The sequence below is a fragment of the Phacochoerus africanus genome, chromosome X (genome assembly GCF_016906955.1).
Source record: "Phacochoerus africanus isolate WHEZ1 chromosome X, ROS_Pafr_v1, whole genome shotgun sequence".
Classification (NCBI taxonomy): domain Eukaryota; kingdom Metazoa; phylum Chordata; class Mammalia; order Artiodactyla; family Suidae; genus Phacochoerus; species Phacochoerus africanus.
Window position 1 is genome coordinate 100,687,463 of NC_062560.1, and position 288,358 is coordinate 100,975,820.

Below are 288,358 nucleotides of genomic sequence, written 5' to 3' on the forward strand. Positions count from 1 at the left end.
ATCCGGTGTTGCTTTGAGCTGTGGTGTAGGTCGCAGACGTGGCTCGAATCTGGCGTTGCTGTGGCTGTGGTGTAGGCTGGCAGCTACAGCTCCGATTAGACCCCTAGCCTGGGAACCTCCATATGCCACAGGTGAGACCCTAAAAAGAATAAATAAATAAATAAATAAAAATTAAATAAAAGATGTGTGTCTATGGCAGGCAGCCCCGAAGAGGTCTGTCTGGAAAGTGATAAATCCCTAGTGTTTCTAAAATAACAGCAGTTGGGGCAGAAGAGGGAGGAAAAATGAGAGAATATAAAGGAAAAGGTGGGGAGTTCCCTAGTGGCTCAGGAGGTTAAGGATCCAGTGTTGTTATGGCTCTGTTTACTGGTATGGCTTGGGTTCCATCCCTGGCTCAGGAACTTCTGCATGCCCTGGTCAGGAAAAAAAAAAGGATTCTCTTCTGACACAACCCCCCCTCCAACACAACCGCAAGACTTGAAGGTCTTGCTCACAGTGACTTCTGGCCCCTATTGTTGGACTATGTGCCCTTCCTTTCCTGGGTCTCCAGCCCTTGGCACCATCTTTACCCAAGCACCTTTTCTCGGGTCTGTCTTCGTCTTGACACTGGAGGCTTTTGGGAAGCAATGGGCAAGGCTGCTGTTGGGACATATGGTGGGAAGAATGAATGCATGAATGATGAAGCAATGGAGAACTATGTCTCATCAGAGCTTCCCAATAACCCCAGAAAGCAAGCAGGGCAGGTAGTGAGACTTAAAGAGTTTAAACCCCCTGCCTGAGGTTACAGGAGGTAAGGGATTTCCACAGTGCTAGGACCAGAGAAAAGAAAAAGACCTGAGGAGCTCTCTTGTGGCTTAGTGGGTTAAAGATCTGGTGTAGTCACTGCAATGGCTCGGATCACTGCCATGGCAGGAGTTTGATCCCTGGCCCGGGAACTTCTGGCAAGAGGTACCAATCATCTGTCGGCAAGGCATGAACAAACTTCCATCTTATGAACAATCACTGTGAGTGTGTTTATCTGGCATCCACATTGTTCAGTCATCAGAGTTCCTGCATGTCCAGCTATTGCATGTGCTCACATTTAAGGAGAAATCTGTGCCTCTCATAACATTTTGGATCGGGAATCATCTCTGTCATTCTCTTGAGGGCAGGGATGTTGGAAGGTCTGATATGAGAGTGCACTGTGCTGCCACAGCCCTTAAAAGGCCTTCCTTCAGGGTCTCGTGTGGGCTTGGGGCTTTTTTTTTTTTTGTCTTCTCTTGTCTTTTATCTTTTTAGGGCTGCAACCGTGGCATATGGAGGCTCCCAGGCCAGGGGTCTAATTGGAGCTGTTGCTGCCAGCCTACCCCACAGCTACAGCAAGGCAGGATCCTTAACCTACTGATCAAGTCCAGGGATAGAACCCACAACCTCATTGTTCCTAGTCGGATTCATTTCCACTGCACCACAACAGGAACTCCAGGGCTTGGGGCTTTGAAGGAGCAACCAGATGGCTTGCTCTGTGGAACGAGAAGTCAGAGTGGTGGTGTGGGGTGGTCTGAGGAAAATACCAGAGGCAAGCTCAGAACATGATTGATTGAAAAAACTAAGGAGAACTCCCCTCTCTGAGAATTTCTGCAAGGGCAGGAATACAAAGACAGAACATTCTGGAAGAAGCCCAATAGGGTAGGGGTCAGAATGTCACTGGTTATAGAACTCAAGGAAGCCCCTTCCCCTTGGTGCCTCTCCGAAGGCAGAAGAATGAGGACAGAACTTTCTGGAAAAGAGCCATTTCACAGAAGGCAGAGCCTAGCAGGCTTGTGGGGAGGGGGAGGGGGACATGAACCTGTAAAGGGAAAGGACTGGGACTAAAAAAAGGGCAAGCCTGGAGGCGGGGATGCAGCAAAGGAAATAACAGAAAGAGAGCCCAGGGGAAATCATAGGCTCTCCGCCACCATCCAAATGAATTCCCGTGATTTTTGATCCTGGCAGAAGGATTGACGGGGTCTGATCAATAGACATAAATGCTGATCTGAAGGAAGAGGGGAAATTCATTCCCCAATTAAATCCAGTGATGTTCCTTTCTCTGATCGTTATCGTATTGCCTAATCTACATGAGTAAATGCTTCTCTGAAGCAGAAAGCGAAAACTGCTACCATCAAAATTAATTCCCGTCCACAGTTTGACGGTATCTCAAAAAGGTAAACACAGTTACCAAAGGACCCAGCCATTCCACCCCCAGGAGTATACCCGAGAGAAACGAAAACAAACATCCACACAAAAAATGTTCCTAACAGCAGTCTTCACAGTAGCCAAGAGGCAGAAATCACCCAAAGGTTCATCAGTAAATGAATGCAGAAACAAAATCTGGTTTATGTCCGCGAAATGCAATGTTCTTCCATAGTGAAAAGGAGCGACATACCACTACGTGGAACAACATGGATAAACCATGAAAACATGAGCTAAGTGAGAAAAGACAGCAAAGGCCACATATTGATTTAATTTATAGGGAAGGTCTAAAATAGGCAAATCGATAGAAACAGAAAACAGATTAGCGGTTAACAGGGGCTGGGAAGCAGGGCAGTGGGGAGTGATCGTTCCTGGGAAGCGGGTTTCTTTGGAGGTCAGCGAGTCCCAGTGACAACGATGAAGGTCAAGTAAGCCCTGAGCTCAGATTTTAAAATTTACGGTTGCAGGATATGCAATCATCAGTGAGGAAATCTAAACCCCTGTCATGGATGCGAGTGTGGGCTTTCTCTAATGGCATGGCACTATTGTTCATTAAAAATAGGATTTCCTTGGAGTTCCTGTTGTGGCTCAGTGGTTAAGGAATCCAACTAGGAACCATGAGATTTCGGGTTCAATCCCTGGCCTTGCTCAATGGGTTAAGGATCCGGTGTTGCCGTGAGCTGTGGTGTAGGTTGCAGATGCAGCTCGGATCTGGCGTTGCTGTGGCTCTCGTGTAGGCTGGCAGCCCCTTCTCCAATTAGACCCCTGGCCTGGGAACCTCCCTCCATATGCTGTGGGTGCAGATCTAAAAAGACAAAAAAAAAAAAAAAAAAAAAGGTTTCCCATGGAGTTCCCATTGTGGCTCAGGGGAAATGAATCTGACTAGCATCCATGGGGACGCAGGTTCGATCCCTGGCCTTGCTCAGTGGGTTAAGGATCCAGCATTGCCATGAGCTGAGGTGTAGGTCGTAGACACGGCTTCGATCCCACATTGCTGTGGCTGTGGTATAGGCTGGCGGTTACAGCTCCGATTCGACCCCTAGCCTGGGAACCTCCATATAAAAAAGACAAAAAAAAAAAAATAGGATTCCCTCCATCGTCTCAGCATAAAAGAAGAGGGAACATGGGCTACCACCGTGAGGTCTTCCCTTCATTTCTACCTTCATGTGACTGACTTTTTATGTAATCCTCTGATACAATGATTCTTTTTTTTCTCTTAAAGCAGAGTCCTTGTGATTAGGAAACCCCGAGGGCCAAAGCTCCACCTTCTACCCTGGACCCAGCAGGAGACTGGCGGGTCAGATGGGACTGGGGAGTTCTTTCCCTCTACACAGTAGAACTGGTGGGCCACACACATTGCACCTGGGGAGCCGGGTGAACACAGGCTGACTCCAGGGGCTAAGGTACAGTGTACAGGTTGTGCTGTCATTGAAGGAAACCAAACAGCGAGACGGAGTTCATTCACATCCAGCCCCAGGACTAAGAATTTGTGCAAGAGACACAGGCCTTGGAGTTCCCGCTGTGGTATAGTGGGTTAAGAAGCCTACTGCAGTGGCTCCAGTTGCTGCAGAGGTGCAGATTCGATACCCGGCCTCCCGCAGTGGGTTGGAGGACCTGGCATTGCCACAGCTGTGGCTCAGATTCAATCCCTGACCCAGGAACTTCCATAGGCTGAGGGTGTGGCCATAAAATTAAATAAGATTTTTATTTTTTTTTTACTATTTTTTTATTGTTATTTATTTTTTATTTTTATTTTTTGTCTTTTTGCCTCTTCTAGGGCCGCTCCCGAGGCATATGGAGGTTCCTGGGCTAGGGGTCAAATTGGAGCTACACCTGCCGACCTACACCACAGCTCACGGCAACGCCGGATCCTTAACCCACTGAGCAAGGCCAGGGATTGAACCTGTAACCTTATGGTTCCTAGTCGGATTCATTAACCACTGAGCCACGACGGGAACTCCGAGATTTTTTTTTTTTTTTTAAATAAACAAAAATCCCTTTGAGGGGTGGTAACATAGGAAGGTGTATGTTCCTCTGTGTGATCCACACAGACCAACACAACACAGACCTCACATCTGAGTGGGCTCAAGGAAGCATCTTTGATCTTCATTCTTAGATATCCTGAGGATGCACAGTCTACATCAAGGAGGGTGAGCAGGCCAGATGCAGAGGGTGACAGAAAAAAAGTCTCTGAACTTTCAGGACCCGCAGGGAATGACCTAGGCTGATCTGATGACCTATGCTCATGTCCAAACTGAAGAAACAAACAAATAAAAATAATGAGAACAACAACAACAATAATAATAAATAAGGAGGGTGGGAGGAAACTTGTAGAGGTGACAGACATGTTTATGGCACAGATGGTGGTGATGGTTTCACGGGTGAATACTTACCTCTGAACGAATCAGGTTGGAGGCATTAATCAGGTTGGATGTACAGCTTTTGCACGTCAATTATAACTCAAAAAAGTAGGCTTTTTGGTTTTGGGGTTTTTTTTTTTGTGTGTGTCTTTATAGGGCCGCGCCTGCAGTATATGGAAGTTCCCAGGGTAGGGTTTGAAGCAGAGCTGCAGCTGCCGGCCTACACCACAGCCACAGCAACATGGGATCCAAGCTGCATCTGGGACCTAAACCACACCTTGCGGCAAGGCCAGCTCTTTAACCCGCTGATCGAGGCCACGGATGGAACCCACATCCTCGTGCATTCTAGTCAGGTTCTTAACCTGCTGAGCCACAGGGGAACTCTGGTAATTTTAAATGTTGATCACGTGTGGCAATGACAAGATTTTGGAAATGCTGGTTTACATAAGTATATTATTAAAAATAATTTCACATTTTGAGTGTGATTGCTGGAAAATTTAAAACTATACATGTGGCTCGGCTGGCATTCATGGCTCACATTACATTACTATGGGGCAGCACAGCATTCAGAGGCCAACAGATGACACATCACCTTGACCACACTCTGGGTGCAGCCCAGGCCGCATGCGTATCTTCCCTCCACTGCTCCCCGCCCAGAGGCCGTGGCCCTGGCTCCTTGGCACCCCTCCCATGGCTCACTAGGACCTGCAGGGACATTCACCCAGATGGCTCTGAATCTAGAATTCAATTTGGAGACAATGGCTCTCTGAATAATTTTGTGTCTTCAATCTGTGAACATGGCATATCTTTCCAATTATTTCAGTCTCATCTAATTTAATTTCTCTCAGCAATGTTTTATAGTTTTCATCAGAGTGGTCTTGACTGTCTTTTGTAAAACTTATTACTAGTTATTTTATGTTTCTTGGCATTGCTATAAATGAGATTTTTAAAAATCTAATTTTCCAATTGTTTTCCGCTGGTATATAAGAATACATTGGATTTCTCTATATTAACCAAGGATCCTATGACACTGCTGAATTCATTTATTAGTTCTAGTAGTCACAACTGTAGAGTCCCTGAAATCTCCATAAACAATCAGATTATCTACAAACAGGGACCGTTTTACTTATAAAGAAAAAACAAGATACATATTTTTGACAAAGAAAGAAAAACATTTGAAACTGTATTTCTCAAAATTCAATAAAAGCATTAGAAAACCACAGGTATCTTTTATATTCTCATTACATTATTTGCGATGGCTATGTACTCTCTTGGAGGGGTGATGCCCCATGAAATCCACCATTCCATTCTGTGGTGTCAAGATACGGAAAAGGACAAAAAAAAAAAAAAAAAGAAAAGAAAAAGGAGTTCCCGTCGTGGCGCAGTGGTTAACGAATCCAACTAGGAACAATGAGGTTGCGGGTTCGATCCCTGCCCTTGCTCAGTGGGTTAACTATCCGGCGTTGCCATGAGCTGTGGTGTAGGTTGGACCCCTAGCCTGGGAACCTCCATATGCCGCGGGAGCAGCCCAAGAAAGAGCAAAAAGACAAAAAAAAAAAAAAGATACTGAAAAGATCTTCCTGATTTAAGTGGTCAAAGAAGCCTGGTGTCTCTGAAATACCACAGATTGGGTGGCTTATCAACAACCAGAATTTGGGGGAGAGGTAAATTAGGAGCTTGAGATTAACAGACACACACTGAGAAATACCAAAAAGAGGGAATTCTCTCTGTGGTGCAGTGGGTTAAGGATCTGACCACGGCGGCCTGGGTTCCATCCCCAGCCTGGTGCACTGACTTAAAAGGATCTGGTGGTTCTGCACCTGCTGTGTAGCTTGCAGCTGTAGCTTGGATTCCATCCCTGGCCCAGGAACTTCCATATGCCACAGGTGTGACCATAAAAATAATAAATACATAAATAAAATAGATAACCAACAAGGTCCTACTGTATAGCACAGGGAAGTCTATTCAGTGTCTTGTAATATCCTATAATGAAAAAGAATCTAAAAAAGAGTATGTATGTGTATAACAATCATTTTGCTATATACCAGAAACAAACACAACATTGTAAATCAACAATACTTAAATAAAATAAAATAAATCAAATCAAAACCAAATCAAATCAAAGCCACAGAAATGTATTACTCACAGTTCCGGCGCTGGGAGGTCTAGGTCCAAGGTGCCGGCAGATTCTGCTGAAACCACTTCCCGGTTCCTAAATGGCTGTCTTTTCTCTGTGTCCTCACGTGGCAGAAGGGACAAGCACTAATCCCATTCACGAGGGTTCTGCCTTTATGACCAAATCACCTCCCAAAGGCCCCACCTCCAAACACCATCACCCTGGAGCATATGAATGGGGCGGAGGGGGGTCACAAACATTGAGACGGTAGCAGCTGGCTTCCAGGGAAGCAAAGAGCCAGTATTGTTCCTAGAACACCTCAGTTTGGAAGGAAAGGTTTCATGTGTAACTTTGACATATTTAATGAGGTAGAAAAACCGGCAAGTATCTGGAAGGGCAGAGGCATTTGGCTGCCTCCTCAGCTGCAAGAGTTGATGGTCCCTCATTCTTGTGCGCAGGCGCATCCGTCACGGGCTTGCGCACTTCGGCCCAAGAAGCAGCGGCTGGTGGAGTGGACTGGACGTGAATTGCTACCCAAGATCCTTCTCTCCAGTTTCAGGCATCCCCACTAAGCATTTCTGGGAGTTCCTGGCCTCCTGCGCTCAAGCCAGTCCAGCTCCATGCTGCCTATCTCCCTCTGAGTATGTCTTCCACTTCCTCTCTGCCATGGCCCCCATCTGCTTTTGATCTGAGGGTCAGACAGATCCCCTTCTTAGGTGTTGGCACCTTGGCAAGCTTTAGGCAACTCACTCAACTCTTTATTCCTTTTTTTTTTTTTTTTTTGTCCTTTTACAGTTGCACCTGCGGCATATGGTGGTTCCCAGGCTAGGGGTAGAAACAGAGCTGCAGCTGCCAGCCTACACCACAGCCATAGCAACACAGGATCCAAGCCACATCTGTGACCTACACTGCAGCTTGCAAAAAGGCTGAATCCTTAACCCACTGAGCAAGGCCAGGGATTGAACCTGAATCCTCATGGACCCTGTGTCAGGCTCTCAACATGCTGAGCCACAACGGGAACTCCAACTCTTTATTCCTTTGATCAGACACTACACACATTTCATCTTAGACTCACGGAAAGCAACAGTAGACACAGATGGGATTTCACTGTTTTCTTGCCTCTGTACAGACTCAGGGGACCACATCTATTCTACCTTGGACACACTTGAAAACAATAATAACAGCAGACAATATTTCACTGTCTCTTTGCCTCCCTTTAAAAGAGGAGGGGAGGAGTTCCCGTCGTGGCGCAGTGGTTAACAAATCCGACTAGGAACCATGAGGTTGCGGGGTCGGTCCCTGCCCTTGGTCAGTGGGTTAACGATCCGGCGTTGCCGTGAGCTGTGGTGTAGGTTGCAGACGCGGCTCGGATCCCACGTTGCTGTGGCTCTGGCGTAGGCCGGTGGCTACAGCTCTGATTCGACCCCTAGCCTGGGAACCTCCATATGCTGAGGGAGCGGCCCAAGAAATAGCAACAACAACAACAACAACAAAAGACCAAAAAAAAAAAACAACAAAAAAAGTGGAGGGGAGGCGATCCCTGGTGACTCAGTGAGTTAAGGATTCGGCATTGTCACAGCTGTGGCTCAGGTGGTGGCTGTGGTGCAGGCTCGATATCTGGCCTGGGAACTTCCACATGCCACAGGCACAGCCCCCCCCCCCCAAAAAAAGTGGAGGGGGCCCCAGTTTTCATTTAGTTCTCCTTCCCAACAGAGCCTCTGGCCTCTGTGCTATGTCAGTAACCAAGAGGCCATCTGCCTGTGACTATGGTGTTGCCACCGCTCTTCTCTGCCCCCAAGTGACCTCCTCTCCTCCAGCTCTTGTTACTGTGCCGGATCCTTCCAGGGCACCGCCACTCTCACCCAGGCCTCCCTGGTTCCCACCGTGATCACCATCACCCAGCGGGCAAGTGTTTGGTGAAAAATTCCTCGAGAGATAGTTTCCCACCTTGTGTTGTTTCTACCCCTCCGGGAACTCAGGCTCGGGCTCTTTTGTGAATGACTGTGGGTCTGTGGCCAAACCATGTGCCAGCCTGGGGCTGATTTGCCTGTTCCTTTCTGCTCCCAAGAGCCTGGAAGAAGCCTGGGTTCGCTCTCCCTCACTTAACAAAGGAGCCACTTTCCAGAGACATCGGGTGAGGGATGGGTTCCTTGTCCCACTTCCTCCTGTGCTCTTCTGCCTGACCCTCAGTCCGTCCACCCAAACCTTCAGCTTCCCTGGCGCTGCAGCTGTTGGTTTCCTTAGAGTGTGAGCGAACTGGGTGGGTGGCTTGCTGGGCTCTTGGGCCTCTGTGAGCCTGTCTGTGGGCGACCTAGAGGAAAGGAACAGATGGAAAACTCCGAGCAGGGTGAGTGCTCTGCTCAGGGTGCGGCTTCACTAAAGACATCCATTGCCCCCTCTTTTTTTTTTTTTTCTTGGCCGAGCCAGGCAACGAACCTGTGTCACAGCTGTGACAATGCCAGATCCTTAACCTGCTGCGCCACCAGGGGATTCCTTCCCCCTCCTTTCTTCTTTTTCTTTTTTTTCTTTTTTTTTTTGGTCTTTTTAGAGCCACGCCCACGGCATATGGAGGTTCCCAGACTAGGGGTCGAATCAGAGCTGTTCCTGCCGGCCTACACCACAGCTCACGGCAACGCCGGATCCTTAACCCACTGAGTGAGGCCAGGGATCGAACCCGCAGCCTCATGGTTCCTAGTCGGATTCGTTTCCACTGCGCCATGACAGGAACTCCCAAAACTCTTTCTTCTTCTTCTTCTTTTTTTTTTGTCTTTTTGCCATTTCTTGGGCTGCTCCCACAGCATATGGAGGTTCCCAGGCTAGGGATCTAATCAGAGCTGTAGCTGCTGGCCCATACCACAGCCGTAGCAACGCCAGATCCAAGCTGCGTCTGCAACCTATACCACAGCTCACGGCAATGCCGGATCCTTAACCCACTGAGTGAGGCCAGGGATCGAACCTGCAACCTCATGGTTCCTAGTCAGATTCGTTTCCGCTGCGCCACGATGGGAACTCCCAAAACTCTTTCTTCTTAATCTGCGACCACGCACACAATGTTGCCCTTGGCAGCCAAGCTGGTAGCGCCTTCCCCGTGGATGAGTGTGCCTTCCTTCACCTTCCAAAGACTCCCACCCTTTCCGTGCGTCCCCTCGCAGACCTCGCTCTCTCAGATATGCTTGTGGAAAAGAACCAGATCTGTCTACTTACATGAAGAGGTAAGTGACTGAAGGGAGTTCAAACAGGAAATCTGTGAAAGAGGAGAAAAGAGAAAGAGCAGCCACCAGATGTGACACACGTGCAGCCCCATGGGTTCCAGCCACGCGCCCGGGACAAAACATCCCCTCCAGGTCCTCTCTGGATAGAGCGTCAGTTCGTGAGATGTCTTGGCAGAGGATAGTAATGGGCAGCTTTTGAGGCCCTGGGCCTGGCTGGCCCAATGGTCTCCTTCAGGCTCCAGGCTGAGGACTCAAAACTGTTGTGTCATCATGATAGAGTTTTTTAAAAATCTTTCATTTTTGAAAGAAAGAGGGAAAGAAAGAAAGAAAAAGGAAGGAGGGAAGGAAGGAAGGAAATATTCTCAAAGGACCCAAGAATATAAAATGGGAGTTCCTGTCGTGGTGCAGTGGAAACGAATCCGACTGGGAACCATGAGGTTGCCGGTTCAATCCCCGGCCTCGCTCAGTGAGTTAAGGACCCAGCGTTGCCGTGAGCTGTGGTGTAGGTCGCAGATGCGGCTCAGCTCTGTTGTTGCTATGGCTGTGGCTGTGGTGTAGGTGGGTGGCTATCACTCCAATTTAACACCTAGCCTGGGAACCTCCATATGCTGCGGGTGTGACCTTAGACTAGACAAACACACACACACACACAAAAGAATATAAAATGGACAAAATACAGCCTCTTTGATAAATGGTTCTGGGAAAACTGGACAGCTACACATAAAAGAATGAAATTGGAACACTCTTTCACACTGGGCACAAAAATAAAGACCTAAAGGTAAGGTTGGAAACTTTAAAACTCTTAGAGGAAAATATAGGCAGAACACTCTTTGACATAAATTGCAGCAACATCTTTTGGATCCACCTCACAGAGTAATGAAAATGAAACCAAAAATAAACAAATGGGACCTAATGAAACTTAAAAGCTTTTGCACAGCAAAGGAAAACATAAAAAAAAAAAAAGATAACCCACAGACTGGGAGAAAACCTTTGCAAATGAAGTGACTGACAAGGGATTAATCTCCAAAATATGCAAATATCTCATATGACTTTATATCAAAAAAATAAACAACCCAATCAAAAAATGATCAGAAGATCTAAATAGACATTTCTCCAAAGACATACAGATGGCTAATAGGTACATGAAAAGATGTTCAACATCACTAATTATTAGAAATATACAAATCAAAACTATAATGAGGTATCACCTTACACCAGTCAGAATGGCTGTCATCAAAACTTCTACAAACAATAAATGATGGACAGGGTGTGGAGAAAAGGGAACCTTCCTACATTACTCACGGGAATGTATATTAGTGTAGCCACTAAGGAGAACAGTATGGAGGTTCCTCAGAAAATTAAATATGGAACTACTGTATGATCTAGCAATTCCACTCCTGGGTATATATCCAGAGAAACTTTCATTCATACATGCACTCCCATCTTCATAGCAGCACTAGCTGCAATAGCCAAGACATGGAAATAATCTCAATTTCTATTTACAGAGGATTGGATAAATAAGATGCTGTACATATATATAATGGAATATTACTCAGCCATAAAAAAAGAATGAAATAATGCCATTTGCAGCAACATGGATGGACCTAGAGATTATCACACCAAGTGAAGTAAATCAGGCAAAGACAACTATTATATGACATCACTAATATGTGGAATCGAATAACAATGATACAAAAGAACTTATTCACAAAACAGAAAGAGACTCAAAGATTTCACAATGAAACTTACACAGTTACCAAAGGGGAAATGTTGGGGGGAGGATGTATTGGGAGGTTCGTTGGCATATACATACTACTGTATACAAGGTCAGGTGGTAACCCGGACCTCCTATATAGCTTGGGGAAATCTATTCAATACTCCACGATGGCCTATATGGGGAAAGAATCTAAAAAAGTATGGATATATAAGTATATGTATGGCTGATTCACTTTGCTGCACATCTGAAAGTAACAGCCTTGTAAGTCACCTATACTCCAACAAATTTGTTGAAAGAAAGAAAGAAAGAAAGAAAGAAAAGAAAGAAAGAAAGAAAAGAAAGGAAAGAAAGGAAAGAAAGAAAGAAAGAAAGAAAGAAAGAAAGAAAGAAAGAAAGAAAGAAAGAAAGAAAGAGAGAGAGAAAGAAAGAAAGAAAGGAGAGAGAAAGAAAGAAACTGTCAAGTCCTATGAAACGTCCCTATGTGACCTGACCTGGCCATAGGCAGTGTGTCTCATTTCCTAGACTTCCCGGGGCCTAGGAGGCTGACTGGTCAGTGTGCTGAGCTCACTGAGGGGAGCTGTGCCTTCTCAGAACCATCAGTACCATCAGCCCAATTTCCCCAGGTCATTTAAATATTTATCTGCATACCCGCCACTGAGTAGAAATGAATGAGCGAGTTTAAATATGGAGAACCTCGGAGTTCCCATTGTGGCGCAGAGGTAACAAACCTGACCAGTATCCATGAGGACACGGGTTCGGTCTCCGGCCTCACTCAGTGGGTTAAAGGATCCAGCGTTGCTGTGAGCTGTGGTGTAGGTCGCAGATGAGGCTCAGATCTGATCTGGCGTTGCTGTGCCTGTGGCATAGGCCAGCAGTTGCAGCTCCAAATTCGACCTCTGGCCTGGGAATTTCCATATGCCACACGTGCAGCCCTAAAAGGCAAAATAAATAAATAAATAAATAAGGAGAACCTCAGGGAGCAGGGGCACAGAACCCTAGGAATCTCACAGAAGTAATTCCTCTGGCCCATCGTGGATCCTGGGGTTTCCTCTGCAATAGCCATCAGAAACCCTGGGCCACCGGGGCTGGGCCCTGCTTGGATAACATGTAACAGATATCTTGCTCACCCTCCTTGTGGGTACCTAGGGGTTTGGAGCTTTTCTCTTACAAAGAAAGAAGCAAACTACACCTCAGAGGCAGTGACTCGGTTTCTCCCTGTATTTTGCTCTTGATCCCCCACTTGACCGAAGAGGTTCCCAGTTCCCCACTGGATGGGCAGAGCCCATAGTCCTGTGAGGGTCTGACACTTCGGCACCGGGCTTCAGGAGCTCCCCCAGGATTGAGCCATCGAGTAAAAGTCCTGAGCTTTTCTGGCCCCTGCTACCCTGATCCCATGGTCTGAAATGGTGGCAGATGGGACTCCCTCACTGACACCTGCAAAAGCAATCTATTCTCTTCCCCTCTCTGACTTCACCATCTCAAGCCCCATGAGATCTTTCTGAGTGACAGACCCCATGTGAGATTCTGCCAGCTCCTTGGCAACGGGTTGCCTCTTAAATCAGAGACAAGACTCTCACTGTGGCAGAATCCGCTAGGGCTTTACCACATTTGCGGGCCCTGGCTTCTGAGTCCAACCTTAGATGTGATTGCCCAGCCTCCTTGAAAGCCGTGTGGAACATTCTGTATACCGCATCCAGATCGGGCCCCCGCACCCTCTCACTTGCCCCCCAGCTATTCCCTCCTCCCTTTGTGCTCACAGGGTTGGAGGTGATCATGGCTATTAGGAAGTCGAAGATGGAAGAGCTGGCCCCTGAGTGACTGCGTGGAGGAGAGCCAGCCTCAGACCCAGAACACGGCTTGACTGGTACATGGGTAAGAAGTAAGTATGTTGATGGAGTTCTCATCGTGGCTCAGTGGTTAACAAATCTGACTAGTATCCACGAGGACGCAGGTTTGATCCATGGCCTTGCTCAGTGGGTTAAGGATCTGGTGTTGCCGTGAGCTATGGTGTAGGTTGCTGACTCGAATCCGGCATTGCTGTGGTGTAGGCCGGCAGCTACAGCTCAGATTTGACCGCTAGCCTGGGAAGCTCCATATGCCCTGGTGCTGCCCTAAAAAACTAAAAAAAAGAAGAAATAAACATGATGAGTCTGAGCCATTATTACTTGGGGGTCTGCTTGTTCCAGAAGTTTAGCCTATCTTAAGAACTATTTTTATTTTTATGTTGTTGTATTTTATTTATTTATTTATTTTAGCCTCACCACAGCATGTGGAATTTCCTGGGCCAGGGATTGAATCCCAGCCATAACTGCAACCTACACCACAGCTGTGGCAACAATGGATTCTTAACCCACCGCACCAGGCCAGGAATAGAACCCATGCTTCAGCAGGGACCCAAGGTGCCACAGAGGCAACACTGGATCCTTAGCCTGCTGGGCCACAAGGGTAACTCCAAGAACTACTTTTTATTTTGTTTTACTTTTTGTCTTTTTGTTTTTTTAGGGCCACAACCAGTGGCATATGGAGGTTCCCAGGCTAGGGGTCTGATTGGAGTTACAGCTGCTGGCCACAGCCACAGCCACAGCCACAGCAAGACCAGATCCGAGCCGCATTTGCAACCTACACCACAGCTCAGGGCAATGCCGGATCCTCAACACACTGAGCAAGGCCAGGTATCGAACCCGAAACCTCATGGTTCCTAGTCGGATTTGTTAACCACTGCACCACCACGGGAACTCCTATTATTAGTAGTATTATTACTATTGGCTGCCCTAAAAAGCTAAAAAAAAAAAAAAAGGAAGTAAACATGTTGGGTCTGAGCCATTATCACCTGGAGGTCTGCTTGTTCCAGAAATTTAGCCTATCTTAAGAACTATTTTTATTTTTATGTTATTGTATTTTATTGATTTATTTATTTTAGCCTCAACCACAGCATGTGGAATTTCCTGGGCCAGGGATTGAATCCTATTATTATTATTATTATTATTATTATTACTATTATTTTTAATTTTGTATCTTTTTAGGGCCGCACCCATGGCATGTGGCAGGGGTCAAATCAGAGCTGCCAGCCTACACCAAAGCTGCAGCACCAAGAGCTATTTTTTAAAGCTCACTTTTGTTCAGTTTGTACCCACTGATGCCCCAGGAATGCTTCTCAGGCTTCTGGCCCTGCTCTTGAAGCTCTGAAAAAGTATTACCTTCCTGAACCCCCGATGAAAAGTTCTATTGTTGGACATATTTTCACCAATGGCGATTATCAACCCTTTCCGGCTGAGGCCTACAATGGCCTAGAGGCCTAGAATGTTCACAGACTGGGCTGGTGCCTGCCTTTCGTCCTGTCTCACTGGCATGTCTTCCTAAAATTGTGCTCTTGGGCCACGCAACACTCTTCTATTCTGGTTTGAACAAAGGAGTAAGAGATATGTTCCCCGTTAGGGAATAAGGCGGGGACATTTACATAGTGGGTATTTAAATGGATAGTGAGTAAGGAATTTAAATTGTGTTAGGTATAATAATCGTGTTGATGCTCAGGAGGTCCCGTGGTGGCTCAGTGGTTAACGAATCCGACTAAGAACCACGAGGTTGCCAGTTCGATCCCTGGCCTCGCTCAGTGGGTTAAGGATCCGGCGTTGCCGTGAGCTGTGGTGTAGGTCGCAGACATGGCTTGGATCCCACGTTGCTGTGGCTGTGGCGTAGGCCTGCAGCTACAGCTCCAATTCAACCCCTAGCCTGGGAACCTCCATATGCTGCGGGAGCGGCCCAAGAAAAGGCAAAAAGACAAAAAACCCCACCAACCAACCAAACAAAATAATCGTGTTGATGTTCAAAAGAAAAAAAAAAAACCCTTTAGCCTTAAATATACTGGAGCATCTAGGGAAGAAACATCATAATGTCCACAATTTACTTTCAAATACTTTAACAAGAAATTAGATGAAAGAAATCTGACAAAATGTTTATAACTGTTACATATAAGTAATGGGTACACAGGTGTTCACTATACTATTTTCTCTACATGTCAGTATGTTTGAAAATTTTAATAATAAAAATGACGAGCTCCTGTCGTCAATCAGTGGAAACGAATCCGACTAGGAACCGTGAGGTTGTGGGTTCGATCCCTGGCCTCGCTCAGTGGGTTAAGGATCCGGCATTGCCATGAGCTGTGGTGTGGGTTACAGATGCGGCTCAGATCCCATGTTGCTGTGGCTGTGGTGTAGGCCGGCAGCTGTAGCTCCGATTCAACCCCTAGCCTGGGAGCCTCCATATGCCCCGGGTACAGCTCTGGAAAAGACAAAATAATAATAATAATAATAATAATAAAAAGTAAAATGAAATGTCTTCATTTCTTGTAAATAGCCCTCCAGCTGAAGACTTCCTGGCACAACTGAGGACACAGCAACCTAAAGTCTCCCTTTCCTGCATCCCCTGCTGCCTCTTCTCACCTTGCCCCTCCTGAGCTCAGTCAGGCCTAGGAGGAGTGTAGGGCACTCGGGCTGTCCTGGAAACTCAGCCGGAGGAAGGCGGCAGATGGCACTCCCTAACAGCCTGTGTGCCTGACTCTTCCTGCCAACCCCTGGACTTCAGATACCTGACTTCTGCAACACCGCACCCCTGGCTTCGACCTTCCCTGCCCTCTGCACTGGATCGGTTTGACTGATCACCCACCACCACACCAGCCGACACGGCCATGACCTTGAAGACCTCTCCCTCCTGAATCGGTTGTCCCAAACATTTTATTCTGGACCCTGCATGGGCGGAGACTTCCAGTCTATATATGCACATCTGGAAGCCCCCCAAATGCACCCACACCTTCCCTGCAACCTTCTCAGTTCCTCTAGCAGGGGAGCATCTGCTCACCTCTCTGACATGAGGGTGTCAAAGACTGAGTGCGGAAAAATGTGGGAGACTCTCTAGGATGGGGACAGAAAGGAGGCACCAGATACAAGGTCATGGGCATCCCAGCCTTTATCAGCTCTTGCCACCACCAGGGCACCTACGCTTGCCCCGAGTGCTCTGAACACCGGTCACTCGAATTTGTCCCAAGGGACACAGCTGGTGGCCTTTGTCACACTCTGCCTCTGTTTCTTCCTCCCTGCCTTAGAGCAGGCGGGACCTGTTCCTGGCTGGGACATCGTCACTGCATTTGGGTGCCTTGTTACCACCTTCACAGCCTGGGCCCCCAAATGTGCTACAGCAATGTCATTGCACATTTGCTGGGTTCAACCAAGAGCTTAGGGGCTTCCTTGTTAGAATCCAATACAAGCACTTTGGGATCTTAGCTCAGATCCTGCCAGGTTTTGTCATTTTGCATTTGTGTCTCTTCCTGGACCAAGATGCTGTACAGCGAAGGTGACGGGCGATGACAAGCAGCAGCGTGAGCCCTTTCTTTCTGACTACCTCCCATGCTGTCCTTCCAAACCAGACAAGCCTGAAGGCATGTGTGGGCCTCAGTGAGGTGGAAGATAGCAGATGGCAAGGTACTTCCTGAGCCCTGAACAGGGATCAGTTCTCCTGACAAACTCTGAAACTCTGTCAGCTTTTTAGAAATATTCGATCCTTTTTTTTTTTTTTTTTTTTGGCCACATCCTGGGCATGTGGAAGTTCCCAGGCCAGGGATAGAACCTGTACCACAGCAATGACAATGTCAGATCCATAACCCACTAGGCCACCTGAGAATCCCTATTTGTCCTTTTTTTTTTTTTTTTTGTCTTTTTAGTGCCACACCCAAAGCATATGGAAGTTCCCAGGTTTGGGGTCGAATCGAGGCTGCAGCTGCCGGCCTACACCACAGCCACAGCAACGCAGGATCTGAGCCATATCTGCGACCTACACCACAGCTCACGGCAACACTGGGTCCTTAACCCACTGAACGAGGCCAGGGATTGAACCTGCATCACCATGGATGCTAGTCAGGTTCGTTTCAGCTGAGCCACAACCAGAACTCCCCTATTTGACCTCTTGATTGGCAAACACACACATTTTTCTTTGGACCTAAGTGGGGTTCCTCCATGTAGCTTGAACTTGTTATTTTTGTAGACATCAACTGGGGGACATCTCGTCTCAAAAGAATTCCCCCCATTCACTGGGAAGGTTACCCCTTTACAGGGATGGAGCCCTGCCTCTCCCGTCAGGGCCCTGAGGCCCTTGAGTATGAATCCAAAGCTAAGCATCTGACCTGTACCCGTCTTCCCAGGGCGTTTTCAACTGATGACGGGGAGTGGGAAACATTTTCTCCCTTGTGGGGAAAGGCAGACGTTCCCAGAGCCCCCATTCACAGTCACTGCCCTGTCAAAGAGGCCACTCTGCAGGCGGCGACAATCAATCCAACTCTCAGAGAAAAGCAGAAGCAGACTGCTGACAGCCTTTGCGTCCTCCCTCTGGTGTTCCCATGTCCCAGCAGTGGCTCTGGTCTCTTCCTATGGTTGTGTAAGATGCCCCAGTAACGGGTCTAATATTTTCTTTTTCTTTTAACCTGGTGGGTTGGAGTTTGGTGACTATGGTTTGCGGTCAGGTCCTTTTTGTTCCCCCTATTTATGAAGGTCTACTAGAGCCACTGTTTCTTTTCAGAAACGCCTTAATGAAGAGATTTGTATAAGGAAGCAAAATCGTGGCTCGGTTCCATGCCCGTGCGTCACAGTTGGCTTGGAGTATGTGCGGTGACCGCACCAATTCCTCCAAGGCTGGGAGAGACCTATGGGTGGTTGTGGGTGCCTGGGTTTAATTACTGAGGAAAGAGGCAGATTTTCAGATGAGACCCGCAAACTGAGAAATCAGACCTGAGGGGAAGTACCTTTGGGGACCTTGCTCTTTGGTGTCAGGACTTCAACTAACCCAGGAGTCTTGAGTGTATTCCTTGGCTGTGGAAGGAGTGATTGGAAGAGGGTCTTCATTAATGGAATATTCTGAGACCAGTGAGCAGTGCTTTCAACCTTTTTTTTTTTTTTTTTTTTTTGTCTTTTCGGGCCTAACCCTCAGCATATGGAGGTTCCTGGGCTAGGGGTTCAATCAGAGCTGTAGCTGCTGGTCTACACCACAGCCACAGCAATGCCAGATCCAAGCCACATCAATGACCTACACTACAGCTCACGGCAACGTTGGATCCTTAACCCACTGAGCTGAGCCAGGGATTGAACCTGTATCCTCATAGATACTACTCAGATTTGTTTCTGCTGAGCCAAGATGGGAAATCTGCTTTTAACCTTTTTTTTTTTGTCTTTTTGCCATTTCTTGGGCCGCTCCCGCGGCATATGGAGGTTCCCAGGCTAGGGGTCTAATCGGAGCCGTAGCCACCAGCCTACACCAGAGGCACAGCAACACAGGATCTGAGCCACGTCTGCAACCTACACCACAGCTCACGGCAACTCCGGATCCTTAACCCACTGAACGAGGCCAGGGATCGAACCCTGAACCTCATGGTTCCTAGTCGAATTTGTTAACCACTGCGCCATGACCGGAACTCCCTAACCTTTTTTTTTAAAATCAGGTCTCACATTAGAACATTTTGCAACTCTACTGTATTATGTACATACTGTAATACTGTAACCATACACTCACACACACAGGCACACACACACAGGTGTGAGCACATAAGTATTCTTTTGTGAATTTTCTCTTTTGATTAAATACATATATTGTATACATAATCAAAATAAAATAAAATTTCTCAAAACAATACTTAAAATTATGTATAACTCACATACTCTCTCTCTCCATATGTATTTTTTTCTTTTTTCTCTTTTTTTGCTTTTTAGGGCTGCACTTGCAGCACATGAAAGTTCCTAGGCTAGGGGTCGAATTGGAGCTGAAGCTGCCAGCCTACGCAGCAGCCACAGCAATGCTGAATCCAAGCAGCATTTGCAACCTACGCTGCAGCCTGCAGCAACATTGGATCCTTAATCCATTGAGCAAGGCCAGGGGCGAACCTGTATCCTCATTGATAGAAGTTGGGTTCATAACTCGCTGAGCCACAACAGGAACTACATCACTCTATGTTTTTTATTCCATTTCTGTAAAAAATGTTTCTAAAATTGACCTTAGAACTACACATTAGTTCTCAAACTTTTGGAGTCTCAGGACTCCTTTACATTCTTAAAATGTGAGGACACCAAAGAGGTTTTATTTATGTGAGTTTTACCTATTGATGTTTACTGCATTAGAAATGAACAATGGCTAATAGGCATGTGAAAAGATGTTCCACATCCCTAATTAGGAGAAATCCAAATCAAAACTACAATCAGGGAGTTCTCTGATGGCCTAGCGGGTTGAGGCTCCTGCGTTCTCACAGCTGTGACTCTGGTTGCTGCCGTGCAGTGTAGGTTCCATCCCTGACCCAGGAATTCCCACATACTGCCTGTGTGGCAAGAAAGAAAAAAAAAATACAAAAAAACCCCACAAGAGAGAACCTGAAATAAACATTGCAACTCTCATTAAAAAACAAAACAAACAAAAGAAAAAACCTACAATGAAGTACCACCTCACATTGGTCAAAATGGCCATCATTGATAACTCTGCAAATAACAAACAGATAGAGGGTGGAGAAAAGGGACCCCTCCTACATTGTTGGTGGGAATGTAAATTGGTACAACCACTATGAAAACAGTATGGAGGTACCTTAGAAAACTAAATATAGAACTACCCTATGAGCCAGCAATCTTACTTCTGGGCATATATCTGGACAAAACTATAACTCGAAAAGATACATGCACCGCTATGTTCATTGCAGCACTCTTTACAAGAGCCAAGACATGGAAACAACCTAAATATCCATCGACAGATGAATGGATAAAGAAGTTGTGGTAAATGGAATATCACTCAACTACAAAAAAACCCGAAATAATGCCATTTGCAGCAACATGGATGGACCTTGAGATTATCATACTAAGCGAAGTTAGAAAGCAAAAGACAAGTATCATATATCATATGTGGAATCTAGAACATAATATTAATGGGAGGTCTTGTTGTGGCTCAGCGGAAATTAATGAACTAGTACCCAAGAAGATGTAGGTTTGATCTCTGGTCCTGCTCATGGGTTGGGGATCCGGCATTGCCGTGAGCTATGGTGTAGGTCACAGATGTAGCTTGAATCTGGCATTGCTGTGGCGTAGGCTGGCAGCTGTAGCTCCTATTTGATCCCTAGCCTGGGAACCTCCATATGCCGTGGGTACAGCCCAAACAACAACAACAACAAAATCAAATAAATAAAATATGACATAAATAAACTTATCTATGAAGCAGAGACTCATAGACATAGAGAACAGACTGTGGCTCCCAAGTGGGAAAGGGGTGGAAGGGGGATGGATTGGGAGTTTGGGGTTAGCAGATGCAAACTATCGTATATGGAATGGATAAACAATACGCTCCTACTGTAGAGCACAGGAAACCGTATTCAATATCCTGTGATAAACCATAATGGCAAAGAATATGAAAAAGAATATATATATGTATGACTGAATCAATTTGTTATACAGTAGAAATTAACACAACATTGTAAATCAACTATACTTCAATAAAGTAAATGCTTAAAAAAGGAACAAACAATGAGCGTTTTTAAAATACAAGAATGCACAAACTCACATCCTATTACCTGGCTGAGCAATGGCATCACCGTGTATCCCTCAACCTTGAGAAGATGCCACCATGCACTTGAGAACGAAAGAATGAGAGTGAAACAGGCACACAAGATCTTAGTGATAGGACGAAAATACTTTTGATCTCATGAATTCCCTGTAAGAGTCTCAGGGACACCAGGTTACCTGCACCATTCTTAGAGACTTTCTATACTAATAAGTGGTGACGCAGACTTTGAAGATCCTAAATCTAGAAAAAGCCCAGGTTGATTATGGACAAACTGAATCCAATTAGCTAAATATCCTCTCCACGTCCTCCCTTCTTGCGCTTCCAGAGTGAGGAGGTTATTATAGTTAATTCCCAGACAACGATTTCATATCAGGTAGTTAGTCTAAGCCAACCCACGCATGGTGTACCCCTAGCAGCAGGTCCACAGGCATCATATGTCCTAAGTTGGCTCCATCAAAGTAAAGAGAACTTAAATTCCATGGCTGAAGGAAAGGTTTTCTCTCTCTGGATGCGAATGAGGGATGCTACTGGCAAAATAGAGTGTGTACAAATGCTATTGCAAACAGAGTGTGGATAGGAGGAAAAAAAACAAACCAACCTGGGTGTTTGATGACACTGAGCTAATTACATGGTGCCTGGGGCCTCCTTTCCTTCCGTGGGCTTTGCGGCTCTATGAGAAAACATATTTCCTTATTGTTAGAGTTGAGATTCCTGTTGCTTATGATAAAAAGTATATTGATACACTGTTTTTTTTTTTTTTGGAGACATATGGGGTTCCCAGGCCAGGGATCAGATATGAGCCTCAGTAGTGACCTAAGCTGCAGCTGCAGCAACACTAGATCCTTTTTTTTTTGTCTTTTTGCTATTTCTTGGGCCGCTCCTGCGGCATATGGAGGTTCCCAGGCTAGGGGTCCAATCGGAGCCGTAGTCTCCGGCCTACGCCAGAGCCACAGCAACGCAGAATCCGAGCCGCGTCTGCAACCTACACCACAGCTCACGGCAACGCCGGATCGTTAACCCACTGAGCAAGGGCAGCGATCGAACCCGCAACCTCATGGTTCCTAGTCGGATTCGTTAACCACTGCGCCACGACGGGAACTCCTTTTTTTTTTTTTTTTTAGCAACACTAGATCCTTAATCCACTGTGCCAGGCCGGGGATCGAACCTGCATCCCATCGCTCCCAAAACATGGTTGATCCCATTGCACCACAGGGGAAATTCTGATATACTGAGATTTTTAGAGCAGCCTTGTCTAATATCCCATCCTCGACCCTGCTGGTTGCAGAAGCAAGGGTTTCAAGGCAGTCCCCTCCTTATATGTATTCTTTTACTTATAGCTTTGTGACAAGAAAAGTTTTATTTGATTAATGCAGGCACCTTTTCTTTGTTGCCTCCCACCTACTCACTTATAAACATGTCTTTGTGACTTGCTCAGATGTTGCGTGTGGGTTTTTTTTTTTTGTACTTTAGGGCCGAACCCACGGCATATGGAGGTTCCCAGGCTAGGGGTTGAATCGGAGCTGTAGCCCCCGGGCTACACCACAGCCACAGCAACGCCGGATCTAAGCTGCGTCTGCGACCTACACCACAGCTTGAGGCAATGTTGGATCCTTAACCCACTGAGCAAGGCCAGGGATTGAACCTGTGTCCTCATGGTTGCTAGGCAGATTCGTTTCCACTGAGCCACGATGGGAACTCTGAGATGCTGTTTCTTTATGCACCCATCCTAGCCTCCAGCACACTACATTGTCAGTATCTCTCTACCCAACTAGACTGAGCGACTTGAAGGCAGGGATTAAGTTTTATTCATCTTTGTAGACTCTAGGACTTTCCATTGACTGACACAAAATAGATTCAGTGTTTGTTGAAAGATTAAGTGAATGATAATGAAACATGTTCTTGTAACGCAGGAGTCAGCAAACTACAGCTTATTGACAAAGTCTGGTCTGTGGCCTGTTTTTCTATGGCCCATGAGCTAAGGATGTTCTTTACATTTTCAAAGGGCGGAAACGTCATAAGAAGAGCAATATTTTGTAATACATGAGAATTATATGATGCTCAGATTTCAGTGTCCATAACTGAAGTTCTATTGGAATATATCCACGCTCATTTGTTTACATATTCTTGACATTTTTTGCACAATACCAGAGATGAGGAGTTGCCATAGAGACCGATGGCCCAAAGAGATGAAAATATTTACAGATTTTTCTTTTACAAAAAAAAGTTTGCCAACCACTGTTGTAATGTTTTCTAGTTTGTTTTTGTCAGAGGTGTGGCTTTTATTCTCATTCTTTAAAGTTCAGTCATCATTTGTCTTAGTCACATTAGCAAGTAACATGCAAGGTGAGTAAGCATTTGACAATTATTTGGTAATACCTGATTAGTGGAGACAGGAAGGAACGCTAAATTTAGGGAGTTCCCATTGTGGTTCGGTGGTAATGAATCTGACTAGCATCCATGAGGACACGGGTTTGACCCCTGGCCTTGCTCAGTGGGTTGAGTATCTGGTGTTGCCGTGAGCTGTGGTGTAGGTCGAAGATGTGGCTCGGATCTGGTGTTGCTGTGGCTGTGGCGTAGGCTAGCAGTTACAGCGCTGATTCGACCCCTAGCCTGGGAACGTCCATACATTGCGGGTGCAGCCCTAGAAAAAAATTTAAGTACAGGACGAGTTATCCACTCTGAGATCTGAATTACACAAATTACTTAGATTCTCTGATGAAATAAATATTTTAAATGTCTAGTATCACTGTTAATTCTGCAAACATCTGATTTGACAACCTTAATATTTTAATATTTTTGTTTTCATTGATATTATTATTTTTAGGGCCCCATGTGCGGCCTATGGAAGTTCCCAGACTAGGGGTCAAATCGGAGCTGCAGCTGCCGGCCTACGCCACAGCCACAGCAACGCGGGATCCGAGCTGCATCTGTGACCTACACCACAGCTCACGGCAACACGGGATCCTTAACCTACTGAGAGAGGACAGGGATCAAACCTACATCCTCATGGATGCTAGTTGGGTTAGTTTCTGCTGAGCCGCAATGGGAACACCCTCATTATTTTATTTTAATGTTTTTTTGGGGGGCTGCACCCATGGCATGTGGAAGTTCCCAGGTTGGGGACTGAATCAGTGCCACAGCAGTGACCCAAGCTGCTGCAGTGACAATGCCAGATCCCTAACCCATTCCACCACAAGAGAGTGCTAATATCTTTAAACTGACAAAAGCCGACAATACATTGCTGAGTAGTTAAACTTCACTTTAAACAATACAGGGGTTAGTAGTCTCATTCCAAGTACTGCATTGACTTATTTTGTATCAGAAATTAATGCATTGATGTACCAGATGTATTTTATATCAGGAAATGATATAGTGCTATCACGTATACAAAATTATTTCTACTGATTTTAAATGGTAATGTGTAAAAACACTATACTCACATTTAAAAATAGTTACTGAAAACAGGGGGAGATGAATGACTTTTCTTCTTTCTTGTATATACTGATTTTTGTATATTCTACCTTTTTATAATTACCAAGAGTTTTTTTTTTTTTAAATGGCCACACTCACAGAATATGGAAGTTCTAAGCCCAGGGACGGAATGAGAGCTGCAGTTTTGGCATGCCAGATACTTAGCCCCTTGTGCTGGGCCAGGGATCAAACCTGCACCTCCATGGGGACCTGAACTGCTGCAGTTGGATTCTGAACCCACTGCGCCACAGTGGGAACTCTCCAAGAGCTTTAAAATACTACACCATTTGACCAATTTAAAATAAAATTCCTTTAATTCTTGTGAACTTATTTCACATTTGCTTTCCTTCTCATATACCCTAAGAGCTCCCTGATGTGGAAAGGAATAAACCTGAGCCTTGAAAATGAAAGACACAAGAGCCTGAGTTCCCACTGTGGCGCAGTGGAAACCAATCCGACCAGTATCCATGAGGATGCTGGTTCAATCCCTGGCCTCGCTCAGTGGGTTGGGGATACTGAGTTGCCGTGAGCTATGGTGTAGGTTGCAGATGTGGCTTGGATGCCACGTTGCTGTGGCTGTGGTGTAGGCCGGCAGCTGTAGCTCCTATCTGACCCCTAGCCTGGGAACCTCCATATGCTGTGGTGCGGCCCTGAAAAGCAAAAAAAAACACAAACAAACAAACAAACAAACAAAAAAAAACCACGCAAGAACCAAGAATAAAACTAGAGGCAGAGCCAACATTCCACACAAGAAAGCCTGCTTACTGTTCTTGGGGGGAAAGACACAAAGTCCCTTGAAATGGAAAAGAAAAACATCACATGGATGAACTAATTAAATAAAACACTACTTAACTGCCCTGCGGGGGCACTCTCCCAGGGCCTAATGAAAGGGAATTATTTTAGCAATTTCCAAAGAAACAATACATACTTATATATTGTTAAGTCCCTAAAGCAATATTAGGCAATGGTTTTAGGTCATCATTTCACTTTTCGGGGAAAAACCTGATTATGGATGAATTTTTAAAAATTCTAGAAACAGGCAAGGTAGCTTTTTTCTTTCATCTTTCTGACTGTACCCAACCTTGACCAGGAAGGGAAATTAAGAAACTTTTGAGGTTTTTTTTTTTTGTCTTTTTGCTATTTCTTTGGGCCGATCCCGCGGCATATGGAGGTTCCCAGGCTAGGGGTTGAATCGGAGCTGTAGCCGCCGTCCTACACCAGAGCCACAGCAACGCGGGATCCGAGCCGCGTCTGCAACCTACACCACAGCTCACGGCAACACCGGATCGTTAACCCACTGAGCAAGGGCAGGGATCGAACCCGCAACCTCATGGTTCCTAGTCGGGTTCGTTAACCACTGCGCCACGACGGGAACTCCCTTTTGAGGTTTAATGTATGCAGTAACTCCTTTTTCAGGTAGATTAAGAACCTAAGAAAAGCAAATACTTGTAAAACCAATGAATGACTGGCAGATATTTTTATAAAGAGAGTTAATTCACTGTGAAGGAAAATATGTAATAATTTACAAAAAAAAAAAAAGAAAGAAAGAAAGGGAGTTCCAGTGGTGGCGTAGTGGTTAACGAATCCGACTAGGAATCATGAGGTTGCGGGTTCGGTCCCTGCCCTTGCTCAGTGGGTTAACGATCCGGGGGCGTTGCGTTGCCGTGAGCTGTGGTGTAGGTTGCAGACGCGGCTCGGATCCCGTGTTGCTGTGGCTCTGGCGTAGGCCGGTGGCTACAGCTCTGATTCGACCCCTAGCCTGGGAACCTCCATGTGCCGCAGGAGCGGCCCAAAGAAATAGCAAAAAGACCAAAAAAAAAAAAAAATTTACCAGCTGTAGAAATTGTTTAATAACAACATTTGCGTGACATTGTTATTCTAAATAATCTATGAGGAGTTCCCCTTGCGACTCAGTGGAAACGAATCTGACTAGTATCCATGAAGACACAGGTTCGATCCCTGGCCTCACTCAGTGGGTTAAGGATCCGGCATTGCCGTGAGCTGTGGTGTAGGTCGCAGACACAGCTTGGATCCGGCGTTGCTGTGGCTGGGCTGTAGGCCAGAGGCTACAGCTCTGATTTGACCCCTAGTCTGGGAACCTCCAATAAGCCTTGGGTGCAGCCCTAAAAATACAATAATAAATAAATAAGTAAATAAATAACCTGTGGCATGGATGCAGAAGAGGTAGGCTGTTAAACAGAACTGTGTGCTCTGTTATTCTCTGGGGCAAACTGTGCACAGGTCAACACTATTTCCTCTTGTTTCTGGGCAGGCGGCTATGGGATGCTCCCCAGTCCTCTTTGGGTTTGTATGTGAACGCAGGGCTGACCTCTGGCCAGTAGAACTTGGGCAGCAGTGATGCACGCCTCCTTTCAGCCCCAGCCACCTTCACAGCTGTGATGCTGCCTTTTTCTTCTGCTGTCTGAATGGAGCGGATTCTGAGGACCCAAAGAGGCACAAGAGGCCACAACTTGAAAGAACCCTTGCTGCTTAGAAGAGACCCGCCTGACCAGGAGCAGCCACAATGGACTGTGGCAGGACCATTAGTCTGCCCTGTACATGCTCCCATTTTTAGGCAGATACTAACTCTGCAAATGGCTCAATCTGCTCTGCCTATAAGCAGAGAACTGAAACCACTTGAGCAGTTGCTCTGACTTAAGAAAAATCTTGCCAAAGAGAGTCTATTAAATTCATACTAGGCTTCTCCCAACATTCAAAAGTACCACTGGAGGAGTTCCCGTCGTGAGGCAGCAGAAACGAACCTGACTAGGAACCATGAGGTTTCGGGTTCCATCCCTGGCCTCGCTCAGGGGGTTAAGGATCCGGTGTTGCTGCGAGCTGTGGTGTAGGTTGCAGACGCGGCTTGGATCTGGCGTTGCTGTGGCTGAGGTGTAGGCCAGCAGCTATAGCTCCAATTCGACCCCTGGCCTGGGAACCAGCATTTGCTGTGGAGGAGGCCCTAAAAAAAACAAAAGACCAAAAAAAAAAAAAAAGTACTGGAGTTCCCGTTGTGGCTCAGGGGTAATGAACCTGACAAGTATCCATGAAGATGTGGGTTCGATCCCTGGCCTTGCTCAGTGGGTCAAGGATACGGCGTTGCTGTGAGCTGCGGTGTAGGCCGCAGATTTGGCTCAGATCTGGCGTTGCTGTGACTGTGGCATAGGCTGGCAGCTGCAGCTCCAATTTGACCTTTAGCCTGGGAACTTCATGTGCTGCAGTTACAGCCCTAAAAAAACCCCCCAAAACCAAAAAAACAAAAGTACCACTTATGGGGAAACTGTTTCCTTCACTATGATTAACTCAAGAAGAGGCTGTGACATCTGCACTGCCAATTATCCACTCGTTGAGAAATTTGGCGATACTCCAATTGTTTTGGAATAGCTCGAGATTTGGGGTTCAGGTTTAATGTGGTCATTGGCAGATAAATTAGGAAAGGTCATACATATGACCCTAACATAATTACCAAAAAATCTCCCACAAAGACATTTTTCCTTTATAATTCTCAGTCAAGAACAAATCTCTTAGGTCGTTTTACACAAACCCTTTTCATTAGGTAAGATGGATCTTCTGGAAGACCAGGAAAACTGACCTCAGAAATGTCACTGCTCCTGTGGTTTAGACATATTACTCTGGGGATGGAGAGGGACCAGTTAACATCTTCCAACAACTAACGCCTCAAAGACAACCAACACCTCGTTTTCAGCAATGAAGTTAGACCTGGCCAAATTCGTTTCCTCCTTGAATGAAAAGTCATTCATTCATTCAAGTTGTTCGGTGCTCTTGAGTCCTGATCTTGCCACATTAAAAAAAAAAAAAAAAAAAGATATTTAATGAAAGTAAGTCAAATCAGACAATAATAGGACACCTCACACCAGAACGACATTAAATGTTTTTTATTGAACAAAAAAAGATAAAACATGGAAGTTGAATTCACTGAGCAAAAGCAGCTCACCAGGCGTAGCTGCTATACTTTGTGCTAAATAATCTTAGGGACTGAGTATACAGAATACATATAATATGTAAGAAGTTATTTCAACAGCAAAGGAGAATGTGTAGATTACAGTTTGGGGAGGAAAAATTTGGTCAAATGACAAATTTAGTTGTTCAAAATTCCTAGCCCTTATCCACCCGAATTCAGTATGAGTCTCCATATCTGCATTTGGTATGTGCATACTGAATTCCCCTTTTAACAGAAACTACTTTTTGAAAGAAATTTAAGAGGTTTTTTTTTTTTTCCGCATTTGACGCGCTCCTCAATTTTTAAAATTTTGTATTTGATACGTGTGTCTGTATATATTTACACACACTTAAAAAACCCCCAAGCCTTGTTTATAAGTAGAGGGGTTATGCTGTTTTTGTTTTTTTTAAATTCGTATTGGTGAATTCATATTGGTGATTATTTCTCCTGTGTGTCGAAGAAACTTTATATATTCTCGATGCACCCCCACAGACAGGTGGGCTGACAGATATGTCAAAAATACTTTATGAAAAGAGGGAGGTAGCTCATGCGAGTTGGCAACCTTTTGTCTATTGTTTCCTGTTGGAACAGGCTGCCTCCCTTTCACATCTCACAGTCAAAGATGAAAGGAAAACTTTTTACTTTGAAGCCTAGTTAGCACAGTTGGACATTTACGATAATCCACCTTCAACTTGGTTTACTGCGCTGTCTAATGTAAGATGACAAATACCTTACACTCAGTACACAGCATCAAAAAAGTACTGAAGAAACATAGACAATACCTTGGTTTTTTGTGTGTGTGTGTTTTTTTCTTGTATGTTAAACATCAGCTTCTATGGGATACGTTTTCCAGAATGGTTTTGTTACCACTTTAGAAACACTCTAAGCCAAACAAACAGCACAAATAACATCAATGTCGTCTTTTTTTTTTTTTTTTTTTTTTTTCCGATATTGGTATCAATTACTGGAGGCTAATCCTAACATACACTACGTGGGGAGAGGGCAAAAAAAGAGAATTCATGACACATTGCAAAGATAGAACTACAGCATCTTAGGTGTAGGGATGAGCTTAAGGTGCAGAAAGAGGGGACTCTCTAGAAGGTGATGGCGTGGTTTCTTCAGGTGGGAACACGGTGAGTGTGCAAGCTCGGATGCCACCCAGGGACTCTGGGAGATCGAAAACCTTATGCCATTCATCTTTATCTGGATCATATTTCTGCACTATCTCTACCATACAGCGATTATTCCACGAATACCCACCGACCACGTAGATTTTATTTTCAAAGACAGCAACCCCAACATCACTCTGCCCTCTTAACATGGCAGCAATCGGGGTCCACTGGTCAAGGATAGGTGAGTAGTATTCACAGCTTAGGACGTCGTCATAATCACTTGTTCCTCTGAAGTGATTGCCGCCGATGACATAGAGCCTTTCTCCCACTGTACACATGCAATGCAGACCTCTGACGGTGGTCATCGGCGCCTTCTGGATCCATTTGTCAGTATCAGGATCAAAGCACATGAGCTCTTTTTGGAAAGTGTCGTGAGTGATTCCTCCTAAGGAGTGAAAATTACAGGCACGAGGTGATCAAAGATTATCATCAAAATTCGAAAGTAAATAGAAGGATCTCTGGCATAGATAATGAACTTCTATCCATGTTATTATGACATTTTATAGCTCATCAATGGTGTTCATAAATGTTTGCCAGCTATACTTTCTTGGGATTAAAAAGAAAGAAAATAGGCGTTCCCGTCGTGGCTCAGCAGTTATGGAACCCGACTAGCATCCATGAGGTTGCGGGTTTGACCCCTGGCCTTGCTCCAGGGGTTAAGGATCCGGCGTTGCCGTGAGCTGTGGTGTAGGTCGCAGACTCGGCTCAGATCCCGAGTGGCTGTGGCTGTGGTGTAGGCCGGCGGCTACAGCTTCGATTCGACCCCTAGCCTGGGAACCTCCATGTGCTGTGGGTGTGGCCCTAAAAGACAAAAAGACCAAAAAAAAAAAAAAAAAGAAAGAAAGAAAGAAAATAACGTTTTCACCTTCTTAAAGAACTAAAATTGTAGCTTTTATTATTGCAATGGCTTTCTCAGAGACCCATGGAATTTAAGAGGCTTTGCACAATAAAAAAATATTTGGGGTACTTTTAGACCTGGGTTTACAGTAAATCCCAACCACAAAGCCTTATTCACTCCTGCTGCTCTTTACCGGGTACCCTCTGGGTGCTGGGCACAGGGCTAGGGCACTTTAAATCCTAGGTGCCTGTTTCCTCACTTGGCAAATAAGAATGTCTGCTCTGGTTATCTCATTTAGGACTGTGACTATGAATTGACTTATAAAGCACGATGCTTTGGAAAACTTGAAATTGTGCAAGAGCCCAAGCTTATGAGCATATTCAGAACTGTTTCTTTGCATAGAAGTTGGGTGGGTGTGGTGAGGGTGGGTAAGGTCCTCCCCTATCAGTATGGACCCTGAAAAAGCTAAATAGGAGTTCCTGCCGTGGCTCAGTGGAAATGAATCTGACTAGCATCCATGAGGATGCAGGTTCAATCCCTGGCCTCGATCAGTGGGTGAAGGATCTGGCATTGCCGTGACCTGTGGTGTAGGTCTAAGTCAGGGCCTACAGCTCCGATTAGACCCTTAGCCTGGGAACTTCCATATGCTATGGGTGCAGCCCTAAAAAGTCAAAAATAAATAAATAAATAAATAAATAAGTAAAAAGCTAAACAATTAGAATGCTGAATACATATGGAGTTTTTTACATACAGCAATTTGTTGTTGACCTCTTGAGGTCATATTATCATCTATCCTTAGATCACATCTAAATCGGTCTCTACAATGACAGTATCCGATTATATGTTCTGCAGATCAGGGAGAAAAAGAAACTAATTTTCAGCCATCTCACCCAAACCCCTACTGTGTGGTGGCCAGATGGCAATCACTGGGTTTTTATTCTGCTTTTTTATATTTTTTCTGTACGTCACTGATATTCCAGCAAGCAAAACAGTGCGCTTTGGTATGAAAATCAGCTGTGGACCCTACTCCACTCTTGACTGAGAAGGTCATTTGTGCAACATATGCTAGTTATGCCAAAGCATCACTAGAACAATTCAAATATCATTTTTTCCCTCAGAGGACTTGGGGCTCTCATCATGGCATGGCAGCTACACACATAAAATAGGTAGATGGTATAAATCATTGATTAGTGGAGAGTATGATTTCCTAGATGGCTCTTTCAGTATAAGACGTCCCATAGCTGCTCATAAATTTAACACCAGAAACCTGCCAATAAGACACTACAGGCCTTTCCCTGATCCTTTTTGATTATAGGTTTCATAAGGCAGCGTTCAGAGGCTCAGACACAAACATCACCTTAAGGCCTTTGTTCTCTAATAATGTAACTGCTGGCCTGGCACTGGTCAGCCTTCAAAAGGGGGGGAAACTGTCAGAAGTAGACTGTGTCAGGACCAAATGGAAAGAACCTGACTAAAAGAATCAAATTTCAACACCGCCAGTGAACAGTACATTAAAATAAGACTCCTTTCCAAATTCTCAAGAAGGATGATTTGAATACAGTTTGAGAATGAAAGTTGCTACTGGGACACTGAGCCAACTGTAGCTGCTTCAGAATTTTTTATTAGAAAAATATATGTGCATGTGGCCAAAATACAAGTCATTAGCACAGAATTATTTAAGCAATGACATCAGAGCAGAACCCTAATATCATGCTGGAGAAAAGAGAAACATCCTTTCGGTTGCACTAAAGGAAAGAATGAACATTATTATGCATCACATGTATATTGGAAGCAAGTTTTATGCACATTAGAGCTTATATGTTACGTAATGATATATTTCCTGACAGACTTTAACTAAATTCTAAATAAAAATAAATTAAGTGCTCTTATAGAGAATATGAATGGTGGTTCTTAGAGCTTATCAGAGTAGAGAGTATGGGGACTGAAAGGCAAATTAGAGAAGCTGAAAGCTTTCCAATTAATTCTAAGTGACGTATTTACTTTACAGGAGTTCCCATTGTGGCTCAGCAGAAACGAATCTGACTAGGATCCATGAGGACATAGGTTTGATCCCTGGCCTTGCTCAGTGGGTTAAGGATCTGGCATTGCCATGAGCTGTGGTGTAGGTCGCAAACACAGCTCGGATCCTGCGTTGCTGTGGCTGTGGAGTAGGCCAGCAGGTATAGCTCCAATTCAACCCCTAACCTGGGAACCTCCGCATGCCGCAGGTATGGCCCTAAAAAGAAAAAAATAAATAAATGAATAACATATTTACAGTAGGACTGGTTTGCTGCTAGTCTTATAAACTTATGAAATACCAAAGGCATTCATAAGCAAATGTACACACAAAATATATTCTAAAATCAAGACAAATTATATTTTGATTATCCATTTCCTGGATTATTAACACTATATAGAAAGACGGCAACATAGTTAAAAGTCTATGTAGTATGTTAAGTGCATTAGCAGTTATTTACCTGAAATATACATTACGCCTCCATACACAGTTCCAGCATGGCCGTAGTGGGGCTCACTCATTTTGGCAACATAGGTCCATTCATTTGTTCTTGGATTGTAACATTCTACAGTAGCTGTTATTTAAAAAATAAAAGGAAAGAATGAATTTTAAAAATGATTTATAATTTCAATTTTCACAATTAATTATTTTTCCTTTTAGGTGGCACAATAGTAATATCCAAATAACAGAAACACTTCCATTATAGGTATGAGATATTTCTTGGGGGGGTCACATATTAATTATTGAGATTACATTAATAAATATGAACCATTAATACACTGATTATGTACATGAGACTAGATAATGTAATAATCTAACACTTTTCTGTCACTGCAGAAATCACTAGGATTTCTTTTCTTCTAGTATCTTGTTACATCTTTATAATTTGACTTTTTTTTGTCTTTTCGCCATTTCTTGGGCCTCTCCCGCGGCATATGGAGGTTCCCAGGCTAGGGGTCTAATTGGAGCTGTAGCCACCGGCCTACGCCAGAACCACAGCCACACCAGATCCGAGCCGCGTCTGCGACCTACACCACAGCTCACGGCAACGCCGGATCGTTAACCCACTGAGCAAGGGCAGGGATCGAACCTGCAACCTCATGGCTCCTAGTCAGATTGGTTAACCACTGCGCCACGACGGGAACTCCATCTTTATAATTTGATATTTCCCTCATTTCTTTGCTCTGGATATGTGGGAAGAAAGGATGAAAAAACCCACAAGGAAGAGGAACACTTTGATTCTATATGATACACCACATAAGAAATACTTCAACTCTGTGTGATACATCATATAGGAAACAAAGGTTGGTAGATATGAAGCAAAATTTAAAGTTGAGAATGAAAGTATGCATACTACCTGGTGTATGTTTTGATGTCTATTGCTTTATTTCATATTCAGACTACAAAATGAACATTGACAATAATTTTTCTGTATTTATACATGAAAGCCAATAGTGTATATATGCCCAGTACTGTTGCAGCCAGTACTGCTCTTATCTGCAGATGCCTGGCAGCATTATCTGAAGTTAAGGTTTTTACTAGGGGTACTTCCTCTCAGTAATAAAATATATCATCTTTAATATAAAATATTCGAGAAGCAACCTCAATTTATTTGAATAGCAATCTGTTATAACCTCAAGAATAGGACAATGATCGTTCAGACAGATAGAAAATGTGATCTTTTTTAAAAGGCAGAAAAGATGTAGGGACATTAGAAGGACTCTGGTCAAAAGCACAACATCTAGATTGACCTGAAAAGTGCATGCTCTTTATTGCAGACACTGCTACTTGCTAACCCAGTTTCTTGTCTCCACTAACATTGCCTTTTTCTTTTTCTTTTATTTATTTATTTATTTATTTATTTATTTATTTATTTATTTATTTATTTATTGTCTTTTTGCCATTTCTTGGGCCACTCCTGCGGCATATGGAGGTTCCCAGGCTAGGGGTCTAATCGGACCTGTAGCCAACGGCCTACGCCAGAGCCACAGCAACGCGGGATCCGAGCCACGTCTGCGACCTACACCACAGCTCATGGCAACGCCAGATCCTTAATCCAATGAGGGAGGCCAGGGATGGAACCCACAACCTCATGGTTCCTAGTTGGATTCATTTCCACTGAGCCACTTGAAGCTTTAAGCTGGAATTGACCATGTGACATCAATGTAGGCAATGAAATGGAGGCACGAATCTACAGAGTGGGGCTCTTTGACCAAAAGACACTAGAATAAAATTTAGCTACTTGCAACCAAATGCAATCCGAATTGATGACTCATCCTTGGAACATGATTTCTTATTTAAAAAATAGTAATAATGTGAGAACAGGCAATACTAAAGAGATTAATTTCTTAACTCTTTTTAATAATTTTATTTCATCAAATTCACTACATGAAGTACTTATTTCTCCTCTAACGACACCTATATTATACCATTTCTCATAGCCCTTTACTGATTTCCTTTTCTACTTACTTTAGTGTTGAATTTTTGATCTTATGTCAAAGGCTTTTACTATTTTCTTTTTTCTTTCTTGTTAGTGTTTTTGTTTGTTTTTTTGTTTTGCCCCATCCACGGCATGTGGATGTTCCCAGATCAAGGACTGAACCTGCGCCACAGCAGCAGTCCGAGCTACCGCAGTGACAACACTGGATCCTTAACCTGCCAAGTGACGAGGGAACTCCCTCTCTTGTTAGTTGTGTTCACTGCCTCAGGCTTGGACCCTCACCAACTCTGTTTCTTCTAAACCTTTCCACCAGGGAGCAAGATCCTGCAAAATCTTTCCCCCAAATAAGGGCTATTTTCACAATTAATGACAAGGTAAAACTATTTGTTCCAATACTGTTTTCAACTACTTCCAGTCCCCGGATCTCTTCTTTAGTGTTCATTTCCATTTGCCTTTAGCATGACTTTCACCTAATTGACAAATAAAATCCTACTGAATGTATATCATTACCTCCCTCTTTATACTGAGAGGATCTACTATACTGACCGGGCATCAGCAAAGTAATTATCTGATGGAAGAATGTAGTCTAGTCACACCTCTTATCACTAAAAAAGAGTTTTAAAGACTTCTGGAGATTATCTTGGCCAACTATTTGATAGCAGAGATAGGTTTTACTATAGTTCTATGCTTTTCTTCATGACGAATTTTGCCTTGAACTTTGAAATTTCTAGGCTGTTACAGTCTTGCCCTACATCGAAATCTGTTCAGATGCAGTTTCCATTAGTTTCCTCTTCTTCTTTGTATAGTGGAGCTAGAAGTTAAATCGCTATTCACCCTTGATGAGTGTTAAAATTTTCCTATGTAGCAAGACAATGCTGTTCTTTTTTTTTTTTTTTTTTGTCTTTTTTCTTTTCTAGAGCCACACCTGTGGCACATGGAGGTTCCCAGGCTAGGGGTTGAATTGGAGCTACAGCTGCCGGCCTACACCACAGCCACAGCAACGCAGGATCCGAGCCGTGTCTGCGACCTACACCCCAGCTCACGGCAATGCTGGATCCTTAACCCACTGAGGGAGGCCAGGGATCAAACCTGCAACCTCATGGTTCCTAGCCGGATTCGTTAACCACTGAGCCATGATGGGAACTCTGATAATGCTGTTCTTCTATCAGTGAGCTAATTGCATTTTGGGGGGAACGGTAATGAGGTAACTGGGAAAAATCTAGAATAGGGGAGGTCAATCTTAAAAAAGGACACAATGAACTCCTTTGCAGAACAGATACTGACTCACAGCCTTTGAAAAACTTATGGTTTCCAAAGAAGACAGGTTGGGGGGTGGGGGAATGCACTGAGGGTTTGGGATGGAAATGCTGTAAAATTTGGTTGTGATGATGGTTGTACACCTACAAAGGTAATAAATCATTAAGTAATTAAAAAAATTGAATAGGGGAGGTCAGGGAAACGAAAGCCCATCAGCCAAATCCAGTATGCTGTCTGCTTTTGAACGACCCACAAGATAAAAATATGAATGGCTTTTACATTATTAAAGAGTTGGGGGAAAAAATCAAAGGAAGAATATTTCATGACCTATGAAGGCTATATGGAATTTGAATTACGAAGTGCTCCTACACGAAGCTTTACTGGAACATAACTTCACTCATGTATTTATAAACAAACTGTCTGTAGTGGCTTTTGCAATACATGACCAGAGCTGATTAGTTGTGACAGCGATCCTACAGCCTCCAAATCCAAAAAGATGTATTTCCTGGCACTGTATAGAAGGTTTCGGACCCTTATTCTATGGAATCATCTTCAGTAGTTTGGTGGGCTGGTATTTAGAAACTCTCTGTCTAATTTAAGCATTATACTCAGGCTGGTTGTTTAGCGTATCTCATCAGGGATTATTTTTCTCAGGTGATTCCACTGGAGTTCAGAACTGCTTCCAAGGGATGATGTGGAACCTACTTGTTCTCTGAGATTCTGAAAGAGATTGGTCCTGCAGAAAACCATTTGGACAGTGACGGCTCCCACAGAGGAGGTTTGGTTTCTAGAATCCTCGAGTGCCAGGTGGTAACATGTCGCTTAATGAAGAAACTGCAAATCCATTAAGCGATATGGAGGCATTTGATAAATTTTAGTAATTTTACTGTACATTTATGTGGAAAAATCTAACACGTTTCTCTAAGTTATTACATTATTTGAAAGCCTGAGTTATTACTATTTAACTGAATTGAAAGATATCTGAGCTGTCATGTTTCTCCTTAATACAGAAAAATTCAATGGAAGATCGATTTCTTATGTAACATAATTTTGAAAGATGCCGCAAATAACCGACTCCTTTTTCACTTAAGTGACAGCTACTCTGAGCTTTCCCGAGTCTTCCATTGTACCCGGTGTCAAAGGAAAGTAGCATTTCTAAGGAATTACATTTCAGCAATAAGCCAGCTTCACAAGCACATACCAGTAATATCGTGGGTTTTTTTTTCTTTTTTCTTTTCTTTTTAGGGCCATACCCACAGCATATGGAGGTTCCCAGACTAGGGGTCAGATGGGAGCTGTAACCACTGGCCTATACCACAGCCAGAGCAACGCCAGATCCGAGGTATGTCTGCGACTTACACCACAGCTCACGGCAGTGCTGGATCCTTAACCCACTGAGTGAGGCCAGGGATCAAACCTGCATCCTCATGGATGCTACTCAGATTCGTTTCCACTGAGCCATGATAGGAACTCCTAGTAATATCGTTTTGATGTACTATGGGCTTGTATTCATACACTCGTGGAGAGATTTTAAAAGGCTAAATGCACTAAAGTGATCTTAAATGTCTTGCAAATGCTGCCACTGTTTTCTTTTCATCATTATATACAGGCAATGGTTACTGTGTGTATGAAGAATAAATGATGCACTGGTACTAATGAACCTGTTAAACTGTTAAATGATTTTCCCATCAATCCCTTTTTCCTGACACCCACTTCTACCCTCTTTCTCTATTTACATAGGCATATGAATATGTCAGCATAATCAGTTAAGATGGGAATGTTGAGTTATTACAACAGATGTTAGTGTCGGGTGGAGGGAGGGGGTTTTCAATAAAAATTGCTCATGGAGCAAGAGAAATGTTAAAAAAACCAAAAACCCAGCCTCTGGTTGGAACATTCAGAAATATAAGCAAGTGGAGTTCCTGTCTTGGTGCAGTGGAAACAAATCCGACTAGGAACCATGAGGTTGTGGGTTCGATCTCTGGCCTTGCTCAGTGGTTTAAGGATCTGGCGTTGCCGTGAGCCGTGGTGTAGGTTGCAGATGCAGCTTGGATCTGGCATTGCTGTGGCTGTGGTGTAGGCCGGCAGCTGCAGATCTGATTAGACCCCTAGCCTGGGACCCTCCATATGCCCTGGGTATGGCCCTAAAAAGACAAAAGACAAAAAAAAAAAAAAAAAAAAAGAAAGAAAGAAAGAAAGAAAGAAAGAAAGAAATATAAGCAAGGGCTTCTTTAGAACCAAAATCAACTATTCCGCAAAAATAATGGGTCGAAGAAAACTATAAAGGGCAATTGACACATACACTTTTCTTATTTATGTGAGGAGAAACATGATAAACAGAATTCAGGAGAATGCACTGATACTGTTCTTTTGGGAGGTAATCAGGGCAGGTACATCAGGTTTGGTTACCTCAACGATATGGAATGTGACAAGAGGGGACCATCTACTTCATACTCCCAATTGGTGGGTCAAAAAACAAAACAAAACAAGATGAATCTTCTTGCTACCTGGTTTTATGTAATGACTCTTTTTGGCTTGAAGGTTCTCCTGGAACCAAGAATTTCAATTTGAGTTTGCATTTATTGAGTTAATCACATGATTTTCTAAAAAAACTTCTAATATATATTACCTTAAAATATGTAGTACAGAATGGTTTGCTGGGTATGCTGACTTTAAGGGGGCACAATCCTTTTCTACAAAAGTTGAGTTGCTTACAGGTTATTGGAGATAATTTCAAAAGGAAAGAAATATCAAATAGTTGGCCTCTAAATGGAATTAGAGTTGTTTTTTTGGTACTGAGGGTTCATGTCTTCTATTATAATCATCCACGCATTTGTGAAAATGCAGTTTATGAGTGAAGATAAAAAATGGACCTATATTTACCATCTAGAGAGGAAGTACTTTTTTTAGACTACTTAAATCATTATCCTTAGGTTTAAGCTCTGGGTGACTGTGCCTTTAAAATCTACATATAAAATAAGTTATTATGAATTTAGGAACAGCTCACGAAAAGCATGAATCTCTTGCATCCTGTCACTTTCAAATGGAAACACACAAGACTGTTTTTACCGAGGGATGAAGGCGGTGACTTCTGAAGGGCATGAACAAGGAAGCCAGCCGCCTGCCTAACGGGATCATCTGCTTCTTGATCCCAATTGAGTATAACGTGGGGAGAACTCGGAGTAAGGATTAAGTCAGAAGGAAGCCTCAAGCGCCTTAGTCTTATGTAATGATTCTCCTCAGCCTGAAGATCATAAATTCTCAGAAGAATTAGGCCTCTATTTAATATTAGAAACAATACATTGAAAACTTGAGAGCTGCATATTAACAGGGTTGATACCATCAGCAAGCAAGCACTGACTGAAAAATGGAGCTATTTCCTTCGAGAAGTTTCAAAATGACTATTTACTGCCAGGATTGATGACCTATAATTTGTAAACTTGTAAAGATGATCTTACATAAGTGATTTTTCTAAGAAAGGGTCAAGTCACCACTTGCATCTCTGGTTATTTCCAGACACCATACATTTTGGGGTGGGGGGAGGGGCGAGAAGTGGCGCTTGCAGCATGAGGGAGTTCCCAGGCCAGGAATCACACCTGCACCACAGCAGTGACAGCACTGGGTCCTTAACCCACTGAGCCACCAGGAAAGTCCCCAGATACCATAAATTTAAAATAGCATAATAACACAAAAATAATGTATGTGGGTTGACCGAGGAAATGACAGTTCTACATTAATTGTCTCAATGCATCAAAATGCTTTTAATAGTCTGATTTATTAAAATATATTGGAAAACCTGTGTGGTTCATTATCCCAACGCCTAAGCCAGCCATCTGGAAACTCTGGCCTTAGAAAAAAATATCACTGTGACAACAAAGGGGAAAAAAAAAAAAATGGGAGTTCCTATCGTGGCACAGTGGTTAATGAATCCGACTAGGAACCATGAGGTTGCGGGTTCGAACCCTGGCCTTGCTCAGTTAGTTAAGGATCTGACGTTGCCATGAGCTGTGGTGTATGTCACAGACACGGCTCGGATCCTGCGTTGCTGTGGCTCTGGTGTAGGCCAGCAGCTACAGCTCCGATTCGACCCCTAGCCTGGGAACCTCCATATGCCACAGGTGCAGCCCAAGAAATGACAAAAAGACAAAAAAGAAAAAAAAAAAAGAAAAAAAAAGGATAGGAAACATCGGTAACATTAAGACCATGTCACTAACAAGAAAGGGCTTGATAAGCTGGGAAGTGTAAAAGCTAAGGGCAGTTCTTTGGTTTCCAATAAATAGCTTATTCTCCCCATCCATTAAACTACCTTTTATTTTTTAGAATACTAGAGGAAAAGATTCTGATAATTACTCTGAATTTATCCAGAGCCAATGCCAATATTTTAAACTTTCTCAGCGTTATGGAGCCTGGAACAATGGTCAACTACAAGGTCTCTATTTCAGAGAATAAAGGATGAAAAAAGGCCAAACAGCGACGGTAATGACAGCTGTGTAAGGCATGATATAAAGTGTGGTTTTCCTGACTTCTTTTTGGACAGTTACCTTATTCCAATTTTAACTAAGAGAACAAAATTAGTGTGAATTTATGTAGCCAAAGTATTACTCTATGTTAACTGTACTTGTGACTGATCTTAGATTAGAAAGACCAAGAAGGGACCACCAAATAAGAAAGCTACTAGATCCATTTTCAGTGAAGAAGACTAGTATTTCACCAAGAGAGAATGATTTTTTTTTGGCCACGCCCAAGGCACATGAAAATTCCTAGGCCAGAGACAGCAGTGACCCCAAGCTGCTGCAGTGACAACACTGGATCCTTAACCCACTGCACCACAGAAGAATTCCTTTTGTTTTGTTTTGTTTTGAAGAATGATTTTTAAGACTAATAGTTACAGATCATAATACACTCACAGTAAATAAACTCTGGATAATTTTGAATTTTGAACCTCTAGTAGCTAAAGAAAATCATCTTACTCGGTGGCCTCTAGTAGTAGGTAACGGATTATATAAAAGAAGCAACCATAAACGTCAGTGCTCTGTAAGGAAGGATTTCAACCTATTCAGTAAAATATTATATAGGATTTTAAAATGGAAAATGAGGAAACTTGCCAAAGTCCTGTCCAAGATTCTATTGGAATTTCAATTAGCAGAATATACTTTTAATTGAAGCTTCAAAATGAAAACCACATACACTGCACAAATAAATTACTAGGGAACATTTGATATAAGATATAATTTGTACTGTGGCCAACAATACATGGCCAGACAAGGCATACAGATTGACACTGTCTAAGAAAAATAGTCTAAAACGAAACCCTAGCTACGTTTTTGGGTCCTTGGTGTTACAGGACTGCTTACTTTATGATGTGACAAGGATCTGGGGGTAAAGCCACATGTTTCTATGCTGAACAGAAGTACACACACTTACGCAGTTCACCAGCTGCATTTCGCCCACCGACTGCGTACAGATATCCTTTGAGGGCACTTAGGTGGAAGAAGGTGCGCTTTTCATTTAAAGATGCAACCTGCATCCACTTATTGTATCGAGGATCAAATCTGAAGACTGTATCAACGGCCGTTTTTCCTTTTGTGTCATAATTACTCTGTCCACCAACGACATAGAGGAAATTTCCAATAACGGCGATGCCATGCTGGTACCTTGGGGCATCCATGGGGGCTAAGGACTTCCACTCATGGGCCTTTTCATCATACATGCGCAACTCCTTGCTGACAACCAGCTGCTGCCTCAGCACCCCTCCTAGTGTAACCAAGTGAGTGGTGTCAGACCGAATGGCAGTCCTGTCTGACTGCATAACTGGCTGCATGTATGGCATCATTTGGTAATTGCTGGCTTCCAAAAGGAGATTCACACAAGTATTGTCAGTTCTCATGAAATCCACGGTTTGCACGTAATTAATGAGCTCCTGCGGTGTCATCAGTGGAAATCGTATGTTCTTCATTAATTTTGCAGCAAAGTCCATCCGAGGCTCTTCCAGGCGGAGCCAGCGACAGGTAGCCTTAAAGAGCTCAAGTTCTGTGCAGTGCTTAAGGCTATTACTGGAAAGCACGAAGGCAAGCCGTTCGAAAGGGAGTTTCAAGAACTCTCCGGTGCTCAGTAATGCAGGAAAATTCTTCAAGACGAAACTGTTCACGTATTTATCCACTTCTGTCAGATTGTAGGTGTTGGCAATCCGCCCAACTTCGACACAATTGTCCAAAGTGACCTATGAAGGCAATTAAAAAAAATTAAAACGACTACTTTCATGGCACTCCCATCTGGATAACAGAAATACCTTCTATTTCAGAAGAAGAGTAGATAAGGCTTTTTACTCTCCATATAGATGCAAATCAAGATTCTTTTCTCAATAGATCAATGATCTAAAGAGAATTCGCAAACTACCCCGACCTAATCCAATAGAAAGGTGACTGAAAGAAAATGATCATTCAAAGTCAGTAGGTTGAAAGTTACTCTAAGAAACTATGTTATTATGCCACGGGCTCGACCCTTAAAAAAAAAAGGCAAAAAATCATAATCATCATCACAGGATAAAATAATCATATGCCTCAACTTTTCATGCAGTAGCAATCACATTATAAACATGAAAGATGCATGAATTATGTAATAAATTGTTTTGGAGTAATGAAAAGCATAAGTCATTTTATATATTAGCCTAAATATTCATCAATAAAAACAGAATAGGTAAAATGTGATGATTCAAAGTAATATGAAATAATGAAAGTAATGGGATAAACGTATGTGCTTCTCATCATGGATTGATTTCAAATAAAATGTGTACTGCCAGCGTGGCACACTAAAAACAAAAACAAAAACAAAAAAACAAAAAACAAAAAAACCCCTATGTTATAACCTGACTATGGCCAAAATAATTACTTTTCTCTCCTCAAAAAAAATGTGCCCTCACCAGCCCCTGCCCCTGGCAAATACTAATAAAAATCTGGCCAGATGGAAGTTCTGGAAAAATAGAAAGTTGTTCTATTATGATTCATCTCAACCCACTTCTCAGTCATGATTCTTAACTCAGCTAGCAGATCCACAAACAGCAAAGCTCTACTCCCCGATCCCTAAATTTCTCTTTCATGTCAACAGGCATCATTCATCACCATGATTCATTTTGATTCCTCCAAAAGTTATTGCTTAGAGTGAAGACAATTTCATAGGGTGAAGTTATTCTTCACATTATTTATGTAGAAATACAAGCAAGGGACTCTTGAGCGTTGGACTGAGGGTTTCTACATCGAATTATTCCTGTAGTTTAGTTGCCAGTATGTATGACGATGGCTTGCACCACAGTCTTCAGTAGCCATTCTGTTTACTCTCAGCATACTCTAGCTCTGCCTGGCGTCCAAGTCAGCCCCCCAAACTTCCCTGGCACAGAGTAAAATGTACCAAAAACAGAAGCCATGAAAAGGAGAGAAGCTATGGAGAGGCCTGTCTTCAGCAGGAAGTCTTTTCAATGCTCTAATAACTGCTTGGTTAAAAGTGAAAACGGGAAAATCACATCGGCAAATGTTATGTAAAGCATAAAACACAAAAATGAGCCTACCGCACAAATGTCGCAAACACAGAGACAGGTCACAGGCAAAGGACTCAAATGTTTTTTTCTTAATTTTGTCGGGGGTGTGTTCACAAATGTCACGTAAACCTTATTGATGCATCTGTATTGTTAACAGATTGGCAGATGATTAAGAGGAAACTGGCTAATCCTTCTTTTAAGTTTTTATTTAAAAGCTGAGATGAGACTAAAATCAGGACTTCTCTGTATGTAACAGCCCAGTTATGATGTAATACCACTGAAAGCTCGAAGGTCAGTATATGCACACACAGAAACACACACACAGACTGAGGGATTTTCATAGACTTATCACTCAAGAAAAATTTGAACTCTTTCAAGCACCTGATTTGTGTTACAAAAAATCATCAAAAAAAAAAAAAAGGTTTTTTTGGTCTTTTTAGGGCTGTACCCACAGCATATGGAGGTTCCCAGGCTAGGAGTTGAATCAGAGCTGTAGCTGCCAGCCTGCACTGCAGCTTACCACAATGCTGGATCCTTAATGCACTGAGCAAGGCCAGGGATTGAATCTGCGTCCTCTTGGACACTAATCAGATTCATTTCTGCTTAGCCATGATAGGAACTTCAGAAATCATCAAAAATTTTAAATGGTTATTATACTTATTGGCTATGTATTACTTATAACAGAAAGGCTCTAGGAAAAAAAAATTAACAAATTATGGGCCTTTTGAAATACACAGTTTAATACTGTTCAGTACTTTGGTTAATGAGAAACATATTTTAATCCAGTTTTAGGCATGGCAGGTTGGTGTGTCACGTAATTTTTTTTTTGGCCATGCCAAGGGCATGCAGAAAGTTCCCAGCCAAGGATCAAACCTGCACCACAGCAGAGATCCAGGCTATAGTAGTGACAAGGCCAGATCTTAACCCAATGAGCCACCAGGGAACTCCCTCATACAATGTTACATTGTGGAAATGAAGTTATAGTTAATATCTCAGTGCCCAAGTCACCCCAGGTTTAAGGGAATCCTGTTTAGGGTAATAGATCCACTTTCAGAGGTAAATAAGACATAGTCTTTCCCCAGAGCAAGGGTAATTTTCACTTTGAAGATGCTGGCTAATATGGATAAGCAAAACTTGATGAAAACACAAATATATTTCCTAAGTATTCAGATTCTTATCATTACTGATATGATGACAAATAAAAATAACAAAGAATGTATACTTTAAATGGTCAACATGATAGCATCAGTTGTTAGTCACCAAATTTAAATCTAAATTTGTAGCATATAATATAGGCTAAGATTAAAGATTAGAAACCAAACTGTCTAGTTAGAAATGGGATTGGAATTTCCGTCGTGGCACAGTGGATCCATAAGGATGCAGGTTGAATACCTGGCCTCACTCAGTGGGTTAAGGATCTGGCCTTGCAATGAGCTGTAGGGCTTGGATCTGGCATTGCTGTGGCTGTGGTGTAGGTGGCAGCTACAGCTCCGATTCAACCCCTAGGCTGGAAACCTCCATATGCAGTGAATGCAGCCCTAAAAAGACCAAAAGAAAAAAAAAAGGAAAAAAGAAATGAGATCAAGGTATTTTGTTCCTTCTTCTTTTCCTTCTTCAACTGACAGAACACTGTAAACCAACTATAATGGAAAAAATAAATTAAACAAAATAAAGGAGTTCCCATCATGGCTCAGTGGTTAACGAATCTGACTGGGAACTATGAGGTTGTGGGTTTGATCCCTGGCCTTGCTCAGTGGGTTAAGGATCCGGCGTTGCCGTGAGCTGTGGTGTAGGTCACAGACACGGCTTGGATCCGGCACTGCTGTGGCTGTGGTTTAGGCTGGCAGCTATATCTCTGATTTGACCCCTAGCCTGGGAACTTCCATATGCTGTGAGTGTGACCCTAAAAAGAAAAAAGACAAGAAAGGAAGAAAGAAAGAAAGACAGACAGACAGACAGACTCAGATAAGAAAAATATGTAATAGGGAGTTCCCGTCGTGGCGCAGTGGTTAACGAATCCGACTAGGAACCATGAGGTTGCGGGTTCGGTCCCTGCCCTTGCTCAGTGGGTTAATGATCCGGCGTTGCCGTGAGCTGTGGTGTAGGTCGCAGACGCGGCTCGGATCCCGCGTTGCTGTGGCTCTGGCGTAGGCCGGTGGCTACAGCTCTGATTCGACCCCTAGCCTGGGAACCTCCATATGCCGCGGGAGCGGCCCAAGAAATAGCAACAACAACAACAAAAAAAGACAAAAAAAATACGTAATAGGAAATTAATTTTTGTGAAGTATATGTAATAAAAGCTAAAACTATAGACTCTAGGAATTGTATAAGCACAGTTTAGAATTATAGTTAACATTATAAGCAGATCAAAATAATGGAATAATGGTAAACAATTTTTGGAAAAATACAATATTATTTAATTACAGTTCATTTCAATCCATGCTTAGTTTTTTTTTTTTCCTCTTTTTGGCCACATCCACAGCATGCAGAAGTTGCCAGGGATTGAACCTGTGCCACAGCAGTGACAACACCAAATCCTTAACTGCTAGGCCACCAGGGAACTCTGCAATCGTGATTTTTAAAAGTGCTTCAGGTAGCATATTCCCAGACATTTAGCCTAGACAGTATTAAATAATGGATATCTGCAGTAATATAACACATAATGCAATTCATGTACATAATACATTTCATTTTTAAAATATAAATATTAATTTAAAGCTTATTTAAAGAAACTCATGTAGAAAAAACTCTAATTTCATCCTAATATATGCCCTGGCCAAAATTCCAAGGAAGAATTATTACAGAAGTTAATCCAAATAATTACATCAGAATTTTAAAGGATAGAGATGCAAAAAAGGACAAAATTTCTCAACCACTTATGAGAACCAATATTATTTTAAAAATAATCAGGGAGTTCTCGCCGTAGTGCAGCGGAGACTAATCTGACTAGGAACCATGAGGTTGTGGGTTCAATCCCTGGCCTTGCTCAGTGGGTTAAGGATCCGGCATTGCCATGAGCTGTGGTGTAGGTTGCAGTCGGAGCTCGGATCTGGCGTTGCTGTGGCTGTGGTGTAGGCCGGCGGCTACAGCTCCGATTCGACCCCTAGCCTGGGAACCTCCATATGCCGTGGGTGTGGCCTTCAAAAGACAAAAGACAAAAAAATAAACAAACAAAAAATAAATAAAAATAATCAAGCGCACATTTAAGTTTCCTTGATACAGAAGTTCCTGTCGTGGTGCAGTGGAAATGAATCCAACTAGGAACCATGAGGTTGCCAGTTCGATCCCTGGCCTTGCTCAGTGGGTTAATAAGGATCTGGCGTTGCTGTGACCTGTGGTGTAGGTTGCAGACGCGGCTCCGATTCGACCCCTAGCCTGGGAACCTTCATATGCTGCAGGTGTGGCCCTAAAAAGCAAAAAGACAAAAAGAAAAAGTTCCCTTGATATAAATTATTATAAATTATTCTACTGTAATCAAACAACCTTCATGGTCATCTTAAAGTCAGTTCTAAGCGTCGTAATTTTCAATTCGCATTAACATACCGGCACTCATTGCTGCAATGTTAAATTGTTCAAATCACACCTGATGTACCTAAACATTGTGATTAACATGATTTGATATTTTAATGACAAGTTTCATCAAAAATCTGTGATGTAATGTTGTTGAAGCTCAGCGTCTTATACAAAAAAATTCCTATTTAGAAAAAAAAGCAAATATCTGCTTTTGTACTCTTAAGGGAAACACAAAACTAAGAAATCAGCTGGCAAATTTTGGGAGACTCCTCAGACATTCAATATATGAAATTCTCCTTGATGTTATCTAGCTTTTTAAAATGACAGCCTAAGGAGTTCCCATCGTGGCTCAGTGGGAAAGAATCTGACTAGCATCCATGAGGATGCAGGTTCGATCCCTGGCCTCCCTCCGTGGATTAAGGATCCAGCGTTGCCATAAGCTGGGGGTGTAGTTTGCAGACGTGGCTCGGATCTGGCGTTGCTGTGGCTGTGGTGTAGGCTGGCAGCTGCAGCTCCAGTTCAACCCCTAGCCTGGGAACCTCCATATGCCGCGGATGTGGCCCTAAAAAGACAAAATAAATAAATGAATAATAAAATAAAATGACAGCCTGACATCAACTACAGCCAATGTAGAGAGAGACAGCACATCCACAGAAAAAGACTGGGAAGAAATCAAACCAGCTACGTTGGCGTGGGATGGGGGGGTAGAGGATATAAAAAGCCATCTTCTCCTGGGTCTTGTTGCACAGGTGGGAACATGACAGGACGAGGGGAAGGGGCTGTTTGGTAAGAACAACAAAGGGAGGATAAAGAACCAGCCAGAAACCTTTCTCTCCCAGTCTTGTCTCTCTTAAGATGATAAATAACACTGGAAGTGAATGCTGATGGGGTGTCCAGCTTGGAGAATTCAATGTTCTTATTCCTTTGCACTTTGAATGCACTTCCCCTACTGGATGTAGTATTAGTTATTATAATGGCCTTTGGGGGGATGAATTGCTTTAGGCCCAGGCTGAGCCACTTGTTCCCCTACAGAGTCCCAGATAGCAGGTGGTTAAGAGTGGGTTGGTTAAAGTTATCTGCAGGGTTGATATTTGGAATATTTGAGTACCACGTAAGCAGAATAGAGGCTTGACCATAAACCACCGGTATCTGGGTACTGCTTGCTGAATATCAGCCTTGGCAATAAGGAAGTCAGGATTGACTTGGTGGGGAAGCAGTTTTGATTCATTGTAAAGTGGTGTATACAACTTTAATTTGCATCGAACCTCCCTCAAAGCAAAAAAATGATCTGGAAAGACATGTTTATTAATTTTAATGGATAAATCCATTTAGATTAAATAAGGAATATGAAATGTATGTATGAAATAGGAAATCCTTATGTCAAAAAGAACAGTTTGCTGCTGCTATCATCATATAACGGCAAAAGAGGCTGTCTTCTCCAATAACTTGATTCCTTTCATTGTTCCTTTGAGAGAGCCAGTTTTCTGTCACAAATGTGCCTCTCTTGTTTTCCTCTGTTTCCCACTCTTATTTTTGTTTTGTTTTGGCTGCCCTGGGGCATAGAGAGTTCCCCAGCCAGGGATGAGATCCAAGCCACCGCAGTTTCAACCTTTGCAACAGCTGCAGCAACGCCAGATCCTTAACACACTGTGCCGGGGGCAAGGATCGAAACTGCATCCTGGTGCTGCAGAGACCCCCCTCCATCCCTTTGTGCCACAGTGGGAACTCCTGTCTTTCACCCTTTGTTACCCCAGGCACCTCAATAAACTTCTCTACATTTCATTCTGATCTCCCCAACCCGATCAGTGACAATAAATGTACGGGGGAACCAATGATATACCTGTATCAAGAAAAAAAATAAACACAACTTTAAAAAAATGGGTTCAAAGAACGAGTACGTGGAGTCTAAAGCACAAGGACATCTTCATTCTCTGATTAAATATGCTCTTATGTAAAAAGAAAATGGTTTCCTGCTCACTTTCATTCTGTTTTGTTTATTCTATAGAACTGCACATTCAAACTGCAATATTTTCAGTCCAATTACAAATGTCCTATTTCAGCAACCTGACATTAAATTGGGCTTTGTGGGCTCACCTCTAATCCTCCATAACAGTAACACTGTGAGGAAAATGCTAGATGTCACAAATTCCAAGCAGCAAACAAATGATAATCAAATAATGTGACCATAACTTGTTTGTAAATCAGAGAATGGCTGCAAGGTATTTAGCATGCTGCAGGTAGGCAATATCATAGGGACAAAAACTAATGTAATTTTTAAAGGTTTGTAACTAGACAAAGGTAATTTTCCATTATCTCCATGATACATGACAGTTAATGTTTTTAGTTTTTTTGTTTTTTTTTTTACATTTTTTTTTGGTCTTTTGTTGTTGTTGTTGCTATTTCTTGGGCCGCTCCCGTGGCATATGGAGGTTCCAAGGCTAGGGGTTGAATCGGAGTTGTAGCCACCGGCCTACGCCAGAGCCACAGCAACGCGGGATCCGAGCCGCGTCTGCGACCTACACCACAGCTCACGGCAACGCCGGATCGTCAACCCACTGAGCGAGGGCAGGGACCGAACCCGCAACCTCATGGTTCCTAGTCGGATTCGTTAACCACTGTGCCACGACGGGAACTCCAATGTTTTTAGTTTTACAGACGATTTTACCTACTCTGCTTTATATCCCTCATTGTCATGCTTTCGTTCTCTTTTCATAGTCCTCTTTTCTGTAACTACCAAGAAAATAACACAGTGAGAACAAAAGTGCCAGATTCTATAAACTATAATACTAACTATGACATAAGAGAAAAGTATTAGTACAAAGGAAAGCAAAGGTTGGAGGGAAGTGGTTCTTGTTCTATTGAGCCTGATGCTCCGTTACAGAAAACTGATGTCTCTCTCCCACCAAAGGCAAGTGTGGCTTTACTATCATATTCAAATTTATCCTTCAGAATTAATGTATAAATGCTTTGCAGATTATTTGCTGGGTCATATTTTATGTACTGCTGCTCCTCTTCATCCACACAAATGGTTAAGAGTGGGATAGAAGAGAACTGTGTTCAAAACTCATTTTTCTTTTTAGAAGCTCAAACCCAAGTAGTGTTTTGATTATGTGAATGGTAATCACACGATACCATTAAAACATAAATCGATTTCCTCAAAACGTTTGGGTTAAGCCCACAGTCATGAAACTGTTATATTTTAAAATTATCCGTAATAACTTAGCTTGTGGGAGAAATAAAAATAAATCCACCTTCGAAAAATATTTGTTATCTTGAAACTTTCAGTTTACAAACAGGAAAGATACCCAGGACTACTGCTTTTTCTGATTCACTTGATTGCTGAGAAGCAAAGGGAAAACAGAGTTTAAGCCTGAACATTTAACTGAGATATGGAATGTGTGAAAGAAGGATAAAGGAAAAGTTGGATTTTATATAATCCTTAAACTAATAGTCCACCAATCTTTTTCAAAAATTATCATGGATTCTGAGAGGGAAGATTTCCAATGTAAAACCACATACATAGCCTAAGCAAATAGGATAAAAGATAAGTAAGTAGAATGATACTAAGAGGGGAGTTCCCTGGAGTTCCTGTTGTGGCGCAGCGGAAATGAATCTGACCAGGAACCATGCGGTTGCAGGTTCGATCCCTGGCCTTGCTCAGTGGGTTAAGGATCCGGCATTGCTGTGACCTGTGGTGTAGGTTGCAGAGATGGCTCAGATCCGGTGTTTCTGTGGCTGTGGTGTAGGCCAGCAGCAACGGCTTCGATTAGACTCCTAGCCTGGGAACCTCCACATCCTGTGGGTGCGGCCCTAAAATGACAAAAGACTTTAAAAAAAAAAAAAAAAAAAAGGAGGGAGTTCCTGTTGTGGCTCAGTGATAATGAATCCAACTAGTATCCATAGGATGTGGGTTCGATCCCTGGCTTCACTCAATGGGTTGAGGGTCCAGCATTGCCTTGAGCTGTGGTGTAGGTCGCAGACTCGGATCAGATTCAGTGTTGCTGTGGCTGTGGTGTAGGCCAGCAGCTACAGGTCCGATTCGACCCCTAGCCTGGGAATTGCCATATGCTGTGGATGCGGCCCTAAAAAGCGAAAAAGAAAAAAGAAAACAGGTGTTCCTCAAAGCTCACGGGCAAGAAAGTTCTAAAACTGAAAGAGTTGGAGCAAATGATACCATGAGTAAGCTTTGTCAGGGACTTGCCTCTTGTCCTTTAGAAATGGGCTTTAGGATATATGTAGTGGACACTAGGAATGAAGAATATAATCTTTAAGATAGTATTAAGTGTTTATATAAATAATTTTCAGGGAGTTCCCGTCGTGGTGCAGTGGTTAACGAATCCGACTAGAAACCATGAGGTTGCGGGTTCGGTCCCTGCCCTTGCTCAGTGGGTTAACGATCCGGCGCTGCCGTGAGCTGTGGTGTAGGTTGCAGACGCGGCTCGGATCCCGCGTTGCTATGGCTCTGGCGTAGGCCGGTGGCTACAGCTCTGATTCAACCCCTAGCCTGGGAACCTCCATATGCCGCGGGAGCGGCCCAAGAAATAGCAACACCACCACCACCACCACCACCAACAACAACAACAAAAATTTTCAAAGGGGCAAAACATACAGCTATAATAAATATTTCAAGGAGGTTCAGGAACTAACATTCTAATTACAGGAAATATCAATATTGCAAAAACAATGATATCACCTTGAAATAAACTTGTTTTGAGTTATCTAGAAAATTATTTTCTAATACTATTATTTTCACAAGTATATATTTATATAACTCCATAAATCAGGCTTTACCCAGCTTGGTTCTTTTCTTTCAGACTAAAGAACTGATCACAACCAATACATCAAGTTATAAGCACCAAACGTGGGTATCAGACAGTAGATCAACAGTGTCTATGGTTAATGACTATTTCCAAGGAAATGATGCCACAGTACCTTGTTTGGCTCAGGACAACCAAGTATTGCTAAGATCAGTGTAAAGCAATGTTAAGAGTTTATAAATGGAAGCATGAAGTGTTACTAATTTAAAGGTCCCAACTAAGACAAGGCACTGTCCGCAGGAACTGGGTGACTGTGAGTAGTTAGATGGTAGTTATATATGTCTTCTCTTGTCTATTAAAAAAGGCTACAAATGACTCAGTAGGTGATGTGTCTCTATGGAATCAAGACATATCTTTACAGATTACACATAGGTGTTAGTGCGTCTCAAGATCCAGTTCCCATATTTAGGAGTTCCCTTGCGTCACAGCAGGTTAAGTGTCTGGTGTTGTCACTGCAGTGGCTTGGGTCTCTGCTGCGGTACAGGTTCCGACCCTGGCCTGGGAACAGTTGCACGCTGTGTTGCGGCAAAAAAAAAAAAAAAAAAATCAAGTTTCCTTATTTATTTATTGCCTTTTTAGGGCCACACCTGCAGCATATGGAGGTTCCCAGGCTAGGGGTTGAATCAGAGCTACAGCTGCTGGCCTCCGCCACAGCCACACGGGGTCTGAGCCATGTCTGCAACCTATACTACAGTTCACAGTCATGTTGGATCCTTAACCCACTGAGTGGGGCCAGGGATCGAAGCCATGTCCTCGTGGATACTAGTTGGGTTCATTACCCGCTGAGCCACAACAGGAACTCCTGGTTCCCATATTTAAAGGAAGAAAAAAAAAATATGACTCTTTCTTTAAAGACTTCTAGAAGTCTTTTCCACTGAATTCCATTTAAGAAGTCTATTTGTATAAAATCATTAAAACTGATTAAAATCAATAAAACTGATTAAACTACATAACATTATCAAACAGGTTAGAAATATATCATTATCAAACACTATTACTGTCCGAAGTCATATGATTACAAAGAAGGCTTTTGTTTTGTTTTGTTTTATTTGTCTTTTTAGGGCTGCGCCTGTGGCATATGGAAGTTCCCAGGCTAGGGATCCAATTGGAGCTGTAGCCACTGGCCTACAGCCACAGCCACAGCAATGTGGGATCCGAGCTGCATCTGCGACCTATACCACAGATCACAGCTCACTGCAATGCTGGATCCTTAACCCACTGAGCGAGACCAGGGATCGAACCCGCCATGACGGGAACTCCCAGGAAGGCTTTTATTAAATGACTCCAAAAAAATGCACCTGTACTGTTTTCCCTTTAACATGTTTCCAGATCATGCACTACATTGATGCCTTTCTCCAATGGCAAGAGTTTCACGTCTGTCCAATGATTCATGAATCTAAACAGGCTATATCAGAGTCCACCGTAGGAAAAAAAAATTAAAGATTTGAAAATGTCTTACCCCAGATATGAGAAATACTTTGCAGAAGTCCAAAACTGGCAGAATCTGTAGAAAACTGGCAGCTTCCAGTGTGTCTTGAAGGTTGTCCATATTAAGAGAAAGCTTTGCAGTGTAAATGAAATCAATAATTTTCCTTAAACCGACTTTGCTCACGCCATGAAGCTTAATGCACATTAAATCCTGTTCTTTCATTCCACCTTAAATAAAAAGACACTCAATTCAATGAAGGTGGATAATTTAATTAAGGTCACACTCACTTCTGCTGCTAATTAGATGCAATAAAATCAGGAAAAATTTTACTCTGTGTAAGCATTCGCATCAGAGGCAGGCTTCTGCATATTTTACAGTTAAAAGAGTACTTAAAAAGAACTAGCTCTACTAATGGATGTGGCGTATGATGCAAGTGCTTCCGAAATAAATATTCTGTCGCTTCAGATCTTTTGATGGATTAAAGACTGTATCAGTGGCACTGTATTAATCTCTGATGGCCCACTCAGATACGTCTCTGGAAACGCAAAGCTATGAAACAAAGGTGAATAGAAGTATAAAAAAGGTTCATCCACTTTTTAAGCTAAGAAAGCACCACCCACAACCACATGTACTGAGTGTCTATTCCTTCTGAAACCCTTTCCTGTAAAGACACAGCCCCAAAGAACTGAACGTTCCTTTACCAATAAGAAGATATAAGCATATATTTTTCATGTTGTTTTAACATGGAGGCAGAGTTTATAAAGGCAAGCTACCTGTGAACATGGCCTTGAAGTAATCACTAGCAGAGGCCATCATGACTCTGTGCACAGGGAAGGCGTCATCTGTGTCCCCTGGCATCAGGGTCACATCACAGAGCAATCCTTCAAGTCGGAGCTGGTCAAACCCCTACAACAAGAACATGAGATAAGCCACTAATCAAGGTAAAGTAAGCATACAAACCTCTGAGTGTCAAGATTCTGTTGACATAGTAATGTGTGGGGAACATATTGAGAACATGAAGCCAATAGAATAATTACTCAGAAGAAGAAAAAAACTGAACAGCTTACTTGACATGTGACAATGTACATTTAATTCACTGTAGAAAAAAGATAAAATTAAGATTAATTTAGATTAAGAACAAAGAAGGAAAGAGTATAAACATGCACTTATTTAGACAACCATTGGCTTTTACCTTATTTTGAAAAAAAAAAATATCATGTATACATTCATTTTCCCATGAGCAGAATTAGGGTGTTAGACTAACAGTCCTTTCCACAATAATATGTTCAGAGTCCTTTTATAGACACCTTATGTTTTCATTTGCTTGTTTGCTTTTTTGAGGAAGAAAGGTACAGAGCATATGTGCTGCTGCAAGACAGGAACTCCTTTCTACGAACTAGATTATTCCATCTCTTATAGAATTAGGAACTATCTTAGCTATCTTTACACTTGGTACAAGTATACCTGCTGCTGCTTAACCAATTATCATGCACATTTCAAGTCTGGAATTTAATTATCTCTGGGGAAAGAACAAAAAGAGACCAGGCAGCTCCAACATGAGACATAACTGTCCCCAAATGCTTCAAGTTTAGTGGAGAATTAACAGGCTGGCACCCACAATTCAGAGGAGGGACAGGGCTCTGGTGATAAGAATGCCTGTTGATTAGCTCTTCCATTCACTCCCTTGAAGATCCCAAACAATGGCAAACAGGCAGTTGCTCCTCTGGTCTACTCTTGGAAGAATGAAACACTGAAAGATTATAATAGGCTGGTGAAATGCACAAAAAGGAGGTAGTACACGACTTAACAATGAAGCTCGAAAATGAAAATTTTTGCAAGATTGGGTCTGTAGTTTCAAAAACAGAAATGTAGTGTTATAAAAAATCATGAAGATATTTATACAAATTACTTTCTAATGTAATAATGTAATACAACAAGAACTAAGAGCAAGGATTATTCTATCCCCTTCATGCCTTAATGACCCCCCAATCAAACTTTTATTTAAAGTTGTGTTTCACGGATTTAAGAAGCAAAAGGCACGACGTACTGAAGAATGTAGTTTTAGAAATATTGATCCTGCACATATGTATAATATAAATCTTAGTCTAAACATCTTCTCGTCATAATTTTTAAATTACTTTTTAAGGAAAATACTTGACTCTACAGAACTAGAACTTCAAAGAGATAATGTGATCCAGCCACTTTCTCTCTGGAGAGGCATATAAATATTTTTAGAATAAAAATATTTATACATTATACATATACGTTAGAACAGGATTATGTATCGTACTTTTCTCTCTCCAACAGTGATTGACATATGTTTTTGTTCAACAAATACCAAATCTTTCACAAATGCCCTTTTTCCTTTGTAAACACAAACAGTATATACTCCACTCTTCAATATTTTCCATTTTCCATTGTTAAATCATCTCCTATCCCTGTTATTTAGAAAAGTAGACGTAAAAAGATGTCCATTTTAGGGGAATATTTTCATGCAGAAGGCAAACGTGGCTCTTTGAAAATTCACATATGGAGTCTAAAGCGCAACAAGTTTAAGGGGATTTGGAGTTCCCTGGTGGCACAGGGGGTTGAGGATCTGACATTGTCACTGCTGTGGCTCAGGTTTGATCCCTGGCCCTGGAACTTTCGCATGCCATGGGTGAGGCCAAATAAATAAAGAAGTGAAAGTTTAAGGAGATTCCTTCCAAATGCAGAAGAGCAAATGAACAATGGGAAGTGCTGACTGCAACCACTGCGGGTGGAGATGGGATGTTCCAGCAATTGAGGAGGGAACTATCAGCTAGAAGAGTTGAGGGGCTGGGATGTTTAAATTCCCCAGTGCTTGGCACACGGTTGGCACTTAACAAATGTTCAATTCATGTTTGAAAAAACAAATCAGACTTTACCCAGAAGCCTCTACTTGGTATTAAAAAAAACCACACAAAACGTAGAACTTGAATTTTGTAACAATCTCACTAGAAACCAGGAACTTTACTTGTGAAACTACTCTCAGTGATAAAACAAAGTATGCCTCTAGTGCTTATTTGTGGTAAAGTGCAAAGGCTAAGATGAGAGAAGAGGAATGGAAGCAGGATTTGAGGAGAAAAGATTGGCTCCCAAGGGCTTGGCTTTTTTCTCCTTCAGATAAATTGCAGGTTTAAAAATTTTAAATATGGAGTTCCCCTTGTGCACAGCAGTTTAAGGACCTGGCATTGTCTCTGTCATGGCTTGGGTCAATGCTAAGGCATGGGTTCAATCCCTGGCCTGCCTCAGTGGGTTAAGGATCTGGAGTTGCTACAGTTGTGGTGTAGGTCGCAGCTGTGGCTTGGATTTGACCTCTGGCCAAGGAACTTCCATATATTGTAGGTGTGGCTATTAAAAAAAAAAATATATATATATGTTTGTTGTAAAAATACAGAAGGATATAAAATTGAAAACTAGGAGTTCCCGTCATGGCACAGTGGAAATGAATCCAACTAGGAACCATGAGGTTGTGGGTTCCATCCCTGGCCTCGCTCAGTGGGTTAAAGATCTGGCATTGCCATGAGCTGTGGTGTAGGTCGCAGAGGTGGCTCAGAGCCCATGTTGCTGTGGCTGTGGCTGTGGCATAGGCTGGCAGCTGCAGCTTCGATTAGACCCCTAGCCCAGGAAACTCCATATGCTGCAGGTGGGGCCCTAAAAAGCAAAAGAAATAAAAATTAAAAAATTAAAAAATAGGAAACTAGGAGGAGTTCCTGTTGTGGTGCAGTGGTTAACGAATCTGACTAGGAACTATGAGGTTGAGGGTTCGATCCCTGGCCTTGCTCAGTGGGTTAACGATCCGGCGTTGCTGTGAGCTGTGGTGTAGGTTGCAGACCCAAATCGGATCCCGCGTTGCTGTGGCTCTGGCGTAGGCCTGTGGCTACAGCTCCGATTCAACCCCTAGCCTTGGAACCTCCATATGCCGCGGGAGCGGCCCAAGAAATAGCAAAAAGACAAAAAAAAAAAAAAGAAAAAATAGAAAGCTAAAAGTCTACACCCTCTACTACTGTAACAATTTAGCATATATATTTCTAGGCCTCTTTCTACACATACACATAATTCACCTTTTGCATATACATATATACATACACACATGAGGTTTTTTTTTAGGGCTGCACTTGTGGCATATGGAAGTTCCCAGGCTTGGGGCCGAATCATATGTATACTATTTTTCATTATTTATTTATTTATTTATTTGGCCATGCACATGCATACAGAAGTTCCCAGGCCAGGGATTGAACCCGAGCCACAGCAGTGACGATGCCAGATCCTTAACCCACTGAGCCGCCAGGGAATTCCAAGAATATATACTTTTAGAGGATTAATAGCTGCTGGCAAGTTAAAGCATATCGTTTACCTTGGGAAAGGGATCATACCTTGGGTACTAGAGAAAAAGACAGATGTCAAGATACCTATCAGATGAGACTGGGTTCGGGCTGCTGCCTTACTTTTATTCATCAAATAACTTTTGAATCTTATTCTCTAAGGTATACGTAGATAATAATCTTTGAAAGGCAATCATGGCTTAGTCAAAAGCAATGATTATATCTGGTCAGTTACTTTCTTCCACTAAAAATCCCCCAAACCTTCTTGGCTCATTTGCTGGCTCTCTTGCCTTTAAAATAGTCCTCCAAATATTTTATACTGGGAATTGAGTAATGTCAGTAGGCTTCATTCCTACTACTGATTATTCCTTCTTTTCCCCTTTGAAAGAAGGCATGGCTAATGCTTCCTGCATCATTATCTCTGTCATTTTTCATTGGGTCCATATTCCATTAAAACTGCTTGTTGAGGTTTGTACTCAAATCTTCAAAATGTGGATAGTTCAGCTAAGACACCAGGAGCTTTGACCCTCTTCACAAATTTGATCGTTTTGCTTCCCTCCACACTATTTAAAAAATCCTCTAACCTTTCTCAGTATAATAAGGCATCCGCAAAGAAAGGAAGCTGAGGATCCTAGACCATTTTTATCACATTCTGAGCATATTCCGTTCTAAAACTAATTTTTTTTTTTTTTTTTTTTAGGGCCGAATGTATGGCATATGGAGGTTCCCAGGCTAGGGATCACATTGGAGATGTAGATGCGAGCCTACACCACAGCCACAGTCACAGCAATGCAGGATCTGAGCTGCCTCTGCGACCTACACCACAGCTCACGGTAACGCTGGATCCTTAACCCACTGAGCAAGGCCAGGGATCAAACCTGCGTCCTATGGATGCTAGTCAGATTCGTTTCCACTGAGCCACGACAGGAACTGCCAAATTTTTCTTTTTTTAAAAAAATTTTTTATTATACATAATTTACAGTGTTCTGTCAATTTCTGCTGTATGGCAAAGTGACCCAGTTATACATTTATCTACCTTCAGCAAACTGTCTGCTTTTGAGAGGTTTTACATTTATTTTCACTGCATGTAGTTTCCCTTTCTATACATTTCATAACCTTTATTTTCAAATGGATAAAGAAACAATCCTACTATCCAATTCCATATTTGCTAATTTTATTCCTGATTATTGCTATCTTTATTCAAATAAGATCTGTCAATTCAGACTGTTTTCACCTAGATCTAAATATTGTTTGCATGTTGTTAACTGTATATCCTAGCTCTGTCTAAAGAGAAAAAAAACTGAAGTTTATTCTACAACATACTTTGTTGGATAGAAATACACAGTAATTTCTTGGAGTTCCTGTTGTGGTGCAGCGGAAACAAATCTGACTAGGAATCATGAGGTTGTGGATTCAATCCCTGGCCTTGTTCAGCAGGTTAAGGATCCGGCATTGCTGTGAGCTGTGGTGTAGGCCAGCAGCTATAGCTGTGATTTGATTCCTAGCCTGGGAACCTCCATATGCTGTGAGTGCAGCCCTAAAAAGCAAAAAAAAAAAAAAAAAAAAAAAAAAAGGAGGGTTATTTTCCACAGTTTTCACCTGCCCTCTATAAATCTACCCTTTGCTTTCATTCTTATAAATCTTTCCTCCTATTTAACTCTAGGAAGATTCTTAAAGATATCCTGCACAGTTAAAAGGTTCCCTTTTATTATAAAAATCATTTTCCTCCACTAAATTTGTACTGATTTCTCTTGCTAGAATTCTATAAACATTTTGTGTCTATTTTCACACACTAGTCTCTAAAACAGATACAGTTCAGTTTTATCCAAAATTGTTCAAAGTTTCTAATTAGTTTTTCGAAAAACAGTCTTTAAACTCTTTCTATTGCTTTATAACTCAACTTATTTTCTAGCCCAATCCTTATCTTAATTCTTAATTTTTCTATTTTTTTTCTGGACTTGGAGTTCTATTTATGAGGGGATTGTTGCCTGTTCTCAATTTCTTTTTTTTTGTCTTTTTTTTTTTTTTTTGCTATTTCTTGTGCCGCTCCTGCGGCATATGGAGATTCCCAGGCTAGGGGTTGAATCGGAGTTGTAGCCACCGGCCTACGCCAGAGCCACAGCAACGCGGGATCCGAGCCACGTCTGCAACCTACACCACAGCTCACGGCAACGCCGGATCGTTAACCCACTGAGCAAGGGCAGGGACCGAACCCGCAACCTCATGGTTCCTAGTTGGATTCGTTAACCACTGCGCCACGACGGGAACTCCAATTTCTTTTTTTTTTAACTCATATTTTATTTATTTATTTACTTATTTTTGTCTTTTTAGGGCCGCACCTGCAGCATATGGAGGTTCCCAGGCTAGGGGTCAAATCAGAGATATAGCTGCCAGCCTAAACCACAGCCACAGCAATGCAGGATCTGAGCTGCATCTGCAACTTACACCACAGCTTGTGGCAACACCGGATCTTTAACCCACTGAGCGAGGCCAGGGATTGAACCCGAAACCTCATGGTTCCTAGTTGGATTTATTTCCGCTGAGCCATGACGGGAACTCCGATAAATTTTTAAATGGTCAAATTAAAACAGAGGAGGGGGAGTTCCCTTGTGGCACAGTGGGTTAAGGATCCAGCATTGTCACTGCAGCAGCTTGGGCTGCTTCTGTGGAGTGGGTTCAATCCCTGGTCCAGGAACTTCTTCATGCCATAGGCATGTCCAAGAAATAAAAAAACAAACAAACAAATGAAGGTATATGTGCTGACATTACACAACTGTAATATAGAAACCAGGTTAGCTACAAATAATGTATACAAAACCGGTTGGATGTTAATAGCTTCCATATTAGATATAATGCCACTGTGGGAAAAAAAGCTAGATTGATACCGTTAGGCATTAAAAAGCAATCTGATAAGCTAATCTTTCCTCTAAATTCTGTATTGGAAATAACTTACTAGCATATTCTATCTAGTTTTGCTCAGTGTAATTTTTTTTTTTTTTTTAGCCACACCTGTGGCATGTGGAAGTTCCTGGGTCAGGGATCGAACCCATGCCACAGCTGTGACCTGCACTACAGCTGCGGTAACAATGGATCCTTAACCCACTGTGCCACAAGGGAACTTCCTTGATCAGGATAATTTCAAAAAGGAAGTGGAGTAAAAAGGAAATGTGTCCTCAAAAGAGCAACAAAAATCATTAATGTTACATATGTTTTATGAACAAAGTTTACAGAACTAAAAGAAGGTTCACTCCAATCTTTAAATAAATGTAATGTATTTGATGAAAACAATACCATAGCCATGTTTTGATGAGATACTGTTCACTTCAGAGGACAGAAAAAGAAAAGATTAATTAGACTCTGTTCTCATTATATAAGGCTGCTTGGAGTTTAAAAACTGCTAATGGCTTTCTATCATTGCATTATGTCATAAAACTTTAAAGACTTCTCTAATCTGGATCAAACTCTACTGCTCAACCTTATTTTTCCTTATTTCCCTAAGTACTCTGGCCCATCTTATCAAGTTGTTCTCCAGACTATCTCACTGGTAAAAATCCAGGCTTACTTTTTTTCCAGCCCTTATATTTATGCCATCATTTTTCACACAGAATATCCTCCCTCCTTCAAAGCCTAGTTCAAATTTGACCTCCTATGTAAAGCAATCTCTAACCATATCTCTGAAAGACTTAGGCATCTGGAGTCTGGGTGGCACAATTTAGCATTTAATTACAGCTGACCCTTGAACAACATAGGTTTAAACTGTATGGGTTCACTTACATGCGAATTTCTTTCAATAGTGAATACTACAGCACTACATGCTCTGTGGTTGGTTGAATCTGCAGATGCGGAACTTCAGATACATAGTGTCGACTGCCAGGAAGTTTGGTGCCCCACCTACCCCATAGTTCAAGGGTCAATATATATCCCATAGATTTCTGTTTCAGCAAAGATGAAGTAACAGGGAGTGAGCTTACCTTATTTCTTGCAACAACTCAAAAATCAGACAAGATATATGAAAAATAATATTTTAAGGCTGGATGAAGGAGAGGATCTGTGAAAGAGAAGCAGGTTAGATGAGCCCCATCATTGCTTATTGCCTGCAGTTTCCAGAAGGACAGGGCATGGGAACCCAGGTGAAGCCCAGCATTGTTCCAGGGTTGAGTGTCCTAGGGAGGTCAAGACAGTTGGGTTTGTAGGGCCAAGTACAAGGGGAGAGCTCTGCAGTATAAAGGGGCTCTGGGGATCTAAAAACAGCCCCCTTCAAAGTACACCGGTGAGTACTGATAAGTGCATTTGTCTGGGAAAGGAACCATCCACAAGGATCACAAGGAACACTCTCCATGGCTCAGCAAGGGCTGGAAACAGATCCCAGTCAAACCACAAGACCAGTAGCCCTATAATGCTAAGGCTGTGGGTAAAGTAGTCAAAAGGATTTGCCTCAGTACTGGGAAGAAGTTTGCTCTAGAATAAGTATTGCTCTGGTTCCACCTCGCAGAGCTTAAAAGTAAACAGAAAACAGGTTAATGACAGCAGAAGAATTGCGGAAGAAATCACAATGAAAAGTACCACCAAATTGATGGTAGCCTTCTAGGCTACTCTCTACATTTCCCCCAAAGGACCCTGCCTAGACCTAAGGCATCATGTAACCTGGAGGCAGTCATCTGGGAGCAGACAGAGAAGGCTCAACTGGCTGGAAGAGTAAGAAAAAGGATCCTTAAAGCCCACAAGGAATGGAGACAATCCATTTTATTTCTTTTTCCCCCTCTGTTCTCTTGAGCCTCAATCCACTGGCAATTCCAAGGCACTGGTGGTAGCAACAGTGACGATGGTGACGCAAATTCCTAAAATTCTGAGAGGAATCTTCTTTTTTGATCAGAGGAGCTGCAGTAGTTCCTCTGTAGTGAATACCTCTCTTTATTCAGAGCAGAATGTGGTTTCACTTGTGGTTAAGTATATGGCAAAGCAGGCTGAAGCCCTGGCTTTCAGGCCAGAAGACCATAAGGAGAGACCTAGAGAAATGAAAAGTACTGGGGAGACGGTGGAGATGGAGGAGCAGAAAAAAGAGACCCCCCCCCAAAGTTCCATACCATGGAATACTGCTTAACAATAAAAAAGAACAGATAATTGATACACACAATGAAGTAAATGGATCTCAAAGATACTAGACAACGTGAAAGAAGCCAGTCTCAAGAGCTTACAGACTGCATGATGTCATTAATATAACATTCTCAAAAGACAAAAAAAAAAAAAAAGCGACAGAAGACAGATCAGTAGTATCCAGGGCTTAGAGGCAGGGATCCATGTGACTACCAAGGGTAACAAGAGAGTATACTGGGGTAAGAGAACAGTCCTGAATCTTAATTGTGGTGGTGGCTATATTAAACAATGTATTTGTTAAAACTCATAAATGTATAGCTCACTTTAAAAAAATCAGTTTCACTGTATGCTAATTAAAATTAAAAAAGTAAAAAGATGGCAAAAGATATGCCAAGCCAACCTTAATTTAAAGAAACCTGGCATAACTATAATGTCAGGCAAAATAGATTCCAGAGCAAAGACTATATCTTATCAGTCTGATGAAAGAGCTCAGCTTCCTCAAGAAACTAGAAAGAGAAGAGCAAAGTAATTCCCAATTAAGAATGGAAATAGTAAAGATCAGAGTTGAGATTAATGACATATAAAATATAAAATACAGAAAAAATTTAAAAAAACCCACACAAAGCTGGTTCTTTGAGAAGATCCATATATCTGATAAAACTCTAGCCAGAATGATAAGGGGGAAAAAAAAGAGAAAATGCAAATTATCAATACCAGGATTAAGACAAGTGATATCAGTAGAGACTATAAATATTAAAAGGAAAACAAGGAAATATGAACAACTGTATGCCCATAAATTTGAAAACTCAGTTGAAATGGACAAATTCCTTGAAAGACACAAGGTGCTAATAATAGATAGATAACATGAAGAAATAGATAACATGAATAGCCACATATAAAACTGAATTTTCACTAGTGAATTCTACCTTAAATTTAAGGAAGAAATAATACCAATTCTACAAAAACACATTCAGAAAATTAAGAAGCAGGAACATGTCCCAAATTATTCTACAAGGCCGCCATTATCCTACCCAAACCAGACAAAGATAATCAAAGAAAGATAACCAAAGAAAAGTAAGACCAAAATCCTTTGTGACTATAGTTGCAAAAAATCCTAAAGTTTTAGCAAATCAATTTTTTTTTTCTTTTTTGTCTTTTTAGGGCCACACTCACGGCATATGGAAGTTCCCCGGCTAGGGGTGGAATCGGAAATGTAGCTGCCAGCCTACACCACAGTCACAGCAACGCGGGATCCAAGCTGCTTGTCTGTGACCTAAACCACAGCTCACAGCAATGCCGGATCTTTATTCCACTGAGCAAGGCCAGGGATCGAACCTACACCCTCATGGATTCTAGTTGGATTCGTTACCACTGAACCGTGATGGGGAACTCCTCAAATTTAATAAAACGTATATATAAAAAAGATAATACTTCATGATCAAGTGGGGCCTATTCCTACAATGCATGGTGCTTTAGCATTCAAAAATAAATTAATTAATAAAAATCATGTTATTAACAGACTAAAAAATAAAAACGATAAGATCATCTCAATAGGTGCAAAAAAAAAAAAAAAAAAAGCACGAGGAACAAAAAGGAACTTCCTTAAACCTATATCTAACCTAACATCATACTTAAGGTGAAAGAATGAATGCATTCTCTCAGAATTAGAAGCAAAAAGGTACATACACTCTAACCACTTCTAGTCAATATTTTTCTGGAGTTTCTACCCAGTGCAATAAGGCAAGAAAAAGAAACAAGAGGCATCAGACTGGAAGGGAAGAAATAAAACTATATTCATAGGCAAAATGGTTGTCTATGTAGAAAATCCTACAGAATCTACACAAAACCTTCTAGAACTAGTAAGTCAGTTTATCAAGGTTGCAAGATACAAGATGAATAATCAGTAACAAACTGTATTGTTATAAACTAGCAACAAACAGAAATTGAAATTATGTATTTGACTCTCAGTTGGTATGTGCTGGTCTTCCCTATCACTTGAAAACATGCTGAGTATCAAGCGACAACCAAAAAACTCATGTGAATGAGCAGGGTAATAATACACTAAAGTGGCCTAAAAGGAAAGGTGGTAGACTCTCTTCCAATTTATATCTGAAGGACACCCACTGAATCAGAAGAATTAGAATAGCTTATATTATACCCTAACCTGAGTACCTGAAGAACTATCCCCAGGAACTATATACTCATTTCTCTATATTCTATATTTTAGGTAACATTCAGAAACCTGAAATAAAGTATCATTTTAGTAAGAAGTTCAATAATCTGGATTATTTTAAACTCTGCTTTTATAAAATATAACTTATTCTAAAACCACTCTGCATATCTTATAGTAATAATATATTTTATTTTATTTTGCTTTTTAGGGCCACACCTGAGGCATATAGAAGTTCCCAGGTTAGGGGTCCAATCGGAGCTACAGCCGCCAGCCTATGTCACAGCTGCAGCAATGCCAGATCCGAGCCATGTCTACGACCTACACCACAGCTCATGGCAACGCTGGATCCTTAACCCACTGAGTGAGGCCAGGGATAGAACCTGCGTCCTCATGGATGCTAGTCAGATTCGTTTCTGCTGAGCCACGAAGGGAACGCCAGTAAAATATTTTAAAAGTTGCTTATACTATAAAATATTTTTTGACTGAGCTCATGGCATGTGGAAATTCTGGGGCCAGGGATTGAACCTGAGCCACAGCAGTAACTAGAGTCACAGTAGTGACAATACTTGCTCTTTAACCCAAACATTTACCTTAGGATAAGCATTTCATGAAGTTAGCCCACTGGAAAACCATACAAGTTAATTCGTATAGACTCTTGAGATAACTTCTTTACCATCCTATTACATAGATAATAACTTGAGATGACACAATTAAATTTTTCATTGACTTTATAACTAAAATTGGGCAAAGAAAATAAATAGATAAAATGGGAGAAAATATGGAAGAGCAATCTGATAGGCACCAATCTTAACATGAGATAATGTCAATTAGGAGCCTAGACAACTGGAGCATGGAGGTATTTTCAACCTTTATAGGCTTGAATAAACATAATCAACAATCAAGAAATGATTTGTTTCTACCTAGATAACTACTCTGCAATTAATGTACACTGTCATAGCTGAAACATGGCACTCTAGTTATGGCCTCCTTGTCCTAACAGGGATGTTTGCAATTGGCAACATTTTTTATCTCTAGTCTCCCCACTCACCCCCATTTTGACAGGAGAGAGGAAGAAGGGAAGGCAGGCATGAAGATACTCTGTGTAATTCTGCTATTTCTATTAAGAATAAAATATTTACTGTACCATTTGTGCCAAATGATCTTTTAGCCTTTAATACATTTTTATACTGATGTTCAGTAAAAACAATAGAGACATTATATTTAGAAAGAGAATAGCATTTAGAACAAGATTAGAAGAAACAGAAATACGCATTTACATTTAGAAAGCCTGTGTTCAAGTCCTAGTTTTTGTCCCTTAGTGCCTAAGTGAATTTGGGCCCGTGGTCTAACCTTCCTGAGCTTCAGTTTCCCAATTTATAAAATGGGGATAGTCATTCTTGCCTTTTCTACCTCACAAATTGTTTCAAGTATTAATGAGGCCAGTATATATGAAAGTGACTTATAAGGGCTATCCAAATTCATTTATTCCATAAATAATATCAATAAGAGCAGTAAAAAGCACTGAGTATGTACTCTGGGCCAGGTACTGGGCTAGGCTCTTTATATGTATTATCTCTTTCAATGATAATAATATTAATAATAAATAGTAATAATAATTACAACAATGGGCAGTTATTAAGCATGTACCATGTGCCCCAGCACTCTGATCTAGATGGTGTAGATCTCACTGACAGGTGATACTGATGGGCTAAGAGGGAGGAAAAGAAGGAGCTACTAACTCTGCTTAGGTTACACAAACCCCAGCTTTAAAAGGCACTAAAATTAGCTGTCAGGGGAAGAAGTCCATGGGGAGAAACTGTTTTAAGAAGGCTTACTCTGCAGGACTACCCACTGCCAACACTAGAGTTCCAATTTTACCATTTACCACTTAAGATGGATTATTATGAAGGAAAGAGGTTTGCCAGACCAAAAAAGTTAGGAAAGGGCATTCTAGGGAGAGGAGGAAAGAATGTAAAGACACTTTAAGTGTGAAAGAATAACACGTTTAGGGAATAATAAAAAGTCTCAAGTCTTCCAGGAATTGGCTTTGACTATCTGTCCTTTTTTTTTTTTTTTCTTTTTAGGGCCAAACCCACACATATGGAGGTTCCCAGGCTAGGGGCCCAATCAGAGCTACAGCTGCCAGTCTACACCAGAGCCACAGCAATGCGGGATCGGAGCCCCGTCTGCGACCTACACCACAGCTCATGGCAACGCTGGATCCTTAACCCACTGAGCGAGGCCAGGGATCAAACCTGCAACGTCATGGTTCCTAGTCAGATTTCCACTGCGCCACGATGGGAACTCAAAAATTTTAATTTTAATTTATTTACTTTTTGCTTTTATCTGTCCTATTAACTCTACTAAGGTAAAGCAGTAGCAAAGATTACATGGTTGAATGGATAAAAGATTGACAATTGGCAGAGAGTTATGGCAGACCAACAAGGGACCACAAAACTGAAGGTACTGAGAGAAAATACTTGCAAATCATGTATCTGATGGGGGGTTATATCTAGGATAGATAAAGAACTCTTACCACTACATAATAAAAAGATAAATAACTCAGCTAAAAGAAATGGAGAACTGACCTGAAGGGACAGTCGTTCAAAGATGATATACAAATGGCCGTAAGCAAAAATGAAAAGATGCTCAATATCATTAGTAATCAGGAAATACAAATCAAATCCACGAGATATCATGTTACACCTTCTAGTATGGCTATAATAAAAAAGACAGATATGTTGGCAAGAATATGGAAAAACTGGGACCCTCGTACACTGCCAAACGTAAAACGGTGCAGCCACTTTGGAAAACACTCTGGCAGTTGTTCAAAAGATTAAATGTAGAATAATATATCACTCAGCAATTCTACCCCCCGATACATACAAAACATAAATGAAAGCATGTGCAAACGGACACTCATACATGAGTGTTCATACCGTAATTATTCACAATAGTGGAAAAAACCAAATGTTCATGAATAGACTAATGATTGTTGAGGATTAGCAAAGGGGTTTGGGTAGATAGGGAGTGATTACTGATAGACACAAGGTGATACTCTAGATGATAATATTCTACAGTCGATTGTGGTGTAACTTGCAAAAACTTGTGAATATGCTAAAAACCAATGAACTGTACATTTCAAATGGGTGAATTTTATGATAGGTGAATTATCTCTCCCTAAAGCTGGCATTTTTTTAAAAATGAAGGTGCTAGGAAGGGCATGTCTCAATGAAACACCATAGGATGGGGAAGTAAAGGATGTTAACAACCTAGAATAAAAGGGTAAAGCCACGTGATGCAAGTTTTCCAGGAAAAGTAACCACAGCTGTAGTAATAGTAGCAAAGGAGTGAGGGGATTGAACTAACCTTTGATTTCACCAATTACCACTTAAGCAAAGCCAAGTTAATCTTCCTCCCTTGAGCAAAAGTATTTTGCACTGCTGACGCCATCATGCATTCTCCTGGGATTTGTTCAAGATTCTAGGTATCAGAATTATTTCCAGGCACTTTCTTTGACAGCCTGTTTCCTGAAGCCTATTTAGATGAGACAAGTAATCTGCTAGAGCAGATCAAGTCAACCAGATGGACACCTTATTTAGCGCACCCATCACTTGTGATCAACAGCATTTCCTCTGACGCCTTCCCCGTTGGCTCAAATGGAAGGAAAATAAATGGAAATGTATTATGCACCTGACTTTCCCATAAATTGTCACATTTAATCCTCATGCTACAGAGAAGGAAACTGGCCGGGAAAGGATGAAGACTCCCACAGTCACATAACTAGCTGGTAAGTGGTAGGATTCCACTTTTAGCCTCAACTCAGGTCCTTCCCAATTCCGAAGTGCACTGGGGTATCCTTCAGAGACCTCTCTCAGTTTCTCTCCATGGGATCTGTTCCCCTGAAAGCTACCTTCAGTGCCTTTTGAAGCTGGAGTTTGTGTGATGGCTAATTTTAAAAACAATGATAACATTTACACATTAATCACGTCTCTAGCTTGTTAACCTGACAACCACACACCTAAGATTAGATACCTCCCAAAAAAACCGGTCCCTGTTAGTGCTTGGACTTAAAAATCCCAGTTAGTGATAACATAATTTTTAATAAGACTTTTAAAGAGAGCATACAATGTTTCCAATAGCGATATGGAGTGGCAGCTCCATGCCACCACAGAAAATATTATAACAAAGTCAGTTGAAGAAAGAACAAACTCTCAGCTTACTTTCACATCTCCCTCCCTACCACCAGCCAAGACCAACAAAGGCTGAGCTAAAGTGTAACAGAGCTAAGGGTTCTAAGACTTAGCTGCAACCGGTCATTCTATTATATTTTTTAAATTACATAGGTTATATACAAAAGTATTTCCATAGTAAGAAATAAATAAACAGTACAGGGTTATACAGAGTAAAAAGTGTAAGACATCATTCACCAGCCTCCCTAATGTTTCCAGACCTTTTGCTATGTGTTTATATTAATGTATATGTATGTATATATGGTACATTTTTCCTACAAATAGGCAGGATTCTATAATACATACTACCCTGTTACTTTTTTTTTTTGGTTTTTGTCTTTTTGGAGCTGCACCTGCAGCATATGGAGGTTCCCAGGCTAGGGGTCTAATCAGAGCTACAGCTGCCAACCTACACCACAGCCACAGCAATGCCAGAGCTTCAATCCACTGAGCGAGGCCAGGGGTCGAACCTGCAACCTCACGGTACCTAGTTGGATTCGTTTTCACTGTGCCACGATAGCAACTCCTACCCTGCTACTTTTTAAAAATAGCTTTAATTGAGATAAAACTAACGTACCATACAATTCATCCATTGAAAGTGTATAATTCACTTGCTTTTAGTATATTCACAGATCATATGTACGATCATCTCCACAATCAATTTTAGGATATTTTCATCACCTCAAAACTAACCCCCGCCCCCTTTAGCTATCATCCTTATATCTTTTAAAAAATTATTATTATTATTTTTTGTCTTTTTAGGGCCGCACCCATGGCATACGGAGGTTCCCAGGCTAGGGGTCTAATCGGAGCTATAGCCACCGGCCTACACCACAGCCACAGCAACGCCAGATCCGAGCTGCACCTGCGCCCTATACCACAGCTCATGGCAACGCCGGATCCTTAAGCCACTGAGGGAGGCCACGGATTGAACCTGCAACCTCATGGCTCCTAGTTGGATTAGTCTCTGCTGCGCCACGGTGGGAACTCCTATCATCCTTATATCCTCTCATTTTCTCCAATTCTGAGCAATCACTAGTCTACGTTCTGCATCTATAGATTTCCCCACTCTGGACATTTCATATTAATGGAATCATGTAAGTGTGGTCTCTGTTACTAGCTTCTTTCACTTAGCATAATATTTTCCAGGTCAATTCATGCTGTAGCTCGTATCAGTACTTCATTCCTTTATATAGCTGAATAATATTCCATTGTGTGTAGCTATGCCACATTTGCCCTGCCTTTTTATTCTCGTCTAATATTCAGTATACACAGATCTAGCTCACTCTTAGTGACTGCAGAGTCAACAGAGTTTTGATGCAACGTAATTGAAGCAACCATTTCCCTATTGATGGATATTTAAGTGACTTCCAGTGCGTCCCCATTATAACAATAACTTGTAGTCTCCATGCGATACACAGGAGAGAGGGAGAGGCCAACACTCTTGACAGGAAGAAGGACCCTGCCTCTAGAACAGTGGTTCTGAAAGTATGCTCTTCAGACCTGCACCATCATCTGGGAACCTGTTAGAAATGCCTATTTCTGTTTAATAAGCCCTCCTCCTTGTGATTCTGATGTGCAATAGAATTTGAGGACTATTGTTTTAAATCTCTTAACCCTGCAGTGGCTTTCATTATTTGGTTTAAAGTAAATTTTAAAAATTAGCAGGTCCACAAAATTGGCTTTAACACATGACTGTGGTCATGGACAGGGCAGAAGTATAGTGGAAGGGTAAGTGAGTCTATTTTTTTTAGAGAACATACTTTAATGTAACAAAAACCTCTTCCTTTCGTGCTTTTCCTGTTTGACTCCTCATTCTCTTTTCCCATCATCTTGTAAAACCAACAATTAAACCATTTATGTAGAACTAAGATACCAGGAGACGGGAAGCTTTTCCTTCGTGACCCTCCCAGGATCTGAGCTGCGTCTGCAACCTACACTACAGCTCATGGCAATGCCAGATCCTTAATCCACTGAGCGAGGCCAGGGATTGAACCTGCAACCTCATGGTTCCTAGTTGGATTCGTTTCCACTGCGCCACGACGGGAACTCCCTGACCCTCACATTTCTGTTGATAACATGATGAACCATAAACCTCAGCTCCCATTAGGAATTGAAACTTTGGAAAAATGAGATTTCAATGAATCACAGAACTAGAAGAAAACTTAGAAATCTCCTCCTCAAGAGTCATATTTCAGAGATAAGAAAAAGGAATCTCAGAGAACTTACATGATAGCAAGTATAAGCTGCTTCTCTCACTATGCTATATACTATCCTATACACCATATACTACTTTACTATCATGATTTTTGAGCAAGGATATGCATGAAATTCATCTGGGGAGATTTGGGGGGGGGGCATGCCTGTGGCATCCAGAAGTTCCTGGGCCAGGGATTGAACCCACACCAGAGGAGCAGCAACCCAAGTGGCTGCAGTGCCATTGCCGGGTCCTTAACCTGCTGAGCCACAGAGGAACTCCTGGGGAGATTTATTTTTAAAAATACACTTAGGGAGTTCCTGCTATGGCACAGTGGGTTAAGAATCCGACTGCAGTGGCTCACGTCACTGAGAAGGTATGAGTTCGATCTCTGGCCTGGTATGGAGGCTTAAAAGGATCCAGGGTTGCTGTTGCTGCAGCTGCAGCTGCAGCTTGGATTCAATTCCTGGCCCTGAAACTTCCACAAGTGCAGACAAAGAAAAAAAATATTTTTAATTAAAAAAATGCTTTTAGAAAGAGTTATTTTCCTTATCTTACTAAGCTGAGAAGACTGATCTAATGTAACTATATCTAAAAGAAATTTATGGACATCCAGTATTATACTGTTCTCTAATTCAGCAGCACCCACAGAGGTCAGGGAGTGTGCACAAAGCTCAGAAATACTTGGACATATAAAAAATTTTTTTAAAAATAAATAAATGGTAAAAGAAGAAAGAAAAAAAAAGAAATAAAGAAATACTTGGGCTGCTTATCCTGATGGTAAGTAGCTCCACCTTGCAGTTTTGGTGGGTTCTTTTGGCTTTCTATCATTTTTCAGCCCTCGCCTTTGAGGTCAGTCATTACTTGTGTCTCTCGGTGAGTTTGCATCCAGCGATGCCTACCCCCTACCCCTGCACCTACTACTGCCAATGGGAGTTGAAACACCAAATCGGTATGATCTTGAGAACTATGATAAAGGTGATGGGTAAATAGATCGCGAGTGAGGAACTAGAAAATTTAGTGTGGGGACTTTGTGATATTTATCTTGGCTGAGACATACTGAATAGGCAAGGTGGCCAGATTCGACATTCTGTGTATAGGAAAGTGGCTGGACAGCAAGGCCTCCCTTCTACAAATGAAACAAAGAATGAACTTGGGATTTTTGTGGCAACATCAAGAAGGTATACAGTCTCCCAAGACTTCCCCTCCATTTGCTTTTACTTTAATTAATTAATTTTAATTTTTAATTTTTAAGAGCCGCCTTTGGTTCAGGGCCAAATTGAGCAGGAAGGACAGAGCTCCCCTACACCCCCTGTCCACCCAAGGCACAACTTCTCCCACTAGCAAGATCGCACACAACAAAAACCCTGGGTGGTTGGTAAAGCCTATGCTAATAATGCAAAAGGGGCAGTGGGAATTACCTGTAACACCACAGAACTGTGCGTATTGCTGGTAAAGATGCGTGTGGTTCCCGCCTTGGAAGACTGCAAATGGGAAGAGAGGCCCATTTCGCTGCTTCCAAGGGACAATTTCATGTGTTGGTCTTCCTCTTCCACTAGAGATCTGAAAAGGTGTTTAAATCAGAAAGAGAGGCAAGTTAAAACTTGTCATGTGATTCACAATTAGGAGATTATTTAGAGAAACAGTCACTCATCTGACGATGGAATATACTGAATGCTGTTCCACTGCATTTTAGGCTCATACCGTTGTACATCATGGAAGAAATAGCTACATGTATTTGTAAAAAGCTTTCCAAGGTCAGAATAGATTAAATGAGAACTGAGATGTCAACCTAAAAGCTGGCTCTAAATTATAATCATACAGGGTTCGTTTTTTTAGTGCCAGAGTAACTGCTTCGGTATTGTGTTAAGTAGCAATACCACCAAACCGCTTTATTCGCAGTTAAAATTAACCCGGAATACCTACTTTTAGAAAGATAAAAATACTATTTATTTATTATTTTTGATGATTTTTATTTTTTCCATTATAGTTGGTTTATAGTGTTCTGTCAATTTTCCACCGTACAGTAAAGTGACACAGTCACACACACATATACATACATTTTTTTCTCACATTATCCTCCCCCATGCTCCATCACAAGTGACTAAATATACTTCCCTGTGCTATACAGCAGCATCTCATTGCTTATAGACTCCAAATGCCATAGTTTGCAACTATTAACCCCAGACTCCCAGTCCATCCCATTCTCCCCCCTCCCCCCAAAATATTATTTATCATTTCCTGAACAGTCAATATATATCAGGTACTTGGCCAAGAAATTTACACACATGATCTCATACAATCCTTAAAACACCCCATTAATAAAAGTCAAAGATTCACTGTGACATAGGAATACATTACTTCCTCTTGTGTTATTACAATTGTAGTCAACCCCAACAAAAAATTTTAGACATGAAGTAATTTTTTTGCCAGCAGTATCTCTCACTAAACAATCATTTAGCTTGGGAGCACTGGGTCACAGGTTTAATCCCTGGCCTGGCACAGTGGGTTGAGGATCTGGTGTTGTTGCAGCTGTGGCTTAGGTTGCAACTACGGCTTGGATCTGGCTCAGGAACTCCATGTGCAGTGGGGGTGGCCAAAAAATGGGAAAAAAAGATTTAAAAATCAATAATTATTTAGCTAGATAGTTACACTGTAGTGGTCTTTCCATCTTTCCAAACAAACGAATAATAAAAATAATAAATGCAAGCTGTGCCCATGTGTATATATCACATTAGCAATTTTGCAGGGACCATAAAAAGCATTAGAGCACCTGTAGTTAAGAGGTCAGTTAATTTCACAGAGAACATGGCAAAATAATAGTTAATAGGCCTTGGTTAGGTGACACTAAAAATTGACCATCATGGTACAATCTTCCATTATTCCTTAGACTAGGCAGACTTGTGTTTCCCTAGGCATACATTGCAAAAACTGGTTCTGAACCACGGGCCTAAGAGCAGGTAGCCCGTGGTTTTGAACAGCTCTGTGCATTCGTGATGCAGGCTGCTAAAATGGACATTAGGGAGGAAAGAAGGAAGAATAGGTATCCAAGTGCTAGCCCTCTACCTTCTTACGATTTGCTTGTAATTTTCTGAATGTTGAATTCTTTGTGTCTCTAACTCAGGTCTATCCAATATCACAAAGATTTCACTTTTTCCCCTATGATGCGTATAATCGAAGTTGATCAGTTTTAACAGGAAATAAAGTTTTAAGATTACACCATACTTTAAAAAACGACCCTGTGGGAGTTCCCGTCGTGGCGCAGTGGTTAACGAATCCGACTAGGAGCCATGAGGTTGCGGGTTTGGTCCCTGCCCTTGCTCAGTGGGTTAACGATCCGGCGTTGCCGTGAGCTGTAGTGTAGGTTGCAGACGCGGCTCGGATCCCGAGTTGCTGTGGCTCTGGCGTAGGCCGGTGGCTACAGCTCTGATTCGACCCCTAGCCTGGGAACCTCCATATGCCGCGGGAGCGGCCCAAGAAATAGCAACAACAACAACAACAACAAAAGACAAAAAGACAAAAACAAACAAACAAACAAAAAAAACGACCCTGTGTTTTGAATTCTGACACCAACCAAATGATTTTCAATCCTGCAATAATTAGCAAAAATCTTGTCCTTAAGGGTAACATCAATTCTTCTTAATGATATTAGAGCCACAGTATAACCAAAAAATGAATTAAGAATATAGAACTATGTTTTATTCAGCTTTCATGGATATTTAATAACGAAGAGAATAATTTAAATAAGATTTTAACAAGCATAAGAGAAAATGGATATAGCTTTCCACTAGTTTCAGAAGTAGCTTTTAAAAAGAATTAAATTATACACATGATATATAGCATATACACACTCACACATACGTTTAAACAGCTTTTGCTGACAGACATTTAAAATTACAGAGTCAATTGGAAAAGTGGGATATAGATTGATGGTGATTGGTATCCCTAACCAGAAAATTTCCATCTATCCAGAATTATTTTAATGGGACATTCAAGTAGAATGTTTCATTAGTTTCTGTATTCCCTACACAGAACCTGGCACGTGAAAAGTTTAATATATGTCATCTGAATAAATACAAAATCTCATTTCTGTGGATCATTCCAAAGACATTTCTTTAATAGGCAGTGCTTTAAATGACCATCAATTATCATTTTATGGAACCACAGATGTAAAAGGGACAGGAGTAAAGCTGATAACCATGCTGCCCCTCTGACATAGCCTGGAAATTGCTTTTTTTTTTGAATAAACTAAAGATAACTTGTTTACGTGTCATCTGTCTCTTGCTCTTAAAATTAAAGAGCAGAATATGAAAATGCAGCCTCTCTTGGCAACATAATATGTCTGGCTTTCTAACTAATTACTTCAAAAGCTAAAGAAGCCTTCACTAAAATCATCTTCTTTCTGACTTTTCATCAACATCTTTTGACTTTTTAACATGCAGAATTCTCCCTATTATTTCTGCATCAGTAACAGCACATGCCATGTTGACCTTCTCAGCAGATTCAATATGTTTTTCTATCTCCTTTTCATTAAGTTTATTATTGACTGTATATGAAGAGCATTTTTCTTCACCATTGCAAGGAGGTGAAACCTCTCTGCAAACCCAAGCCACAATTATTACATCAAACTGTTCTTAAAGGGATGATTCGCTGAGTAATTCCAAGAGGAAATAACATTTGTTTAATCTTATTTTTTCCAAGCCATGTAATTATAAAAGCAATGTAAGGGCGAGTGGTTCTATGTGGGGGGAGGGGAACCAAGGGGATTTTTGCCTTCCCGCCTTGCCCCAAGTTTGGCAATGTCTGGAGACCCTTTTCATGGTCGCACAGTGGAGGGGGTTTGCTACTGTCACCTGGTGGGATGCTGTTCAACATCCTACAAGGCACGAGAAAGGTCTCAGAGTTCCTATTGCGGCTCACCGGTAACAAACCTAACTAGCATCCATGAGAATGCAGATTCGAGCTCTGGACTTGATCAGCGGATCGGGGATCCGGCGTGGCCATGAGCTGTGGTGCAGGTCGCAGACGTGGCTCAGATCTGGCGTTGCTGTGGCTGCAGCTGTAGCTCCGATTAGACCCCTAGCCTGGGAACTCCCATATGCCGCAGGTACGGCCCTAAAAGAAAAAAAAAAAAAATGGTCTCTACATCAAAGGTGCACTCAGGCAAAAGTTTCAAGAATGCTAAGGGGATATAGAGGGATTAACCTCCTCAGGACAATTTTTCTAAAGAAATTACAGGTTCTAAATGACTTGACTCCATGAGATAATGCTGGCAGTCAGAAATGTAGTAAGATTATGAATTACCACTAACTCCTCCAAGACTACCTAATACTAGAATACCTCTGCTCTTCTCCAGTCCATCAGTTTGAAAAATCAACTGCTTACAGGAGATAAGTAGCCAAAAGCTTTGAAGTTTATAAGACAATTATGCAGAAAAGCTTATGTTTTACGTAAACTCATATAAAAATAATAATTTCCTAATTCTGCTTAAAACAACTATTATTTGAGGAGAAAAAACCCAATTGTTATTTGGATTCATTTTTATGTGTCAATTTATTTATTTGTTTACTTACTTACTTCTGGCTGCACCTGTGGTATATGGAAGTTCCCAGGCCAGGGATAGAATCTGAGCCACAGCTGCGACCTACGCTACAGCTGTGGCAAAGGCAGATCCTTAACCCACTGTGTGGGGCTGGGAATCAAATCTGCGCTGCCACAGAGACAACATCAGATATTAATCTGTTGTGCCACAGTGGGAACTCCTACATGCCAATTGAGAATCAAGCAAATCTTGTCCAAACAGTCCCAGTTCATCAAAATTATTCATAGCAGAGACTGCGTAAAATTATTCATTGAAGAGGCCATATTCATCAATTTTCTTTTGAAAAATTGAATATTTTTTCTTACAGCATCTGAATATTGCTACCCCCCCCACCCCATTACCACTGGACACTTCTTTTTTTTTTTTTTTTTGTCTTTTTAGGGCCATACCCACAGCACATGGAGGTTCCCAGGCTAGGGGTTGAATCGGAGCTCTAGCTGGTCTCCACCACAGCCATAGATCCAAGCCGTGTCTGAGACCTACATCACAGCTCACAGCAATGCCAGATCCTTAACCCACTGAGCGAGGCCAGGGCTCAAACCTGTGTCCTCATGGGTACATGTCGGGTTCGTTAACCACTGAGCCAAGACAGGAACTCCACATCTTCTTTTCTGAAGAGTAACCAACCACAAAGCACAAAAGCAATCTTTCACGAAGTGTTCCTGAATCAGTTAACTGTACTTGCTCAAAGAGAACAATTACTTTTTCAAAGAACATTAGGTAGAAATAGAGGCACCGTCTGACCATCTGACTGAAAGCACTGCAAGGGTGGTCAAGCCAAACACACACAGACTATGGCATTTCTTTGCACTGCTATTTGAAGACAAAAGAAATGGACAGTTGAAATAATGGTCACATGTTAACAGGGTGATACTAACACTGTATTGTTGCCTCAAAGCTTTCCGTATTTAAAAAATTACCCCAAGGGAAACAGGTATAAATACAAACAAGTACAAATAGTGGACAGAGAGAAAAATGTTCAGAAGAAAAAAAATACATGCACCCCCTATGTTCATTGCAGCACTATTCACAACAGCCAAGACATAAGAACAACCTAAATGTTTGTCAACAGATGAACGGATCAAGAAGATGTGGTATAGGAGTTCCTGTTGTGGCACAGCAGGAATGAATCCGACTAGTAACCATGAGGTTGTGGGTTCGATCCCTGGCCTCGCTCAGTGGGTTAAGGATCTGGCATTGCTGTGAACTGTGGTGTAGGTTGCAGACATGGCCCAGATCCCATGTTGCTGTGGCTGTGGTGTAGGCCAGTGGATGCAGCTCCAATTGGACTCCCAGGCTGGGAACCTCCATAATACCGTGGGTGCAGCCTTAAAAAGCAAAAAAAAAAAAAAAAAAAAAAGAGGAAGAAGAAAAAGATGTGGCACATATACACAATGGAATACTACTCAGCCATAAAAAGAACAAAATAATGCCATTTGCAGCAACATAGATGGAACCAGAGACTTTCATACTAAGTGAAGTAAGTCAGAAAGAGAAAGGCAAATACCATATGATATTGCTTATATGTGGAATCTAAAAAATGGCACAAATGAACCTATCCACAGAACAGAAACAAACTCATGGACATAGAGAACAGACTTGTGGTTGCCAAGTGGGAGGGGGAGGGAGTGGGATGGACTGGGAGTTTGGGGTTGGCAGATGCAAATTATTACATTTAGGACAGATAAGTAAGGAGGTCCTGTTGTATACACAGGCAACAATGTCCAATCACTTTTGATGGAATGTGATGAAAGATAGCATGAGAAAAAGAATTTATATGAATGTATGACTGGGTCACTTTGCTGTATAGCAGAGATTGACAGAGCAATGTAAATCAACTATAACAAAAAAATTAAAAAAGAAAAAATGTTCAGCCTCATTAGTATTCCAGATTATGCAAATTAAAGCAAACCTGTAAACTTATCAAACAGTAGATTAGAAGATATACTCTCAAAATTGCTACTACACACTAGTATATACGGAATGAATAACGAGGATCTACCATATAGCACAGGGAAATCTACTCAATACTATGTAATGACCTATATGGGAAAAGAATTTGAAAAGGAATGGATATATGTATATGTATAAATGATTCACATTGCTGTACCCCTGAAACTAACACAACATTGTAAATCAACTCCACTCTAATAAAATTTAATTAAAAAATTGCTAGTGCAAATGTGTGTTAAGCCTCAGCCATCTGCGTGGTACTATTCACTCAATGGATTGTTTAATGAAAAATTTAAAATCATCAAATGTACAAATTCCTTTCCTTTTTATATTGAACACCATGACAATAAAGGATTGTGCTTTTTTTTTTTTTTTTTTTAAGGGCCACACCCGCAGCATATGGAGGTTCCCAGGCTAGGGGTCAAATCAGAGCCGGCCTACACCACAGCCACAGCAACATCAGATCTGAGCCGTGTCTGTAACCTACACCACAGCTCCCAGCAACACCGGATCCTTAACCCACTGAGCGAGGCCAGGGATCAAACCTGCAACCTTATGGTTCCTAGTCGGGTTCGTTAAGCACTGAGCCACAATGGGAACGATTGTGTATTAGTGGTAGGTGGGCTGTAGCAAGAGTGGTCTGGTCTGTCAATCCGGTTCAAATATGCTTTCTACAATGCGTAGTTCTGTAGAGGTAATAGTTTGGTAGATGTTCTATAAGAACCATACACTTGGAATTCACTAGAGCAGTTGGGTTTGTTGGATGCCATATGGGAAGGAAAGAGTATCTCTCAGTCACATTGTTTGTCTCCAAAGCCTCAAAACAGTCTTAGAACACCCATAAATCTCCATACTAAAAACATTTCCCCCAAACTCAGTGAAGTGAGTACTTCCACATTTAAAAAAATGAGGTATTGACTTGATCAATTATCAAATGTACATCCTGATCTCTTGGTTTCTATCACTGCAAGCACTGGTTCATGTTATAAAGAAAGCCAGGTGAGGTCAAATTTCATTGTCAAAGGGGCATTTTAGTGCTTTTTGAAATTATTACCATGAAAACATTCAACTTTTCTTTTTTTTCTTTTTTGTTTTTTTATTACTCAAATGAATTTATCACATCTGTAGTTGCATAATGATCATCACAATCCAATTTCACAGGATTTCCATCCCACAACGCAGGCACATCCCCCCACCCCCCAAACTGTCTCCTCTGGAGACCATAAGTTTTTCAATGTCTGTGAGTCAGCATCACTCGACTTTTCTTTGTGGAGATGTTTGTTCCACATATGCGTCAACCCATGCACTGGCATGTTAACTCCTTGCAAATGAAGAACAGCGCATTAACAGTGCTATAAATAAAACATGCTAATAGGATATATGTACTTGCAGAAAAAATGCACTGCCCAACACTCTCAGAATAGGTTCCCTTTACTTTCCCATATTGGTTTTAATTTCTGAGGGGGGAAAAAAAATCAATGAATCAGAGAAAAAAAACAGAAACGTAAAAGTCACCACTTTTTAACTTTTCTGTCTTTCGTTCCCGATCAGTTTCATACCATTTCTTCTTGCTTGTGACTATTACATTACAAAGTGGTTAAACCTAACAATGAATGTAATTCTAATAACCTAATTCCACTGTAACAAAAGAACAGGGGTTTATGAGTTAGTGTCACAAGTATTATTGAAGTACTACAATTTCCCAGAGTAATAATAATATGAGAACTGAAAGTCGGCACCCGTGGGTTGGTGAGCAAGAACAGCAACAATAATAAGAGAAAACAAAACTAAAAACAAAAATAGAAGCCATGAATGGTATAGCAACACAAAGCAGCAGGTTGGTTAATCAAGGCACTGTCTCAGGCTTTCCAGCACCCGTGCCTCAGAAAAATAAAATATGTATTTCTCACACTCACAATTTAAAAAGAAAATCAAGAGAAAGGCTTTCCTCAAAGAACAGCCCCCCCCCCCCCACCATTTGTTTTTCTGCTCTGAAACAGAGAAGTGTCTGCTAGCAGCAGCATTTGTTAAATGAAACATTTCTTGCCATAAAGTTGCATTGGCAGGTGGGGGGAAAATGTAGCCACCTGTTCTCATGTTCATTTGAATTTGAGTGCTAAATCCGTCAAGGTATTTCCTTCCCCCATGAGAAAGAAATTAAAAACTTGGTATTAGCCATTTCCCATTGATTTTTCTACAGTTTCCAAGTATGCATTCTACATTGAATTCTAAAGATATTAAAAACCTTTCTACCTCAAAAATTTAGACTCGACTCTCCTTCACCCCCCATCAAAAACTGAATCATCACACACACACACACACACACACACACACACACACACACACACACTCTCTCTCTCTCTCTCTCTCTTTCTCTCTCTCAACTTCCATTAAGAAAACAAAAAAAAAAAAAAAAAGGAGGGAAAGTGTTTTTAAAAATAAGAAATTGGCGTTCCCGTCATGGCTCAGTGGTTAATGAACCCGACTAGTATCCACGAGGATGTGGGTTCAATCCCTGACCTCACTCAGTGGGTTAAGTATCCAGCACTGCAGTGAGCTGTGATGCAGGTTGAAGACGCAGCTTGGATCCCGCATTGCCGTGGCTGTGGGGTAGGCCGGCAGCTACAGCTCCAATTAGACCCCTAGCCTGGGATCCTCCATAGGCCACAGGTGCAGCCCTAAAAAGACAAAAGACAAAACAATAAATAAATAAAATAAAAATAAAAATAAGAAACTGTCCAATTCATGAAGGAAGGTAATATATATATATATATAATAAGCTTGGTATTTTCTTTAAAATAAAAACACCTTAAAACCTAAAATATTTAAAGACATGTCCCAACTAAAATGTCATTTATGGTATCATTGCACAAGGAAATTATAAATATCCTAGCAACTTCTCTTAGAAGGCATGAATTAATCACTGTTTAAGAAACAATGCAGAATGTACCTCCTTAACAAGGTGCTTGCCTGAAAGGAGTCAAGAAAGATAAAGGTGTGGGTAGTTATTTGTATTTTTTAATGACATAAATACAAGCACATCATTGTCAACTTGCAATAAATTTGCTAATGGAAATCTTTAGCATAGATGATCTAAAATAATTTTTCCGAGGCTTTTTCTGCTGCAGCAATATCGGAACCCATAAAAGAGGAAAAAAAGTTCAAGGTGATCAGGTCAGACTGTAAAGTGATTTTCCAAAGTAAAGAAGCTTCTTTATATGCAAACGTCTGTCACATTTAAAATAAAATCACATTAACAAATAGCTGATGTCAGTTTTAACATAAATGGGATCGTCTATCCAACACCTGCTGTGTACGAGGCAGTGTGCCAGACATGTTCTCTGCGCCACTTAATCCTCATAAAAATCCCATTTTAAAGACAGGAAACTGAAGCTCAGAGAGTTTAAGGCTTCACCATGAGTCTGGTAACTATGATTTGAACCTGAGTCTGATTCCAGAGTCCACATTGTTCCCAATCTGCCAAGCCTAAAAACCAAAAAATAAACTAACGAGGACCTACACAGGGAGGTCTACTCAATGTTGTTTTGTAATAGCCTATATGGGAAGAAAGAACAGATATATGTATAACTGATTCATCTTGCTGTAAACCTGAACCTACTACAAAATTGTGAATCATCTATACCCCTGATTAAAAAAAAAAACAAAAAAGACAAAAAAAAAATTCAGGGAGAACTTGACATTACCCATATCAACATTTAAAAGAACGGATTCTGAATTCCAAAGCCACCCATCACAATCACAGAAAAATCACTCTGACACAGATGAGGGAATTGGGCGAAATAAATGGAATGACAAATGATACTCCACTCTAACAGGATGAAAGTTAATTACCCAAACCATAAAACATCTGCATTGAATATCTCAATCCTGTCCCTGAAACACTTTAAGATTAATGAGTGCTCCCTCTATCTACCATATTTCAAAACTTTAGTCTTCCTTCATCTTTTAAAATTCAAATACCAGTTAAACTACATCAAGTCTCATGCATCCAGACTAGAAAATTCTTCTGTTCAGAAGCTTGGTTTATAAGCTATTACATTTCTCTTAATATTTTGATGAAAGATACAGATAGATAAATAGAAAGACAGGTCAGTAGATAGTTAGGTACCTAAATTAGAAATAAATGAGTAAGGAAAAGAATGAGTTCTACCTGCAACTAACGTAACATTGTAAATCAATTATGCTTCGATTTTTAAAAAATTGATTCTAAATGCTGGTTCCCTACCTACTAGCTAAGACTAAGTTGAAGCTCTCTTGCCTTAAGAAGTCATGCAAGGTGAGAAAGGACACAGCAGTAGTGGTGGGAGGGAGATGGCAACATGGACATGTGGACTGGGGATAAGAGCATGCACCCCCATCACCAGCAACAGCCCCTTCCCAGGGCACAGAGGAAATAGTTGTAATCCCCTGGAGGAGCATGAGCCCTCTGAAAGGATGCCATGTAGTCCCGTCCTTCCCCGCTGCCCCCGGCACCAGGAGACAGCACCAGCCCTGCCATTGAGAAGTCTATACCTGAGGCAGGGAAGATGCCTTCTCCTTCTTTAATCCCCAAAAGAAGAGACTGGAATGGGAGCTCCAACACCCAGGCCAACTTTCTATAAAGGAGCTTTTTGCTCCCAGAGGATTTTTATTAACCAAGGTGTCATTTTACTCCTATTATCTCTAACTTACCAACTCTGAAATTTGACTATTGTGCTACGGTGCGTTTCAATGGAAAAGCATATTATTAAAGAATCGGGCTTTCACCTGCCTAAAATTTCAGTTTATTCAATATTCAAACATCCAAGTTATCCAATTTTAGAGTTTATTATAAAGGCAGATTCCACAAACTCAAAACCAATTAGAAATCACTAAGACAAATCTCTTTGGGAACAGGAGAATCATTAATCGAATGGTAAAAATCCAATCCTTTTTTGTCTTTTCTGAATTTCCTAGTTATATTCAACTTCACAAAGTCAATAATTCATGACCAGGTCTTAAGGGAATGTTTATTCCTCTTTTAAAAGGAAACATGATAAAAAACAAAAAGTAAGACTTTCAAACTTAAAAGTAATAACCAATTGCACTCCATGTTTTAAGAATTAAAACTGGCAGCCCTATGAGTCCCACTGATTCTATCTTCAAAGCCTGTAATAAATGTAACAAATCTAAACCTTGATTTTGCAGTGACCTAGAGGCATTTCTAATTATTTCAATGAATATACCAAATCAATCACTTTAATATGTTTAATATGATTTAATCAAACCAATGCTTTAATATGACAGCCAATATTTTTAAGGCAGGAGAAGGTAATATAAAAAGAAATATCAGAAGAGAGACTCTTAACCTAAAGAGTCTGGGAATGGCACTAAGGATAGTTTCCTCAAGCTTATCTTAGACACGGAGCTTAGAGAAGCAAAAAGTCTAATTTTAGTACATTTTTTGATATTAAAATTATTTTACATTTTACATATATTTGTCTCACCCTTCAGGTATTTTCAAATAGAACTTTGCTATAAGACTTAAAGTTATCCCTATTGTACTATGCTTAGAATAAAGAAACATAATCATTCATGACTTTAAGTTCTCGGGTTGCTAAGAGACGAAAAAAATCTTTACTGTCACTTAAAGCCCATTCACCTATGTACACATTCAAGCATCATGTTCTACGAGCAGAAATGTAGACATGGCTACTGATTTTTCTCCTAAAATGCCATTAAGGAGCCTCTATTTCACTACAGTCCCAGAAAACTATTTTAACTAAGACCACTATCACATGTAGTTCAATATCACAAGGCAATTTCATGATCTGGCTACAGACAGCTCTGCTAATGTAACAAAAATTGCTCTACAAAAATACTTTTATAAGATTTTGTACACAGTGCAGCAACATTAAAGAAAAAGTCCTTTGGACAAAGCAGTTATGTCCCATGACTACTGTTGAGCCCAAATACTAAATATGCTTCATAAAAATGGTGATGATTTCCTGGGATACAGATTGGTTATCATTTTTTTTTTTTTTGAGGGCATAGATGCAAATTGTAATTCATCAGGGAGTTTGCCACTTTGGGGGAAAGGTGTTTCTTTTTAGGAACTTTATGGCCTCTGGCTTCAAGAGAGTTTGTGTTTTTGGGTGGAACTCAAGGAGGGTAGAGGTGGACGATATCATTTAAACAATATGACAGGGCATCAGGCATTACATTTCCCAGTCATCTTAGTGGGAATCTTTTTTTTTTTTGCTCTTTTTAGGGCCACACCCGCAGCATATGGAGGTTCCCAGGCTAGGGGTCTAATCAGAGCCACAGCTGCTGGCCTACACCACAGCCACAGCAACACAGGATCCAAGCCATGTCTGTGACCTACACCACCGCTCACAGCAACACCGGATCCATAACCCACTGAGCAAGGCCAGGGATCAAACCTGGGTCCTCATGGATGCTAGTCAGATTCGTTAACCACGGAGCCATGATGGGAATTCTGGAAATCTTAAATAGAAGCTGACTGGAGCATTTTTAGACTGTGTGTGCATGTGTTTTGTAGAAGCGGTCTATGAATTGTGGAGCAGGAAGGAAGCCCTGCCTCAATCTGAGACAAACAGGACAGAGGGACATTAAGCAAGCGGGAAGCACTCTTTTCCTTCCTTTCACATGGTCCTCTATTTATGTATTTTTTTTTAATTTTCTTTTTACCGCCATACTTGCCACATATGAAAGTTTCCAGGCTGAGGGTCAAGTCAGAGCCGCAGCTGTGGCCTACGCCACAGCCACAGCCACAGCCACAAAGGGTCCAAGCCGCATCTTGCAGCCACGCCAGATCCTTAACCCACTGAGCAAGGCCAAGAATCGAACCTGCATCTTCTCGGACACTATGTTGAGTTCTTAACCCACTGAGCCACCATGGGAACTCCCACACAGTTCTTTAAACCAGTGTTTCATACCCCAATTTATCATTCCTGACTCTCAGAAGTAGATGAGGACAGCAGGGTCAAGGTGCCAAAAGTGTGCCCAGCTAGTTGGAAGATGCTAGTGTAAAAGCCACTCCCCTCAACTCACCCTATCTACAACAGCTAATGCTTGAAGCAATAAGGCATTTAAAAATCTCCAAAATCCAATCTTTTTGTAGATCGTGCTTTAAGGAGAAAATGGGCTGATTTCAAGGTGCTCTCAATGGAAATGAATTTGATTACATAGTTCTTAATGATCATTCCTGGAAGTTTGGTCAGTCACAAGGAAGTTCAGGAATCTCAACTATATCTAGATGGCCAGGCACTCAAGAGAGACATAGAGAGGATATTCTGGATTCTAAAAGAAAATTGTTAGCATCGAAATATTTCAGTCATTTCTTGACTCCTGACTCTTCTCCATTTCCTAGGTCCAGGCAACTGACAAAGTATGACTGAATATCTCTAATATGAGTCTATCTTTCATCGCATCTCCACTCCCACTGCCTCTGCCATACTTCTGGTATCTATTTCTTCTTACTTGGATTTGGTGATTAACATAAATTGCATATTTGTTACCGTATGGCTTCTTCACATACTGTGCTTGTATTTATAGCTCTGAAAGTCACTTCCTTGCTCAAAAGTATTCAATGACTCCTCACCACTTGCTGAACAAAAAACAAATGCTACACTCTTGGATTCAAGCCTGGGATTAGCTCTCCTTAACTATTTGCACATTCCAGCACATAATTCAAGATAAATATATGTGTAATGATTTGAGGATAAATATAAATCCAAATTTATTTACAGATTCTCAATGGTTTTGATTCAGAATATGTCATTTTCATATATAGGAACAGCTATGCCTTTTTTTTTTTTCTTAACCAAGTAATGTATAAAAGCATTTACTTAAAATATTTTTGGTAGGAAGAAAAATATAATTTAAATTTATTATCTGCTAGGCCTTTGCAACTAGCTTTATCCCTTTTACGTATAAAATACTTCAGAACATTGTAAATCCACATAAGTAAATATGGATTTTTTTTTGAGTACTAATTTTAAATTTATTTCTCCTAAACTCTAGTCAGATTTCCTTTTCTCCTAGTCAGCCATTCCTTTTTCCAAACTATACACAGAAAACGCATTATCATTTAAGTGCCACCATACTAGCTTTAAACTATAAATTCATCTAAAATAGTTTTCTCCATCATGGTAAAAGACATGTGAAAATAAGTCAGATAACTCTTAACTTAGAGAGTAGTTGCTGTCTTGGAGGAGATTATAATCTTACTTTCTTTATCAAATTACAATTTGATGAACCATGACTAAAGTATTCTGGTCACTGGTAAATTGCTTCAACTAAAATTACTTTCAGTCTGTGCCAGCATCACGGTATTTATCAGCAAGCAAGGAACAGAATCAGGATTTTGGATTAGTTCTTTTCGTAGGAAAGAGAGCTGTAACTTACTCTCTAACAAGATGATGATGTATTAGATGAAGATTGAAACACTCTTTAACTGAAATAATTTGTACAAGGCTACAGACCTAAAAACTGCTCTCTCTAAATTCATTCATTGACTCAACATTTGAGCCTGTGCTATCTGCCAGGCACTGTACTAGGAGACAGGTAAACAAAGAGCAGGCAGGATCCTTGCTTGCAAAGAGATCATAGCAAAAAAATGTAATTGCTTTCCAAAGGACTAAAAGATCTAACAATAATAAATTCTCAACATTATCTACTAACAAATACCGTGTTGTAAAATTCATATAAACCATAGTAATAAAACTACTGCAAACTTTGCTCCCTGGTACAGAAGTGTATCAGCTCTTATTTAGCAGAGAAGCACAAAATGAACAAATAAATAACATCAACTTTCCTTACTGTTACTTTATTTTAAAGGATTATTCATCTTAGATCAGGCTATCTGCAGAGCTGGATCAGCAATCAAACAATATCCATTATTCAAAAATATAACCTTCAATTATAATTATGTGAAGGAAAGCCAAAACACATGACGATGTGATGCTGTGTCACATCCTTTGGAAGAAAGACTCTCTAATTGCATCTATCCATATACTTGAGCAACAAGCCTACAAGCTAATGAGCCAGGTCACCAGTCTGCTTAAGATGAAAATTTTGGTTCCGGTTCCACGAACTCTTGTTTAGCTGTGAATCATTCTGAAATGATTACATACGCAGTCCTTTGTAGCAAAGTGTTCATAATGACTGAAAATTGCTTCAATTTGGTGATGCTAAGGGATTATCTATTGGATAATCTATTTACAACCTAGAACATCCAGACACTTTTCAAAATTCTATTTCAAATATTTTGCAGGTCCATCCAAACTAAAGCTAGATCAAACTGTGAGTTAATTAGGAACATGGTTCAGTGTAGGGCAAGAGAAAAATCTCTTTCTATAAAGAGAAATCCAGTTGAGGTTTTTATAGTAAATTGGCTTTTAACATTAATTTGTAATACAGTTGATGAAAGAGGATAAAATAATAAAAAGGAAATCTAAATTAAGAACTGGCTTAACTCAGAGTTCCCTGGTGTCCTTGTCCCTGGTGATAAGCATCCAGTGTTGTCACTGCTGTGGCACAGGTTTGATTCCTTGCCCAGGAACTTCCTCATGCCCTGAGCATGGTTTAAAAAAAAAAAAAAACAACCAAAAAAACCAAACTGGGTTAAAAAATCAAATACAAATGTACATAGATGGAGGAAAAGTGACAGAAATGTCACATTCTCTTTCAAGATATAGTGGCATGACAAAGAGTACTCACTAAGGTTCCTCCTAGCTCTTGGATTTAAAGAACCCTGAATAAGATCCTTATGCTCTTTTTAAGATGTCAGGTTCTAATCTCACTGATCAGTGAAAAGCACTGTATTTTTGAAACCAAAAAACAAACTGAAAATAGAAGATGTTACAGGGCAAGCTGTAAATGAGCAAAGGTCATTTAGAATTTGGAGAGATGCCTTCGGTGAGACTTTCAAGTGGGAGGGAAGCAGGGGAGAGAGGAAGGACAGGGTGATGGCATAGGCACCAGTTTGGCCCAGTTGCCCACAAACACTCACTTGAGCTCGCCACTCTATCATTCTCACAGGGTTTCATTCTCCAAGTGTTAAGTGTTCTAAAATACAGTATTCAAGCCTTTTAAATAAAAAACTCAGTCAAGCCTCTGCACTTTCCAATCTAATCACATGAGTCCTGAAAGGTGGAAAAGAAAGGCTGAAGAGTGGGTCAGAGAGAGAGAGAGATGTGCAGAAGACTGTTGCCAGGAGCTCCCACTGTGGTGCAGCGGAACAAATCCGACTAGGAACCATGAGGTTGTGGGTTTGATCCCTTGCTCAGTGGGTTAAGGATCTGGCGTTGCTGTGGCTGTGGTGTAGGCTGGTGGCTACAGTTCCGATTAGACCCCTAGCCTGGGAACCTCCATATGCCACAGGTGCGACCCCAAAAAAGACAAAAGAAAAACAAAACAAAACGAAAAAACCATTGCCATTGCTGGCGCTGAAGATGGAGGAAGGGAGCCAGAAGCCAACACATGCTGGCGGCCTCCAGAAGCTGAGATCAACCCTTGGCTTACAGCCAGCAGGAAGATGGGGACTTTGGTGGTCCTATAACTGGCAAAGAACTGAACTCTGTCACTGATCCAAAGGAGAAGGAAATGCACACTCCCCAGAGCCTCAGAAGTAAACACAGCCCTGCCAACACCTTGATGGTAGCCAGGGAGACCCATCCCAGACTTCCGTCCTAAAAAACTACAAGATTATCCACTTGTGATATTTTAAACCATCAGTTTGCAGCAATTTGTTATGGCAGCAATAGAAAACTCACACATGGAGGGTTTTTTGAGTGCTTGCACACAATTCAGCAATGGGACAGTGATGTCCATAAGGAAGTACTAAACATACAGACTGGGTAGTACCCTAGGACTGTGCTAAACAGGGTACACTGCTACAGCACTGTCAGTGACAGTTAATCACCAAGAGGGAAAAGGTGGGTGGCCAGTGAAGGTAGAAGAGTTCTTCAAAATAAAATAGGAAACACTGAGGTTAATCCCGATATCATATCAACAAGTAGAGATCAGTGCCCCAGTATTTTTCTGCAACTTCACTACTTGACAGTACCACAAAATAAAGCAAACTTCTCCCTATACCACTGCCAGTGCAAAAAAGTTCATCTGGAGTTCCCGTCGTGACGCAGTGGTGAACGAATACGACTAGGAACCATGAGGTTGCGGGTTCGATCCCTGGTCTTGCTCAGTGGGTTAAGGATCTGGCGTTGCCATGAGCTGTGGTGTAGGTGGCAGATGCGGCTCGGATCCCGCGTTGCTGTGGCTGTGGTGTAGGCCGGTGGCTACAGCTCTGATTCGACCCCTAGCTCGGGAACCTCCACATGCCGCCGGTGCAGCCCTAGAAAAGGCAAAAAGACAAAAAAAAAAATCTTGTTTTTTTTTATTTCTTTGTTCTTCTAATCCTAGCAAGCAAGTCTATACAAACAAAAAGGCATTGGAGAAGTTAAGATCTTTGAAATCAAGCAGACCTGCATTTGAATTCTCATTTCACCTCTTACTTGATGTGTAACATCGAGCAAGGTAATGAACTTCTCTGAACCACTGTGCCCTTACTGTGAAACAGGGAGAAGACTTGGAGAGTGTTTGCGAGGCAGTTTACAAAGTGCTTGGCACTTTGACAGCAACACTCTCTAAACTGTATTATATATAACTGTGCTAAACCAGGACACTTTTTAAAATTGCAAATAAATACGGTTCATACGAAATTTACCATATCTGTTGTATAAGCCAGATTTGGGAGTAGGAAAGTTGTTTTTATGTAGACTTTTCTAATGGAAGGATGTTACTTCCTTTCTCCACTGAGCCATATCATAAGAAGTATTATTGTCCAATGGGTTGGGCATGCTCCTGTCTTAACCATACCATAAATGTGGCGCAACTGGGTAAAAACATGTACCTCATCATAGTCATGCCAGTGAAAATATTTTACCATAATTGGCAACATTATTTTTCACTAAGATTACATCATATAGTCCGGGATCAAATTATTGATGCTTGTAAGGTAAAATATACACACTTGTGTGCTATAAAGCATCTAAGCCCGGTCCAACTTCTTGTTTAAAAAGGTGACTATCAAGTTTAAACACAAACTATCATTTTCCATCTTATGAAATCTGTACTTTCATTTTAAAAAAAATTGGCGTATAACTAACATACATGATATTAGTTTCAGGTGTACGACATAATGATTCGATACTTGTATATACTGGGAAATGATCATCACAATAAGAATATGCATCTTATATGAAATCTGGTATCTAAATCCAATGCATGGCTCCTCAGCCCCGACACACTTCTCCTCTGTGGTGTTTTTACTGCCATTAAGTCCATTATCAATACTGAGCATATAGTAAACAAGAATGTTATTTAAACTGTTTGTCTTGGTTCAGAATTTTCACAGAAGAAAATAAAGGAAGCAATTTAATTGTTTATGAATAGAGATAGGATGGAAGACAAAAAGAGTCATTTTGAATAACTGCAAGAACTATTTCCATAACACCCAGCAGAGTTATGCCTGGCATATAATAGGTAGTGAGTTAACTTCTGAATATTATAAACTCAATGCACAAGGTGATTGAAAATAACTGAGCTCTCTCAAAAATGGACTGCTCAGTAACTTCTTTATGTACTGATTCTCACGTTTATGCCACCTCTTTCTCAGCCTTGAGGAAATAAAGCAATATACCGTGGCTACCATTTCAATTTACAATATCAGCACGCACTGTGCTTATAATTCTTCACTCTGTACCACAAGTAATGAAGTCATTAATATGAATACTTGCCTATCTCTTCCTTCTTTCTTCTCCCTCCCCCTAACTTGGCCCTACTTAGGTCTCATCTAAATATTCTAAATTTCAAGCAGAATGTCTGGAATCCTTAGAATTCTCAGTAACCCCAGACTTCCCATGATGGTTGAAGATTTGCATTTCCGCCTCTCTTCCCTCTGGGGAAATGTTTTGAGGGGTACTTGGAAGTAACACTCATTTCGGCATTAAAAAAACCAATGCATCTAGATAAATTATTGACAAGTAAAATTCTTGTAAATTTCTGAAAGCTCAGAAATACTAGCTTTCCGTCTTGCAAATTTCTGTGTGCAATATTCTTCAGTTACATGAAATGGTTTCAACAGCTCTTTTAAAAAACACACATAAGAGGCTTTCAAACAAAATTTTAACTTCATTTGCAGAGGTCAGACATTCTCAGATGAGAAGATCTGAAGTAGCCAAGAGGAAGAGCACACAATCTAGTCGTTAACTTTCGAAAAGAAGGTTGCACACTGCAATTCACCATGCTATGATTTTTAAAAAAGGTATAATCTTAGGCTCTTTACGATAAGCAAAATGCCTGTATGAAAGGAAAGAGGTGTCTTCTACTAGTCGGATCATGTGAGGATTATCGCATGCAGATGTAATTTTTTTTTTTTTTTGGCTGCTCCCATGGCACTTTGGATGTTCCCGGGCCAGGGACTGAACCTTCGCCACAGCAGTGACCCAAGCCACTACAGTGACACAGATGCAATATTTTATAAAAAGACTAACAACAACAACAACAACAACAAAAACTATCTGGGTGAGTGATGTCCAACAGAGTGAACCGTCTGGAAAACTTGTCACATGAGTAACGGTTCAAGAAAGAAGATTTCCAGGCTTGTCCATAATTGAGAAAATAATATTTTTCTACACAGCTCCAGCAGGCCACACTGGGAACAGGAGATAAAAGACAGGAGGAATTAATTTTGCTCAATGCAAGCAAGAGCTGTCCAGGAATGAAAGGTGCTGCCTTGGTGAGGTAGTGAGCTCTTTGTCACTGACAGCGATCAAGGAGGATGTGTATCAGCATCTTTCAGAGGTGTTACAGGAAGGATTCCTGCTTTAAAGGGGGTATGGATTCTCTAAATGACCTCTGCGGTCACTTCGATCTCCACGGTTTTCCATCAATAGGTGTTAAGCTAGCCCTTCTGTAAGCTCAGACAACCGAAAGTCCCAAGAAACATGCTACAAAAGTTACAGATGAACACTGTATTGCTCTAAGGTGTTATTTGTGTTATTTTTCCACACAGTTTTGTTAGATTGAGCATAAGTAGTAAAAACAAATTAAGCAGACACAAACAGAAGTTTATGTATACAGTAACTTTGAAAATATCTAACTGATTATATTCTTTTCTAATTTGAGAATATCAATTTGAGGGGTATCTTGCTAGATAAAAAAGATTCCTAAGGTTTTGTTTTATTTTCCAGGTTGTGCTTTATTCACTAAATTAGAAAAAAGAGACAATCTTAGGGGATAGAAAACACAATCAAATTTAGAAAATGCCTATTTTAACTGTGTCTATCCTTTGACTCACCCACAAACAAGAAACATTTATATCGGATGAATCAATCTAGATAAATTATTGACAAGTGTATAAAGTAAAGCACAATCTTTTCTAGGAAATCTAGATAATGAATTTTAATGACAAGATGATAAAAAACAATGACTATAAACGCTGGTGTGATGGGCTTTTACTCTAAAATGTATTTTACATATTAAACAAAATAACTGTAAACAGAATGCTAACTGAATACAAGTGCATTGGCTAAGAAAGGACAGGTCTAATTCACAAGCACTCATTCCACACCCACTGTATATCTTACTAGAATCCACTGTTACATGGTGCTGTTAATTCTTATTGCCTTCCTCCTTACCACCACACCATTAGTATCAAAACTCAATGCTTCTGAAGAAAAGACAAAAAGATGGCTAATGCTAATCCTATTGTATTTCAGTGTGTCCTTGGAATCTCACGATACATTAACCCTGTAACACCAGCCTGAAGGAAGCATCTGTTGCTTGAAAACAATGAATACCATAACACCAGAAAACCACTTAGAAATGACTGCCCTCTCAGCTTTGTGAATTTAGGCAAAACGACAGGTTAATTTCTATGGTTCACACCTGTCAGGAGCAGCATCTTTACTAATTCAGTTTACAATGCCCAGGAGATCCTCCTTCAGGCTCAGGCTGAACTTCAACCTACTGGTGAACAAAGTGTAACACACACACATCACTCAGAGTTCAATTGAGACAGCCCCTTCAGAATCCCACATGGATGGCACACCGCCCTTGCAAGTGTCCAAAAGTGAACTTGAAGAAAGACTATATCACCCAATAAAGACCAAGTAATGTTTGGCAACAAAGCTATGTGGAGGCCAAAGAATTATTTTCCCAATTATTTTCTGAACTGTTTTGTCTTTAAGATACTCCACTCTTCCCGAATCATATGAAAACACAACTTGAAGAGTGCTTTATGATATATATCGGAAACTATTTCCCTAAAAATTATCTTTATCATGAATAAGCCTTGAAAATATGGAAAGGCTTTAACTCTCATTCAGGTTCTAAAGAATCAGAAAGAAAGCTTAACTTGGACTTTAAAACCACAAGGAAAAGAAGAGCTTTTCTGTTCAATGTCTGCAGTAAGTAAAACATTCTCTATTGTAGCTTTCACTAGTGGACAGCAGCACTGCGCTATCCACAGCATCAATGGCAGAGTTCTAGAAAGAGATCACAAGGAGCCTTTATATTTTTTCCATATTTGCTTCATTCCTACAACATATTTTTACTACAACCCAAAATACTTTATATTGAAATTTCAGTCTTTGAAAAAGTACCCAAGTCTTCAATGAAAGTCACATAATGTGAATTCGACAAATCACAGTAAATAACGAGAAAACACTACAAGCCAATACTGATGCTACACAAGCAAAAAAACGATGCTTATATTAACAGTAAAGCATTCCATATCCAAGATAGTGTTTTTAATGTTTATACATAATTTTATCGATAAATTCTAAAATGTCACAATCTATCCAAGAGTCAGAATTTAACTATTCCATTTCAATGCAAAGACTTGAGACCCAAAAGACAGAAAGAGCCATTTAATCTATGTTTCTGGGCCAACGGATTGCGAGAGCAAACATAATGTTACTTGACTCAGTATTCTAACTTAGTCTTTGTAAGTTTTGAGTGAAAACCATGCTAAACTTAAATATCATGTGTGTGTAGAAGTGTTATGGAATATAAGGCAGTACTGATGAGAACAACATGTTAAACATCATATTTTTATGTTTCTGGCCAAGCTAGGCAATGAATTCTAAAAGAGTTTAAAAAAAAAAAAAGTCTTTAAAACATGATTGAAACTCCCCAGGCTAGACTTGTTTTCCCATGTTTAACATATTTTCTCCGTGTATATTTATATAATATTTTAGATGCCTTATTCATTTATTTATAAAGAAAAATTAGTGAAGGCCGACTTAATAATATAGATCGTATAGATCGTCACAATGTCAAAATAGTCCAGACTAACACTGGCCTATTGAAATTTATTTTTCCATTCTATGTATGTGTACTACCAGTAATCAACGCCTAGGTGCAAGATCTATGTTATCTGGCTTCTCTCAGCTAAACCAATTCTCTCATATCATCAGGTCCAAGAGGTGAGGATTTAAACGGCAGAAAGTGATTCATTAAAGATGTTGTGATTGAGCTGTGCTTGAGCTTGTGGCTAGTATGGATTAATAAAATGTAAGTATTTTTTTAAACCATCTCTAAAACCTGACAAATCAGCTACAATAGGAGCTGTAAAATAGATCTTTTGGAGAGTAAAATGCAGTAGGAATACTAGAATCATAGTAACCAATATTAATTGTAACCTCCTGACTTTAGTTTAGGGTGTGTATGCTTTGTTTTGTTTTGTTTTGATGATAAAGTTGTTTTTGGTAAATCTTTGGTCATTTCATACCAGCTAAGCTACACAAAGTCAACAGGCACATCTCATGTTCTCAAATTATTTGGAGGAGCTCCATTAACTTGTCACCTTCATGAAATTTGTGCTTTGGACAAATATAGCTTTTGAGAAACAAATAGAGCTGATTTTTTTCTTTTTTCTTTTACAAATACAACTTAATATTTTATCTTTACAGTAAAAGTAGTTTAACACCCAGAAAAAAATAACCTAGAAGCATCTCTAAGAAGGAATATAAAAAATAATCTGAAAAAGAAATGATGATTAGATTTAACTCTGAAATGTCCTCATGTTTTCCTTGCTTTCCAGGGAATTGCTTCTTTTGGACCGAGAGCACAGCACACTTCCTCTATGGCCAAAAGCCTTTCAAAGAACCAGATAGATACCACTGTGCATCTGAACCTCACGTAAAACAAAAACTAAGTAATAAAATGGCAACTCACCAGATTTCTAAACACACAATGAGCCTAAAGCAGGAAAAATTTTCCACATCTGACCTACTGAAAAATATTTTAAAGGGAACACTGACAGGACAGACTTTGACGCAAAACCTTTTCTTATTTATTCTTATTATAATTAAGGAAAAAAAGGTCCAGCTTTGCCTCACTCCTTCCTCTACCAAAAAATAAAAATAACAAAAATCACAGACAGTAGCTTTGGAAGAATATTTTATGATTATCTCTTAGATCTTGTTGTTAAAGCACCACTTTGCGAATTTAAAAAATGAGATTTTCAAAAATTCTAGAAAGACTTCCCAATATATTCCAGTACATATTTACTTAAAATAAATTTCTAAAATAGACGTTGGTATAATACACTTCTCAACTCCATGTATATAAATAACTATTCATAGAACTATAATTTGCACAAATTCAAGCTTATACTTCAGAACCCGAATTATGAAACTGGGAACGATATATCAAACTTATTAATATTCATAAACAACTCAAGTATAAAAGTCTTGATTAAAAGACATTTTCTGATCAATGTGTTAACTCTGAATGTTTCAAATTCATCAAAAAATTATAGAAAGCATTTCCATATTCAACACAACACCAACATCTATCATCAGCAGTTTTTTGTGCCGTCACACAAAAGAAGTCATCTTAAGTATTTCAGATACACAAAAATTCAAAATCCAACCAATGTAAAAGTTGATCATTCTGCAATTCCACAGATAAACCTTTAGACTTTCATATCAGTAACTACATCACCATTATTAAGCACTTTAAATGAAAATAAACATAAACTCCTAGAAATACAAAACAATGCTAAAATGTGAGCATGCCACTCCATTCAAATGTAAGCAAGCTTGAGGTTTTTAATCTTCTGGGGTTTTGGATGTTGCTTTTTGGGATTTTTAGCCCCTTTTTTTTAGCCACAAGGCTGATTCATGAATGAAATCCCACTTTAATATCCTATTTTCTCTCACTTACATGTATGCTGGAGAAAGTGGAGTTGACCTGGATGTTTTAAGCACAGGAACTGGGAATTTCCAGATAGCAGGAGAGCTCGTTTTCCATTTCAATGGCATGTTGTCACCACGGTACTACAATAACAGTAAACAGCGTTTCCATAACAGACTACCAACTAGGACTTCCATTCCACACTGTACTGACACAGCAGTGGCTGCCGCGGGAGAACAAGCCCCCGATTCTGCCAGCGCCCTTAAACCGATGCTTCCAATCTGTAAAATAGGGCTGCAAGGTACCTCCTTTAAGTCCTCCTGTCCCCTAAAGCAATATGATGATTCTATCGTTCTAACTCAACAATAGTGCCACCTCGTTAGGAAAGCGTTGACTGCAGTACATTTTTTTTTTTTTTAAAGACTGCACTGTGCATACCACACAATGCAGCTTTATTTAATAAAAGCGGCTAGGGTTTGGGGGTTTTTTTTGTTTTGGTTTGGTTTTTTAATTATTTTAAGCTTGCATTACCATTGTTTTACCTTAACAGGGATACTGCAGCACTGCACTATATTCTGTACCTATTAACCTGATTTCGGACCAATCGTAGCAGGAAAAAAAAAATAGATGGGTTTCACATGAAAATGAAACAACATACCTACTCAGAATACACTTGTCATCCTCTGAACATTCTTCTTTTGAGCTGCAACAATACAAATGGGATATAAACCTCAGCATAGCCTTGGGCCACAGCTAATAGAGATCAGTGACTAAATTCGGCAGCCTGCTTTCCTCCTGTGCAAGCTCTGGCCACACAATACAAGAATGCCATTATGGGAAGAGCCCGTTTAAAAAATGCCAGTCTCTCTGTTTTCCAGTTAGAAGAAGGCAAAATGTAAGAACAAATATAAACTGCTGCAGAACTCTGCACGCTCTTCTAGTAGCTTCTGATTCAAGTTGCTCTCTTTTCCCTATTCTTATTTCCAAGCCGGGATGAGCAAAATCTCATGCATTTACAACCTGCTGTGTGGTAACACGACTATCACTCTGTCTTCTGCAGCAGAGAAGTACAGAATAGCGTGCTCTTAATAGCAGTCCTCCGAGGGACGCTATCAACAGTCTAATTCAGGGCTGCCCTCCCCTTCTCCTCTCCCCCTTTCCCCTCCCGTTCGCCCCCCTCCCCCCCTCCCCCGCCCCCAAACAGCTCACAAATTGCCTAGAGGAGAGACCAATGCTGCTGGCCAAGCAGGTGTCCAGCAGGGACCATTCCAAAGCTCAGCGGCGGGTCCGGTAACCTCTAGGGGTTAGTGACTGACAAGGAGGCTCAAAAATTAAAGCTGCTGTCAAAGGTAGCTTGACGTTTTTCAGGAAAGCGATGGCAAATATAGGCTTCATCTATCTTGTTTTAAAATACTGTCAGAAAAGAGCCTCATAAATGCCCAGAAAGCGACTGAGTGTTGCAAGTTTCTGTTTAAAGCACCAAACTCACCAATTTTTTACACAATTCAAAGAAGTAGAAAATAGGATAAGCCGGTATTATGCTGAATTCTTTATTTTCAGGCTGAAGAACTGGACTTTGGATGTAGGCAAGCTGCCATCACTAAATATTTATCCTTAAAACATCCTTCCACTTCTACCTAAAAACTGAATTATCGGTCTTCATTAATGCAAGCTTAATAAAGGCAGACCGCCATTGACATGAAAGTCACCACCTTTTCACAAACTCACTGCAGTGACAAAGAAAGAATTTGTATGTACTTTTCAGTTTATATTCAAACAATACACTTGTCCTTCCCATTTAAGTAGTTGGCTTTCATATACTCTTTCCAAATTATTCCTAGTTTTTGAAAGATTGAGCTTTAGTCCCTTAAGAGTCTTTCTCATTTGCATTCAAAAAGCACAGATAAGTATTTCTCTAAGACACTACTTCCAAAAATTCCAAAATATATAATTTAATATACCAGAAATAGAGCATGAAATCACTAAGGTAATCACAAGTACCTTCCTTTAAGATATACATCAATATTCAAAAATGTATTTTCCTATGAAATCTAAACATATATGTATATGCAGTATGTATGTTCACACATATCTACAGAAAGAAAGCTTATTTTGAAACATTGACCAGTAATGCATAAACTTTATTAAATATTAATTAGGTCTCAGCCATCACTACCTCACAAATAATTTTTATTCAGTCTACCAGACACAAACACTGCACAAAAACTCAGTCAAGCAACGTAAAGGGTTAATGATATTTCCAACTCTTTTTAGTACCACCCCCCACCCCCAGCAAATCTGTCTCACAGAACTCTTGAAAGCATCAGAGAAAGGAGTATTTATTAATATCTTAGCAGCTAAAATATATTTTTTAAGTTTTAAAAAAGCACCACTAATACAAATAAACTATAGTCAATATTTTACATTAGAAGGATTTGGGTAATAATTCTTCATACTTAAGGAGTAAAAAGGTCACAGGTGCAACTGGCATAATTAGCAGCGGTAACTTGTTGGAAATCCCAAGAATGGACACACACACGCACTCATCAAGCAAGTCTGGAATGTCACAAACCAAAAACCTGAAGCATTCTCAAACATTAAAAAATATAAAACAGCTACAAATTAGCTGTATGCAACAAGGAAACGATTTCACATTTTAGAGAGGAAATTCAATCACTTTCCACCTTATGAAAATATCACAAAGTAGTAACTGCAAATGTGACTTCTCTGTCTTAGAACAAAACCCCCCACCTATGTACAATCAAGGCAGTTAAGTGTTTTGAGTCTTGATTTATAAAGACTATTCCATATTTATGAGGGGGACACAGGGTGAATGGAGCGTTTTCCAAACGTCCAAGAGGGTAAGCCTCCCCCCAAAACAAGTGGAGATCACTTTATTGCAAAGGCTCTCAAGTTATTATTCTACTATGAACTATCAACTGATTCAAAAAACCAACATGGTCTTGGTCTAGATTCATTAGGTTCCCAAGAAATCAACCAATACCAACAATCATCTATGTCAGTTTTCAGTCTAGATTTCTCCTAGACTTAAGGTTTACAATCTGTTTTTGTAGTACTCCAACAGTTGTAACATTTGTTCAAAATGAAAAGAAAGTAAGACTGTTTTCTTCCACCCCACCCTCAGCACTCTTAAAGACCCTCAAACCCTAAAAGCACTATATCTGATGATGAGCATTTATTTATATTCAGTTCTTTTGCTTTAATAAATTGCTAGAAGTCATGTGTAATTATCTCTCTTGAGCAAACAATTAATATGCCCCAGGCTTTAAAAATAATTCCTTTAAGAAGAAATATAGTCCCTGAAATATACTTTACACGATTAAATTGCTTAAGAACACCATTCCTCATACGCCATTTATAAATCAACTTTAGCCAGGTAAAATCACCCCAATTACAAATTAGCAGAGTCCAAACTAATCAGATTTTACCACTCTGACTGCGACTCCAGTAGCAACTATGGAGTGTAATTACCATTACATTCCGGAACTAAAAATGTTTCACCTACAGAGTGAAAGGAAGAAAATGATTAAACGTGTATTTTAAATATAATTTTATGCAGGCTCAGTAGTCCCACTATTTTAATATTTAGGCTGGGAAATGTCAAAAGCCTTCATTCACATCGTAGGAAACACTGATTTCATTTACAGAACACTTGGTTTCTATTATGGACAACTGCATAAAACGAGATAGAAAGGCAGCATGCATAGAAACTCTTCAAAGCATTGTATGAACATTAATCACTTCAAAATACCTGTGAAATGCATATTTCAGAGATGTAATAAACAAAGGACAATGCTGGGACTTGGCCAAGGCCACAAAAAGAGTCATTCTTGGCCAAATCTTACAACACAGACTTCCCTGGTTCCCAATGTAGAAAGAGAAGATTTGTGGAACTTTTACAAAACCATCTTGCTCAGTACCCTCATTGTATAGATAAAAAAACTGAAGCCCAGAGAAGTTAACTTGTCACACTACTAGCTAGTCGCAGAACTGGAACTAGAAACCAAATTCCATCTCCTAATGTAGGACACCCGCTCTAGAATCCCTGCCGTCCCTCCTTCTCAATGAGACTGTTCCAAAAGATGTCGGTTTCCGTTTGAAGCGAATCACATGCTACAAACGTCTCAATGTATTCAAAAGAAACAAGATTTATTCCTCCGATTATATGTACACTCAAAGATGGAAGTGGGAAAGAAATACTAAAAATACAAAAGTGTGCAGGAAGACCATTTCCAAAATCTTCTTTTTCTTCTTCTTCTTCTTTTTTTTTTTTTGGTCTTTTTGTCTTTTTAGGGCTGCACCCATGGCATATGGAGGTTCCCAGGCTAGGGGTCCCATTGGAGCTGTAGCTGTCGGCCTACACCACAGCCACAGCAATGCAGGATCTGAGCCGCATCTGCGACCTATACCGCAGCTCATGGCAACGCCGGATCCTTAACCCACTGAGCAAGGCTAGGAATCCAACCTGCATCCTCATGGATGCCAGTCGGGTTCATTAATCGCTGAGCCACAACGGGAACTTCGAATTCCAAAATCTTAATTCCAGAAGGTGTTTAAGAATATTCAGGGATAAAAAGGTAAATGAAAATTAAGCCAGTCATAGTATGAAGGAAAAGCGAAATACACAGTGAAACACAGGCTAATTTTTTCTCAGTGTAAATCTTTCTAACTAACTTTATAAAAAATTTAACTTGCTTACTGACTGCCACAGTCTGTCTCCAGCACCCCCACCCTGTGAAATGGACTGACTGATCTGTCACAGAGCTGACCTCTTTCTCCATGTTTTCCCAATATTCCCTAAGAACCAACTTACCTTTTTCTTGCAAGTTTTGCTTAATCCTATGGTAGGTACAACTAAAGAATAATAGCATTTACCACAGTCTGTGTGAGCAGACACTGTATAATCTTCTCCTCGATCTTGACAATGTCCCACCGGACTCATCTGGGACACCCATGTTATTCCTGTTGCTCAGACAAGGCTGCAGATCATGCCAAATTATGTGCTCTGTTTATGTTCTACCACTCAGTAAAAGTACTTGGATGGCAACCAAGTAGGACTGTGAAACCCTTTAAAGCACACAAAATGTTAACTTCTGGACAGTAGAGCAAAATTCTTAATACATTCAGAGTTCCTTATTACAGGAAACAGAACTGTTCACATGAATGGCTATATCTACTTGCGTGTATGTGTGTCTCCTCTTTATTTGTTTCAGAAAATTGAAATCAAATATTTTAATATTTAATATTCACATTTTATATATTTAATATTTAATATTTTAATAAATTTCTTACCAGATAACTCAGATGTGTAGCCTTGCTAAGATCAAAATGGAAAATTCCAGTTGTTTCTTAAAGGCAGCTACTTTGGAAAGTCATTATTTCATCCTTTATAAGCACCTTCTCACAAGCCAATTTCCTTAACAAAACTGTGTGGTCCTTCCTGCCCCACAAAGAATTTACATAGATTACTGTAACTCTGACTATGCCTCGGCTAATATAGTACCTAACTCCTTCACAATACAAACCAGTAGAAAAACACAATCGTGTGGCACATACTCACACACGTGTATGTACGTGTACAGAGAACTCCTCAGGGCATGATAGCATGAGTGACGTGAAGGGGAGTACTCGTCCCATCTTTAATATTTCCAAAGGAAAATAAGGGTAATCAATGTTTGTCGGGGTTTTTGTTGCGGGGGGAGTGTCAGGTATAGAATAGCAGTAAGAGGAGCTGGTGAGCTGATCAGACAGGAAACAACAGGTAAGGGGAACCAAGGAAAAAAGTAAGGGTGAGGAGAGTGATGACTGGCTGGAAGGAGAATGAAAACCCAGAATGATAAGTGGTACCTGAGTTTATGAACACTTTTTACAACCAGGGGTCAGATGAACGAGGTTATGGGGCTAAGAAGGGAGTTGAGGTAGGAGGAGCTGAGCTGACAACAAGAAAGATCCAGTTGTTGGAGACCCAATGAACCACAGATTCTGGCTAGCCTTAATCTTACTATGGCTGAAAAAAGGATTAGCACTGAATGGAAAATTCAGAAGTTCTTGCCCTTCCTTCTTCCTTTTGCTGTCTGCAGTATCTACATCTTCTATGGCCTTTTCGGGGGTTGGGGAAGGGCTACCCTGGAGTTCTTGATTCATACCATTCCCAAATCCATATGCCCAAGTAAGTCTTCATATATCTTTGACATGCATAAACTAAATTAATTCTTAAGTAATCCCATCCATTAAAAAAGGCCTTAGATCCCAAATCAGTGTCTGGGTGTGTTGGGAGGGGTAGTGGTGGAAATCAATGTTTTTTTTTTTTTTTTGTCTTTTTGCCATTTCTTGGGCCGCTCCTGCGGCATATGGAGGTTCCCAGGCTAGGGGTCGAATCGGAGCTGTAGCCACCGACCTACGCCAGAGCCACAGCAACGCAGGATCCGAGCCGCGTCTGCAACCTACACCACAGCTCACGGCAACGCCGGAACCTTCACCCACTGAGCAAGGACAGGGATCGAACCCGCAACCTCATGGTTCCTAGTCCGATTCGTTAACCACTGCGCCACGACAGGAACTCCATCAATGATTTTTACATGCTATTTATGCGCCTGATTTTTGCATTACCATTTTTAAACTCTTCTCCAAAAAAAGCCATGTAGAGAGACAGTTTATCAAATAGAGATAATGTAGCCAGTGCTCAAATAAGAGGTGGGGCTGTTACCACACCCTGTGCTCCAGCCTTGCTACTATGTCTGCCTGAGATGCTCTCCCCAAATTCCTGCTCCCCTTACTTTGGAAAATCAGAATCCCTGAATCTTTGTATCATCCTAATGGATCACTATCCCTGGCACAAAGGAAAGCACTCAGTAAGTATTGGTTGAGTAAATTCAAAGAAGTTTTGCTTGCTTGTTTGTTTGTTTTGTGGGGGCAGGGTTGGCTGTTCCCACAGCATGTGGAAGTTCCCAGGCCAGGGATCAAACCCGCACCACAGCAGTGACCTGGGCCACTGCAGTGACGTCAAGTCCTTAACCCACTCTACCACAAGGGAACTCCAAAAGAAAAGTTTTTATAAGCAGAGAAATGATTAAATAGAATTGTGTACTGAAGCCAGGGTACATCCTGAAAGGTTTTTAAATTGTTGTTATTGATTACGTTATTACTGAAAGCAGAGTTCAAGTCAAAGGAATGTTCATCTGTTAATCTGACAATTTTAGGCTATAAAGTCCTTAAAATGAAAAAATTAAATATACACATTATCTTGTTAAAAGAAATGCTTGTGTTGAAGAAAATCACCCAGAACACATGCTTTCTTAAATAAAATAAAGGCATCGCTTATAGTTATGATGGGTTGCTCCAATGAAAAAGCTCTGCTCTCACCTCAAACAGCAATAATGTATCTGTTTAGTCATCTCTCAACAATGTCCTAAGTATCTCCTTAAATTCCATTTGGTAAATAAAATAGCCAAAATATTGTTAGTTTCTGATGTGTTTGTACATCAAACCTGCAAACTTAGAAAAATAAAAAGCCATTTAAAATGTACAGTATCACTGACAGAGAAGTTAAGAATAGAGCTCTACTGACTAAAAAAATTATAGGCATATAAAGCTTTTCAAACAGTTTCACCATGCTGTTTTAATTTTGGTGACATCAAATATAGAAGCAAAACTACATAGAGTTCCCACTGTGGTGCACTGAGTTAAGAATCTGACTGCAGTAGCTTGGATCACTGCAGAGGCATGGGTTCGATCTCCGGCCCGGTGGAATGCATTAAAGGGTTATCGCAGCTGTGGCTTGGATTCAATCCCCGGCACAGGAAACTTCCATATGGCATGGGTGCAGCCATAAATATATACATGTAGTGTATAGAGAGAAGCAAAATTACAAAATTTGCATGAAGACTAAGAATAACCAATATTATAATCTTAATTATTGTAAATCCTGAACTATGTTGATAAGAGCAAATAATTTCTAACAATGTTTATAACGGTTGAAAACTTTTTTTTAATAATAAGCATTTCATATACTCAATCTCCAAAGGTATGCCAGTTAAAAGTCAACATTTGCTATATTATACTCTTTCAGAAATACATATATTTTAATAAAAATCTGAGTTGCTGAAAGATCTTTTTTTTTTTTGCTTTTTTAGGGCCGCACCCGTGGCATATGCAAGTTCCCAGGCTAGGGGTCTAATCAGAGTTACCAGCTGCCAGCCTACACCACAGTCACAGCAATGCCAGATCTGAGCCGTGTCTGCGACCTACACTACAGCTCACAGCAATGCCAGATCCTTAACCCACTGAGTGAGGCCGTGGATCGAACCTGCAACCTCATGGCTCCTAGTTGGATTCATTTCCGCTGCATCATGACGGGGACTCCTGAAAGATCTTTAGAATAATACAGTTTCAGACATTTCTCTCAATATCCCAATTAAAATTAATGAAATGGTATCTTGAAAAAATCATATTTATATTTTTTTATTCAAAGCGTTATTGTAACATTCACATGTGCACCATAAATGTGATCTAGATGATTACCTAGTTGTTCCATCTCTTTTTCTCCCTGAGTATTTGTAAGGCTTGGTTACAAATACTTAGACTAATCACCATAATATTTTGCTAACCAGAAGCAAACACGTCTGTGAAAAGCTAATCCTAATGACTCATAAAGATTATACAACAGTACTTAAATTTTCCATGAAAAAGGGCTCTTTACTTTCAATTTCTTTCATTTTGATTTTATAATCTCCCAGGCCTAATCATTAAAACTTTCAATTTCCTACATATGTGTCTCTATAAACTATTATTGTCTAAAAATAAAAAGGTTTAGCTATATAATAAATGAGAATATCATAAATTCCCAAAAAGACTCAACTTGAAGGTTGAACCTTGCAACCCACTGCCACAACATGGAACTCAAGAGTTTTCTTAAAGGTATAATTTAGAGTTCATGCTATCTGCCTACTATGGTGGCAACAAAGAGACTTAGCAACCAGTTCAATAACTCTATTTTCATGACTATTTTGACAGCCTTCTCATTTTCTAATTTAGAATTCCTCTCTTGGGTCATCTGAAGTTCTAAAGGTTTTTTCCGTAAAAAAAAAAAAAATAACAGGTGGGGGGTGTATAAAAACATTTATATTGAAAGATGCCAAATATATGGTAGCAAGTCTAAATTATAGAAGCTAGTGTACAATTTAAAACTGCTATGTCCAAAAATCATATTTAGCAAGTCAATGAAAATCCTGTGATGTAAGACATCATTAACTCACGTGATATAAAGTATTCGTGTGTTAGAACCTAATGATGGCATCATTTTAGAACTGCATCTAGCTTCATTACTCTGATACAATGCTTGTCCAATGGGAGAAAATCCGTTCTTTTCCTTTATCTCATGTTCCGTTACTAACTAGAGTAAATGTGATTCTGATATGTGGGAATGAAAAACAGAACTCATCTTCTAGGTAGACCCTAGGTTTTAGGTATATGCAATTTAAATTTCGGTTTCCTGACTGCCTTTCTAAGTCGGTCTACTTCAACTAGTAGTTCAAAGCCACTTTGTGTCTTCAAAATCAAATATATGTTTTAAATACTCAAGTTATTTCTCAAGGAATCCTAAAGCTACATAACACTTGAGTAAAATACAGCTTCCCTTTAGCTAGCATATATTTATTCATTCATTCCTTATTCAGCTTGATCTAAGTTGGAGACACTGTTGAGCATTTTTATGAGTCTTCGACTACAGGGTCTGGCCATTTTGTTTAAATTCACATGATTCTGTTCAGCCAGTAAACAAAAATATTTACATTTAGGGATTTCCAGAATCACCAGCTTTTGAGATTCAGATTTGTAAAGAACAGAACTACATAATGCGTTTTCCTAAAAGGGTGAAGAGGCAGCAACATCGAGCTTAAACCGATACTCTAAACAGAGAACAAGCATCAGCAAATTGATTAGGGCCATGTTTTTGCATTTGTCAACTATAATGCATTTGTTTATACCAAGGCCTCTTTAGCATATTAGCCATTCCTGATGGGGTAAGATAGACTCCTTGAACTTCGCAAATACCAAAATCAATCAACTCACTATGCCAAACCCAAAACCTGTAAAGAAGAGGTGCGTGCTGAATCTGCTCCATCATCAGTGGGTACTAAGCAGTTAGGACTGTGCTAGAATGTTACAAGTATATAAAAGAAAACACATTCCCTGTCCACAAATCCCTAAGCTCTAATCAGGCCGACTGCATATTCACATTTGAAACCTGAGTAAGCATCAATATATTGCTATCCTTAAGCCTTAACTATCCAGAATCCGAGACAGCCTGGTGTTCTGGCCAGTTTTTAAAAATTAAATGTAAAAAAAAATGGAATAGATTAACTCTTTAAAAACATCAAAAGTCACTTGTTTTTCACCTTTTGGTGGCAATCTTTCTGCCCTTTACCTTCTTCAAGCCTAAAATGGAACAAGCCTATTGAAAATACCTCATAGGCACCAAACAAAATGCACAACAGCTACTATGATATGCTTCCAAGGGAGATAGAGCAAGATTCGCAAGCAACAGCTGTCATTCCTCACCTCTGCCTAACTCCCGCCCCCATTGGCTTTGACATGGAACTTGGAAGCTACCAAGAGCAAAAGGGGCTCTTTTCTTTACCTTCCAATACATCTACCAAGAGTCCTATACCTTGCAGACAGGGGCTCCCAAACTTTAGGATGCAAAAGAATCATCTGGGCTGAAGACTGAAAATGCACGAATCTGGAAGTGAGAACCAGTACTCTGCATTTGAAACAAGTAGCCCAGCTGATGTTCATGCCTCGTCTACTAAACTTGGAGAAACTCTGCCTTAAAGTCCAGGTTGCTGACCCCAGTCGGAGCGAGATTCTGTTTTCTCTCTTGGTCCCCCTGGCCTTCCTCAGCCTTGGCTGCTCACCACTAGTTGTCAGTCTGCACTGTCCATGGCCATTATCTTGCCCTCTCACACTCCAGATCTTTCCAGGTCCGGGAGAGTCTGAAAGCCAGGTCTCTGGCTGGCTGACAGATACAGAGGCAGACGGACAGACACATGCCAGGTGGGAAATGGTGAGGTACAGCAATTAGGAAACAAAGGTAGTATAAATTATACTGATTGGGCAATACAGAGTAGAAGTTAAAAACGTGTTTCAAACTTTTTGGATGAGGATGGCGCTGGGCACCTGTGGTGGTCTGATTGTAGCTCCGCCCCTAACTAGCTTTGTCACTTCTAGAGTTATCTTCCTCATCTGTAAAATAGGGAAGATGCCAACATTCCTTGTCAGACTCATGGCAATGTTAGGCAAACCAACTGAACTTGCGTTTGTGAAAGCACACTGGAGACTATAAAGCACAATACAATGAGGTGTGGTATTTTTTAAAAGAAATAATTTATTTCTTTGCCTTAATAAACACAGTACCCTAGACATTACTGAAAGTTTCCTTGATGACTGAATGTCTTCTAGTTACCTCAGGGTCTTTTTTATGAAAGTAAACTCTCATTGACAAAAAGGCAGAAGAAAACGCAAGACCCTTGAACATACCCTGAAGTTGATTTTTTGAATATATCCTTGAAATCGGCTTGTTTTAAAGATAATTGCCTCCGTCTCCTGAAGGTGGAGTGCAAAAAAAAAAAAAAAAAATCTGGTTAATTGTGACTTTATTGTATGTAGTTCAAATTTTTCAAAGCATACTCTAAAATTTTTTAGCTGTAAATGAATAAACCATATTTATAAATAATGGACAGTTGGGATCACAAAGAACAATTTAAAATATGTAAATTAACTTAAAAAAAAAAACCTTAACTAACAAGCCATAAGATTCTATTTGTTTTTAGAAGCTCTCTTAATGTTTCAGAAAGTCTGGAATAAAGATTGACATTAAATACAACATTTCTTGGCAGCTGATCTAAAAGACTAAACTAGACAAATTTGGACATAAGAAAACACTTTTCCAGTAAATATATACTCAGCCTCGGAATGCTTTGTCATTTTCTAGCTTTTTAAGCCTAAAGTTCAATTCTTTGCTGATATACTGTTTTGCCATTAAAAACCCGAAAGCAAATGACACACATTATAAGCTTTCAGAGAACAGATGGCTAATGTTCTCCTAGGTTCGTTTACTACAATTTTTCTTATTTTCATACTGCTTGTAATTAATAAAAACATATAAATAGATGTATTGCCTCCTAACCAGAAGATTTTATTTTTGTGAAGAAGTTCTGTTATATGTCTAACTCCTTCGGGCTAATGCAAAAGGCAAGGATGAATAGATACACTTCTGGTACTGCCTCAGGAACGCAGTTTTAAAAACAGAGACTACTACAGAAGCACTGCAGTATACGCTGTCAACGGTCAACTCTCTTAAAAAATTAAAGTATGCTGGCAGGTGTTTGAGAAGCTCTAACACAAAATTCAATTTATTTACATTTATTTCATTTATGTTGTTATTAGCTTATAGAAAGTAAACATTACTAAGCAGTGCCTGTATCTAACTTTTTCTTCAAAATGAACAGTTTTGGTATTTTTTTTCTGGATCATCTCAGTAAAATATATTTACTGGAAAAGTGTTTCCTTATGTCCAAGCACTATTGTATTATTACAATCACAACTAAATCAAAGTCATAGTCCAATAGTAGCTGTAAAAAGACCTTGGCAGAAGCCTTATCCAGAATGTTATCCTACATGTACCAGCTTCTTATGCAAAAGGTAGGTAGCAAGTATTTTATTTCTCTTTAAAATGATAAATTCAAAACAGCATCTCCTTAATGGTAATACTATTTCAAAGTCTACTTTTACCATATACAGAAAAATTAGTTTTGAATCATAAAAAGCCACAATGGGTTAAATTCATAGTTGTCATGATTTAGCAATCAGCCTCACCAAGCAAATAACAATTATATTATTTTTTTTGCTTAAAAATCCATTAAAGTATCATTAAATACAGCTTATTTTATATTCCTATTAATATTATTCCTTTCCTTTGTGTATTTAAGAAGAATCTGGTGTGCCACCTTCTGGTAACTGAGTGGAATTATGTAGCTCTACACAAGTCACTATTCTTTATTTTAACTTTTAAAAAAATATATGTATTCCTTAACCTGTATTACATTTAAGCTATATAAATCAATCTATACCACAATCTGCAATAAAGTAAAATTTCCCTAGTGATTTTTTTTTCAAAAATCAAGCTTTATACATGCTTCCTATGATTTTTCCATGGTTACCAATATGTCTCCTGAATTCTACAATACATATAAAATTGATTTTTGTACACCGCTTCACAGCCACATATGAAAACAACAGGCTTGCTATTTTAATGAATAAGTAACAGTAGTAAATAAAGAAAAAGAAGGTCTCTTACCAATAAGCCCATTTTTCTCTTAAGGTTTGAACTCTCATCATTTGTCATGTTCTTGTGGATCCCTCTCTCATCAAATTCTCTGGAGTTTTAAAGTTGAGAGCTGTGATGCACAGCTAAGCTCTGCTACACAGTAGCGCACCCCAGTGCATCTGCCTGGTATAACACTTTGCAATTGTAGCTCCCAAAAGCAGAAACAAGCTTGATATATTCAAAACCTATGCACTGCACACCTTCCCTTGATAGGAAATTGTAGTCAGCGTGATTGAACTATTTCTATTTCCTATCTTAACTCCTGATCAGATATAAAGATCAAAAGCGCACAAACCTCAGGCTTAGTAACAGTAAACCGAACGGGAACAATGTATTCATCTTCAGAGCTGAGGTGGGGTGAGACAAATAGGAACACCAGGAGATCTGACTGAGGGAAACAAAACACGTTTATCTTATTTTTTCAAGGGTCACTGTCCTGAGATTTGTCATATTACCTTAAATCCTTATTATCTTTAACTCTTTCCTCTCCCAGCCCCTAGTAGCCAGTCATTTATTTATCCTTTCCTCTTTATCAATTTTCAAGGGATATGCCCCCTGTTGTTTCTTTGTGTGTTCAGCAAATGAACTACTTTGACAAATGCATAGAACTGGTCTCTCTGCAGCTCTCATCTTTAATCTAGCAATCACGTTGCTTCTAGAGGACTCCCTTAAAATAAACTATATGTGATGCAAATTAAATGTTCGGCAAATATGTTATTCAACAAATATGTGTCAAGAACTGGCTACATGTCAGGCAGGTACCCTGTGAGGTGATATGGATGCTATGGATGTAAAGGTGAAGAAGACACAGTCCTGTGCTCTCAGGAAGCTTCTAGTTGAGTGAGGGAAGCAAACAGGTACTCCGACAACAAAAAATACAGTGTAGAAGCATTTGCAGCGCAAGCCCAGGATTGCACAGCAGCAGAGGAACAAGGAAATTAGTGCCGTGACCCAGGCTGAAGAGTGAGGCATTTACCAGGTGGTGCCTAGAAAAAAACAGTCTATGCAGACACACAGAGGTGGGAGGGCTACCTCATGCTGGGAGAATCAGGAAAATCTTCAATAGAAATGGAAGGACTGTTAAGGGTACTCGGGGTTGAGGGGAGTGGATTTTAAGATACACAGAAACCGGAGTTCCCGTTGTGGCACAGTGGAAACAAATCCGACTAGGAACGATGAGGTTGTGGGTTTGATCCTTGGCCTCGCTCAGTGGGTTAAGGATCCGGCACGGCCATGAGCTGTGGTGTAGGTTGCAGACGTGGCTCTGGTGTAGGCCGGCAGCAACAGCTCCGATTGGACCCCCTAGCCTGAGAACCTCCATATGCCGCGGGGGCGGCCCTAAAAAGACCAAAAAAAAAAAAAAAGATATACAGAAACCACATCCCAGAAGACCTTACATGCCTGCAAAGACGTTTGGATTTTATCCTATGAACTAGGAGAAGCCATCTTTTGAATGAGTGAATCACTCAAGAAATTAATCAAACCACTACACCCAGCACTCAGAACTCAAGACAAGCCTGCCAATCTGTTCTTCCCATTCACTGTCTCGTATCTCCTAACACCAACTGCCCATCTAGATACCTCACAAGCTTGCTTTATTCTTTCTCTCCTTTGCTCCACAGGTCCTCCTGCATGAAATCCCTTCCCTTCTTCACTTATTTTTCTTTTTAAGGACACACCTATGGTATATGAAAGTTCCTGGGCTAGGGGTCGAATCGGAGCTGCAGCTGCAGGCCTACACCATAGCCAAAGCCACAGCCACACTGGATCTGAGCCACATCAGATCTGAGCCACACATGTGACCTAATGCAGCAGCTTGTGGCAATGCCAATCCTTAACCCACTGAGCAAGGCCAGGGATCAAACCCACATCCTCACGGATACTAGTCAGATTCTTAACCCACTGAGCCACAATGGGAACACCCCCCTCATTTTTATTTCTTTCTTTAGTTTTCTTTTTAGGGCCTCACCTGTGGCATATGGAAGTACCCAGGCTAGGGGTCTAATCAGAGTTACCAGCTGCCAGCCTACACCACAGCCACAGCAATGCCAGATCCAAGCTGCGTCTTCAACCTACACAACAGCTCACGGCAACACTGGATCCTTAACCCACTGAGTGGGGCCAGGGATCGGACATGCATCCTCATGGATACTAGTCGGGTTCTTAACCCACTGAGCCACAACGGGAACTAACTATCCCTCCCTCACTCCACTTCTTAAACTCAGCTCATCCTTCTAGACCTGAATCAAATTGCATTTTTTTCTGTGATGTGTTCGCTGGTAATCTGAGACTATGGTTTATCAATGTTCTTCCATCACACAGGCCATGCATTCTTCCTAATGTCTGGCACACAATGCTCAAGAAACATTTTGACCTTTTACCTATAAAGGGACGCAAAATGGCAAGGCGATGACACTAAGGCCAAAGCCAGAGTATGAGGGTAAGTGGCCTAAGAAAGCAAACCGCCCTGGACTTCACAGTATACACCAACCTTGGTAACTTTCTTTACCAATCTCTCAAGCCTTAAAAAGAAAATATGGATTTAAGAGAAGTAGACCTGTATTAGACAGCAGCTCTGTATAACCATGCAGCACTGTTGGCTGTATATATCACAGCTCTGGTTCAAAACGTGCATGGAACTGATCAGAAATGGATATCAACAGAACAGCTGAAGGATGGAGCTGTGATCTTTGGAAAAAAGAGCTGGGGGCGGGGGAGACTGCGAGACTGATTGTGTTTTACTACTTGAACTAAAACAGGAAAATCCACCTGAAGGTCCATACCATAAACACATAGAATTCATGGAGACCACAGAAACAGATGGGAGAGTGAAGACAGGGGATTGGATCCAGAAGGTTTTGAACCTCATGGAGTGGTAAGGGAAAAAATCCAAGTGTAAGAAGCGGGTGTGTTTAAAAAGGGATAAGAGTGTGAGCTGGGAGATTCATCTAGGACAAGAAGCTTTACCAGAGCAACGTGTCCTGGGGTGTAAATATTTAGAGTCCTCTCCCTGTGGAACCACACCCCATTATGTTCGGTGTCAAACACCCAGACAAGTGTTCACCGAAGTTGGCATTTAGCATTCAGCTTTGTCTCGTCCTTTTTATGTATACATAATCTCTCAGATTTATGCAAGGATGCAAAAACCATGGTGCTTTCTTTTATGTAGACAATAAAAAATCTTTTCATCTTCTTCAACCACTTTATGTGAAAGTGGGTTAAGCAGCTTCTGCCAATAACTTCAAAAAGCAGTTAATACTTGAAAATATTGTCTCAATGACTTTAAAATGCCCCAGATAAAAGCTGTCTACACCTTCTTTCTGGTTTATTGAGTGCAAAAACTGACCACTTTCCTTTCCACTAACTTGTAAGGAAAAAATTCAAACACAGGGGAAAAAAAATGAAGAATGTGATTTTGGATACGTGCCACGCTTTTCTCAAGAAATCTTCAAAAAAGGGCAGTACTTAGGGGACATAAAAAATGATTTAATCCATTGGCTCTTTGGAAGAATGTTTTAAAACTATGTATCAGTGGTACCATAGATTTTAAAACAAAGTGAAAATAAGCCAGACCATTTCATCATTTAGTTTTGTGGAAAATAAAACAATTGTTAGAGTGTTTCCCTCAGCCCTGGCAGGAAAAAAGCAATAATCATTTCATATTATATTTTGAACTAGAATGGGCATTTTATCCAAATTCACATGAACTAGTTCATCTAGAAGTTGCAAAAGGATGAAAGAGGGTAATAACTACCTCCGAATAGTTCAAAGTGGGTCTCATATTATTTTTGATGACAGGGTTTGCATTAATCAAGTATAAACACTTCACTGACAGCCCATTTAAAATACCATCATCATGTTATCTCATGTAGAGCAGTGCTCCTCTTCTTTCTTCTGGCGTGTGTAAGGTGGCTCAGAGTGGATGAGTTGTGTGGTTTATAGAGTTTTCTGTCCTGTGGAAATATTCTTGGATGATAGATTTTGATAAACACTGATCTAAAGAAGGGTTGGTCAGGGTATTTATATTGGGAGCAATTGCTCACATTTCTATAGCCCAAAAGTGAATTCTTCAGGTGAATTATCAGATTCCAGGAGTATTAACACTCAATCTAATGGGAAAGGTGGGGGTCATAGGGAAGAAAATGAATGGAAGTGTCTTTTCCTGTTATTAATAACTCTGCCTGTACTGTCACTGGATTAGGAAAAACGGCAAAGGAAATAGAAGGCCACAGTTTTATGACCTCCCATTCCTAGTTGAATGAGTCATAACCAACTTACATATTCCTAAAATGTAACAAAACCTAGGTCATGCCACTATATGGTATCACAAAGGATTGAGGCTAAATCATGAGTAATTCAAGCTACCTAATAGATGTCCATTATTCAAGGATGACTATGAAATATAACAACTCATATCTTACCAACCTAAGTCTTAAATCCATTACTACTTAACATTATAGTGAGAATTGGAAAGAAGCTAAATTACACACGGTAGACCTTTGGGAAGAAAGTTTATCATGTCAAGTTTAGAAACATAGACATAAGCTAAATGACATTCCACAGTCAGAAGGGCAGACACATGGAGTTCATAAGGAAGTAAGAATACTTCAATTTGTCAATGCCTTTTTAACTGAATTTTCCTATCCTGATACTCCACAAAGTATCTCACTTGTTTTAAACATTAAGTGAAAGCCTCCCCCAGAAGAATTCCAAGTAAAAAAAAAGTTTATTATACCTCTTAATTTGTAAGAGTCTCATTTTCATTTTCACCTTGAGCCTGAGGTAGGCAATGTAGATGTTAACCTCCCCATGTTATGAGTGAAGCTACAGTTATTAAATGACTTGCCTCAAGTGACACAGCAGCTAAGAGAACTGGAAAACAAGCAGTTAGGTCCCCTGATACCTAATTTAGAGTTCATTAGTCACCTCTGTATTGTATTATTTGTTTTAGGGGGGAATAAAGGGTCTTCTCACAGTGATCATGGGGAAGTAAATGGCCAGAGAAAGGAAAGAATAGGCTATAGGCCATGAAGATAAGGGATGCTGATGATTAAAGCTGCAGAACGATCAACATGCACCTATGCCAGAAATCCCTGCCCAATGCCAATTTCCAGAGCTCCGTTCTTTGCCTCAATTAGTAATTTCTTGGGATAGACCTCAAGTGCACTATACATACTCTCTCATGCCTCAGTGGTTATGCATGTGATATTCTCTCCACTTGGAATTCCCTGCCCTCCCTGTCTACCAAATCCAAGTTCTACTCATGCTTAAGTGTCCCAGCATAGCTCCTTCCATGAAACCTTTTCTGGCATCCTTGTAGACTCTGGTACTAGTTTTTCTAAACTCCTAAGGCACTTGGAATATTGTAGCTCCTCTACCTTGGACTGTCATTGTTTCTTTAAACTATACACTAGGAGCTCAGCAGAAGCGAATCTTACTAGCATCCATGAGGATGCAGGTTCCATTCCTGACCTCACTCAGTGGATTAAGGATCTGGTGTTGCTGTGAGCTGTGGTGGTATAGGTCATAGATACGGCTTGGATCTGGCGTTGCTGTGGCTGTGATGTAGGCTGGCTACTACTGCTCCGATTTGACCCCTAGCCTGGGAACCTCCATATGACACATGTGCGGCCCTAAAAAGCCAAATAAATAAAATAAAATGACACAAACTATACACTAGACCAAAAACTCCTGAGACTTGCGGCTGAGTCTTTCTTCTGTTTTTGTTATACCTAACTCAATGCTTGTCACACAGTAACCCAATTAGGGGAGGCAGTTTTGGTGAAATCAAGTCAGCAGAGGTTAAGTTCATCTCTCCTCCAAGACTAAGCACAGTTTGCAGATGATAATTAAGCAAGAAATCATTCAAGGGCCTTATTCTTCTAAAGCAGTTGGAGCCTCCCGCAAATGTGTCGCTTTTGTATGAGGGTCATTTTGAGCTACAGGCAATTAAGACTCTGAAGGTTCAAGAGAAACTTTTGTCCCTCCTTTAACTATCTGGAAAGATTTAAAGTGGGGTGTTTTCTTTTTTCCCAGAATAAGTTATTATCAGAGATAAATTTTATCTGGGTAGCCCATTTGTATGTCAGGGCCAACAGCTAATTGCCCATCATGTGCTCTTATTGCCCTGTGAATGACCCTTGACCTTGGAAGCCCCAGGCCCCCATCCCATTCTCTAGCTCATTTTACCTTTCTGTCTTTGAACTTCTCGTGTATGTAGGGTTCTCGTACATACAAAATTACATTTGATTTTCTCTTGTTAGTCACTCACATGTCAATTTATTTATGCCTTTTTTGTCTTTTTTTTTAAGGGCCGCACCCACAGCATATGAAGGAAGGTTCCCAGACTAGGGATCAAATTGGAGCTGTAGCCGCCGGCCTATGCCACAGCCACAGCAACCCAGGATCCTTAACCCACTGAGTGAGGCCAGGGATTGAATCCACATCCTCATGGCTACTAGTGGGGTTCGTTACCACTGCCAGGACACTTCCCTACATGTGGTCAGTTTAATTCTTAGACTATCAAGAAGAACCTAGAAGGGCAGAGGAAAGTGTCTTTTCCCTCCCCTCCCCTTCCTAAACTAAGATGTGAATGGTAAGAAATAAACAAAAAAACAAAAGATATAAATAAACAATAACAATTGCAAACAATATACCTAAATGATGCCTTTAGATGTTGGTGTGATAGACACTGCGTGTGGCTCCCAGGGTGCTTAGAATAGTAGGTATATGACAACTCTATGAAGGATGTGCAGACAAAAAATATTGCCTGCCATTTCACTACACCAAGAATGTCTCCTTCCATTCCAGTAAACAACAAATACTACCCTCCATCAAGCCATCAGCCACTGTGGGGACCAGATAACACAGCCTGAGGGGAATTCAGGATGGAGAAAAACAGGATACTGGTCCGAGATAGTGACCATGCCTATCTAAGGAATAATTTCTTTTCTTTCTTTTTTTTGTCTTTTGTCTTTTTTAGGGCTGCACCTATGGCATATGGAGGTTCCCAGGCTAGGGAGGGTCTAATCGGAGGTACAGCTGCTGGCCTACACCACAGCCACAGCAACGCGGGATCTGAGCCCCATCTGCGACCTTACACCACAGCTCAGGGCAACGCCAGATCCTTAACCCACTGAGCGAGGCCAGGGACCCAACCTGCAACCTCATGGTTCCTAGTCGGATTCGTTTCTGCTGTGCCACGACGGGAACTCCTTTTTTTTTTTCCCTAAGGAATGATTTTTTTTTTTTTGTCTTTTTGTTATTTCTTTGGGCTGCTCCCGCAGCATATGGAGGTTCCCAGGCTAGGGGTCCAATCGGAGCTGTAGCCACCGGCCTACGCCAGAGCCACAGCAACGCAGGATCCGAGCCGCGTCTGCAACCTACACCACAGCTCACGGCAACACCGGATCGTTAACCCACTGAGCAAGGGCAGGCATCAAACCCGCAACCTCATGGTTCCTAGTCGGATTCGTTAACCACTGCGCCACGACGGGAACTCCTAAGGAATGATTTTGATGAGGCCAGACTCTTGCATCTTCCTACACAGAGAAAAGCACTAAAATAATTAACTTTGGATGTCGCTTTTTGTTATATTAGTAGTAATCTTTTTATGTTCAACTACATTTTTTTTTTCCCTTCAGGAAAAACTATATGTATCCTGGCTCCTCCTCTACCTCTTGAGAGCAGTTCCTCAGAGCCTCTGAGAGGCTGTCTCCCAGGCTTCAGTCCTTAGTAAGGTCCCTAAATAAAACATAACTCACAACTTTTAGGTTGTGTGTTTTCCTTCAGTTGACAGATGGGTAGAGGGGTGAATGGCTCAGTAAGAGACTGCTGAACTGAGCTCAGCAAAGGAAACCGCTACTGTGAGGAAGGGAAATGCCCATCATCATTTGTCTAAGTCAAGATAGTATTGGTCAAGCTAGCAACCGAGGAAATGCATGTCATTGATTTGTCACCACCTAGACCAGTGAACACTGAAAAATGAAACAGTGTCTCCTAAAGCCAGTCATTTCTACAGACTGCTAATTGAACAGGATAAAGGCATTTTCTTTGGACTTGTACTGATACATCCTATTAAATTATGGTAACCAGGGAGGATGAAAGAGTAAATCACAAAATCCAATTCTGACAATAACTGCTCCACTAGATTGAACAATGACCAAAAAAACAAAACTGAATTCAACCAAGCATGCCACTGCACATCATCAATACCTAGTAACACAGAAGGTACGCTGAGCAGTCAAGAGTAAAATACACAGATGGAGGGCTCCATGCTACCCAGCCCCCAGAACTTTCCAAACGGAAAAATATACATATTTGATTAAAGACCTATGTTCCCATAGGAGAATTATAATTTATTTAGGCTTAAGGAAATGCTTCAAATCCCTTTCTCGCCCCATTTCCTGGCCTCCCCCTTTGTGCCACTGGCAGAGTAGAAATGGCAAGGATATTAACATAATGAACAAAGCAGTTCCCCATAGGGAAGAGCCTATTCACAACAAGGTTTAACACATGCAGAGTTAAGGATGGAGAGGGGGCGGTGGCTTCTGCAGCTGTGAGGGCTCACTGATGCAGATCATTAACCGCTATCTCTGCTGCGTTCTGGGGTATGGCTAGAGTGGCTGGAGGTTTTTATTTAAATGAAAATAATGTGATCTTATAAAAGGGAGCTGTGTTTTGCTAACACTGGACTTGAATTTTGCCACTGGGACACAGAAATGTAGTGTATAAGTCCCTGTAGGCTGGTTGGAAATACAAGGGTCATAAAAGCCTCTAGGATCCCGAATCCTAAAGGAAAGATTGGCTTGGAAGCCACGGAGATCAGTGGGACAGCCAAGGGGACAGACACTAACAGTTAGGAACAAGTCCCAGAACCACGAAAAATCAGTAGCAAAAAATAGGATTCCGTATTAACCAATGGCGCCACCACCAAGAGTGAACTTGACTCGCCATCTTTCCTCATCCAAAATTTAGAATTAATTATGCCTTCCTTGTTGCTTTCATTATCTTGACCTTCCATTACTCCTTATTTCTGTGGATGTAAGACTCCATTTTCAAGGTCCCCTCAAGCCCAGCCCCACCTTACTCACTCTATCCCATTTCCCATCGTAAGTCATCCCAGATTTGCACACAACTGGGAAACACCAAACCCCCTGTACCCAGAACTGCCATTACACTTTTTTTTATTGCAATGTATAGTTTCTATGGATTCAAGAGAATCCACAGAGAAATGTTACACTGAAACACTTTGGGGGAGGGAGGTAGAATGGAAGGGGAAATGAGCAGAGGTTTTCCTTGTTCCCAGATATCTTCTCCTACAGTACCAGCTCTCCCTCCAATAAACTGTCTCTCCTATCCTTGTGCCCACCTTCTCTCTCTCTCTCTTCCCTCCCTTCCCCTCCCCCTCCCCCCACCCTCTCTCTCTCTTTTATTATTTGCTCCGTACTACTGCCAGAAATTCCTGCCATTACAGGTTCATTTTGCTAAAAAGAAGTCTAGAAATTGTACCAAGGACAACTGCCAGGGCAAAGTGGTTATCAGTTTTTCACACCTTGGTGTGAATGAGTTCAGTCCTGTTCAAATTCCATAGAGCTCTGCCCTCAGGGAATGGGGAAGGCTGGTGGGTGAGAGGGAGCCTCTTGGCATCCTGGTAGCCTTGGGTGAGGTGCTATTGAAGGAAGTTAGTAGAGGGCCTTGCCAGAGAGAGAATCTTGACTAGAGATAGAGAAACTGAGATTAGATTCAGGTGCAGAAAGGGTCACGGGAGAACAACCAAGCTTAACTAACTTCCAGTACCACTGTGTCTTCAAGCCCAGAAGCCACCGTGCCTTTCCTGACCCCCTGTTCCCAGGCCCTGGAGCCCAAGCTAGTACTGCCCAAGGGATAGATCAGCTACTTCAGTAGGTTGATACAATATTTGGGCCAGAAACCTCACCCTCATGTATATGATGTATCAAATGAAGCTTTTTTTTTCCCCTTCTTTACGGCCACTCCTGCTTCCCCCCCCCCCCCCCCCCGCTTTACGGCCGCTCCTGTCCTATATGGAAGTTCCCAGGCCAGGGATGGAATCCAAGCCTCAGCTGCGACCTACACCCCGTGGCACCATCAGGTCTTTAACCCACTGCACCCGGCTGGGGATCAAATCCACGCCGCCACACCTCCACAGCGACCCGAGACGCTGCGATAAGATTTTTTTTTTTTTTTTTTTACAGCCATACCTGCAGCGTTTTTTTTACATTCCCCCAGCAAGGTTGTGAGGGTTTTATCTTCTCCACATCCTCACCAAAAATTGTTATTTTCTGTCTTTTTTTTTCTTTTTTCTTTTTACAGTTGCACCTGAGGCATATGGAGGTTCCCAAGCTAGGGGTCGAATCGGAGCTGCAGCTGCTGGCCTGTACCACAGCCACAGCAACCCGGGATCCGAGCCTCCTCTGTGACCTACATCTTAGCTCTTGGCAATGCCGGATCCTTAACCCACTAAACGAGGCCAGGGATCGAACCCACATCATCACAGAGACAAACGTCAGGTACTTAACTTGCTGAGCCACAACGGGAACTCCCTGCACTTGGATTCTTAACCCACAGCACAACTGCAGAAACTCCTGTAATTAAATCTTTAGAAGTCATGCCATTGAGTAGGTTGGGAACTACTTGTACTTTTCAACCTCCCTCCTCCCTCTATACACAGACCGAGGGCAGGTGGGCTCTTTATTTTGGAGATGCTGTTTTTTTTTTTTTAACCATCCATTCAATTCATAAAACATTCCCTTTGCCTAGATTGTGGTCGCCCCTCTGTTCTTAAGTTGCAAATCAAACTACCTTTTTGAAGCCTAAGTGGATTCTCCAACACTCACCCAAGGCCTTCTTTTCTAAATTCTGGCTGCACTCACCTCTAAAAAAAGACTGTAAGTTAACTTTCTACAGGCAGAGGCCATTAATTCATCCCCCAAACGATGAATAAGCATCTATTTTTTATTGTGTTTAGGCCAGAAGTTCAAACATGAGTAAGTGCAGTTTCCCAGAACCCTAAAAGTAGTCACAGCCCAGGGAATATCAAGTACAGTCACAATACATGGGAGGTCGTGGCACAGTGGAAACGAATCCGACTAGGATCCATGAGGATGCATGTTTGATCCCTGGCCTCGCTCAGTGGGTTAAGGATCCAGCATTGCCATGAGCTGTGGTGTGGGTTACAGACACGGCTCAGCTCTGGCGTTGCTGTGGCTGTGGTGTAGGCTGGCAGCTGCAGCTCCGATTCAACCCCTAGCCTGGGAACCTCCATGTGCCTTGGGTGCGGCCCTAAAAAGGCAAAAAACAAACAAAAACAATACAATGGGAGGTGCACTACGGGAGAGGGGGGAGGGGACATGAAAGCATATGGAGAGCCCTAGCTGGCTGGGAATCCAGCAAGTTTCCCAGAGGGGATGCCAGAGCTAAGTTTTTTTTTTTTTTTTTTTTTTTTTTGCTTTTCAGGGCCTAGTCAGACTCGTTTCCGCTGCACCACAACCAAAACTCCAAGAGAGGGCTTAAATAGTGGACTTTAGAGCTAGACTGTCTGGAGTCAAATTCCAGTTCCAATGTTTCTTCATTGTGTAACTCCTGTCACTTGAGTTTTCTATTCCTTACTTTTCTCTTCTGTAAAGTGAGAATATTAATAGTGTGTATATTATGTTATTGTTATTTTCTGTCTTTTTTGTTTCTTTTTTCTTTTTACGGTTGCACCTGAGGCATATGGAGGTCGTGGCTCAGTGGTTAACAAACCCAACTAGGAACCATGAGGTTGTGGGTTCGATCCCTGGCCTTGCTCAGTGGGTTAAGGATCTGGCGTTGCCTTGAGCTGTGGTGTAGGTCGCAGACGCAGCTTGGATCTGGTGTGGCTGTGCCTGGCAGCTGTAGCTCCAACTGGACCCCTAGCTTGGAAACCTCCATATGTTGCTGGTGTGGCCCTAAAAAGCAAAAAAAAAAAAAAAAACAAACAAAAAACAAACAAAAAAAACCCTCTCTCTCTGCATGCTATCTTTACATGTGAGCTTGTTGGGGGAGCCCAGGACTGAGAAAAAATTTTGGAGTCAAAAAGGGCCACAGCATATGGGACTTGAAAACACTGTCTGTTGCATGTATTATTTTATTTATTTTTGCATCTTGTTCCTAATGTCAGAAGCAAATTTCATTTTCTCCCTATATAGTCGAGCATTTTCTTCAATGGTACTGGTAATCCAACAGGTACTTAGTCTTGACCTCAGCTTTTGTACTCAGCACATTCAGCCTCCTCTTAAAATTATTTAGAGATGTGGCTAATCTCCCCTATTAGGCTGAAAGTATCCAAGGCAAAACTCACTATCTTATTTACCTGTGATGAACAGCATCCAGAACCTAATAGGTACCGATAAAAATTAATTGGCTTGAACATGATAATGATTTTTTTTTGGCTGCACTTGCAGTATACAGACATTCCAGGGCCAGGGATTGAAGCCTAGCCACCGCAGTGACAACCCTGGATCCTTAACCCACTGTGTCACCAAGGGAACTCCAATAATGATACTCAGAGTTTCCTATTCTTCAGTCATCTGTAAATGGTCTTCATTTGTCATCTCACTACTACCTTTATTATTTGTTTTTTTTCTTTAAATCAACTCTTTAAAAATTTACATTTATCTTAAGAGGAAAACTTTTTTTTTTGTCTTTTGTTGTTGTTGTTGTTGCTATTTCTTGGGCCGCTCCCGCGGCATATGGAGGTTCCCAGGCTAGGGGTTGAATCAGAGCTGTAGCCACCGGCCTACGCCAGAGCCACAGCAACGCGGGATCCGAGCCTCGTCTGCAACCTACACCACAGCTCACGGCAACGCCGGATCGTTAACCCACTGAGCGAGGGCAGGGACCGACCCCGCAACCTCATGGTTCCTAGTCAGATTCGTTAACCACTGAGCCACGACGGGAACTCCAAGAGGAAAACTTCATACTTGTTACTGCAAATGGAAAATTGGTATAACTTGCCACAATGAGAAGGCATCTATTAAAAACTCCTAAAACAACAAAAAATGCTTGCTTGTACACAAATTAACACCATCCTATTCCCCACATAGTTCCACATATTCCACACTATGGGGCAAGGTGAGGTGTGTTTTTTTTTTTTTTTCTATCAACGTGAAATTCACATACTATAAAATTAACAATTTCAAATTGAACAACTCAGTGGCAATTAGTGTATTCCGAATGTTGGGCAACCACGACTTCTATCTTGTCCCAAAATAGTCAAATACATGTACATGCATGTTCACAGCAGCACTATTCACAAGAGCCAAAAGATGGAAACGGCTCACATATCCATTGAAGAAAAACCCATCTCCATTAAGCAGCTGCTTCTTTTCCCCCCTGCCCACAGCCACTGGCAACCACCACTATGCATTCTGTCTCAATGGATTCATCTACTTTGATAAATCACATAAATGGAATCGTACACTATGTGATCCTTTGTACCAAGCTTCTTTCATTGAGTGTAATAGGTTCATCTACCATGTACAGAGCATCTGTACTTCATTTCTGTTTATGGCTAAATATTACATTGTGCATATATACTACAATTTGTTTATTCATTCATTCATCCATCAATGGATATGTGAGCCGTTTCCATCTTTTGGCTCTTGTGAATAGTGCTGCTGTGAACATGCATGTACATGTATTTGACCATGTGCTTTCCTTTCTCTTGGGTATATACCTAGGAGTGGAATTTCTGGGTCATATGGTAATCCTATGGGTTTTATTTTGTTTTTGTTTTTTTAGCCACACCCATGATATGCAGATGTTCCCAGGCCCAGGATCAAACCCATACCACAGCAGTGACCTGAGCCACAGCAGTGACAATGCCAGGTCCTTAACCTGCTGAGCCATCAGGGAACTCCAATAATTCTGTTTAACTTTTTGAGGAACCTCTAGGGTAGGTTTGTACAACACACTCTTTTTGTGTTTTAAAATAACATGTGGGATTAAAATATTTCACACCAGAATGTGTGTCTCCAAACATATGACATGTAAGGAAATTCATTCTTATTGTGCTTATGAAAATACAAATTTCAAATAATTTTCATCACATTTGTATGCTAGTTGTTTTCTTTGCAGTTGGTCCTGTTACATCAGTAGCAGATGGTTCAGGCAATTACCAATTTAGGTCTTCATATCTGAATATACATGACCGATTTCATTAAAATCAGGCCTTCGGATGAGCGTTTCCCTCACAGTCTAGCACCTTTACATTTTAGAAATTCCATTCTATGAACCTTTCCACAGAAAAGAAAATCATGGACTTGGAGAAGAGACTTGTGGTTGCCAAGGGGGAGGGGGAGGGAGTGGGATGAATTGGGAGCTTGGGGTTAATAGATGCAGACTATCGCCTTTGGAATGGATTAGCAATGAGATCCTGCTGTGTAGCACTGGGAGCTATGTCTAGTCACTTATGATGGAGCATGATAATGGGAGAAAAAAGAATGTGTACATGTTATATAACTGGGTCACCATGCTGTACAGTAGAAAGAAAAATTGTATTGGGGAAATAACAATAAAAAAATTAAAAATAAAATAAAAATTCCATTCTATCCCCTGATCTGTGATAGTTCAACAACAAAATAGGAAAAACCAAACCACCAACAAGACAGAGAGCACAGGCTTGCTTCCAACTCACAATTACATATCCTATGAATACTTTATAGATTTAAAAAAGATCATTTTGTGAATGTAAAGTTTTGCTCTCTCCTGCAGCCACACATTGTTGGGCATGCCTGAGCTCTGCACTGGTAATTCAGTTGGTCTGGATGAGAAGTGGCTACCTGCTTCAACCTTGACTTTGGCAATAATATCCATAAAATCACAAATGTGATACACCAGGCTGTTTTCCCCCCTAATAAACATTAAAACAAACAAAACCATTCAAACTGAAAGTGTAAGTCTGTGTACTTCCTGGAGTCTTTATACCGCCAGGAGCATGCATGCCATACTTTAGAAAACACTGATCTAACAGGAGCTGGTTTTGTTTTTTGTTTTTTTGTTTTCAGGGTCGCACCTGCTGCACATGGAAGTTCCCAGGCCAGGGGTCGAATCAGAGCCACAGCTGCCAGCCTACACCACAGCCACAGCAATGCAGGATCCGAGCTGCGTCTACAACCTACACCACGCTCATGGCAACGCTGGATCCCCGACCTACTGATCAAGGCCAGACATCCAACCCACATCCTCATGGATACTAGTTGGATTCGCTTCTGCTGCGCCACAACAGGAACTCCCAGGAGCTGGTTTTTAAAACTGTTCATGCTATACTCACGTATCTTGTTTGCCAAAGAAACAGGAAGCTACCATCTTGTCTGCAAAGTGACAAAGAACCAGTGTACAACTGAAGAAAGGGTTTCTAATACATCAGAAGGCTAAGGCCTTGACTTCCTAAGAGAAAAAGGACATATCTTTGGTGGGCATCTCCTAGAATCCAAGCTGTGAGGACAAGGCCTTCCGGAAGGACTCACAGCCACCTGAACTATGCAACATCATCCACTGGGAGATGCACTCACCCTGTGACTTGACAGAATGCTCTGTATTCAAAGAGCACCCACATCTAGTTGAAAGAGCATGCTGTACTCTTCCTGTGGTCAACCACGCCATCCCCTAGAATATACTACAGCCTTGGACGCACGATCTACTGGCAGACAAGAGAGTCATTGTTAAACAAATCATTTCTCTTTTTCAGCATAGAGATTATCATAGAGAATCTTTCTATGCATTCTTGTTCTAAGGTGAAGGAATTTAACCAATTTTTCAAATGCAGGTATCCATGGATATATACAAAAATAGAATATACCTGAAAAGCTGCATAAGAAATAGCACTTTCTATCTGGAAGACGTTCACTGCCACTGACTACTCACATATAATTGGAGGGGGGTTTCAAATGAAAACCAACCAAATGAACAAAAATCTGTCTTCAAGCCAAATATTTTGAAAATAAGCCTGAGACATAATGAAATATTTTAAGAAGATGTGAATAAACGTAAAGAGAGTTCCCGTTGTAGCACAGCAGAAATGAATCCAACTAGGAACCATGAGGTGGCAGGTTCGACCCCTGGCCTCACTCAGTGGGTTAAGGATCCAGTGTTGCCGTGAGCTGTGGTGTAGGTTACAGATGTGGCTCGGATCCCGTGTTGCTGTGGCTGTGGTATAGGCCGGTGGCTATAGCTCTGATTAGACCCCTAGCTTGGGAACCTCCATATGCCATGAGTGTGGCCCTAAAAAATAAAAAAAAAAAGAATAAATATAAAGATTAAATATGATGATATATGTTAAGTGCCTAGAAAAGGCCCATTTGTGTCACAGCAATTTAACAAATGGCAGTTTGTTTGTTATTTATTAAATTTATGGCTGTGGTATATGGCAGTTCCCAGGCACAACCCAGGATCCTTAGCCCACTGCACCAGGCCGGGGATCAAACCCACACCTCCACAGCGATGCAGGCCACTGCAGTCAGATTCTGAACCCACTGTGCCATGGTAGGAACACCCAAATGTTAGTTTAGATCCTTTAAGATCAGGTGCTCTCCTTGCTCCTTGGAACTAAACCACAAATCCTCAGGCCACAATTAAATTAGAATTGTCAGATTGTCAGGGCTCCCATAATCCTATTTGTCTCCCTATTTCAGCATCCAGCACATTGCACCTCATCTACTAATCATACATACTTATATATCTATTTTATTGGGTTATAAGCACCCCTGAAGGCTCCTACAATTTCTAAAAGAAAATGCACCTTAAAAATTAAAAACGTGGAAGACAAAACTATTTAATAAATGCAAGTAATAGCACTTTACTTGCGTATGATGCTGTACTAATTACAAAGCACTTTCATGCCCTTGATTTCATTAATTTATGATCTCTTATTTATTATCTCTGCCTCACCAAGAAGGAAATTGAGACCCAGGGAGGTCAAGTGATAGCTCATTAAAGGCAAAGCTGAGATTAAAAACGGAGTTTACGGAGTTTCCATTGTGGTGCAGTGGAAATGAATCCAACTAGGAACCATGAGGTTGCGGGTTCGATCCCTGGCCTTGCTCCGTGAGTTAAGGATCCAGTGTTGCCATGAGCTGTGGTGTGGGTTACAGACACGGCTCGGATCCCACGTTGCTGTGGCTGTGGCGTAGGCCGGCGGCTACAGCTCTGATAGGACCCCTAGCCTGGGAACCTCCATATGCTGCACGTGTGGCCCTAAAAAAGGAAAAAATAAAGAAATGGAGTTTAAGAAGGTGAATAGGGAGAGAAAGAGATGAGGGTAACTAACAGCAAAGGTGGGGGACGTGGAAAGAGAGGCAAATACACAGGTAGACAGCAGTTTGATGGGAAGAACAATTCAATTTTATGGTATTTTAAGACATTTCCCTAAAGGATATGTGAAATGTGTGGTCTTAGTTCTTTCCAACTACGGACACAAGAGTATCATCTTGAGAGTGATACATGGTGGCTCATGGGGACCTTAGATTGGGTACACCTGTCTAGGCCCTAATCAGGACAGAAACCAAATAGTAATTTGAACCGGGAGTTTCACAAAAAGAATTATTAACTATGACAGAGAATTAGACTAACAGGGAACTGGAGCAATGAGTAATTGGCTAGAGCTAAGTAAAGAGAAGTCTAAAAAATACAGAAATGTCAGATGTCAGGAACAAGTACTAACCCTAGAGCTAAGATAAAGCACCCAAGTAAGAGATCCCTGCCTCAAGCTAAGACTCCAAGAAGTGCCCTCCACCCAGGACCAAGATCTAGTCCTTACTTGGAGAGGACACAGCTCCTTGAAGGGCAGAGAAGTTGCTGTGGTGCTCATCTTTGGAATTTCTAGAAAACGGAACCAACTTTAGAATTTTCCAGAAATTTCAAAGTTAAGCCTACCACTTGGAATATACCCAAAATGCACCCTATGGGAAGTGTCTTACCAGAAGCACTCTTGGTACAAAACCGTCTTAAGCAGGCACCAGGAAAAGCTATGGACAACTGTGTGAAGAAGCTGAGTACTACAGAAGATGCCTAAGTTGCCTGAAGAGTCTACTGAGCAAGCCGACGGGAACCAGAAAGCAAAATCCTTTCCTCCTGGTATGCCTTTCCAGAACCTTCTACTAAGAAAACTTCACTGCCAAAGGGTTAAGGAAACAAATATTTAAAGGCTTCAGGTCCATGTCCACAGAGCAGGCTAAAAGGATGAATTTGAACCAGAGGGTCAATAAATCAATAACTAGCACACTGGTTAACTGAGAAAGACTGTTTGTAAGTAAGTAAAAGCCAAATTATATCACAGCTAGGTACAATAATTGTTTTACCAAGTGCACATTCTGGACAAATTTGCTAGAATAAGAATTATGCACTGGAGTTCCTGTCATGGCGTAGCAGAAACGAATCTGACTAGGAACCATGAGGTTGCGGGTTGTATCCCTGGCCTCGCTCAGTGGGTTAAGGATCTGGCATTGCCGTGAGCTGTGGTGTAGGTTGCAGATGTGGCTCAGATCCTGCATTGCTGTGGCTGTGGCGAGGCCAGTGGCAACAGCTCTGATTAGACCCCTAGCCTGGGAACCTCCACATGCCGCCAGTGCGGCCCTAGAAAAGGCAAAAAGCCAAAAAAAAAAAAAAAGACTTAAGCATTTGTGTTGCTTTGATTCTATTACTTCATACTGTATAAAAGACATGTGCATGTATATCAACTCATATCCACTTATGAGGTTATAATTAGGTAAATGTGTCTTCACAATATTTTGAAGGCAAAGAGTACTAGATTTCTTACCTACACAATATATCTTACCAGGATCCTGGAGAAGAAAACCTTAAAAGACTATGAATAAGGAGCTCCCATCATAGCTCAGTGTAAATGAATCTGACTAGTATCCATGAGGACGCAGGTTTGATCCCTGGCCTCACGTAGTGAATTAAGGATCTGGCATTGCTGTGGCTGTGGTGTAGGCTGGCAGCTACAGCTCCGATTCAACCCCTAATCTGGGAACCCCCATATACTGCGCATGCGGCCCTAAAAAGACCAAAAAAAAAAAAAAAAGACTGTATAATAAACGAGGTCAAATCACCTCTCCATCCGGCCATCCAGAAGCCGGACTGAACAATGATACACAATGAATGTGTGGTATGAAAGGCAATGTATGGTAGCTATGGAATTATTCCTAATAACGATTTTACATGTAAAAGTGATCTTTACTGTTAAAGTGCTTTCCTAGCTGCTAACTCATTTTTAACTTTTATAAAATGGAAATTGTCAGTTCACTTGATGGACAGGAACATAAATCACAAATACCAAAAATTAATCAGTTAAGGAATTCCCACTGTGGTGCAGTGGGTTAAGGATCTGCCATTGTCTCTGTGGTGGTGCACATTCAATTGCCAGCCTGGCGCAGTGGCTTAAGGGTCCAGCATTGCCACAGCTGTGGCACAGGTCGCAGCTGTGGCTTGGATTCAATCCCTGGCCCAGGAACTTCCATATGCCATGGGTGCGGTCAAAAAAGAAAAAAAAAAATCAGTTAACCTGTTAACCTAATCAGTTCATCTAGCTATTTGCCATTGCCCTTCTCAGCAGGGAACCACCTACTGGGTCTAAAGTTCACTTATCTATTTGGCCAAATTCATCCAAGAGGTTCTCTGGGGCTAAAACCAATTCCTATCAGAGAATCCCAAGCTATCACTGGGAACTGTGGGTGAATTTCTGCTGTAATGTTCTCTCTTCTCCCAATCGCCTAAATACGCTACAAAATACACTTGATTTCAGTTTACCTTGATTAAATGTATATTTGAGGAATCTTTCAACATGCAAAGATCACATTATCATTGGTTAGAGATGAGTATAAAAGTAAAGTTATATTTACCTCAGTAGTGTTTAGGGGAGTGTTTCCCCATGCTTTTTGGGTTTTGTGGACCAGTGAAATATCAAAAACATCTTGGGGTCCTACAAAGCATAACCAACTTTATTTTGCAAAGTAAGAATACTTTAAAAGGCAAGTACTAATCCATGACCCCTTATCCACAATTCCAAAATCCAAACAATTGGAAATCAAACGCCCCCCCCCACACACACTCTTTTTGCTTTTTACGGCTGCACTCATGGCATATGGAGATTCACAGGCTAGGAGACAAATCAGAGCTGTAGCCACTGGCCTCCACCACAGTCACAGCAACACCAGATCCGAGCTGCATCTGCAACCTATACCACAACCCACAGCAACGCCGGATCCTTAACCCACCGAGCAAGGCCAGGGATAGAACCTGCGTCCTCACGGATACTAGTCCAATTCATTTCTGCTGAGCCACGACGGGAACTCCTCAAATGCCCCCTTTGTTTTTCTTGCCTGCAACTCAACTCACTTGGCAGCAAAACCTGAAATGGTCTGAACTCATCTGGCAGTAAAGCCTGACCTGAATGAACGTGAGGCGCTTCACAGGCTTTTTCTATCTCACTTAGTATAAATCTTGTTATATTTTACTGTGGAAATATTACTCAAACTGGTTATGGGGGGGTCAATTCAGCCCTCACTGGGGCTGTTCTGTAATACAGGATACAGGTACTCCATCACCTGTCTGAAAAACAAAAGAACCTAAATTCTGAAACACATTTTGCCTATAGGCTTTCAGATAATGAGGATACACAACTCATCACTATCATTTCACCAAAGAAAGGGGGCCAAAGGACATTTTCATAACCAAGAAGTAAGAGAGTTCCCATCATGGTGCAGTGGAAACAAATCCGACTAGGAACCATGAGGTTGTGGGTTCGATCCCTGGCCTTGCTCAGTGGGTTAAGGATCCAGCGTTGCCGTGAGCTGTGGTGTAGGTCGAAGACGCGGCTCAGATCTGGCGTTGCTGTGGCTGTGGCGTAGGCCAGCAGCTGTAGCTCTGATTCGACCCCTAGCCTGGGGATCTCCATATGCCGCAGGTGCGGCCCTAAAAAAAGACAAAAGACCAAAAAAAAAAAAGAGAAGTAAAAGACTAATCTCAGAATAAAGGATGGTTCTTTATAATCAATAAATTTAACTTTCTGGGAGAAAAAAAAAATCACTAAATTGCTGTTTGTCTTATTTCATTTAAGACCTGTGTGACAATATCCACAATAAACGAGCTTCCATGAGCTAACTAGCATCTGGGACCCACTGCTGGTGGAAGACATTCTACTCAGGTGGCTCCATACTCAAAAGATGATCTTAGGAGTCTTTTTGTAGTCTGGGGCAAGACTGTCATCCTATGATAAGCAATAAGTCAAGCCACTCTATGACTGCTGTAGGCGAAAGACAAATGATATTTATGCAGCGAAAGAGCCAGTGGTCATGTGGAATCCATCCAACAATAGAATTTTAAAATATTTTTTCCCCTTAAACTGCCTCTAGTGAATAGATCAGAAGATGCTCACATCTCTGGTCCAAATCTAACTGAAAAGGTTCCCTGATTTTTAAGGAACTAATGTAATTGGAGTTGTGGTGCAGTGGCATGAATCTGACTAGCATCCATGAGGACGCAGGTTCGATCCCTGGCCTCACTCGGTGGGTTAAGGATCTGGTGTTGTTGTGAGCTGTGGCGTAGGTCACAGACGCTGCTTGGATCACACGTTGCTGTGGCTGTGGTGAAGGCCAGCAGCTGCAGCTCCAACTCAACCCCTAGCCTGGGAACTTCCATATGCCGCATGTGCAGCCCTAAAAAAGCAAAACACATGAATAAATAAGTACATAGAACTAATGTAACTGAATGAACACGTATACACAAAAATACATCTAGAAAAACCTAAATATATATTCTGATTGTCAGAACACTGGGCAAGCTGAGAGGAAAACCCGCTAGTAAATCATCTTGTTGCATCTGAATCTTACAGCTTTCATACATTGCTTCTTTCCAAGCACCACCTATTCCCTGAACAGTTTGATGTATTAAAAAACTAGAGTGCTCAGACATGTCAAATTCAATCCCAGTAGATGCTACTGAATCAAGTGTCCTACAGTTTAAGAGAGATCATTTAATCTTTCCTACAAGGGCCACCATCTGCATCTATAGACAAGATATAAATTATTCAGTTCGACAACATTTAATGAGCCTCTACTTTGCATAAGTCACTGGGTTAGATGCAGGAAATGGAAATCAGATAGGAACATGTCATTTCATCATGGCCTTCACAGTCTAGTTGGGAGAGACTATTTAAAAAGTATTTATTACTCAGTGTGCTAAGTGATATGATAGATGTGCCATCAAACACAGTGGGCTGGAATATCATGTAATTCAGTTGGAGGCAGAGTTCACAGATCCAGCGAAAACAAAGGCGCAGCCAGTCTGAATAAACTTTGAGAGGCCTTAATCACAAAGACAATTACATTTCGTCGTGCGTATTGTATTGCCCCTTGACATTCATCCTCATGTGTATTTCAAAATATAAATAACTCTATACTGAAAATTATGGGCAAGGAAATAAAAGATGAAGATGAGAACAAATCTGATACTCATGAAATGTCAAATACCATCCCCCCCCAATCATTTGATGCCTATGCCTGGTTGGTGCTCTGAGCATGTGCTTAATTATCCACTGGGTGTCCAACACTTATCACAGCAATCAAAGAATGTGACTTATTTGGTAAAGGAAAAATAATGCGGTACAGCAACAGCACAGGTTATAAAAATGAGAAGTGGCAGAAAATGGGGCTAGAAAGGTAGTTTGGGAGCCCACAATGAAGGGCTTTCTATGCCTTGCTAAGGAATCAAGACTATTTGAACTCATCTTTTTGATCCTAAATAACCAGGAAGAGGTTACAGCGTAATAGGTTTTAAATTATCTCCATTTGAAATAGGAACCCTTCTATACTGCTGGTGGAAATGTAAATTGGTAGAGCCACCATGAAGAACAGTATAGAGGTTCCTGAAAACACTGAAAATAGAACTACCATATGATCCAGTGATCCCACTCCTGGGCATATATCAAAAAGATACATGCACCCCAATGTTCACAGCAGCACTGTTTACCATGGCCAAGATGCGCGCATGTGTGCGCGCACACACACACACGCTGGAATATTACTCAGTCACAAAAAAGAATGAAATAATGCCATTTGCAGCAACATGGATGGACCTAGAGATTATCATACTAAGTGAAATTAGCCAGAGAAAGACAAATATCACATGATACCACATATATGTGGGATCTTAAAAAATGATACAAATGAACTTATTTACAAAACAGAAATAGACTCACATAGAGAACAAATTCATGGTTACCAAAGGGAAAAGCGGGGGAAGGATAAACTTGGACTTTGAAATTAACAGATTTACACTACTATATCTAAAACAGATAAACAACAAAGTCCTCACTGTATATAGCATAAGAAACTATAGTCAATATTTTTGAAATAATCTATAATGTAAAAGTATTTTAAAAGAATATATATATTAAAAATCAAATCACTTTGGGGTTTTTTTGTGTGTTTTGTTGTTGTTGTTGTTTAGCGTTTTTAGGGCTGCACCCATGGCATATGGAAGTTCCCAGGCTACGAGTCAAATCAGAGCTGCCCTGCCAGCCTACACCGCAGCCACAGCAATGCCAGATCCGAACTACATCCGCAAACTACACCACAGCTCACAGCAATGCCGGATCCTTAACCCACTGAGTGAGGCCAGGGATCAAACCCACATCCTAGTTGAGTTCATATCCTCTTGAGCCACAACAGGAACTCCAAAAAACCGTGAATCACTTTGCTATACCACTGGAACTAACACAACACTGTAAATCAACTATATTTCAATAAAAACTAAAAAAATCTCCATTCAAAATTGGTTATTATGAGAAAGAAGTAGTGATTCCATAAGTTACCTGGAAAATCATCGTTCCCATTGCCTCATTTTCTGAATCTTATTTCTATAATATCATTAAGTAATAATCATATCAGAAATAATTAACTAGTAAGCTAATTAATATTAATCTGAGGAAAAGAACTCAAGTTGACAAAAATACCACAAAATACAGTGAAGAAAATTTAGATGCTGATTGCATGACAACACTATTTATTTAGAAGAATAACAACAATACAAAGTATGTGAGATAACTAAACATCCAATAGAAAGGTAGTAACCATTAAACATTTTGTTTGTGGGGAAAAAAAGTGACAATAACCTAAAAGTCAAAAGAAAGAAAAAATCCATTCCCTTACCCTTCTTGAACAATTTAGTCAAAAATCCATAAGTGGGGCCAAGCAAACTAGGCATCCTTTGGTGAAGAGGGGAGGAAGGGTATGGTGGAGGCCCTTTGAGGCTTCCAAGGATAAGGAAGGTGTCACTGCAGGAAAGTGACATCAAGGGTGGCAGCAGCCTGGCATGGGGAGCTGAACCCCAAGCAAAATGAAGACAGTATTCATGCAGGGGGACAGAAGCCACAGCCAGGTGGGAGGCCAGCATCTGGGGAGGGAGAGGGCAGGGGGCATCAATAGGGTATGGGCTGCATACATTGGCCAAATAATGAAAAAAAAATTTTCTTCTTTTTTTTTCCTTTTTGTTAGGGCCACCCCTGTGGCATATGGAAGTTCCCAGGCTAAGGGTCAAATCAGAGCTGCAGCTGCCAGCCTATGCCACAGCCACAACAATACCAGATCCAAGTCTCGACTACGGTCTGTGCCGCAACTTGCACTGACACAGGACCCTTAACCCACTGAGCAAGGCCAGGGATGGAACCCGCATCCTCATGGATTCTAGTCGGATTCTTAACCCACTGAGCCACAACAGGAACTGCCAAAAACAACATGTTTCTTAATGTTAGAGATTGAGGAGTAAAAACACGGAACAGAAGAAAATTAGAATGAGCTGTATGGAGCTGGATTAGATTTTGCGGAATGGGCGGCGGGGCGGGGGGGAGACTCATGGTTTTCAACATATAAGGATGCTGATTGTGGTTGCCAAGGGGGAGGGAGAGGGAGTGGGATGGATTGGGAGCTTGAGGTTAATAGATGCAGGCTATTGCCTTTGGAATGGATTATCAATGAGATCCTGCTGTGTAGCACTGGGAACTATGTCTAGTCACTTATGATGGAGCCTGATAATGGGAGAAAGAGAATGTATACATGTCTGTGTAACTGGGTCACCATGCCGTACAGTAGGAAAAAATAATAATCAATTGGGGAAATAAATTTTAAAAAAAGGAAAAAAATAAAGATGTTGAAATACAGACGTAGATGTATATGTGTGTGTGTTATACACACATACATATATTTCTTAGCTCTGTTCACTCCAAGAGCCCAGGAACAGCAACACCCCAATAGCAATGAACACACATAGCACACAGATTTTGGTTCTAGAAACAACTCTCCATTAAAAGGAATCAGGATGACTGATGCCAGGGATAAGGCAGCAAGAGTACCATATGATCCAGGAGGAAAGGAAGCACGTGTGAAGTAAAATATAAACTCAAAATTTAAGGAAGAATGATAGAGCCATGTCAAAACAGGAACCAACTTGAAAGGGCTCCCATTGGCCAAATCTGGGACTATTTGGCATCAAAATAAAGAATGTATTATAACAACTCTTTGAACAAAATAGGAACCTATGACTCCATACCAATACAAGTAAATAAATATTAAAAAGTTTGATAAATGCTAATTATTAAAGAAATGCAAATCAGAGCCACAATAAATTATGACCTCACATGGGTCAGAATGACCATAATAAAAAAGTCTACACATACTAAATGCTGGAGAGGATGTGGAGAAAAGGAAACCCTCCTATGCTGTTGCTGGGGATGTAAATTGGTGCAGCCACTATGGAAAACAGTATGGAGGGTCCTTTAAAAATAAAAAAGAGCTACCGTATTATCTAGGAACCCCACTCCTGAACATTTAACTGGAAAAGAGAAAAAGTCTAATTTGAAAAGATAAATGTACCCCAATGTTCATAGCAGCACTATTCACAATAACCAAGACATGGAAGCAATCTAAAGGTCCATCAACAGATGAATGGAAAGAAGATGGGGTGTATACACACAACGGAATATTACTCAGCCATAAAAAGAATGAAATAATGCCATTTGCAGCACAATGGATTGACTTAGAGATTATTGTACTAAGTGAAGTAAGCCAAAACAGAGAAAGACAAATATCATATCACTTTAGATTCCACATATTGTGGAATCTAAAAACAATGATACCAATGAACTTATTTACAAAACAGAAATAGACCCACAGACATAGAAATTAAACTTCTGGTTAACAAAGAGGAAAAGGAGGGGAGGGATAAATTAGGTGTATGGGATTAAGAGATACAAACTACTGTACATAAAATATAGATAAACAGCAAAGATTTACTGTAAAGCATAGGGAACTATATTCAGTATCTTATAACCTATAATGGAAAATAATCTGAAAAAATACAAATAAAACCAAATCACTTTGCTGTACAACTGAAACAAACACAATATTGTAAATCAACTATACTTCAAGTAAAAAACAAGTCTGATGAGGAAGAAAATATTTATATAGAGTGTGAAAGTACTCCCACTACCTGCCCAGAAATACCATTAACTAGAAAGGGGAGAAAAAGTAACTTTACAGTGGAGACACCTGACAGACAGCTGCTTAATCAAGTTAACATCACCAATATGGGACAAATTCAAATCATGTGTCACCTGACAGGATGCAATGAGAATACAGTGCCGTTTCTGTGCAGTTCCTGCTAAAGAAGGAAAGCCTGAATTGAATCATGACAAACCATTAGGACTAACCCAAACTGAAGGGCATTCTACAAAATAATTGGCCCTTGGTCCTCAAAAGTGTCAAGGTGATGAAAGTCAAGGAAAGAATGAAGAAGTGTTCCAGATGAAGAAAACTGAAGTGACATTACAATTAAATGCGGTGTACAATTTTTTTTTTTTTTTTTTTTTAGGGATGCACCCGCGACATATGGGAGTTCCCAGGCTAGGGGTGGAACTGGAGCTACAGCTGCTGGCCTAGTCACAGCCACAGCAACGAGGGATCCAAGCTGCGTCTGCAACCTACACCACAGCTCACGGCAACGCCGGATCCTTAACCCACTGCGTGAAGCCATGGATCACACCTGTGTTCTCATGGATACTAGTCAGATTTGATTACGCTGAGCCAGGACACAAACTCCCCAATGTGTAATTCTGAACTGGAACTTTTTTGCTATCAAGAACACTTTGGGGATAATTGGAAATATCTGAATGGGCCTTGATTACAACGTGGTAATGTATTAATGTGAATTTCTTGATTTTGATGGTTGAATCAAGGTCATGTTGGAGAATGTCCTCATTTGTAGGAGTTATACACTAGAGAATTTGGGGCTCATGGGCATTGTGTCAGCAAGTTACTCTAAAATGGTTCAAGAAAAAGAAAGATTCTGTGCACTGATATTATAGTTTTTCTATAAATTTGGTATTGTTTCTAAATAAAGAGTATTACAGATTAGGAAATGCTAATATAAAATTTGGTACATGCATACAATAAAATCATACTTATAATAAGGCTGGTGATAACAACCATCAGAGGAACTATTTTTAGCGCTTATTAAGTTCCAAACAGCATTTTATAAGCATATCACATTGAAAGATGCTGAAGAGATATGGGGACACAGAAAGACACTCTTATTATGTGAAAAATGCAAATACAAAATAGTATCTATAATTTGAGTCTATTTTTATAAAATTAACTACGTATACACACATTTTATATATATATACCAAAATATTAACTGAGTAAATAACTGAATGACACAAATTTTCTTTTCTCATCAAAGTACTAAGTTGTAAAAATAACGAGATATAGTAATTTTGCAATACAATTTATTTTTTATCTTTATTTTTTAAATTTTTACTGGGATATAGTTGACTTGCAACATTGTATTAGTTTCAGGTGTACAGGAAAGTGAATTGGTTATATACATACATATATGTATATATTCTTTTTTCCCATATAGGTTATTACAAACTATTGAGTAGATTTTCCTGAGCTGTACAGTAGGTTTTAATCATCTACTTTATACAGTCGTGTGTCTATCTTATTCCCATCCTCCCAATTCCTCCCTCCCCTCATGGTTTCCCCTATGGTAACCATAAGATTGCTTTTGAAATCTGTGAGTTTCTGTTTTATAAGTAAGTTCTTTGTATCTTTTTAAAATTTTAATTTAATTTTCTTATTATTTTTTTGTCTTTTTAGGGCCACACCTGAGGCATATGGAGATTCCCAGGCTAGGGGTCAAATCGGAGCTGTAGCTGCTGGCCTACACCACAGCCACAGCCACACCAGATCCAAGCTGCATCTGTGACTTACACCACAGCTCATGGCAACGCCGGATCATTAACCCACTAAGCAAGGGCAGGGATTGAAGCCGCAACCTCATGGTTCTGAGTCGGATTCATTAACCACTGCGCCACGACGGGAACTCCCAGGAACCCATTTTTTAAATTAGATTCCACATATAAGTGATATGATATTTGTCTTTTCTGTCTGACTTACTTCACTCAGTATGATAATCTCTAGGTTCATTCATGTTGCTGCAAATGGCATTATTTCATTCTTTTTTATGCCTGAGTAATACTGTACCACATCTTCTTTCTCCATTCCTCTGTCAATGGACATTTAGGTTGCTTCCATGTCTTGGCTATTGTAAATAATGCAGCAATGAACATTGAGGTGTATTTCAAATTATGTTTTTTTCCTAATATATGCCAAGGAGTGAGATGCTGGATCAGATGGCAGCTCTACACTTAGTTTTCTGAAGAACCTCCATACCGTTCTCCATAGTGGTTGTACCAACTTACATTCCCACCAACAGTACAGGAGAGTTCCCTTTTCTCCACACTCTCTCCAGCATTCACTGTTTGTAGACTTTTTTTTTTTTTGTCTTTTTGTCTTTTCTAGGGCCGCACCCCAGGCTAGGGGTCTAATCGGAGCTGTAGCCTCTGGCCTACACCACAGCTCGAGGCCATGCCAGATCCTTAACCCGCTGAGCAAGGCCAGGGATGGAACCGGAAACCTCATGGTTCCTAGTCGGATTCGTTAACCACTGAGCCACGACAAGAACTCCAACTGTTTGTAGACTTTTTGATGATGGTCATTCTGATTGGTGTGAGGTAATACCTCATTGCAGTTTTTATGTTTTGTTTTTTTTTTCTTTTTGGCTGCCCTGTGGCATATTGAGTTCCTGGAATGAGGATCAGATCTGAGCTGCAGTTTCAACTTACGCTGCAGCTGAGGCAGTGCTGAATCTTTAACCCACTGTGCCGGGCCAGGGATTAAACCTGTGTCCCAGTGTTCCAGAGACACTGCCAATCCCGCTGTGCCACAGTGAGAACTCCCTCATTGTAGTTTTAATTTGCATGTTTCTAATAATTAGTGATGTTGAACATCTTTTAATGTGTTTTTTGGCCATCTGTGCAATACAGTTTATTTTAAAATATACAATTTAGAACAATATATAATAGTAATTTGGGGAAATGTTAACATTGCATTATCATTAGAGAAAAACATGATATAAAATATGTGTAAGGTATAAGTCTAATTTTGCTTTAGTTAAAAAAAAAAGGAAGGTAAAACTGATGGAGCAAAATACACCTAAATGTTAAAAGAAAAGTTAGAACACTGTAAAGCAACTATAATGGAAAAATTAAAAACCATTTAAAAAATGAAAGAGAAGTTAAATTTGAATAATGGCATTAGAAATTATTTTTTATTTACACTTTTCTGCCTTTTCTAAATTTTCTACCATAAACAGATTAATTTTATAAGAAAAATGTTATTTTTTCCTAAGGTGATTATTAAGATTATTAACAATATGAAAGTGTTAATGGCATCACTTTATATAAAACAAAATTGTTCAAACATGATGACCACATAAAATACATGCCTGAAAAAGGGCTGAAAGGATGTTTGTAAACATAGTAACCGGTTTACCTTAAAGTGGAATAATGTATGATTTATTTTCTTCACTGGACTTTCCAAGATGTCTGTAATTTTCATATACATATATGTATACAGATATATTTCATCTATAATAGATATAAATTCTCTCAATAAGGGAAAGTACATGAGGGGCACTAGAATAAAAATTTGTGATAAATGTTTTAGAAAATAATTTTTTAAATGGAAAAAGAGCCATTACGTTAACACCCTCAGAGGGCCAACACACAGCATGGTAGAGTAGACATGAAATGGATGCGGTGAGCAGGCCTAATTTCCCAGAGCATTGCCTAATCCTCAGGGCCTGTGAATATGTTACTTGACAAGGCGAAACAAACTTTGCAAGTAAGGTGAAGTTAAGGGCCATCAGATGAGGGGAATTATCCTGGATTGTTTCAGTGGGCTCAATATAATCATAAGCATTCTTAAAACTGGAAGAAGGAAGCAGAAGAGTTCCAAGTGATGAGATGTGAGATGAACACAGGCCACCAGGGCTGGCTTTGAAGATGGAGGAAGAGAGCAAAGGAGTGCAGGCAGCGGCTGGAAGCTGAGAAAGGCAAGGAAACAGATTCTCCCTCGGAGACTCCATCCAAAAGGGACACAGCCCTGCCTATACCTTGACTTTAGCCCCATGACCTCCAGAATTTTAAGATAATAGATCTGTGTTGTTGTAAGCACTGAGAGCTGTGATTATTTGTTACAGCGACAAGGGGAAACTAATACATGAGGCTACAGACAGCCAGAAAGAAATAGATGGTTTTAGCAATCTGTTTTAGGGGAAACAAAATGACTGAGCCCCAAAGAATAAGTCAAAATTGAATTAACAATATTCATAACAGCAAGAGCTGTGTCCAGATGCAGATGTGTAATTAAGTATATGTGTATGGCCAAGAATAGTGCTTGCAATGACATTTAGGACACTGACTGGGGTTAAGTTTCCATCTGTTTTTATCTATCTCCCTACCTGCCACTGATTATTAGAGTAAGACATTCTTTCACTGTAATTAAAGTATTAATTCCCTTATTAATACTTATCCATCCCCCAGAAACCACTTGAACTATTTAGCCAAAAGTATTTTACACATATAATGATAAAGACTACATATATCATTTTAACTGTACATATAAAATTTACACACTATACAATACCGAAAATCTGACAATATATTTAAATATAGCAACTTTTTTTTTTTTTGCTTTAAATGTGCAAAATGTAGGTTTCTGAGGTTAAAAACAACACTTTATGTCAGAAAACCCGGGTACTTGTGCATTGGCTCTTTTCCTTGTGAGGTGAACTTGGGAAAATCTCTCTCACCTTTGCGGGTGGGATTTCCATGTCTTCTTATATTTAAAAGGGTTGGAACAATATCTCTACAATCTTGTTCTATCTCCAAAGAAATGCAGCCTCTCTTTATTTATTTATTTATTTATTTATTTATTTATTTATTTTGTGTGGAGCCACAACTACTCTTAGAAAAACAAATGGCCCTAACTCTGTTTTCAACTCCTTTCAAAAATCAACTTGGGAGTTCCCGTGGTGGCGCAGTGGTTAACGAATCCGACTAGGAACCATGAGGTTTCGGGTTCGGTCCCTGCCCTTGCTCAGTGGGTTATAACGATCCGGTGTTGCCGTGAGCTGTGGTGTAGGTTGCAGACGCGGCTTGGATCCCGCGTTGCTGTGGCTCTGGCGTAGGCCTGTGGCTACAGCTCTGATTCGACCCCTGGCCTGGGAACCTCGTGGGAGCAGCCCAAGAAATAGCAAAAAGACAAAAAATAAATAAATAAATAAATCTGGCTCTGTGTTTAAAAAAAAAAAAAATCAACTTGAATTGCTTTAGGGTCTACCTTCCAGGGAGAACAAGGCAATTCAAGCAAATCATCTTATTAATTTTCAAGACAGGAGAAAGAAAGTACTCTGTTCTGGAAAAAAAAAAAAAAGGAGAAAGAAAAGGAAAGAAACTGGTAGCATATTAAATAAATTGCTGTGTTAGGTTGGCAGAGCCAGAAATCAGGGACCTGCAAACTCATTCTGCCTTTTCAACAGAAGGGTCCATGAGGTATAAGAACTACCCTGAAAGGGAATGGGTAGGAGCATAGGATCAAAAGCTAATATTTATGCACTTTCCCCTTCATGTCACATGGTCAAAGGAAAAACGTAACAAGAAGGGTCCCAACTGGAGGGTCCGGAGATCAAACGGCACTGCCTCAGGGAACCTAGAGAGCAAAGTGTGTCCTAGGTGGCCTCCCACTGACTCCAGCAGCCACAGCCAAAGTTGAGAAGGCAAACGTGGGAGCTAAGCCAAGCCTGAGGGACCTGCCAACTCCAGACAGTGGCTGATCTCAGACAAATTCCAAGTTACATAATACTATTTTTAATAACGTGCCAAGAAAAATAAATGACACTGTCTATATCTAGGCACAGCTCTGTCAAAAGCAACAAGTTTAATTCAAATTCACACTGCCGCCTGTTATTCCGTTTCCCGGAAAACAGATTGCTGAAATCACCAGAGGATTTCTTTCTAGCTATCTGGGGCTCCAATCCATGTCAGCTATGCCCTGCTGTGCTGATAAAGGAAAATGTCTCCACCTTCAGGAGACTTTATTTCATAATAAATCAGAGAAGGAGATTCAGGGAAGGGAGGAGGACCGTTTCCTTCCCCTCAATGGCAGATTCCGGCCTTGGGCTCTCCGCGGTGATCCATGATAAGGCTGCCTGAGGGTCACAAAGCTTTAAACTGTCAGCGCTAACACCCAAAGGGAGGCACAGAAACTATAATCCAAAGGATGAGTACTGCTTCCTTCCAGGAAAGAGAAAAGATACTCTTCTTTTTCTGTTCATTTTCATCTAAAAGGCAGCAAGTTTGGAAAAATAGTGTTAGGAGATAGGATGCCAAAATATCACAAAACACTGATAAGCAAAAGACGAAGGAAAACTTTGTAACCTGACTGTATGTTTTTAAAAAGCATCCACGTGAATTAAGGCCCTGAGTTATTTCACGGGTCCATGTTCCTAGTTCCATGCAACCCATGATCCAACTGTGGTTCAGAAGCCTTTGGAAATTTTACGTAATATTTAACAAGCAACTGCAATTGTTGGGAAAATGAAAAGGGGAAAAACTGAAAGATTGGAAAAGGAGAGACGTGAAAACATATTAAAGAAAAACTTACTTTTACCAACTTCCAGGTTCCCAATTAATTTATAGCACTTAAGCTCCTTATTAGTTAATATGCATGCACACCCAAAATACAGCAGAAATGCCTTGGCCTTAGGGTCAACATCCTGGGGAGTAGGTAAGAAGTTCTGAGGGAGTTCACAACCCAGGGAAGGAGACAGACAAACACATGGTTAAATGCACAGACTCGAGAGTTCACGTTGTGGCTCAGCGGTTAATGAATCTGACTAGTGTCCATGGGGATGCAAGTTCGATCCCTGGCCTTGCTCGGTAGGTTAAGGATCCTGCATTACCATGAGCTGTGATGTGGGTCGAAGACGCGGCTCAGATCCCACATTGCTGTGGCTGTGGTGTAGACCAGCAGCTACAGCTCTGATTCGACCCCTAGCCTGGGAACCTCCATATGCTGCAGGTGCAGCCCTAAAAAGCAAAAAAATAAAAAAAGAAATGCACAGACTCTGAGCTGAATTTCCTGGGTGTCAGCCCTGCATCTATGCTTATTAGCTGAATGACCCTGGACAACTTACTTCAACTTTTCTGGTGCATCAACATCATTTGTAGAATGAGAATAATGATAGTACCTTCTTCATGACGGTATTATGAGAATAAGATAAATCTGGAATATAGAATATATATATGTTCAAACCTGGCACAACATAAATGCTATGTAAGTGTTAGCTTTTACAATGACTATTCCAATACAATGAGTGCTACTATTGGGGACTTCAACTGCCACTATCACCACCATTGAAATTAGAGTCGATGCTTGGAACCCATAAGAAAAGAATACCTAATTCTTTTTGGAAGAGGAATGGAGTATATGTCAGTGAATGTACTGTTGGGTCTTGAAGGTTAAACAGGAGTTAGTTAGGCCAACAACCAGGGAGAAGATGTACCAGAAAGTGGGATGGAAACATCATACATCACCTCCCAACGTTAGGGGAGGTTACAACGTGTGCTCTAGGCAGGAGATGAGGCTGGGGAGGTGGAGAGGAGCCACATGAAAGGCCCTGCTGCACTGCAAGCCAGTGAGGAAATCTAAACAAGGACATGATACAAACATACGTATTTACATTCCAGCAAATGATAGGAACATACGTATTTACATTACATATAGCTGCTTCAGGAGGGATGGGCTGGAAGGGGAGGGGGAGGTAGAAGGTAAAAGAGGTTTAAGACTAGAGGATGAAAAACTGGTTTAGAAGGATATTATAAAGATCTAGGTGACAAATTATATGGGCCTGAAATAAGCAGGTGGTAATAAGATGAAAGCAGCAGGGGGGTGGATTGGAGAAATAATTAGGAAGGAGACATGGGGAGTGGTGACTGACTCGATATGGGGAATGAGAAAGAAAGAAGAATCAGGACAATGGCCAACTTTCTGGGTGAATGGTGGTGTCATCAAGTGAGGCCAAGACCACAGATGAGGAGGCAGGTGCAGGGGGCAGAGATGAGGTGGGATTGGACCCGTCGTGTTTGCAAGGCAAGTGAATCCTCACGTTGAATAAACACTTGTATTTATGAGTTTCAAAATATTCACAGTGTTTTCACGGCAGTGGAATTATACTTTTCCAAATTTTTTCCAAATACTCCGAGTGAGCATAAATTATGTAATTGGGTAAGGACAACTTTAAGATGAAGACATGAGTGTCCAACTAGCAAAGAGCTAATTGCCTCTCATCCTGCTGCCTCCAACTTCCCACTTAATATCTTCAAGACACAAAAAGGTGAGGAAAAAGAGCACAGGTATAAAAAGCTGAGCCCAGGCAAAGGTGCTGCTCCTTCCCACTGTCCACACTCCTGATACCTCTCTTGTGTTTGTATCAAGTCAGAAATTAGGGCCATTGGGAGGAATATACAGGGAAGCCTGTGTGTCAGGCTCTGGAAATATGGTGTATTCATTTCTTATTGCTGCTGTGACAAATTACTACAATCTTAGTAGTGTTAAACAACACAAACTGATTCTCTTATAGTTTGGGAGGCCAGAATTCTAGAATCAAGGCATTGGCAAGGCTCGAGAGGTGAATTTGTTTCTTTTTTCTTTTCTTTTTTTTTTTTTGTCTTTTTGCTATTTCTTGAGCCGCTCCCGCGGCATATGGAGGTTCCCAGGCTAGGGGTCCAATCGGAGCCGTAGTCTCCGGCCTATGCCAGAGCCACAGCAACGCAGAATCCGAGCCGCGTCTGCAACCTACACCACAGCTCACGGCAACGCCGGATCGTTAACCCACTGAGCAAGGGCAGGGATCGAACCCGTAACCTCATGGTTCCTAGTCGGATTCGTTAACCACTGCGCCACGATGGGAACTCCTGAATTTGTTTCTTTGCCTCATCCAGCTTCTAGACCCCACCTGCATTCCATGGCTCATTGACAGCTTCCTACATCTTCAAACAGCGGAGCTCCAAACTCTCTTTCCATCATCACATCTCCTTTTCCTTTTTTTTTCCTTTGGTCTTTTTAGGGCCACACCTGTGGCATACGGAAGTTCCTAGGCTAGGAGCTGAAATGGAGCTGCAGCTGCTGGCCTATACCACAGCTACAGCAACGCCAGATCCAAGCTGCATCTGTCACCTACACCACAGCTCAAGGCAACGCTGGATCCTTAACCCAGTGAGCAAGGCCAGGGATCGAACCTGCATCCTCATGGATACTAGTCAGATTCATTTCTGCTGAGCCAAGACGGGAACTCCACAGCTCCTTTTTCTGACTCTGAATCCTCTTGCAGCCTTTTTATGAGGACCCTTGTGATTACACTGGGCTCTCCTGGATAGTCCAGGATAATCTCCCCATCTCAAGGTCCTTTACTTGATCACATCTGCAAAGTCCGTTTCTAACATATACAGTATCAATCACAGGTTCTGTGGATTAATATGGAGACATCTTTAGAGGGCCATTATTAAGTCTCTAACAGGTTGCTTAACTATAAAGGTATTATTTTTTCCTTTCCAAACTCCTTCTTTTGGAAAGAAAATCATTAAGTCCATACTCAAGGGGAGAGATAGATGGAGTTCTATCTGTTGGAGGAGAGAAATGTATACATAAAAACATACACTCATACATAGATATAATTTGAAATTTTTCTGTAAGGAAGAATTGTCTCCTCCATTATTTATTTCAGTCATTTATTTCTGTAAGTATTGGCTCATGGGTAAAACTCTAAGGAAGGAGTTGGTTTAGCACCTAAGAGCACTTAGAGGGGTAATGTTTAATTCATTCATTTGGCAAATACTTACTGAGCAAAGTGAAGTCAGTGAGACAGACACCAACATCAAATGCTATCACTTACATGTGGAATTTTAAAAAAGGACACAGTGAATTTCTTTGCAGAATAGAGACTGACTCACAGATTTTGAAAAACTTATGGTTTCCAAAGGCTGGGGGTGGTGATGGGCTGGGGTTTGGGATGGAAATGCTGTAAAATTGGGTTGTGATGATTGTTGTACAACTATAAATATAATTGAGTAATAAAAAATACTATGAAAATAAAATAAAATAAAACATACAGAAATACCAAATCACTTCGTTGTACAACAGGAACTAACATAGTATTGTAGGTCAACTATACTTCAAGAAAAAATTCATAGTAAAAGAAATCAGATTTGTGGTTATTAGGGGTGGGGAGTAGGGAGAGGGAATTGGATCAAGGCAGCAAAAAGGTACAAATTCCCAGTTATAAGATAATAAGTACTAGGGAGTTCCTGTTGTGGCACAGCGGAAACAAATCTGACTAGGAACAATGAGGTTGCGGGTTCGATCCCTGGCCTTGCTTAGTGGGTTAAGGATCTGGTGTTGCCATGAGCTGTGGTGTAGGTCAAAGACTCGGCTCGGATCTGGCATTGCTGTGGCTCTGGTGTAGGCCAGTGGCAACAGCTCCAATTAGACCCCTAGCCTGGGAACCTCCATATGCCTTGGGTGCAGCCCTTAAAAAAAAGACAAAAAAAAAAAGTAAATACTAAAAACACAGAGTATAACATGATAAATATAATTAACACTGATATATGTGGAAGTTATTAAGTAAATTCTGAGAGTTCTTTCTCATCACGAGAACAAAAAATCATTTGTCCTTAATTTTGTATCTATATGAGATAATGTTCACTAAACTTATTATAACAATCATTTCATGATATAAATAAGTTAAATCATGATGCTGGTATATCTTAAACTTATACAGTGCTGTACATCAATTATATCTCAGTAAAACTGAAAGAAAAAAACTCAAAAAAAAACCCCCAAATATTTACTGAATGAACTAATATGTACAACATACGGTGGTAGGTGCTAAAATAATCAACAATATAGATAAGATCCCTGCCCTCCTAGAGCTTCTATTTTAGCAAAAGGGGACAGATAATGAACAAAGAAGGAAAATATCTAATAGTGATAGTGATGATTCATGCAGAGAATTAAACTAAGGGGTGTGCTACTAAACAAGTGGCCACTTTAGAGTGGGTGATCAGAAGTTCCCGTTATGGCTCAGTGGCTAACAAATCCAACTAGGAACCATGGGCTTGTGGGTTCGACCCCTGGCCTCGCTCAGTGGGTTAAGGATACAGCGTTGCTGTGAGCTGTGGTGTAAGTTGCAGATGAGGCTCGGATCCTGAGATGCTGTGGCTGTAGCCTAGGCCAGTGGCTACAGACCCCTAGCCTGGGAACCTCCATATGCTGCTGGTGTGGCCCTGGAAAAGACAAAAAAAAAAAAAAAAAAAAAAAAATTAAAAGAGTGGGTGGTCAAGGAAAACCTTTTAGTGGATATTTAAGTGGAGATCTGACAGAAAAACCAGCCACACAAAGACCATGGGGAAGAATGTTTCAGACAAAAGGAACAGCCGGTGCAAAGGCCATTTGAGGACTCTTTCTTCCTTTGAGAATAAACAAAGAGAAAAACAATTAGCCTGGGGGCAATGAAAATGTATTGAAAAACATGGAAAAGGAGATTTGTCATCTTACTCAGAGAAAGAGCAGAACTCTGTAAATGCTTTCATACAGGAGTCACCTTTGGCACATTCAGGAGAACAAGAAAACAGACTTCAATAAAGCAGGAAGAGGAAACCAAATAAGATAACATGATCAGATGAGGAAAGCAATAAATTATATTGCTCAACTGCAAGGAAATGAAACCAGAGTAACAACCAGAATGTATATCAGAGGGAGTAAAAAAAAGATCTGACACATTTATACAACAAATTCATTAAACAGAAGTTAAAAGATAAATATTAAAGTGAGGAGAGAAAAATGAAAGATGTGGAAGATAATAAAATGAGAACACCTAAAAGTAGATTCAACCTAAATATTTAATATTTATTTATTTTTATTTTATTTTATTTTTTTGTCTTTTTGCCATTTCTTGGGCCGCTTCCACGGCATATGGAGGTTCCCAGGCTAGGGGTCTAATCGGAGCTGTAGCCTCCGGCCTACACCACAGCCACAGCAATGTGGGATCTAAGCTGCGTCTGTGACCTACACCACAGCTTATGGCAACACCGGATCCTTAACCCATTGAGCAAGGCCAGGGATTGAACCCGCAACCTCATGGTTCTTAGATTCGTTAACCACTGAGCCACGATGGGAATTCCCCTAAATATTTAATATTTAAAAATCATTTGCACCAAGAAAGAGTTTTTATACTTTGCAGCTATTATATTTACTACAAATTTTTATTGACACGTGAAAATGTTCATGATACAACTAAGAAAAACAGTGGGATGCAGACATGACACACAGTGTAATAAAACAGTAAGTACTTCCGTTTACTGTAGAATTTACCATGTGCCAGGAATGTGACTATCTTACAAACATTTTATTTTATTCTCAGAATAATCCCATACAGTGACACTCTTTTATTTCATAGATGAGGAAACAGATTCAGAGAGGTGAAGAACTTTTCAAAAGTTCACACGGCTAGTAAGTAGCAAAGCTGGATTTGAAACTGTATTTGGAAGACTTCAAAGCCTCTGCTCTTAAGCACAATACTTATAACCAGAACATGTTCAATAATTACAAGCTCAGCTACATTTTAAAATTCACCAAAAGGAGAGTTCCCATCATGGCTCAGTGATTAAGAACCCAACTAGTATTCATGAGGACATGGGTTCGATCCCTGGCCTCGTTCAGTGGGTTAAGGATCTGGCATCGCCATGAGCTGTGGTGTAGGTCGCAGACATGGCTCGGATCTCACATTGCTGTGGCTGGGGCATAGGCTGGTGGCTGCAGCTCCGATTGGATCCCTAGCCTGGGAACCTTCATATGCTGTGGGTGTGGCCCTAAAAAGACAGAAAAATAAATAAATAAAATAAAATTCACCAAAAGACTAAAGTGAAAATGCATTAAAGGGGTTAGTAAAGTTACTTTTGATTATTTTCCCCTGTATATATGTATATAATTTGCTACTTTTAAGTGTTCTATAATAAATGTGTATTCCTTGTAGAGTCAAAACAAGTGAACAAACTCATGGAAAGAGGAATACAGACCTTTTTAGTTTCTGATGCCTGAAAAAGATTTAAAAGTTAAATTGAAATAAACACTTTAAGATCTTCACTTAGAGTTTGGGATTGAGGTAATGGCTACAGAGGAAATGTCCCAGAAAGACTAGGGAGAATACATACAGAATTATCAACAGGAACATTCAAGACATTGAAAGAGGAAGAGGAATCAGGGTAGTAATTCCTTTTTCCAGAAACAGAAACACTTTCTATGGCCTGGACATTCCTCTGGAAAGATCAAATATGCAACATTACTATCAAGTTCATGTCCTTTGTATAAAGATATGCATTTTTTTTTCAGTGAAAGGAACATGCTGACAAACATGCACCTACTGCAATATAATGTAACAATAATAATGGGTATTAAGACCTACAGAATTTCTTAGCCAAAATAAAATCCATTGTATAAATTGCAACTGGCCTCAGAAATATGTGCATTACCCTCATATTGTAATCCTTACACGCATCTTCTAGCCTAAAATTTAACTTTTTTTAATCATTGATTCCCTTAATTTAGCAAAGTTAAAACTAGATCCTCATAAATTTTTAATCTTTAAAAGTATAGAAAATCATATCTTCATGGAAGTTTATAAAGACAAATTGTGAAAACAGTAATAAAAGGACTTATCTTTGATGATAGATCATCCTCAAGGTTAATCAAAGATGTGTTTATTTATCACCTACTATGTGCTTAGGTTTAAAGAAATAATTCCAGACTTTTAAAACCAAAAGGAAGACTGAGACCTTCCAGTCCTTCAATTTTACTGATGAGGACAGTGCTTGACAAAGAGAAAAGGCTAAATATTTTAAAATATCACTTGACCAGAATGAAATCACTGGATTCCCTTGACATCACATACTATTAAGAAGTAATTATAATATAGAACTACCATATGATCCAGCAATCCAATTCCTGGGCATATATCCAGACAAAAATACACAAAAAGATACATGCACCCATATGTTCAGAGCAATGCTATTCACAATAGTCAAGACACAGAAACAACCTAAATGTCAACTGACAGATGAATGGGTTAAGAAGATGTGGTACATATATACAATGGAATACTACTCAGCCATAAAAAGGAACAAAATAATACCATTTGAAGCAACATGGATGCAATTAGAGATTCTCATATGAAGTGAATTAAGTTTGAAAGAGAAAGACAAGTACCATGTGATATAACTTACACATGAACTCTAAAATACAGCACAAATGAACCTATGTACAAAACAGAAACAAACTCACAGACATAGAGAACAGACTTGTGGTTGCAAGGGGGAAGGGGAGGGAGTGGGATGGACTGGGAGTTTGGGGTTAGTAGATGCAAACTACTACATTTACAATGGACAAGCAATGAGGTCTACTGTATAGCATGGGGAACTATGTCCAATCTCTTGTGATAGAACATGAGGGAAAATAGTAGGAGAAAAAGTATATGAATGACTGGGTCACTTTGCTGTATAGCAGAAATTGACACAACATTGTAAATCAACTATACTTTATTAAAAACAAATTTAGGAGTTCCTGTCGTGGTCAGTGGTTAACAAACCTAACTAGGATCCATGAGGATGTAGGTTCAATCCCTGGTCTCACTCAGTGGGTTAAGGATCCAGCATTGCTGTGAGCTATGGTGTAGGTCGCACACATGGCTTGGATCCTGGGTTGCTGTGGCTGTGGCATAGGCCAGTAGCTGCAGCTCCAATTTGACCCCTAGTCTGGGAACCTCCATATGCCATAGGTGTGGCCCTTAAAAGACAAAAAAAAAAAAAAACACCAAAACTTCTAAAAAGAATAAAAAGACATGATTATATATTAAACCAGTAAAAGTCTATACTTATTCCTAGAATCTGTAATAATTTTGTTAGTCTATTTTACAGTTTTAATGATTGTCGTTTAATATTCAATTACTTAACTATTAGTAAGAGTTGACTGTGGGAAACAAAACCATCCCAAACAATTTTACCAAATGAAATCATCAGGAACAATTGTCGATAAACGTTAACTTCTACAAATATTAATGAATGCTTATTATGTACACAACCATGCATTATATACAATATGATATAAATATACATTGGATACAAGTAGTCACTCTGTGAAAGAGCTCCCTTATATGATGCTGTAAACAAAGACATGCTCAAATTATTTCAATGCAAAACCGAATGTGATAAAATTCATTGCAGGAGGAAAAAAAAAAAACAGGGTTCAGAAGCAAAGAGACCTTCCTGATCATCTGCCTGCACTGATCAAGGAAGGCTGATAGATAGGACATGGAATTTGACCTGGGTCTTGAGGGACAGGTAGTATTTTAATAGTCTGAGACAGGAAAGGGAAGTCTAGACCACGTTATTAGACAGGTAGTTTTATTTATTTATTTTTATTTTATTATTTTTTGGAACTCCCTATAGCCATTTTATAATGATTTTTATTTTTTCCGTTATAGCTGGTTTACAGTGTTGTCAGTTTCCTACTGTGCAGCAAAGTGACCCAGTTACACATACATGTATAGATTCTTTTTTCTCACATTATCATGATCCATCATAAGTGACTAGTTATAGTTCCCAGTGCTATACAGCAGGATCTCATTGCTTATCCATTCCGAAGGCAGTAGTTTCCATCTACTAACCCCAAACTCCCAACACATCCCATTCCCTCCCCCTCGGCAAGCACAAGTCTGTTCTCCACATCTATGATTTTCTTTTCTGTGGAAAGGTTCATCTGTGTCCTATATGAGATTCCAGATATAAGTGAAATCATATGGTAGCATGAGAGTCTCTAGTTCCATCCATGTTGCTGCACATGGCATTATTTTGTTCTTTTTTATGGCTGAGTAGTATTCCATTGTGTATATATACCACATCTTCTTAATCCAATGATCTGTTGATGGACATTTAGGTTGTTTCCATCAGACAAGTAATTTTAAAAATCACTTTAATTAGAGTGAGAAGAATCTAGTTGTATGCCAAGTATTGTTAAATTTATCCCTAAATATTTCATAACTCTATTCCCTCCCTTCTTCTTCATTCCCACTGCCATCACATTTGGGCAGACTCTCCTCAATTCTTTTTTTGACTACTACAATAGTCACCTAACTGGCAGAGAACCATGCCATACCCCTAACACCTTGCAAAGTAAGTGGTGCATAATATTTGTTAAAGGGATGAAAATCTGACTATATAGTGTTTGGCACTCTCTTCCCTGTATTACAAATACCAGACAATATTACGTACTGTGTTTTATTTATCAAAGGGTACTTTTAGAAAACTAGAACACTATCAGAGCTTTATACCTCATTGCAGAAATCCTTATCACAGCTAGAAACCCTATCAGAACACACCACCACTGCAACACCAGTTGGGTGACTCTTACCAAAATCTGCCCTCCCTGATGTTACCCTAAAGTGCACATAAAGATGATATTCATATTTAGATGCTGTTTGCAGCAAAGCAAGCCACATATGGCTGACCTCTCTCGGTACCTCACGAATCACTGGAATAAAATTTCAAATAGGGTAAAATGTACGATGAATAGTAGATCGTAAGACAAAAAATATCTAAGACGAATAAGAGCTATTATAGTGCTCTTCTGCACTGCCACCTTCCACTCTTAATTCTTTATCTTTCTACCTATTTATTAACTTTTCATAGCAAATTTCATATGTGTGTGTGTGTATACATATATATATTTGGTTTTTATCTGACCCCACCCCAACCTTCATCAAAATATAAGTTCAATGAGAACAAAGATTCATTACTTTTCATCATATTTTAGCATATGAAAGTATTTAACACTTAGCAATTACACAACAAATGTTTGTTGCATTTTAGACAGAACAAATTGGAGTTCCCATCGTGGCTCAGCGAAAACAAATCTGACTAGATCCATGAGGACACAGGTTTGATCTCTGGCCTCAGTGGGTTAAGGATCCAGTGTTGCCATGAGCTGTGATTAGGTCACAGACGCAGCTTGCATCCTGTGTTGCTGTGGCTGTGGCGTAGGCCTGTAGCTACAGCTCCGATTCGACCTCTAGCCTGGAAACCTCCACATGCCATGGGTCTCTTTTTTTTTCTTTCTTTTTAGGCCACCCTGTGGCATATGGAGTTCCTGGGTCAGGGGTCAGATCCAAGCCACAGTTGCAGCCTACATGCTGGGATCCTTAACCCAATGAGCCAGGTTGGTAACAAACCTGTGTCCCTCTGCTCCAGGGACACTGCCCATCCTGTTGCACCCCAGTGGGAACTTCCCAAATTTTAGTCTTTTAATGGAGGACCATGGTATGTCTATTTCTCCACCTCCATTTAAAAAATACCTTCTTTCCTATCTCTATTACATTGAAAAAATTTTCTTCATATGGGTCCCAGAAATTTTTGTTGGGGTTATTACTAAATATTTATGTTTTGTGGCTTTCGTAAATGAATTATTTCCCATTGTATATTTTAAATGGCTATTTCTGATATAGATAAAAGTTATTGGTTTTTCATTCTTATCTTATATCCAACTATATTTAAAACTCATATTAAAATTCCATCAACTAAGAAGGTTTTTGTTTTTGTTTTTGTTTTGTCTTTTTGCTATTTCTTGGGCTGCTCCCGCGGCATATGGAGGTTCCCAGGCTAGGGGTCGAAGTGGAGCTGCAGCTGCCGGCCTACACCACAGCCACAGTAACACGGGATCCAAACCGTGTATGCAGCCTACACCACAGCTCACAGCAACTCCGGATCGTTAACCCACTGAGCAAGGGCAGGGATCGAACCCACAACCTCATGGTTCCTAGTCGAATTCGTTAACCACTGCGCCACGACGGGAACTCCAGAAGGTGTTTTAAGTCTTATGGTATATGAGCCTGTATCTTATTTTTTTTATTTTTTTGTGGGTTTTTTTTTTTTTTTTTTTTTTTGCTTTTTAGGGCTGCACCTGTGGCATATGAGGTTGCCAGGCTAGGGGGTCAAATCGGAGCTGCAGCTGCCAGCCTACACCACAGCCAAAGCAATTAGGGATCTGAGCCACTTCTGAGACCTACACGACAGCTCATGGCAACGCTGGATCCTTAACCCACTGAGCGAGGCCAGGGATTCAACTTGCAACCTCATGGTTCCTAGTCAGATTCCTTAACCATTGTGCCACGACGGGAACTCTGGTACACTTTCAAAATAGTTAAAATCCCACATTTATATTTCAACACAAGCAATGATATACCACATAGTATTTACTAGGCTCTTGCGCTCTCTCTCTCTCTCTTCCCCCTTCTCCTTCTCGCTCTCCACCTCTCCACACACACACACACCCCCCATAGATACTTATTTAATCCTCAAAACAATCTTGAGATATAGGTATTATCATTATCCGCAATTCAGAGATGGGGAAGTAAAGGCACAAAGCAATTAAGAAACTTAACCAAGACTACACTAGTAACTGTCAGAACCATGATATAGACAATCCCAGCATATTATCTCAAATATTTCACCCAAATTGTATAATTAAACTATTGGAAATAGGGGATACTCGTTCACACCTACAAAGTAAAAGCGTGTTTCTTTAAATCACAAATTTAAAATCCTAAATTATCAGAGGAAGCTCTGAATTTCTCATAACTTCCTGAAAAAGTTTTAAATGGAACTTTAAATAACATAAATGTATACACAATCACAGAGCAACACTATTTTAAAAAATACTTTGTTGAAACATCTATTTGTAAGCAATGAATGCCAGTATTTATTCATTGATATGCTTTAAAACTAAAAATTCAAATCAAGAACGCCACTGACTGAATTCCAGGTGTTCACAATTTATACCGATTTTGATTTCTAATTATATTTTCTATTTTTTCATTTGCTCAGAACACACAGCCATTAACATGCGCTTTGTTTCATTTCTTTGTCACTCATTCTTTTATTCACTCATATAGCAAATGGTTTTATTTTATGCCAGGTATTCAACAAATATTTATTTTTTATTATTTATTTTATTTCCCTTTTAGGGCCACACCCATGGCATATGGAGGTTCCCAGGCTAGAGATCTCATCAGAGCTGTAGCTGCCAGCCTACACCAGAGCCACAGCAACTCAGGATCCCAGCCGCATCTGTGACCTACACCACAGCAATGCCGGATCCTTAACCCACTGAGCGAGGCCAGGGATCGAACCTGCATCGTCATGGTTCCTAATCAGGTTCGTTAACCACTCAGCCATGAAGGGAACTCCTTCAACAAATATTTATTGAGTACAAATTATGTTAGATAAATAAATAAGCAGGAGAGACATTATAGAACATAAAGCAAATTGCTTCCATAAATGTACCGGTTACGGAGTATTGCAGCAACTGATTCCCCTCTATGCAGATGATCCATCACCTCTAAAAGTTGGATAATGACCTGTTCAGGAGGAAAAGAAGTCAATATTTATTATGAAAATCAATATGAGAAATGTCAAATTATGCTACCTTTGTAATATTTTACATATTTTGCAATAGAAAGGCAAAATGTATGCCCACGTACACTAATATCCATATTATAACTTATGAAAAGAAACTGAGCTTGCAATAGTCAACATTCAACAAAATTCAATACTGTATCATTAAATAGCATTGACCGACTTTGTGTGACATCATTAGCCAAACAGTGTTTACAGAAAAACAGCCATGTATACAGGAAGTTGGATTAAATGAGAGTCAGAAGACCTGAAGAGTCTGTGTAAAGTTGGGTTCAACAAGAGAAGTTAGAAGCCAAGAGTTTGCCAAGAAGATTCAGAGACAGCAATAAATCCCGTGTTATGAGGGGAACTTGAGGCCTGAGAAGCCCATATGCAGGGCCCACAATTTTATTTATTTATTGTTGTTGTGGTTTAGTTTTTTAAAAATGATTTTTATTTTTTCCATTATAGCTGGTTTACAGTGTTTTGTCAATTTTCTACTGTACAGCAAAGTGACCCAGTCACATATCTATACATATACACATTCTTTTTCTCACATCATCCTCCATCATGCTCCACTACAAGCGACTAGATACAGTTCCCAGTGCTATACAGCAGGATCTCATTGCGAGGGCACACGATTTTAGAAGTGGTTGGTCAAAATTAAGGATAGAAAGATATATTTTAAAACCTAACTTAGAGATATAAAATAGGTAATAGGGATAGGAATGGTTGTTTTTTATTGGAAAAGAGCCCGTGAGGGGGTAGTAAATGATAACGCATTTGTTTTTAGTAATGTGGATGCTTTGCATTGGAGATATAGAGTATACTTAATGTAGTCTATTAATTTCAAATACATTGGGAAGCAAAAATGTATAATTTATGGAAATATTTCTTGTTAATAAAATCAATATATTGCATTGGAAAGATAAAAAAATGTATAGTATCCAATTTAGTCTGTTCATATAATTATATTTGTTATAAAACTATGTGAAAACCTAAAATAATTAAGCTACAGAAAAAAAGGTTTTCTTCATTATTCCCTGCCTTCACCTGCCCCTTAATTTGGGGCAAAAGCAAAAGAAGTAGAAGGTAAAAAAGTACAGCTGACCCTTGAACTACACAGGTTTGAACTGTGCAGGTCCACTTATATGTAGATTTTTTTTTTCCAATAAACGGTATCTGCATTTTCATTTTACTGAGCTTTAAATTAACTAAGTGTGGGAAACATTTTGTGTTCTATTAGATAGCACATTACATGGGATAAAAAGAACTAGGGTCTGAGTGCTGATTCTGTCCAAACTGTTTCAACTTCCTGCCCTTGGGTGAATCATTTACTAATTCCTTTGTTTTTGAGGCAGACAAAGCACTATATGGATTTTCAAGTGCTTGGGGGTCCGGGCCCCTAACTCCTGTGTTGCTCAAGGGGCAACTGTACTCTATTTTCTTGGGTCTTCATAACTCTAAAAAAGAATCAAATCAAATGACAACATAGCATTCATATTTATTTTCACAATCCTACTTCTCTGCTTATAATCCTGTTATTACAAGTAAAGAAATTGGGCAGCCTAAAGAAATTAAAAAATTTTAATCATCTCAAAGTCATCTGACCTTTGACTTACCTTTTCTAAAAATGTTTAACCAGGGAGAGAATTTTGAGATGTTGAGAAATTGTAATTTTGTTTTGGCTACGCAATGTTTTAGAAGACATGCCAAGAGAAAGAACAACTGTATCTAGATTACTATTAGGAATCTAGGAATGTGAAAATAATTAATTCATGAAACTTTTCGCCCACTACATCTAGGGTAGAACATATAGGTCCCAAAATTAGGTAGGCAAACTTTCCCTTAATCCCACTGTTTCCAGCAATCCCACAGCGGCACCTGGATCTCTGAGGGGCTCGCTCATCAAATTCTCCAGATAAAAACCTCTGGTCTCCAGAGGAGCACAAAAGAGGTGATGGTACATGAGACGTCAGCCATTTATTTTAAGAGCTTTCAAGGAACAGCCCATGTTTTCAATCTCATGACTCATTCCTGCCTTCCCATTAGGTGCCTCCAAGTCTTGAAATATTAGGAGCTCCATGGGAAGAATGAGTTGGTTTCTCCCAAAAAAGTTCATGTAGTGGAAGATATTGAAGCTGTAATTTCCTTTCCTCTAAGTAAAAAATCAGTTTCAACCTTACATCTGTCAGTGTTCCCCCTCCTGCTTTCTTTGTCATTTTGAATTTTTCCACTTAATTTCTCTCATTTTAATGGAATTAGCAAGAGACAGGAAATAAATGCATGTGATTAATGCATTTGAAATAAACGCACTGATGTAAATGAAACCGACTGTTTTTAACCAGGAAGTTCATATGATCAAATAAATGTATTAGAAAATTAACACTGCCTGCAATGTTGGGGGTGGTTCAGAGACAGAGAATGGTAGTATGAAGACCATTGAGAAACTACTTCCAAAGTGTAGGCATGAAATGAGAGCAAAGACAAGGACTACTGGGATAGCCAGGGAGAACTAGGACTTATGACAGATCACAGACAGATCTTAAAGGAATAAGGAGACATACCAAAGATAAAAGTCTATTTAGTTAACAAGGGGAAATGGTGATGATATCAAGTAAAGCAGAGTAGAGAAAGAAGGAAAAATATTGAAAAGAACAATGGTTTGTATAGACAAATGGAAGTAACCCAGGGCACACCCTATGGTATCTAGCAGAAAATCAGAAATACAGGTCTAGGAGTTCCCGTCGTGGCGCAGTGGTTAACGAATCCGACTAGGAACCATGAGGTTGTGGGTTCGGTCCCTGCCCTTGCTCAGTGGGTTAAGGACCCGGCGTTGCCATGAGCTGTGGTGTAGGTTGCAGACGCGGCTCGGATCCCGCGTTGCTGTGGCTCTGGCGTAGGCCGGTGGCTACAGCTCCGATTCAACCCCTAGCCTGGGAACCTCCATATGCCGAGGGAGCGGCCCAAGAAATAGCAACAGCAACAACAACAACAACTACAACAACAACAACAAAAAAAGAAATACAGGTCTAGATTTAGGTTGGAAGTAGAAATGAAAATATAGGCATATTTAGCCAGTTTAGTAATAGCTCAAGTGGTGAGACTGGGAAATATTAATCTCTGCCAGGAAAAGATTAATCCTAAGAACACTTTTGTGCAAGAAACAGAGGAAGACAAAGTAACCACTGTGGTGCAGTGTGTTAAGAATCTGACTGCAGGAGATCCCGTCTCGTGGCCCGGTAGTTAATGAATCCAACTAGGAACCATGAGGTTGCTGGTTCGATCCCTGGCATTGCTCAGCGAGTTAAGGATCCAGCATTGCCATGAGCTGTGGTGTAGGTCGCAGACACGGCTTGGATCTGGCATTGCTGTGGCTGTGGTGTAGACCAGCAGCTACAGCTCTGATTAGACCCCTAGACTGGGAACCTCCAAATGCTGTGGGAGTGGCCCTAGAAAAGGCAAAAAGATAAAAAGACAAAAAAAAAAAAAGAATCTGACTGCAGCTGCTTGGGTTGTTGCAGAGGCTTGGGTTTGATCCCCAGCCTGGCACAGTGGGTTGAAGGATCTGGCATCATCGCAACTGCTGTTAAGTCATAGACGTAGCTTGGACTCAATCCCTGGCCTGTGAACGTCCATATGCTGCAGGTGCAGCCATTAAAAAATAATAAGAGACAATAGGTAGGAGGGAAACTAAGAGAATTGTGAAAAGAAGAAGGGTAGTTCAGAAGAAGAGTGGTCGGGTATTCAACTGTTTCAAGTTCTGCCCAGACCAAGTAAGATACAGCTAAATGATTTGACAGCTATAAAGTCAACGGTGACCTTTTTTTCAAGAGTAGTTTGGAGTTCCCTGGTGGCTCAGTGGGTTAAGGATCCAGCATTGTCACTGCTGTGGTGTGGGTTGGATCCCTGGCCGGAGACTTTCATATGCCACAGTAGTGACCAAAAAAAAAAAAAAAAAATTGTTCAGTATGAGTGGGGAGAACTATACTGCAGTGGTTTGAAAAATAAAAATGAATACCTTTAAGAACTTGTGAGGAATTCAAATACATTAAGGAATTATTCTACAGTGAAGTTGGCCTTCAAGTGAGTATGAGAAATAGAGATGATTAAACGATTGGGGTACAATCAGGTAGTCACTTAGAAAAATAAATAGGTTGTACACTACTGCGCTTCATACACTAAATCAATTCCAAATAGATTGAAGATTTAAAGGTAACAAAGGAAGCTTTGAAGCAGTACCAAAGGGAACCCACGTTTAGATTATTTATAATGATTCAGTGGAAAAGGTAAGTAGCACCCAGAAACCAGGAATTAGGAAAAAACTGTAAAATCTGACTGCAGCAAAAAATTAGAACTCTATACTTCAAAAATACCACAAAGTCAAACGGCATTTGATAAACTAGGAAAAAAAATTCACAATACACAGGACAGACAACAAAGAGTTAATGATTTTAACTTTCACACAGAAACACACCCACTTAAGCAGTAAAACCAGTATAATACTATAGTAAAAGTGAGCAAATAATATAAATGCAAAGTGCATACAAAACACAAATCATTAATAAACAAATAATTGACATTTAAAATGAGGCACTGCTTCCACCTATGAAATTCACAAACACACAAATGAAGCCTGTTTCTATTTTTTATTAGTAAGAGGGAAGATGGGTTTTAAAGAGAAAGCAGGGAGAGATGGTCACTTTCCTTTTTTTTTTTTTTGAGTCATAAACCCATGAATGTTATTTTTTTTATTACTCAATGCATTTTATTACATTTATAGTTGTACAACGATCATCACAAGATAATCACTTTTTATTGTATACTTTTCTGTTTGATTTATTTCAAAATAAAAAAAATATTGAGAATGCTTCAAAAGGCGTAAGAAGGAGTCGCCAGGAGTTAGGACGAAAGCCAGGGAGGTAGAGTAATCCAGAAGGTAAACTAAAGTGTCACAAGAAGAAAGGAGCAACCAAGTGTGCCAGATGCTGCTGGAGGGTTAAGCAAGAATGGAAAATAACGACTCAGTGTAGGAACCTGGAGGTCACTGGACACTTTGATAAGAGCTGTTTACACAGAATGGTGGAGAAAAGGCTCATTACTGTGGGTTCAAGAGAGAATGAAGAGAGGAAACGAGCACACACAACTCTTAGGAAGACATATAAAGAAGGCGGTAGATGGAGGGGGATACAGGATAGAGGTAGCTAATGTTTTGTTTTCAGAACGGGAGATACTAGAGCAGGTAAATCTGAAAAGCATTACATTAAAAATGTAAACTGAAGGAGTTCCCTGGTGGCTCGGTGGGTTAAAGATCCAGGGTTGTCACTGCTGTGGTGCAGCTTCAAGCCCTGGCCTGGGAACTTTCACATGTCAAGGATGCAGCCAAAAAAAAAAAAAAAAAAAGTAAACGGAAGAAATAGAAAACTATAGAATAAATTTCAAAAGCACATAGGACAACACCAGAATAACACATAATACACATACATATACAGAAAAAGCATAAACATATTCATGAGAGTGATAAACAAATTTGGAATGGCAATTACTTCCAGAGAGGAAGGGAGAAGGATGCGATTGGGGAGGGAAACACTAGGAACTGGACCTGCATCTAACATTTTGCTAAGGATCTGAAACAAAAATGGCAAAAAAAGTTAAGGCACTACATAGCTAAATGGCGATTATATGAGTGTTTGTTACATTGGTCTCTGTACTTTTCCCTCTGAAACGTTTTAATTAGAAAGAAATAAAAAAGTACAGTATCTCTACCCTAAAGTAGAAGTATGTAGATAAGCAGACAAGACATGACATAGAAAGGCCAGCATTTAAAAAAAAAAAAAAAAAAGACAGGAAAAATATATAACCAGACACACATTGTAATTAAAAACACACACTTGTCCACGGCCATAAATACTCTGATGAATAAAAGGGAAACTAATCATTACTCAGAGCACACACCTGACAAAGACCTAGCTGTGGTTTTAAAATATTCAACTTAGAGCATGAGAAATAAAACTGACAAGACTGTTCCCAATGTTGAGATTTCTTGCATAAGTTCAACCAATTTTACTCTTAAGCATTTATTTTAAGTAATTCTCAAATCTAATATTTCTCAATCACCTGTCACAGGATTAGATAATATTTCAAAGAGAGATTTCAGTTTATGACTTGGCATTTAATTAAAATCCATGATCTCTCTTTCCTACCCTAAGAACTAACAGCTTTAAAAAATAAAGATTTGAGATATGCCTAGCCAATTTCACACCATGTAAGGAAAGCCCTGCTTATGAACCAAACCATTGTTACATAAAAGAAATTTTAAGAGTTTCTATAATCGTTCATCTTCAACCAAAATTTTGAAGTTAGTACTGTGATAAGAAAAGCTGATAGTGAAAAGTGCTAATCTCTACAAAATTTTTTAAAAACCTGCAAAATATACATAATTGCATTTCTCAAAATCAAGTTATATATAGCAGCATCACTAAAAAATCAAGTAATTTTGAACTTGCAAAATTTGGAAATTTAAGAGCCACAACTGTATTCTTTGAGAAATAGTTTGTTATCCACATTTTAATTTTTTTTTTTTTTGTCTTTTTGCCATTTCTTGGGCCGCTTCCGAGGCATATGGAGGTTCCCAGGCTAGGGGTCGAATCGGAGCCACAGCCACCGGCCTACACCACAGCCACAGGAATGCGGGATCCGAGCCGTGTCTGCAACGTACACCACAGCTCACAGCAACGCCAGATCCTTAACCCACTGAGCAAGGCCAGGGATCGAACCCACAACCTCATGGTTCCTAGTCAGATTCGTTAACCACTGCGCCATGACGGGAACTCCCACATTTTAATTTTTTATTAAAAAAATTTTTTTTGTCTTTTTAGGACTGCACTCACAGCATATGGAAGTTCCTAGGCTAGGGGGCGAAATGGAGCTGTAGATGCCGGCCTACGCTACAGCCACAGCAATACCAGATCCAAGCTGCATCTGCAACCTACACCACAGCTCAGGGCTACCCCGGATCCTTAACTCACTGAGTGAGGCCAGGAATGGAACCTGTGTCCTCATGGATGCTAGTCGAATTCGTTTCCTACTGTGCCACATCAGGAACTCCCCATCTTGCTCTTTATTAATATAGGCATATACCACACACTTACACCATGCAGTTCCACTGCCTTTTGCAATAATACCACTCCTTCCTTCTTCGATGTGATCCACTGAAGTCCCATTTCATGGTGACACTCTTCATAGGCTTTAGGAATGCCTTTGGGATATACTGATGGCTAATGGCCTCATTCGTTTTTTTACCAATGTTGAAGTCATTACACTTGTATTAATGCAATTCTATTTTGATTTTCTAATAATTGCTGCCCTCTTTGGCAAAGGCTAGACTTCATCTAACGTTTATGGTCAATAGCTAAGCTTAGTTGGCTTCATTTCTTGCAATTTCATAGTGTTTATGACCCTCATCTATAGGAGAGACATTAGAGCATGTCTCACTTTGAATCATACCGCCCTCCATCACTCCCAAAAATCCTTAACCTAAATTATATACTTAATCTTTCTCGATCAATCAAGCTCTCTCTGAGGCTGTTTGTTTCCCACCCCCAACCCCCATTCACCTGGATAAGGAATAGTTAATTTCTCACCATTCCCTGCCCCAGTCTTACTCTGGAAAGTTAGCAATTTGTCTCAGCCTCTTCAGTCAAAGTCCATTCTACATAATCCATTCTACATAACAGAATGTGAACTCTGTTACACACACACACCTTGCAAGGAAAAAAAAAAAAAAAGAGGTGAGACATGAAAATTTGGATAAGAAAAAAAAAAATTGTTATTTACATCAGTGGTCTTCAAACCTGCGTAGGTACCAGAGTTCTCTGGAGGGCGAGATGAACACAGATTGCTGGGCCCCATCCCCAGTTTCTCAGTCAGTTGATGAGGGATGGGTCCAGAGATTCTGCTTTTCTATCAAGTTCAAAAAGGATGCCGCTGCTGATAGATCATGGATGTCACTTTATGAACTAAGGTTTACAGATAACATGAACGATTTTATAAAAAGTCCAGAAGAATTAACTGGAAAATTAACACAGCAAGATGCCCACTACAGGAAAATCAGTTCCATGAAGACATAGACGTCTTATATTCCAACCCAGTTTGTCAAATAACTAGGAATTAACTTAAAAAGAAATATGAAAGGCTTATAAAAAATAAAACTGTACTGATGTTCATAAAATAATAAAGGACCCAAATAACTGGATACATGGACACACAAACACACTATTTGAAAAGAGAGAAATTTTCCTCAAAATTCATATAGAAATGCAATGCAACTCCAATCAAATTAGCAAAGGGTCAGAATTTTTTATGGAGGGGGATGGATATTTTGCATGTTGAATCTATAGTTCACTGGGAGAAGTGAACACATAAAAGTTGTCCAAATATTTAAAAAAAATAAGGGGGAAGTAACTTTCCCATTTGATGTACTATTAAGGTATAGTAACTATAACAGTGTGGTACTAATTTGGGGATAGACCGAAGGGTTAACAGAACAGAATCCAAATACCAATCAAAATAAATATGATGATTAACTACGGTTAATGTGACAGTTGCAATCATTAGCAAGAAAGATCAACTTCTCAATAAATAGGTTTGAGGAAAGTGGATACATTAGTGGGAAAAATTGAAGTCCCATCTATAACACACACATACATCCCAAATGATTAAACAATGAAATATGCAAAAATAAAATTATAAAATACAAAGTTGTTTTCACATTTCACATTGACATTTTCAAATTACAATAAATGCATTTCATTTTCTTCTTTGTTTTTAATAGAAGTATAGTTAACTTACAATATTAATTTCAGGTGTGCAACATAGTAATTTAATTTTTTTTTTTTTTGGTCTTTTTGCCTTTTCGAGGGCCGCTTCCCACGGCATATGGAGGTTTCCAGGCTAGGGGTCGAATCGGAGCTGTAGCCACTGGCCTACACCACAGCCACAGCAACGCCAGATCCTTAACCCACTGAGCAAGGCCAAGGATCGAACCCGCAACCTCATGGTTCCTAGTCGGATCTGTTAACCTCTGCGCCACGACGGGAACTCCAGTAATTTAATATTTTTGTAAAATACACTCTCAAGTTAACTATATTCCTGGTGTTGTACATTACATCCTTGTAACTTACTTATTTTATTTTATTTTTTGTCTTTTTGCATTTTCTAGGACCGCACCTGTGGCATATGGAGGTTCCCAGGCTAGGGGTCGAATCGGAGCTGTAGCTATCCGCCTACACCACAGCCACAGCAACGCCGGCTCCTTGATCCACTGAGCAAGGCCAGGGATCAAACCCGCAACCTCATGGTTCCTAGTCGGATTTGTTTCCGCTGCGCCAGGACGGGAACTCCAACTTACTTATTTTATACTTAGTAATTTGTGCCTCTTAATCCCCTTCACCTATTGTGCCCCTCCTTCTACTCCCTGGCCTTGGTTAACCACTAGTTTGTTCTCTGCATCTCTTGAGTCTGTTCCTCTTTTGTTACATTTGCTCATTTGTATTCTTTTTTTATTCCACATATCAGTGAAAACATACCATATTTGACTTTTTCTGTCTTATTTCACTAGTCACAATACCTTCCAGGTCCAAGTTGTTACAAATTGCAAAATTTCTTTCATTTTTTTAATGACTAATGTTCTATTGTGTATACATACACCACATCTTCTTTATTCATTCATCTATTGATGGACAGGTACATTGCTTCCATATCTTGGCTATTGTGAATAATGCTACTATGAACACTGGAGTGCATGTATCTCTTCCAATTAGTGTTTTCATTTTCTTCAGATAAATACCCAGGAGCGAATTGCTGGATCTTGTGATAGCTCTAATTTTAATTTTCTGAAGATCCTCCATAGTATTTTCTATAGCAGCTACACTAATTTACATTCCCACGAACAGTAGAGGAGGGTTCCCTTTTCTCTACATCTTGCCAACATTTCTTATTTCTTCTTGTTTTGACGATAGCCATTCTGACAGGTGTAAGGTGCTATTGCATTGTGGTTTTGATTTGCATTTCCCTGATGATTAGTGATGTTGAGCATCTTTTCATGTGCCTGTTGGCAACCTATGTCTCCTTTGGAAAAACGCCTCTTAAGGTTCTCTGCCCATTTTTTAATTGTTTTTTTTTTATATTGAGTTGTAGGAGTTCTTTATACATTTTGGATATTAAACCATAAAACTACAAGAAAGCAAAGGCAATAGACTCTTTAACTTGGTCTTAGTGATATTTTTTTGGATCTGTCTCCACAGAAAGGGGAAATAATAGCAAAAATAAACAAATGAGACTTAGTCAAACTTAAAAGCTTTTGCACAGCAAAGGAAACTATCAACAAAATAAAAGGGCAACCTATTGAATGGGAGAGAATATATTTTTAATAAGGTATAAATAAAATCTTTCTAAAGGCTAACATGAAACACAGAAGCCATAAAGAAAATAAAAGTGATCTAAGGAGTTCCCATCATGGCTCAGAGGAATGAATCCAACTAATATCCATGAGAATGTGGGTTCAATCCCTGGCCTCACTCAGTGGGTTAAGGATCCAGCGTTGCCATGAGCTGTGGTGTAGGTCACATACTCAGCTCAGATACTGCATTGCTGTGGCCCTGGTGTAGGCCAGCAGCTACAGCTCCGATTAGACCCCTAGCCTGGGAACTTCCAAATGCCTCGGGTGTGGCCCTCAAAAGAAAGAAAAAAAGATAGTAAGGCACCTCTCAGGTCCTACTTGCCGAGAGGAATCCTGTATCTCCACTAAAAATTACAAGCAAGGAAAAGAATATAATGCACAACATGATGACTACAGTCAACATTACTGTATTGCATTTGAAGCTTAAGAGAGTAAATTTTAAAAGTTCTGATCACAAAATAAACAAAGTTGTAACCGTTATGGTGATTAACTAATCATGCTGAGATGCTCATTTTACAATATATACAAATATCAACTCATTATGTTTGCATAACTGAAATTAACACAATGTTATATGTCATTTATACCCCATTTTAAAAACAGAGAAAGACAATGAAGGAGGAGAAGAAAAAGCCTTACAAAAAGCTTTTTTAATGAAATCTATTCAAAAAAATCAGAGAAGGTAAAACCTTGTGTATTTTACTGAGGAAGGCAATTAAATAGGCTCATCTCTTAAAGCTTCCAGTCTGGGGTAAGTTTAAGCAAGCAGGTGAAGGTTGTTTTTTATCCCATCCTCATGCTAGTAGACCAAAATTCAATTTGTCCTTCCATGTTCCAAAGGGTAAAATTCTTAAGTGGTTTCATATTACAGTAATCACCTTACCAGAAAGCTGTTTACACAAGCAAAATGAGATTCATAAACCGTCTTAAAACAAAAATGCTTGGATCTCCAATATAATAATCAAGTTTCAAGTGACTCTTGCAAAATCTAGATGCAATGCGGCATTACATTGTATATATTTTCAGTATTATAAAAGTAAAGAATGATTCATTTTATTGTCTCTGCACCAGAGGCCTTTAAGCTGAAGGATTCTGGTTTCCAAATCAATCTATAGCTAAAATCTGAAGTCCATGCTGTAAACACTAAGAAAAATCTAAACAATAGCAAAAAGAAGTGAAATATTTCTTTCCCAGTGATAAATTCAGTATGGCTTTTTTTTTTTTTAAAAAAAGAAAGTACTAATCATTCCCCAAAATAATTTAAGTCAATATGAATAGAAGATGGTTATTTGACTATATTTTGAACAAAACTTTTTTGTGAAAATTTTGAAAAATTCACATAATTTTTTAAAGTCTATTCATTCATATATTATATATTTATATAAATTATATACATAAAACATTTGTTATTCTGATCAAGAAGAATGTACTGAATTCTACCCACATAATCAACTAATTTATATTTAGAACTCTCCTGGGAGTTCCTATAGTTCCTATTGTGGCTCAGTGGGTTAAGAACCCAACTAGTATCCATGAGGATTCAGGTTCACTCCCTGGCCTTGCTCCGTGGGTTAAGAATCCGGCATTACTGCAAGCTTCGGTGTAGGTCACAGATGCAGCTCAGATCTGATGTTGTCGTGGCTGTGGTGTAGGCTGGCAGCTGTGGCTCCGATTGGACCCCTAGCCTGGGAACCTCCATGTGCTGCAGGTGCAGCCCTAAAAAGGCAAAAAGACAAAACCAAACCAAAAAAACCTCTCCTTAATTAAGATCCACTGTAATTTATTTATTTATTTATTTATTGCCTTTTAGGGCTGCACCCGCAGCATATGGAGGTTCTCAGGCTAGGGGTCCAGTAAGAGTTATAGCTGCCAGCCTACACCAGAGTATCACCAGATCCTAAACCCACTGAGCAAGGCCAGGGATCAAACCTGCAACCTCATGGTTCCTAGTCGGATTCATTTCCACTGCACCACAATGGGAACTCCGATCCACTGTAATTTATATACCACAGTCAACCTTGGGGAAAAAAATGAGTATTTAATTGTAGTCTGTCTTCTTAAATGTTTTTATATTCTTCAACATTAAATTAAAAAGACAAAGAATTTCCTTTTAAAAAGATATAATACTGTTTAACATCCCATTCAGTCTAATCAACATGAGTCAATTAAATGAAAAATAACAATAAAATTGTGTACTGATCACAATTAGTACAGTCCATTTACTAGAGTTTTATCTCTTTTAATTAAGTGACTTTCAAATATGGTGAAAACCGTTAAATGACAATTCACTAAGCAGAACTCCAGAGAAAGCCAACATTTCAGACAAAAACTTTTCCAAAATAAGTGTCCACTTTACTAACTAGGATACAACTTTTACTGTGCAAGGAATTGAAGAGCACACATAGAACATGCAGGTCTGGATAAAGATAATTTTTCTGCATCCCTAACAGATAAGTTTAGCAAACTTAACAAAATAAAAGAAGGCAGGAAGGGAAGTGAAAGTAGACCTATACTTTATACAAGCTTTCATATCCATAGTATATGTCATATTATGGGATATCTTCAGGTCTGAAGTTCACTGATGAATCAAAAAAGTGAAAATAAGAATCACTTGTGGAGTTCCCATCATGGCTCAGCAGAAAAACGAATCTGACTAGCATCCATGAGGATGCAGGTTTGATCCCTGGCCTTGCTCGATGGGTTAAAAGGATCTGGCGTTGCTGTGAGCTGCGGTGTAGGTCGAAGACATAGCTCGGATCTGGCATTTCTGTGGCTGTGGTGTAGGCTGGTGGCTACAGCTCCAATTTGACCCCAGCCTGGGAACCTCCATATGCAGTGGGTGAAGCCCTTAAAAAAGACAAAAAATAGAAAAAGAAAAAAAAAAAGAATCATTTGTGATTTGCCTTATCATTTCCTCTAGAGACAAGGCTTTTTCTTTATTTACAAGCCTGCTAATTGGATCTTGTTCAGTAAGTTAACCTCATCCAAAACAATGAATACATAAACTGTGATTTATAGATTTGTTTTTCTTTAAAACAGGAAGAGAAAATAAAGCCACTTGCACAGCAGTATGAATTCAGAATCCTTAGGAGTTTTTACAATTTCCTCCAAATTTTTTAAAACTATAGGTCTAGGACTGAAGTGAACTGAGTGACATCTCAGGTTGAAAACTTTAAGGGGTTCCCAAAACTCAGTCATCAAGATCAATGTTAGTTTAATACAGTACTTAATGATGAAAGACTGGATAATTGCCCTGCACAATCAGAAACAAGGGTATCTTCTCTCACCATTTCTATTCAACAATATGCTCAAAGTAGTAGCCAGGGCAATTAGCCAAGGAAAAGAAATAAAAGGATAAAAGGCATCCAGATTAGAAAGGAGGCAATGAAACTTTATTAGCAGATGACATGAGCTTATATATAGAAAATCCTAAGAAACTGGGTAAAAGACAATTAGAATTGGAGCTTCCGTCATGGCTCAGTGGTTAATGAATCCGACTAGGAACCATGAGGTTGTGGGTTTGATCCCCGGTCTTGCTCAGTGGGTTAAGGATCCAGCGTTGCTGTGAGCTGTGGTGTAGGTTGCAGACACAGCTCAGATCCTGAGTTGCTGTGGCTCTGGCGTATGCTGGTGACTACAGCTCCGATTAGACCCCTAGCCTGAGCACCTCCGTATGCTGCGGGAGCAGCCCAAGAAATGGCAAAAAGACAAAAAAAAGACAATTAGAATTAATAGGAGTTAATTAATTCTATTTGGCTCAGTGGTTAACAAATCTGAGTAGGAACCATGAGGTTGCAGGTTGGAACCCTGGCCTTGCTCAGTGGGTTGGGGATCTGGTGTTGCTATGAGCTGTGGTGTAGGTTGCAGATGTGGCTTGGATCTGGTGTTGCTGTGGCTGTGGTGTAGGCTGGAGGCTACAGCTCTGATTGGACCCCTAGCCTGGGAACCTCCATATGCCTCGGGAGCTACCCTCAAAAAGGAAAAAAGACAAAAAGACAAAAAAAAAAAGAGAGACTCTTAGAATTAATAAATGAATTCAGCGAGGTTACGGGATACAATTTCAACATACAAAAATCAATTTTACTTTTATACACTTGTGATAAACAATATAAAATGGAACTAAGAAAACAATTTCATTAATAATAACATATAAAAGAAAGCTTTAGAATAAATTTAACAAAAGCATATCTGAAAACTATAAAATATTGTGGAAAAAACTCAAAAATATCTAAATAAATGGGAAAACATCCCATGTTCATGGGTTGGTATAATAATATTAGGATGGCAATTCTCCCAAACTGATCTGAAGATTTACCATTACCCCTATTGGAATCCCAACTAACTTGTTTGTAGAAACTATCTAGCTGATTCTATAATTCATATGAAATTGCAAGAGACCTAACACACCAAAAACCATCTTGAAAAAAATGAACCAAGTGGGAAGACTCAAACTTCCCTATTTCAAAACTTACTCTAAAGCAATGGCAATCAAAACAGTGTGGTACTGGAACAAGAACAGACATATAGATCAAGAGAATAGAATTAACAGTCCAGAAATAAAGCCATGTATCTATAGTCAAGTGATTTTTGACAAGGGTACCAAGATCATTCAATAGGGGAAGGACAGTCTCTTCAACAAATGGTACTAGCACAACTGGGCAGCCACATGCAAAAGAATAAAGTTGGACCCTTACTTTATACCATATAGAAAAATTAACTAAATGAATAAAAAACCTAGATGTTAGGGCTGAACGATAAAATTCTTAGAAGAAAACAGGAAGGTAAATCATTATGTCCTCAGTTTTGGCAAAGGATTCTTAAATATGACACCAAAAGCACAAGTAATTAACAAGAATAGAGATAATTTGAACTTTACCCAAATTAAAAACTTTTGTGTTCCAAAGTACATTATCAAGGAGCTCCCACTGTAGGGCAGCAGCCTGGGTCACTGCAGAGGTGCAGGTTCGATCTCTGGCTTTTTGCAGTGGGTTAAAGGATCTGGCATTGCCACAGCTGCAGCGTAGGTTGCAGATGCAACCTGGATTCAATCCCTGGCCCAGGAATTTCCATATGCTGTGGGTGCAGCCATTAAAAAAAAAGTACATTATCAAGAAAAGTGAGGGAGTTCCCATCGTGGCTCAGTGGTTAACGAATCTGACTAGGAACCATGAGGTTGCGATCCCTGGCCTTGCTCAGTGGGTTGAGGATCCGGTGTTGCTGTGAGCTGTGGTGCAGGTTGCAGATGCGGCTCAGATCCTGCGTTGCTATGGCTCTGGCATAGGCTGGCAGCTACAGCTCTGATTCAACCCCTAGCCTGGGAACCTCCATATGCCACGGAAGCGGCCCAAGAAATCCCCCCCCCCAAAAAAAAGAAAGAAAAAAGAAAAGTGAAAGGACAACCTAGAGAATGGGAGAAAATATTTGCAAGTTTTATGTCTGAGAAGGGATTAATATACACAACTCCAACTCGACAACAATAAAAAAAAAAACCTCAAGAAATGAACAATGATGCATAGACATTCCTGCAAAAACATACAAATGACAAAAAACACAAGAAAAGATGCTCAACATGACTAATCATTAGCAAAAAGTAAATCATATCTACACTGAGGTACTACTTCTCACCCATTAGGATGGCTATGATGAAAATCAAAACAAAACCAGGTAATAAAGAATGTTGGCAACAGGAGTTCCTGCCATGGCTCAGCGGAAACACGAATTCGACTAGGAACCATGAGGTTTCGGTTCCATCTCTGGCCTCGCTCAGTGGGTTAAGATCTGGTGTTGCTGTGAGCTGTGGTGTAAGTCACAGATGCAGCTTGGATCTGGTGTGGCTGTGGCTGTGGCGTAGGCCAGCAGCTACAGCTCTGATTTGACCCCTAGCCTGGGAACCTCCACTTACGCGGGTGTGGCCCTAGAAAGAAAAAAAAAAAAGAATGTTGGCAAGGGTATGTAGAAATCAGAACCCGTGTGCACTGTGGGTGGGGATTTCTAGAAAATGATGCAGTTTCTGTGGATTAGTTTGGCAGTTCCTAAATAACCTTTTAACATTGAATTACCATATACCTAAAAGATTTGAAAAGTTTATCAATCAAAAACTTTTCATGAATGTTGATAGCAGCCCTATTCAAAATAGCCAAATATAGGAAACAATGCCAATGACCATCAATTGATGAATGAATAAACAAAATGTGTTATATCCATATAATGGAATACCATTCAGCCATAAAAAGGAATGACGTGCTGATTCATGCTACGACATGGATGACCACTGAAAACATTACATTAACTTAAAGAAGCCAGTCAAAGATGGTAACATACTGTATGATTCCATTCATATGAGATATCCAAAATAAGGCAGACTTTAGAGATGGGAAGTAGATTAATAGTTGCTTAGGGCTGAAAGAGATGGGGGAGTGGGCAGGGTATTATCTAAAGGGCAGGTTTTTTTTTTTTTCTGGTGATACAAATATGCTAAAATTGTGGCAATATCTGTGAATTTACTAAAAATTATGGAATTGGGGAGTTCCCGCCGTGGCGCAGTGGTTAACGAGTCCGACTAGGAACCATGAGGTTGCGGGTTCGGTCCCTGCCCTTGCTCAGTGGGTTAACGATCCGGCGTTGCCGTGAGCTGTGGTGTAGGTTGCAGACGCGGCTCGGATCCCGCGTTGCTGTGGCTCTGGCGTAGGCCGGTGGCTACAGCTCTGATTCAACCCCTAGCCTGGGAACCTCCATCTGCCGCGGGAGCGGCCCAAGAAATAGCAACAACAACAACAACAACAACAAAAAAGACAAAAGACAAAAAAAAATTATGGAATTGCATATTTTAAATGGATGAACTCAATAGTATATGAATTAAATCTCAATAAATCTGTTTTGGGTTGGTTTTTTTTTGTCTCTTTTTGTCTTTTTAGGGCTGTGCCCATGGCATATGGAGGTTCCCAGCCTAGGGGTCTGATTGGAGCTGCAGCCACCGGCCTACACCACAGCCACAGCAATGCCGGATCCTTAACCCAATGAGTAAGGCCAGGGATTGAACCTGTGTCCTCACGGGTACTAGTGAGGTTCATTAACCACTAAGCCATGACAGGAACTCCCTCAATAAATCTTTTCTTTTAAATCTAAATTAACACAGAAAACCCGTAATGAAAAATATATCAATATTTTAAATAAAGACAGCATCAGTATTACTGATTTTTTAAAAAATTTCCTCAGGCTCCAATATGGCTCAGCAGGATATTGCAGCTGTCTCACTCATACCCAGTGGCAGCTTTTTAAATCTTAAGCATTTAAATGGACTCCTGAAATTTCAGGAGTCCTCCCAACACATTCAACTTTCTTTTCTTAGAAACAACTGTCTTTTGCACTTATGCCTAAAAGATGATTGTACTATTTAAATAATATAATCACAGTAACTAGCGCAAATGGCCTAAAGAGGTTTGTTTCATATCAAACCACTGATTCACAATGACATGGGCAGTACAAACAAAACTGGAAGAGACCCATAGTCAAGAGAATTCAGTACATAATGGCATCAATTAATATCACTTTAGGAGAGGATTAAGATGGCGAGAATAGAAGGACTGGAGCTCAATTTCTCTCCTAAAAACAACAAAATTTACAACTAAAGGCTGAGCAATCTCCACCCAAATGGACCAGAAACCTTAAAAAAGATACCCTACTCCAGAAGAAAAAGAGGAGGCCACATCAAGAGGTAGGAGGGGCGATTTCGTGATATAAACAACCCCATACATCCCGGGTGGGAAGCTCCACAGACTGAAAACTAACTGGTTCACAGAGACTCACCTACAGGAGTGAGAGATCTGAGCCCCACATCAAACCCTCACGTGTGGGGATCTGGCACTGGGAGAAAGAACCCTGGAGCATCTGGTATTGAAGGCCAGTGGGGCCTGTGCACAGGAGCTCCACAGGACTGGGGGAAACAGAGACCCCATTCTTAAAAGGCGCACACAGACTTTCACGTGCACTGAGTCCCAGGGCAAAGCAAAGGCTCCATAGGAATCTGGGTCAAACCTGACTGCAGGAGTTCCCATCGTGGCGCAGTGGTTAATGAATCCGACTAGGAACCATGAGGTTGCGGGTTCGGTCCCTGCCCTTGCTCAGTGGGTTAATGATCCGGCGTTGCCGTGAGCTGTGGTGTAGGTTGCAGACGCGGCTCGGATCCCGCGTTGCTGTGGCTCTGGCGTAGGCCGGTGGCTACAGCTCTGATTCAACCCCTAGCCTGGGAACCTCCATAAGCCGCAGGAGTGGCCCAAAGAAATAGCAAAAAAAAAAAAAAAAAAAAACCTGATTGCAGTTCTTGGAGGACATCCTGAGAAAACAGGGGTGAAAGTGGCTTGTTGTGAGGGAAGAACATTGAAGGTAAAGCTCTCGGGAATATTCAGCAGCAGTGCCTTTCTCTGGAGGTGGCCTTTTTGGGAAAATCTAGCCCCACCCATCAGTCAGCTGCTGAGAAGCCCCAGGGCAAACAACAATCCAGGTGGGGTCACAGCCCGCCCCTCAGTAAACAGGCTGCCTAAAGTCCCCTCAGGCACACAGCTGCCTCTAATCCCATCCAGAGGCTAAGCCCCACTCACCAGAGGGATAGGAATCAACTCCACTCACCAGTGGGCAGGCATGAGCCTCTCCCATCAGGAAGCCTACAGCAAGCCCCCATACCAACTTCAGCCACAAGGGGGGCAGACATCAGAAGTAAGAGAGGCTACAACTCTATTATCTATAAAAAGGTCACCACACCAAAAACCTATAAAAATGAAAAGACAGAGAACTATAACTCAGATGAGGGAGAAAGGAAAAACCCCAGAAAAACAGCTAAGCCATGAGGAGATTCTCAGCCTCCAGGAAAAAGACTTTAGACTGTTAATGCTGATGATGATTCAAGACATTGGAAATAAACTGGAGGCAAAGATGGATAACTTACAGGAAACACTGACCAAAGAGTTACAAGACATAAAACTTAAACAAGAAGAGATGCAAAATACAGTAACTGAAATAAAAAATTCACTAGAAGCAGCTAACAGCAGAATACAGGAGGCAGAAGAATGAATAAGCAAGGTGGAGGACAGATGAGTGGAAATTATGGATGCAGAATAGAAAAGAGAAAAAAGATTGAAAACAAATGAAGAGAGTCTCAGAGAACTCTGGGACAATGTTAAATGCACCAACATCCATATTATAGGGGTGCCAGAAGGACAAGAGAGAGAGAAGGAGACAGAAAAAATATTCCAAGAGATAATAGCCAAAAACTTCCCTAACATGGGGAAGGAATCACTCACTCAAATCCAGGAAACACAACGAGTACCATATAAAATAAACCCAAGGAGGAATACACCGAGACACATATTAATCAAACTGACCAAAATTAAAGACAAAGAGAAAATCTTGAAAGCAGCTAGGGAAAAGAAGCAAATAACATACAAGGGACAAGGGAACCCCGAAAAGGTTATCAGAAGATTTTTCAGCAGAAACTCTGCAGGCCAGAAGGGAGTGGCATCATATACTCAACGTGATGAAAGGAAAAAACCTCCAACCAAGATTACTCTACCCAGCAAGGCTCTCATTCAGATTTGAAGGAGAAATCAAAACCTTCACAGATAAGCAAAAGCTGAGAGAATTCAGCAACACTAAACCAGTCTTACAACAAATACTAAAGGAATTTCTCTAGGCAGAAAAGACAAGACAGCAACAGGAAACAAAAATACCACAAATGACAAGGCTCACCAGTAAAGGTATATATACAGTAAAGATACGAAATCATCCATGCACAATTATACCACCAAAATCCGAAATCATGAGAAGAGGTGGGTACAAATGCAGGACACTGAAGATGAACTTGCAATTAAGAGAACAACAACTTAAAACAATCTCATATACATATAGACTCATATCAAAACTTCAGAATAACTGCAAACCAAAAACCCACAATTGATACACAAACAAGGAATCTCTGGAAAATAAATATATCTCATAGTAAATAAGTGCATAATTCACCATGAAGGGGGTCATTTTACATCATTCTTGGAATGCTGAAGTCTTCTTAGATCTGATTCTGATTTCCTCTCCATCAAAGATTTATGATAATTATAATTAAATAATGCAACTGTACAATTAAGTAATACAGTTCTACAATTGTATTATTAATAACCATTTCTCTCCATGGTACAACGTAAAGTCTATAATGTCTTGTTTATCACATCACCTAGAGTGTTGTAATGCCTTTATTGAAGAATCAATAAGATGTAACAAATTGTGAGGACATATTTATATAGTTACACTGTTTTTTAACCAACTTATGCATTTTATATTTTACTTATTTTCAGAGGGTGTATTATTTTTGTTATTCTTACAAGTTATTCTTTTTATTATGCTATATAAAATATTTAATGGTATATAAGGCTTTCTTTATAAATTTTAGTTGCATAATATATACAATTTTAATATAATGCTAATTTTTAAAGAAAAATATTGAAATGTAATAGATAATACTAAATAGTAAAGATGAAAGCCATATAAAATGGGATAAAGTATAGAATAAATTTCCTATTTGTCTCAGCATATTTTCCATTCCACTTCTCCAGAGGGAGTCACTTAATCTGTTTCTTAAGATCCATGATATAATAATCTGTGTGAATGTAATTGTGTTTAAATGTATGTATTTTATTCTGTAAAAAATAAAAATAAAATTTTTTTAATATTTTAAAAATATATATAACTTTAAAGACCCCTGACTTTTTGTTGGTGTTGCTGTTGTTGTTCTTGTTTTGTATTTTTGCCATTTCTAGGGCTGCTTCTGCAGCATATGGAAGTTCCCAGGCTAGGGGTCTCATCAGAGCTGTAGCTGCCGGCCTACGCCAGAGCCACAGCAATGCAGGATCTGCGTCTGCAACCTACACCACAGCTCAGGGCAACACCGGATCCTTAACCCACTAAGCAAGGCCAGGGATCGAACCTGAAACCTCATGGTTCCTAGTTGGATTCGTTAACCACTGAGCCACGACGGGAACTCCAAAAGACCCCTGACTTGTTAAATGGAGTTTCTAATATACTTGGTTTGGAGGAAGGTTGCGGGTAAAATATAGGACATCCAGTGGAACTCAAATTTTCAACAAACAGTGGATTCATTTTTATTATTAGGATGTCGACAGTTTCGCATGGAACATCCCTATATTTAAAAAAAGTAGTTGTTACCAAAAAAAAAGTAGTTGTTTACCTGAAAATCAAATTACCTGGGCATCCTGTATTTTTGTTAAATCTGGTAGCCCTAGTTTGAAGAAACCATAATTGAAAATGGCCAGTGTAGGCGGCTGTGGATTTGAGTCTGTCCTATGAACTACAAGTTCATGAATTCTTTAATAAGAGTGAAAAAAAGATGTATCATTGGAAAAAAACAAGAATTCACTTTATTAAATATTTTATTACCATTTCTAACCACTACTCCATCTACCTCAATAGACTAGAAAACAAAACCTTTATAATTGTTTACATATTTACTTATGAAAACACACATAAAAACTTTTTCTGGAATTTCTTCATGGCTCAGGAGTTAAAAAAATCTGACTAGCACATCCATGAGGATGCAGGTTTGATCCCTGGCCTTGCTCAGTGGGTTAAAGGATCCTGAGTTGCTGTGGCTGTGGTGTAGGCCAGCAGCTACAGCTCTAATTGGACCCCTAGCCCGGGAACCTCCATATGCCTCGGGTGCGGCCCTAAAAGAAAAAAAAACTTTTTCTAATATTTCCAACTGAAATATTTCTCCCTTCTTCCGTGAATTTCATATTACTAACAATAAAAGACAGGTGTAAAGCTTTGGTTTGGGTTAGTATTTAAAAGAGAGAGAAAAGAATTCAATTGCACATGTTCAGACCACCAAGGTTGATGTTTAGAACTTCCATTTCCCATCAAAGCTCAGGACTCATACTTGGAAGGCTCCTCTTCTTGAAACTACAGGACGATGACCAGCAGTCCAGCTAAGAGACCCATAGTCACCTCCAGCCTAGAGGCCCACCCTCCCATCACTAATCCGGGCAAGAGTTCAGAGGCACCTATATTTAATCCTTTATTTGCTTTATCAAGGACAAAAATCAGTTTGCTTAAAAAAGCTTTAACTAAAGTGCTTAGAAATTATGAGAGGAAAAAAAAGATTGGAAAAGGAAAAAGGGTATTTTTAAAATTTTTCTTCTCAAAATGTGTTTGAGAAGGGAAAAATACAGCAAGGGGTCATATAAACATGTTTTTAATAAGGTCATGTCAGTCTTAGATTTTTGCTATGTTGAGCCTATATGATCTTCATGACACCTCACAAATGAGGGAAGTGGATAAAAACTTTAAGCAAATCATCTGCTATCACAATACCTTATATCACCATAAAAAGGCCAATCACATAGGCGTTAACTACCTGGTATTTCACATTTCCATTACCAGATTGTGCTAGACGTCTTTTAAGTTTCATTAAAGTAGAAATTGCCTTAAAGATTCAACTGAAGATCTTTTTTTTTTTTTTTGAGGTATGGTTGATTTACAACGTTGTGTTAATTTCTGCTATACAGCAAAGTGATTCAGTTATACATACGTATACATATTCTCTTTCATATTCTTTTCCATTATGGTGTACTACAGGATATTGAATATATCCTGTGCTATACAGTAGGACCTTGTTGTTTATCAATTTTATATATAGTTGTTTGTATCCGCTAATTCCAAACACTTAATTTATCCCTCCCTCACCCCCTTTCCCCTTTTGTAACTATAAGTTTGTTTTCTATGTCTGAGAGTCTGTTTCTGTTCTGCAAATAAATTAATTTGTGTCACATCTTAGATTCCACATATATGATTACATATGATATTTTCCTTTTTTCTGTCTGATTTAGCATGCTTAGTATGATAATCTTCAGGTCCATCCATGTTGCTGCAAATAGCATTATTTTGCTCTTGTTTGTGGCTGAGTAATACTCCCTTGTATATATCCACAAGGATATTCATTGAAGCACTACTTGCAAAAGCAGAAACAGTCCAAATATCCATCAATAGAGGACCGGTGGAATAAACAACTGTATTTATACACAATGGAGTAGTAAAGCAGCTATAAAACAGAATGAGAAATATGTACTACTGCAAGGTTATCTCTAGAATATATTCCACAGAATGAGAAATATGTACTACTGCAAGGTTATCTCTAGAATATATTCCACAGAATGAGAAATATGTACTACTGCAAGGTTATCTCTAGAATATATTACTAAGCAAACAAAACAAAACAAAAAACTCCAGTGTGTATAGTATGCTATCATTTATCTAAGAAAGGAGGAGGGATGGTTACCTATAGGAGAACAGAAAGGTAATAATTGGACTTCTTTAACTATGTCTACTTTTGGAGAATTGATATTTGAACTATGTAAATATTATACCTAATTCAAAACCAAAATTATATTTAAAAATCAATATTAAAAATCAAAAGTAAAATTATGGAGTTCTCTTGTGACACAGCAGGTTAAGGCTCCATCTAGTGTTGTCACTGCAGTGGCTCTGGTTACCGCTATAGCATGGGTTAGATCCCTGGTCTGGGAACCTCTACATGCCATGAAAAAAAAAAAAACCCAAAGTAAAATTAAATGGCCCCACTGTATATACTGTTGGTTGTATGATTGCAGAAACAGAAATTATAATTTAAGTGACTTTATTTATTTATTTATTTATTGTCTTTTTCAGGGCTGCACCTGCAGCACATAGAAGTTCCCAGGCGAGGAGTCCAATCGGAAACTGGAAAATGAATACAAGGAAAGTATCAGTCATTCATCCTGCATTTTCCATGTGATTTCTACATCTGGATAAATGTACCATGAAAGAGGTAAGTGCAAAAAATTGGGAAACAGTCTCGAAATGAAGGTAGAGGAACTGAGGAGCACCAACCACAGAGAAGAAAACCAATAAGGCAGTGGAGAGAATGATGGCAGGGAGAACAGTTTGCAGACTGTCATGATGGTCAAAAAGAATGTCAGGGAGGTCTGGAAGCAAAAGAGGAGCAATGAGGATAGAGAACAATGAGCAGATTTAATCAACTGGATAGATGAGAGGAGTGAAAATTATCAGTAAAGTATTTATACCTTGGGTGACCAATGGATGGTAGTGCCATTAACCAAATTGACTGATGATTCTAAGGAAAAGCAATACTCTCATCAAATTCCAACACACTTCAAAATTATCTTTAGAAAAAAATGCACTGGTCAATTAAGAGGTAAGTGCTAATATCGTCCTTCTGCCTTAGAATCTTTCCTTTCCCATATGATCCACTCTTTTTATTTATTTATTTTTTGTCTTTTTGCCTTTTTCTAGGGCTGCTCCCTCGGCATATGGAGGTTCCCAGGCTAGGTGTGGAATTGGAGCTGTAGCCGCTGGCCTATGCCAGAGCCACAGCAACGCGGGATCCGAGCTGCGTCTGCGACCTACACTACAGCTCACGGCAACGCCAGATCCTTAACCCACTGAGCAAGGCCAGGGATCGAACCCGCAACTTCATGGTTCCTAGTCGGATTCGTTAACCACTGCACCACGACGGGAACTCCGATCCATTCTTACTTCTAATGTATACAAATACTTGTTGAAATATTGACTTAACAAGGTTCATTTCTGGCTCTCTTTCATTGGAAGACACTTCCAGTAAGTGATCTATACTTACTGCTTTCAAGATGAGTCCAAAGTCCTCACTTTGGGTCAGTTACCTTTGGAAGCCTCAACAATCTTATCCTAAAAACAGATATAACATTTACTCTACTTCTTTCTATTCTGTCCATTCATTCACCTAATAAACAGCAAGGACGGCAGTGAAAGCAGCAGCAGTGACAGTCTACTTCAGTGCTGCCATGGATATTCTAAAGCATAAGAATAAAATAAGACAATGGCAAAAAATGGTACATATATTTAAAATTATTATAGAAGATATTATTTCTTCAACTTATAATTACTTATCAAGAGTTGCCAGACACACATCATGGTGCAGGATTAATCATACATTACTGGGTATCTGATAAAAACCAACTACTTGCTAAGCACTCTCCTAGGCAGCTACCATGATCATTCCCAGTAATTCTCATTACCCGTGAAGGTAATTATCCGAAATAGAAGAAATAATTATCTGAAATTCACCAACGAGCACCTTGAGGCCCGGAGATCTTAAATAATTTGTCTAATGTCAAAACAGCCAGGAATCTAACTCAGGAACCTCTTCTGCAAGGTGCCTAAATGAATGCTGGTCACAAAACTACTGCTAAAAATATCTGGGGACTTTTTTCTCTCACATATAAAAAGGATAAATTAGACCAGCGTTTCTTTTAGGAAAGCAGCAAGTTTTACGTTCCAATAATATCCAATTACAAAATTTCACAAAAACAACCTACAGAAAGATTATCTGAAAATAGAGCCGAACAATCCTTTTTAACACATAAAATGAAAACTTACCATATCTTACAATACAATGCCTAGAATGAACCAATTTTGTGGGAACTTCATCTATTCACAGTGCAGCAAAGAAATAAGTAAAGATGAGGCCTCAGAGACAAAACAGGTATCATTTTAAAGTTCAGGCACAAATGCACATTCAAATTAGTAACTAACATGCCCCTCAGTCCTTCAAATACAATTCCTAAGAAGCTTGGCAAACTGGTTTTAAGCCCACAACAAAGACAAAAAAAAAAAAAAAAGAGTTCCCGTTGTGGCTCAGTGGTTAACGAATCCCACTAGGAACCATGAGGTTGCAGGTTCGATCCCTGGCTTTACTCAGAGGGCTAAGGATCTGGCATTGCCATGAGATGTGATGTAGGTCGCAGACGAGGCTTGGATCTGGTGTTGCTGTGGCTGTGGTGTAGGCCGGTGGCTGCAGCTCCAATTCAACCCCTAGCCTGGGAACCTCCATATGCCATGGGAGAGGCCCTAAAGACAAAAAGACAAAAAAAAAAAAAAAGCCTGCAACAAGGCATGAGGGGGCGAGGAGGGAGCTACAGGAAGCACCCTGACAACTGAAACGTGTGACATCTGACAGCAATAGAAAGTGGAAAAACATAAAAACCAGTTCAAGGAAGGTAAGGAGAGCACTACATTCAGGATCATATATTATAGAAGTAAATAGTTCTGCAAGTCTCAACAGATCCTAAGGGCATGTCTAAAAGATTCTACAGTAATAGCTGTAAAGGTGGCCGTGAGTCAGCAAGAACAGAATTTAACTTTAGTATTTAAAATGAAAAATACATGAGTGTTAAGGGGGCAAACTGTTATTTAAAAAGAAAAATGCTAGAATAATTCATTTCCCAAGGAATCAAGAAACCTGAGGTTTATCATGAGCAGCATCTTCCTCTTTTATCACTTTCTTTTCTTTTTTTTTAATGACTTGCAACATTTATTTCAGGTTCTCTCTTGCTTTGCTTGTTTTTTGTATTTTTTTTTCTTTTTCGCCACACAGGCAGTATGTGGGAATTCCTGGGCTAGGGATGGAACCTACACCATACAGTAGCAGCCAGAGCCAAAGCGGTGAGAACGCAGGAGCCTCAACCCGGTAGGCCATCGGAGAACTCCCTATCACTTTATTTTCAACAAAGCTATATCAACCATTTTAACCCTGCTATTAAGATAAATCTTCAATCACTGGGGCGGGGAGAAAAAAAAAAGATAAATCTTATAGGAGTTCCCTGGTGGCCTACTGGTTAAGGATTCAGTGTTGTTATTGCTGCGGCTCAGGTTGTTGCTGTAGCTCAGGTTAGATCCCTGGCCCAGGTATTTCCACGTGCTGTGGATATGGCCAAAAAAGTGATAAAGCTTATAATGTATAAAGAAGTAGGGGGTAATGATAACATGCATCTTAAGAGACTTGGGAGCTTACAGCAAGAAAAATTCACTCCTCATCACTCTACGAATACCTTCTTCAATGAAGAAAAGGCACATGAGATACAGCTTATTATCTGTACCTCCATTATTGGTAGAAGTAATATAGGAAAAAGTAAGTACATTAGGATATAACTTCCCTGGAATTCCCGTCATGGCGCAGCAGAAATGAATCTGACTAAGAACCACGAGGTTGCGGGTTCCATCCCTGGGTTTGAACTCAGGGATCAGTGGGTTAAGGATCCGGCATTGCTGTGAGCTGTGGTGTAGGTTGCAGATGTAGCTCGGATCCCATGTTGCTGTGGCTGTGAAACAGGCTGGCAGCTAGAGCTCTGATTCGACCCCTAGCCTGGGAATCTCCATATGCTGTGGGTAGGGCCCTAAAAAGCAAAAAAATAAAAAATTAAATTAAATTAAATTAAAAAACAGAAAAAGATACAACTTCCCTTCCAAACCTCAGGACCCATACACACGGTACCTTGCCTCCATGTCAGGCTCTTGGTCCTCCTGATGAAACGCTTTTCAACACTCCCACACAATAATCCAGATACAACCCTTCCCTTCTCATAGTTAAGAGCATGGACTCATCAAATAGCCAGTCTGGGTTCAAATTCTAGCTCTACCACTGAATTGTGGGACCCTGAGCACTTAATTCTCATCTGTACAAATGGACAGTAAAAGTATCTGACACTTAACATCACTGAAAAAAGATTAGTGATATGTAACCTGCAGCACACTTACAAAGAACCAGGCACTGTGCTGGGCATTAAGGATACTAAGATAAATGAGGAACAGTCACCAGCTTCAAAAACCTCAATCTCATGGGGAAAACAGATGATCAAATGGAGCATAAATGTGCTATGTATAAAGGTATGTATGCTATGGGACTAGAACATCGAGAAAGAAGACTTAACCCAATAGATTCCCAGAGGACAGGTTCCTATGTCTTAAAAGAAGTTTAGACAAGCAAACAAAAGCTACAATAATATCTCCTGAGGCTCCATTAGGTCTAATGACTGCTCATCATATATAAGTGAATGTGAAGTACTGTATGTATCTCAACGGCAAAGCACTGTACGCCCATATTGACTAAAGGTATGGAAACCACCCGACTATCCCCCAACCTCTCCCCATCCACCAATCTGGCAGCCTGAAGTCCCACACTCAAGGCTCATCTCCCAAGCATGCCTTATATCTGTTTAGAAAATGCAGAACACACCTAAAAGTAGAGGCAGATGAAAAAAGAACTCATATTTATAGAAGTCCTCTGTGTACCATGCACTTTATATTACCTATTTCACCTAATCCTCACAATAACCAAGTAAGGAACATATCATCAGGATCCTCATTTTACAGATTAAAAAGAAGAAGAAGCTTCACAAGGTTAATTGATGTGCCCAAGGTCACAACTACTAAGTAGATGAGCTGGGATTCTAATGTTGAAAACCCGGAGCTCCCGTCATGGTGCAGTGGTTAACGAATCCAACTAGGAACCGTGAGGTTGCAGGTTCGATCCCTGGCCTTGCTCAGTGGGTTAAGGATTGGGCGTTGCGGTGAGCTGTGGTGTATGTCACAGATGCGGCCCAGATCTGGTGTTGCTGTGGGGCTAGCGTAGGCTGGAGGCTACAGCTCCGATTTGACTCCTAGCCTTGGAACCTCCATATGCCGAAGGAGCGGCCCTAGAAAAGGCAAAAAGTTGAAAAAAATAATAATGTTAAAAACCTAAATTACGCTGCTACCCTAGTATACCAAGCTGAGGGTAACACACATTAAGGGGTCATTGCGTTAGTTTGCTGGAGCTGCTATAACCAAGTACCAGAGACAGGGTGGCTTAATTAACAGACATGGAGGCTAGAAGTCTGACACCGAGGTGCTGGCAGGGTTGGTTTCTTCTGAGGCCTCTCTCCTTGAGATGGCAGTTGGCTGTCTTCTTGCTCTGTCTTCACATGGTCCTCCCTCTTTGTCTGAATCTCCTCTTCTTATGAGGACATTAGTATACTGGATTTAGAGCCCACCCTAAATTACCCTGTCTCCAAATGCAGTCCAATTCTGAGATACTGGGAGATTAGGACTTCTACATCTGGATTTAGCAGGAGATGCAATTCAGCCCGTAACAGTCACACAGTGCAAAAAGTCCTCTTCCTAAAGCATATGGGAAGGACCTTAAATGCTTTTAAGCCATAAATGAAATTTGTGAAGGTTCTTTTGAGAAACACAAGTATGTACTTACAGCAAGACAGAACCAAAGAGTCAGTGACTGCTGCTCCCTAGGAGGATTTTGAAAATGTGTTGGGGTGCTTTTACAGCTCTTAATTATTGGGGGGAACCACTCTGGCAGAGGCCAGAGGTGTGGAATGTGGCACAGTGCCACACAACAAAGAATCACCCCGTATCCCAGAAGAGAGAAATGTTCTGCCAGACTAAAACCAACACACACCAAAAAAGCCTAAAATAAAATAAAATAAAATAACCCAACACAAATAGGCATCAGGAATGCTCTTGTGTATCCTAATATGAGGCAGATTTTATAAAAAGTTAAAAGAAAAATGCCAATAATTTAGGGCAAAAACTTTATGGAGATAGAAGTTTGAATCAAATAAATGATGTATTCACTCCATGTGCTATATATTAGAGCCTTTTCAACCTCCTACTTCTTGAAAACAAATTTAATGCAACAGTGGCATTACAGCAAAAGCAATGAAACCTCTGCAAAAATGTCACAGAGGATATGAGTCTCCTTTTATTAAATTTCAAACAAAACATTATTAAATTAGTAGACACATAAAGCATGTCGATCTCAATACAAGTTACTTTTATTATTTCGGATTGTTGTCACCCTGTATACTTTCGAAAATTTCCACAATACTGAGAAAGCTCTGCTGTGAAAGATGATATTGAAAAGTCCTTGCTTGGGGGTTGTCTGCTGTTTTTCAGTCTGCTCTGTACAGAGACACCTGTTGTACAACATCTGCATAGCTTCTTTTATTGCTTCTCTTTTTAAACCATCCTCTATTCCTCATCTCCCAAAGAAGGATATGGTCTTTGAAATCTTCTCAAGTACCAGGAACCTAAAATATGCCTCGACGGGCGAGAGTATCTTTCAAAATACAAGACAGGCTTTCTGTGCTATCTCGTCAGGACCCTGTCCCATATCACAACATAAAGAATTATTATGTCACTAGACTTATACACATGGCCCAGGTCATTTGTGAGAATATTCTGCTTCCTCATTTTCTTCATGTTGACAGCCTATAATTTGTCCTGGCATGTTTTCTCTACTTCAAGTATGTCCTTGTTCCCTTTATCATACGCAAACGTGGCTGGTCGGTGATTACTTATTTTTATTTCACAGTCCACGTGCATCACTGATTTTTCATTTTCCTGAACATCTTGTGTGGAATTATCTCCTTACTTCTCACAAACACAAACTTACTCTGTAGAAGTAGGTACAAGCATCAATTACTTCACTCATTCCCCTAGTACAATGTGTCCTCACAATCACAGCCCCGAAAACATACTGTGTCATGAGTTACACTCACTTATATTATTATTTTTTTATTTTTTATTTTAATTTTTTTGCTATTTCTTTATTTTTATTTTTTGCTATTATTTGCACATGGAGGCTCCCAGGCTAGGGGTCGAATCGGAGCCGTAGCCACCGGCCTACACCAGAGCCACAGCAACGCAGGCTCTGAGCCGCGTCTGCAACCTACACCACAGCTCACGGCAACGCCGGATCGTTAACCCACTGAGCAAGGGCAGGGACTGAACCCGCAACCTCATGGTTCCCAGTCGGATTCGTTAACCACTGCGCCATGACGGGAACTCCCTCACTTATGTTATTAGTTCAGTGCTATATTTTTGTATTATATGTATAGGTAGGTTATATTATCTATGAAATTTACTTCCTTTTTTTGCTTTTACTTTTGCTTTTTTTTTTGTCTCTTTAGGGCCGCACTCACAGCATATGGAGCTTCCCAGGCTAGGGGTCTAATTGGAGCTACAGCTGCTGGCCTACACCACAGCCACAGCAACATGGGATCCAAGCTGCGTCTGTGACCTACACCACAGCTCATGGCAATGCCAATCCTTAACCCACTGAGAGAAGCCAGGGATTGAACCTGCACCTCATGGTTCCTAGTCAGATTCGTTTCCACTGCGCCACAACAGCAACTCCTTCTGCTTTTTAAGGCTGCACCAGTGGCATATGGAAGTTCCCAGGCTAGGGGTTGAATTGCAGCTACAGCTGCCAGCTGACACCACAGCCACATTGATGTCAGATCTGAGCCACATCTGCGACCTACACCACAGTTCACGGCAATGCCCGATCCTTAACCCACTGAGTGAGGCCAGAGGTCGAACCTGCATCCTCATGGATCCTAATCAGATTCATTTCCGCTGAGCCACAACGGGAACTCCTGAACTTTATTTCTTACATCACAGAAAATTTATTTAAAAGGGGGAGTTTGGGGAAGATAGGGTTGAGAGTGACTTACAGAGACCTGAAGCAAGAGAACCAGAAACAGGCCCTGAATCTACTCAAGACAAAAAGGAAAATGTAGAGTTCACATCATGGCTCATGGGAAATGAATCTGACTAGTATCCATGAGGACCTAAGTTCAATCCCTGGCCTAGCTCAGTGGGTTAAGGATCTGGCATTGCCGTGAGCTGTGGTATAGGTCACAGACGCGGCTTGGATCTGGTATTGCTGTGGCTGTGGTGTAGGCTGGCAGCTACAGCTCCAATTAGACCCCTAGCCTGGGAATCTTCATATGCTGCAGGTGTGGCCCTAAAAAGCAAAAAAAAAAAAAAGGAAAATGTTCTTCATTAATGATACTATCATGGCTCAGCAAACAGAACATCGAAATAGCCCAGAAATTGGAAGCAATAAAGTTGAAGAGTGAAGAAGTGGTTTATAAGAAACACAATTAAGTGTGAATATGCAAACGTGACTCCTGGTAATGCTCTTTGACCAATCCCAGTAGCAGCCATTGCATGGAGGTTGACTAGGGAGGCTAAGAAAGAAGGTGTGAAGAGAAACTAGAATTTCAGTCCTGAAAGAGGAGTTCCCGTCGTGGCGCAGTGGTTAACGAATCCGACTAGGAACCATGAGGTTGCGGGGTCGGTCCCTGCCCTTGCTCAGTGGGTTAACGATCTGGCGTTGCCGTGAGCTGCGGTGTAGGTTGCAGACGCGGCTCGGATCCTGCGTTGCTGTGGCTCTGGCTTAGGCCTGTGGCTACAGCTCCGATTCGACCCCTAGCCTGGGAACCTCCATATGCCGCGGGAGCGGCCCAAGAAATAGCAAAAAGACAAAAAAAAAAAAAAAAAAGAATTTCAATCCTGAAAGAGTAGCAGGAAGCTGAGTTTCTCTAAATAGATCAATTCTTCAAATAAAGTCTATGACCCATATAACATGCTCACCAGTAGAGTAAAAGCTTAGTTGTACCACAACTGTCCTGTTGTGTGGTGTTATGGGCTGAACTTCAGAGGAAAAAGAAAATAGGGTCAAGAAGTCAGAAAGAATAAAAGGTCAAGAGGCCACAATAGCGAGGATTTAGCTTTAGGAGAAGAAAATTCTGTCACTAATAAGCTCCCATCCCTGCTTCTAAGCACAACAATGAGAAAAAACATTAGTAGCACTAAAAAGAACCTTGGAGGACAATTGGTTCAACCAATTAACTCTCAGTGGGCTTCATTTTCCCTAAACCTGAGCCAACATCTGAGTCAGTAACTCAGGGTTACTTTTAATTGGGTACTTTAGAAGGAAAACGCTGAAAATCAGTTTGGTCAAGTCTCTGATAAAGCATGTCATGCTTTATTAGTTTGTCCCTTAACTAGAAAAGATAGCATCTAAAGGAACAATGAAGAACTAATTAACAATGATCTGAATTCCCTCTTTTCCTGTCCTGAAAGAGAGCAGCAATATAAATTCTGGAACATCAAGCTCAGCTGCATCTCCCATCCCTCTATTTTAAAAAGGTCAATGTGAATTCTTAATAAATAATCAGGCTAGATTTAATTTCTATCAAATTAATTCCCCCCCCTTTTTTTTCTTTTTTTTTGCTTTTTAGGGCCGCATTCACGGCATATGGAGGTTCCCAGGTTAGAGGTCAACGGAAGCTGTAGCTACCAGCCTACATCACAGCCACAGCAACGCGCGGGATCCCAGCCGCGTCTGTGACCTACACCACAGCTCACGGCAACGCCGGATCCTTAACCCACTGAGCAAGGCCAGGGATCGAACCCTCAACCTCATGGATCCTGGTCAGATTGGTTTCCACTGTGCCACGAAGGGAACTCCTAATTTCTATCAAATTAATCTTAAGTGATAAGCAAGAGAGGGAGAGACCACATTTGATCAGATTACCTACAGGGGAGCACAGTCTTGTCTTTTTTTTGTTTGTTTAAAGAGCCACACCCTCAGCATATGGAAGTTCCCAGGCTAGGGGTCGAATTAGAGCTGTAGCTGCTAGCCTACGCCACAGCAACTCAGGATCCAACCCGTGTCTGCGACCTACACCACAGCTCATGGCAATGCCGGATCCTTAACCCACTGAGCCAGGGATCAAACCTGCGTCCTCATGGATGCTAGTCAGATTCGTTTCCACTGATCCACAACGGGAACTCCACCTTGTATTAGAACTTTGATGAGTATTCGTCACCATCCAAACACAAAACCTACTGACTTTAGGAATTACACCCTAACCACAGTTTAAAATTTTTTTTCAAAGTCTGAAATTACAATAAATCAAATGATTATTTCTTTTAATTTTATTGCCAAAGCCATTTAGGTTGATAAATTAGACAGCACACTATCATTAACCCATCGGTAAAAATCATGAATTTTTGAAAGAGAGCTTTTCCTCTATCCAGTCAACATCGTCAGTAACAAACAATTTAGTTTTATCTAACTAAAACATCAAACATTTATGTTATGCATGTTTGCCTTCAACAAAAATTTTGAAAGTATATATTTCTTCTGGTTTTTCACATTAAAAAGGGAAAGCGTAAAACACTGCGTTACACTGCTTAGCCAGTCTTTGCTTTCCTCTTCCTGTTTATTCAGACTAACAAAGAAAGGTCAGCTTTCCCTTTTTCACCCCCAATTCCCCATTTAGCATGCATTGCTCTTTAGAATATAAGGTTAAAAAGCTTTTTTTTTTTTCAAACCGACGAAGCTACTGCTATTTTAAAATATTGATTTAGTTGAATGACCTCTGAAAAATCCAGGTGCTTAAGTGACTAACATTAGCTAAACCATAGAAAGGACTCTCTTTTTCACTCCAGATATTGGAGAAATGGCTGCCATACGCTTGTTACTGAAACTAAGTCTTAAGTATATAGACAAGAAAATGAGCTGGGTAGCTTCTATAACAGTCCTATTTACAGCTTCCTCTAGAAAGGTTGTGTAAATAAATTTTTCATACTCCCAAAGGGTAGGGCAGGGAGAGAAGAGACTTGCAAGTCATGCAGACCTGAGCTTAAACCTCCAGCTCAGCTAAGCCTTTGTCTGCTATTTCCCCTGGGTTGTAATTTCTTCACTGGCTATGGGACAGTTACAAGGACTGAATGGAATAACGTTAAGCGCCTGAGCAGAGTGGTAATAAATGCTACTTTCCTATCTTCTTTTCCCTGTTTGATGATAACTGTGAATTTCAATATATCTAAATGAAAACTCTTCAAATAAAGTGCTTTCATTCAAACCCTGAGAAAAAAATGTACTGCAACTAAAATCTGTATTACATGTTTAATACTTTAAATACCCGTTTTCTTTAAACTCCAACTCCCTCAATTGTTGGATCCACAGATATTCTGTATGTAAATGACTGCTACCTTTTGAAATACAGAGCACTCTGTGGTCAATACATTTGACTAAATTTCTATGTGTTATGTAAGTGTAATTATATTAAAAAATGAAAAGAATAAAAAGTCACTGGATGACAGTGCAACTTTTTCTGGTTTTATAATCCCTAACTTTAGTTTTATTTTTTAATACCCTACAAACTTTTTATGAACTTCTATATTCTGAAAACTAAATTAATTTAAATACATTTAAAATGATAAATGGGAGTTCCCGATGTGGCTCAGGGATAACGAACATGACCAGTATCCATGAGGATGTGAGTTTGATCCCTGGCCTCACTCAGCAGGTTAAGGATCCAGCGTTGCCGTGAGCTGTGGTGTAGGTCACAGACGGAGTTTGGATCCTGCGTTGCTGTGGCTGTGATTTAGGCCAGCAGACAGCTCCAATTTGACCCCTAGCCTGGGAACTTCCATTGGCCATGGGTGTGACCCTAAAAGAAAACCTAAAATTAAAAAAAAAAAAAAAATGAATGTATGCCAACCAGCACTTACTGAAGTTGCAGGAGAGCCAACACCCTTCTCAGTCTGTGAGAACTGCATTATCTTTGATACACAGCAATACACATGGGTTGTAGTCCCTGGTCCCACACCCTTTGGGCCAAGCTGATTGGAGCAGGGGTGGAATGCATCCTAAACTAAATTAATTATACTGTCTCTCCTGGGACCCGGAGCAGAGCAATCTTAGACCGACTAAAATTAAACTCAAGGTCTTGAGGCAGCCATGTGCAAAGAGAATCCAAGAAAAGCAGCCTTCAGAGAGAGAGGAGTGAACGACTCACAAACAAAGAAGTGAAAATGAAGGCAATGTAGCCCAAAACACAAATGCTACCAGAACATGGAATAGCTGCCAAGGATACTGAGCCCTTACCCCTTTCCGACACACTCATCCCTGGCCAGTGCTGTGTTTTTGTTACTTACGAGCAAAAGAAATGTAGGGGTGGGGGAAACGGGGAGATGTTGGTCAACAGGCCCAAACTACCACTTATAAAATAAATAAGGTCTGGGAATCTAATGTACAGCACTGTGATTATAGTTAATGGAAGTTGCTAAGACAGTAGACCTTAAATGTTTTCGCCACAAAAGAGAAATGATAATTATGCAACACACGATGGAGGTATTAAGTAACTCTATGGTGGTAGTCCTTTTGTAATGTGTAAATGTATCAAATAAACACCCTTAAACTTACATGTTATGTATGTGTCAGTTATACCTCAAAAAAACTGGAAAAATGCTCCACTTACTGTTATCTTCTGACAACATGGCCGGTAGTATTATGTAAGAAATGTTTATTTCTTTATTTCTTTATCTTGTCAATTTAGGGCCACACCCGTGGCACATGCAAGTTCCCAGGCTAGGGGTCCAATCGGAGCTGCAGCTGCCAGCCTACACCACAGCCACAGCAATGCCAGATCTGAGCCCCACGTCTGCGACCTATACCACAACTCACGGCAATGCCAGATCCTTAACCCACTGAGCGAGGCCAGGGATGAAACCTACATCCTCATGGATGCAAGTCAAATTCTTTTCCACTGAGCCACAATGAGAACTCCAAAAATGCTTAAGTTATACCAAAAATTAAATTCTGATTAGAGAAGAAAGGAGTAAGGGTTTTTTTGTTCTGTTTTTGTTTTTGTTTTTTTTTTTTGTCTTTTTCTAGGGTCATACCTGCGGCATATGCAGGTTCCTGGGCTAGGGGTCTAATCGGAGCTGTAGCCGCCAGCCTTCGCCACAGCCACAGCAACGCCAGATCTGAGCCGCGTCTTCGACCTACACCACAGCTCAGGGCAATGCCGGATCCTTAACCCACTGAGCAAGGCCAGAGATCAAACCCATAACCTCATGGTTCCCAGTCGGATTCGTTAACCACTGCACCAAGACAACGGGAACTGCAGGATTATTACTTAACAGAAAGAAAAGGGCAGTAAGTTATGTTTAGAAGTGGAGGTGGTGATGGTTTTAAGTTCCAACTAAAGCAGTTAATTTAAGTCAGTGTTTTTCAACTGACCTAGACTCGTTAGTGGGACATGAAATCTGTTTAATGGGTCAGGACAAGCATTTGTTTTTAAAGAAACAGAACTGCTGGGAATAAAAGTAGTACGGGTGCATACGTATTTAGGATAAATATTTTTTCAAGGTACACTCACTTTTAAGTAAGTCACGAAGTCCTCTATATTTCTTCTGTCTGGGCAAGGTCAAAAGAGCTTAAAAGTCATTGACAAAGCCATGCTTCCAAAATACCAAGCGGAGACAATAGCTCCTACAATTGTACTCTGATAGCATATTTATTCTCTGGGTTAAAACAAATGGAATTATTCCTAGGAAATAAAACTTTAACTCAAAATGGATTACAGAACTAAATAAAAATGCAAATCTAACAAACTTCTGGAAGAAAAGAGAGAAGAAAATCTTCAGGATCTCAGGTTAGGCAAAGATTTTTCTACCTATGTCATGAAAAACACAATCGATGAAAGAAGATTGATAATCATTCTCTCAGAGTTCTCTTGTGGTGCAGCAGGTTAAGGATCCAGTGTTGTCAGTGCGGTGGCTTGGGTCGCTGCTATGGCACATGTTGGATTCCTGACCAGGGAACTTCCATATGCTGCAGGCATGGCCAAAAAAAAAAAAAAATTATAATCTGTTATTCTTAGAAGGATATTATCAAGAGAATGAAAACAAGTCACAAACTAGGGGAAAAAAATTTACAAAACACATATCTGATAAAGGATTTGCTTATAGAATCAATAAAGAACAATTATAATTCAACAATACAGCCCAGATTTTAGTTTAATGAGCAAAAGAGATGAACTGATACTTAACCAAAAGATATAAGAATAACCAAGAAGTACATGAAAAGATGCTCAGGAGTTCCCATCACGGCTCAGTGGTTAATGAACCCAACTAGGATCTATGAGGTTGCAGATTTGAACCTCTCTGGACTCGCTCAGTGGGTTAAGGATCCAGTGTTGCCATGAGCTGTGGTATAGGCCAGCAGCTAGCTACAGCTCCAATTCAACCCCTAGCTTGGGAACTTCCATATGCTGCAAGTGCGGCCCTAAAAAGCAAAAAAAAAACCTAAAAAAATAAAAAAAACAGGGAGTTCCAATCGTGGCTCAGTGGTTAACGTATCCGATTAGGAACCATGAGGTTGCGGATTTGATCCCTGGCCTCACTCAGTGGGTTAAAGATCCCGTGTTGCTGTGGCTGTGGTGTAGGCCTGCAGCTACAGCTCCGATTCCACCCCTAGCCTGGGAACCTCCATATGCCGCGGGAGCGGCCCAAGAAAAGGCAAAAAGACAAAACAAAAAAACAAAAAAAAAAGCAAAGAAAATAAAATAGTTCTTTACCCATTCTCCCATTGGTATATACTTAGAAAGTGTTCAATACTTCCTCATTACAAGTAATGCTATATAAACATTCATATGTGGAAAAAGAATGCTGCCTGCATTCCAGTAAACTGCAAATGCTGCCTGCTGTAAAGCCATCAGCAACTGCAGCTGCCCCCAGAAGGTGTGCTCTGATGGGAATCCAGGAAGGCAAAAATAGAAAACATTCTGTGATCTGGACACTGGCCCTAGATAGTTAAGATGAGTATCTAAGGATAATTTCAAAAAGCCCAGACTCTTGCATCTTCTCATAGCAAAGCACTAAAATAATTAACTTGAGGTGTCTGTTTTTTGTGATGAGCAGTATTTTTCTTTTCTTTTCTTTTTTTTTTTTTTTGTTTTTTAGCCTTTTCTAGGGCCTCTCCCGTGGCACATGGAGGTTCCCAGCCTAGGAGGTGAATCGGATCTGTAGCCACCGGCCTACGCCACAGCCACACGGGATCCGAACTGCATCTGCAACCTACACTACAGCTCACGGCAATGCTGGATCCTTAACCCACTGAGCAAGGGCAGGGATCAAACCCACAACCTCATGGTTCCTAGTTGGATTCATTAACCACTGCGCCACAATGGGAAATCCAAGCAGTATTTTTCTTTCACCAAGATTGACTACATGTATTCCCCAGCCGCCCAAATTCACATATATCCTGCCTCCTCCTCTACCTCTTCAGAGCAGTTCCTCAGAGCCATCTGAGAGGTGGTCCCAGACCACAATCCTCAGTCAGGTCCCCAAATAAAACTTAAGTTGTGCATTTTTCTTCAATTGACACATACATCTGTGCAGACATGTGAAAGACTTTCTCTTAGATCCACTCTTCAAAGCAGAATCACCGAGATGAAGGGTATTTGTATTGTTTTTATAGATACTAGAAATTGTTCCAAAGGCCATACTAATTTGACACCCCCAGCAAGAGTATGTGAGCTGGAGTTCCCATTATGGCTCAGTGGGTTAAGGACCTGACACAGTCTCCATGAGGATGCAGGTTCCATCCCTGGCCTCGCTCAGTGGGTTAAGGATCAGGCATTGCCATGAGCTGTGGTTTAGGTTGCAGATGTGACTCGATCTGGTGTTGCTGTGGCTATGGTGTAGGCCAGCAGCTGCAGCTCTGATTCCATCCCTCATCCAGGAACTTCCATATGCCACAGGTGTGGCCATTAAAAAAAAAAAGTGAACTTAATCATCTGTCCACCCCCTGGACTTATCTGATGTATACCTTTTTTTAAATTTCCACGGCATGAAGGAGTTCCGAGGCCAGGGATCAGACCCAGGCAACAGCAGTGACCTGAGCCACAGCAGTGATAATCGTGGATCCTTAACTGCTAGGCTACTAGGGAGCTCCTCAGATATACATTTTTTAAAAAGGCCTCATTGAATTTCCTGATGTTTCACTAGTGAGGCTAAGTCTTACACTTACTGGCTATTCACATGTATCTTAATGTGAATGTGCCATTTCAATCATTTGTCCTGTTTGTGCTTTTCTTTTTAATTTCATGAATTGTTTTTCGATTGTAGATACTCATCGTTAGTCACTTTTGTTTTCTCCTACTTTGTTGCTGGTACTTTTTAAAAATAATTATTGGGGGGTATGATTTAAACATTAAAAATTCATTCATTAAAAATATGTGATAACAGGAGTTCCCATCGTGGCACAGAGGAAACGAACCCGACTAGGAACCATGAGGTTGCAGGTTCGATCCCTGGCCTTGCTCAGTGGGTTAGGGATCCGGGCATTGCCGTGAGCTGTGGTGTAGGTCGAAGACGCGGCTCGGATCCCGTGTTGCTGTGGCTCTGGGGTAGGCCAGCGGCTACAGCTCCAATTACACCCCAGCCTGGGAACTTCCATATGCCTCGGGTGTGGCCCTCAAAAAGACAAAAGAAAAAAATAAAAAGTGGTAACATTACTACATACTAGAATGACTAAAATTTTTAAAAAAATTAATACCAAGGTGCTAGCAGGCACTAATTTACATATGGTAAGATTCATTCACTTAAAAAAATAAGCACAATGAGATACCAACGCATACCTACTAGAATGGTTTAAAAAAAAAAAACAAGGTAACAAGGTGCTAGCAAAGATCTGAGTAACTGGAGTTCCTGTCCTGGCTCAGCAGTTAACGAATCTGTCTAGCATTCATGAGGACGCAGATTCAATTCCTGACCTTGCTCAATGGGTTAAGGATCCGGCGTTGCCATGAGCTGTGGTGTAGGTCGCAGACTCAGCTTGGATCCCGAGTTGCTGTGGCTGTAGCTGGCAACTGTGGCTCTGATTTGACCCCTAGCCTGGGAACTTCCATATGCTGAGGGTGCGGCCCTAAAAATAAAAAAAAAAAAAATATGCTGAGCAACTGAAATTTTCATAAATTGCTGATAGGAATGGAAAAGAGTACCCATCTTGGAAAACAGCTCTGCATTTTCTTACAAAGTTAAACATACATTTACCATATGATCCATCAATCCTACCCCCAAAATATTTATTCTAAGAAATGAAAACTTATGTTCACACAAAAATGCATAAACAAATGTTTATGGCAGCTTTATTTATTATCACCCCAAGCTGAAAACAGCTCAAGTGTTCAACGAGCAAATGGTGGTACATTCACACCAAAAAATATTACTCAGCAACAAAAAGGAACAAACTAGTGATACATGCAACAATTTGGATGACTCTCAAAGGTATTATGCTATCTAAGTAAAAAGAGCCAGGCTCATAAGACTAAATACCATATGATTCCTTTTATACGACATTCTGGAAAAGACAAACAAAAACTTACAAAAGCTGTTCTTTTTGTCTTTTGTCTTTTTTAGGGCTGCATCCGTGGCATATGGAGGTTCCCAGGCTAGGGGTCCAATCAGAGCTGCAGCTGCCAGCCTACACCACAGCCACAGCAACGCAGGATCCGAGCCACGTCTGTGATCTATATCACAGCTCACGGCAAGGCCGGATCCTTAATCCACTGACCAGGGCCAGGGATCGAACTGGCATCCTCATGGATACTAGTTGGGTTCATTTCTGCTGAGCCACAATGTCAACTAGCAGAGCTGTTATATCAGCATTCCACTGCACAAAGAGTGAGGTCCTAGCTCAAACATGTATATGTGGTATTAATAGCAGTCACTGTTTCTAGAAAGAAAACAACAACAGCAACCTTATAATAATGCCTGCATCTATCTGTTCAGTACTTTCGAGTTTATAAAGCACTTTCACAAATGCCATCTCACTTGAGTTATTACATAATACCTCACAAACAAGGAAAAAAATACCCTGACAGGGCTCCAGCAACCACGTTCACAGGAAGCTGCAAACCCCAATGACCACTGTGAGATAAGCCCTGAGCACAGTGATGAAGTAGAGATTGGCAAACTCCCAGCTACGTTTTCTTTCCATCCCCTGAGTGACACTTAACCCAAAGGTAAACTTAGTTAAGTCTCAGACAGGACAACAGACCAGAGGCGATGATAAGGCTGTGGTGTTTGCCAAACAGAAGCAACTCTGGCGGAAGAGAACCGACTAGGTGTACACAAGCGTTTGTACACGTTTGCACTCATTCCAACCCAGAGCGGCAGAGAGGAAACAGCAGGCTATCTCTGTCCTAAGGTCCATTTGATTCTGAAGGTATCTCCATAGAGAGTGCTCCTCGCAAAATAAGAGGAACATTTTTCTCTTATTCCCAAAGCACCCTCTACTTCCTTAGCCCTGGGCCTTTGTTCCTCGTTTCCCCTCTTTCTAGGATATGCTTTTACAACCTCACTTCCTCCTCCACAAGGCAGAAACTGAAACCCCACCCATCCTTTAGGACCTGCCCCAAAGCCCCACAACTGCCCAAGCAGAAGTCATCACTCGCTAAGGATTTCCACCTCATGCTGCTTAGCTTTCTCCTCCTACAGACTTGATCACAGTCTGCCTTGTCTCATAGGTGTTTGATGATTTCCAGTCTTACTCCTCAGGAGCAAAGGCCTAGCCTTGTTCATCTGGGAGCCACCACAAGAGCTTGCAGTGTACCTTGCTGTCCAGTTGGCCCTTGGTATCCTCCTACTTGAACCATACGGATACACAGGGGAGACTTAATCACTGACTGAGGCCATTTTATAGAAGGGGCTTGAGCACCCAAGGATGTTGGTATCTGCAGGGGTTCCTGAAACCAATCCTCTGCAAATACTCTGGGACGACTCTATACACAGTAAGGTCTCAGCACTTCCACTGAAAAGCATCTGAATACAAATGTGTCACATGATTGCAGAAAGCACCAAAGAAAAAAGAAACATGGAGGAAGACATGAAAAGCAAAATACTCGAAATAATAAGGCACAGGTATTTTTCACCCTGTCTCCAGATACAAGAAGCAACAGGACACATATCTAGAGATATAGATATATACAGGTAGATATATCTTTATAAGACATAGTATACATATAATATATAGGATAATACAGAGAGATGTGTATAGGCATATATCATTATAATATGTTATATATTATAAAATATATTTGTACTTTATACAAATATATAATATATAATTTATATATACTTTATTATTTTTTAATATACACACCGATTTTAAGCAATTAGCTCACAACTGTGAAGGCTGGCAGGCTAGAGACCCAGGGAAGAGATGATATTGAAGCCTGGAATGGAAGGTGGTCTCCTGTGGGGCAGAATTCTCCTTTCTTTTCTTTTTTTTTTTTTTGGTCTTTTGTCTTTTTTGTTGTTGTTGTTGCTATTTCTTGGGCTGCTCCCGCGGCATATGGAGGTTCCCAGGCTAGGGGTCCAATCGGAGCTGTAGCCACTGGCCTACGCCAGAGCCACAGCAACGCGGGATCCGAGCCGCGTCTGCAACCTACACCACAGCTCACGGCAACGCCGGATCGTTAACCCACTGAGCAAGAGCAGGGACTGAACCCGAAACCTCATGGTTCCTAGTCGGATTCGTTAACCACTGCGCCACGATGGGAACTCCCAGAATTCTCCTTTCTTAGGGGTAGATCCATCTTTTTCTGTTAAGATCTTCAAATGATTGGGTAAGACCCACCCACTTTACAGAGCATAATCTGCTTTAGAGAAAGTCTACTGATTTACATGTTAACCTCATCTAAAAAATACCTCCAGGGAGTTCCCATCATGGCTCATCGGAAACAACATGACTAGTATCCATGAGGACACAGGTTTAATCCCTGGCCTTGCTCAGTGGGTTAAGGATCCAACATTGCCGTGAGCTGTGGTACAGTTTGCAGATGCAGCTTGGATCTGGTGTTGCTGTGGCTGTGGTGTAGGCCAGCGGCTACAGCTCCGATTCACCCCCCTAGCCTGGGAACTTCCATGTGTGCAGATAAGGCCCTAATAAGACAAAAAAAACAAACAACCAAAAAACCAAAAAACCCTCCAAAAAAAACATCCAGAATAATGTTTGACGAAATAGCCAGACTGAGACATAAAATTAACCATAACATGCCCTTTTCTCTACATACTTCTCTGCCAGTCCTTCTCCCCAGTCCTAGTACAATGGTGTGAGCCACATGCTTTGAAGAGAAAATTTTATCTAAGGCAAGCTATAAAAACTCAGGCTAAGTTCTAACTAAATGATAATATTCCAGAAGCCCAAGTGGTGGAGACCATATAAGCAAAACAAATTATCCAGTGATGAGTATGTTCAAAAGCTGTTTTAAGATTGCAAATACACCCAAATGATACATAATAATTTACATTGTAATATGTTAATTTTGCTACATTGCAACATATTAAGAAAAATCAGTAGAGGAGTTTGTTTCAAAATAACCTTAGTCCTAGAACACACCACAACATTCTCTTCCTATGCTGCTCTTTCTAAATAAGGTACAAGTGACCTCAACTGAAACTGAGATTTCAACATATCAAGAAACAGAAGAGACAAAAACTGTTTCAAAACTAAGTATTAATAATCTCAAATGCTAAAATACTCTAATGCTCAAATAAAACATAAAGTTGGAAACTGTCTTTCTAACAAAAACCATTTCAACTAAGAATTTTTATGACTTTTCCTATAAATATCATATGACACAGAGGCAGAATCTTGCTGACTATAACTCTAGCCACCAATACTGAACTTTTAGTAAAGCACAGCCAGTCTTCGGTTAGCCAGCCTGCCTGCCTTTCTTTCTTTCTTTTTTTTTTGGGGGGGGGGGGTCCTGCACCTGCAGCATATGGAGGTTCCCAGGCTAGGGGTCCAATCAGAGGTATAGCTACCAGCCCTACACCACAGCCCTAGTGGATCTGAGCTGTGTCTGCCACCTACACCACAGCTCATGGTAACACCGGATCCTTAACCTACTGAGCAAGTCCAGGGATCGAACATGCATCCTCATGGATGATAGTCAGATTCGTTTCTGCTGCGACAAGACAGGAACTTCTCAACTGGCTTTTAAATCCATCCCTCCTCCTCTATCTTTACTCTATTAGACCTTAGATTGGACATGTATATACAGCTTAGATTATTGTATCAGCTTTCTAACTAATCAAATTAATCTCTGGACCTTCCTTCTTTCAATTCCTTCCACAAATGGCACTCTGAGTAACAGGGTTAAAAGGCCATTCTGAAGGCACTCTTCAGTATAAAATCTAAACTCATTGGGGTTATATATAAACCTTTCAGTGAGGACTTGATCACTTGCTAATTCTCATCACCTTTCACCCCCAGCACACAAACTGAGTTCCTTGCTCTAGTTCATGTTTTATTTCCCTTATAGGGCTTCCTCAGCCTGGAATCCTTCCCCCACTTTGCCTAGTAAACTCCTACATACTGTCTAATAAAGACTAAAGTCACTCTTTATCACCTCTGAAAAGCTTTAAGGACACAAGAACACTGAGTGTTCTGAGCTTGGAAGAAGAGTAAGGATATGAGACACTGAAACAATAAACCTCATATACCATCTAAACACTTCTCCAATCCAAGGGGGAGGGGAGCAGTAGTTCTCAAAGTATTATCTCCTCCCATACTGTTTGTACATGTAATGCATTCCATCACTAACTCTCAGTACATGGAGTGGCTCTCTAGAAGGGAAGAGGAAGCTTAGAGAGAGATAATTAAAAGTGTACATGGTGAGGCAGGGGAGCAGAAAGGAAAGAAATCAAACCAGCCACACAAGCCAAATATATTTCACCAAACTTTTATGCTGAACATTGGTGAGGTGGGGAAATAAAAATGAATTTACTAGAACCCAGTCTTCATACATATAATTATGCACACAGAGCTTTTTTACATGAAGTTTACAAATCGATGATAAATTCTTACAAAATCACCAGTGGAAAATGTTTGCCATGGTCATAAAATCAATAGCCTGCTGGAAGGACGTATAGTACTTATCATAACACTAAGTCCCTCAGCCCTAATGAGTTCATATACCAAGCACTAGCATAATCCAAACTAGTGGAACATCCATGGAAAATATCTTCGCAGTTTTCATGATAAGTGAAGAAAAAGCAATTTATTAGGAGCAATACAGTGAAACCACTAGAGAAGGATAAAGCCACCAAATTTATTTAACTAGGTGAAATATGTATGAATGCCTGCTGCCAGGTCAGACTCATAAATACGCATTTGAAGAGGTTCTGGATCCTTTGAGAACCAGTTTTTTCCTCGACCTACAAGAGTGGCTACATTGAAAAGAGCTGACGGATTTATGATTGAGGTTTTATTTCACAAACAAACCCTTAGGTAGAACCAACACTTCAGCTGAGGTCATGTTGTCCTTGTGCATCAAAGACAGTCCAAAGAAGAAACAGCTTGTAGCCGTTTATATGGGTAGAACATTCCAGTAATTCAGCAGGTTGCTAGGTCCGGGACTTTAATGAGAACCTCAAGTGGGAAAAAAAACCCAGGAAATAAAAGACAAGAGGGACAGAAAGAGGGCTTTGTTTCTAATCTCCACTCTGCTAAAAGGTGTAACTCTGGGAAAGCTAATTTACCTATAAGGAACTGTATCCCTATCTATAAAGCGTACTGGGGGTAAGGAAGAGACAAAAAAATCTTTTAAGGTCCCTTCCAGCTTTGAAACTACATGATTGATCCACAGTAACCTCCCTGACAGATAAACAAAGGGGGTGGCATAGAAACAGGCAAATACGAAAACTATCACCAAGGATGAGAACTAGGTAGTGATGGCTGCAGAAGGGAGTAAAAATTATATAGGAAAGGTACATCTACAGTCTAAGCAGCCACCTTAATACTGTTAGTTAGGAAGACTGGATTATTGTTTTCCAAATATTCCTCACCCCAACTTTCAGAATTACTTCCTTCATTCTTTTCAGACATTCTTAGGGTTAGAGGCTACATGTGGGGAATGGCCAATAACGGGGCTGCTACTCACAACAGATGAGGGTGAATGTCCAGTCAACCTACTGTCATTTCTCCAGCCAGGTGTGCAAAGGGAGGATGTTACTGGGGCAGAAAAGAGAAAGGAGAAGCAGAGTACATGGAAGCTCCTTCTCCTTCTGACCATATGATAAAAGCTTCAGTTCGCCAGGAAGGTAAATCCGTTTTGAACTTTTATGCACCTAATACATCACCTAAAACTATATAAAGCAAAACTAACCGAGTAACAGTAGGAAACAGAAAAATTCACCTATTAGTATGGAATATTTTAAACCGCCTCTCTTAGTAACTGACAGAACAAGGAGATAAAAATAACCTAGCAAGATTATACATAATTTGAATACAATTATCGAGCTTAATCTGCTGAGTATACACAGAACATTATTTCAGCAAATGGAGAAAACCCACCTTTTCACAAGCACAGACACAATATTTGTAAAAATGGACCACATACTTGGCCATAAAATATGTCTCAACAAATATCAAAAGGACTGAAATCAGAGTATATTCTCTAGTCAAAATGCAATTATGCTAAAAATCAATAATAAGTAATAAATTAAACACTGCATTTGAATATTAAGACAGACTCCTAAACGACGCAAAGGGTCAAAGTAGAAACCACAATGGAAAGAAGAAAATGTTTAAAAGTGAACAATAAGGAGTTTCCATTGTGGCTCAGTGGAAACGAATCCGACTAGCATTCATGAGGACATGGGTTCGATCCCTGGCCTCATTCAGTGGGTTAAGGATCTGGCATTGCCATGAGCTGAGGTGTAGGTCAAAGACATGGCTCAGATCTGGCATTGCTGTGGCCGTGGTGTAGGCCGGCAGCTGCAGCTCCAATTCGACCCCTAGCCTGGGAACCTCCATATGCCACGGTGCAGCCCTAAAAAGCCCCCCCTCCAAAAACGTGAACAATAAAAAACACTATATGGCAAAACATATGAGATACAGCTAAAACAAAGCTTAAAGGGAAATGCATAGCCTTAAATTCGTACATTATTAAAAAAGGCTAAAAATAGATGCACTGGGCATCTAGTTTGATAAGCCAGGAAAAAAAACCAACATAATAAAATCAGAGAAAGTGGCAAGTATAGAAATAATAAATAACAAAAATAAATGGAAAACAAAAACAACAGAAGACCAAGAAAAGCAAAAGTTCATTTGTTGAGCTCTGGGTTTTTTTAAGCCAAATAATGACAAACTTCCGGCAAAGAGAGTGAGATAACACAAACATACTGGGAATAAAATGAATAATACAAATGCTGCAGAGATTAAAAAGATAACAGGAAAGGTTATAAAAAAAAAAACCCAGATACTCAGAAGTATAAATTGATGAAATCCCTTTAGGAGGCAATGAAGAAATATATAAATCAAAACGAAAAATTAAGAGTTCCTGTCATGGCTCGGTGGTTAACGAACCCAACTAGGAACCATGAGGTTGCGGGTTCGATATCTGGCCTCGCTCAACAGGTTAAGGATCCGGCGTTGCCATGAGCTGTGGTGTAGGTTGCAGACGCAGCTCGGATCCTGTGTTGCTGTGGCTGTGGTGTAGGCCGGTGGCTACAGCTCTGATTCGACCCCTAGCCTGGGAACCTCCATATACTGCAGAAGAGGTCCCAGAAAAGGCAAAAAGACAAAAAAAAAAAAAAAAAAAAAAAGAAAAAGAAAAAAAGAAAGAAAAATTAAACATAGCTTTTGATATAGCACTTCCACCTCTTAGAATGTTGTCCCACAAATGTGCACAGAAATGTATGTGCTGGGCAGTTTGCAAGAGCAATTAGAGCCTAGGCCTAATCCTAATGTTGCTAGGTAGGAGACTAAACTATAAAACATCCTCACAATGGTTTCCTACGAAGTTATTAAAAATAATATGGTAAGGAGTTCCCATCGTGGCTCAGTGGTTAATGAATCCGACTAGGAACCATGAGGTTGTGGGTTCGATCCCTGGCCTTGCTCAGTGGGTTAAGGATCTGGCGTGGCCGTGAGCTGTGGTGTAGGTTGCAGACGCGGCTCAGATCCCGCGTTGCTGTGGCTCTGGTGTAGCCGGCGGCTATAGCTCCGATTGGACCCCTAGCCTGGGAACCTCCATATGCCGCAGGAGCGGTCCCAGAAAAGGCAAAAACACACACACACACACACACACACACACACACACACAAAAGAAAGAAAGAAAAAAAGAAAAAGAAAAAAGAAAAAAATACGGTAAAATGCCACATAAAAACATGTACATGAATGCTCATGGCATTATTCATAAGAGCTAAAAAATGGGAAATTACCCAGGGAGTTTCCATTGTGGCTCAGCAGTAACAAACCTGACTAGGATCCATGAGGACATGGCTTCGATCCCTGGCCTTGCTCAGTGGGCTAGGGGTCAGGGATTGCCATCAGCTGTGGTGGAGGTTGCAGATGTGGCTTAGATTCCGCGTTGTTGTGGCTGTGGCGTAGGCCAGCAGCTACAGCTCTGATTTGACCCCTAGCTTGGCAACTTCCATAGGCTGTGGGTGCAGCCCTTTAAAAAAAAAGGGGGGGAAATTACCCAAATATCTATCAATGGATGAATGTATGAACAAAAGGTTATATATTCAAACAATGGACTATTATTCAGTCATAGAAGGAATTAAGTACATGCTATATATAACATAAAAGAACGTTGAAAACCTTGTGCTAAGTTAAAGAAGTCAGACACAATAGGCCACATATTGTATGATTCCATATATAGGAAATGTCCAAAATAAGCAAATCCATAGAGACAGAAAGCAGATTAGTGACTGTCAGGAACAGAGGGAGAGGAGAGATAGAAAGTGTGTGCTAATGGGTACAGGATTTCTTTTGATGAAAATGTTCTGGAATTAGTGGAAATGGTTGCACAACTTTGTTAACATACTGCAGAAATCACTGTACTGTATACTTGAAAAGGGTGAATTTTATGGTATGTGAATTATGCTTCAATTTTTAAAAGTTTTATGAGATAGGTATTTATGCCTTGATGTGGAAAGGTCTATAAATATATAGGTGTTTTTTTTTTAGGGCTGCACTTGCGGCATATGGAGGTTCCCAGGCTTGGGATTGAATCGGAGCTACAGCTGCCAGCCTACGCCACAGCAATGCCAGATCCGAGCCGCATCTGTGACCTACACCACAGCTTATGGCAACGACGGATTCGTAACCCACTGAGCAAGGCCAGGGATCGAACCTGCGACCTCATGGATACTAGTCAGATTTGTTTCCACTGAGCCATGATGGTTACCGCTATAGTTTAAAAAAAAAAAAAAAAGCATGCATAGAGCGGTTTGTATCCTGGGCTTCCGCTTATATTTAAAAGAGGTTATAAACGTTTTTATTTGCATAGAGAACATTTATAAACATACAGACCAAAAGAAAAACTAACAGTGGCTGTACTAGGGAGAGAAGACTTATTTCCCAAGGCTATCTTTTGTTTTTTTAAGTGTTTTGCTGTGTACATGCATTACTCTGATAATAAGGACTAGAAAGCGCTCAAAATATCTATATTGAGAAGGAACCTGAAAATACTGTATTAACCACTACTAGAAAGTGAATGAAAACACATTCACGTCCTGTTATAGTGATAAATCTCCAGCACACAGACTAAATCTGGCCATTAATTTAAATTCTTCCAGTCCATGAGGTAGGTACTAAGATGTGTTAGACCTGTATGAATCTATGAAGAGACACAAATTAGGTGAAATCCTCATGGAATATAATATAATCCCAACACAATGATAATGTTACTCTACAATGATAGAATTTATTTTTTTTTTTAAACCGGAAGGCATGATAGTTTAGTACTCCAAAAACCAGGAAATAAAGGATTTCTCCTGTGGAAAATGAGAAAAATAAAATGCTTAAACTATGCCTGTGTCTCCAAAGTTTAGGCAGCCATTGAAATCATGGAAATCATACAATCTTAAAGTTGAAAGGGAACTTAATAGGTCATCTGAGTCCACCACCTACACACTACGTAATTCCCCTCTAAACTATCATCCCTGCCAAGAGGTCAACCAGCCTTGCCTTGATCACTCCCAGTGATGGGAACTCCCTGTACCCTAGATGGTCCATTCCATCTTTGAACAGCTTTATTAGAAAGTCTCCCTAGAGATAATGATGTCAAGCTCTTTGAAGCTTCTACCTCCTGACTCTAGTATTAAAATTAAACATATATAACTTACACGTGCGTATATTTATTCATTATCTCATTATATTAAAACTTATTTAGGAGTTCCCGTCGTGGCGCAGTGGTTAACGAATCTGACTAGGAACCATGAGGTTGCGGGTTCGATCCCTGCCCTTGCTCAGTGGGTTAACGATCCGGTGTTGCCGTGAGCTGTGGTGTAGGTCGCAGACGCGGCTCGGATCCCGTGTTGCTGTGGCTCTGGCGTAGGCCGGTGGCTACAGCTCCGATTCAACCCCTAGCCTGGGAACCTCCATATGCCGCGGGAGCGGCCCAAGAAATGGCAAAAAGACAAAAAAACAAAAAACAAACTTACTTATATGCGTTAAATAAATTATGAAAAATTCTATATCAGGCATTATTATTCACATTGTTACCCTAGGAGCGTAATTTTTCAAAATAAAAATAAGTAAATCTGGGGGTATTTTTTTAAAAAAGAGTTTGGAAATAACAAAATGACTTCTTTTCCTATGTTTTCATGGTAGAATTAAAGGGGTTTTTTATTTTTTATTTTTGTCTTTTTAGGGCCACACCCACGGCATATGGAGATTCCCAGGCTAGGGGTCCAATCTGAGCTGTAGCTGCCAGCCTACGCCACAGACACAGCAACTCGGGATCCGAGCCGTGTCTGCGACCTACACCACAGCTCATGGCAACACCGGATCCTTAACCCACTGAGCGAGGCCAGGGATTGAGCCTGTGTCCTCATGGATGTTAGTCAGATTCATTTCCACTGAGCCACACGGGAATTCCTAAAGTATTTTTTAAATGATTGAAAAATTGTATTTGACAGACCTTTATCTGACTCTCTTTTATGTATTAACTTTCTACGAGGCATGATGGTCACTTTCTATGAGGTATTATAGTTACTGTGGCCCTTGCCATCTCCCCCACTAGACTCTTGGAGGGCAGGCTCCAGGTCTCATGGAAAACACAATGGCCCCAAGATCAGGGAATCCAAGTTCAGTTTGTTCTAAGTAGTTTGTTGCCTTTCCTGGGTCTCTCAACCTCTCTAGGCTTCAGTTTCTTCTCTAAACTGAAAGGGTTGATATATATGGTCACATTCAGCTCTAAATATTTTCCTGTCCTTAGTTAAATCTTTATCTATGTGGCCATGAATGGACCCTTTTTACCCCTTTCTCAGTAGACTTCAACTGAGGAGGAAGGGAATCTGCCCCTGTTATTACTTTGAAGCAACATTCTCTAATTCCCTGAAGAGGAATACAACAGAAAAGCTAAGTAAAATCACAGTAAGACACTGAAGTACTGAGAAAATTTATTGTTAAAGTAGAAAGGCTTTGAATCAATCCAATCTATATTTATTGTTTCAAGACATGTAAAACAATCATGTGTGCCAATATTATATGTCTCCAAAGGATTTTAAGGAGAGTTATGTGCTTGCTAGTTAACTGATGCTGTAATAACATGCAAGTTTAATCATTACTTAAGCATTAAAATCATATTACCTAATTCAGTATAACACTGAGTCCTTCATCTTGACTCCAAGATTTTATTCTCTGTGAAATCTGGTGTCATCTATTCACCTCTCCACTTTTACTGCCCTTATCTCAAACAGGTTTTTTCTTTTTTTAAGGATAAGTAAATTCTTAAAGGTATAACATACTCTTGTCTGTATGGTACATGTTTCTTAGACTTAGCACTTTGCCTTACAAACTGAAGAAATGCTGCCTATATAAAGATACCTTTATATAATATTACTGCCAAAGTAGCAAGATGGCATATAAAGCCCTCCAAATTCTCTATTATGGTAAGTCTCCAGTTCCAAGTTTTGAGATGTAACTAAACTTTAATAACTCACAAGAATTCAGAAAGGCCAAACGTAAGTCAAACTTCTCCTCGTGGAACAATCAAGTATACGTACTTTTCCCTATTACTCCTACAAGAGTACAGCTACAAACCATGGACCTTATATATAATACAAGAAAACTCTAAAAGGGGGAGAGAAGCAGCAAACAGGCTAGAGATCTTGGAACCAAAAGAACGACATACCGCTAAGTTCCCCAGGTTTTCTTTTGGGCTCATATATTCCAGACGTGAAGCTGAAGAAGCTGGCAACCTAGAAATGACATTGAACCCAAGAGTACAAAAAAAAAAAAAAAAAAAAAGCCTTAAGAAAGGCCTGCTCTCTCTGGCCAAAGGACCAGGAAAGGGGCGGCTCAGCAGGATAGAACACTTTTAGACAATAACTGCTCTGCTTGAGCCAAACACCACAGAAAAAAAATGTGACTATATCCACATCACCAAAGGCTTCAGGGAGCCAAAACGTCTACCCTCACCAGGCTGTAATGAGGCACACCCCTCCCTCCCTGCAGGGGTGGTATCAGAGGAGGACTTCCACCACTGCCCATTGGTAATGTGGCCATCCTCCTTCATGGCATCTGTGGAGGCCATGCAGGGACCACTACCAAGGCACTCCTGCCCCTTTCAGACAGGGAGGTATCACTGGAGGCCTACTGGGAAACCAGTACTCCCACCCCTACCCAGCAGTAATGAGGAACCACCCTCTCAAGTGCCAATGGAGATCAACTGGGGAACCTGGCCAACGAGACCCACCTGGCACTAATGAGGCAGAATCCTCTCAACCCGACAGAGTGGAGTCAGAAGAAGCCAGCCAAAATGAAAAGTTTCAAGAAGATCCAAAATCTCATGACATAATGCCAAAAATATCCAGGTCTCCGTTAAAAAAAAAAAAAAAATCACTTGTCTTACCAACAATCAGGAAGATCTCAAGGTGCATGACAAAGGAATCAATAGAAGGCAAGATGACAAAGATGTTAAAATTGTCTGACAAAGGTTTTAAAGCAGGCATCATAAAAATGCTGAAAGCAGCCAACTATGAACATGCTTGAAACAAATGAAGACATAGCAAAGAAATAAAAAGATTCAGTAAAAAAACCGAGGATATCAAGAATCAAATGGAAGTTTTAAAACTAGAACGGGAGTTCCCATTGTGGCGCAGTGGAAACGAATCTGACTAGGAATCATGAGGTTTGTCGGTTCGATCCTTGGCCTCGCTCAGTGGGTTAAAGATCTGGCATTTCAGTGAGCTGTAGGGTAGGTCACAGACACGGCTCAGATCTGGTGTTGCTGTGGTTGTGGTGTAGGCCGGCAACAGCTCCGATTTGACCCCTAGCCCGGGAATCTCCACATGCCGTGGGTGTGGCCCTAAAAAGCCAAAAGAATAAAACACTTAGCATTCATTGAATCTTAATGATAATCTAGGTACTGTGCTAAACACTCACACACATTATTTTATTTAATTCCTATAAAATCCTTTGCTTTCTCCCTTTGAGATGAGGCAACCAGGACTCAATGAAATTAAGTAACTTGCTAACTGACACACCAGTAGCAAGTGGCAAAATCTAATTTTAAGCCAGGTAAGCCTTAAGGGGCCTTAACGCTCTTTTTTTGTTGTTTTTTTCTAGGGACACACTCGCGGCATGTGGAGGTTCCCAGGCTAGGGGTTGAATCGGAGCTGTAGCCACCAGCCTATGCCAGAGCCACAGCAACTCGGGATCTGAGCCGCGTCTGCAACCTACACCACAGCTCATGGCAACACCGGATCCTTAACCCACTGAGCGAGGCCGGGAATCAAACTCACAACCTCATGGTTCCTAGTCAGATCGTTAACCACTGAGCCACGATGGGAACTCCGAGTCTTAACACTCTTAACCACTACTACACTATAACTCTAAGTCCACAATGTTTAGGTGCTATGTTATATAATAGATGGGATGTGTGCTGATGTCTAGTGAATGATTCCTACTAAATCACGCATTGCTAATTATTTTAAGTATTTTGATTAAGGTTTCAATGAGAAACTGAAACAAATATTTTTCAAAATATTATAGCTAGGATACTATGAGAACTGATTTTATGTCTTAAAGGTAATATCCAAAAGCATGACTTCCCTACAAGATTATGATAATAAGTCTTATAAAGGTGTATGATGCTGAATACTAGTTGTTAATAGATTTTCATTATACAGGCATAAGAAGTTTGTGATAGAGGGTGTGGAGAAAAGGGGACCCTTCTACACTGTTGGTGGGAATGTAAATTGTGCAGCCACTACAGAAAACAGCACAGAGATTCCTTTAAAAACTGAAAATAGAGTTACCATATGATCCAGCAATCCCACTCCTGGGCATATATCCAGAAAAGATGAAAACTCTAATCTGAAAAGATACATGTACCCCCAATGTTCACAGCAGCACTATTTACAATAGCCAAGACAAGAAAAGCAACTAAGGTTCACCACAGATGAACGGATAAAGAAGATGTGGTATATATACACAATGGAATAGTACTCAACCATAAAAAAGAATGAAATAGTGTCATTTGCAGCAACATGGATGGACCTAGAGATGATCATACTAAGTGAAGAAGGTCAGATAGAGTATGACAAATATCATATGGAATCACCTATATGTGGAATCTAAAAGAATGATTCAAATGGACTTATTTATAAAACAGAAATAGACTCACAGACATAGAAAACTTATGTTTACCAAAAAGGAAAGGGGGGTGGGGAATAAGTTAGAAGTTTGGGATTAATAGATACATGCTACCATATACAAAATAGATAAACAACAAGGGCCTACTGTATAGCACAGGTAACTATATCCAATATCTTACCATGACCTATAATGGAAAAGAAATCTGAAAAGGGAAAAATACATACATAGGTGTAACTGAATCACTTTGCTGTATACCTAAAAACACCACACTGTAAATCAACTACATTTAGAAAAATACAGAGGGAGTTCTCATTGTGGCTTAGCGGGTTATGAACTGGACTAGTACCCATGAGGTTGCAGGTTTGATCCCTGGCCTTGCTCAGTGGGTTAAGTAAGGATCCGACATTGCTGTGAGCTGTGGTGTAGGTTGCAGATGTGGCTCGGATCTGGCATTGTTGTGGCTGTGGCATAGGCCAGCGGCTACAGCTCCGATTAGACCCCTAGCCTGGGAACCTCCATATGCCGAGGGAGCGGCCCTAAAAAGACTAAAGACAAAAAAAAAAAAAAAAGATAAATGATAATAATACAAACTGTTCTCATACAGGTCCTTAAAAAGACAAGTATTTGATTTATGTCTCTGAAACTGTAGACTTTCAAAACCTTAAATTAAAGCAGATTCCTTCCATAGTCTTCTTTACTGCCCTTAGAGAAATATACTCATCCCTGATGATAAAAATGCTTCTATTTTAGTATCTTATTTATTTACTTTTATCTTTCTAAGGTGTACCTGCAGCATATGGAAATTCCCAGGCTAGGGGTCAAATCGGAGCTGCAGCTGCCAGTCTACACCACAGCCACAGCAATGTGGGATCCGAGTCACACCTGTGATCTATACCACAGCTCACAGCAACACCGGATCCTTAACTCACTGAGCGAGGCCAGGGATGGAACCTGCATCCTCATGGATTCTAGTCAGGTTCATTACCACTGAGCCACCACGGGAACTCCTGCTTCTTAGTTTTAGATAAAAATTAACTTAGTATAGATCTCTCTTTGCCCATGTTTTATACCAAATACAACCTTCCACTTTAGCTTCAGAGAAAAACATTTTTGAAGACAATGGCTCCCAAATGCATTGAGAGGGTTCATGCCACCTCAAGTTTTTTTTGCCTGACTGGCAAAATAGCAAGGCCTGATGCAGCAGCTGCTACCATGTTCTCAGTTACTCCAGGAATTTTTACAGTTGATTGGCGTAACGTGAGAGTTTATACAATTATCTACAGTATGTCATGACTAATACATGCACATTACTAATATTACAAGCTTGCTGCTTGGGCTTACTTTTTCCATTAAGAAAAACACTGACATTGTTATGTTAATTATCATGGGAATCTATGGTGGATTGTGTTTTCGCCTTTGAGCATAAACTTTGGAATCCATTAAGTTCCTATTGTTTAATTGGCATATTAGACAATGTGCCAGTTTCAGGACCCATTTTGGCCTTCAATCCAGTCCACCTATCAAATAAAACATGCAAAATCACTTTCATTATATCACTCGCCTACTCAAAAGCTGCCAGCCAGTGGTTTCCCCCTACAGCCTGGTAGTCAAGTCTCTCCATTTTCTGCCTCTAACTTTCTGCCTTCTGTCTTACTACTAAATATCATTCAAGTGAACAGATCCCAATAATCACCTGTACATCCTTATCTTTGAACACTTACTTATACATCCCCTGCGCCTAGAATGTCCTCTCATATCGAAACCTTATCAGACATCAAGGCTCACTTCAAAACTTAAGTCCTTGATTGAACCTACCTTGATGAGTCCCGCCTTGTCTACTCCTTTGACACTTTTTCCTCAATTCCCTTTTATATGTCTGCATATATCCGGAGTTCCCTTCATGGCTCAGTGGTTAATGAACCCAATTAGGATCCATGAGGATGTGGGTTCGATCCTTGGCCTCGCTCAGTAGGCTAAGGATCCAGCATTGCTGTGAGCTGTGGTGTGGGTCTCAGACATGGCTCGGATCCCACATTGCTATGGCTGTGGTGTAGGCAGCAGCTGTAGCTCTGATTGGACCCCTAGTCTGGGAAGTCCCATCTTCCATATGCCTCAAGTGCAGCCCTAAAAAGCAAAAAGAAACAAACAAACAAAAAAAAACAAACAAAAAAACCAAACAGGTCTGTATATATCATCTATCCAATGACACTGCAAGCTCCTTGAAGACAGAAGCTCTTGATCTAGTGACTTCACTTCTCCCTCTCCATTAGATTACATATTTTTTTTGATTTTTATTTTTATTCACCTGACTTTTGATTTTGTAATTGACTCTTTTTTTCTCTAAGTAGATTTATTTTGTTTTTTTATAATGATTTTTATTTTTTTCCATTATAGCTGGTTTACAGTGTTCTGTTAATTTTCTGCTGTACAGCATGGTGGCCCAGTTACACATACATGTACACATTCTTTTTTCTCACATTATTATGCTCTATCACAAGTGACCAGACACATATCTTTTTAAAATTAGAAGGACTGGCTCAATTGATCCCTAGGGTTCCTCTGTCTCGAAAATGTTATACAGTTATTTCTTGCTCCTATCACATGTATATTGTAGTCATCTAATAAATATTTTGAATTGGGAGTGAGTTCCCATCCTGGATCAGTAGAAACAACTCCGACTAGGAACCATGAGATTTCGGGTGCAATTCTTGGCCTCACTCAGTGGGTTAAGGATCCGGCATTGCCGTGAGCTGTGGTGTAGGTCGCAGACGCAGCTCGGATCTGGCGTTGCTGTGGCTCCGGCGTAGGCCGGCAGCTGTAGCTCCAATTTGACCCCTAGCCCAGGAACCTCCATCTGCCACGGGTACAGCCCTCAAATGACGAAAAGACAAAAGACAAAAAAAAAATTTTTTTTGAGTTGTCTATTGACTTTATCAATACCTATTATAAAATTACCCAGTCGTGGCTACTGGAAAGTATCCCAAGGTTTTAAATTTCCAGATGGCAATTAGGAAGAGCTTCCAGCTTAATTAAGCAGCCATATTAATAAGCTAAATATTCCTTCAATCATCTTCTCATTCAACCAACATTAGTTAAATATCAGGGCCAGGTATCATGCCCTGACATGGAGATAATAGACCTGGTCCCTGCCCTCAAAGAACGCACAATCCAATGGGAGACAGAGAAAAGTCAAAGCAATATTTATGATAAAGATTGCTAAAGAGAAGCACAGACAACACTACAGGAATATACAGAAGAAACACTTGGTGGCATGAGGTAGAGGAGGCTCAAGGAAATGTTCCCAGGATAGGTGACAACTAAAGAAACTAATACACTAGAAATTAATACGACATTGTAAATCAACTCTACTTCAACAAAAAATAAATTAAAAATATAAAATTGGATCTAATAGGCTGAAGAACTGTACATACTTATCAATAATAACAGACTGAATTAAGAAAGGAGTTCTGTAATTCACATCTTCCAAGTTTTAGAGGGAGTGTATAGGTTTACAGAATGTAATCATGCTAAAACAACTTAAAGAAGGCAAAAATGAGTTATCAACATAAATCACCTAAATCATGTCGTTACAGTAGTGCAGCCACAGGCTCATGTTAATTTATAGTCCTGAAATTACTATTCTAGTATTCAGAAATCAGATTTTTTAATTAATAGAAAAATTTTAAATAACAAAGACAACAACAGGAAAGGCAGGAACAACACCCACACCCAGATTTAGCAGAATCCAAGCTCCTCAACCTAAGACTGATCTAAGGTTTTTCAAACTATCAGGTAAAAATGACTGTAACAGGAGTTCCCTTGTGGTGCAGTAGGTTAAGGACCTGGCACTGTCATTGCATCAGCTCATTTTGCTGCTGTGGTGCAGGTTTGACCCCTGACCCAGGAACTTCCACATGCCACAGTGTGGCCAAAAAAAAAAGTGACTATAACAGGTCTTCAGGAGTATCAGGTTGCCTTGTGCATACTATTCCTAACACAGCAAGCTATACATAAAAGCCCAAAAAGCATTTTGGGGATACCCCACCAAGGCTTATCTTATCCCATGCCACCTTCCAGGGTTGATATCTACCCTCCCCTTCCCCACCATACTGAAATTTACCTTCATGGTCAGGCTCTTAGCATCTTTCAAGATGATAATTACATATCAAGTAAAAGCATGTTAAAGAAGAAAGTTTAGAGGCTTTACCAAGGCTTTCTGTAAACCCATTTTAATCTGCTAGAGCAAAGTATCGATCCTTCATTTAGTTGGATCAAAAAAAAAAAAAAAGTGGTTTTATAGGAGTTCCCGTCGTGGCGCAGTGGTTAACGAATCCGACTGGGAACCTAGAGGTTGCGGGTTCAATCCCCGGCCTTGCTCAGTGGGTTAAGGATCCGGTGTTGCCATGAGCTGTGGTGTAGGTCACAGATGCAGCTCAGATCTCACGTTGCTGTGGCTCTGGCGTAGGCTGGTGGCTACAGCTCCGATTTGACCCCTAGCCTGGGAACCTCCACATGCTGCGGGAGCGGCCCAAGAAATGGCAAAAAGACAAAAAAAAAAAAAAAAGAAAGAAAAAAAAAGTGGTTTTATTAACTAAAAATCAAAACCAAAATGAATTCTTTAGAATCCATAAGTCTAACCAAATAGTGGAAATGTCAGGCAAATTTTAAGACTGCAGTACTTTTGGCAAAGAAGTAACATTTTAAAAACTGCACTAGGATTCCCCTCAAATCATGTCATGGAAGTTATCTATTCCTATACAAGTCCCTCGGCAGCTTGTATTTCCACTAACTGTCCTTCTCCAACTGAATGTTAAATGATGATTTTATAATCTCCATTTAAGTCACTGGAAAGGGATACAGGTAACCACCCAGAAGGTACTCTGGGCACACACACACAGAGAACGAATTTATAACCTAAGGGCCTCACTTCAGCTTGATAGGGCCAGAGACCAATTTTCCTCTTCTTCATTGTAGCTATGATTGACTCCAACCAAAGAGCACCCAGAGAGCACACCAGGTCTTCCAAGGTGTTGCCAAGCTCTTTAGAACAAAGAGAACCAACAGAACATGGTGACTGCCTCTGAGAATGAAGCCAGGACTTGCCTTACTCACCCCTGCACCCCAAGACCTGGGTCAGAAGGAACGTCATTTTTCTTGAATGAATTTATATAAAATACCTCATTTCCTCTCATCAGAGACAGAGCACTGCCCTCCTAATAAGGCTAAATAGGGCCCCTGAACCTCCTCTATCTGCAAATGAGGCAGATTCACCCTTAAAACAGGTAGATGGGAGTTCCCATCGTGGCTCAGTGGTTAAAGAATCCGACTAGGAATGATGAGGTTGTGGGTTTGATCCCTCGCCTAACTCAGTGGGTTAAGGATCTGGCGTTGCTGTGAGCTGTGGTGTAGGTTGCAGATGCGGCTCAGATCCCAAGTCGCTGTGGTTGTGGTATAGGATGGCAGCTGTAGCTCCGACTCAACCCCTAGCCTGGGAACTTCCATATGTGACACTAGAAAAAACAAAAAAATAAAACAGGTAGATGGACCTAATAAACCACACGCAGAGTCACTCAGAGCCACTCTAAACCATTTAAGAGTCTAAACCATTTTGGGCACTAACTTAAGCAGAAAGTCAAACTATTATCAAGTTATAGGTTTATGCATATATTGTAATGGGTTCATTTCTTAAAATCAAAGAGCAGTATCTCAAGTCATAGAAAACTAGACTTTCACATTACTCTAGATCCTCTTTTTTTTCTCTGTTTTTGGGCTGCACCTGCAACATATGGAAGTTCCCAGGCTAGGGTTGAATGGGAGCTACACCTGCTGGCCTACGCCACAGCCACAGCCACAGCCACAGCCACAGCAACGTCAGATTCGAGCCGAGTCTGTGACCTACACCAAAGCTCACAGCAAGGCTGGATTCTTAACCCACTGAGCACGGCCAGGGATCAAACCTGCAACCTCATGGTTACTAGTTGGATTCATTTCCACTGAACCACAGTGAGAACTCCCAAAGATTACTTTTAATAATACAAAATAAACAGCTCTTCTTTAGCCTGAAAGATAACAGTAACTATTAACTCATTACTGTAATGAAGAAGTGGGAACGACCTGTTCCCTCCCATGCCATGTACACAGATATTTGGTTTAATAACTCCCAGTAGACAGAAATGTAGCCCTTGACTATAACAACTGACTATATTTTGGTGACATCTGAATGGCTGAAAAATGTTTCCAGATTTTTTTTCAAAACACTCCAATTATTTCGCAATATTTGTATATAATATCATGCAATAAGGTGTTGCTTTTTTTTTTCTTTTTTTTCTTTTTAGGGCTGTACCCAAGACATATAGACGTTCCCAAGCTAGGGGTCGAATCAGAGCTACAGCTGCCATCCTATACCACAGCCACAGCAACGCCAGATCTGAGCCGCCATCTGCGACCTACACCACAGCTCACAGCAATGCCGGCTCCTCAACCCTCTGAGCAAGGCCAGGGATCGAACCTGCAACCTCATGGATCCCAGTTGGATTCGTTAACTGCTGAGCCACCAAGGGCACTCCCAATAAGGGTGTTGCTTTTATCTCAACCATCTTTCCACTAGTTATCTATGCTTCAGAAATACTCAAAAATGGTAGTGTATACACAAGCCATTTCTCAAGCATCCCTTGTTCTGGCCCATTATATAGCAGCATGCATGGACAAGGAGGTAGCTGTTCACACGAGTGGGTTCAGCAGTTTTGTTTTATTTATTTTTATTTATTTATTTTGTCTTTTTGCCATTTCTTGGGCCGCTCCCGCGGCATATGGAGGTTCCCAGGCTAGGGGTCTAATCAGAGCTGCAGCCACTGGCCCACGCCAGAGCCACAGCAATGCAGGATCCGAGCCATGTCTGCAACCTACACCACAGCTCACGGCAACACCGGATCATCAACCCACTGAGCAAGGGCAGGGACCGAACCCGCAACCTCATGGTTCCTAGTTGGATTCGTTAACCACTGCACCATGACGGGAACTCCCAGTTTTGTTTTTAAATACAAGTCTGGCTTAGTTATGCAGTACTAGTATCTATACATTTGTGATAAATACATACTGAACAGACTTATATAATCAATTTGGACTGAGAATTCGAAATTAGATAAACACATAATCCTTTGAAAGACCAGCCACTGATGAAAATGAAATTAAAAGAAAGGTATTCAGTAGCAATATGGAGCTAGACCATAAGAAAACAGCATCAGCCTTGTGTTACACTGAACAGAGATCTATGCACATTTTTGATAGGGAAGCAGTAGCACCAACAGACACACTACTTCCATCCTCTTCATGGCCACATTTGTTTCAAAACACGTATTTCTCTTTTTGGTGTGATGAAAGTGTTCTAAAATTGATTGTGGGATGGTTGCACAACTCTGCCAATATGCTCAAAGCCACTGAATTGTACCCTTTGAATGGGTGAATTGCATGGTAGTTGAACTATAGCTCAATAAAGTTGTACCCTCTTCTCAAAAATATGTTTGTGGAGCAAAACACTGCACACTGAAACAGAGCTCTCGTTGGCTGCCAATATGAAGAATTCTGAATTTGATTTACCCTCAAATCTTCTTCCCAGTTCAAAATAAACACATACACACACATTACACATGCACACCTGCCCACACGCACGCACCAAGCTTTGGGCATTAAGATGTCAGAATACTTTCCTTGCTTTGTCTTTTTAGAGCCGCACCTGCAGCATATGGAAGTTCCCAGGCTAGGGGGAATCAGAGTTGCAGCTACCCGCCTACACCACAGGCACCACAATGCTGCATCTGAGCAAGCCACATCTGCGACCTACACCACAGCTCATGGCAATGCCAGATCCTTAACCCACTGAGTGGGGCCAGGGATTGAACCCACATTCTCTTGGATACTAGTTGGGTTCATTACTGCTGAGCCACAACGGGAATTCCTTCCTTGCTTTTCAATCAGACCCCCTTCAAAGGTGTCTCACTAAAAATACTTTGCCAACTGTAAAGCCCTACTCTGATCGTCCCTTTTGATCTCTTCAGAATGTTTTCTAACAGGACTTATTTAGCTATCACGCTCTTCTATAATGTCCCCTGTCAGAGAGAGAAAAAAGGGAAGGGCTGGGGTATAAAAGCACAGACTCTACAACTAGACTGCATGGATTTTAATGCTAGCTCTGCTACTTATTAGATATGTGACCTCAGGGTTGTTACCTGACTTCTCTGTGCCTCAGTTTTCTCATCTGTAAAACGGGGATAAAGAGTCCCTACCTCATAGCATTGTTACCTGGCTTAAACATGTGAATGCATATAAAGCACTTACAATGAATGGTGCCACAGTCATGGTGGGAACTATAATAAATTGGTAATTACCGATTGGTAATAGTATTAGTATTGGCTGTTATCAAATTGCTTCCTGTTCCCTGTTGCCTTTGCTAGACTGTAGGACTATTTCAGGGCAGTGGATATCTTTTCTTCCTCCTAATAGAAAGCTTTACATAGAATTACTCCACAAATGCTTCCTCAGAACGTTTAAACCCCACACCTATATGGTGTGAAAAGCACTTAGAAAATTTCATATTAAGTCTAAAACTCATTTGGATAAATGCCAAATTGTGCTCATACACGTGCAGATATAGAAGAATGGTTGGCATCTCCACTGCTGAAGTTCTGGTTCACCTTGTCAAATGAAAGACCAGAGCTATAAAAGAATCCTATAGTCTCATATCATTGATGACAAAGCACTAGGTTAGCACCAAGGGCCCCACTTTCTGCTCCTAGATCCACTCAGACAATGTGGCCATCCGTAAGTCACTCAAGCTCATTGTGCATACTCCACTGGAGGAAATAAAATCAGGATAATTAACTCTGCTCTAAATGAAGGATGCTCTACAAATAAAGGGCATTATCTTTAACATTTATGAGCTCATTTCCTAAGGAAACAGTAAGTCTAATTTTTGAAAAAAACTTTTGAACATTGGCTTTTCGGGTTCAAATACGATGCTGATAATGATGATTATAAATGCAGGTAGGCGCTGCTAGTAAAGAATACATCTCCTGGAGTTGCCGTCATGGCTCAGTGGTTAACGAATCTGACTAGGAACCATGAGGTTGCAGGTTCGATCCCTGGCCTCGCTCAGTGGGTTAAGGATCTGGCGTTGCCATGAGCTGTGATGTAGGTCACAGAGGCAGTTCGGATCCCATGTTGCTGTGGTTCTGGCGTAGGCTAGCAGCTGTAGCTCTGATTCAACCCCTAGCCTGGGAACCTCCATATGCCGAGGGAGCGGCCCAAGAAATGGCAAAAAAAAAAAAAAAAAAAAGACTACATCTCCTTAGTGTGGTGCGCTAGGCTTTTCAGTACTTGAACATACATTATCATAATAATCATCACAAAACCCTGAGAACTTTCAGCAATGAGCTCCCTGGCTCCTTCCCTTCTGGGTACCTACGATAGTCCACAACCAATGTCTGACACAGCAACCCAAGGAGAACACAGGATGGTGGATGAGCAGGAATGATACCTTTATGTACTTTCAACTCAAAGGGTTAGACCAGCTCTGCAACACCTGAAGCTGCTCTTGATAATCTACTTAGACTTAAACGTTCATTTACCAAAACTGCTATTGAAGTTTTATCATCTATCTCTAAGGCATCATTTGATTTTTTGCTAGTGTAACTCTGACAAAAGCTTAAGATAACCTTAACAACTCAAAATCAATAGATATTATTCAAAAACAATTACCCTCTTCCCAGCAGCTTAACTACAAGTCTTTCAATATTTTCCACTTTGAGGGCTTGAAATCTAGAATAGAGATAAGCCAGGAAAATATATCACCTCTTTGATGATCAGAGCACCAAAAGTTTTCATGTTTAAAAGACAACATTGGGAGTTCCCCTCGTGGCGCAGTGGAAAAGAATCTGACTAGGAACCATGAGGTTGTGGGTTTGATCCCTGGCCTCGCTCAGTGGGTTAAGGATCCAGTGTTGCCATGAGCTGTGGTGTAGGTCACAGACACGGCTCGGGTCCCACATTGCTGTGGCTCTGGCGTAGGCCGGTGGCTACAGCTCCGACTGGACCCGTAGCCTGGGAACCTCCATATGCCATGGGTGCAGCCCTAAAAGGACAGAAGACAAATAAATAAATAAATAAAAGACAACATTGTTTGTTGTATGTATTTTCCAACATCTTCCTTTCCCTTTAAAATGGAAATTAAATTTTAAATCTTATTAAGCTAAACAGTATTGTATTTATGTATATACTGGGTCAATCATATTTTATAATGGACATTTTCCTTCCATTCACCGCGATGCCATCTTTGAATAAGAAATAGGCCAAGCATGTACCGTAAACTTTCTTGTCTGCCAAAAAACTAGTGTTACTTCTAAAGGGTCTACTCACCATTTAAAAGATACATGTTCAGGGAGTTCCCTTTGCGGCTCAGCGGTTAACAAACCCAACTAGGATCCATGAGGATGTGGGTTTGATGCCTGGCCTCACTCAATGGGTTAAGGATCTGGTGTTGCCGTGAGCTGTGGTGTAGGTCACAGATGCAACTAGGATCCTGCCTTGCTTCGGCTATGACATAGGCCTGCGGCTACAGCTCCAATTCCACCCCTAGCCGGGGAACTTCCTTATGCTGAGGGTACAGCCCTATAAAGACATAAAAAAAAAAAAAAAAGATACATGTTCAGGAAATAAAATCCCAACTGAGATTAAGGCAGTATAAAGGGAAAATGCAATTTTCCCTCAGACTTCTGGTTCATATATAAATGGCAAAGCTCTAAAAGTTTTAACCACTCAAGCCATGTATCTACTAAGAGTCAATATAACTATATCTACTATGTGGCTTAGCACTTATATGCATTGTTTCATTTACTCCTTAAAACAGATGAGGAGCTCCCGCTATGGTACAGTGGGTTAAGAACCTGGCTGCAGGAGTTCCCGTCATGGTGCAGTGGTTAACGAATCCGACTAGGAACCATGAGGTTGTGGGTTCAATCCCTGCCCTTGCTCAGTGGGTTAATGATCTGGCGTTGCCGTGAGCTGTGGTGTAGGTCGCAGACGCGGCTCCTGCATTGCTGTGGCTCTGGCGTAGGCCAGTGGCTGCAGCTCCGATTGGACCCCTAGCCTGGGAACCTCCATATACTGCAGGAGCGGCCCAAGAAATGGCAAAAAAAGACAAAAAAAAAAAAAAGAATCTGGCTGCAGCAGCTCAAGTCACTGCAGAGATGCAGGTTCCTTCCCTGGCCCTGCGCAGTGAGTTAAAGGATCCATCGTTGCTGCAACGGCAGCATAGGTCACAGCTGCAGCTGAGATTCAATTCCTGGCCCAGGAACTTCCATATGCCATGGGTATGGCCATAAAAATTTAAAAACAAACAAATAAAAAAAACCCCAACAGATGAGATTGTTTACAGAGGAGGCAAACAAGGCTCAGAGAGGTGAATGGAATTGCCCAAAATTACACTGCCAACAAGAGGGAGAGCTGGGATTTGAACCTAAGCCTCAGATTCCAGGGCCAAAGATCTTAGCCATTGAACTCTATGGCCTTCCCACTGAGAAATACACAAGTGTGGAACAGAAAACTTGGCTGAAATGAAGCATTCTTTAGAAATAAGTGGGACTACAAAGCAAAACTCTACAACTCTCTTACCCCCTTTTATTGATTAGACTATAAAAGCATGTCACACATAGACTGTAAAGACCTTTTTTTTTTTTTTTGTCTTTTTAGGGCTGCACCTGTGGCATATGGAGGTTCCCAGGCTAGGGATGAATCGGAGATATTGCTGCCGGCCTACACCACAGCCACAGCAACGTGGGATCTGAGCCACAACTGCGGCCTACACCACAACTCACGGCAACGCTGGATCCTTAACCCGCTGAGCAAGGCCAGGGATCGAACCCACAACCTCATTGTTCCTAGTCGGATTCGTTAACCACTGCGCCACGACGGGAACTCTCTAAAGGCCATTCTTTAATCACCTCTCTATACCCATGTCCTTATGATCTTCAGGCAGTAACACAATGCAACAAGGTCAGGCCCTGGAAACTGTCTGGAGTGGGACAGCAATAATGAAGGTGGGACAGCAATAATAAAAATCAGTTTGAAGATTTAGTGTTTGATTCACTCCATTTACTTCTACCCCCTTTCTTCACTTGCCTTTCCCTTCATCTTTCTCATTTGGAGGAAATCACATCATTGTTTGTAACGGCCACACCTCTGACATGCTGCTTGTCCCTTTTCAGAATCACCTCAAACTCTAGAAACCTTTTATTAACCTCAAAACACCTGAACTTTGAAAACTTTCCTTTACTGTTAAATATTTCAGTGGCCAACAATTGACAAAGCAATCTGTATTTATATTTCATTATAAATGAAAGCGGTTTTTAAAATTTATTTTTTATTCTTTTCTAGGGCTACACCTGCAGCATATAGAGGTTCCCAGGCTAGGGGTGGAATCAGAGCTATAGCCACCGGCCTACACCACAGCCACAGCAATGTGGGATCCAAGCCGAGTCTGCGACCTACATCACAGCTCATGGCAATGCCGGATGCTTAACCCACTGAGCGAGGCCAGGGATCGAACCCTCATCCTCCTGGATGCAAGTCAGATTCATTTCCACTGAGCCATGACGAGAACTCCCGAAAGCAGTTTTAAAGTTAGCAAAAGTTAACTTCAGTCAGTGACACAGGCAAGTGTGCACAGATTGGGGCAAAGCTTTGGCCCCATCAATTGTGCTGCCTTAAGTTCATGGTCATGTTCTCACAACCTCTCTTCCGAAGATAGCAGTCCCTTAGCTATCCATCTTAGCTACTACTCCCCAGCATTAGGAACGCAGCGCTCAACACAGCTTACGATTTAGATCATTATCAAACAACCAGAATGTTCCTTTGAACTAAAAGAGATGATGTGACAAGGGGGGAAAATTGATGTCTATTGTCTTCTTTGCAGGTCATTATGGGATTTTAAGGCTGTGAAAATGTATGCATATTTGACTAAAGGAACAGACTCAGCACAGCGTTGCCTCTGTTTTTCAAACAGTCACCCCCCAGGTTATCACAGCTGCCCCTGCAGACAAACTTTCTCTGAAGTACTGGATTTTACCTCAAATTTTCATTATGAATACTAGAGCACAATGCATTTGAATTTAAATATCATTATTATTGAAAACTAACAGTGAATGCTCTTTTAAATCTTTGTATAAAATAAATGTTCCAACAAACACAAGTTGATTTATTTTGTAGCTCCTAGTACACACTATCATGTCACCACCCTGCTCATCCAGTATACCCAGTGTGCTCCAGTTTGAGGGAAAGAGCACTGGACAGAGATTCTATTTGAACCAGTGCAATGCCAGGAATATAACAGGTACTTAATAAATATTTGTGGAATGAATTGGCAGAAAAGCTTCAAGGACTAGTTTTGAACTTTAAGAAGAGTCCAGAAAAATCTTTTGGACACATAATTACTACAAAACCCACAAAAGAAAAGGGACAAAGAAAAGACAGCAATTATGATTTACAAATATTGATAAAGAACAATAAAAATCATATTTTGCTTAATTTAGCTGGAAAGAAAAGGACTGCAGGGGTTAGGGGGTGGTTAGGGTGATTAAAAATCAATTCCATTTAGTGAACACTAAGACGAGTTTTCAATTGTCTCCTGTGTTTTTCTTTGTACACTTTTAATATTAATGATTTCAAACTTACAGAAGAAAATAAGGAATTGTAATGGATACCCACGTTCCTGTGTAACCACGCATGATGCTGAAACTACTGAAGTCCAGGAACCACGCCTCATTTGTTTTACACCTTTGTCTGGTTCTTAATACAGATTTCTATATACATGAGGAGTTCAAGAAATGTTTAACTGCAAAGAATAAGTGTCTAGTCACATTAAATTCTTAACTGCATCTTCTCCACTGCCCCCAAAGACTCACCCTGAAGAAGCATGCCTTTTTTTTTTTGGCTTTTTAGGGCCCCACCCGAGACATATGGAGGTTCCCAGGCTAGGGGTAGAATCGGAGCTACAGCTGCTGCACCACAGCCACAGCAACGCAAGATCCGAGTCGCATCTTCGACCTACACCACAGCTCACGGCAACGCCGGATCCTCAACCCACTGAGTGAGGCCAGGCATCAAACCCGAAACCTCATGTTACTGGTCAGATTCATTTCCACTGAGCCACAACGGGAAGTCCAAAGCATGCTTTGTTGTAAATAACAAAAGAAAAAAAAATAAATACTTTTACTGGTTCTAGATGAATGAGTATTGAAAGATGAGGGTCTTGGCTCCTTACAATCACGTGACCCACCGTATGTATCTGTTTTCCTATAATAAAATGAGGTTCATACAGCCAGCCCTCTATCTAGAGTTTCTGCGTGAATAAATTAGCACCTATTTACATGGGAACCATTGTGAGCTAGCTATTGGGAAGGATAAAATAGTATATTTACTTCCCTAATCACAACCAACGGCAACGACTTACTATGTGCAAGGCCCGGATTTAATAAGTACTTTTATGTAAAGTATAGAATCTCTTATCTGAAAAACCTTTGTGCCAGGTGTGTTTCCAAATTCAAAAACATCCAGACTTTTAGATAGGTAGTAGCCTGTATATACTATATATTATGTAATAATACCCCAGTATGGTCTGAGGCACCACTCCAGAAACATATTACTAATTCTACAGCAAAATGAAATAAATATTAAGTAGAATAAAGGCTAGGAAATACTCTCATTTCAGTTCAAGTCAGATTCTGTCACCACAAGTTTGGGCACCTAACTTACCAAGTAACATTTTTATTACATCTTTTTAAATTAAAAATTGCAAACAACAAATTTCAGATATAACCAGCTCATTTAATCCTTCTAAGTACGCTAAAGGAGAAGTTCTCTTTACAGATGAAAAGTATGAGGTACAAAGAGGTTTACTAACTCATGCAATATCCTCTGGCTAGTTAAGTCTCCCAGCCTGAACTGGAACCCAGGCAGCGTAGCTCCACAATTGCGCTCCCAACAACTCTGACCTCTCTCAGAAACTGCTTGATGACACCAGACAAACATGTGAAACATGGGAGTATTCAATGATGTAAGTATCCAAAACAATAATAGGAGAAACAGCACAAGGTAGCATTTATTTGTTGTTCGACAACCATTTATAGAAGATATACCATGTGCCAGGTGCTCTGGAGACAAGGACCAGCAAACCAGACGAGATCCAGGTTGCCTTCATGCAGCCAGAAAACAGTGGGGAAATGCCCTGGCATCAAATAAACATAATTACGACATGCATGGCAAGTTTGTGTGGCTGCTGTTCACATCCGGAGGAGATCAGGTCAGTGGGGGATGGTGTAATAGGATATAAGACTTGAATAGTTCTGTAACTAGTACTGGGATTTGCAAGGGCAGAATGGAAAAGGGAGGGTTCTTGGAAAGGATGAAGGCATGGCATCCATTCAAAAAGCTGTTACGGGAGTGCCCGTTGCAGTGCAGCAGAATGAATCCAACTAGTATCCTTGAGGATGCAGGTTTGATCCCTGGCCTCGTTCAGTGAGTGGAGATCTGGCGTTGTCGTGAGCTGTGGTTGTAGGTGGCAGATGCAGCTCGGATCCCGAGTTGCTATGGCTGTGGTGTAGGCTGGCAGCTGTAGCTCAGGTTTGACCTGAGAACTTCCATATGCTGCAGGTGTGGCCCTAAAAAGAAAAAAAAAGAAAAGAAAAGAAACCCTTGTTACTGTGCACCTACTCTATGCCAAGAATAAGGCTAAGCACAGTAAGTTCCAAACCAGGTATAAATCCATTTAAACCAACAAAGGATTTGTGTAAGAGAATAATAAGGACAAGTGGAACAGTAGGCCTGGGTCAAGTCACGAGAATCCTTGAGTGTTAAATTGAGGAGTTGCAATTAGACCCTACAGGAGCTGCTGACGATTGCTTTGCAGGTTTCTGTAGGATTTACCCCTATGGAATGCCATTCCTATTTGGCGCCAAACTGGATCGCTTTCAAGCAAGGGCTCAGGGCAACAAAGCAAAATGCCAAGTCTAAATTCATTCAATCCTAAAGGAATAGAGAAAACTCTAATCTCTCAAAGAATAGAGATGTGGCAATTTGAAAATGTTGGAGAAGGCAACAGCTAAAGGAAAATGGCAAACTCCTCTTAAAATCCCAAAGGCCATTTCTAAAATCTAAGTTATTCCTTCATATGCAAATAAAATTTCCAGCCTTCAAAAGTGTATTTCTGTGAGAAAAATAAAGCATTCTTTAAAATACAAATTATTATTATTATTATTATTATTATTTTGCCATTTCTTGGGCTGCTCCCACGGCACATGGAGATTCCCAGGCTAGGGGTCGAATCGGAGCTGTAGCCGCCGGCCTACACCAGAGACACAGCAACACGGGATCCGAGCCGTGTCTGTGACCTACACCACAGCTCACTGAGCAAGGCCAGGGATAGAACCCGCAACCCCATGGTTCCCAGTGGGACCCGTCAACCACTGAGCCATGACCGGAACTCCAAAATACAAATTCTTAAGTTAAACAATGACCTGATCGTTAATGAGGTTAGTGACAAGTACCTCAGGGCACAGGTGACAATGTGACAGTGGAAACTCAACTGCTTTTTAACATACTCCCCTCAGAGTTCCCATTCCCCTATCCCCTTATCTAAGGAGAGCGGAAGAAGCGCATTACAGCTTTATTCAGTGTACACATCAAAAGTTTTTCATTCTCACGTCTTCATATAAACTGAGTAGCTAGATACTCTGTTTATCCTCTACAAAACAAATGCTATTTACATTCACTGATTTTTTTCAGTCATTGACCTTCCACCGAAAAGTAGGTAGCAAAGACTCTTCACTGGCTACCCACTGTTCTGAGACAAACTCAAAATTACTTCTTAGAATCTCCAGGCCCTGCATTATCTATTATCTGACTCCCCCTAGGCTCCCAGATGCCTTTCACTGCTCCCCCCACGAGATCACTTAAGTTCCATCCATCTCGGCTTGTTTTCTGTTCCTCAAACACCAGTTTGTTTTTTTGCCTCAAGGCCTTGGCTCTTAACTCTTCTCGGCTCTCGCTGAGCTCCTCTGGATGAGGTAAGCTCCTGGGCTCTTCTTTCCTGTTCAAAGGTCACCTTCACCTTTCCAGACCACCCGTGCTAAACAGGCCCTTCCCAGTTCTCCATATCACATTATTTCCGTCACTGTTCTCACCACAGTCTATAAAGATCTAATCCATTTGTTTATCTGTTTCTTGTCTACATCCTTTGCTGGAATAGAACCTCTGTGAGACTCCAGAAGTACAAGGCTCGTGCCTCTTAAGGTTTATCATTGTGCGGAACACGGGGCCTGGCAAATGGAAAGTGCTCAACAGATTTTGTGAAATAAATGACTAAACGAATGAAGAATTTTTTTTTTTCTGAATGAAGAATATATTTAAAGGCTGACTGCTATGTCAGAAACTTGAGAAAACCTTTTTTTTTCCCTAATCTTGAGATGTTTTCTCTAGAGTTGTTCATTTTTCAAAATTCTTTGTACATTTTCTGAAATCTAATGATACCAAGAAATTATTGTGCTAGTGCATGGCAACAAAAACATTAGTTTCAACCAAAGGATTTGAGGAAAAAATTACCTTGAGGGAGTTCCCATCGTGGCTCAGCAGTAACAAACCCGACTAGTATCCATGAGGATGTGGGTTCAATCCCTGGCCTGGCTCAGTGGGTTAAGGATCTGGCGTTGCCATCAGCTGTGATGTAGGTCACAGATGTGGCTCAGAACTGGTGTTGCTGTGGCATAGGCTGGCAGCTGTAGCTCTAATTCAACCCCTAGCCTGGGAACTTCCATATGCCACAGGTGTGGCCCTAAAAAAAAGACAAAAAAAAATACTTTGAAGAGGTTGTAGTAGTTTATTAAACATCAATAAAATCAAACAATTTGAAAATCCGTAGTCTCATTTCACTAATGTAAATCGAATTACGTAATTTAAAATGCCTAAAGAAATGAAAAAGAATTTTCAACAGTAAACTGTCAATTAAGTTTACTAACATCAGAACTATCCAATCTGACAACTTCTAGGTATACCAGGTAGGTTATCAAATACACATCAAGTAATATTCAAGAGATTCAGAGCAAAAGGCTTAAGATGAACTCATAAGCACGTTTTTCCCCTGGCAAACATTAGCTTCGACTTGGTATCAGTAATAATCACAAAAGGAAAAAAAATGGCATAATAACATAAACTCTTTTCTTTGAAACAGTTTTCAAGTTTATATAGCTTCCCAGAAAGGGTTGCCAAGAAAATTACAGATTTAGAAGGGTGAGCCTATTGGTATAAATCCCCTTTCCCTACTATATCGCACTTTTTAGAAGAACCAAAGTGAAGTCAGAAACTTACTAAAGAATGAGGGAAACTACAAATCATGTGCAAGCCATATAACTAAATTGATAATCAAGCGACTTTTATATTCTTTGTGAAAACCACTTTCTTCAGAGCATCACTTTAAGCTCAAAACAATCACACTACCCTTTTTTTCAAGTGTGCTTATACGAATGGCAGATTAAAAGCCTTGGGAATTTGAGGCTCTTGTTTATCTATTTTTAAAACACATCATTTGATGTTGCAGCAGAAACTACACGCTTTGTCTCATGGCCAAAAGAAGGGCTTCGAGGACGGTGAAATCTAGCCGTCACCTTCATTCACAACTTGGTTTCTTCTGAGAATATTGCCAATTAGTGCACACTACGTCAATGGCAACACCTGGTCACACATCAAGCAAGCAATTCTATCACCGTTCCGTATAAAGATAGTAATAAGAATGTGCAGATAAGGGCACTAATATTTTTAAACATAAAATGATGTCATAACTGCTAAATTGATTATTTTGTCTTTCTCAGCTTTCAAACTTGAACACTGGATATAGCCCATTTCCAAAAACACAGCCACCTAGGTCAGCATGTGCTAGTTCATGTATCTGCCTCCTCTTGCAGCTTCTTTAATTTTCTTCACACACTAATTAGAATTGCATGGAAGTGAGTAAAGGAGTTAGCTAACAGGGAGAAGGGAATATCGCTGAGGAAATAACTGGTACTGTGTGAAATCAACTTCAGCAAATTAATCTCCAGTCTGCAAAAAAAGTCATCTCTTTGACAGAGTTTCTGAATTCTGCTTCTTGAGGGCATATACAAATCTGAGATCTACAGTAAGAAATGATGATTTCTTTAAAGGGGGGGGCAGGGGCCCTCCCAACAGAGACAGTTTTAAACCCCAGAATCTGACAGTTCCCACTCAATGTGCTTAGTAACCAGCCTCTGCTTTATCCCAAACCACTAGACCTCTGACTACATTAAAACGATGAACATCTCAGTTTGCAGAAGGAGAAATGGAGCCAGGCATTAAAGTCCCTCCCACTCTCTCTCCGGCCTGCTTGGCAGCGTGGGAAGAATCAGATTTAGGACCATGTGCTAGGGTTAAATACAAACATCCACACATAACGTTCTGAGTGGCTGTGGTTCTTGGACTAAGTTATTTAAAACTAGAAAGAAACTTTCAAGTTCCTTAGCTGTTATTTACTAGAAGATCATTCCCAACACTTTCAGTAAACCGGAGACTAGACTGTAAGCCTCCAAGAAAATCATTAGTCAACTGTGATTAATCCAAAGAATCCAAGGCTTTTAGAGATGAAGACGCTCAAAGCAGAGTTAAAAGCTTCAAGAAAGAGAGGAGTGTGCTCCTGACTCGGGAGCCAGCAGAGGAGCCTCTCAAGTTAGAAGATTCTGGGGGAGGGATGGGTTGGGAGGCACAAAGCAGAAACTGTTAGAAGGCAAGAGACAGTGGGGCCCGAAGCGGGCAGAGGGACCCCAGATCGTCAAGGGCAGTGACAGACCCCGAGGAGAAGATCTTGGAAGGATAACAAAGAAGCAAAGGAAAACTAGGCTCAGTGGTCCTCAAGGAACCCAGGCGCCTGGCGGAGCCAGCGAGTCCAGGAGGTAGGGATGAGAAGGTGCAGGGATGAGGGCGCACACCAACAAGCGAGAGAAAATGGGTTGGGGGTGGGGGGAGCGTGCAAAGAGCGAAGGCAGTTCTCGGTCCCTCTGCCCCTGGTGCAGATCGCAACTCCTTGTCACGCACCGCCTGGCCTCGCCGAGTCCCAGGGGCGAGAAGGCGGCTGACGGAGCCCCGGTGACTTTGGGACCCTGCCTCACCTTGTTCGCCGCGTCCCGGCGTCCCGCCGCCCGTCCGCCCGCTGCTGCGCTCTGAGGGCCAAGGAGCGAGTCGCACGGCGCAGCCGGAGTCCCCTCCTGCTGCGAGGCACCGGCCCCCAATCCTCCGCACCCCCTGCTCGCCCCGATCACTTCGCCTATCTCTCCCGCAGGCGGAGAGCACGGACCCTGACCCGAACGCCGCTCCACCTATTTCAAAAGCCCGGTTCCAGGCTTCCCCGGAATAGGAGCGGAGCTGCTGCGGCCGCAGCGGCAGAGCCTCCGCCTGACCTCACCAGGGGGTGGGGGTGCGGGGGAGGGGGGCGGGAGCCCAGTTGAAGAGGGGAGGGGGAGGGAGCGCGCGGGCGGGGGAAACATGGCGGCGGGGGTGGCCCCGGCGGCGCCTGCGCGGGAGGCGGGCGAGCTGGGGCTAGGACCGTGTGCAGGGTCCGAGCACAACTCTGCGGTTGCCGATGCGTGGCGTGGGGGAGCCCGGAGGCGGGGTAACCAGCTGCCAAGTGGCCCTCGCGCCTCCGAAACCGGTACGCTCGGGTTTGAACACACATGGCCTCTAGTGCCCAAGTGGCAGAAGAGGTGGAAACTGTCAAGTATTCGGGGACACGGTGCGCCCGCCAAGAGGAAGCCCCCGTTGTCGCGGCCCCTCCTGGTCACAGCGGGCCCGGGCACAAGGTGTGCGCTCAAGCCGCTTCACACGGTGGGGCGCGCACCTCAAAATCACCCTGACCCAGACTGTCACACAACTGTTCATCACTCTTCAGATGCGACAAGCGCTTCATTTCTCCCTTGCCACAGACCCCCACGGGAGGTATAGACGATTAAGAAAGAGGAAGAATAACAAATACAGCACTTCAACATTTTACCGAGCGTCTACGAAGAACCCAGCGCTGAATTATTAACTCACTTAACTCATAGCTACTCCACAAGGTCCATAGTGTTATTACCTCCGTTTCACTAGTAACCACACTGAGGCATAAAGGTCAAACTAGTTGCCCAAGGTTACACACTTGGTAAGGGTCAGAGCAGGACCCAGGATGCCCAGCAGTGTGATTCCAGCGTCCAAGCTTTTAACCGCTGTGCAACGCTGCTTGCAAACGGGTGGAACTGCTGTTCCAAGTCGGAATCACGACTCTCTCCTCCCAGTCTGTCAGCCAAGCCCCCAACAAAAAACCCCAGTCAAGCCTGTTTTTCCCCCTTTCAGGTCTTCTATTCATTCTTTGCCTTCCTGACGGTTACCGCCTGGGGCCACCTTTCGTATATACATCTTCCCTTGACTTTTCTGCTTATAATTACAAATTCCTAGGAAAAATAATGGGTGCTTGCTGTTAGCAACCAGTTTACTCATCGGTTTGTTTGTTTGTTTTTTAAAGGAAGTGATGGGGTGAGTGTGGGGACTTTAGCTCTCTCTGTTTCCTGGTATTTCTCCCTTTGCCTACCAGTAAACTGATCAGGCATTCAAAATCTCAACTTTGCTGACTTGGTATTTCAAATTCCATACACTGAAATTCCAATAGTGGGTTTTAGGTAACTTTGAAAGTAATCAGTCACTCAAAAATTTGCAGGAATTAAAGCTATCACCACATTCTTAGCCTTTATCAAACTGGTGAAAAGGTTAAGAACTCCAAATGCACGTGGAATTTACATCAATATCTTTTACCTGTCTGGATTCAACACAATTCATCTTTGTTAATAAGCAGGCATTCATTGGCTTCTCCACCATGCTGTTTCAATAATTATCGTGTACCTATATCACATACAAAATGCCTATTAGGTGGAAAGCACCTGTTAAAGGAGTTTACGGTCTCATTGAAGAAATACATTTAAAGCAATTGATTTCAGCTTAGGAAAAATCTGGCGCGTAAGTTAAAAATAAATGAGTAAATACAACCGAGTTGATATACATCCAAGTCGTTGCTTCATCCCTGCCATAAAAAGGTTCAAGTGCAATGGTTTTACAATAAACTCTCAAACAGAAATAACAGGAAAACAGGATAATCAGGTGCAGCTCTAGCAGCCCCAATTCACATTATGAGAAAACCCTTCAGAATACATAGCAAGGATGGGGGCCATCATAGAATTTGTATTTGAACAACGAAAAAGGAATAAGAAATATTACAAATACACTTATTCAGTAGGAATTAGTTGCTGTTTGGGTTAGGATACTTTCCATAATTAATCTAGTGGACAGAACGCTCTGATTTGGAGTCAGAAGACACCAGTTATATGACATTAAGTTAACCCCATCACCTCTCCTGAGTGTGTCTTCTTCAATTTAGAGAAGGGTAATGATGATATTGGCTTGATCAGCCTCACAGTATTGTTCTAGGTTTTTTTAAAAAAAAAGTCATGCAAAAATACCTTGTAAACTTGTAAAAAACATATATATATACATATATAAATGTAAAACAATGTTTTTGTTAATGTCAGACTGACTGGCCACTAAAATCTAGGGATGTAATTATGAAAGATGTTACAAGTTAACCTGTAGCCAAAAATATCAAGAATTAGAAACAGCAATTGCAATACAATAGTACAGTAAAAATCTAAAGAAGGGGAGATGCAACAGAGGTTCAGGGAATTAGAAAACAACTTAAAACAGGAGTTCCTGTCGTGGTGCAGCGGAAACGAATCCGGCTAGGAACCATGAGTGTTGCAGGTTTGATCAGTGGGGTTGCAGACAAAGCTCTGATATGGTGTTGCTGTGGCTGTGACCTAGGCAGGCAGCTGTAGCTCTGATTTGACCCCTAGCCTGGGAACTTCCATATGCTGCGGGTGTGGCCCTAAAAAGCAAAAAACAAACAAAAAAAGGAATGTATATATATGTATGACTGGGTCACTTTGCCATGCAGCAGAAATTGGCACAACACTATAAATCAACTACACTTTAATTAAGAAAAATGTTTTTCGGAGTTCCTTTCATGGCTCAGTGGTTAACAAATCCGACTAGGAACCATGAGGTTGTGGGTTCGATCCTTGGCATTGCTCAGTGGGTTAAGAATCCAGGGTTGCCGTGAGTGTGGTGTAGGTCACAGATGCGGCTCGGATCTGGTGTTGCTGTGGCTCTGGTGTAGTCCAGTGGCTACAGCTCCGATTAGACCCCTAGCCTGGGAACCTCTATATGCTTCGGGAGCGGCCCTAGAAAAGACAAAAAGACAAAAAAAGTTTTTAAATTCATATGTTGAAATATTAACCCCTAATATCTCAGAATGTAATATTATTCGGAGATAAATTATTTAAATAGGGAATTAGATTAAAACGAGGTCTTTAAGGTGGGCCCTAATCACACATGACTGTTATTCTTATCAGAAGAGATTAGGATACACATGTGCACAGACACTGACCGTGTAAGGACACAGCAAGAAGGTGGCCATTTGCAGGTCAAAGAAAGAGGCCTCAGTGGAAACCAAACCTGTTGACCTTGATCTTGGTCCCACAGCTTCTATGAGAACTTTGAGAAAACAAATTTCTGTTTATGGTTTACTGTTGTCTAAGCCATCTAGTCCATGGCACTTTCTTGTGCCTGCTCTAGCAAAGTAATACAGTGGTAAAAAAATTAAATGCTAGCTGGGTATCCTCTGTATTCGTTATTGTTAATTGCTGCATAACAAATTACCACAGAAGTTCCCATCATGGCTCAGGGGAAACGAATCTGACTAGTATCCATGAGGAAGCAGGTTTGATCCCTGGCCTCGCTCAATGGGTTAAGGATCCAGCATTGCCGTGAGCTGTGGTGTAGGTCACAGACACAGCTCAGATCCTGTGTTGCTGTGTCTGTGGGTGTAGGCCAGCAGCTAGAGCTCTGATTCGACTCCTAGTCTGGGAATCTCCATATGCTGTGGGTGTGGCCCTAAAAAGACCAAAAAAAAAAAAAAATACCGCAAACCTGGCACCAGCCTAAAACTACACATATTTATTGTCTCAGTTTTTGTGGGTCAGGAGTCCAGGATCAGCTGAGCTGGGAGCAATGCTCAGGGTCTCACAAAGCTGTGATCAAGGTGTCAGCCTGGCTGTGTGTCCACACGTGGAGCTCAGAGTCTTCTTTCAATCACTTCAGGTTGTTGTCTGGATTCAATTCTTCAGGGTAGTAGGACTGACATCCTGGACATCTACAGGCTCTAGAGCCTGCCCCTCTCCATAGTCAGCTTCTAGCAGGGCTGTTTCCTCATAGTCAGCAGAAGAACTTCTCTCCTCTGGAAGGAACTTTAATTTTTTTTTTTTCTTTTTTTAGGGCCACACCCATGGCATATGGAAGTTCTCAGGCTAGGGGTTGAGTCAAAACTGCAGCTGCCGGCCTACATCACAGCTCACAGCAACGCAGAATCCTTAACCCACTGAGCAGGGCCAGGGATTGAACCTGCACCCTCATGGATATTAGTCAGATTCGTTTCTGCTGTGCCATGATGGGAACTCCTGGAAGGGACTTTAATTACATCTTCAAAATCTCTTCACTTATGTCATATAAAGTAACCTCATCACCAAGCATATCCACAGGTCTGGACTACACATAAGGGGGAGGGGATATACAGGGTGTGTCCACCGAAGGACAAGAATCCTGGAGGTCATCTTAGAATTCTGCCTACCAAGTACCCCAACGGTTTGACAAGACCAATTTAATTACATATTTATAGAAATTCAACCGGACAGAGACCATACAGGCAGATGTGGACAGGCGCCTACACATGCACACACACCACGGCTCAGGTCTAGTCCCTCAAGAAGCATTTGCCAGCCTGCTATGTGCCTAAGAGATATGAAACCAAAGGATTTTGATTGCATTAACTCTGATTAAAGAACAAATTGAAAAGTATTAGGACTTCTTTTTTGGCTTCTCTGCTCAAGTTGTGTTTCATCTGGTCCATTATTGAATGGACCGAGTATCTGTGGAGAACCCACAAGGGGTCTGCTTAGCCCCTTGCTCACTCCATAGAGTGAAATAAGGAAAAGAATAAGGAGAAAGGATTCTATTCCCTTGTGGCTCACAAAATAGTCTAGATAAGACAAGTAGCCAATATCTACACACACACACACACACACACACACACACACACGCACGCACATGCACGTTTATATGTATGTATATGTGTATGTATGTATGGTGGGGTGGGGTGTGTGTTTAAATACAAAAATAAATAAATAGACATTGCTAAGTGAAGAGAAACCAACATGTTCTATCCACTTAGTCAAGTAAGTGAGCTCTTAACTGGGCTTCAAGGAGAGGTCAAGATCAAGCTTGAAGAGTCAGAGGCAGGAAAGGATCTAAGGATCTGTACAGATTTTCTAACATCAAGAATGACACTAGGGGAGTTCCCATTGTGGCTCAGTGGTTAATGAATCCGACTAGGAACCATGAGGTTGCAGGTTCGGATCCCTTGTTGCTGTGGCTGTGGTGTGGGCCGGCAGCTATAGCTCTGATTGGACCCCTAGCCTGGGATCCTCCATATGCCATGGCTGTGGCCCTAAAAAGCAAAAAAAAAAAAAAAAATGACACTCGGCATAAACTACACTAACTCTATTTTGTGTGCAGGACTCTGAGAAGATTCTAACCCTGCCCTCTTTTGCCAAACCCTTTCAAAGCTGACTTCTCAACACAGTTCCTACGTACTTAATTCTTATAGGAGCTCAAATTCGGAGGGTTAGAAATAAAAAATGCCTGGGGTACTCTGGAATCAAGGGTCCTAAAAATAGAACCATAGGATGAGTGTAAGGGATATCACTGAAGGGTTTTAAGCCTCAGAGTGATAATAGGCAATGACTGTTTTAAAATCACCAGGACTTCTCTGAGTTGGATGGGGCAAAGGCAAAAGCAAGCAAACTGATGAGAAGGCTATAGTAGGCAGACAAGTGGCGATGCAGCTTAGAATAGGGTGATGGCAGTAGAGACAGGAAAAAAAAAAAGGCAGATGGAACAGAGACATATTCAAGAGGAAGACCCAAAAAGTAGAGAGACCCATTCAACTAGATGAAAGATGATGTCATTTACTATCCTGGGAAAGACTGGAGCAACCAAGTTTGGGAGGAGGATTTGTATTTTGTTTTGTTTTGTTTTTTGACAGGGTGGTGGGGGGTGCATTGCATAAAGAGTTCCGTTTCGGACACATTACCTTTGTCAGTGATATATTCAAGATGAGGGATCAGGCAGGCAGGGAGGTATGCATCAAAGGCTCAGAATCAAATCTCTGCGATGGAGAGGCTTCATCCACAGGCTTCTATAGGAAATAGTGCATAACTGTTCTCTGTCTCCCCACCAACATGGTGCAACATGATCTACAAAACAAGCTGGATATATCTCCAAATACTTATTCCAAGTGAAAGTTGCCACACAAATAGGGGTACATACTATCTATGATTCAATTTATCTAAAATTTTGGAAAATGAAAATGAATCTATAGTGATAGAAAGTAGATCAGTGATTGCCTGGGGATGAGAACCGCATCTATTCATTCATTCAACAATTTTTTCCTTTGCTTTTTAGGGCAGCACCCATGGCATATGGAAGTTCCCAGGCTAGGGGTCCAATCGGAGCTGTAGCCACCAGCCTACGCCACAGCTACAGCAATGTGGGATCTAAGCCACCTCTGTGACCTGTACCACAGCTCATGGCAACACCAGATCCTTAACCCACTGAGTACAGGGATCGAACCCACAATGTCATGGTTACTAGTTGGATTCGTTTCTGCTGTGCCACAAGGGAAACTCCTCATTCAACAAATATTTACTGAATGTCTCCCATATGCAAAGCCGATGCTAAACTCTATGAGAGACATGAAAAAAATATAAGATCTGGTCTCAAAATGCATGCTGTCATTTTGAGGAGATGTGTCAAAGCTCAAGTAACCACGATACTAGGCATGTGTGATAAATGTCATATGTGTGATACAAGCAATGGGAATTCATATAAGCACTCTTTGTGGTATCAGTAAATTGGAGATAAAGTCCCAACATCAGGAATTTGGTTAAATATATTATGTGAGTATATCATTGAATACTCCACACTTTCAGAAACAACACATGATTTCATTTGTCGGATAGATTACAACACAGTATTATGATAGCCCCTCACAATAAATATACATACAAAGAAAATAATTAAGAAAACTATACAATAGGGTAACAGTGATTATCCTTTCATGTGTAAGATTATGGGGGTTACATATTCTTTTACTTGTCTGTACTTTCTGATTTTTCTGTACTGAGACTGGAAGAAGAAAATAATGTCATTTTTTCCTCATACGGAGGAAAGGCTTTAGAGAAATTTTGATACAGAGTCATGTTTTAGCCAAGTCATTTTAAAAATACTTTTATTGAGACCGAATTGACACATTACACTGTATTAGCTTCAGGTATATAACATGATGATTCAATACTTGCATACCTGGTGAAATGATCACCGCAATAAGTCTAGTTAACATCTGTCACCACACGTAGTTACAAAAAATTTTTTCTTGGACTTTCCATGTGCCTGGCCACATGACTATTCAGTATTGCTTCTACAGTGGCTATGGCTTGACCCCTGGCTTGGGAACTTCCATATGCCGCAGGTGCAACCACCTTGTTCTAAGAAAAAAAATTTTTTTCTTATGATGAGGACTTTTAAGATCTATTCTCTTAGCAACTTTCAAATATACAGTACAGTATTATTAACTACAGTCACCATGCTGTACATTGCATTCCCAGGACTTATTTATTTTATAACTGGAAGTTTGTACCTTTTGACACCCTTCACCAACTTTGCCCCCCACCGCCACTCCAAGCACGTCATTTCTAGATGGGACTATATCCACTAGAGATATAGAACTAGAGCTGGTAATTGGAATATATTTCTAGGGAGATGGTAGTTAAAACAATGGAAACAATTAAGAAAACTCAGGGGAACTTAGACTCACAGAAGACATAGCTACCAGAGGAGATGCCAAAAGAACAATGGGAAAGAAAAGAGGTCACCTCCAAGGGAGAAACAGGAAAACATGAGAACCAATGCAGAGGCAGTTGTGCTGAAGCTAAGAGAGTGAGGGGCACTTACTCCTACTGAGAACCTGATAACACGCTCCAACTAAGTGTCCAGAGTAAATGCTGAACTTTAAAACTTAAGATGCCCTTTTTAAAATTTACCACGATAGTACCATATAAAATAGTGTCATCTTTCTCGACTGCACATCTAAACACGCCACTTAATTTCAAATTGCTTCTTTGTACATTAGAACTCACAGAAACCAGGAGACCAGTGCTAGAAGAAAATGCAAAGACCATTGCGTCGTGGCCTTTGATCTCACTGATGAGAAAATTGAGGCCCCGGAGAATAAAGTGGGTTTGCCCAAGGTCACACAATCGGTGACTTAAATGTAGTTAAAATTTTTCAGCTGGCTGGGCCAAAGGGGAAAGCAGGAGCTTTGGCAGTGGAATCCTTAGCTATTCCACTAATCTCACTTTGTCAACAGTTTCAAGGTCCCTCCTTTCGCAACCTTTTCCTTCCCTGTAACTCTGGTTGGCCTAGTCTATCCCCCTTCTTTCCATCTTCTCCTCTCCTTTCTCCAAAACCTGTCTCTTTTCAGATAACTGCTTCATTTTGTCAGGACTTTGCTCATAAGATCGTCATAACAGGAATGCCCAGTTCTTGTCACCCTAGCAAACAGCTTTCTCCTTTGACCAGACTCAAATGTCACTTTCCCTAAGTATTTTTTGCCCACCCAGGAGACAAGGCACACATCTTTGTGCAGTGGTGAAGAGCCAGGTTAGTCTGAGTTTGAAGCCAAGCTCTGCCACTCACGTGATCTTGGGCAAATTACTAAATCTCTCTTGGCCCACTTGTAGTACTTTGTAAAATGGGCATACTAATAATTCTTTATCTATTGGATTCTCCTGAAGATTAAATAAGTTATAATACATGAAAACGCTTAGAGTAGTGCCTGGTACACAGGAAGCACTACAGAAGCCTTAGATACTGTCATTATCTTGAACCCACTCCTCTTACCTGGGCACCTGAAACACTCTCTTGTTTTGCACATGCTTGCCTCTCTCTACTAGACTATAAGCAGTTAAGGGATACACAAAATAATTAGATGTGAAATATGATGTGTCAAAACTACTTTCAAGGGAATTCCCATTGTGGCTCAGGGGGTTAAGAACTCAACTAGCATCCATGAGGATTCGGGTTGGATCCCTGGCCTCACTCAGTGGGTTAAAGATCTGGCGTTGCCGTGAGCTGTGGTGTAGGTTGCAGACACGGCTCGGATCCCACATTGTTGTGGCTGTGGCGTAGGCCAGCAGCTGCAGCTCTGATTCAACCCTTAGCCTGGGAACCTCCATAGGCCACGGTGCGGCCCTAAAAAGACACACACACACACACACACACACACACACAACGAAAACAAAAACCAAAAGCCAAACCTTCTCCAACCAGCGGTTGGATGACTCCTCATGCCCACTGACAGCCACAGCACAACTTCAGCCTCAGCCTCTGTTAGCACATGCAAAGTAAAGAACTCTAGAGCAGCACCAGCCAAAACAAATATAATGTTGTCTACACATGCAATTTTAAATTTTCAAATAGCCACATTTGGGGGGCATACCCATGGCATACAGAAGTTCTGGGGCCAGGGATCAAACCCATGCCACAGCAGTGACAAGGCCAGATCTTTAACTCACTGAGCCACCTGGGAACTCCTCATATAACCATATTTTAGAAAGTAAAAAAAGTAAAAAGAAACAGGTGAAATTAATTTAATAACATATATTACCTCACCCAATAAAACCAAAATATTTTCAACATAGAATCATTACAAAAAAAATTAAGGAGATATTTTATAGTACTCTTTCTGTACTAGGTCTTTGAAATCCAATGTGTATTTTTACATTTACAACACATCTTAATTTAGACTACTCACATTCCAACTGCTCAGTAGCCACATATGGGCTAGTGGCTATGGTATTGGACCCTGCAAATCTAGAGATCTGGTTTATTGACCCAAAGTAACCTAAAGTTATACAACTATATATGCCAGAGAATGGTCTCCAGTCATTCACTGAATACACTATGAGTGCAGAAAATGACATGGAAAATGTTATTTTATTGTCTATGCTTTAAAGGTCTTCTAAGTACTACTAATAAACTGCAAAGGCACATGCAATAATATGATACAATAGCAAATGTTCTAGTACAGAAAAGTATGAAAATTCTAAAGGATTGAACTGTTACATTTCCAACCAATCAGAAGAGAAATAGGCAGCAGGACTTATCCACTGAGTGTATCAACTTGAGAGCAGAAGACTTTTTTTTTTTACCACACCCACAGCATGTTCACTGGCCAGGGATCCAACTTCCACCACAGCAGCAACCCAAGCCACTGCAATAACAATGCTGGATCCTTGATCCACTGCACCACAAGAGAACTCCTCAGAAGGCATTTTTAATATAACAGCAATGCTATGTCTGAACTGCTGATGTAAAAAAAACAACTGTATTACTTTCAATTATATAGAAAAATTCAAACTAGATGGGCAAAGAGTTGGTAGAAATCCTTGATGGACCTGCTTTATAAATCAGAAAAACATTCAGTAATCCCCACAAACTATTTCCTCTCTCTAAGCACACCATTCCCCAACCCAAGTTCTTATTTGCCAAACAACTTCCACTCTTCAGGTCTCAGTTTAACATTTTTCTCCAGAAGACTTTTTTTGGGGGGCGGCGGCGGGGGGGGGGGGGGTCGAATTGGAGCTGCAGGCGCTGACCTACACCACAGCCACAGCCACGCCAGATCCAAGCCACTTCTATGACCTACACCACAGCTCACAGCAACGCTGGATCCTTTAACGCACTCAGTGAGGCCAAGGATGGAATCTGAGTCCTCATGGATGCTAGTCAGTTTCTGCTGAGCCATGATGGGACCTCCCTCCAGAAGACCTTTTGTCATATTCTAGACTAGAATGGATATTTCTGTAATATTTCCAAAGCACCCTGTACTCAAATAACAACATAAACCCATTAACATAAACCATTATTTACCTTCATGCTATATTAGCATACCAATTGCACCTAAAAGAGTGCATCAACAGGGTTTATTTTTTAAAATTAAAATTTTTATTTTGCTTTTTAGGGCCACACCAGTGACATATGGAGGTTCTCAGGCTAGGGGTCGAATCAGAGCTGTAGCTGCCAGCCTACACCACAGCCACAGCAATGCAGGATCCAAGCCGGGTCTGTGACCTGCACCACAGCTCCTAGCAACACTGGATCCCTAACCCACTGAGCGAGGCCAGGGATCCAACCTGCAACCTCATGGTTCCTAGTCAGGTTTGTTGACCGCTGATCCATGATGCGAACTCCAACAGTGTTTATTCTTTTAAGTACTTTACACTTTACATTCTGCTAATACCATCTTATTTATTAGACTGATATTCTGGGCAATGTTTTTATTTTTCCATGGAAAGGGCAAAATCTCAGTTTCCATCTAAATGTTCTCAGATTCTTATTCAGCAAAGTACACATTAATAAGGCTCCACTGTATTCTGATTAGATTATCCTTGGACCTTCCTTCATACCAGCTACTTCATCTCAGGGACGAAAGTTTCAGAATGTGATTGATCTACCTGACATAAATGATTTTAAGGATGCATCTCTTTTTAATGCAGGCCCTAAGTCCTTTAACTATCTAAATACAGAGTTTAGGAGTTTCCGTCGTGGTGCAGTGGTTTAGGAATCCGACTAGGAACCATGAGGTTGCGGGTTCGGTCCCTGCCCTTGCTCAGTGGGTTAACGATCCGGCGTTGCCGTGAGCTGTGGTGTAGGTTGCAGACGCGGCTCGGATCCCGCGTTGCTGTGGCTCTGGCGTAGGCCGGTGGCTGCAGCTCCGATTGGACCCCTAGCCTGGGAACCTCCATATGCCGCGGGAGCGCCTTAGAAGAGGCAAAAAGACAAAATTAAACAAAATGAAAATAAATAAATAAATACAGAGTTTAGATATAAACCCCACATTAATACATTCATGATAGAGGAAACTGCATTTCAATGGAATTTTAATTTTCCTGGCATTCTTGGGAAAAAAAAGTTAACGTCTATAACCCTACAGTGTGAACTAGGCACAGCCAGGAGCTATGCCTTTAAGCAGCCACGCCCATGTTGCCCAACTCTAACATCATGCTAATAATTAGCAGTGCAGCCTCAGGAATGTTAGAAAGGGTCTGAATTCTTCCAAGTCTCCCTTCTCACTGCGCACCCCAACCTCCTCAAGAACATTTTTACTTGCCATTCTTCGGTTTGACACCCACTGCCAATTCGCTTATTGCTCCTAAAGACTGGACTTCATATCTGTTGAGTGCTGAGGTGGGCCAGGCACTGTACGAAGCCCCTTAGACACATTGTCTCAGTTCATCCTCACGACAATCCTATGAAGTAAGAGCCATCAGTGTCCTCCTTTCATAGAGGTGGTATCTGAAGCACATAAAGTTAGGTAATTTCCATGAGGTCTGGCAGGTATTAAGAGGCGGAGCTGGGCTTCGACCCTGGGCAGGGTGGCTCCAGAATGTAGGCTGCATCATTGTGATGGAAATGTTGCTATGCTGGGAGTTCCCGTTGTGGCTGGAGGAGGGGGGGGTTAAGAATCCGACTAGTATCCATGAGGATGCGGGTTGGATTCCTGGCCTCGATCAGTGGGTTAAAAGATCAGATGTTGGAGTTCCTGTCATAGCTCAGCAGAAATGAATCTGACTAGTATCCATAAGGACGCAGGTTCGATCCCTGGCCTCGCTCAGTGGGTTAAGGATCTGGTGTTGCTGTGAGGTGTGGTGTAGGTCTCAGATGCGGCTCGGATCCCGCGTTGCTATGGCTCTGGTGTAGTCCGGCAGCTGTAATTCCAATTCAACCCCTAGCCTGGGAACCTCCATATGCCGCGGGTACAGCCCTAAAAAGACAAAAATAAGATAATAAAATAAAATAAATAAACAAGACCCCCTTCAGGAAAAAATCAGGTGTCGCTGGAGTTCCCGTCTTGGCTCAGTGGAAACAAATCTGACTAGCATCTGTGAGGACGAAAGTTTAATCCCTGGCCTCGATCAGTGGGTTAAGGATCTGGCGTTGCCACGAGCTGTGGTGTAGGTCCCAGACGCAGCTTGGATCCTGCATTGCTGCGGCTGTAGTGTAGGCCAGCGGCTGAAGCTCTGATTTGACCTCTAGCCTGGGAACTTTCATATGCCACAAGTACAGCCCTAAAAAGACAAAAAATTTTAACAAGTTGATATTCTGGTGCCACTCAGGGGAGAGCTCACCTCTGCCTTGCTCTAGCCTTCTCAATGGAAAAGGAAAAAAAAATTATCCTATTTTAACTCAAGGTACATGCATATATATCAAATCACCATGTTATACACCTTAAACTTACATAATGTGTCAACTAGATCTTAATAAAGCTAAAAATCATTTTAAAGATACTTGGGCATAGATACAGGTAAAAGAATGGCTATTAATTTTTTTCAATTTAAGTTGCCCTATCATTCCTCTTTCTAAGCTCTACCTACCTTTTCATGTATTTGAAAATTACAACATTTTTTCCAACATGAAACAGCTAATATATAGAATATTTGCTTATTATGACGATCCTTGTTATAGATAGCTTTTTTTCTCTCTGCTCAAATTCATCTAAAAATTGAATTCTATGAATAGAAAGTATAAAATTGTTGAATGGGAAAGACAAAGATTCCTGGGTCAAGACTGAATATGCCAGGCCTTTAGTTAATTAATTCACTGACGCTTCATATATTTATTGAGTGCCTACTATGTGTTCTACATGGTACAGAAGAGACACTTATCCCTTTAAGAGCTTCTCTACTAGTAGGGGGAATAAGATAATAAGCAAGTAAACAACTGAATAGGTAAGATAATTCCAGGTAATAAGTGTTATGCAGAAAATAAAATGAAGAAATGGGACAGTGAGAGGAGTGGAGCTATTTCTGAAAGAATGCTCAGGAAAGACTGATTTTTTTTTTTTGCTTTTTAGGACCACATTCGTGGTATTGGAGGTTCCCAGGCTAGGGGTCCAATTGGAGCCACAGCCACCAGCCTACACCACGGCAATGCAGGATCCAAGCCATGTCTGCAACCCACATCACAGCTCACAGCGATGCCGGATCCTTAACCCACTGAGCAAGGCCAGGGATCGAACCCTCAACCTCATGGTTACTAGTCGGATTCGTTTCCACTCCACCATAACAGGAACTCCAGGAAAGACCTCTCTTAAGGAGTAAAATTTGAACTGAGCCCTGAATGATGAGAGGAAGCCACCCAAGCAAAGACCGAGGGAAAATCATTCCAAGGAGGAAATGGCAAGTGAAAAGCCCGGAGGTGAGAATAAATCTGATAGACTAGAGGAATAGAAAAATTGTCATTATAACTGAAGGACAGTAAACTATGGGCTGAGTGGTAGAGCATAATGTTAAAATGTGGATAAAAACAAAATCACTGAGGGCCTGTGGCCTGTGCCAAGGAATTTTGATATTATTCTTCTTTTTTTTTTTTTTTTTGCTTTTTAGGGCCACATCCATGGCATATGAAGGTTCCTAGGCTAGGGGTCAAATCAGAGCTGTAGCCACCAGCCTATGCCACAGCCACAATAACGCCAGATCTGAGCCACATCTACAACCTACACAGCAACACCGGATCCTTAACCCATTGAGCAAGGCCAGGGATCGAACCTGCATCCTCATGGATCCTAGTGGGGTTCATTATCTGCTGAGCCACGAAGGGAACTCCAATATTATTCTAATTGTAGTAAGAAGCCATGGAAAATTTTGGAGCAAAGAAGTGATATGATGTCTTAGTTTTTTACATAATAATATTAAGACGGGCTAACCCTTAAATCGGAGTACAAGAGCTATAACATATCATTAGTTCTCAGTTGTATACAGAACTGCCTGATTGTGAGTTGAGTTTGTTTGATACCAATGCTTTGAGAAAATAATGGAAGTTTTTAGAAATTATAGCAATTACGGTTATAGTGATGGCCCCTATTGAATCACACCTCCCTGTACCCTCTGCCCTTCTGTAGCCATTTAACACATGACTCTGAGCTTGGCCTCCCACCCTGACTCTGTGATGACCTGCTTTGGCCGATGGGACGTGAGCAAGCATGTCACAGGCAGAGGCTTGAAAAGCACTTAGGCATTTGAGCTTGCTCTCCCTCGCTGTTGGTGGAATCCAGCAACCATGTGAAGAAGTCCAGGGGAGCCTGCGGGAATGTGAGTGACACTTGGCCCAGATATTTCCATCACTGCTGCTGACAGCCAGCCAACCGCCAGAAGACACATGAATAAACCCAACCAGACATAAACCCTGCTGACACTCAGCCGGAGCTAAACCTAGACGGAGCTAAACCTAGCCGGAGCTGCCAGATCACAACCTAGTGAGCAAATCAAACGTTTTAAATTTAGGGGTAATTTGTTATGCAGAAATGAGTAACTGAGGTAGCTATATAAATAGTACCGCCCCCCTTTCTTCTTAAGGCTGCATCTGTGGCATAAGGAGGTTCCCAGGCTAGGAGTCCAATCAGAGCTGCAGCTGCTGGCCCACACCACAGCCACAGCAACGAGGGATCCAAGCCACATCTGTTACCTAAGCCGCAGCTTGTGGTAACACCAGATCCTTAACCCACTGAGTGAGGCCAGGGATTGAACCTGCATCCTCACAGATAGTATGTCAGGTTCTTAAACCACTGAGCCACAACAGGAACTCCCAATCCCACTTTAATAAGCTTAAAGGCAATCAAAATTTGTACTTTACCATATCTAAATTACTTTTAAGTTATGCTTCATAAAATGATTCATTCGGTTTCAGAAGTGCTTAAGGCAACTTAAAATGATCAATTCACAAAATATTGATGATGTAATAATTAAAAAATGATTCCAAATTCACTAATATTATAGCTACCCCTATACAGATATTCAAACACAGTTACTATACATAAACATCATTCCAAAGGGATGCACCTGTCTTAGTTTAGTGGCTATTTCTAGGGAGGGACTTGTAAATCTATCTCATTCATGCAATTGGCTCTTTTCTTTAATCCAATTTTTGATTAATGAATAATTTCGCAAAGTCCAAAACTAAAAAATTATGAAATGATATCCAGTTAAAACTTCTTCACATTTCTTTCCTATCCACCCAGTACCCCCATCCTACATAACCATTATTATTCATTTCTTAAGTATCCTTCCAGAGTTTATGATTTTTCATTCAATAACTAAAACAGTAAAACCCTATTTGTATGTACTTTAGTAAAGGGGGGTAGGATATAACGGTATTTGTTAAAAGAGAACTCTTTCTGGAGTTCCCATCGAGGCGCAGTGGAAATGAATCCAACTCGGAACCATGAGGTTGTGGGTTTGATCGCTGGCCTTGCTCAGTGGGTTAAGGATCCGGTGTTGCTGTGTAGGTTGTAGATGTGGCTCAGATCTGGCATTATTGTGGCTGTGACATAGGCTGGTGGCTACAGCTCTGATACGAGCTGTGGTGTAGGCCAGCAGCTGTAGCTCTGATTGGATCCCTAGCCTGGGAACCTCCATATGCTGTGGGTGCAGCTCTAAAAAGAAAAAAGAGAGAGAGAGAACTCTTTCTGCACAGGATAGTTGCCATTCTCTTTACCATCAACTTTTGCTTGGGTTTTATCAACTAAGTTAACTGAAGAAGTTTTGGTTTGTTTGTTTGTTTGTTTGTTTGCTTTTGCTTATCAGGGCCGCACACACATGTGGCATATGGAAGTTCCCAGGCCAGGGTTTGAATCAGAGCTATCGCCACCAGCCTACACCACAGCCACAGCAATGCCTGATCTGAGCCCCATCTACAACCTACAGCACAGCTTGTGGCAACACCAGATCCTTAACCTGCTGAGTGGATCCTTAACCAGATCCTCACAGAGATTTTTTAACTTTTTAAAAGTCTCATCAGCTTTTTAACTTTCTGAGCCACAATGGGAACTCCTGAATAAGTATTTGTTGAGTCTCCTCTCAAGCACAATTCTATCTAGGTGCTGGCTCTATATATCGTCTAGGTAAGAACATCATTAATGTACTATGGTGAAACCAAAAGTAGGTTTTAATGCAACTCTAATTTCATAAAAAAACAATAATTTTTATAAATGTTGTAGTCTCTAAGAAATCCAAAATTTTCAACTGAACATGTTAAAGGAAATTGAATATTTAGGGAACAAGTGATCAAAATATAAACAGCTAGAAAGAGCAAACATGAAGTCGAAGAAAAGAAAAATACAAGAAAGTTGAGAAAACAGCTTTAGGAATGTCCATAGTTACTAGCTTTCAACCACCAGGAAGATGTCCAACCAAAACTAAGATTTAAATGCCTTCAGGGAAAAAGGAGTTTCAACACTTAGCAGCTTCATTACTAAGAAAGTATCTGACCTAAATTCATAGGAGAACCACTCATATTTTAAGTTACCTCATACTAATCTATTCCTCAAGCTTATAAATATATTGGTGATGTATTTTAAAACAAAGCACTCAAAAGTGTTTTAAAACAAAGACCACACAGGAATTTTAATATTAACTTGTACTGAGATAACAAACGAACTAACTAAAAACTAAATAATGTATGTCCCATGAGAGGTCACAACCCAAAGCAACAGCACAACACTAGGCTGCATAAAAAGCCAGAAGGCAGGCTTGGTCAACCATGAGATCACCACTTGCATTTTTATGCAGCCCCCCTCCCAGTATTTGAAAGAACTTTCGCAACCGAAATCAGTTCAAACAACTATGTCCACAATGTCCTTTAATAGCTTTCAGGGTTTAACATTTTATTCTTAAGTGACTACTTATCCACACATCATTATGATTATGGTCAGTTTTGATGCTGAAAGCAAACAGGTCTTGAAAGCAGATGTTTTCAAAATGTAGTTAATTATATAAAGTTTTGCAGCTCCATAACTTTTTTCCTGTTATCTTTAAACTAGAACTAGGTGAGGTGAAAGAGGAGAAGCTATTAATGGAATCATATGGAGGAAAACCTGACAAAAGCAAATGAGACCCTTCAATGGAGTGAAATTCATGTAACTTCATATCATTTTTTGGGTTTTTTTTTTTTTTTGGTCTTTTTAGGGCTGCACCCCTGGCATATGGAAGTTCCTAGGCTAGGGGTTGAATCAGAGCTGCAGCTGCCGGCCTACACCACAGCCACAGCAATGCAGGATCTGAGTTGTGTCTGTGACCTACACCACAGATCACGGCAACACAGGAGCCTTAACCCACTGATCGAGGCCAGAGACTGAACCTGCATCCTCATGGATGCTAGTCAGATTCATTTCTATTGAGCTACAGCGGAAACTCCCATGTAACTTCATACTAGATAACTGTGTTAGGGATCCCCAGAGAGAGACAACCAATAAGATAAAAATACATAGACAAAGGGGCGTTCCCATCGTGGCACAGCGGAAACGAATCCGACTAGGAACCATGAGGTTGCGGGTTTGATCCCTGGCCTCGATCAGTGGGTTAAGAATCTTATGTTGTAGTGAGCTGTAGTGTAGGTCGCAGATGCGGCTTGGATCTGGTGTTGTCGTGGCTGTGGCTCTGATTAGACCCCTCACCTGAGAACCTCCATATGCCATGGATGCGGCCCTAAAAAGACCAAAAAAAAAAAAAGATAATAGAAATAGAGTATATTTAGATAAGATATATAAGATTATACATACATATTATATATGAAATGTTATATGTATATTATATATATAAGATACATGGGAAAGAGAGATTGATTGATTTAAGGAATTAGTTCACATAATTGTGGAGGCCCACAGACTGGAGACCCAAGGAAGAGTGGATGTTTAAGTTAAAGCCAATTTGCTGGCAGAATTCCTCCTTCCTGGAAGGAGGTCAAAATTTGTTTTATTAGGCCTTTAATTGAAGAGTAGTGCTTTACTCAAATCTACTGATTTTTTTTTTTTTTGGCTTTTAGGGCCGCACCCACAGCATATGGAAGTTCCCAGGCTAGGGGTTGAATTGGAGCTGCAGTTGCCGGCCTAAGCCAAGGCCACAGCAGCGCCAGATCTGAGCAGCATCTGTGACCCTATACCACAGCTCACGGTAACGCTGGATTCCCAACCCTCTGAGTGAGGCCAGGGATCGAACCTGCAACCTCCTGGATACTAGTCGGATTCGTTTCCTCTGAGCCACAACAGCAATTCCTCAAATATACTGATTTTAATGTTAATCTCATCTCCAAAATGCCTTGTGAGTAATGTTATCTAGAATAACACTTGACCAAATATCTGGGTACCTGGGACTAGCACATGAAATTAACTACCACACCAAGGAATCCTCAATAAATACTTTTTGAGCAATACAGATATTCCTGGAAAGTGGTACATAAAAAGGATTTTTATAGATAGAAGCCCCATGATGTTTCTCAAACTAGGGCTACTTTTAACCTGCAGCTCAGCCCTGGTAGTTCTTGAGGTGTTCCAAATGGGGGGCCAACAATAACCCAATAAATAGGTTCAGCCAGTGAAAGCTTGAGACCTAGAGGGTTGGTAGCTGAGAGAAGTCTTGCTCTTCTCAAGCTGGCAAAGCTGAAGTGAAGCCTGCGCATGCTTATATTAGTCCTTCTAATCACCAGTGGGTTTGCTCTGTCTAGAAAAGTGGCCTCCTGTCTTGGATTCTTGCTTTGCTCTCCAGTTTCTCACTTTGAGCCTCAGTGGCTGCCCTGACCTAAACTTACTTGACTAGAGCCCAAACACTCCCTGTACCCCATGAACTGGGGCTGCTTCAACATACAAAAAATAACTGATTTCAAACATCAGCTGTGTCCCTTTGAACACTTAATTTGGGTTTCACACCCAATTCCAATGTGCATTTGAGTGTATGTGTGTGTGTGTGTGTCCCTCAAAGCAACAGGCAACTCTCCAGACACCAGCTGGCTGTCGTACAGTTGAATTCGATTTTGTTTGTTGATTTTTAGGGTTGCACCTTGTGGCATATGGAGGTTCCCAGGCTAGGGGTCAAATCAGAGCTGTAGCTGCTGGCCTACACCACAGCCACAACAACTGCCAGATCCAAGCCGCATCTTCAACCTACACCACAGCTCACGACAACACCAGAGCCTTAACCCACTGAACAAAGCCAGGAATGGAACCTGCGTCCTCATGGATGCCAGTCAGATTCATTAACCACTGAGCCATGATGGGAACACCTCAACTCAACTTCGACACTATCTACCCAGAGACAGCATCATATTCTATAGACTAAGGGGTTAGTTCCACAAGACTTCTCCCCTCCCCCCAACTTCAGGTTCTTGCCGGTGCCTCCAACCAACCAGCTGTGGAGTGTAGGTTTCAGTAACCTCCTCTTTGGGTTTGGTTAATTTAATAGAAGGGTTCACAGAACTTGGGAGAAACATTTTACTAGATTTTTACTAGATTATCAGGATATGAAATATATATAATATAAAAGAATAAAACTCGAGACAGCCCGTTGGAAGAGATGCACAGGGAAAGGTATGAGGAAAGGGCGAGGAGCTTCCATACCCTCTCCAGGCGCCACTCTCCTCAAATCTCCTCTGTTTATGAGCTCAGCAGCTTTCTGAACTCCAGCCTTTTAGGTTTTTCTGGAGGCTTCATTACACAGGCATGGTGATTGAATCATGGACCAATGACGACTGACTCAACCTCCAGGTCCTGTCCTCGATGAGCCACAAGGGGAACTCTGAAATTCTTTTTTACATATCTGTAAACCATATTAAACCAAGCTTTCTAAGAGTACCTCATCTGTAAATTGGGCATCTCTGAAAGACAATTGTTTTTTCAACTGACATATACTTTTAAAAATACTAGAAGACAATTTTAATCTTAACTTGTATGTATGTTATTAGACACCTACCAGTCATTTCTTGCTCTGTGTATATGTGTACATGTGTGTTTCCTAAGGGCAGTAGGACATGTCACATAATTTTGATTAGTTAGTACTCCCCTAATCTCACACCACACTCACCCTGGGCTACAATGACTGATTTTCTAGACAGAATTCAGAATTGAGTAAGCATTAGGAAGTCATTGGACAGGAAAACTGGATCAAGAAGGAAGTACTCTCCCTGGAGGCAATAGGAAACTCCAGGCCCCAAGTGGTGAGCTGATCTAGAAAGGATGCCAGTCACTGAAGTCCAAGAGCCAAAGGGCAAGTTAGAGAAAAGATCAAATCCTGGAGGGGGTCAGAGATGAGAATGATCAAAATCAGAGTACACAGCCAAAGGAGAAAACAGGGTGTCAATATCAAGTTAAATCAAATCAGGACAAAATAAGGGTAAGAGAAGCCACATCAGTTGACTAGAATTCCCGCTAGCTATGGGGGCTGGCTTCAGAGAGGCCCACAAGGGTGTGTTGAAAAGAAGGGCAGGTAAATCAGCCCAATGTAAAGAGTCAGGAATGAGGTAGATTAATGTTTCCTATGGCGCCTTTCCCAAAGTAAATTCTCAGTTAATATTAACTGAGCTAGTCAAGCAATAATGAGGAACACACAATCCTGGTGGTCTGAAAGTTAATGTGGCATATTAGCATGCACAAGAATAAAGTAGATCAGAGTTTAGAGCACACCACTGGGTAAGCCACGGGACTTTTTTATGACAGTAAAACAAGAACTGCTTCAGATTCTGACAGCCTAAGACCAGCTTTAGAAGGAAGGAAGGAAAGGAAGGGAAGCTCATACTTACTGAATACCAAAGGCTTTATGTATTTTGCTTAATTCAGTTGTCCAAGGGGCATGAGGTACTCACAGTTTTACACATGAGAAAACTGGAGGAAGGTTAAGTGCCTTTCCGAAGGCCACATAGTCAGAATTCAAATGCAGATCTGTCTGATTGCAGAATCTAAGTTCTTTTTGGAAATTTCACCCTCCACCTTATGAAGCAGGTTGGAAAGAAGCACGACTAAGTGGAGAAGCAGAGAGAGCAGTCCTTTGTCAAGAGCAAGGCAAGAAGGATCTCTGGAGGAGAGGGATCTGTCACTTCTTGAAAAGATACAGCATTTGATATAATTCTACTTGTGACTGTGTTCAGTTGATTTGCAGTAACTGAGCTATGATCCAGGTATCAAAAGCTACTATTAAAATCCAGTATGTACTCAGACCCTATGCTAGATACAATACATATATTAAGTTCTCAGAGTTCCCATCATGGCTCAGCGGTTAACGAACCCAACTGGTATCCAAGAGGACGCAAGTTCGATCCCTGGCTTTGCTCAGTGGGTTAAGGATCCAGTGTTGCCATGAGCTGTGTGTAGGTTGCAGATGCGGCTTGGATTTGGCGTTGCTGTGGCTGTGGTGAAGGCCAGAAGCTACAGCTCGGATTCAACCTCTAGCCTGGGAACCTCCATATGCTGTGGGTACAGCCCTAAAAAGACAAAAACAAAACAAAACAAACACCATATATTAAGTTCTATCACTTCCAAAGCATTTTCATAGCTGTTGTTTCATCCAACCAAGACAAGAACTCAGATACATGAAAGAAAGTCAAGAAACCTGGATTTCAGACATGGGAAGCCAGTTAGGGTAACAACAATAACCCAATACTGGAAACTAGATGGCTAGGCTGGAACTGCCTGGCTTCATCCTGTTTTTGGTTTGTTTGTTTTTGTTATTGTTTTTGTTTTTTTGTTTGACTTCATCCTGTTTAAAACTAGAATTGAGCCAGAGATTCAGGTGGGCTTGAATTGGCAGGTGGGAGGCCAATTAATCCCTGACTTGGAGGAAGAAGAGCAACAAGGCTAGGAAATAGGCAGCACCTGATGGCGATTTCATTCAAAACTATCAGGCAGTTCTATCTGAAGGAAACAAAACCGCTAATGAGAAAAGATGTACGCCCCTCTATGCTCATAGCAGCATTATTTACAATTGCCAAGACATGGAAGCAAACTAAGTACTTGCCAATAAATGGATGGATAAAGAATATGTGTTACAGACACAATGGAATACAACTCAGCCATAAAAAAACAATGAAATCCTACCATTTGTGACAATGTGGCGGACCTAGAGGTTATTATGCTAAGTAAGTCATACAGACAAATATCGTACAATTTTGCTTATATGTGGAATCTAAAAAACAAAATAAATGAACAAACGTAAGACAGGAACAGAGTTATAGACACAGAGAACAAACAGGTGGCTACCAGAGGGAAGCAGGTGGGAGGAGGAAAGAAAGAGGTGAGGAAGATAAGGAGGTACCACTGAGCAGCCTCCTGGGATTGAACCCAAGCTCTGCCACATCACAGCTGTGCAATCTTGGTCAAGTCTTCACTTCTCTGAGCTTCAGGCTTTTCACAGGTTAACTGAGGATAATAACAGTAGCTACCTTATAGGGTTGTTGTGAAAATTCAATGACAATGTATAGAAAAATCCTTTGCAACAGTGCTTAACACTTTTATGGTTTGTTTTTATGGTTTTGTTTTGTTTTTTTTTTTGCCACACTTGCGGCATGTGGAAGTTCCTGGGCCAAGGATGGAACCCGAGCCACAGCAGCCACAGCAGTGACCCCAGCAGCTGCAGTGACATCACCGGATCCTTAACCCACTCTGCCACACTCTTGTTTATGCCAAATCCCTAAATGATAGCTTTTATTTGTTTGTTTTTTTAGGGCCACACCTGTGGCATATGGAGGTTCCCAGGCTAGGGGTCCAATCAGAGCTGTAGCCGCTGGCCTATACCATAGCCACAGCAACGCAGGATCTGAGCTATGTCTGCAGCCTACACCACAGCTCACACAACACCGGATCCTTAACCCACTCAGCAAGGCCAGGGATCGAATCTGCATCCTCGCAGATGCTAGTCAGATTTGTTTCTGCTGAGCCGCGATGGGAACTCCTAAATGATACCTTTTTAAATTTTATCCAGATTCATACTTACCCAGCCACTGTAGCCAGAGTGGCATTTTCCAAAACAAATAGGATCACAGAACTTTCTAATGGATTGCCACTGCCCTTAGGATAATGTCAAAACTCCCTAACATAGACTAGAAAAAGTAGTGCACTAATTTCTGCAGCACGAAGCCAGAACTGAGTTTCCCACTACACTCTCTAGAAGCTTCCTATTATCCCATCGGCCTTCTCTTAGTTCCTTTCACTCAATCTGCTCCCTCCCACCCCAGGGCCATGTTCTACCTGCCTGGACGCTCCCAATCTTTTTTTTTTTTTTTTTCTTTTTAGGGCCTCACTCACGCCATATGGAAGTTCCCAGGCTAGGGAGCCAATCAGAGCTGCAGCTGCCAGCCTATACCACAGCCACAGCGACACCAGATCCAAGCCACGTCTGCGACCTACAGCCACAGCTCACAGCAATGATGGATCCTTAACCCACTGAGCGAGGCCAGGGATCGAAGCCACATCCTCATGGATATGGGTCGGGTTCGTTATCACTGAGCCATGACGGGAACTCCCCAATCCTTTTTTTTATAACTGCTCCCCATTCATTAGTTCTTCACTCAAACCCTATTTCCCCAAAGAACATTTTTCCTGACTGGCCAAAGATTTCTGAATGCTCTCAAATTGTCAACTACCTCTCCTGTATTGCATATATCACAGCCTCTGTTTTATTTCTTTGGGTGATAATAGGATTAGGGTCTGTGTCTCCTACCTGACTATGAGCTCCATAACATTAAGGAACTTTTTTTTTCTTTTTTTTGTCTTTTGTCTTTTTTGTTGTTGTTGTTGTTGTTGTTGTTGCTATTTCTTGGGCCGCTCCCGCGGCATATGGAGGTTCCCAGGCTAGGGGTTGAATCGGAGCTGTAGCCACCGGCCTACGCCAGAGCCACAGCAACGCGGGATCCGAGCCGCGTCTGCAACCTACACCACAGCTCACAGCAACGCCGGATCGTTAACCCACTGAGCAAGGGCAGGGACTGAACCCGCAACCTCATGGTTCCTAGTTGGATTCGTTAACCACTTCGCCACGACGGGAACTCTGCAACTTTTATTATTATTATTATTATTTTTATTTTCTAGGGCCGCACCTGCGGCATATGGAGGTTCCCAGGCAAGGGATCTAATTGGAGCTGTAGCTGTTGGCCTTTGCCAGAGCCACAGCAACCACCAGATCCGAGCCGCGTCTGCAACCTACACCACAGCTCACGGCAATGCCAGATCCTTAACCCACTGAGCGAGGCCAGGGATGGAACCCGCAACCTCATGGTTCCTAGTTGGATTTGTTAACCACTGAGCCACGACGGGAACTCCAGGAACTTGTTTTTGATCACTGCCACCTGAACAGCAGGTAGTATGTGTCTGGCATAAAATAAGATCTCAACGAATTGCTAGACTCAGTGAATGAAAGAATGACTAAACCTAATTTGTTGTGCAGAAGAATCAAATGGAAGCAAAAAGAAACTGAAAGTTGAAACCATAAGACTGTAGATAAGATTGTAAAATGGGGAGTTCCCTTCGTGGCGCAGTGGTTAACGAATCCGACTAGGAACCATGAGGTTGCGGGGTCGGTCCCTGCCCTTGCTCAGTGGGTTAACGATCCAGCGTTGCCGTGAGCTGGGGTGTAGGTTGCAGACTCAGCTCGGATCCCAAGTTGCTGTGGCTCTGGTGTAGGCCGGTGGCTACAGCTCCAATTAGACCCCTAGCCTGGGAATCTCCATATGTCACGGGAGCGGCCCAAGAAATAGCAAAAAGACAAAAAAAAAAAAAAGATTGTAAAATGGTTTGGACCTTCCAACAGTTAGGAGGCTGTGGAAGCAAAAACTCTTAGACCAAAATCATGTTTAAAGGGAAACAAGACAGAACATAAGATTAGGCTAATGGGAAAAGCAGGAAGGAGGGTAAGGGTAGTTGAACCCACTGAATCAAGACAAGACAACTAGACGATTTCCTGGTGGAAAACATCCAGGTTAAACATCCAGCATGGTCACTGCAGTGGTCCGTATTGCTGCTGGCTACTGTGGTGAGGATTCCATCACTAGCTGGGGAACTTTCACACACTGCAGACACAGCTTAAAAAAAAAAAAAAAAAAAAAAAAAGACAAGACTACTAAACAACTAAACAAAATTGTCAAAAAGGCTTTTTAAAATCCACTCCTGAGGAAGTTCCCATTGTGGTGCAGCGGAAAAGAATCTGACTAGCATCCATGAGAACGCAGGTTCAATCCCTGGCCTCACTCAGTGGGTTGAGGATCTGGTGTTGCCGTGAACTGTGGTGTTGGTCGCAGATGAGGCTCGGATCCTACGTTGCTGTGGCTGTCGGGTAGGCCAGGGGCTGCAGCTCTGATTTGAACCCTAGCCTGGGAATTTCCATATGCTGCAGGTGTGGCTCTAAAAAGCCAAAAAAATTCAAAAGTAAACTAAAAATAAAAACCACTCCCAAGTTATTTTTGATAGGAAAAGAAAAGTCTGGAGAAAAGGAGAGTTCCTAAAGCAGGAAAGAAACTGATGGCCACCTGGCCTTCTCTACTACCAGCCTCATTTCCAGGGCTCATTCCTCATTTCCTATTTTTTTCCTTTATTCATTTTTCAATAGGATGGCTAGAATGACCCAGCTCTGTACTGGATGGTTTTACCTTCAAAACTCAGCATCTCCTCCCCATCCCTGGTGTTCCTGATCTGCCTCATCTCTGCTATTTAGACTGGGTCCCCAAGTGTCCCGAAAGTAGCTGCCATTTGGCCCTTGCCCAGCATTTCTTAGCTCCTCACTAACCACACCACTACCTTTGGGGCTGCTTCATGGTCTAGTCCAAGGATTTTCAAACCATAAAATGAGAACCAGTAGTGAATTTAGTGGGTTGAAATTAGTTTTTAATTGAATGGAAAAATAAATATCAGCATGCATTGTACACTGTAAGGTTTGTCCTGTAAAACTTTCTAAATTCAATTATGTCTGTATGCATTTGCTTATGATATAAAATATATATCTTGCCTTGGGCCATGGTTAAAAAGGCTTGATAGCTACTGTGATTTAGTGCTGCCTCGGTGTGTTCAGCCCTATAGTGTTCAGTGTATGAATCAGACAAGCAACTTTCTCCCAACGAGCTTAGTTCAGTAGTTTAGTCTTTATGTAAATAACTCTGATATAAGATAGACAGTAATAAGTATCATAAGACAGCCATAAATAAAGTTTACAGATAACGATAATAACCTAGCACCTATAATAATAAAATGCCATTTGTAACGTTTATTGAGCACATCTGTGCCAGGCAATGTGCTAAGTACTTTACAGGTACTTTAAGCTCATTCAATCCTCTTAGCAACAGTATGAAATAGGCCCCACTCTCACCTTCATGCTGTAGAGGTAAAAATGGAGGCTCAGAAACATTTGAGCAACTTGTTCTGGCTCCCACAGTTGGTTCTGTGGCAGAACCAGGACTGAAAAGCAGTGTCATTTGAATTCAACAACCATGTTCTTATGCCTCTGCATGCTACCATCTTTGTAATCAGACAATTGCCCTTCCCCATTGTTGCAATAATATCTATTAATCATATTTCTACTTCTACTACCTCTAATAATATAAAGAAGATACTCATGGTAGACCCTCCCTATTATCAGATGGTTACATTTAAATTTTCAGGCCATAGCAAATCCTCCAGAAAAGTCCCCTTACTACTAATTAGTTGCAAGATAATTGATCTCTCCCACGAAAAGAGAACTTCTCTTTCATGAGCCTCCAATTCCAAAACAAAAACAAAGGAGGAGGGGAGGACCATTACCTGGTGTGTCCTTGGTTGCCTCACAGAGCTGACTCTTTATGTCTTTGGGCCCATAAATATAAGCAAGTAGACATTAAGACTTTTCTTAAAGGCTATCAACTAATTCCTGCATAAATTTTCTTTTACCTCCAGGGAGTTCACTGTAAATGCAAATGGTGTTTAAGCCATTAAATGTTAATATGTTTAGCTCATTAACTCTTCTTAGGAATAATTTGTACTAAGGGAGGGTCTGTTAACATCCATATGCCTACCTGAATGTCTGCCGGGGGTGTATATGGTGCCCAAAGAGCCACTGGGCAAGCCTTAGCCAGAGCACAGCCTGAGTGTGAATGCTGCTATGTGGGGGACCGGCTGCAAGTGCCGAATTTGACAGGTCATAGTGGATCAGGCCTCTTGAAAAAACTGGCTGAGACATGTGAAGAAAAAAAAGGAAAAAGAGGCATGGGCTAAAACTTGAATTATCCTTATAAAATACTCTTTTGTTATTATTATTATTATTTGGCTGCACCTGCGGCATGCTGAAGTTCCTGGGCCAGGGATTGAACCCGAGCTACAGAAGTGACAACACCAGATCTCTAACCACTAAGCCACCACGGAACTCCAATATTTTTTTTTTGTCTTTTTGCCTTTTTCTAGGGCCGCACCCGAGGCATATGGAGGTTCTTAGGCTAGGGGTCTAATTGGAGCTGTAGCTGTCGGCCTATGCCAGAGCCACAGCAACGCCGGATCTGAGCCGAGTCTGCAACCTACACCACAGCTCACAGCAACGCCGGATCCTTAACCCACTGAGCAAGGCCAGGGCTCGAACCTGCAACTTCATGGTTCCAAGTTGGCTTCACTAGCCACTGAGCCACGACGGGAACTCCTCCAATGATACTTAAAAAAGCCTCCAGATCATCGTAATTTTTATTTTTATTTTTAAATTTTTATTTATTTTTTAGTTTTTTGCTTTTTAGAGCCACACCCACAGCATACGGAGGTTCCCAGGCTAGGAGTCCAATTGGAGCTACAGCTGCCAGCCTATGCCACAGCCACAGCAACACAGGATCCTAGCTGCATCTGGGACCTACACCACAGCTCATGGCAACACCAGATCCTTAACCCACTGAGTGAGGCCAGGGATTGAACCCGAAACCTCATGGTTACTAGTTGGATTCGTTTCCGCTGCACTGCAAGGAACTCCTATAATTTTTAGTTATTAAATATTAGATACCTTCGAAGAAATCTAGTTAATGTATTTGTCAATTAGAAAGCATACAACACCTATGAATCCACTTTCCAGCAAAAAGATGCTAGAGGTCTGGTTTTGGACTCTGAATTTGGGGAAAAGCTGTTATTTGGTTTTGGTTTTGATCTAGATCCTTGGAAGGCTGAATGTCTACATCGACATCATTTAGGTTTTTCTTAACTTATACATGACCAAGGTACAGCATTTGAAATTATTATGAATATTAAGATATTCTGTTTCAAATATAAGTAAGCATGATACAGGATACATGAACTGAAAGTTCCCTTATTATTGCAAGAATAAAATTCTGCACTATAAATGATAGTTATATAGATGAACTGTTAAGTCTATGCACAAGTATAATGATTATGAACATCAAATAAACAGGGAAATAGATTAAAATATGAATATTAAAGAAGAGTATGTTCGCTAAATAAGTCTATGAAGAAAATTATACTTTTTGAGCTAATGAATGTTATATAAATTAAATAATTCAAGACCAACTAGTACAGATTAGATTATATAATAATTCTAATATTTTTCAATTGTTTGTTATACTTGTATTTCTTTTCTTTTTTTTTTTCCTAGGGCCGTACCCACAGCATATGAAGATTCCCAGGCTAGGGGTCTAATCGGAGCTTTAGCCGCTGGCCTACGCCACAGCCACAGCAACGCAGGATCCGAGCCGCATCTGTGACCTATCTATACAACAGCTCACGGCAATGCCGCATCCTTAATCCACTGAGTCAGCGGGTTTAGGATCAGGCGTTGCCTTGAGCTGTGGTGTAAGTCGCAGACACGGCTCAGATCTGGCATTGCTGCGGCTGTGGCATAGGCCGGCAGCTGTAGCTCCAATTGGACCCCTAGCCTGGGAACCTTCATATGCCGCGGATGCAGCCCTAAAAAGACAAAAAGACAAAAAAAAAAAAAAAGAATGGAATGTCAACTTTAACACCTCAAGATTTCACAAGGAGAAAAAGCTCCCAAATCATCCATGACAAAGCATCTTCCATTCTCTAGTAAAAGAGAGTATTAAGAGAATAGTAAAGAAGAAAATACTAAATAAAATTGAGGCACCTTAAAAATATGTCTTCTTTGCACTGACTTCAGTGGACAGTGAGTATCTATTTAGTCTCATAAATGTGCAATTTGGTGTCCACACAAGCAACCTAGCAGTTGATGGTGTTTTTTTTAAAATTGTTCATGTTCTGAATATAAATTTTTTTGAATATAAATTTTAGAGTTTTAATTATAAAATGTTAACTAACAGAAGTGTAGCAAGAATTAATTTTTATTTTTAATATTATTATTTGATCTTTTTAGGGCCGCACCCGTGGTATATGGAGGTTCCCAGGCTAGGGGTTGAAACGGAGCTGTTGCTGCCAGCCTACACCACAGGGATGGAACCTGCGTCCTCATGGATGACAGATTCATTTCCACTGAGCCACGATGGGAACTTCAAGAATTAATTCTTAAAATGAAGTTTTAAGTTTGCTCTTATTCATAAGTTCATTCTAAAATGGTCATATTTAGCTCAGCCTGAATACTGATGTTACACAAGGCCTTTCAGTAATTTGTATTTGTCTCTCCTGCTATTTATTTATTTATTTTGTCTTTTTGCCATTTCTTGGGCCACTCCTGCGGCATATGGAGGTTCCCAGGCTAGGGGTCCTATCGGAGCTGTAGCCACTGGCCTACGCCAGAGCCACAGCAACGCGGGATCCGAGCCGCGTCTGCAACCCACACCACAGCTCACGGCAACGCCAGATCCTTAACCCACTGAGCAAGGCCAGGGATCGAACTCACAACCTCTTGGTTCTTAGTCGGATTCGTTAACCAGTGCGCCACGACTGGTGCGCCCTCTCACCGCTATTTATTGCTTTACCTCATATTGCTTAGCTTTGCTCATAAGTGGACTCTGTATAAATGGTATTATCTTTTTCACTCAACATTACCTTTATGAGATTCGTTTTCTTTGCTATATCATACTCCAATTTATATGAATGCCTCAATTTCTTTATCCATTCTGTCAGTGGACATTGGAGCTGTTTCTTACTTGGTTTTATTTTTTACTATGATGAGCAAAGCCTCTCTGAAGCTTCCTGTGCATGCCTCTTCATGTATGTGTGCGAGAATTCCAGAGTCTCTTACTAGGAATTGAACTGCTGGCTCATAGGGGATGTGCATCTTTAGTAGATAATGCCAATGTTTTTTCCAAAGTGGTAGCATTTAACTATACCCCAACCACAGCATCCATAGCACTTCCTTCTCTGTAACTTTTTCTGTGAAACTCTAAGGCTTACAGAGAGAAAGATCAAGGATTGTGAAAAGAGAATTATTATGGCTGCAGAAGATTTGCTCTTGGTTTTTCTAATTTCCTTTTAGACAAATGGCTTCATCTTTGGGGGTTTCCTTTTATTCACTTTTCAAATGAAGTATTTGGATGAGAAGACCTTTGTGAAATTTCAGCTCCAAAATTCCATCATCTTCACATTATTGTTGGGAATCCTGTCGTGGCACAATGGTTAACGAACCCAACTAGTATTCATGAGGTTGCGGGTTCGCTCTCTGGCCTCGCTCAGTGGGTTGAGGATCTGGTATTGCCATGAGTTGTGGTGTAGGTCGCAGACGAGGCTCAGATCCTGCATTGCTGTGGCTGTGGCATAGGCCGGCAGCTACAGCTCCGACTGGCCTGGGAACCTTCAATATGCCGCGGTGTGGCCCTAAAAAGACCAAAAGAAAAAAAAATAGAAAAGATAGATGGGTAAACCAGGACCTATCATGCCCTAGTGAGATGAGTGCTATGATGCAGATGTGCACACATCGGGGGGGGAAGGGGGAACCAGGGAACACTTCTTTTTTTTTTTTTTTTTTTTGCTTTTTAGGGCCACACCTTCGGCACATGGAGTTCCCAGGCTAGGGGTCCAATCGGAGCTGTAGCCACCGGCCTACACCACAGCCACAACAACGCAGGATCTGAGCCTCATCTGTGACCCACACCACAGCTCACGACAACGCCGGATCCCCAACCCACTAAGCAAGGCCAGGGATCGAACACACAGCCTTATGCTTCCTAGTTGGATTCGCTTCCACTGCACCAGGGAACACTTTTTTTTTTTTTTTTTTTTGCTTTTTAGAGCTGTAACTGTAGCATATGGAAATTCCCAGGTTAGGGGTCGATTGGTGCTGCAGCTGCCAGCCTACACCACAGCAACATGGGATCTAAGCCGAATCTGTGACCTACACCACAGCTCACGGCAATGCCAGATCCTTAACCCACTGAGCAAGGCCAGGGAACAAACCCACATCTTCATGGATACTAGTCGGGTTCATAACCCACTAAGCCACAGTGGGAACTCCCAGGGAACACTTATTGAAGTAAATAGAAGCTCCATGAGGGCCTGGACTAGCACTTTTGCCTGCCTTGTAATTGAAAATAGAATGTGCCTTTAGCACATACTATTTTCCCAGTATCTAGCACAGCGCCTGACACAGAATGGTCTCAATAAATATTTATGAAATGAATGCAAAATAATAATACCTTATCTTCCTAAACTATTCTTACAGTTTAGAAAACGGTTTATGAAATACTGCTGGATATCTTATCAACTGATTTTTATCAGTTCTTTTTGCTACAATCAAAACAGATGGGGTTGAGCAACAGTCCTTCAAATGGCAAGTATCAGAAGACATTAAGGAAAACCTGATAAAGCCATTGTAGTATTAACTACTATGAAATCTGATCTTCTTAGCAGGTGTTTCTTAACACAGGAGGAAAGGTTAAATCTGAAATGGAAAAAAAAAAAAATCCCTCTCAAATACAGCGGCGTTCATCACACCTTACTGTCCAAACAACTGCCTCCCATTAAATGCATGAGGCACTCCCTTCCATATTACTGCCCTGCTTGTTTTGCCTGTACATATTCAAGAAATCTGAAAACAGACATAGGGCTAATTGCTGTGAAAAATCCATGCCTGTCATTTTCTATTTTTATCATGACAATGAATGCTGGATTGTTGCATCTGAACACAAGAATGGGAATTATTCATGCAGAAGAAATCAAACATGAAACAAAGAACAGCTCTGTAAGAAGAACAGAGGGGAGCATTTCTGAACTAGAACCACTGTCTGAGGTACCCCCTCAATTTTCCATTCCTAGCTTCTTCTTCTGCAAAGCTGAACTGCAGCTGCCTGACAGTCATCTATTTTTTAAAAATGGTCTTGATCCTCGTATTGACCCAAACAGGGTCTCTGGGAAAGAGTGGAAGCAGTGAGTGTCTGCCGCCTTCCCAATCTAAGTAGTTCTCTTGGATTATCTTGGCTCTTAGCACCTTGTGTTCCTCTCTCCCAACCCTTATCACAGCGAAGTTCCAGCTCACCCAGGGGTGAGAGTCTCAAATCAGCATAGGAAGGGAAAAGAGCGGAGAAAAAATTACCACTATACCCAGAAATATAATATGAGTGGCTTGTGTGTATAACTTTGTATATGTTTATATAAATGTATTATGTGCATAGGAATATCCTGCCTGTAAGAGATTATGGAAGCAAAACATATCTCAGTGTTTTTTTTCATGGTCGTACCCTTGACATGTGGAAGTTCCTGGGCTCAGGATTGAATACAAGCTGCAGCTGTGGCAACACCAGGTCCTTTAAACCACTGCACTGGGCAGGGAATAGAACCCACACTTCTGCAGCTACTCGAGCTGCTGCAGTGGGATCCTTAACCCACTGTGCCACAGCGGGAACTCCTATCTCTCAGTATTTTAATTACATGAAAAGGAGAGTGTTCGGAATGGAAATCATACAAGTGCACTGATGCTATGGCTATTTCTTGGCGTAATTATTTAACACATCATTCCCACTAGTCTTGAATCTCCATAAAAGCGGGGAACCTGTCCTATTTTGAAGGCTTTCTCTATCCTCTATCTCTATCTATGCCTAGCTCAGTTCTGCTAAATAAATAGATGTCAACTGACTAACTCAAAGGTGAGATGGGAGGACAGAGACAGAATGAGATTTGGTTCAGAACCAGCCTGCTCTGCCACCATTATGACCTCAACAATGACAAAGTGTCCTATCAGCTGTCAGGCCCTCAAGATCACTCTGCTGATTAGCAACTCGCCTGCAGAGCACTGGGCTGCTCTGCTCCCTTCCTATCTGTCTGGGATGGATGACATTTGAACTCCTAAAAGCCAAATGATAATTTATCCCACAGTTTTACTTGGTGAATGTCAATGTTTACTGTTTTTAAGTACACTGATAGATGAATTTCATTAAAAACAGGTACCACAAAGGGGGATGGGATAATGAGAGAGTTACGTTTTCTTTTTCACTCTTTCCTATACTTTTTAAAGTGATTACACATTGTAATGATTATATATTGCTTTTAAAATCAGAAAAAAATGTTTACATAACATCACATAATCGAACTCCCATTTTAGCCACTCTAACCTCTTTAGGATTACAAAGCCTCAGTATTACACAATTTAGGATTGTGATAAAAATTGAGACATTATTTGAAAAAGTAACTGTGATCATTCTAAATACTTTCATTGTGAAAGTACTATTTGATTGCTTCTAACTTGGTGCCACTCTCTCTCTCTCTCTTTTTTTTAATGGCTGCACCTGTGGCTTAGGAAGTTCCTGGGCCAGGGACTGAATCCAGGCCACAACTGCAAGCTATGCCACAGCTGCTGCAACACCAGATCCTTAACCCACTGCACCGGGCCAGGGATTGAACCCACACCTCCACAGTGACCCAGGGCACTACAGTCAGATTCTTAACCCACTGCACCACAGCAAGAACTCCAGTGCCACTCTTTTTTTTTGTTTGTTTGTTTTTACAGGGCTGCACCCTTGGCATATGGAGGTTCCCAGGCTAGGGGTTGAATTGGAGCTGTAGCCTCCGGCATACACCACAGCCACAACAACACCAGATCCGAGCCGCATCTGTGACCTGTATCACAGCAACGCCAGATCCTTAACCCACTGAGCGAGGCCAGGGATGGAACCTGCGTCCTCATGGATACTAGTCAGATTTGTTTCTGCTGCGCCATGACGGGAACTCCCTCCAGTACCACTCGAAAAAAAATCCAATCTTTTTCAATTAGACAAAACTGCATTCTCATGACTGTAATAAAAAGATCACTTCTTGCCTTAAGTGTTTGAGTTCCAGTCACCACTCAGAGGTAGGTACCATTTCCAGAGTGTCAGAAGTGAGGAGTTTAGTAAGGGTCTCGGGGAGGGAAGGAAAGAGGGAGATGAGCCACACTGCTTAGTTTCCACACATTCAAAGTGTGACACCCCTTAACTTTCAGGACTTTGACAGTCTGACATAGATAATTTCCTTGCAGATTTAGCTATCATTTATATAATGCACACTCTCCAACCGTTCTGCATGCAAATACATACAAGGAGAAATAAGAAAGAAGCTGATCCACAAAGGTAAAAGGCTGCGGAATGACTGAAGCTTCCTCATCTCCCCTGAAGTCAAGCGCTGCTTGATACATAGACATCCTTTAATAGATAAGGTTAATTTCCCCTATATGCCAGATGGCCCGCTGAATTAGAAGACTCCATAATTTAAAAATAAAGGACTGAAATCAGATGAACTATGATGTCATGGGAACCACAGTAGGCTGACCTGAGTTCTGAGCTCTGCTACCAAGTCTAACTCTGGGTTATTTGCTAAATTAGCAGTTGAGAGTTCCCGCTGTGGCACAGTGGGTTAAGAATGTGACTGTAGGGGTTCCCATTGTGGCTCAGTGGGTTAAGGACCCAACTAGTATCCATGAGGATGTGGGTTCAATCCCCAGCCTCCCTTAGTGGGTTAAAGTATCTGGTGTTGCCATGAGCTGAGGTGTAGGTTGCAGACACAGCTTGGATCTGGCGTTGCTGTGGCTGTGGTGTAGGCCGGCAGCTGTAGCTCTGATTCGACCCCTAGCCTGGAAACTTCCAGATGCCGCAGGTATGGCCCTTAAAAAAAAAAAAAAAAAGAATCTGACTGCATTGGCTCAGGTCACTGTGAAGGTGGGTCACTGGCCCAGCACAGTGGCTTAAAGGATCCTGCCTTGATACAGCTGCAACTCAATCTCTGGCCTGGGAACTTCCATATGCCTTAGGTACAACCATAAAAAGAAGAAGGAGGAAGAAGAGGAGGAAGAGGAGGGGGAGGAGAAGAAGTTGAGCTGGAATACCTCTCTAGGCCATTTGAGTTCTAAAATTCCATTATTTATCAGTTTCCAACATATCACATATTACAGTAATATCTCTGTTTAGTAAATAATTAGTTTTCTCTAGCGGCTCTAGGATTTTTGTATGATGCCTATAATTCACATCATTCTGGCATCAGATAAATATTCCTACTACTGAAACATAAGCCTCTGGTAGTCACTGGCAGATTTACGATATGGCTGCATTAGCTTCAGCTGTGATCCTCTTAGAGCTACCCAGCTCCATGAGGTCAAAGCTCTGACATGGATCTTGCAAGGTCTACCTAGGTTCTGCTGTAAGCACTCTATAAATTAAGCTAGAAAACCACTACCTGATATAATACCTGAGGTAATAACTCACTATCTAGCACAGACTTGGAGAAACTGTTACTTCATTTAAAATGAAACAAAAAAATTTAAATCGGTATCACATGCCTTTTGACTTGAAGAGCGTTTTGGCCAAAATGGTAACACATAATCTAATTATACTTCTATTGACAGTTTGGAGTAGGAATTTTGGAGCTTCATCTAAGCGATCACTCCCAAATCTCTATCTCTGTGTCCAGCCCAGAACAATCTCCTGAGCTCTAGACCCATATATCCAGCTGCTGATTGGATGTCTCTCCCACTTTTCTGTCCATAGACACTTGAAATCAATGTATCCCCAACTGAACTCATTATTTCTTGATCCTGCAACCCAAATCTACTGCTCTTTCTTTAAGATCCAGAGAACAGGACTGCTGTTGTCTTGGGGGGCTTATGTTTTAAACTTCAGTATGTCATCTTTGACTCCCCTCTCTCAGGCCTAAATCAGTTGTCAAGTCCTGTCAGGTCCACATTCAGCATCTCTCCCATCCATCTTCTCCCCATGTCTACAGCTCTATTTCCAACCATCCCCCCCACCCTGTCTACTGCCCTATCCCCTAGTTTAGACCCTATTCACTTGGAGCTGTACCTCTAAAGTGATCTTCCAATTGGTCTCCTTGATTTCCCCCATCCAAGGCTAACTACTACAAAGGCTTTATTGTGATTTCTTTTCATCTTTTACCTTTCATAGTAAGCAGGATCGTTATAGACAACTGTGCCAAGCACTTAAACAGATTATCTCACTTAATAGTCACAAACACCCTATTAGGTAATTAAAGTTATTCATTACATTTAATGAGGAAACAGAGGATCAAATAGGTTGCATAACTTGCCCAAGGTCACATAGTGAAGTGCAGAGCTGGGCTTCAATCCACTGTCGGCCTGACTCCAGAGACCATGTACTTAACCACAACATCGTATTGCTTCCCTTTTCATGCCCTCTTTCACTTTAACTCTGCCCACTTTAATTGACTGTTCTTTGAAGACATCCTCCTCTGCTCATGCCATTTCCTGTGCTAAGACTGTCCTTTTCCCCCTTTTGGCCTCGTCAAATCCTACTTACCATTCAAAGGCCATCTACTCCTCAAAGCTTTTTTTTTTTTTTTTTTTTTTCTGTCTTTTTAGGGCCACACCTGTGGCATATGGAAGTTCCCAGGCTTGGGGTCAAATCAGAGCCCAGGCTGCCAGCCTACGCCACAGCCACAGCAACGTGGGATCCGAGCCACATCTGCAACCTACACCACAGCTCACAGCAACATAAGGTCCTTAACCCACTGAGCGAGGCCAGGGATCGAATCCGCAACTTCATGGTTCCTAGTCGGGTTCCTTACTGCTGAGCCACGACAGGAACTCCCTCAAAGCTTTTCTAGTCCACCCTCAGCTCTCCCCTAGAACTCCCAATGCTCTTTCCTGTACTCCATCCACTTCTCTCTCCTGTCTTAACCTCTTCGCCTTCCCCTGCCTCCCACACTCTAACACAGACAGCAGGGGTTTACTATATTTGTCGGTGCTGAGTGACTAGTGGCCCCGCTCCAGTTCCCACGCTTTGGACCTGGGGCTGAGCAGTTACTCCAGGATGCAGCTACACTGGGCCAGAGGGAGATGGCTTGGCCCTCTGATACTAAGTGAAACTGAAGCTCCTATGCACACAAGTCAAAAAAATCATTCCTTCTGTGATTTAGGCAGAGCCAATTTTCCACCCCTCCTCCCGGGCTGCCGGTTGCATTTTTCACTTCTTTTCCCCTCAAGGCTGCCCTTGACATTACTTTGAAGAGGATTTCCTCTTGATAAAGTCACTCACGATGTGAGACAATGCTTTGTGATCTGCCCTGGGTTCTACAAAGGCAGCCCTGGTAGCTAAACAAGCTTTCTTTGCTTTATTCCAAAGTTTTTGCAGCCCCCCAAGGAGGCCATTGCAAGTGAAAAGCAATGCCCTGGATTGGAGATTATGAAACTTGGTTCCATGGAACTGTGTTTCCAAGCTTCACAAGTCATCCCTAGGGGTCCTTGAAAGAAAGTGTGGACATATTTATCTAACCCACTTGGTTAAGGGTGAGAGCAAGAGATTGTCTGTACACATGCCAACTGGAATGTAGCCTCAAGTGACTGGGACTGGAAACCATGAGCCCTTTGGATATGTGCCATTTGTAGAAAGACATTTGCCAATGTATTTCTGATATACCACATCCTTATGACAGGGATGTGGGAAAATGTGAATCTTCAGCTTGAATTTTGCCCTAAATTCAAGATCCATATGTCCAACTGCCCACCAGGCATCTTTGCCTAGGTGTACGACAGACGTATCCAATTTCACGTGTCAAAATGAGCTCCTGATCATCCCTCTACCCCGGGCAACCCCCATCTTCCAGCTATTCAGATTATTCTTAGCTCTTCTCTCTTTTCTCCCACTCTACCTCTGGTCCAGCGCAAACACTGCTGGCCCTTTGGCCAGAGGCTGTCCACTGTTCACCATCCCATCACCCACCTTCTGTCCCGGGTCACCACTATTTCCCTTCTGGATTATCACAAGGGCTTGCCAACAGGTTTCCCTACTCTACTCTCGTCCGCATTTGGACTCAGCAGCTAGGACGATATTGTTGGAACTTTTTTTTTTTTTTTTTGTCTTTTTGCTATTTCTTGGGCCACTCCCACGGCATATGGAGGTTCCCAGGCTAGGGGTCGAATCAGAGCTGTAGCCACAGGCCTACGCCAGAGCCACAGCAACGCAGGGTCCAAGCCGCGTCTGCAACCTACACCACACAGCTCACGGCAACGCCGGATCGTTATAACCCACTGAGCAAGGGCAGGGACCGACCCCGCAACCTCATGGTTCCTAGTCAGATTCGTTAACCACTGCGCCACGACGGGAACTCCCGACATTGTTGGAACTTAACAGAATACACTCAAAAATTTCCAGGCGCTTTTTATTTCGCTCACTGTTCCTTGAACACGCTAAGCACACTCCCACCTCAGGGTTCTGCACTTGCCCTTTTCTCCACCCGCCAAGCTTTTTCACCAGCTCGCCACAGGGCTACTTTCTTCCCGTCCTTTGAGTCTTTACTTAAAATTCATTTTCTGGAGTTCCCATTGTGGATCAGCAGAATGAACCCGATTGGTATCCATGAGGTTGCAGGTTCGATCCCTGATCTCGCTTAGTGGGTTAAGGATCCGGCGTGGCCGTGAGCTGTGGTGTAGGTTGCAGACGCAGCTCAGATCCTGCGTGGCTGTGGCTGTGGTGTAGGCCGGCTGCAGCAGCTCTAATTCGACCCCTAGCCTGGGAACTTCCATATGCTGTGGGTGTGGCCCTAAAAATAAAATAAAATTCATTTTCTCATCGTCTTTTTGTGTGTGTGTCCTTTTTTTAGGGCTGCACCTGAGCCATATGAAAGTTCCCAGGCTAAGGACTGAATTGAAGCTGCGCCTGCAGCCTGTGCCACAGTCATGGCAACACCAGATCTGAGCCACATCTGTGACCTATGCCACAGCTTGCGGCAATGCTGGATCCTTAACCCACTGAGCAAGGCCAGGGATCCAACCCATCTCCTCACAGATACTATGTTGTATTCTTAATCAGCAGCAGCACAACAGGAACTCCATTTTCTCATCTTCTCATTCTCAGCACCTTCCCTAGCCACACTTCATAAAACTGCAAACCAAATATCCTAATATCTCTAATCTCCCTTCCCTGTTTTAGTGCTCTTTGTAGGACTGTCATTAGTTAGGAGATTATGCATTTTACATTATGTATCATGTTATTTGCTTGACTACTCCACTAGAAGGTTAGTTTCATGGGGTCAGGAAATTTTACCTGTTTTATTCAATGCTATATCAGTAGTCTCAGAAGAGTGCCTTCAGGAGTTGGTGGGTTAGTGGTCCTGCACTCTCACCGCTGTGGCTCTGGTTGCTGCCGTGTGGCATAGGTTCGATCCCTGGCCCAGGAACTCCTACATACTGCCTGTGTGGCAAAACAACAACAACATCAACAACAAAAACCCAACAAGAGAGAACCTGAAATAAGCATTGCAACTCTCATTAAAAAAAAAGAGTTCCCATTGTGGCTCAGTGGAAACAAATCTGACTAGCATCCAAGAGGATGCAGGTTTGATCCCTGGCTTTGCTCAGTGGGTTAAGGATCCAGCGTTGCTGAGAGCTGTGGTGTAGGTCACAGCCAAGGCTCAGATCTGGCATTGCTGTGGCTGTGGTGTAGGCCAGAGGCTACAGCTCCGATTCAACCCCTAGCCTGGGAACCTCCATATGCCTCGGGTGCAGCCCTAAAAAGCAAAAAAAAAAAAAAAAAAAAAAAAGAAAGAGTGCCTCTACATAGTAGTCACTCAACAAATGTTTAAGTGAATGGATGTCTAATAAACGAAAGATACCAGATCTGGAGGAAGAGTGGACTCACTCTAGTTTAATGATTTTCAAACTATGAACAGGGTCCCCAGGGACACCTTACAAAGAAAAGGAAAGGGACTCAAGGGGGTAAAACTGTGGACCCCTCAGTCCCCTGGTTTAACCAGAGCAGACCCAAGTCCTACATGTTGGTCTTCCATGACAGGCTTGTTTTTGAAGAAAACATTACTTGGATAGGTTTTAAAGAACTATTTGAAACTGAGTTCCCTAAGTCTAAAGAAACCAGAGACCATAACCTCTCCAGGGTAAAAACAATGAGCAGGATACATCAGGTAATTCTCCAGTTCCATCACCCTCAAATTGGGCTCTGACAATGTGGCCCAGGGGCCTCAAAGAATGCCACAGGAGCTAAACATGGCACATTTTCCTGAGTGGCAACTTTACCCCAAATTTGGGAGCAAATACTAATAGTCTATTGAAACCATGGATGGAACAATAAAAACTTCTCATGAATTTAAAAAATAAAACACAAGTTTTAACAGAAATTGTGTATGTGCATGAAGCTACTTCAAATTATTCACTGATTTACCTGAGGGTCCACATGTACTTTTCTCCATCATTAAGAAAAGCAGAATTGGGAGTTCCTGCTGTGGCTCAGTGGTAACAACCCAACTAGCATCCATGAGGATGCAGGTTTGATCCCTGGCCTTGCTCCGTGGCTTAAGGATCCGGCTTGGCTGTGAGCTGTAGTGCAGGTCACAGACTTGGCTTGGGTCTTGTGTTGCTGTGGCTGTGATGTAGGCCAGTGGTTACAGCTCTGATTGAACCCCTAGCTTGGGAACCTCCATATGCCATGGATGTGGCCCTAAAAAGACCAAAAAAAAAAAAAAAAAAGGATCCGGCATTGCTGTGAGTGTGGTGTAGGTCACAGACATGGCTCAGGTCCTGAGTTACTGTGACTGTGGTGTAGGCCACTGGCTACATCTCTGATTTGACCCCTAGCCTGGGAACTTCCATGTGCCTTGGGTGCAACCCTAAAAAGCAAAAAAAAAAAAAAAAAAAAAGCAGAATTGTTTGAAAAGCACTATATCCAGGTGATCTGTACCATGGGAGGAAGAAAAAGCTGAGAGATAAAGAGGTGTCATCAAGATGGCCCAAAAGTACAAGACAAGCTTACTTAGGTAGGCTCCTTAGAGTAATGCTTTAGTTTAACACTGGCCTGGAAATTTCTGCTTATCAGGAAGGATGTTCTAAACCCTCCCTATACACTACACAGATGCCATTAGAAAATATGTCATAGTCAGAGCCTTTACTTTCTCCTGCTGCACTGGGAAACAGCATCAGATTTCCTGTAGCTCAGGGCATGTGGATAGAATAGCTCCCCCTGGGAGGCCTGGGCCAATGAATAGAATAGCAAAGCCTAGAATTGTGGTGAAGCATTTATTTCATTCTACACGTACGTATTAAACACCTACTCCATACTCAGTACCGAGATTAAAAAGAAAAAACTATGGCATTGTTTCTTAAGCATGAACATTTTTAAACAGTTGCCATGATTATAGTTATCTCACCAACTAAAACTATGCTGATAGTAATTAGGGATGGTGATTGTTGCAAAATAAATGTACCTCTTAAGTGCTCTTACTCATTAGTAAGTCTTAGAACCCCCAGTGGATATGATAAGCCTGTTGCTATCATAGGAAACATAATTTTCACCGGCAACTTTTCCCACAGTAGCTATCACTCATGCCGGATTTATAATATTTATTGGTGTCTTAGGAAGGAAAGTACCAGAGTCATGAATGAGGAGATGGTTGAGCTCCATAACTGATCTATGTGGCTAGTACATTTTAGGAAATAATAAAGATGAAGAGCTGTAGATTGAAAAAAAAAATCACAAGAGCTCCGAGCTCTTCTACTAGGTCTGCCGTTAAGTCCCCGCATCACTTCACCTCTCTGGGCCTCAGTTTCTTCATCTGTAAAATGAGGGCTCTCCTCCAAGGCTCCTTCTACCTCTGAGTCTATCAAACCCACGTTCACAGCCAAACCACTCAGTGCCTGTCCCTGTTCAAGAACAGTCAACAAACGCCAGCAACGTGTAAGGACTAGAAGTGAGTGAATGAGTAGTCAGGGAGAGCCCATTAAACAAACGGACCTTGCCCGGCGCTCTCAGTCCCAACAGACAGGGGCAGGAATTCAAAGTCCAAGAAGCAGCGCTGCCTCACCCCTCCTCACACCCCATTCCAGGGCAAGATTAGTCTTCAGCATTTCAGAAGTCAAATAAGGGACGGTCAACAAATCCGAATCTAATCTAACGCGCCCCACAAGGCTGGTTGGTGGAGGGGAAAGCACTGAACAGAATGTGCGCAGTTACACTTGATGATTTAGATATGATTAGATTTAGGGCTTTCTTTGGTAAGTACTGGTCTAAATAAAGTCAGGAAGGCCACGGAGCCTAGACAGGAAGGCAAGAAGACGCGCCTGGGAAAAGAGGCGCATGGCCGCCCGGTCTTTGATTCCTCTTTGGTCTTCCCTGGGAACAACAGCACTCCTTTCTAGATGCTATCTGGCCACGTACCCACTTGACCGCCTTTCCGTTTGGGTTTTTTAAAGGACTGTCCTGCCAAATAATACAGGGCCATAGCCGGAGGGCTGCTAGAGAGGGACTACTGGTAGCGGGTGGGCTTAATTCAGCACATGTCTTGTGAGACCAATGCAGATCTAAAATAATTTTGCTTTTGGAGGACCTTTGAAATGAGCACAGACTCTCCTGCTCCTCCTGACAGCCACCACTCCTGGACTTACACAGAGCAGCCTGGCTCCAAAACACTTCTGAATTTGACCTGAGACTCAAAGACCAGAATTTTCCATGACACTACTGCTGCCTTCCAGTCTCCCTCCCTTTATAGCCACCTTCCCAAGTCTCAGCCTCAGCTTGGTCTCCAGCACCTTTACAAAATTAAACAACCCCAAGGTCAAATCAGTTCAAACCTTCTCTGAGAAGGGACGCAATGAGAGGCATTTAATTTGACCCTGACAGTGCTTCCCTCTGCACTTCCATGCCAGCCAGTACAGGGAGCACTTCGAAGGGAGCCTGCATACTAAGCACGAGCCTGGGGACTCTTGCAGGTCAGGGTGGGATCAGTTAGGTTCTGAAAAAGAGCCAGAGCAACAGAGCCTCTGTACATTTGCAATTCATTAGAAAGCAGGTTTTACTTACTGAGGTACTGAAAAATAAAACCACAAAAGACCCTGTGACGGGAGCTTTACCTGGAAAGAAGGCAAAATAGTATGTCCCTAGAAGGCATTTTATTTGCATTTTTTCAGGATGCCTGCCACGTCTCCCATATTGTCCTGGAAAAAATGCCACGTTCAAACACTATATCCCACTTGTTCACTTGTACTAATTCGTTGTTCAAAAAATGTAATTACCAGAGTTGCTGTTGTGGCTCAGCAGAAAAGAATCTGACTAGCATCCATGAGGACATAGGTTTGATCCCTGGCCTTGGTCAGTGGGTTAAGGATCTGCCATTGCCATGAGCTGTGGTGTAGGTCACAGATGTGACTCGGATCCTGCATTGCTATGGCTGTGGAGTGGGCCGGCAGCTGTAGCTCTGATTCGACCCCCAGCCTGGGAATTTCCATATGCCGCAGATGCAGCCCTCAAAAGACAAAAAAAGTAATTACTATCTTTAGGCATGTAACTACACAAGACAAAGAAACAGCCCAGGCAATATTTATTTGGAAAGGAGACAAACAAAAGCATCTTTTTTCCTCTATAGTTTCGTTTCCTTCAAATTCATTTTTTATTTCTAACAAGGGGCTGGCTTATGTTCTTACTCTCATTTCAAACTAATACATTAGAATCTGTGCTTGGAGGCTGGAGTAGAGAAGATAAAGTTAATAAATTTTTATTTAAATCAAAAGATGAAAATTGGAAGCCTACGGCCATGTTCTGTGTGGCCCACACAGTGACGTGCATCATTTTTAAAAAGCTACTAACACTTGGAAAGTGGGAGATTTTACATAATAATTCACATTTCTATTTTTTTCTATTGTCAAAAAGATCAATGAGGGAGTGCCTGTTGTGGTGCAGAGGAAATGAATCCAACTGGTATCCATGAAGATGCAGGTTTGATCCCTAGCCTCGTTCAGTGGGTCGGGGGTCTGGCGTTGCCGCAAGCTGTGGTGTAGGTCGCAGATGTGGCTCAGATCCTGCATTGCTGTGGCAATTCCAAAAAATTCAGAGGAAAGAATACTCCCAAACCTATTCTATGAGGCCAACATCACCCTGATACCAAAACCATACGAAGACATCACAAAAAAAAGAAAATTACAGGCCAGTATCACTGATGAACATAGACGTAAAAATCCTCAACAAAATATGAGCAAACAAAATCCAACAATACATTGAAAGGATCATACACCATGATCAAGTGGGATATATCCCAAGGACACAAGGATTTTTCAATATCCACAAATCAATCAATGTGATAACCACATTTAACAAATCAAAGAATAAAAACAACACACTCATCTGAATAGAGGCAGAAACAAAATCCCATATCCACTTACAATAAACTCTTCAGAAAGTAGGCACAGAAGGAACCCACCTCAACATAATAAACATCATATGTGATAAGCCCACAGCTAACATCATACGCAATAGTGAAAAGCTGAAAGTATTTCTTCTAAGATCAGGAACAAGACAAGGATGCGCACTCTTGCCACTTTTATTCAACATAGCATTGAAAGTCCTGGTGACGGCAATCAGAGAATAAAAAGAAATAAAAGGAATCAAAATTGGAAAGGAAGGACAGCTGTCACCGTTTGCAGATGACATGATACTTTACATAGTAAAATCCTAAAGATGCCACCGAAAAACTACTAGAGCACATAAATGTATTTGGTAAAATTGCAGGATACAAAAATAATATGTGAGGATGTTCCCATTGTGGCTCAGCAGTAACGAACCTGACTAACATCCATGAGGATGCAGGTTGGATCCCTGGCCTCGCTCAGTGGGTTAAGGATCGGGCATTGCCATGAGCTGTGGTGTAGGTCACTGACACAGCTTGGATCCCTCGTTGCTGTGGCTGTGGTGTAGGCTGGCAGCTGCAGCTCCGATTCAACCCCTAGCCCGGGCACTTCCATGTGCCGCAAGCGCAGCCCTAAAAAGCCCCCCCCCAAAAAAAACAAAAAAATCCACAAAAATAATATACAAAAATATTTGACATAAATCATAGTGATATTTTTTGGATCTATCTCCTAAAGCAAAGGAAATAAAAGCAAAAGTAAATAAATGGAACCTAATTAAACTTAAAGCTTTTGCAAAGCAAATCTTTTTTATTTTGCAAAGCAAAGCTATTTAATTAGGTTCCATTTATTTATTTATTACCATTGACAAAATGAAAAGACACCCTACTGAATGGGAGAAAATATTTGCAAATGATATATGACTGATCAGGGATTAATATCCAAAATATATAAACAGGTCATACAATGCAACATCAACAAAACAAACAACCAGAAAAAATTTTTAAAATGGGCAGAAGACCTGAATAGACATTTTTCCAAAGAAGACATACAAATGGCCAATACGCACATGAAACAATCTCAGTATCACTAGCCATCACAGAAAAGCAAATTAAAACCACAGTGAGATATAATCTCACACCTATAAGAATGACTATCATCAAAAAGAACACAAATAACAAAAGTTGGTAAGGATGTGAAGAAAAGGGAACCCTTGTACACTGTTGGTGGTAATGTAAATTGGTGTGGAAAACAGTACGCAGGTTTCTCAAAAAACTAAAAATAGAACTACCATATGACCCAGCAATTCCACTCTTGGGTATAAAGCCCCCCAAATGAAAACACTAATTCCAAAAGATACATACACTCTGATGTTCATAGCAGCATTATTTATGATAGCCAAGATGTAGAAGCAACCTAAGTGTCCATCAACAGATGCATGGATAAAGATGTTGTATATATTATAAAAATATATAACAATATACATATAGAAATAACATATATTTTAAAATATTGGCTATCTTCCCTGTATTGTTCAATATATCCTTCTAGTTTATTTTATTTTATTTTATTATTATTTTAGTCTTTTTGTCTTTTCTAGGGCCGCAACCGCAGCATATGGAGGTTCCCAGGCTAGGGGTCTAATCAGAGCTGTAGCCAGCAGCCTACGCCACAGCCACAGCAACGCCGGATCCTGAACTCACTGAGCGAGGCCAGGGATTGAACCTGCAACCTCATGGCTCCTAATTGGATTCGTTAACCACTGAGCCACGATGGGAATTCCTAGTATATTTATTTAATACACAACAGTTTGTACCTCTTAATCCCCTACCCCTATCTTGACCCCTTCTCCTTCCCTCTCCCTACTCATAACCACTAGTTTGTTTTCTATATCTGTGAGTCTGTTGTTTTATTTTTTAGCCACACTCAGAGGATGTGGACGCTCCCAGGCCAGGGACCAAACCTGTGCCATAGCAGCAACCAAAGCTGCTGCAGTGGCAACACCAGATCCCTAACACACTGCACCCCAAGGGGACTCCTGTGAGTCTGTTTTTTGTTATATTCACTAGCTTGTTTTATTTTTTAGATTCCACATATAAGTGATATCATATAGTATTTGTCTTTCTCTGACTTATTTCACTAAGCATAGTACCCTCCAAGATCATCCATGTTGTTGCAAATGGCAAATTTTTCATTCTTTTTTATAGCTGAGTAGTGTTGTATGTGTGTGTGTGTATCATATCATATCATCTTTATCCATTCACCACCAAAAAACTGCTAGAGCTTATTAATGAATCCTGCATCTTCTTATAATGACCATTGTAATCACACTGGGCTCACCTAGATAATCCTGGATGATGGCTCCATATCAAGATCTTTACCTTAGTCATCCCTGCCAAGTCCCCTTTGCCACATGAGGTAACACTCGCTGCTTGCAGCATGGATATGTTGGGAGGACTCGGCCTAATAAAATAGATGAGAAGATTGAAGGCCAGAAAGGGGTAGTGACCTGACCCAAATCACACACCTATTTAGTAACAGGGCAGAGCCTTGCTCCTACATCTTTTGACTTTCCAACCACTATTCACAACACGAAATACATTTTCAGGGTTAAGCTCTGTGTCTTCCAAGGTAATGATTAGCTACTCTGATAAACCATTTTGAAATGGTTAGAGCATGGTGATTAGGAACCTCCTCCCTTGTCAAGATGATATCTGGATATTTTGGCACGGCCTTGCAGAGTTACTTTAATGGTGGAAACTTCAGAGCAGATCCAGAAGAGAGGGTCAAGGAATTCCCGTCGTGGCGCAGGGGAAACAAATCCGACTAGCATCCATGAGGATGCAGGTTTGATCCCTGGCCTTGCTCAGTGGGTTAAGGATCCGGTGTTGCCATGAGCTGTGGTGTAGGTCGCAGACACGGCTTGGATCCCATGTTGTTATAGCTGTGGCGTAGGCCATCGCCTATAGCTCCGATTCGACTCCTAGCCTGGGAACCTCCATATGCCACAGGTGTGGCCCTTAAAAAAAAAAAAAAGAAGAAGAAGAAGAAGAGAGGGTCAATAAGAGTGACACAGAGAAGAGCCTGAAAGTCGTGGTTCTCAAGATGGTGCAGAGTGACCGAGACCGAGCTGATCAACAAGATTGCATAATCTTGTTGAGGATTCTGAAAGTCGCTTTATACAAGTAGAATAGAAAGTGCTTTACAATCAGTATGTGATCAAATTAAGTTAGCATCCGATTAACAACCATTGAAGATCTAAGGAAATAGATATGTTTCAGCAGGAAAGGGACATAAAATAAAACAGTTAAGGATAATGATATATTCATGGACAGTGAAGCAAATTAAATTCTTATCAAGACAGATGCAAATTTCTCTTAACGATATTTAATAAGAGATTTTAAAAGGTCTTTTGAAATACAGTAGCATGGTGAGTACCATATTCATAAATAATTTCCATCATACTTAAGCAGAAACCATGAATCTCATATTCATGACAAATTGAATTCTATCCCTCCTGCCCTGGCTGGGAATGAATACGTTTGTGACTTTTCCAAAATCATAGTAGGAATACAGAAAACTCTCATTTTCCATTTATTCTGATTACCACAGAGAAAGCATAAATTCCATTTACAATAAAGAGCCATGACAAAAGAAGCACTCCATCTTTTGGTTACAGTTAAATTCACACTAAGTATAAAATTATTGACTGCTGCCCAGATATAAGATACAAAGCTCTAAAGATCAATGAATTTAAACAGCACCAAATGTAGTGAACATCAAATCAGCCAATAAATTTAGTACAGTGCCTCCCTAAAGGGGAATTATCATCAGGCTCAACACTTGAGCTCTGTGGGCAGACGTGTCCACACAGAAACGGTGAATCTCTCTCTACAGGCAAGCGTAGAAAGCCGGTTTATGTATCCCATTACTAACCAAGAGTTCACAATGAAAACAAAAAATAATCTTTTGAAGAAAATGACAGGGCGTCCAAACAAAACCAAACCAAACAAATTTGATATCTTCGCACATATATCTGATTGCCAAACATCACATTCTTATTGTTTCTCCTCCAAGTTAACTAGCTACCACTTAACCCAGTCACTGGAGACACAACCCCTCCTTTGAGGGTTCCAGGTCCTAACCTTTTTTCAAAGCCAATATAAACTCTCTTGAATCACCTCAGTCCCAACCTATCATGGCTCTAGGAGCTTCCAAAACTTCTTTAAGAAGCCTCCTTTCTCCTGCTATGTGGGAAAAGTCTCCATTCTCTCCAAGCCTCAATTTCCCACTCTGAAAAATGGGGATCAGAAAACAATAATACCTCTAATACAGAGAACTTGGTTCAGTGCCTGCAGTGGGCAATGATAAAAACGTAACAATAGATAAACAATAAGGGGGAGTTCCCATCGTGACTCAGTGGAAATGAATCTGATTAGCATCCATGAGGATGAAGATTTGATCCCTGGCCTTGCTCAGTGGGTTAAGGATCCCGCATTGCCACAAGCTGGGGCGTAGGTTGTGGATGTGGCTTGGATCTGGCGTTGCTGTGGTTGTGGTGTAGGCCAGTGGCTGCAGCTCCGATTCGACCCCTAGCCTGGGAACCTCCATATGCTGCAAGTGCAGCCCTAAAAAAAAAAGACAAAAAATAAAATAAAAAAGATAAAGACTAAGGACCTACTGTATAGCACAGGGAACCATATTCAATATCTTGTAGTAACCTATAATGGAAAAGAATCTGAAATATATATATATAAATATATATAAATATATATATATATCTGAAATATATATAAATATATATATATTTATATATAAATATATAAATATATATATAGATATATATTTATATATATATAAATATATATATATATATAACCATATTCAATATCTTGTAGTAACCTATAATGGAAAAGAATCTGAAATATATATATATATCTGAAATATATATAAATATATATATATATATCTGAAATATATATAAATATATATATATTTATATATAAATATATAAATATATATATATATATCTGAAATATATATAAATATATATATATATATATATATATATATATATGAAACTGAATCACTTTGCTATACACCTGAAAGCAACACAACATTGTAAATCAACTATACATCAATAAAAATATTTTTTAGGAGTTCCCGTCGTGGCGCAGTGGTTAACGAATCCGACTAGGAACCATGAGGTTGTGGGGTCGGTCCCTGCCCTTGCTCAGTGGGTTAACGATCCGGCATTGCCATGAGCTGTGGTGTAGGTTGCAGACGCGGTTCGGATCCCGAGTTGCTGTGGCTCTGGCGTAGGCCGGTGGCTACAGCTCCGATTCAACCCCTGGCCTGGGAACCTCCATATGCCGCGGGAGCGGCCCAAGAAATAGCAACAACAACAACAACAACAACAACAACAAAGAAAGACAAAAGACAAAAAAAAATACCTTTTAAAAAGGTAACAATAATAACAACGGTAAATAATCATGATGAGTTTTCTCCATTTAACTTTCTCCTATTGGGCAGATGAGACCCTCACAATTGCTGTGTTTCCATCAACTTAGATACAATCATCCCTCTCTCTAATTCCAGTTTTCTCTGCAGAGTCTTTTGCTTGGCCAGCGCCATCCCCTGCTCCATGTCTAGCCAGAAGGTAACTTCTGGCTGACTGCCACTCAGTCATTACAGGATCAAATGAATGCATCTAAAGCCCACATTTACACCGACACAAAAGCATGGAATTGCAGAGCTGGAAGGAATCTTAGGGTTTCCCAACTCAGACTGTCCTGTGGTCCAGGAGAGTGTTGAGATTCTTTGCCCAGAAAGCATGTGGAGGAAGGGCAAGGTAGAGGTCAGGAGTCAGGCTAAAGTTCTGCTTTGCTTGATTGTGGCTTGGATGTTCGGAAGGATCGAGCCCAATTTCTTCTTATTATAGAGGGGGACCCCACAAGCCAGAGAGATTATGTGATGTGCTCCAAATCATACAGAAAGTTAGTGGCCGAGCTTGAATTAGCACCCAAATCTTCTGGCTCCCAATCCTGTGCTCCAGTGCTCTTCCCCACACACCTTGCTGCCCTGGGGAGTCATAGCCTCATACTTGAGTAGACTCTGTTGAGCTCAAGCCTATTACAAAAGCTTACTATGGCTGGCCTAACGTTTGACTTGCATGTTCACATCACTGAGGCTCTTTATTCATTTATTTATCTATTCGTTTATTTTGTCCTTTTAGGGCCGCATGTGCCACATATGGAGATTCCCAGGCTAGGGGTCAAATCAGAGCTGTAGCTGCCGACCTACACCACAGCCATGGCCACGCCAGATCCAAGCTGTGTCTTCGACATACACCACAGCCCACAGCAACTCCAGATCCTTAACCCACTGAGCAAGGCGAGGGATTGAGCCTGCGTCCTCAGATGCTAGTCAGATTCTTTTCCACTGAGCCATGATAGACACTCCTGGGTCTTTTTTTTTTAAAGCAGGGATGAGCTTTAATTTTTGTTTTGTTGACCTGAGAATTTTATTTTCTCCACTGCCTGTCCTAAGCAGTGTATGTGCAGTGTGCTATCTAAGGTTCAGCAAGCCTTCCCTCCAACCTCTGCCCTCGACTTTCACTATGTGGTTTACAAGCTAGACGCTAGTTAAGCACAGGGCTTTGACAGCAGCTAAGGTGTGGGTTCAACTGCTATCTCTATCCCTTATGTGCCAGCTCTGTGACTTTGAGCAAGTCACTTCACCTCTTTTGTGCCTAAGATTCCTTATCTGTAAGATAAGAATAATAATAACTACCAGTGGTATAAGAAAAAATATATTCGGACTTTGTCCCTGTTGCCTGTTACGAAGCTCTGAAACCCTTGGAATTTTGTGAGGGACAGGAGTATCTTTTGTTATTCATAATGAGCGCCCCCCTTTATTAGCTTTTTAGGGCTGCACCCGCAGCTTATGTAAATTCCCAGGGTAGGGGTCGAATTGGAACTGTAGCTGCCAGCCTACACCACAGCCACAGCAACGTGGGATCCAAGCCACATCTGCAACCTGCACCACAGCTCAGGACAATGCCAGATTCCCGACCCATTGAGCGAGGCCAGGGATTGAACCCGCATCCTCATGGATACTAGATTCCGCTGCACCAAGATGGGGACTCCATTATGAGCCCTTTTCAACACTTGGGGCTTTGCAAATGCTGACTCCAAGTGGCGGCACCTGAAAAGCTTCAGGATGGAGGCTAGTCCCCAGAAAAACCAAAGTGATTGGAGGGTTAGAACTTTCAGCCCTACTGCCTGGCCTCCAGGGATGGGAGGAGGGACTACAGATGAGTTTCTATAAAAACTCTTGAAAAGGAAACTCAGAGAGCTTCCCCATTGGTGATGGACTTGGAAAGGGGCACACCCAGAGAGGACCTAGAGGGTCTGTGCTCCCCGACCCAGGCCTTGCCCTCTGCATCTCTTCCATGTGACCGTTCCACTATAATAAACCAGCAACCACAAGTCAAGTGCTTATGTAAAGTAAAGTGCTTAAGTTAAGAGTTCTGTGAGTCCTCGTAGTGAACTCTCCAACCCGAAGGGGGAAGTTGTGGGAACACATGAATTGGTAAGTCAGCCAGGCAGAAGTGCAGGTCACCCACAGACCCCATCTGCAGCTGGCTTCTGAAGTGAGGGCAGTCTTGCGGGACTGAGCCCTTAAAACAGTGAGGTCTGGGCTGACTCTGAGTAGTGCGTGTCAGAATGGAATCGAATTGTTGGACACCCGGTTGGTGTCAGAGAGTCAGAGGAATAGTTGCTGTTGGAAAGGATATCACATATTTGACGTCAAGAGAAAAAAACCTCATAGAGTTCTTGTAAGGATTAAATAAAATAATCTGTGACATACAGTAATGAAACTGTGCCCTGTGAGGCTCCTGGGCCTTTCTATGTCCATCATTTCTTTGGGGGGGGGGTTCTTTTTAGAGCTGCACCTGCGGCATATATAGGTCCCCAGGCTAGGGGTCTAATCAGAGCTACAGCTGCCAGCCTACACCACAGCCACAGCAACATGGGATCTGAGCCATGTCTGTGACCTACACCACAGCTCATGGCAACGCCAGATCCTTAACCCACTGAGCGAGGCCAGGGATCAAACCTGTGACCTTATGATTGCTAATCAGATTCATTCCAATGAGCCAGGACAGGAACTCCCATTTCTTATTTTTAGGGAATAAACTTCAGCCTCCATGACCTTCTCTGAGTTCCAAAGGGCAGATTCAAACAGCTGCTAATCAGGGAAGGGAGGGGATGCAGAGACCAGGGAGGAGCAGTTAAGAAACAATAATGCAACCTTGGGGCCAGCTCGGTTCCTCTTCAAGGACTATACATAAAGATATTTTTGAGTTCTTCTGCAGAACTAAAACCCTTAGCAAATGAACACTAGAAATGAGGACCATCAGAACCAGTCTTGGGGCCACTAAACACCAACTTAGAAGAAGAATGAAAGCTTACATCTACCCTGATCCTTATCTGTGGCCCTATTTTCTACTCCCAAACTATAAAACCACCTCCTAGCCTCTCCCAAGGGAGGGCACAGTCTTTAGGGCATTAGCCTGCCGTGGCCTCCTTTGCCTGGGAAAGCAATAAAGCTGTTTTTTTCTGCTTCACCCAAAAACTCTGCCTTCATGTTTCTATTTGGCACCAGTGGACAGAGACCAAGCATCGGCAATAGTCGGTGATTAATAAAAACCAGCTCTTGGGAGTTCCCTGGTGGTCTAGCAGGTAGGACCCGGCGCTTTCACTGCTGTGGCCCTGGTTCAATCCCTGATCTGGGAACTGAGATCCCACATCAAGCTGCTGCATGCTGCATGCCATGCCTGGGAGGAAGTGTGTGTATGGGGGAAACAAGCAGATAGTACTACTACTTGTGTGACTGTGCTTCTCCTGAATTCCACTCCAAGTCTTCTGCTGGACCTGGAATTCCTGCCTGGAACACCAACCAGCGTGACTAGGTCCCACAGTCCCATCTAACTCTGGCCACTCCTTTTCCTCTTGGACTAGACCCGTCCCTCTCTCCCTAGCTCTTAGCTGAAATCCTGCTGCATCTGCACAGATATCCCTCCTCACTCATCTATAGTCACATGCCTACCTCTTAGTTCTACCAGTGCTACTAGGCCCAAACCATCCAATGAGACCCTCTGGACATAAATAACTGCCCCATTCAAGGTGAAATGTGCCCCATCCTCTGGGACACTGAGACTTGGATAGCTAGCCACCCTTCTTGGACGAGAGCCTTAACCCTGGTTAAGCTCAATCTTGGTTTCCTCCCCATTCCTGCTGAGTCTCAGCATGCCTCACAGCTGAGTACATATGCCTTTGATCTAAACGGCAGAACAAGGCAGTAAGGTAGGGAGTTCCCTTTGTGGCTCAGCAGGTTACGAAACTGACTAGTGTCCATGAGGATGCGGGTTCGATCCCTCCATCGCTCTGTGGGTTAAGGATCTGGTGGTGCTGTGGCTGTGGTGTAGGCTAGCAGTTGTAGCTCCAATTGGACCCCTAGCCTGGGAACCTCCATATGCTGTGGGTGTGGCCCTAAAAAGACAAACACACAAAAAATAGATGGTAAGGTAAGGATGGTCTCAGGACTTTCAGAGCAACTTATTCTCCAAAAGGTCTGAATATTGACTTCAAAAGGAATTTAAAACTATGTGCTAATTTTCCTGGGATGTTCACGATCAGTTTTTGTCTAAAAAATCACAGCCTTTTCCATGTGATTCACATATTACCAGAATTTTCTGGCTTCTTTGGAAAGTCTAGATATTCCAGCTTAAAATTTGACCTACCACACTTTCTGCTAACACCCCCGGGTAAGACGCGCATAGAAAGGGCCATTGAAACCATTATGATTCCTTGCAACAAAAATCTGCTTGTCTGAGACCACCACAGGAGGCAGGATGAATGGCATGTCTCTGTTGATTTTTTTTTTTTTAAAGAATCCTAATCCAATTACCTTCAGCTCCCAAAGTCAAAATAAGACTTTCCTGGACAAAGATAGAAGTGAATTCATTTGGACAAGCCAAGTCTGTTAAATTCAAAACCAAACCCCAAACCATCATGCATATGTATCTTTCTTTATATAACAGCCTTGTTTCTAAATGTGCTGCACGTGAAAAGCCTTTTTTAAAAATAAGTTGACCCATATTTTAAGCACACCAGAGGAGCTTGCTATTTAAAGGAGTTTCTGTGAGTCATTTTGTAGAGCAAATAACCACCCATTAATTTATTTGTGAAATCTGATTTCCACACATTGCTTTTACTTTAAGAGAAAACTGCGAACATATTTTCTACTGATTCCCAGAAACA

General features: G+C 41.1%; 1 protein-coding gene across 3 annotated transcripts; it reads right to left on the reverse strand.

The window, feature by feature from the left end:
• Positions 1-28,535: 28,535 nt before the first annotated feature.
• Positions 28,536-232,971, reverse strand: KLHL13 (kelch like family member 13). 3 transcript variants are annotated; one of them, XM_047765097.1, is made up of 10 exons: positions 232,656-232,952; positions 156,725-156,798; positions 111,134-111,226; positions 108,990-109,055; positions 73,093-73,234; positions 54,403-54,535; positions 53,660-53,856; positions 41,764-42,559; positions 33,103-33,216; positions 28,536-30,172 (listed from the first exon to the last, which is right to left on the reverse strand). In XM_047765097.1, the coding sequence occupies exons 2-10, from the start codon at positions 156,772-156,774 to the stop codon at positions 29,685-29,687; spliced, it is 2,079 nt and encodes a 692-aa protein (XP_047621053.1). In that variant the 5' UTR covers positions 156,775-156,798; positions 232,656-232,952; the 3' UTR covers positions 28,536-29,684. The 3 variants fall into 3 exon arrangements, with proteins under 3 accessions (XP_047621053.1, XP_047621056.1, XP_047621054.1); XM_047765100.1 differs by lacking the exons at positions 108,990-109,055; positions 111,134-111,226 and having other exon boundaries at positions 232,656-232,971; XM_047765098.1 differs by lacking the exons at positions 108,990-109,055; positions 111,134-111,226; positions 156,725-156,798; positions 232,656-232,952 and adding an exon at positions 97,464-97,781.
• Between the last annotated feature and the right edge of the window lie 55,387 nt (positions 232,972-288,358).

Excerpts from the sequence above, each read along its gene's own strand:
- KLHL13 (XM_047765097.1), bottom strand. The coding sequence starts at position 156,774 with ATGGATCATCTGCATAGAGGGGAATCAGTTGCTGCAATACTCCGTAAC. Across the intron at positions 109,056-111,133 it reads TTACTGTTACTAAGCCTGAG|GAGACGGAGGCAATTATCTT; the intron begins GTTTGTGCGCTT and ends CTCCACCTTCAG. Across the intron at positions 42,560-53,659 it reads AAGTATTTCTCATATCTGGG|GTCACTTTGGACAATTGTGT; the intron begins GTAAGACATTTT and ends TTGCCTTCATAG.